This window comes from Trematomus bernacchii, unplaced genomic scaffold (assembly GCF_902827165.1).
Source record: "Trematomus bernacchii unplaced genomic scaffold, fTreBer1.1, whole genome shotgun sequence".
NCBI lineage: Eukaryota > Metazoa > Chordata > Actinopteri > Perciformes > Nototheniidae > Trematomus > Trematomus bernacchii.
In genome coordinates this window covers 3709301-3997658 of record NW_022987588.1, presented here as the reverse complement: position 1 = coordinate 3997658, position 288358 = coordinate 3709301, and the positions used below count along the sequence as shown (strand labels likewise).

At 41.1% G+C, this 288358-nt stretch overlaps 11 protein-coding genes and 2 long non-coding RNA genes across 27 annotated transcripts; 5 read left to right on the top strand and 8 right to left on the bottom strand.

Moving 5' to 3' along the window:
• Positions 1-51246: 51246 nt before the first annotated feature.
• shox (short stature homeobox) lies at positions 51247-59933 on the bottom strand. 5 transcript variants are annotated; one of them, XM_034128388.1, is made up of 6 exons: positions 59550-59933; positions 57708-57916; positions 54531-54594; positions 54289-54395; positions 52070-52282; positions 51247-51719 (listed from the first exon to the last, which is right to left on the bottom strand). In XM_034128388.1, exons 1-6 carry the CDS (start codon positions 59788-59790, stop codon positions 51630-51632), a joined length of 924 nt encoding a protein of 307 aa, XP_033984279.1. In that variant the 5' UTR covers positions 59791-59933; the 3' UTR covers positions 51247-51629. The 5 variants fall into 5 exon arrangements, with proteins under 5 accessions (XP_033984279.1, XP_033984281.1, XP_033984280.1 ...); XM_034128390.1 differs by having other exon boundaries at positions 54289-54374; XM_034128389.1 differs by having other exon boundaries at positions 54537-54594.
• Positions 59934-61723: 1790 nt separating this feature from the next.
• On the bottom strand, positions 61724-85666 carry LOC117480982. Its single transcript, XR_004555696.1, has 4 exons — positions 85612-85666; positions 85161-85225; positions 65264-65376; positions 61724-62016 (listed from the first exon to the last, which is right to left on the bottom strand). It is a non-coding gene; the product is annotated as an uncharacterized LOC117480982 (long non-coding RNA).
• A 45179-nt stretch (positions 85667-130845) lies between these two features.
• ppp2r3b (protein phosphatase 2, regulatory subunit B'', beta) lies at positions 130846-155250 on the top strand. Of its 3 annotated transcripts, none has more exons than XM_034128723.1 (14): positions 130846-130942; positions 131845-132233; positions 143142-143327; positions 143685-143788; positions 144411-144513; positions 146419-146493; positions 146608-146694; positions 147258-147414; positions 148529-148577; positions 148707-148796; positions 150034-150209; positions 151523-151641; positions 151729-151835; positions 153263-155250. In XM_034128723.1, exons 2-14 carry the CDS (start codon positions 131880-131882, stop codon positions 153393-153395), a joined length of 1740 nt encoding a protein of 579 aa, XP_033984614.1. In that variant the 5' UTR covers positions 130846-130942; positions 131845-131879; the 3' UTR covers positions 153396-155250. The 3 variants fall into 3 exon arrangements, with proteins under 3 accessions (XP_033984614.1, XP_033984613.1, XP_033984615.1); XM_034128722.1 differs by having other exon boundaries at positions 130871-131034; XM_034128724.1 differs by lacking the exons at positions 130846-130942; positions 131845-132233 and adding an exon at positions 140016-140471.
• On the bottom strand, positions 154535-167725 carry si:ch211-269e2.1 (cohesin subunit SA-2). 5 transcript variants are annotated; one of them, XM_034128717.1, is made up of 32 exons: positions 167617-167725; positions 167031-167126; positions 166579-166666; positions 166137-166283; positions 165476-165572; positions 165239-165315; positions 165080-165151; positions 164389-164593; positions 164152-164300; positions 163989-164062; positions 163787-163910; positions 163481-163579; positions 163285-163364; positions 163087-163194; positions 162880-162997; positions 162677-162794; positions 162441-162544; positions 162137-162229; positions 161978-162064; positions 161598-161798; positions 161178-161254; positions 160999-161086; positions 160815-160895; positions 159918-160010; positions 159660-159834; positions 157843-157979; positions 156980-157081; positions 156663-156811; positions 156453-156581; positions 156191-156369; positions 155686-155749; positions 154535-155598 (listed from the first exon to the last, which is right to left on the bottom strand). In XM_034128717.1, exons 2-32 carry the CDS (start codon positions 167078-167080, stop codon positions 155463-155465), a joined length of 3501 nt encoding a protein of 1166 aa, XP_033984608.1. In that variant the 5' UTR covers positions 167081-167126; positions 167617-167725; the 3' UTR covers positions 154535-155462. The 5 variants fall into 5 exon arrangements, with proteins under 5 accessions (XP_033984608.1, XP_033984610.1, XP_033984609.1 ...); XM_034128719.1 differs by having other exon boundaries at positions 160999-161068; XM_034128718.1 differs by having other exon boundaries at positions 163989-164056.
• Positions 167726-168350: 625 nt separating this feature from the next.
• Positions 168351-171769, bottom strand: si:ch211-218d20.15. Its single transcript, XM_034128877.1, has 7 exons — positions 171373-171769; positions 170964-171082; positions 170241-170369; positions 169981-170083; positions 169606-169724; positions 169369-169514; positions 168351-168785 (listed from the first exon to the last, which is right to left on the bottom strand). The coding sequence occupies exons 1-7, from the start codon at positions 171431-171433 to the stop codon at positions 168677-168679; spliced, it is 786 nt and encodes a 261-aa protein (XP_033984768.1). The 5' UTR covers positions 171434-171769; the 3' UTR covers positions 168351-168676.
• A 1347-nt stretch (positions 171770-173116) lies between these two features.
• On the bottom strand, positions 173117-186560 carry med14 (mediator complex subunit 14). 2 transcript variants are annotated; one of them, XM_034128632.1, is made up of 29 exons: positions 186122-186560; positions 185106-185132; positions 184879-184984; positions 184598-184771; positions 184353-184482; positions 184088-184216; positions 183801-183908; positions 182493-182625; positions 182255-182405; positions 182046-182157; positions 181604-181729; positions 181408-181486; positions 180948-181107; positions 180616-180807; positions 180121-180255; positions 179919-179995; positions 179637-179797; positions 179397-179543; positions 178828-179072; positions 178210-178479; positions 177617-177866; positions 177021-177143; positions 176656-176832; positions 175273-175511; positions 174993-175172; positions 174716-174823; positions 174339-174464; positions 174042-174231; positions 173117-173902 (listed from the first exon to the last, which is right to left on the bottom strand). In XM_034128632.1, the coding sequence occupies exons 1-29, from the start codon at positions 186295-186297 to the stop codon at positions 173829-173831; spliced, it is 4305 nt and encodes a 1434-aa protein (XP_033984523.1). In that variant the 5' UTR covers positions 186298-186560; the 3' UTR covers positions 173117-173828. The 2 variants fall into 2 exon arrangements, with proteins under 2 accessions (XP_033984523.1, XP_033984524.1); XM_034128633.1 differs by lacking the exon at positions 177021-177143.
• A 2146-nt stretch (positions 186561-188706) lies between these two features.
• Positions 188707-225612, top strand: usp9 (ubiquitin specific peptidase 9). Its single transcript, XM_034128631.1, is given in 48 exon segments — positions 188707-189160; positions 193221-193495; positions 195834-195979; positions 196727-196806; positions 197224-197336; positions 198182-198400; positions 199382-199497; positions 199607-199858; positions 199970-200105; positions 200203-200355; positions 201370-201474; positions 201585-201791; positions 201883-202019; positions 204869-205002; positions 205118-205208; positions 205851-205964; positions 206064-206292; positions 207718-207813; positions 207979-208190; positions 208638-208878; positions 209007-209156; positions 209289-209409; positions 209492-209622; positions 209826-210104; positions 210216-210353; positions 210959-211096; positions 211375-211541; positions 211649-211757; positions 211897-212043; positions 212138-212284; positions 212377-212584; positions 212674-212709; positions 212712-212893; positions 213196-213383; positions 213474-213647; positions 213758-213899; positions 214181-214937; positions 216741-216864; positions 216947-217172; positions 217377-217506; positions 217630-217815; positions 217936-218156; positions 218249-218337; positions 218433-218589; positions 218878-219090; positions 220279-220308; positions 221840-221938; positions 223502-225612. Coding segments are annotated over 47 exon segments (7752 nt in total). The 5' UTR covers positions 188707-189160; positions 193221-193387; the 3' UTR covers positions 223676-225612.
• An 835-nt stretch (positions 225613-226447) lies between these two features.
• Positions 226448-230125, top strand: LOC117481103. 2 transcript variants are annotated; one of them, XM_034128629.1, is made up of 3 exons: positions 226468-226572; positions 226861-227079; positions 227324-230125. In XM_034128629.1, exon 3 carries the CDS (start codon positions 228197-228199, stop codon positions 229439-229441), a length of 1245 nt encoding a protein of 414 aa, XP_033984520.1. In that variant the 5' UTR covers positions 226468-226572; positions 226861-227079; positions 227324-228196; the 3' UTR covers positions 229442-230125. The 2 variants fall into 2 exon arrangements, with proteins under 2 accessions (XP_033984521.1, XP_033984520.1); XM_034128630.1 differs by lacking the exon at positions 226861-227079 and having other exon boundaries at positions 226448-226572.
• A 1166-nt stretch (positions 230126-231291) lies between these two features.
• On the top strand, positions 231292-233234 carry LOC117481102. Its single transcript, XM_034128628.1, has 6 exons — positions 231292-231368; positions 231530-231629; positions 231815-231895; positions 232087-232199; positions 232337-232520; positions 232644-233234. Exons 1-6 carry the CDS (start codon positions 231358-231360, stop codon positions 232929-232931), a joined length of 777 nt encoding a protein of 258 aa, XP_033984519.1. The 5' UTR covers positions 231292-231357; the 3' UTR covers positions 232932-233234.
• Positions 233235-236293: 3059 nt separating this feature from the next.
• Positions 236294-238667, top strand: LOC117481101 (abnormal spindle-like microcephaly-associated protein homolog). Its single transcript, XM_034128627.1, has 4 exons — positions 236294-236448; positions 237970-238146; positions 238272-238444; positions 238544-238667. Exons 1-4 carry the CDS (start codon positions 236401-236403, stop codon positions 238644-238646), a joined length of 501 nt encoding a protein of 166 aa, XP_033984518.1. The 5' UTR covers positions 236294-236400; the 3' UTR covers positions 238647-238667.
• Positions 238668-239538: 871 nt separating this feature from the next.
• LOC117481100 (beta-2-glycoprotein 1-like) lies at positions 239539-248983 on the bottom strand. 3 transcript variants are annotated; one of them, XM_034128626.1, is made up of 11 exons: positions 248868-248983; positions 247969-248163; positions 247677-247856; positions 245594-245776; positions 245306-245500; positions 245014-245193; positions 242928-243110; positions 242632-242834; positions 242347-242396; positions 240493-240672; positions 239539-239835 (listed from the first exon to the last, which is right to left on the bottom strand). In XM_034128626.1, exons 1-9 carry the CDS (start codon positions 248935-248937, stop codon positions 242349-242351), a joined length of 1437 nt encoding a protein of 478 aa, XP_033984517.1. In that variant the 5' UTR covers positions 248938-248983; the 3' UTR covers positions 239539-239835; positions 240493-240672; positions 242347-242348. The 3 variants fall into 3 exon arrangements, 2 of the variants coding, with proteins under 2 accessions (XP_033984517.1, XP_033984516.1); XM_034128625.1 differs by having other exon boundaries at positions 242347-242527; positions 242640-242834; XR_004555701.1 differs by lacking the exons at positions 242347-242396; positions 242632-242834; positions 242928-243110; ... (4 more) ...; positions 247969-248163; positions 248868-248983 and adding an exon at positions 241749-241961.
• Positions 248984-254518: 5535 nt separating this feature from the next.
• Positions 254519-255707, bottom strand: LOC117481272. The gene is made up of 3 exons (XR_004555712.1): positions 255650-255707; positions 255153-255332; positions 254519-254866 (listed from the first exon to the last, which is right to left on the bottom strand). It is a non-coding gene; the product is annotated as an uncharacterized LOC117481272 (long non-coding RNA).
• Positions 255708-268489: 12782 nt separating this feature from the next.
• rpl8 (ribosomal protein L8) lies at positions 268490-271174 on the bottom strand. The gene is made up of 5 exons (XM_034128827.1): positions 271004-271174; positions 270770-270911; positions 269959-270177; positions 269355-269470; positions 268490-268687 (listed from the first exon to the last, which is right to left on the bottom strand). The coding sequence occupies exons 1-5, from the start codon at positions 271139-271141 to the stop codon at positions 268529-268531; spliced, it is 774 nt and encodes a 257-aa protein (XP_033984718.1). The 5' UTR covers positions 271142-271174; the 3' UTR covers positions 268490-268528.
• Positions 271175-288358: the final 17184 nt, after the last annotated feature.

Below are 288358 nucleotides of genomic sequence, written 5' to 3'. Positions count from 1 at the left end.
TTCTAATTTGTTGCATTTGATTTCTGACATCAGCGCTGCTGTGTCATGAATTATGCAAACAGGAGGACCTTTAATTGTGAGTGTTATTAAAACAAAACTAATTGCAGATGATTAAAATGTGACTAGGAAGCAGGATGTCGGGGGCTTCACCCTGACATGGTTTCGCTACTACTGCCAAATAATGATTAGGTCTCACGGCTGTCTGAGCTGTTGTTGTTTTGTGGTTGTGACTGTAACCTTGGGTGGAACATGTCGCATGGTTTAATGGAGGGACATGATGTAGACTGTTGGTGGACGGCATTCCGCACACAGGGCTCCATGATATAATGCAGCATGATGACACACACCGCATGCACTTATTTAACAACACACATGCTTGAATGTCGAAACACACACACATTCATATATCTACACCATGGGAGAAAGAAGAATTGGTATAATTCAGTATTTCTGCCGAATCACACAACTTCCCTCACTTTTATTGATTGTGCGTCATTCATTTTGAATAGTTCTTCTACCAGAAATTGTTTGACTGTCTCCAAAATACATAGAAAATTGCTTTCGATATTGCCACCTTAGAGGCTGACAACATACAGAAATTGGCATAAAATGAGATCCCCTTGGAATTCATTCTGTTTAGATGTATTGTCAGACAGAAGTAATAAGGCATTTTGATTAGATACATGAAGCGCAATGGAGAAAGCCACATAAAAGTGAAATAAGTCAATAAAATGTATGTCTGTAACATTCCTAAAAGATTACCAAATAATGAGGACTTGATGTAGAGAAACAAAGAATTTAAAATGGTGTGTTATACATTCTCTTTTCTAGGTTGAGTTATAATGTTTTTGTGTATATATACTATAATGTGCTCTTTTAACCCCTATGTTTGCAACTATGAGCAGTTGAGCCGAGCAAAATAAGATACCAAGTAAAATAATTGTGCAATTATTTCAATAAAGTCAAAAGCATGCATATGTAAGGTTGTAAGTGGCAAAATGAACCCTCCTGCTCGACTCTATAAGAGATGTAACAGTTGAATTGTGCCTGCAGGGCAACAGCTCAGCACCTGACTGTAAGGTAGGGATCCTCACGGCTGTGTTCCATACGGGACGTCGGAGATGTCTGGAAGTCATTTCCACATGAGAGGAGGCGGGAGGGAGGGCACACTTTAGTTTCATGAATGCTCAATCAATTCAATAGGACAGCTTAACTTTCTCTTTGCCTCTCAGAGCACATTTATAGGCCCACAGGCGTTCACAAGCTGCAGTCAAAGGCTGACTGTGCCTCGTACAAAAGCAGGATAATTTTACCTTTAGGGGCCACAGCTGAAATCTGTAGTGAAAGAGGGGAAATAAAGGCAACCAGCTAGTCAGAGGGTGTTTTTGGTGCTGTAACAAATGATTAACCAATAGAACAGCTGTACAAGAGAGCTATCAAGGTTTTTGACAGAAAGCCAAATTCCTACCACCACTGTACCATCCTTGAAAAACACAATTTCCTGAGTTTTGAAAATGTTAAGTCTTTTAAAAGTATGTGTTTTTTTTAATAAATGTTTACATGGACTGTAGACGGACCACTTTCGGTCAAAATGTTCTATCAATTAAAGGCAGCACATTGTGGAATAGCCTCCCAACTGAGATACGGGATTGTCCCACTTTGAACAGTTTTAAAGGTCAACTAAAAGAATGGTTGAGAAACAAACAAACGTGCAATCCCCGCTAAATGCACTTCAATACAGGGGTATCTCCTTTTGCACTTTATGTAGCACTTTTATCTCCTCTTGCACTTTATATGTCGTAGCTGCTACATTGTACTGCCATGTGGTTAATGCTTGTATATGCTGCTCATGCTCTTTCTGCATATCATGTATTTATTTTTGCTATGTATATAAATGTCATGTTCTTAAATGTTGTATGTGACGGGACTACGGATGGAAATTAGCTAAAAGCTAAAAAATGTGCATTGTCCCTCTTCAAATAAATGATTAAATGAAATGAAATGATACTTTTTGTTGGGTTGGATACCTGACAAAAGGTTACATCTCAGGTTGTTTTAGCCATGTGGCTCTAGGGATGTCAACTTCAGTCTGTTCACTACAATTATGTACACATTCATGGTCGCCAGATGATAAAGCCTGACTTTGTTGACCAATAGATTATTCCTTTCGGGCCACTTAACATGTCTGGTTTTGTATGAAATGTCTTCACGGTTATGGATTGATTTCTACAGAATTTGATACAGACATTCATGTTCCCCACATGATGAATTCACTTTGTTGATTCCAAGTCTTAACATCTTGTAACATCATCAGGTAAATATATTTTAATGTGTCCTTCGTTTATGACCAAATATCTTCAAGACTAAATCCATGAAGTTTCTTCTTTGTTCATATCCGCAAATGTTAACATGCTAGCATGAGTAACTTGGTGGTAACACTACCTGCAACCCCAGCATGATAACACTGTCAGTGTTAGCATGCTATCAAGCAGACTTCAGCATCAAGACATAAGACTCTTATTGTTATTGTAAAAGATAAGGGAAAACATTCCGGATATGTTATTGGGCCATAGTGTCATAATCCTTCTGATTTTGCTTAAAATGTATTTCTTTTTCTACTATAACTATAACTATTCAGCTCTGATAGCTTCCATTAGGAAAGGACTGTGTATATTACAGAAGGGATGACACAGTATCGGCCTCAAACTAATGCCATTGAGCACTGAACATTTGGTAAAATGCTCTACTCCTAGCTAACACAATCATCTATAACCAGCCCAGGTCCAGGAGATGAGGCAAGGAATATATACATTCCCTTGAACTCCCAAACCTTACCTGTCAGATGCTTGTGTCTCAGCCAGGGCCTAAAAAGCTTTATACCTATTATGTATGCATGCTAAGCAGTGTGTGACGTGACCTGCCAATTCCAAAAGTCTATCTTTGCATAAAAGTCCACGTCAATAAGGTGCCTCGGTTGTTGGCTTTCTGTCTATATGATAAAGTAGCTAAGTATATTTTGCCTGTGCCTCCAGGATGGCTGCAGAACCTTGTCTGTGGAGATGACAATTAGAGTCACTTTCCACCCAGGTTAGGCCAGACAGGCCCTGTCAACCACCAGGAGAGGAGAATGGGGGGAGACAGAGAGTAATATGTGTACCACTCTGATTCTGCCTCACCTCGTGATCCTTGCACTGACCACCACGGGGAGGGCAGGAGGCCGAAGTGGGGAGGAGGAGGGACAAAAGAGGGGAATAGCGGCACCTCAGTAGTTACTTTCTTTTAAAAGGGTTATGAGCTGTCAGTGAGTCATTCTTATATTTTTCTGTTTTCTCATATCAGTTTTCATTGACTCTCAATGTTCTCAGACCAATAAAAGTGCCAAAGGAATCATCTGTGAGATTGAAAAGACGTGTAATATACGATCTAAAGGGAGATTATCCGGTGCAGTGTGTATGAGACACACTAAACACACATTGTGGAAACTTAAACATTCAATGGGTAAAATAGCTTTTCTATGTTTTATTGCCATGCAGTCCAGCCAAGCAGCCATTACAGCTGATGTGCAAGAGACACAGCAATGATCTCAGATCAGCTTTAAATCTGACTCACACTCAGCCCCAAAGTCTTCTTAACAAATCTAAAGTAGAGCAGGCTGTCAAACGTTTTGGCACAGCAGTAAATCTGTCAGGTTGGAGTGTGTGAGAGATGTGCTGCATGCCTCTCTGTTGCAACTTCCCCCTGAAAAGATTAATAATTTACATGGGAGTCCTCTAAAATTCCACCATTTGCCACAAACCTGTGTAACACGGATTTGTTGAACTGTCATAATAGCACATCACTCAGAGTAAACAATCATCGCCTCACCAAGAGCTGGAGGTAAATGTCTCTCTGAGAAAGTAAGATGGAGGAGGTGGGGAGGTATTCATTCCTTTCTCGTGGTTTCCCATCGAGTGGCTCTCTGCTAGCTGAGAGAGAGAGGGAAAGAAAGAGAAAGCTGTAATTGCTGTCAGTCTCTCCTGAGCACAGCCTTAAAGGCAGCTGCTGTTTCACAGCTGAGGAGTGAAAGGGGTTTGGGCTGTGTGGCTTCCCCTGTAGGCCTCTGGAGGATTTGGTGAGTTCTCTCCCCCTTCTTGTTTACCTCTCATTGTCAACAGCGGCACACAGTTATTAGGTGCAGGGGAATCAGAGGGCTAAGAGCCTATCACACTCAGAAACAGAGACACAGGTAATTGAAAAGATTATCGTCAACATGCCAGCTATGATTTTGAGGGTTTTCAAGTGGTGAAAGTTTCCCTCCGAAATATTTCACACAAATATCAAAACAAAAGGCTTTTACCAAAAACATCAATGCAAGGATTTTGACATGTCTGTGTTTACTCCAGATGTCTTGTCAAGCACTTTGGCAGATATATATCCAAGCACCTCTGCGTTCCCATAAAGCAGCTGCTAACCTGACAGACCTATTCAAGGTGCTCGCTGCCCCTATCCCCCAACTGTCAACTTTGAAGACCTACCATAAAGGTATGCAGTTGTTTACCTGTGTTTTAAAAAAAGAATGTAAATATAGGCACTTCTACATTACACAACTATCAATACATTCCTATAGGTTGTTAATTACAAAAAGGGCACATTCACAGTCCCTGGCTGACTTAATCCCTCCTTATTGGCAAACATTAGAATTCCCTTTAAGTGTTGCCCACAGAGGTCAAATCCCCTCTTAGGGTGAAAAGCTGCAGGAAATTGCCTGCATTAGGGAGATGTATTGGTGTGAAAAGATCCCATGACATGCTGCTGAACAGGTCACCTCTCTGCTATTTGTTCCTGCCCGCATTCCCTCTCCCTCCCATTCTGTCTGCTTTAGAGAGAGTCGTAATACAATTGTCTAATTAGTCTACTGCCAGGAATGCAGTTTCTAATGATTGGGGACATTAAGCACGTTTCATTATAGGACTCTTTGTGGGATCAGCAATTGTTTCAAGTATTTGATAGATGGATTAAACACAGCACTTCCATAATTCTGGTTTACGCTGATTTAAGGTTATGTGCCTTGATGGATATATTTATATTATTCACTCAAACACCCTGTATATCACCATCAATGTGTTACAGCAGGCTGGTCAGACTAGACGTTGTTGTCCAGTTTTGCTAATAGTGTCGACTGTTGCTTTATCATGTTGTTCGTATAGCTGCAATAAGTGAAATCCAGCCCGGAGTTGTAAAGCTGTAGCTCAATTTATTTAAGGCTCGACACGCTGTCACACAGGGTTGTCACTGGCATACCTTTGACTCATCTGTTTACTGTTTACTCATCCTTTGACTTCTCTTCTCAAACAGGCCTTTTCATCATTGCCTGGTATTTTATGCATGTTTTTCTGTTTTGCTTTCTTATTTCAATCATTCACAGCAAGGAGTTTACTAGCCTTTGGCATGTTATCCCCCTAATACCCACCCACCCACAGTTGATTAGCTGAACTGGGATCTTTTTTGCAAACATTATTTACAGTACGCAGTAGTTTCTGATTTGTCGCATTGAAAACGATGCATGATCCAAAACTTAGAATACAATTTATAATGTATGTACTGTAAGCTCTACAGTAGGCGCTAAAGATGCCAGTATCTTAAATCACTCAATGTGTATTATTCAAAAATATCTTTACATTGAGGAAGGAGGCAGAGATTTCTTGCTTCACAGTTGTCATACATTTAATAGATTTTTGTAATTTATAATAAAGTAATTCTGTATTTATTGCATACATTTAGGCATGAAGCACAAACTACTCACTACTCCCTTATATTTTTGAAGATTTAAGATATTTTTCAAGAGATTGTGTGGCTCTGACAAAAAGCTCCTCACTCTGGATAAGGGCCTTGTTCTGGTCAGCATGCTGCTTGTATTTGGCTTTTCATATTGCTAAATCGTGTATTATTCTGCCAACTTTGACCCAGAATCCACCTAACATCCTCCTGAGTTTAAGCATTCAGAATTTGCAAGTTGTTTGAATTTCAAATAGTAGTATGAACTGAGGGTTTTTACAAATGTTCAAATACAGTGCAGCAAATACTGCTGACGGGAAGTGGCTTTGGAAGATTGTGCCAGACCAACACTTGCAGTATTTCAATGTAATGAACAGCACATCACTTTTTTCCAAACAAACCAGCAGGGTTCTGATGCCTTTAATAAAAATCATATTTAAATCAACTTTTCTAAACAGGTCAAAATGAATGTCTGCAAAAAAAAACTTGCTCCCTCAGATGTTAATCAACACATTTGAATTAGTTTTGAAAGTTAATGAGTTTTTAAGCAGCCTCTGGGACTTCCCGTCAATAAACTACAAACTCATTTTATTTTCTCTTTCAAATTCCCATAAAGAGTACTTCCCCTCCAATGCTGCAAAGCTTTACTTTGAAATGCCTTGACTTTGATAAGAAATGAATTAACGCTTTGGAGCGGCTCAGTGATAGCAGGATGTGATGGGCTCCTCTGCTTCTCTCTGATACATATTCTAATTGCTGAGTGCTGACCCCTACTCCCGCTGATGAGCAGCCGGAGAGATTTTGACCTTGTGGTGTGTGTGAATCGATGGGAAGTTGATAAAGCCAAGTTCATTGCTGCCTAACATAAAACAAAGCTGATTTGTTTACCTAGCTAAGCCCGCGCGTGTCAATCCCATTACGGAATGATTTATAGACCAGCACCCAATGAAATTGTTTAAAGCAGATTAGGTAGAGCCAACGATCACCACTAATATGACAAGCTGATATGCTGTGACAGGTAACCAAGCAAACAAGTTCCTGAAATTCAGATTGAATTAGAATCCTAATAATCCTACAGGGAGAAGCAGATTTAATCAGGAGAGGAGGAAGAGGGAAGAAGAGAAGGGAAGGAGGGAAGAGAATAGGATGCTGGTTCTTCAGCCACACGGGGAACGCCACCTCTTTTGTGATTTACTTGTCATGAAGCATCACTCAGCTTGTGTGAAAAGGAGAGAGAGAAGCAGAGAGGGTGAGCTGTCTCCATACTAATGTCTGGTCAATAACTTTAACACTGCTTTGATAAAGGAGATCATTTTCAAAAAGGAAATACCCACATTTTCATTCTCTCTTTGTCTTTCTCTACACTCCTATATGTATTTGTGTGTGTGTGCCTGTGACTACATTTCCGAAATTAATTCAGTTAAAAATCGTATTATGCTATCGAATATCCCAAGAGAAAATATTTGTTTTTAGCGTGATACAATATGCATGTGGTGTATTGTGTTACATACGAATGGGGTGCCACAAATAGAAATATTAATGTAATTTAATGTGCAAAGACTCCACTAAAGGATACAAGGAGCCGGTGTCCCTCTCCGAATGATAAAAGACTCCCTTAATAGTATGGATATTGTGTTCCAATAAAATCTAGTTTAAGGTCATAGTACAACTGGAACATCAAGTATTTAAAACTAGAAAAGTAATCAGAGGATGTAGTTTAAACCCCGCTAATATCTCTGAGAGTTTCTACATATTCATCATTTGTCTGTTCAGCCCATTTTCTCCACACATAGTGTCCTGTTTATTTGAAAATAATGAGAACAAAATGAGGAATAATACTTCTTTTCCTGGACACATTAAACTGATTGTATCTAAATGATGTTATTAATGTTTAACTAACGTGCATTGTTTGGACATTTGAATATGCATGATAATCATTACATTTCCGGGACAGACACTTCCCAGATCTTGCTTCACTACAAACATATATTATGCATGTTTAATATATCTGGTTCTCACAAAACACAATTAAAAACTTTTGATAGATATTATTCTCTCAGCTGAATATTGGTCATCACAATGTAACCAAATTAATCTGCTGCATTTGTGCATCTCGTGACTGTATTTGCGTATTTTTAATACATGGAAATATGTTTTAAGAAAGTAACATGAGGGAAGAGAAAATCAATTAGATTCCTGGGCTTAGTTATAATCTATGAAACATGGACACATTTGTAGCAGACTTTTCATCCATCACAACATCTTGACAAGACAGAAGCAGCCTCGCTCAATCTTCAGAATTATAAATGTATCTCCTTTGCATGTACAGACAAAAACTGTTATCAAAAACTTTTTCTTATATTCCTTCCGCATTCGCTTGATTAAACTTCCCTCCATAAATGTCAGCATTCTTTTTCCCTGTGAAGGGACGTGGAGCGGGGGAGAGGATGAGGGGAAGACAGAAAGTTTCAGATGGGGACCTAATTAGAGAGCGCACAGCCCGGTTCTCTCCCCACTCCTAATGAGGGGGTTTGTTATGGCACGGCGAGCGGCGTGTGTCACGGCGAGGCCGAAGTGGAAGAGTGTAGAGCGCCGTGCGACCGACAAGCAGATCCCAGCGCAGTGTGATTCTACACCTGCAAATCCCCAACACATTGAAACCAGGCCTCGTTTGATGTGCTATTCTTTTTATGTCGGAAAACGGGAGGGACCGAGGAGCAGGGACCTAGTTGAAAAGAGGCAGGGGGGTTTTGGGAGGAGTGCCGGGGTCTATTAGGCGTTTTAATAATGTTAATTAATGAATAATAGGGTTTGTAATGAGCTACCGGCTGCATTTTATTCATGTGATTATCTCACCCGCTCCCTAATTCTCTCTATGAGCACTGTCAGGGGAAAGGCAGCGATCAAGTGAAACACAAACAGACACACACACGCACTTTTCCCTCACACACAAAAGCTGAAATCTCAACCTCACCACAAATAGTTGAAAAGAGATTTTTAATTCAGATTGGACAAAGTCAGAGGGACCGGCAGTGCTTTGGTCAGGCAGTGTTTGAAACCCCAGAGGAAAGCAGCAGGCCTCCACTGACCTCCAGACCTCTTCCACAGGAAATGAGAACATTATCAGACAGCAATTAGGCCAAAGGGGTGATTTACACACACCAGTGCACACGTGTATGCAGAAACACACACATACACACGTGATTTATAGACGCTAAACAGGTGGGTCTGTCTTTTTCACGATGGTCTCTCTCTCTCTCTCTTCCTGTGGTGTGAGAGTCGTCCAGAGTGAGAGAAGCAGAGCGTGTGGATCGACTCTCTGTCCTTCTCTCTCTTTAATCTTTTTTTGTCCTCGTGGCTGTCATCTGCTTCAAGAGGCTGAAAAGGCACAGAGCAGCCACTAGTGGGCCCCAGGAAGACGTCCTCACACCTCCCACCACCCGCTCCCACTGACTCCCCCTCCCTCTGTGGCTCTGTCTCAGCCACACACACACTCTTGTGGTGTTGGGAGGTGCAGGACTTATACTTGATTTTGAATACACAACAGTTGGGTTTAGATTGAGCCTATACAGCGATGAACCTGTTCATTTGTTAAAGAAACACCTGGCGGAGAATGAGAACTTGTCAAACATTTTCTACAAAGATTTGTTCCTAAATACTGGAAGAATCTGAGGAGATAAATCAAATATGTTGACTTTTCAGAAACCAGTACAAACTTCACAAATGTTCAAGATCTTAAAACGTTGACATTGACAGTTGACACATGTCTAAAAAGATGCTATCACACCGACACACACCTGCAGCACCTGACACTTTGCCTGCTCGCCCAATTCCAAGCCATTTCCAGCCCATCTCCCTTCACTTTCTATTGATTTTAAAAATCAATAGCAACTCCACCGGAGCTGTCTGCGTAACACGGTGTTACACAAAACCTGCTTTTTTTTTTACAACTGGTTCTGAATCTCCACATGCACTTTAAGCTATATAATGATGGAAATACATTAATGAGGTCAGTCTGGTGACATTATACGCAGTGACTAAGAAAAAAAATCAAGTGTGAACTAAAAGCAATCACGGAGCTCTTCCTTCAGAGGGAGAACTGAAACATTCCCAAAGCTGGCTCCATCTGTTTGCTCGGTGGTTGTAATGAAGTTATCCGTGGGCGCTGGACTTCTATAAACCCCCATCCAGGTCTGTAAAGATTCTCATTAAGCCCTTCCTCATTGTCAGCTGCAACACAAAGTCGGCCAACATTGTTCCTGTCCTTTCTTCCGCTGCTCTCTTCTCTTTCTGGGAGCCGGAGAACAAAAGGCAGTGCGGGGTCCCAATCAGCGCCTGATGAAGGGGGATCCCACTCAGGTCTTAATCAGTGCTCTGTTTAATAGAGCAACACTTCCCAAATATTATTAACCTCATCTGTCTGCATTAGGCCCTAATGGCCTCGCTCTCTGTGTATTGTCTTTGCAGCAGCTGGTAATGTACATATATATTAATCCACTCTCTCTTCTCCTCCGCAGAGAGATTTCGCAGCGCTCTCAGAACAAACGGTGCCCTTCAGAGAGCGAGGCAGACACAGGTTAGGAAGCCACTAATTAAATGTCAGACTTGACAGATTAAAATTATGAAATTTAAAATCTGCAAGTGGCTCTTTGTCATTGTCAAATTAAGGGCTGCACTGTGTGATGAAGGGGAAGGGGACGGTGAGCTCTAATGGATTGAAAGGGAATGTGCTTGAGCAGCAAGCAGCTCTCAGTGAATAAAGATTTGCCGCTCCAGCCTTAGGTGGCATGGCTGCATGTTGAATTCTTCCATATTCTCTCAAGTCTGGAGGTTGAGAGGTCACCCCAATGCTGCCAAGCCCATCCTGACCACTTCATTTAGGGTTTTCATTCCTCTGGCAACACAAATACCTGGCCAGGAAGGTAGCGCTCGGGGAAAGCTATTCCACCTTTGGCTTGCTGTATCTCTGCGTTAAGCACAATATAGGGAGACATCAGCAGTCGTTATCTCCTTCATGACCCATCAAATCATTGAGTTTTGCGAGGAAATAGTCAGGTGGAACTGTATTTCTGAAATGTGCTTAAAAAAACAGACAGAAAGTAATCTGGCTTTGGTGTTTAATATCATATAACAGGCAATCATCCTCCAGTACAGACTTCAGAAAAACAACAATGTATAAACACTACAATTGTCCTTCAGATTCACCAGATTTGTTCAAAGGTAGGTACTTTCTGTAAGCATGTTTTAACCACCCACTCACAGCCAAAGTGCATCTCACAAAGAGTCAACTGGTAGAGCATGCTATTATCCCTGCAGTTATAATTCCCCATTATAAAACTACTACATTTTTCACATTAATTGTAGGAGTTGTTTTGTATGGATTTATTGTAACCTGTGTTCAACTGCTTCCAGAGTCCTCCCAGGGAAGGATCATACAGGAGTGTTTCCAGATATAATCTAGAAATACTGATGATTTTACGCCAAATTAGAGCTGTTTCTTTACACTTATCTGATGATAGGGGTTAAAAGAGTTTTCAGGTTTTATCGGGTCTTTGGCGCCGGCAAGGTCGAGGTCACGTACTGTTCGGTACGATGCAGAGGCAGCCAACACTCAACGAGGATCAAAACGCAGGCAGCATAAGAAGTGACAAGATCTAATTAAATGTAATTACTCAAGCTGTAGTTTCATTTTGACTGACAATTTTGATTAAGGTAGCTACACACACTTATAGCTAAAAGCAGAGGCCAAATTGTGTAACAGTATTAGTGTACGTGAGACCTTGACTAGCTAATTGGGTTTAATTAAAGCGGGGCCAAGAGGACTGTAACAAGCTCAATTAGATGAAGGAACAGGTCAGCGTCTTGGTTCTGCTTTGTGTTGCTCTGTGTCAGTGTGCATGTTATGTGTGTTCATTTCAAAACTACAGGAAGTCGGTGAAAACCATGGCTCTACTTTATCAACTTAGGATCTGTTGGGTTGTCGGTTCCTGCATTTACTCAACTTTTCTATCTTCCGGCCATTAGATGACGTCTAACATTCAGTAAATGTAAATACATCCATTTTCTAAAGTACTGTATCAAAGCACACTTTCAAAGCACTTGTATTTAGGAATGCATGAAAAATTAACACGGTTTGTCAACATAGATTTTTTAATTACGGCCTAAGATGATGCTTCTGTCATTGATTATTTCAATGAAAATGCAATATAACTTTTGGTGTGGATAGAAAAATGCTCCACTTTTAAATCTTCATAAGCAAAAGCATTTTCTCTCTGCGAGTCATATACCTTGAGCATCTCATATCAAAGGCAATGCAAAAGATAATAACATGCAGTATTTGGTTTTCATCACAATGACCTAGTGACATTGTTGTTTCTCTTGCATGTACAAAGTTTTTGTTGTCAAGTTCAATAAATTGGAATGCCAGCAAACGGTAACATAATTCCCAACTCAAAAAACTGTGCCCCATATAGATTATAAGGCCCAGTATCTTCAATATAACCACCATTATTAATAATGTTAAAAATGCCCATAAAAGAGATCAATTGCCGGAGATATTTGTAATGAGTTTGATGATTTGCTGTCATCGAGCTTCACTGCATTATCTGAATGTGAGTTGACGCCTTTAAGACTGGTGTGTGTTCAAAAGGTTATGGGGAGCAATGAGTGGCAGGAACAACAGTTAGCCTAAGGTGCTTCACTTTTATAGTCGCATGCTCTGCTGTTAGCACACACACACACATTCAAGTTCACACAAAGAGACACACATCTGTGGGGGGATGAGGCTCATCTGCCTGCCCTCTGGTGCTACACAGCTTTCAAAGCACCTGCAGCATTTGTTTTCTCAGAGTGTCTGTCAATGAAAGATGCTTCAGCCTATTTGTCAATTCACTTATGAGCAGTTTTGTACTTTGTTTAAGATATTGCTTGTCATATAATTTTCTAAAATGCAATGGACTTACTGAATGTGTATTGCCTTTATAAGATTGTGGAAGTAAAGTGTAACAGTATATCCTTATGTCCACAAGCTGTTTTAATAGTATGAAGTATGTCTTCGCTGGACGAGTTCATCTTGATGACAAATGCTTTAATCCGAAAAAATATATATATTTTAATAAGTCAAAAAATCAAATTGTATTAATAATATGAATTCTCTTTTCTTTCTTTTTCATCATTCCAGAAGTTTGATTTTAGTTCAGAAAGCTGCTTGATTGCCTCTTCTTAGTTAAAAAAGAAAATACATGTCATTACTATAGATTAGGGGTTATTTGACTTCATTGGCACTTGAAAATGAAGTACCCATACATTTAAGAAAAGGCTAAAAGACTGAGTTTTTTTTATTTTGGCAATTTCGAATGTGTCTTCTGTGTGACTGCACGCTTGCATGTGTGAATGTAAATGTTGTTAATCTATGTGTTAATCCCTTCCCATCTGTGCAAGCTCCACTGCTGCTCTTTTTCAGTGGCGTTGGTGTGTGTGTGTGTGTGCGCGTGTGTGTGTGTGAGGGGGGGTCAGCCGGGTCAGCCCTGACACCATCTTTAACTGTTATTTACTGTGATTCCACGACAAGACAGATACCAGCTCCTACGACTCCACTGATGTATGTTAAGCGCGCTCCAAATTACCAGCCTGATGGATCTATTGATGGCCCATTCCAACCTGTCACCTAGTCTCCATCAGCCTCTCAGTTATCCCCCCCACTCCTCCTCCCCCTCCCCTCCCTCCTCCCCCCCACCCTCCTCGCCCTCCGTCCCTGTGGGTCTGAATAAGAAATGAGGTAGCAGGCAGATAGAGACCTTTGTAACCCACTGTGTGCCGCCTGCTACAAGACAATGGCCACCACTGACGCTGTTGCAAAAGTTAAGCAGGTCTGTGTGAATGCACAGCTGGAGCACACACACACACACACACACACACACACACACACACACACACACACACACACACACACACACACACACACACACACACACACACACACACACACACACACACACACACACACACACACACACACACACACACTCATGCATGCTCAAAGACACACGTTTATGCACCCGTCCCTGGAGAGACAAGAAGGGCAATGTAGACCATGACCGTGCCTGCTAACAGCCTCGTCTTATCACATCCTGTCATTTATTATTCTCTATACTAGACTCCTGCTCCAGATAGTAGACCTTGTCATAGGGGAGATGAAGATCCCAGAGGTATCTGTTACAGGTCTTGTAATATGCTGTCACCTGTGTGCTGCACTGATAATATCCAGCCAGCATTGATTGAGGGGAACCCAGGTTAACATGCTTAATAGTATCACAATCTCAAATGATCAGGGGAGGAAGAATCAACTCCTTAAAAGAGTTGTTAGTGCTGCAAATCAACAGCTGCTCAATTTACAAACTCCCCACAGGCTTTTCAAAAAACCTAACGCAGTATTTTAGAGTGGAGCTGATGATGGGCCCTGTGGTGCCATTAGCCGAAAGATAAGATGAAGATGGTCAATACAGTGTGTGTGTTCTGCTGTGTGTAGTTGCCCGGGTCTGCTCTATCAGATAAATACCGCACTGAATCTAGTTGCGCTAATTGACTCTCGCAGGCATTACTGGGATTAAGTTAGCAAGCGTCCAAAGTTCATTACGCAGATAAATGCATCTCTTAGCTTGCTAAAGAGCCTTCGTGCAAACTTAACTCCCACACAATGCGAGCTACAAAAAAGAAAAGGTTTCTTGTGTACTGTGGAGATAAAAAGGTTAGAGCGTTTTATTTGTTCGCGCTTAATTACCAGTGGTGGAAAGTAACATACTTTCAATACCTACAATATTACGTTTTCTTTACATAAATGTTTTGTTGCAGATCAAGATTTCGTCAGCAACACATACAAATAATTAAAAAAAAGATTGATGTAATGGCTTCAGGTAGCAATATGTTAAGCAGAAAGCATTACTCTCACCTTGCTGCAACTTCTAAATGTAACTGTTAATAAATCAATAAAGATAATCCAATTTTATAACATTCTGACAGAGGCCATTTTGCAAAATCAGTACCATTTGCTGATAGTACTGTACTTTTCAGATTGTGCTATCAAATGCCTTCATTTGATCATGAAAGCTGGGACACTTTGTCATGGGAAAAAGCTTTAACAGGCATAACGTCTAACACACGCATTATTACAGATCTTTCAAACTAAAGTGATTCCCCTTTACAGCTGTTGATTATTTTGATGTCATTATATATCCATGACAAAAAGGCACTGCGATGACATCTGAGTTGATTATGGCAAAGCAATTTAACATGTGATCTTTGATAGCATTGGAAACACTTGCTCGCTCTCCCCTCTCGCGCTCTGTATATCTGCAGTGATGAGTGACACAACAGCAGGTGCTCGGAGAACCGTGGAGAGTGCTTTCATTTTGCCACTTATACGACAAATTACCCAGACAATGGACCTGGCGAGCCGGGACCCTAATTCAATTCCAACTGTTGACTCTCTGGGCATTCGCCTGCATGCATTCGCCAGCCCCGGGAAAAGGAGATTCCCCTGCACGAGAAGAAAGAAAGGGAAGAAAAGATAATCTGAACGCAGTCAAACAAAATGAAAGGTAATATTCATTATCTGGCCGAAGATAGCAGCAGATGAACTGCCCTAATATGAGCACAAATATGATTTAGGGATCCCATGCCTCAGTCGGCCCTCTACAGCAGGGATTTGGATCAATAACGTTCTCCGGCCACAGCAGAAACAGAGAGAGAAAGGGAGAGAAGAAACACACATTTCACAACGGGGGAGCAAGAGAGCACAGCACCAGAGCTGTAGTCAAATTTCGCCGGTGTCAAATTAATTTCCACGTTATCTGGAAATTCAATTAGAAGGGACCCCCCCTCCCTCTCCTCCCTCCTCTCCTTTGTGAGTAAGAGAGTGTCGGACATCCCGGCGTGACAGATTACACTGCTCAGAGTGCATATCAGGCCGAAGTGTTGAGGCCCACTAATCCGCCCTCTAATTCTCAATTAGTGTAAAATGAGGCCATAAATCACGCAGACAGGCCGATCGATGGAAACGTTGTTTTAGGAGTGATTGGCAGCCTCCCCAAAGGTTACTGTTTAAGTTGGTTTAAGGTTACAGCTCTCTCCAGGCTGGAGGCAGGCGTGTGTGTGTGCATGAGTGTGTGTGTGTGCGTGTTGGCTTGGCTTGTGGTTGGGAGGGCTGGGGGGGTCGAACTCAATCTATATGATGCAGGGCCTTGGTCCCTTGGGGATACAGCAGAGGGACAGCACCAATTTTTTGCCCATCAGCCGTCCAATTTTTCTCCTTTTCATACCTGCTGTAGCAAATGAGAAACAAATTAAATTTCACCCCACTATCTCCACAGAAACCATTTAAATCCTTTATGGAAACCAAATTGTCCCCAGACAAATCGCCCCTGGTTCTGTGGAAATACACTATGGCGCTGCAACCGAAATAAATTTGTGTCACTCTGGATATGGCATTGTCTGTAATGCCATTCATTGGAGGATCCTGGTGAAAGAGAGAGGGGAATAAAATAAGGGGCACTTTTGGAGGAACAAAAGGGGTGAAAAAGACCCCAGCTCACATTCTCTTTCTTACTCTCCTCTCCATCTCCCTGTGTCTTTCCATCCTTCTCCTCTGCGCCCACTTTTCCCCTGCGAGGTGTTATTAATTTTCGGCCAGAGTTTTTGCATTCATGAGGTTGAGATTGAAATGGAAATGAGGGCTGGCTGAGTGAGCGAAGTGAGCAGCCTCAGCAGTGGCCGCGGCCAAACGGGGGTCCCAGCGCGGCACAGCGCTCAGCCGACACGTGTCAGAGACAGAGGGGACTCGGCGGCCACCATCTAGCCTCTCATTCCCCCAGATTACCAGCCCCTGACATCAATCACTGCATCAGGGAAACAATGCATAAAACGGCCCCAACAAGGGCGATGAAAAATTACTGACAGTGCAGGAGTGGAGCGCGTGGAGGGAGGGGGTGAGGGAGGGAGGCAAGGATGGAAGGAGGAGACCTAGTGCCATTCTACCTTCACCAAGCTAGATGATTAGTCACATTCACAGGGGAGAGAGAAAGAGGTTGAAAAGGAGAACATGACAGCAAAAAAAGGACATCAAGCTAAAGCAAAATGAGAAAAAGAAAAAGCAGAATAGACACGAGGTTGCAAATTGGGAGGCCATATTGACAAGATAACAGTTGAAATTGCTCTAATGAGGTGACAAGGATGTGTTCCCTCTGAGCGTAACTTTTGATATTAGGCTTAATTATGTAACAGAAGGACTCAAAAGGTTGGAATCAATCTTTGAACACAGTCTTAAACGACAAGTCTGTCTTATCTTGTTTACCATGAAAGATAACTTAATGTATATGTAACTTAAGAGGATATTTTTACACTTTGGGCACAAATTGAACAAACATAATTAAGATCAGTTGCCTTTTAACACACTGGGCAGACAAGGAACAATATAATCATCCTTTTTTTCTCTGGTCACTTGAGGGAAATGTATTTGGGTTCTAGATGCTCTTCCTTCGCCAGATGGCCTCTATGTGTCTCTCTCTTCTCTTAAAGGGGACCTATCATGCAAAATGCACTTTTTTATGTCTTTTATACATAAATATGTGTCCCCGGTGTGTCGGGGAACTCACGCAGCATCAGAAAATAAAACCCTCTCTCTTTTCCTCCGTACCCAAATCTCTAAAAACGGGGGTACAACGGAGCTGATCCAGATTTGCGTCCGATATGACGTAATATCGGAAATGTGGACCCACGGCACTATCAGAAAGTTGCTATCAGAAACAATGCCCGACTGTTTTGGACGTAATATGGTCGGTGTTTACATTAGCATCGCTAACACTCAGAGCTAACCTGTACTGGAGAGAGCATGTGTGTGAAGAAGCAGGAAATAAAAAGGAACTCACCTTGTGGTATAACCGGCAAGAGAGAAAGCCTTTGAGCTCCAAACCTAATGTACTTATATGATTCTGTTTTCTTCAAGTTTGTATCTTCCTGGTCGAATGCACTTATTGTAAGTCGCTTTGGATAAAAGCGTCAGCTAAATGCAATGTAATGTAATGTAATACTGTTTCAGAAATAATCCTTGATAATCCACGATATGGCATCACGGCAATATTTAGTTTAGACAGTAGCTGCCGGGTCCCGCATGAGCTCAGCCCCCTCCTTCTTTTCTTTTCTTTTTTTTTTTAAAGCTATATACCCAAAATCAGCACTTTTGAAACAGGAAGTGAAATAGATGGATATGAGGCATGGCTAGAATGGGTGATCTGTTTGGTATTTTGAGCAAAACACTTCATAGACATGTTTTTTATATATTTTTATATATCTGAGACCTATGCTATTGCCTAAAAATAGCCTGACAGGTGACCTTTAAGTGTCTGGCAGGGAGTGTACAGTTTGTTTACAAAAAGTAGGCTTTTTGTCAGTATGAGCTATCCCTTCCGTAGTACACATATTCATTTGATCCATTGCTAATACCTATTGTTGCATCTTTATTTCATCTTAACTGCAATCATAGGCCTGGTTTAGAGTGGTGTGCAGACAAAAAACACAAACAAATATAATTAAAAGTGATTATTCTGAGTTATACTAGTGTCCATCATGTGTTTGAATATTTGTAGCAAGGACACTTTTTTGAATTTTGAATTTTTGCTTTAAACAAAACCTTGCAATCTGTCACATATGTTGACTTTGTCCAGCTAACACTTTTCATTGCTTTTCTGAAAGGCCGGGCGTCTGGCTTTTTGACACGCGGGGTCACTTTTTACGACAGTGTCACCTCAGGTTCACATCTAACCCAATCGGGGCCATTATTGATGACATCACCACTTAGGGGTCCATTTTTGGGCCTGTGGATTTCCATTTCAACAGTGCCAGACTGGTCCATTATTATGATCATTATTAACTGTGTTCTTTTTTCTTTCTTTCTTCCCCCTGCAGTTGCTCGGTGTCTGCTTTGTGTCCTCAGCAGCGAAAAAGCTAATGTGCTGAAAGGCTGGTTCTTGTCTCCCCGAGCTTATTGAAATCATGTGAATGCCATTTGTGCTTAATCCTTCTGGGTGTGCCATAAAGAGAAGAGAGTCGGCAGCTCCTGAAGAGAGATGAGAGGACCTCAGGGGATTCACTTTGCTTCAGCTCGTCTGCTCAGTAAGAGAGGGAGAGAGAAAGAGAGGGAGAGCGTTAGACAACTGACAACCTAACCAAAATACGCCTCATAATTTGATTAGGTTACAATGACAATCTTTATTTATAGTCGGTCTCAGATGCAGGGAGGGGGGTGGCTTTTTTTTTATAGCGTCAGATTCATATTAACTGGTGCTGGTTCTAAATAAAAACAAGCAATGTAGTAGCTAGGGGCTAATTACAGACAACAGCATGTCCATCTGATCCGGGCCCCGACTGCTCCCAACAGTCGTTTGCCTCATTAGGTTTGTGATCACTCTTTTTTTTTTTCTGTGTGAGAGGGTCGCCTTCTCCTAAACACCAGGATATCATGTCACTGGAACACCTTCCATATGCATGAGAATTACATCAGAGACGTCGCTGTTGTCGAAGCTTTTGAAATAATAATGCGGCAAATGAAAACGCCTCGGGACGCTACAACACCTCATTACAGCTCAGAGTAGTTCTTGTAAAGGAGAAAACAGGCTGCAATGAATAGGAAGCATGGCGGCGCTTGAACAACAGTGGTATTTATATTCATCCGTTTACATCAAATTGTTGCTTCCCCACAAAAGCCTGAAACAGAAGCAGGGTTTGAACTCTGGGTTAATGAAAAAGTCCCTGGCGTCAAGTTACCTGCTCGTCTGCAGGCGAACCCGTCTGTCGAAACAAACATTTCATTTGTGCGCCACATGTTTCTCAGACAAGACCCTAGTAAAAGTTGTTCAATACATTTTACCGTCTGTTTTACAGACCTCCCCTTTCCCCCCTGTGTCATTTTTTTAATTGAAAGTAGATTCTAACTCGGCTATAAACATCATTCCACCCAATCAGTGCCGGTTTAGATCAAATGGTTGTTTCAATGGGCCGCGTGCTTACAGATGCCTTCAACCTCGCCTTGTCTCCCAGGCTCTCGTACTGTTAAACACTCATGCACTCTTTTAAGGCTGGGAGATGGCTGTCACTGTATTTTGTCAGCAAAGCATAATATTTCTTCAGGAGTTCTGAACCTGGCACTCAGCGGGGTAGAAATGAAAATACGGCAGTACATAAACGGAGGGAGTCAGCCGTAAATCACCTAACACGCAGAGCAGGCAGTAGGTAGACGCGCTGCTGGCTGTCACAGCGCTCCCCTGGAAAGCAGATTGGACACCAGCCATCATGCTTTAATCAAACTGCACATAATAGACATGTCCCCGCTCTTTATGACACACACGTATAGTATAGCACACACACACCAAAGAAATGAGCTTTTAGACTTTTCCAACTTGTGCTATTTAAATGTGGCTTATGTTTGTTTGTTTGGATGTCAGAGGTTATTCTTTTGTGGTTTCCTAAAAGCGATCTTTGAAGCTTTAAAATTAGCGGTTCAACACACACAGACACACACACACACAGGCGCACAGACATTCTTCAAAGGTCGGTTCTCTTCACTGTGATATGAAGCTGTTTTTTTTTTTTGACATGCTGCGTGTCAAACGATAATCTTATTGTTGGCAAGAGTCTTTTATGGCGGTATAATTTTATTCTGACTTTCTCCTTTCTTTTTTTAATTAAACAGTAGATGTCTCGCATGGCTGTGGGTTTGCAGCTAAGTGCGGTTTGAAAGCTAACACCAAACAGATGGGGAAGTATTCATATTCTTATGAGAGGAGAATTTATGCAGACCACTGAAACAATAGACAACCTTATCTTACCCCTGCGTGATGAATTGCCCCAATGAGCTGAAACACTTGTGTGGTTGTGAGGCGATTAAATACATGCATACAGGTCATAACGATGTTCTCCATTTTTCTTTCAGTTACATGACAGATTAGGTTTCAAAAACATCCCTCAAGTGCAGTATTATTATAGAATCTGCTTCTCAGCTCATAAACCAGGAAAGATATTCTTCATTTTCAGTATTTTATAGTGAATGTCACAAATGTAGAGATGTCAAAAAACTACTTACACCTTGTAAAAAAATGAATGACATTCCCCTTGTAAACCCAAACTATGTAATATGACATTTAAGGCAAAAAATTGTGTTTGATAAAGCAACAACAACAAGCTCAACACCTCCTGAGATTCAACAAATCATGTAGGGACGTGACTAATGATGCTCTCATCATGTGGGTGGATTATTCTCAAGCACTTGAAGGTTTCCTACCAAATGACTTCTGTATCCAGCACAAAAGCAGCCCTGATTGTATAGAGGCTCTTATAGGGCAAGTGTCCTCAAAGGCCTAACAGGTCGAGTCATCAAATGTGGCTTTGAATTGTCCTTTTTATTTTTAATCCTCCACCTGCCACCAATTTGAGACTGCACCTACTCGTCTGCAAGCACTTAGATCCAATTTGAGAAGGTGCCACATTTAAAAGGTGGCTTAGGGAAGTAAAATTGACCAAATTAAACTAAACCAAACAGCCACTTGCTTTCTTGATTAAGCATAAAGGCGGTTTGCTAATGAAGTGCTTTTCTAGTGTTGCGTCGCCTGCAAAAGTGACAACCGCTCCACCGCGCTCCACTGGTCCCTGAGGGGAGGGAGACAGATGCAAGCTGATTTGAGAGCAGGCACCGGGGACAGTAAACCAAAACCAATCGAGTTACAGCTTCATTACATAAAGCCAGAGAAGGTGCTTTAAACTATATGAATGATAACCCAATATATTGGACATTAGCGGCCCAGATTGACATGTGACAGGGGGAGAGGGGGAGAGAAAGGAACAGATGGTCCACCCCGTCTCTCAGTGTCTCTGCTGTAACATGGTATATCTTGTCGAGGGGCGAGTTTTATTGATTGAATTCTTGCCCTCAGACACGAGACCTATAGCTACATGTGTCGGTGCTGCTGGTAGCTGTGGGAAACCCAACACCGGAGCACAGGTTGTGCAGCAGGGTGGGGAGTGGTCTTTTATGATAGTCTTAACAACCAGCCCCATCTGTCATCTGAAATCCTTCTTTCCTGTTGTGAGGGTCTTCCAGAATAGAGCCTCATTATCATTTACAAATAAGAGTTGGGATATTAACAAAAACATCTCCCTAAATTATCTTCAGACTTTTTCGCATCTTTCATCAATTTACAACTGAGATTAAATTCAGCATCTTAAGAAGAAGAACAAAGATTCAAAGCCTCATTCTGCACAAGATGAAAAGGTTATTTATTATTTTATTTAAAAAAGAAACCTTGGATGTGATCGTGTTGTTTGTGTTTGTGTTTTGTTATCCTGTCAGAAGGGTAATTGTTGCGGTTGCAGTAGATCAAGGTCTTGTGAGAAAACAGAAGTATTGAGTGGATGCAGTTATGCTGCAAACCACAGTTTAATCACGAGAGCACAGAATGACCCCCCCTCCCCAAAACAAACCACTTAATTGCATACAGAAGGCAACAAAAATGTAGCTCCCTTCAACAAACGGTTTATCATTCGGTGTAAAACTATGAAATGATGTTATATAATGATAACCATCAGCAGTGATCTAGTGCACCGAAAGACCTTTCTCATCAATTATCTGTTATTGGAGCCTCTGTATCCTGTGTATTGTGATATTCGTTTACGTTTGATGAATGTTGCGCTCAGCGGGTGTTTTGGTCCCCGGGATATCTTTCTCCCACTGATGTACTTATTAATAATAAATTGAGCGAGGAATGTGTGAGTTCTGCCTCCCTCCTCTGTGATTATAGAGACAAAAGAGTGTTTGAAGTATCCATCTTAATACAAAGACACTTTATTAGATAAAGCTAACTTGCCCAAGACAAATAGTGACGCCTGTGCACAGGAGGAACAGCAGTGCTCACGCTCTTTATTTGCCTTTGGCCGTCTCTTTTTCTTCCTCTCAACCTTTTTCAACAGATTATGAATTTTACCCATAATTTCATCAAACAGCGATTAGTGTAAGAAGGGGCGAGACGTGGCAGGTCAGGAGAAACTAGGAGGTAGGATGTGGTCTGAGGGGGGCTAAATAACTTTCTGGCAGTGTAAACCACCAGAGGTTGTCTGCAGAGTCATGTCATTCATTCATATCACCACATGTGCCACTACACACCCCTAATTCCCCACAACCCCTGCTGTTCTTACACCAACAATACATAATCTTCATGTGTCAGACATTCAAATGAAAATACAGAGAGTTATTTATGCCTTCATCGCACCTCTTGGATATGTGTTTTTCTCCGGCTCTATCAAAGAGCAGTCGGTCACCTCAGCCTTATAAATCACCCTCGAGCTGCACTTTGTGAAAACATGCCGATTAAGTTTGCGCAACGTGGACGGCCGGCAAGGCAGTACATTTCCCTAGTAACAAAGTTAACATTGATTCAGATATAAGCACTTGTCCGTGTGTAACAACGATAACCTTTTAGTAGATTTGGAAAACATATTTGACACCCATTTAAAATAACGAATGATTTTTCTCCTCCCCAGAGGAAGGTGTAGAAGGTGTGTTTGGACAGGAAGGGGGGGGGGGTTAACATGCCATGACTTCACCTCGGCCCTTCATCCTGAGTCCTCAGCTCTCCGGCAGCCTGGGATAAAAAGCACAGAGCAGACTGCCCATTAACTCACAGGTTTTAAAAATGATGGTGGCATTTGACAGCAGTAGGAAGCAATAAACCAGATAACATTAAACAAATAAAACCATAAATGTTCTTATGAATTAAATATGCCTCTATTTCTGATTTATATAACACAATGATAAATCAGCTTATCGTCACCTCAAACTTACATTTGTTTTTTGTTTTGCTTTCAAACAAGTTTGTAAAGAATAAAAAACGTTACAGATTTAAAAGAGCATTGATATCCACTAACATGAAGAACTGAGGAAACGTGACACCAGAAACAGAAGCATGTTGAGCAAATTCTTGAAACATTTCATCATTATCAAAACACTTATTACATACCTTACAAAGATGACTTTATAAATAAAAAAAGGTGAATGAATGAAAAACATTGGTTATAGTTTATCAGGCAGCCGGTCAATGTTTGAGGCGTTTTCTGACTCTCAACAGCTAGCGCTTAACGTTAGCCTGTGTGACTTTGTTTGATTGACAAGTGGTCTCTGGGAATTGCAGTTCAAAAGGTCACATTAAGAAGCACTTAGTGCAAAGCTTTAGTATGAAGAAAAAAATCAGCAAGATTTTACTTGAAAGCGCTGAATTTGTACCACTCACCACCATGGTGAAGATGATTGGATAATTGTAATGGCAATTTAAGTATATTCTGCTATCACTACACACGTTAATGGCTGATTACTGACACAATCATTATACCTATAATTATTAAACAAAGGATTCCTCTGTTTTCCAACATAACTGAATAGCGAAACAGAAATGACACATCTCTGATTTGGGGTAAAAAGGTGGATCATTAAATAAAATGTTCAAAGAAAACTAAAACTGAGAAAAATCTCATTCTAACAGATATAGTGAAGCTGCTTACTTTAAGAAGAAGTAATATGACTCTAACAGTTGACACATGGTTTAATTCATTATCAAAGCGCTAAAAATATGCTGTGAAAAAGTAAATATTTAAACTAGGTTTTTTCAATGTATATTCGTACAGAGCCGGTAATCACCTTTGGAAATGCATGAGTGCTAGTGTGCCCTAGAAGCTTAAAAATAAACTCTGTCCCCCTAAATAAACCCATGATTAGCAGGATTAATAACCGTAACAATTTACACTTCACGGACATTATTCAAAACACCTAAGGTTCTTGTTTTACACTGCAGAGCTTTAATGTGTTATGTGTGAATGCTGTGTGAAAACTGAGCTGGTTTTATGTGTTTAAATAATTTCCAAGCAGAGAAACTAAACTGAAACACAGCTTCAGTCTTTCATGATTCTGTACTATTCAGGTGTTCAGTCAATAGTTTCCATTTTAAGTGTACACATAAGAGAGAACGTACGCGTGTCCATTCTTTTAGAGTTGATTTTAGTCAGGAATGTATTTTCATAATGCCACATTCAGGTTAGCTACGACTTCAATGAGTTATGACAAGAAAAGCTCATAGTCTTGAATTTGTAAAAGTATCAAAGAACATAAAAAGAACAAGTATGGCTCTCTAATTCTTTCTCTTCCAAAAGCAGGAACACATGTCAGTCGGTTGTGTGTTCTTCCCAAGGTAAAATATTTTTCCTAGCAAAAGCACCAAAGTGACAACTCCATCACTGAAAGTAGTTTGTCCTCTGCAGTTCAGTGAAAATATTATGAGAAGCTGAAGAAGCAGAACTAAGAGGAGGGGGTTGGGATGAGTGACGGACAGCTTTGACACACCGGAGTACTTAGACAATTACTAACAGTTTCTGCCAGTCACCACATCTGACACAACACAAACACGGCAGGGATAATTTTACATTACACTGCCGGGCACGGGTCACTTTAAAGGAACACAGGGAAGCCCGTTTCAGCTTGCATTTCAAGGCCAATCATCCAAATTGGCCCCACAACACAACCGGCTGCCTGAGACTCTCTCTCCCTCTCTCCAACATACAACTCCCATAACAGATGATAACCATGAAAGCACGAGTGAGCAGATCTTTGAAGTGCAGCTGTCAGTCAACATGTTTCCAGAGTGGGAACTGTGGGAGTGAAATGGTGTACAGGTGTGGGGGCAGTTGGACCCCACCAGGTCAAACTGATACAGAGGAGGTGGAGGGAGGAGGTGGGGAGTCCGCTGGATGTTATGGTGGGAACATGCCCAGTATAGCAGAAGAGCAATGTTACAAAAAACATGTTACCTGCGTGTTGCAGCTTTAAATATTCATTTGAACTCGTATGTATTGCAGTGGTACAACATTTGAGGATATATTCACTTTCTGCCAATACTGAGATACCACTCTCAAATTTGTATTGTTTATATAAGTTGTCAACAACTGCTTGGCTAGACTTAGCATAAATGCAGCAAAACAACACTGTGATTTAATTTATCTTTGTATAATTTCAACATACAATAAAATAACAAAAGATATGTTAACATGCTACACTAACAACTAGTTAGTGTAATTTCAACAAACGATAATGTAACACGAGCACCAAAAGTTAATGCTGAGCACAGAATTATTTATACGAATCAGTTTCAATCAAACCTCTCTCATATAAGTGTAGAAATGTCAGTGTGTGGACCAGCACATCAGAAGTCTATGTCGCTCAGGAGAAAATGGATACTGTGCAATAAAAGTGAAAAGACACAAAGCAGACGTTGTTTGGAAAAGGTAAAGAAAGCTATAATATTTATTCTTTCAGATAAACATTTTATATACATATATATTCAGTTACCTTGTTATTGAATTTGAGAGTATCCTGATTCTAATTATTTGTACCTATTTATTTTATAACTATTTTGATGTAATTTAGTGTTATTAATTCTGTTTGAATTATCCCTATTTAATATAAACTAATGTTTTTATTTAATTTTAGTAGCTAAGCTATATATTCTAATTTTGGGAACCAGGACTCTGTATTTGAAATCTTATTTCAGACTCTTAAATAAAATGAAAGAAAACGTATCACATTACTTCTATACACATATAGTTATAACATATTCAACATAGTATCAAAACAATCAATAATCAGTTCTTGGCTCTCAACTTGTGAAGAGAAAAAGATGCACAAGTTCTTGTCCTACCACCGTTGTGGGTAACTGTAATAGTTCTCTTCCTTTAAGATAGGTAGCTCGCCAGACTGAAATTTGCCACAGTACACCAGCAGAGATGAGGGCAGCGTTCCAGTCAAAGAATCCAGAAATCTCCTTCACATCAAACAAAAAGGCCAAGAGTCAAATGAATGCTTATACAATGGTTTAAATGCAAATTGAAACAGCACTTCTCTGTATCTTAATCAAATCAACAAAATACACTGAACATGTTCCTAAAATCCTATTAAACAAACAATTCTAAATACAACAATTATCAGTCAGCTTATTTAACACATCTGTCACACATGTTATTATTTTAACAAAGTGTACTCAACTCTTTTTCCACCAACCTATAACCAGCCACAGTTAGCTCCACTTTGCTCATCTTCCACAACAAACAACAGACTAAGCTGTGGTCAATGCCCCTTCAATGTGCCACAACAGGCGGCAAAGCAACGTGTAGACCACCGCCAAAACCGTGCAGTAAGCTTCACCTCCCTCCGCACACATTAAGACCATAGCCACACGGAGACGATAACGAAAACGAACCGAATTCGATATCAAAAAAGTATTCCGTCCACACACAATCGGCACCCCAAAGTGTCCATCCACACGAGACCGCTCGACCCGCTGGAGACGCTGTAGTACATATGCCGGGCCTGTAAGTGGCGCTGTACTTCCGCCACAAAATACACCAAAAGCAGCGAATAAGACCCCCGAGCATGGTTGCCATGGTTGCCCTTCTGTTTATTCTCCGCGGTGGATTTAGCAACATGTAGTTCATGTAGTTCTCCATGTCCACTTGTTACTTATGGTTGTGGTAGAGGAGCTGTAGATTTTGCACTAACATCTGTAGCATGGTCAGTAGCGTCTGGAGCACAAAAGCAACCCTGTGATCTGCCATTGTTGTTGTTGGCGAAACACAACAGCAGAGGTGGGGAGAGGCAGGGCTCTGGCTGTTTCGGCGGCTGATGTTTCTCTTTTTCTCCCTCCCCGAGCGAGCGTGTGCTCCTGCTGTAAAAGGCAGGTGCACCGCACCCACTGCCACTAACTCTGAGCCTGGCTCCCGAGCAGGACGTTCTCCCCGGTAGTCCACCAGCAGATGAAAAACACCCACCTCTCCGCCTCTTCCAAGGGACGAGGGAACCGTGCGGGGGGGTCTGCTGGAGGCTCCTGCTGGGTGCACTGTCCTGCGAGATACCTGGACCTGGCTCGAAACACTCGGAACATTGTTGTTGTTGTTGGCGAAACACATCAGCAATGCGTCTGCAGATCTACCCACCAGAGTTCCCGTTAGCCGGTAATTACCGGACAATGACCGGTAAAATATGCTGAAGTCCGGCAAATCTAAATCTCTCCGGTCAAAATGTCCGGTCAAAATAATTTTCCCTTAGCGCAATACCGCATCAGTTGCGCCACTTATGTGACAGACAAGAATAGTATGTGACAGACAAAAGAGTATGTGACAGACAAAAATTGTCAATTCTAATGTCTAACACTTAATGTGGAGAAAGAGATGTCCTGTATGGGTTGATTGTGCGTTGATCTGTTGGTAATGCCTCGGGGTTCCGGTGGGCATGTAAACAAATGCATAATGCTGCGCTATACTTTGTGGCCTCATCCGGTTGCATAGCGACGCTTATTGTTTAGGTGTCTTTTAACAAGCAGGTAGTCATATCATTAGCTAGAACTAGCTAGATCTGATCGATATGGACATAAATGCGAGTAAAGTCTAATCTGACAGGAGAGAGAGATCGGCTGCTGCTGACGAGTCGACACGCAGCTCTGCATGATCCCCTGCAGCGGCGAGCAGAGCAAAACACACTTCAGGTTAGAAAATCACACGTAGCTATTTTAATTACCTCTCAAACTACCTAAACTAGTTATAGATATGTTTAGTTTTACTGTCGGGTCACTCATTACTGGATCCGCGAGCTGCATGATACTGACGGGCTGTCAGGAGAAGGAGAGAGCGCTCCGTTTATTATTCCCGCGTTTTTGTAAATTACTGTACACTTTTGAATAATGTAGTTAATCTACTATAATTAGTTTGTTTAATGTCGAATCATATCAATTTGTTTTAAAGCTCAATAAATAACAAAGAAGACCTTTAACCGGCACTTATCTAATTTTGTCCGGAAGATTTCAACTTTAACGGACATGTTGACCGGCAAAAAAATATTCTAACGGGAACTCTGCTACCCACCTTGGGACCCGTTATCGTTATCGTTTCTGCGTTTCCCTTTCGGCCTTGTGTGGCCGAACCGTCTATATGATAGAGAACTGTAGCGGATACGACCCATATCGTCTCCGTGTGGCCCCTACACACGGCGGCGTGCGTTGAAGCTTGCCGGCGGGCGTGTCTGAAGCTCGACCAACAACCAATCACATGAATCTTCGCCCCGGACACACAAGCACGCGGTTTGATTGGCTAGAGCTTGTACTGGCATATGATTCGATTGGCTGACGCTTCCGTCGAAGCTTCAAAAGTAGAACATTGCTCTACTTCTGAAGAGAGCAAAGCTCCCACAATGCAGTTCGGCAAAGCGTGACATCACCCCATTCAAAGTGAATGGGCAGAAGCGTTGAAGCTTCAACGCACGCCGCCGTGTGTAGGGGCCGTAAAGCAACACTGATACACGCTAGGCTAACGCGTTAGCAACGGTTAGCCGCGGCTAATTTAGCATCGATAATTTCATTAAAATACATATTTAACATCCGTATTTTCACATGGAACTCACCAAGGGAATCATATAAGAGGCAATGCTCTTTGGAAATGGTGGCCAAGTCGGTCAATCAATGTCTAAATTATTCCAAATAACTACAATCAAAATCCACACAGTGCTAATGCTACTGAGTCATTGTCCAAAAAGGATAAACAGTAGTGATGTGTCGGTCGCGAACGAGCCGGCTCAAAGAGCCGGCTCTTTTAAGTGAACGACGGGAGCCGGCTCGCGCCCGCGAACGAGCCGTTTTTTTGTTTTTGTTATTTTTTGTTAAGTAATACAAGACAGAATGATATGATGATCTCCGCGCTACAGCTGCTCTGTGCATGCATGCAGTGGCATGTAATATCCAAGGATTAGAGACTGTTGGATGCTGCTGTTTTGAGCATTGCAATACATTTATTTGTATTATGTTTTTTTATGATTAGAGACGGTTGGATGCTGCTGTACTGAGCATTGCAATATATTTATTTTCACTATGTTATTTATTTATGATTATCCTTGGGCTCAGCAAAGATTTGATGTCAGCTGTTGCTGTCTTTTTTTCTATAGTTAATACTGAAATAGAGCCCTGCTGTTTTGTCAGGGCCTTTTCTTTAAATATAATTTTAAAATGTCGATACAGTAGCCCCTTTTTTAAAATGTCTATGCTTAAGTTTTTATAGGTGTTGCTATCTGCTTTGTGTAGCGTGGTTCTACAAGCAAGTCTGTGCATTCATTGGGTGGTATCAGATAGATACAAGGGTCTGTAAATGCAATGAAAACAATTGGCCACAGCAAATAATTGATATTAAACATGTAATTTTTACTTTTGAATACTTCAGTACAAAGGATGTATTGAATAATTTAAGTGATATGTGTACACATATAAATCATTAGTCAAAACAGGGCTACATTTGATTGAATTATAAAAGGTATAATATGTGGTAAACTGAAGAGCCGTTTGGGAGCCGAAAGAGCCGGCTCTTCTTGGTGAGCCGAGCCAAATGATCCGGCTCACCAAGAAGAGCCGGAATTCCCATCACTAATAAACAGCGCATCTCACTTCCTGCTAGACGGGAGACAAGGGGGCGGGTCTAAACTTTGATTTGCTTAGCCTTGCTTAGCAACCACTTTAGACCCTAACCCTAACCCTGGACAGGGGATTTAACTAATCACACTCATTTAAATGTTTTCATGAAGAATTGTCTAAATCATGTTGTTGTAGTGACCACTATTTAACTAGGGTACATAATTCACGCATGGAACTACAGGTTGGGGGTATTGTTTCCGCCCGGACATATATGTTGACGGTACCTCCGGGGTACCTACAGTGTGTGTGTCCCTTTCACTTTCTCTTGTCTCCTGTGCCTTCGACCCGACAGCATGTCGATTTCTGCTCCCCAATAAAGAGAGATTTGCACCTCCGATGCACCGCCTCCGTCTCCCTTCTCTCGGCACTACATTGTCTTAAATTGCATATTGTGTATCTATATTGTTTCTATTTTAGTTTCAAATAATGTATATTGTGTGTGTATGTAGTGCTAAGCCTTAAAATGAAATGTACATGTTACTCAGTGTTATTTCTCAGCGTCTTAGTAAACGGGGGTTACAATAAGGTAACTATATATCATGCTAAATAGTTAGCTGTAGAGCTAGCTTGTAGGTTGTATTACTTTCAAACAGAGCCAGGCTCACAGTTTCCCCCTGTCTTTATGCTATGCTAGGCTAATCAACTGCTAGCTGTGGTCAAGCTTCTTAATGCATGGCAAATAAGCAACGCCTTGCTTTAAATTCTGGTCATTTTGTACAGTTTTGCTCTGGCAAATTTCTTCTGGTGAGGGCTGGTGAGCAGGTATTAATTCCCTTTCTACCCCAAGGGCAGTTGTAGGCTATGTCTTAATGAGCTTTTTTTTCTAAGCAAGACAAAGAGTTCCCCAAGCCTCTTAATATGTGATGCTCAACTGAAGTACATTTTAGTGAAACAAAAATATCCCTATGGCAGTCGCAAGGATGATTACTGTGTTTTCTGAATCAAAGCAAGATTGCTGTCTGTACAAAGCAATACAGTCAACTGGATGTGGATAAAGTAGGGTGAAGAAGCCACGTATGTTAATTCTCATTGTAAAAACTTTTTGGATGTGCTTGAAGGAAAATCCTGACATGTTTTTTCATCTCTCATTATTTCACTGCCTCACATCCACCAATGAATACAACATGTCATAAAATAACGCTCTTCAAAGACTGTTTGCTTTCCACTGCTCACGGCCTCTCATTTAGTTTGAGCCTGCATCAAACATCCAATTGACAGACATCATTGTCATTTCATCATTGGCAATTCACCAGTGTCCACTTTCTGCAGGGAAATCATTTCCTTTTATATTCAGACAACAGCTTTGATAACAGGCAGACAGTCTTCCAAACATCTCCTTTGAATTAGTCTATACAACAGAAACAATATAATCTCTGTGGTGCATTTTACCTGTTGGGTACCATTGCACTTGATGCCAGATTAATGCTCACATGATGTAGCCAAGGTGACTGCTCTAAGAACCCAAAGGTGCTGAACTTCTCTTGGGTGTTTAAACTTTGTCAGAAAATGTATACTTGTGCTTCCCGGGGCTGGATGGCTGCATTTCATGAATGTTTGGAAACAAGAATAAAAAGAGAAAGGGTCTCACATAAACAAAGGCACCCTACCAACACAGCCTTTGCTAGCTAGATCAAGATCACGTCTATTAGCATTATTAGCAATCATGAATAATGCAAGACATATTTTAGCTTGGCTTAGCAGAGTTGTACAGGTGATTCAACTCCACAAAGTTGCCATTGTTCAATCGATCTTCATCTGTCTTATGGGAGAAGCTCCCTGTCAGTTATGTCACACTCAAATCTGTGTAGAGAAAATGTGAGCAGGAGCAGTTTAGTGTCACCCCTTTAAAGGGTAGACCCACTGTGGTTTAGCAATCACTTTTTGATCAGACAAACTGTGAGGTTGTTTGGTTGCAAACCTCGGCACTGCCATATACTGTATGAGAATATATTCCTCAGTTACGATACGGTCTGTGGTCCAGGTTTCCTGGATATAGGGGGTCTACAAATGTTTCATGTGGGGCTCTCCCGAAGAGACCAGATGGAGCTGCTGACATGAGGTCTAAATCAGAAGCAGCTGCACTTAGAAATGTTGGCATTATCGTTCTAGTTTATCAAAACCCTAACTTAAATGGGGGCCACACAAACTGGAAACCACAGGATGCGGACCGTCACTGGACTAGATTAGAATTATTTTCAAGCTTATTCAACATTATTGTTGTATTAAATATTGCCTAATGTTTTATTTGGTTTATGGTGGCCAAACCACTACAAATCGTATGCATTTATTATTTTAACAGTTTTCTTTTTGTTGAGGTGACAGTGTTTCCCAAGAAAAAGTAACCCTTTTTCACGACGCATGTCTTTGACCTGATTTCACCCTCATGTAACTTCAAGGGATCTAATTTTGGAACAGCTCAAGTCACTTGTCAAATCTGACAACACTGTCACTTTTGTTCACTCCAGCTTGGCCGTGCATCCAGGCTAATTGTTCCCCAGATGTGAACATCCGCAGCCATCTAATCATACTCCATTCTGATGTCTGTGTCGGAGTCCAGGTTAATCTGAACTGAGTGTGGATTTCAAGAAAAATCAAAAACATCCTGATTGGCTGACAGTCCTGGTTAGCTGTGAGATTTCAGAGTGACTACGCCATCTCCAATGGACCTGGACCTCCTACTGATGAGTGCTCGGTGGAAATGTGTTTGAAAGACACTCCTTAGAGATCTTAGACACACACACACACACATATACACACGCAAACACACACCTGTGCATACACTCAGACTATCAGAGAAAGATAGTCCAAACTCATAACTGTCAATGATGGACAGGTTGATGCTGAGATTTTTTGAAGTGACAGAATGGACCAGGTTTCCGCTGCAGACCCCTTTCTGATTGTTTTGCATTTCCTTCTGTTTGGCTAAGCTTAGATGTTCTGGGAAATCACAATATTTCTATTGTTGGTATTTTTACACAACGTCTGTCTGGATTGTTTGACTGGGCAAATTAATAGGTCTAATGGTTTGAATAATTAGGAAAGAGATGTTTTGTTCCAACAAGCACTCTGCCAAACAGCTGAAAGAAAAGGTAGGACGCAATTCCCTCCCTGTGTATACATGCCAACACATGAAAGTCATTTAGCTGCACTTAACTGTCGAAAAACAATTAGGGCAAAGCATAACAACATCTGCATGCACGACTCCTGTAACATGTTTTCTGTATCCTCCCTCCTTGCCGGCAGAACAAGTATTGGCAATCCTCAAATACTAGGTACACTTCATGAATTTTACATTATGCCTGATCATTACCATAACGATGCTATCAAAGATATTAGGAGCCTTCAACGCTGTTTTCTCTTACACAGGGATCTCTCTTAGATCTCTTGACAAGAAGGTGGGTATCATCCACCATCATCTTAGCATATAGCATGCACAAGCCCCCTCTCCTAATGAGTGTGTGTGCATGTCTGAGTGTACAATATGTAAATCCTTGTGTTGAGTGATCGAGAGGGGGGTCGACACAGTCTGTGGGTGTGTGAGCAAGTGTGTCATAAATCCTTATAAAAGAGGCAGCATTGTCTCCACCACTGTGTTGTCTGATTTATCTTGAAATCAGAGAATGCTTTGCTCGCTATTACCACGTTTCTTTCTGCTGTTTTGTCTCCCAGAAATGAGCCCCTCATTTCCCTTTTTCATTAGTTTGGACAAAGCGTATTATTCCAGCTGTTTTGGAACAAGAAACTGTGAGATGTAATGTATCTCCATGTGTTCACATTTGAAGTGTGCATTAAGGACGTAACATTTCGATTCATTATGAGAAGTGCGTTGTTTGACAGACGTCCAATGGAGGTGGAGCAATTAGCATTCTGATCTAATGGTCTCGTATCTCTCTTGCTATTGTCTCTCTCTCCGTCACCCCCTTCTCCTCCTCTTCTTCCTGGGCGATGTGACGTCCTCTGAAGCAGTAAAATGAGGCAGCTTTCTGTGTTGTCCTTCCTCCGTCGCAGCAGCCTACAAACAGACTGTAATTATTTCTGCGAGACACAGGATCAGTGTGGAGAACAAAGAGCACACAAAACACCCTCATGACGTTCGGACTGGTTTGTACAAAATATGCTGCATAAATACACACACACATAGACAAGCACACACATGATCACAAGCGGACAGGCATGTTTCCACAGAAAAATGCAGACACAAAAACAAATTGCAGATGAACACAGACACAGAACAAGCCCAACTTTTTCCCCTGGCCGTCTTGTTATACTGTGATTCTTCCCAGAGAGAAACAGATTTGCTTATTAATGCAACAAATGTTGTCTGTTTTCAGGCAATTAAAAAAAAAATGGTTTACATGCTATCACGTGTTGTTCTGCTGTTATTAAATAACAACCAAAGAACAAGACATGCTCCTACAGAGTCATACATACACATGTATATATGCACATCAGCCAGCCATCTAACTATCACTCAGCACACTGCGGGTTTCTTCCTTCTATTTGCTGCCAGTAAATTGGATGGTGTCCCATACATATTTTCATATGCTGATGGCCACATTACTGGTGCAGGCATCCCGCTGAAGTGATTTGTGGTGCTCATTTGAAAGTGATAGGACGCAGGCAGCCACTGAACTCCTACTCAGCTGTGGCTAGAATCAGGCTGTCTTTATTGCTTTACAGCTAGCGCGGTAACCTGGGCACATTGATAATGGGCTGTTGTGCTAACAGGCAGATAACACATCCAATCCATCAACGACTTCCCAGAATGTGTGTGTTGTTTGCTTTTAAGTAACAAATATATGAATGTGGAGATACTGAAATATGCCCGGCTATTTGTAAGGAGCTGTCCATAAACGAACAATGAATCCATTAGATTGTGCCAAGTTTGTTTTAACTATGGGTAACAGGCGTTTCAAAGGAAGAACCCACAGTTGTTGCTGACAAATGAGGTAGCACATAAAATCATAAGTGCTATGTACAAAGTTGCTCATTATTCACTCCGAACTCTTTTTCTTATCAAACTGTCAGACTCTGTGGTTGTTATACAATGTGATTACCTTCCTCTCTCTCCTCACCCCCCATATCCCCTATTCTCCATGTCCCGCTCTCCTCCATGATTACCACACCGCCTCGAGCTAGTGAATTTGAATTGGGGCCGCCTATTATTTTCCCCCCATGTGATAGTAATTATTTACAAATTTGTGAGTGTTCATGTGAAATACAGGATGTTCTATTAGAGGTTATGTGTAACAGTGGGGGAAGGTGGCAGGGTCTTGATTTTGAATATACTATTAGTGCAATCAGATTAAAGCACAGCCACAGGTAGTTGAGGAGTCAGGCTGGAGGAGCCCCTGAGACACTGTTAACCCAATCAGATTAATATTACAGATTGTCATGACCACCTTTGTTTTTTATCCGGGAGAGGCTTGGGCTCACAGGGTTGGGACTTTGTGAAAGTGATTACTCACAAGAAACAATAGGGTACAAAGAGAGCATGGCTTTTGGCGCTGCTGTATTCAATAACCATGAGATCAGACCGGATTTTCACCCATTATATTTCTTAATTTGGCGAATCTTCACGCAAATTACTCAGGCCGGCCTCATTTCGGTGGAAGTACAGATTACAGAGGGAGGATGTAATTGTAGGAGACGTGGGGCCGCTCGCTGGGAAAGTCGTGAGGCTGATTGCACAGGAAATAGTATTATTGGCCATGCATAAGGAGCCGCTGTAATGTGGTATAACTGGTTCTGCAGAAATCTAACTGTAAATCTCCATATGAAGAATGTGGTAAAAAAAACGTATGCTTATCATCACAGACTTAAACTCATCGATAAATAGCCTACTGAATTGAGCATGTGTAATTATGATGAGTGAACCACTGCCAGTGGTTTAATATACCGCTCTAATGCAGCTTGTGCTACTCTATGGCGCCCAGCAGTTTAGCTCATGGCCTGAAGCACGCCACGAGGCGTATACAAACACACACTCAATGCTAGCTCTCTGTATGAAAAACACACAAGGCTCAGATATCCTGCAGAGACAACATGTTGTTACAAAAGCCTTTGTTCATTATCTGATCTCGGAAAGGACATTTTACTAAAGAGATTGTATTCTTCGATAGTCTTACATTCAACATGTTATATTTTCACAGCTATTTGTATAACATTAGCAGTGGTACTCTTAGTATTCAGTTAACATTATGTTATTGCACACCAACATTTCTAATTCACTGGAACGTGGACCAAAACCTAAACAATGCGATATGATAAATACAATCCCTGCAATATAAATACTGTATAATTTATAACAATATAAAACCCATATTTAATATTTATGGTCCATGTGCTTTCTGTCTGATGAACATAACCTGATGAACATCTGAGGAATGAGATGTTGCTAATAAAGTGAGTATAATTGATCGATAGTAGTCTCTTCACATTAATCAATCAGTTGCAATCACGCCTCGGTCAGTGTCAAGATCGCAGATTTTCATTTGTTTATTGATTGGTTGCCAAACGTCTAGAAGGCGTGTCGTATCTAATATGAGCCTGTCAGAGGGCACATGCCAGGAAAGGGGAAAATAGAAGATGAAGAAGAGAGGAGACTGGTGTGTTGCTGATACTGGGAAACTCTTAGTTTTCTGTGATGGACATTTAATAATAATCTTCACAACTGAGAAAAATGGGCTCTGTTTATATTTGCTAACCTTAAATTTAAAGGGGACCTATCATGCAAAATGCACTTTTGTCTTTTATACATGAATATGTGTCCCCGGTGTTCCAGGGAACTCACCAAGTGTCAGAAAACACAACCCTCTCTCTTTTCCTCGATACCCAAATCTCTAAAAAAGGGGCTGCATCGGATCTGATAAAAACTGATCCAGATTTGAACACTGTCCTGACGTCAGGACGGTGGCGCTACGGCTATTGGGCCAACTCCACCAATCAGGAGGAGACAGCCACGGCCATTGCCGTTCGAAAGCGCTGGAGACGCTGTAGTACATATGCCAGGCCTGTAGATGGTGCTGTTCTCACATAATCTGCCCTTGCAAAAACAGAGCTAAAAAATGTCAAATTGAGCAAAATGAGGCATGGCTAAAATGCATGATCTGTTTGGTATTTTGAAAAAAAAAAAGTATAAATATGCCTTATATAGGTATGGTCCTACACTATATTATTCAAATATAGCATGATAGGTCCACTTTAACTTTAGTCAAATGTGAACTCCGATGAACTTGAATGCTTATAAATACCTGGATGTGTAACGTGTCAGGTAAGATCACTTAGATGAGTTTGATAGAAGTAGAGTTGCCAATTATTCCAGATAGAACACATATTTTTCAGTTTTTTAAAACATGTGTGTAGACCCAAAAAAGATTGTTATCAGTTGTATGCTTATGAAAGAAATCCACCTCAGCCTGTCCGTAAAAGTATTTTCCACCACGGAAACAGTTTCCCGCTATTTAAAAAGCCCCTTTGTTTTCCCTTTCTTTGCATCTTTACTTCCTGACGTCTGCTCAGTTTATCCTATTGTATTTCCAAATGCATTTTTATTATGGCTCAAGCTGATTCCTTGCTACTTAGATGTTCAAGTTGCGCGAGAAATCTACAAAAAGAAAAAAAGTTGTAATTCTAAGCAACCCATCCCCCTCTTTTTAATTCTTTCTATGAATCCATAACTCTGTCTCCTGTGTATGAGCGCAGCGGCTGCTGTGGCCAACACGCTGAAGGGTGAAGAAAGGGCTTGCAAGAAGTCGATTCAATATCACACGTACTACACCTTAAAACAAAAGAAGAAAAAAACACATTGTTGTTGCCTGAAAACATCCAATAATAGCCAATTAGATCATCAAAAACCCTATTCCCAGTAATACACACTTGCACAAATACACACAGCAAGGGCACTGGAAAAAAAGAGCAAAAGGAACCTTAGGGCTGTTAAACTTTAAAGCTCCTGCTTCATAAAGTACATAAAATAAATGATCTGACTAAAACCATAACCCTGGGAGACCTCGCTCACTGCCTGATAATTGTCTTCTTTCATGACATCATCCATCCAGAACATTAGGCCTCTGTTCTCAGGCCTGCTGGGTGCTATCGCATAGGGCAATCGCAAATGAGAGGGGGGGGGGGGGGCTTCAGAGAGGCTGACCGGCCAGCCGTAGGGAAATGTGCCTACATAAACAGTTTCAAAGACAAGCGAGATTGTTGCAAACAGGCCAGTTACACTGCTGGGGCACGGTAAACACACAACATGTACATGATTTACACACACATAGACACACGAACACATGCACACACACACTCGCTGGCTTTGGTTCCAACTCTTTGGTTCTTCACTCATTCTTCCTTTGAGGCAATTGCTGTCTCAAACAGGGATCTATAAAAGATGAAACAACCTTTGCACTCATCTCCATCTGATGTTGGAAGACATACCTGCAGCCGTGTTATTAGTTACTGCTTTTATTGATATGCACCGTGCCCAGTGCATCGCGTTGGCGGGCAAACCACGATGTGTTTCTCCCATGCCTCTTCCCTTTGGACAAACTGCAGCATTGTGTGGGATATGTACATCTAATTGGGTTTCAAAATAACAGCAGAGGAGAGGAAGAGTTCATCAAGTTTAGCGGCCAAACTAAACAGGTTCAGTCAAGGAATAATTCAAAGCGTTTGAATGAATAAACACATTAGAACAGTGTTTGATTCTACAGAGGGGTCATATAAATCCTCTGAGTTTATGTATAAGCACTGTATGATGAATTAGATCCGAACGGATATGCCGCTGAGCATTCATCATAACAAGCACAACTCAATTTAGCGTGAGCCAATTTCCTGCCTCCCACTGAAATTCATCTATTGTGGGTGTTGCTATTCAAATCACAATTGAATTCATCTTTCACGGCTTCATCTAATAGACGCTTCTCTAGTCAAATCCAACCGTGTTAATTTGCTCATCAATATAGCATGAGCATGCCTGTAGGGACAGACCGTACAGTAGCTTAACAGAGCCCATTCTTTTTCATCAGCGTGTCCCACATTATGTACCTGCGACGTGTATTTGCTGTGCTGATAGAAACAGTTATCAAGCTCAGCCGGGCAAAAATAAAACACCCGTAGTTCTTTCTGAGGGCGATTATACTGTACATTCATTTTTGTTAGTGTGTTAATGTGTGTGTGTCATCCCTGCGGGTTTGTAGGCGTCAATAACACTCTATAAATTCCTCCAACACATCCATAATAACTCACGATAGGGTTCTCTGCCCTTTACTTCAAAGATGTATTTGTGTGTGTATCTGATTGCCAGCAGAAGGAAGTAATATCCATGAGGCTTAGCTGGAGAAGTGAAAATCCTAATGATCGCCTTTATTAGGCAAGTGAATCTGTCACAGCGAGATAATATGATGCTTTACTCAGAAGCGTCCTGTAAATAAGGGTAATTAGATACTCTGTTCTCTTCAAAGCAAACAGCAGCCTTGCTGGATTTACTGATGTATCTTTCACTGCTGGATAATCATCACCGCAGTGTAAGGAAACGAGGGTGTCCGTGCAAATGCCTTTAAACACCTACTGTAGAGAATATGAGTTTTCAAAGCTGACAGATGGGCTTATTTTCTCTCCGCTGTGTCAATTACACTCCATTAACATAACGTGTTTATTGAGACCTCTTTTTTGATAAGGTGTCATTTAAAGTGGTGGACAAATACTCAAGTCTTTCACTTGAGTAAAAGTAGAAGTACGATGGTCTTAAGATACTCAACGACAAGAAACAATCCTGAATTGAAACTGTTAATTAAGTAGAAGAAGTACGGAAGTGTTATAAGTCAAATGTACATTGTGTAACAAAAGTACTCAGTTTACTTTGCTAATGGCTCTTTTTTACAGTGTTGTAGAATAATATTATTCGGTTTTCATCAGTAGCAAATACATGTGAAATCACTTTAATGTTGTAGCTTGGCAATATGGAGCTAGTTTTAGATATGTTTTAAAACACTGTGTGTATAAAAAATGTATGTATTGCATTACAAGATGTTTTTTCATATGAACAAAGTAGCTAATAAAAATAAGTGTTTACTAAATGTAGTAAAGTAAAAAGTACAATAATTGCCTACAAAATGTAGTGGAGTAAAAGTATATGTAGCATTAAATGGAAATACTCAGGTAAAGTACAATGTATGTGAAAATAGTACTTAAGTACAATACTTGGGTGAACGTGCATTGATGTGTTCCACCAATGGCCATTTAAAAGGGGTTTTACATATTATAATGGCTTTAAAAATAGCTAATAAACCATTCTTTGTGTATGAGTTGTGAGCATAAAAGAAAACAACGTTTAGTTAGGAAAGCAATAGAGTTTATTTACCTTTGACCCTTTTCATTATTAAACCATTAGTTACAATTATTTAAAAAAAAACATCTATAAGGGTGACAAGAAAGTGATACTAGTTTTTTGTTCAAGCTAAATGAACTTCTCTACATGTTTTTGCAGGAAAGTTGTATTCATACGGTGCCTTACTGAGCAGAACTCTACAATATCCGACTGTTTGGACTGTGGCTCCGCTCAATTGACAGGGAAAGCATCCATCTGTCCGCATGCAGCCTCAGTCTATTTATAAGGCTGCCATTGACTGACAACTACTCCTTAGGCGTGCTATAAAAGACCAGTGCTGGTTGAGAGGCGGCATGTGTAGCTATTGATTCCCAGTCAGAGGAGCGTAAAACATCTGGGAAACAGTGAGATGAGTAGCCATCAGGAAAGCTATCTTTCCCTCTGGCACTTTATACACCCATTTGCCTTTATTGTATGAAATATTCTCCTGCTCTTCACCTTCCGGCGGAGCAATAAGTAACTCATTGTGCAGAGAGTGTGTTCAGGAAGTCTGGGTGACCCCCTAAAGGCATTGCACTCTGCCAGGGAAATCCTCGCAGGGTGAAAGGTCAGATGTGTGTATGTGACATATTGTTATTTTACATGGCTGGAGATGACCCCGGCGGACTATCATGGGGATTGTTTCGTTTTCATGAATGCATTTTGTCCCATTTGTATTCATATATATCATAAAGTTGCGTATGCATATCGAAGCAGACTGAAGATAGGAGCGCAGATGAAGGCTCTGATTCATCCACAAGGTCACGGGGTCATGCAGAAGTGTGTGATATACTGAACATACACAGCACTGTTGAATTGAAATGTATACTTATTGAATTTTGATTCCAAAACTGTAAATAAGTATTTAACTTGTAATCATGCAAGATCATTCCAGCATGCATATCAACCAAAGATCATATCGCAGGTCAAACATTTTGTTATTTAGATCAGCGTAATTTTACTATTGTATTGCCAGTTTTGTAAACATACATCTGAATGCATCAGGATTTGCATAAAATGATTATCTGAGCTCAAATGGTCTGAGATAATTCTGCTGCCCATCTGTTTACTATTTAGAAGGAAAATATGCATAATTCATCAAAAGGAAATATGAATTGGTTGCTGAATAAATACTGTGTTACACTTAGAATTCAGGAGTGCTTATGCTAGCTCAATATTTGTCAGTGAAGTTGCTGTTTTTATTTTCCTAATGGCCGGGACAAAGCTGAGGAGTCATGGTGTTGAAGCGTGATATAATTAGAGAGGAGCCCCGACCCGTCTGGTCCAATGAGATCATTTCTCCAGAGCGTGCCCTCAGCCAAGTCTGATTCAGTTGCTACACATTGTGTTGGCTTATTGTCCCACTTGCATTATTCCTTCTCATTTTGTTGCTGGTCGTGATGAATCTCTACTGAAGTGACAATAGCAGGGACGTTTCTCAACCCAAGCTATTTTTTCCTCAAGCTCTTTTTTTCCCAGATTGATCAGTTTGAAGACTGTGTGAACAAAACAGAGGGGGTCAAAACGTGGAAGGGTTATTTATTTAGCTTTTTTGATGAAGGAATGTAACTTTACAATATGTTTGTGATGGCAGCAGGGAGGGCTTTCACTTTTATTTTATCTCAGTAGAAATGTTTAAAAAAGGTCATAAATGTTCGGTACCAGGCACGCATTATTTACATCTAAATCAACAAGTCGATAATAGGACCTTATATCCAATTTCACAAACCACATTTGGAACTGATTGAATGTTATATTTCCAAAAAGCACATTATTTTTCACTTTTACTGGAAAGTAACCAAGTACATTTACTTAGGTGGTATTTTGAGGTACAATACTTGAGTGAATCATTATAGGCCATGAGTTTGGCAAATGAAAGCTCCACATCTAATGTGATGGCTAGTGTGTGGCTATGTGTAAATTATTATTCCATTTATATATGAAGGGTCAAACTGGAAGACCCCTTTTTAATAATCATAGGCGAAGCTAACGGCAGCATTTCATTGGTGTCCCTTAAAAATAAGTGTGTGTGTGTGTTGCATTCTCAAGGGGAGTGTCCAAAGAAATTATTTATCATGATAAAGGGAGCATTGCTTTGAAATAAATACCCATAAGGCTCCTTGTCTATATTTTTTGTACAGTCCGTTAATAAATGCCTATTTTGCGCCTTAAGTAACGTATGTGCTGAACGTTAGGTAAACATTATGAAGGCTCTTTCAGTCACTCACTTACAAGGTCACATTTTGTAAGGCGATACAGTTGATTCTGTCAGCGAGGCCCTCTTTACAGAAAAATATTTGTCTAGCTTTGAATGAATAACCCCCAGATATGGCATGGCTCTTAACATTTCAGCTATTTCTGTCATGGACACAGTTACTGAAAAGCCTGTCATTGTGAGATCAAAAGTCTTTCTCAGGTGTTAGCCGAGGTTTTAGATATTAAAAAACTGATCCACCGCAGTCCTAAAAAGCTTCAGTGAGTTCTCATTGTTGCACACAGAGAGCTGCTGACCATATTTTATGTAAATCACATTTCCTACAACCAAAATGTTCCCTGAGGACACAAATCTGAATTCACTCTGTCAGGTCTGACCTTTTGGCCTTAGAAAGTTCGGGTTGAGACCAGAGACTCAAAAGCTTAATCTGTTCATCCACACTTAAAACTCTTTGTGGATTTGCAGCTGAGGAATCGTGTTAAATGACTCATGCTGAATGGAGGGATATTCATTCTCATTTACTGTTTTATCTTTATCTTTGACCAGCTCATGGTTCTACGTTGAGGTACAGGCAACATCCTCTTTTTCATATTACCCTCTTTAGACCTGAAAGCCAAAACCTGGCACAAAGTTGCCTGTTGCCTCACAACATTCTGATCACAATACAAATGTGTTCTGCACTGTATTTGCATGTTTCCATTTAATTAGTAAGACTCCAAAACTGGAAGTTGTTTTCATTTGCATCTAAAAGCATTTGACCCTCACACTGGAAATGACAGATACTTATTTTCCCTGAAGTATTCCTTGTTTGCAGGGTGAACGGAGAAGAGTACAGAGCCGATTGCTCAAACATGGTTTCCTGCAAAAATATCAGCGGCGGGCTGTTTGCTTTTTCCTTCTCACTGTGTCTGACTGCCCTGAATCTGCAAGACTCCTTGTTCTGGAACCTCCTCCCTGCCACCCTGCTGAGGACACACAGCGACGCAGGTTTATCGTTTTATTTGTTCATGACTTGAGATGCATCGTGGGACAGCTTGTGATGAGGAAACCCCTAAAAGTCCCCTCAAACTACTCTCATATACTACTAATTTGTTTTCCCCTTAACGATGTGGTTAGAAACAGAATCACTGTCTGGAATATGTTCATGGACAACTTTTTAGAGGATGCTCGTAAAGTGCAGGACTGTGACCCCAGAGCCAAAGGTTCACATCCTAAAACTGGCATGTGGTTAGGTTAAGGAAACAAAAACACTTTGGTTAAGGTTTAAGGAGGGAAAATGGTTCATGTTAACTGTTTATGCGGTAAAAGATTCTCTTTTGTGCCTTAATGTGAGCAGACATTTGTCAAACTATTGTTCCTTTAACCAACTGTCTGAACTTGACCATGACAATGTTTAGACATCTAAGGAAGAGGATTAGGGCCACATGTGAATTTATCGTTTTGAGTTATGACCAAAACTTATTAAAAAAAGAAATAAGAAAAGAAAATATCAAGTTTCCCTAAACCTCTTCCGTATAAGCTGATAAAATCATATATAATTTACAATTTCATAAGGTGTCAGTGAACATTGTACTGTAGGTTCAATATTTCTAATCAGTGAGTATCCAGATACATTAATCATTTTCCCAGGAGACGTTATATATTATTTCAAAACATTTGGAAACAACATCACGGTGGTAAACATAATTTCTTAGTGACTGAGTTGTATGAGATAAAATGACTTCTGTGTGTTTTAAGACTTTAATGATGATAATCAAATAACAATCAAAAATATTGTCATGTTTTAAGACATCAGAAAACAACATGCAACATCATCAATGGCTGGAATTATCCCAAACATCTTTTTTGCAAATGTCTATATTCCTCATTCTATGGATAAGTTAGAATCAAATTGCGACGTTTTAAGTACATTTTCACACAAACTAGGCTCATACTTACAGCCCCTCCTGTCAGTGGTGGAGTCCTAAACAAAGTGTAAAGTCCCTTTCCCTTGCTTTGGAAATGTATCAGAGCTAATTCTCTGTCAAACAGATGTTTTGCCGAGCCACATCAAAACAAAAAGCTTCTGAAAGATCTCCAGGCAGATTGTTGAAAGGAGAAATCATTTTGGTGACCTTTGCTCCACCTAAATCCAGATTAGCATAAAGCACTCTGGGTGACTGAGTGTGATAATAAGCCCCCCAAAAAAATGATGTGGAAAGTTATTCAGCATGCAGTCTCACAAAAGTTTGGCTCGACTTTAGAGAAATATTTCCAATTTATCCTGAAAACGCCAACGTAAACAAGATTTTATTTCTTCCTTTGATTTCCTCTCAGTAACCAAGAGTTTCATGGCGAACTTTACCGATGCTTTTAATTCACTCTCTGTGACAAATGCAATTAAAACTTTACTGTGGACCACCTGCTTCTTCACTGTGCGACTGGACGGACATGCACTTAGACGAGGAATGTGAATTTGAGACCTCCTGGCCTTCTGTGCTAAAGCTAATAGTCTTGGAATTTGCTCTGATGGTCTGTTGGGATGGCGCGCAAACATTTACTGTTGACATCTGTTTCAATGTCTCAACTTAATCATATTTGCTTTCCCATTTAGATTGAAAGAAATGTAAATATGAACATTACCTAAACTCTGTTCATTCAAGCCGAACGGTATCACCTGACTCGTGTTGTCTGCGGTGAGTCTCAGATAAACAAGCAGCTGGAAACAACCCTGCTGTTGAGTTTGGATTATTGATCACATTAATCTGCAATGATTATTTTCCCCGGGTGAATTTGTTTGTCTAAATACTGGTTTGAAGTAGTGTAATTAAAAAAGGCTTTGAAGAAGACGCCCGTTGACATTTTAAGAAACATATTTTTGAGAACAGCTCTAAGTGAAGTGTTTGTTACTCAGCACTTCAATGGAGGACGTTTCAAAATGAATTACGGTTTTAAATTGCTGCTGAATGTTTATTTGTACCATATCTGCCATGATGCAGGAAAATAGAAAGAAAAACAATGGTACGTCATTTATCAGGGATATGTTCTCAGAGGGCAGCTCAACGTGTGGTTATGAACAGGAACGAGACTCTGATGTCCAATGTCATCACGGTTTCTGAAGCCGGTCCATCAACTAACACAACAACGTTTTAGATCATTTCATCTTGATTTCACAAAAACATCATCACTTATTGTTGGGTTAGTTTGTTTGTTTTCTTTTGCTCTTGCCTCATCTACATTTTGAAATCAATATATGAAGGATAAACAAAAAAAAAATATTGTATGGCAGTGCTTGCTGGGATACAAGTTGTTTTTATATATATTTATTATTTTGTATTTATGCCGTCCGATAGGTTGTTTGATTTTCAGTCGTTCACCATGCCAGAAGGAAGCAGAGGGATCCACTCACTTTATGTCATAACTTAATGAGAGATACTTTACAGCTGGAACGTTGCAGTAAATTTAAAACATAATTTAGTATTATTATTCCTCTAGAGTAGTTGCATTAAGCAATAGACTTTTTATTTAAACAAAATAACATGACATGACATTTTCACTTTAAACACATTTTAGACTTTGGCTCTTTTCATACCAAATTATTTTCATGTATTTCAATGTATGAACAGTCTTTCCTAACCCTAAGTTAAAAACAAGATACATCTATTAGTAACTAATAATATTTACAAGGCCTATGATTCAAATATCCATGAAAGTAAGACAACGAGCCAGCATGCAAAATACAAGGCCTCAGCTAAATGGTATTCAGTCAACAATAATGTTATTATTTACATCTTCACTTTTCCTACTCTGACAAGTCAAAATGTCTTCTGTTAAATATAACTGTTATTAAGTAAATGTTTATCTAGTCATGGTACATTTTGTGTTTCTGTGGCTGGAAGAACTACCTAAATAAATCCATCATACTCTTTATTTATGTGAGGCTGTTGGGTTATTTTTATTGCGATTAAACTGAGAATAAACGTTGCCACGTGACTCTTGTCTTTCCTCTGATTCGGTTCCTCGAGGATCCTCCCAGCAGAGATGGAAGCGCTCCGGTCAAAAATACTCCGAGCCCACTGGATGGAGCTAAAAAGACACTCGGCACCGACAGAGAAACCCAATCTGACCAGAGCTAACCAGAAGATTAAAGACCAAACCAAAACATGTAGCTCAAAACAACTTAAACACAGTCTCCCTCCCATATCTGTGACTGCATCTGTCGTTAAAGTTACCACAATAAAAGTACAATAAACCAACACGCGATAAATGGGTGTGATGGAGGTTGATAGACGACAGAAAAAGATGTAAAGATTAACCTTAAATTGTTCGTTAATTGTATGATATTATTTATTTTGACATTAAAGTCTGAGTATTTGTAGATGGAACTGATATGTTCAGTAATTACCCAAAATTGATGGGACATTACGCCGCAATAGGACATAAAATGCAGTGTTTTTACAAGATAACTACTTGAATTATAACAACAAAAGCTGAACTGCTAATGAGTGAAACATAAACGGCTGAATGGACCGTGAACTTAATGCCCTGCTTTTTTTTTTTCCCCCCTCAATTTTCTAAGTTTAAATTCTTGACACTTTAGAGAAAAGAACGTCAGAGTGTTGACCCAGACTTAAAATGTTAGTTTTAATATAGTTCTGCACTGTTGTTGACTCCAGATACATTTATGAGCATTAGCCAACAAAGCAAACCCGAGTCTAGCCCAAACAAACGGGGATGAAAGGCGGCCTTTGATCCTCGGGCCGACCGTAGTGACTTCAGCACTTCAGCTCGATTGTTTTCAGCTGAGGTTTCTCTGGGTGGCTTCACTTCAAGCTACAACTGAAACTGCCGGAACAAGATTTACTCGGGATTTAAGAACCACTAAGTTGCCACGAAAAAAACTCAGCTAAACCAAATAGACGCTTATTTTCTGAGCTGCTGCATGTAGCCCCCGAAGTTATTGTGATTCAGAATGACAAAAGCTCTAGCCTCATGTCTCTGTGCTGAATATTCACCGTCTTCTCAGGCCCATTTTCTGTCATTTCACACCACTGCCGGCTTTACGTTGGGGCTACGACAGCTCACATTCCGTCTGATCATAGTTGTGTGTGACATTTCAAAGAGGATTATGAGAATGAACTGTGATAAAAACTATTTTCACGTGACCCCTGAGCACTTGACCTCTGATAGGCTAGCGCAGCGTAGCACCTAGACTCAGACTCCTGGGACTCGCATGTTGTGAAATCCGTGCTCGAGGAGAATTAAAAGTGGGCGACCGATGAGGAAGAGGTGGTCAAATATACAAAGAGGTAAAAGTCCTATGGGCTGCATTTTCTGGAGGTGAAAACCAATATTTAATACCTAAAAGTGCTCATAGTATAGTTTAGATTAGAGCTCAGTTCATGAACCGTGAAATCAGTTTTATAAAGAATGTTTTAGGGAATGACCTCAAGTCACGAGAAGTCGAGAACAATGTGTGTTCTGATTCTCTCCTTAAAACAACCAAAACAAATTCAAAAGCAAAAGCTCCCCAGCAATAAAACCAGATGTAATGTGAAGCATAGCCATCTACTTAATATCCCCAAACACACACACACTCCTCTATTAATATATTATTGTGTGTCTCACTTGTGGCCAACATAAATAGCGTTATGTGCTTGAACATGTTGACAAAGCAGCCATGGCTCATTGCTGGTTGATGGATGGCCGTGTGTGCCATGTTAATTATTAGTACACATAAAAGGATGCTGTTATTTCCAGGCCTGGCCCCAGCAGGGCCCAGCCGGAGGGGTCACTGGGTAAATACGGAGCCATCAGTCTGCGACTATATCACTCAATCTTGATGTATGAGCAACGAGGTACAAATTAAACGCGCGGCGACCTTCTAGGGGGTACGGCACTCAACGGGACGCCATTTGGGCTAATTCCTGCATGGGGTTCAGACAATAGGCCACTATACCACATGGTGTAATTACTTTGTGTACACACATCTGGAATTAAGCTCCCAGAGGAAGCTAATACATTTGGAAAGAAGGCCGACCATTTTAGATTTGCAAAATGTAGTATGTGTGGAAAGTGGAGGGAGCATGCATGTATGTATGTGTGTGTGTGTGTGTGTGTGTGTGTGTGGGGTGGTTGACTTTGAATGTAGATGCTGATGAACACACGCCAACTCTTGACCTTCTCATGTCACCCGCTCAAAGTTAATCATTGCCGTAGAAACAAGGAGAAAAGATGCTCTTTGAGCCCCGAGCTCAGAGGAGATTACATGTCATATATACAGTATCCCTCAAATCTCTCGCTCGCCTTCTTTTCTCCCTACACACTTATGGGCTTCCCACTCCGGTTACAGCCATCTTGCTTCTATTTGACGACGCCACAGCCCCACTTTCCATACCAATCCTATCTGTGTCATTTTGACGAACACAGGCGGAGAGATGCACCATGTCGGGGGCTGCAGATTAGGGTTGCATCTGGATTTTATAGCAGCTCAATTTTCCGTGCTGGCGTGCGGCTCAGATTGGATGTGATGAGCTGAGACGTAGTCAACGTGAATGTCAACTCCAGACTGATATTGATATTGATCCTCAGGTTGAGACGGTTGCTGAGCGTCAGCCACAACACGGTGTGAGACATGGAGAGAGCATGAATCTGAATCAGGGCGTAAATAGTCCCAGTTTAAGTCTGGACTTCTGTTACTGTCGTGAAAATGTGGATAATTCTGTCTTTAATTCTCTCATTTCCGAGGATTACTGCCTTATTGTGTGTTTTTTTATACTAAGTTGTAAAGTATGTTTCCACAGCAGCCTTTGTGGATGAAACTCAAATCTCCTCATGCAGTTTAACAAGTGATAGATTTTTAAAACTCGAGTACAAATATTTATAACTTTATTGATAGTTTACTTGTACAAGATGTACATTCATATTTTGCGAATCAAAAGGGGAAAAACAAACTGTACGATGATTCATGTTTAGGCATGCTTGCATGTGAAATGATAATCATTTTTAATGGGTACAACAAATTCCATGGAGTATTGTTCAATTCAATCATCCCTGAAATGTTTGTAAACTCGGACACGCTACATTTTTTTTCGGCAAACAATGCACTACAGCCACACCTCCTAATTCAAAATCAACACTTAAAAAAAACATACAAAAATAAATGCAAAGCCATGTAAAAATGTACACTTGTAGTTCAACGATTTCATCTTTCATAATCTTTCAGACAAAATAATAAATAAAACACCCATATGTTTAATTTAAAATGGAGACATAGATAAACGATTCTAAATGGAGGTCTGTTAGCAGAGAAAATAGTTTTTTGGAGACTGTTAGAGGTACATAGATCTTCAGCAGATCAATATGTTTAACGCAGCTCTGACAGCAGTGCTAAAAAGTCGTCAAAATAATGTTTCAATACCCAAATAATCAAATGTTCTCTTTTGCCTGGAACACTTGGTAAGATACAGTTTAAATTATTATGAAATGAATTATGAAATGTCCCATACAACATGCAGAAGTTAATCATAGTGTAAACAACGGCTTTATTTGGAATTAAATGCTGATTTGTTGGTTTATTATGAACAATATCCTCAAATGTAGTGTAGGCATTTTATTTATAAAGAACCAAACCCATGTTTCTGCAGCGTCTAAAAAACTAAACTGCTTGAATACAGAGGATGGGATATGGCACCTGGTAATGAGTGACCTCTTCTCAAACTCAATAAAATATACACTGCTGTAGAAAAGCTGTTGTTTGGTAAAGAAATTCAACACTCCAAAAGAAAAATCATTGGGTCTCCTTATCGTTAAGGATGAACTGCTAGCTGTTTTGAACTTGTTTGCTATTTACAGTATTGCACTTAAACTGCACACCATTGCATTTCAGTTTGACTGATGCTTTCTTCATATTTTCAGAATTACAAAAAAGAAAAAAAGAACGCATGGTTACCCTTTATCCAAGATAGTGTCCTTCCGCCGAACACATTACAATATCAAATCCCCCTCCCCTTTTAATTAGTAAAGTAGTATCTGCTTGTAGTGCCATTTGTAAACACCCACATACAAGACCTGAAGTGCAAAGGCTATCTTCACTGCTTTACCCAGGATACGACACAACAAAAACGGGAAGAAATAAAGACAGAGAGTGCACGCTGTGAGGAGAAATGCAAACCAAGTCTCGCCGACACACGCCCAGCAACGCAGAATAAAACACGTCTCCCCTCCGCAGCAAAGGAAGGATGAGTTTTTGCTTTTGATATAGCACAAGTCCATAAGAAGTGAAAGGTCCGCAATGGAGACCTTTCAATTTGTGTGTGTTGGGGGTGGGGGGGGGGGGGGGGGGGGGGGGGGAGTGGGTATGTCGAATGGCAGTGTTAAAAACTGTTGTCGAGCGTTTATGTCAAGTGTGGATGGAGACGGTCCCACAACAGTCCTCCATTAGAGCTCATGCACTCGGCAGCAGCAGGGAACACAGTGGCTGGAGACAGATATGGCCTTTTTTAATGTTTTTCTTCATTTTTTCTAGTGAGGGGAGGGTGTAAAGGTGTAAGCCGTTCCAATGCCTCGGTGAGGTGGTGTTTGGGTCTATTTCCCCCCATGCTCAACCCTCTGCATTGTCAACATGTCGGCAGCCAGCGTCAGCGCGGCTCCGCTTTGGGCCCTGCTGCTGCCTGCCCGTTTTGCTTTGTTCTAACGCCTTCTGGTCTGTCGGGCCCCGGCCTGGCCCTCAGACAGACATCCACATGTGTTTGTACGGTCCTTGGGATGTGATCTGTGCCTGGAGTGGACTGAGCCACTGGCCCCGCAGAAGTCCTGCCTGTTGGGGCGAAAAGTAAAAGGTGATTTCATTGGTATTTAATTACCGTTCTCTACAAGTGGTTTGTTTTGGCAGCTGGTTTTGTGACAATTTTTTCGCTCCCTCCTTCTCTTTTATTTTCCTCCTCCACTGTTCTCCCCCTTTCTCTTTCACACACACTCTCTCTCTCCCCCCTCTCTGTATGTGTTCCTCCCTTTCATTCTCACTCATTGTTTTTGTTTAGTTTTAGCTGTGAGTGTCACGGCCCTTTCACAGGCTCAGTCTTGTGTGAGGGGCGATTATGGGCATCAGGCGAGCGGAGGGGCAGCCCGCAGGGGTCAGAGTCCCAGAGCCTCGGCGTGTTTTCTTGCCTTGAGTCGCAGGTCGGCGATGCTCGAGTTCTTGCTGTTGCTTTTGGCAGCTGCCGCCACCGCCGCTGCTGCCGAGGCCGATTCGGCGAGCGATGCCATTGGTAGTCCGAACGGAGGAGGAGGGAACATCAGGTAGGGAGCGTGAGCAGCCAGGTGAGGGTGCAGGTGGGGGTGGGAGTGGGCCACGCCATCCAACTGGAGCTGGGCTTGGACCTGCAGAACAGCAAAACACAAAGTTAGTCAGCATGGGCGCCTCGGGCCTCGTGTGTGTGTGTAAGTGTGTGTGTTAAGGATTTAGGTTCCACAGGCTGAGAGTATTAAATTCCCCCTCAAATGTTACCCCCTCAAGGCTGATGCTTACAGTGTGTTTTCTAAGAAAATAGTTAGGGCTGCACTCTGCGCTTTAGCCCTTTTTTCATGTCAGCTATTCTAAAAGTTAATGAATCATACATTGCTTTCAGACACCACATCCAATTTAATCATCCAGAATCAAAGTCTTTCTAGGACCCAGAACAGATTTGTTTAATTCAGACTGAGGACTCCGTTATACCCTTGGAAATATACAGTCTTGTTATCCTGATTATGTATTCAATTGCATAAATAAACTATTTTGCACTAAAAAGATATTCACATATTTGGAGTTATAAATATTTATCCAGACATATTCCTGAGTCAAGGGAAAAAAAGAAACCATAAGGAGCATAGAATATCAGTTTTCACATTCTTGGCAATTATTTTATAAGAAGTAGGTGAAAATTAAGCATCCACTCACTTCAGAGGGAGCGTGGAGCCTGTTGCCATTTCTCATGTGTTTCAAACACCACAGGCAGAAGTGGGAAAACTAAAGTATTCCTTGCTTTCCTCTCCAAACAAAATAGAAGGATAAAGTCAAAGTTTTAACTTGACTAAATATTATTTTTTCACTTTGCACCCTTTCATACTGGACTAAAATGACTGAAAATGACTTAAATTGAAGTTGTTAAATGAAAGGGAAAATGTAACTAAACCACAAATGTATCGTTGCTTAGCAGCGCTGCCATTGCATCCAAACAAAACCTCCCGCAAACAACCAGCGTTTCCACACATCTCATTTACCAACATTCGGGTAACAAACTGCAGCTGTGACTGATAATTTCCAAATGTATAGTGCGGTTACATCTGATTAAAATGCATGAGCACTGATGGAAAAACAAATGCAATTCTTGAAACTTGGTTTTGTGGAGGGGAAATGACGGGAACTGATCCGACCCTGACAAAGCAGGTGGTGGACATTTGATGATCTTGTCCTTTTAGATTCCTTATATACATATTTTAACAGAAACAAGCATCTCAGCTTCTTATGTTAATTACAATGAATTTTCCTTACTTTTCAGTTGCTACTAAGTATGAGACACAAAGGTTTTAGGGCCAAGTCATGCACCTTAACCAACCAAACCTCTAACCATCACTTGTTTTATATGCGTATGCTGCATTGTGATGTCAGTGCAGTCTGAGCGTGCTGCCCACTGCCTATTTCAACCTCAAACAGCAAGCCTATCTCGGTATGCAGGCCTCGAGCCTCCACCCCTGCCAGTGCAGCTCAACGCCAATATCCATCAGAGCCCACTCCATTCGCCGCTTTCATCATCTCTTTTATGTGCTCGCCTGCCGCACTGTTGGCTTAATTAGGCCGCTGCTTTTCACAAGGGTCAAGCAGACAACACAGCAGCCAGGACGCAGGAGCAGATCGCAGCAGATCAAATGTCTGTCCACCTCTCCCTGAAGCTCAGCCCCCTGCACACGGCCAGGAGGTGAAAGGTGCACTGAGGTCTCTCACACACACACACACACACACACACACACACACACACACACACACACACACACACACACACACACACACACACACACACACACACACACACACACACACACACACACACACACACACACACACACACACACACACACACACACACACACACACTGTCTCGCAATAGCTGCATATGGTCTATAGATTAATGTGAATGTACAAATATAGACAGCCTACTTTGGGGACCACAGACTAACTTTGACCTGTTTCTACAGATTCCACTGTCTTCAGCCCTGCATTAAAATATGCTGAGTAATCATCTTTTTTTCTCTGCAACTCAGCCTGCATGTTTAACTTTTGTTCATGTGAATCTGACCGGGTTTGTGTTTCTAAGCTTTGTTAGCTCTGATAGAAGAACGTGGCCTACCTGTTGGAAGGGCAACCGTAGGGCACCCATGTTGACGTAGGGTGCTACTCTGCAGGCGTCGAGGTGACTGTTGCCCAGGATCACACCTTGAGAGAAGGGAAAGATGTCTGTCAGACAGCCAGACAGCGGTTGTTATAAGAGATGTTTGAGGTTCTTTTGTTCACATGCAGAAGAAATGTTTGAAATTGTAAAATGAAAACAAATAAATATTTTCATTAAAGAAGCAATAAAATGACATTTACATTTACCTTTGTGCATCTGGTTTTCTTGTTTTCGACACTTTGCTCTTCTGTTCTGAAACCAGACCTGTAATTGAAAAAGGAAATTATTTATAAGGAAACAAAAATACACACCGTTTTAAATAACAAACCTAAAACAAATCTAGTTTTTGAATTCCTTTTTCAAAATTTGGTACACAATATTGGATACTTATATTATTTTTTATGGACATTCCGTTTATTTAAAGCCCAAAATAAATAAACAGTAAGGTTAAATACAAGCAGTTGAAATATGATCTAGCTGCTTGTATGAAAGCCATATATTTTATAAAGAGAAAAATAGAAAATCTTTACAGGATAGGAAATAGGCCAGAAATTGTTAAACACATTTGTATAAAACAACCCAGAAGCATAAGGTCACAATAATTGTGATATTTACCTCCAAAAGACATACAACAAAAGGGTGTTAATATACAAAATAATAATAATAAACCAAAATATCGCCACCAAAATATCCACAGATATTAAAAACAATAATACAATGATGATATTTTAAGATGTCTTAAAAAAAGGGGGGTTAGAAAACTTCCTTGAGCACCTTCCAATTAGCTGGCTGTGTTTGAAGCTGCAGGCTGCGGCCCGTTGTTAATCATCATCAACCTAATTTGCCTCGGTGAATCACATTATCTCCCCCCTCCCCTTCGACCCCCGCAACGATTATCATTTACAGATGCGAAATTAGCGGCTGGTCGCGGGACCACAAAGGGCACACAGATTGATGATGATGAGGATGATGATGATGAAGAGGTGCCGTGGAGCCATTTTGAGCTGCGCGCGCTCAGCATCGTGTCAATGGGAGAGCAATAACTGTCCATTAGAGACAAACGAAGTCAAGTGAAATAATAAATAAATAATTTTGCCATCTTTCAAAAACTGATTTTATAAATATAATTGTATATTTGAGACAATAAAGATAATTTATTGATTTTGTAATCATTGTAATTTAACTAGCATAAATTCAAGGTACTTTTTACATGTTTCACCAATTAAAGAACATTATTGTATTTGTATTATTATTATTATTATTATTATCGTAGGAAGTAAAGGCATATATTGTAAATTGTAATGAATGAAACTGGGCGCTAAGTGATCATTGTTACAGCGTTAAGTGGTGGTAGAAAAGGTGTTTATGAAAATCCCAGGTGATTCTGCATAGACGCACAGTAATCCCTCAGATAAATCAGGGCTAATATTAGACGGGCCCGGGATCAATTCCAATTACGTGCCAGTATGTTAAGCAAAGTGAACTACACTGGTTCAGACAGTTATTTCTTCATTAAGGGCCACTCAATGATGCGCTTCACAAATACCCTAATCTCATTTCCTTTTTGATTTTTTATTAGAGACAGTGAATAATGACATTTAATTTAGCAGCGCGCCAGAAACCCAAAGATATTAGTCCTAACTGAATTACTGCCTTCTCCTCACCAAGCTCTCATAACTTTCAATTAGATTCATTGACAGCTGCTCGGAGCGCAGGTTCACAGCCTGCAACAACCCTGCTGCAATTCACTCTCACTAAATCTGGAGACAACATGTCCCTGAGTCGAAAAAAGTGCCTTTAAAAGGATTTATTTTTCCGACCATCAACGTGCTCTGTCAGTCGCTTTGATGACAGTAAACAAACAGGCAGGCGTTGAGTCTTTGTCAAATATTTACAGCAAGCATTATTTTAACGCGTATAGCTATACACTTTATTAGGCTGATAAATGCAATGGTATCCGGAATTGTCAACCAAGCCCGAGCTCAAAATAGTAGTCTGTGGTCTTATGACGGGTTTTATTCATCTGATTAGCTGAACAGCAGCAGCAGAGTTGGGCCAGAATTGAGTTATTTCTAATCTGTTTTTATGGGGACACTACATCAAGCCAATGGCAGATATTACAAAGAAAATGAGGAGCGATACGAGTTGACATAAGAGTGCGTCCCCTGAAGCAGCCATTCAGGCTCTTCATTCATTTTAATCATTGGTTGGATTTTTTTTTCTCCCCTAAGGCTTCTGGGATCGCAGGCTGTTGGCTCTGCAGGCCCACTGCTGCAGGTTCAGAAGGTTGTTACATCCCGGGTGATTTACAGCACCTCACACGTGTTGGATATCACTGAACTCACACTCCGTTATAAAGTATAGATGTTCCCTTTTTCGTCATTTTTAAACTACTTGTTAACACCACTGAAGGCATGGGTAAATGTGATTAAATATTCAGTCTACATTTTGATTAATTTCAATCTGCAAGCCTACAAATCCTAAAAGAGACTTTTGTTGCAGAATTTTGTACAACTGAACTGTTGCAGTGGAATTGTTAGCCTACTTCCTGCGGGGTTATTACGACTCCACAAATAAATAAACATTATAGATTGCTCAAAAATTACACTATTGAGTAAGCTACCACAGACACTTTATAAATCCCCAAAGGAATATAAGAACATTTCCGATGTTCTCACAACAGGGGCTGCATCATTTATCTCCTAGGTTTTTAAGGTCATCCTGGCTAAGATTAATTAGATATTGATATTTGTTTTATTTATTTTGTTGCATGTTACACGAAACACAAAGAGATCTCTTGCAAAAAAAACAAGTAAAGCTTTGTGTATGATATAAACATGACATGTGCCTCACGCTGTTTTACGCATGAAGGGTTCATTATTATTTTATTTTTTTACAAGCTCGAAGACATTATCAGCATGAGGTCACACTGCAAAACAGTATTGCCCAGAAAGGAAAAGAAACAATTAACTGCATCTTTGTTAAATAGTTGTTATATATTTTCAAGCAGTGTATTACGTGTTACTTTTCGGTAAATCCATATAGTCTTTTTCAAATGGCACAATATTTTGTTTTTTTATTCGAGCATAAATCAATGACTGATCATCAACACAACTCCCACATATTGCGAAGCCACTAAAAAAACATCAACACCTGCTGTGTAAGATCTATAACAGTCTGAATAAATATAACATTTTACAGAGATCCTAATATAACCACAAAAACACCGAGAATATTTCCACACTGACACACAGCCCTTGCAAGAATATAACGAGAAAAACATCGATTCTTGCTCTCACAGCAGCCTCGCCGTGTTTGGCATTATAAATCAGATAGGAGCGAGAGAGGAAGAGGAAGAGGAAGGAGGGGATCCTCACCTGCACCCTGGCCTCGGACAGACCCAGCCGCTGGCTCAGCTCCTCCCGCATGAACGCGTCCGGGTAGTGCGTCTCGTCGAAGAGCCGCTCCAGCTCGTTGAGCTGCTCCAAGGTGAAGTTAGTGCGACTCCTCCGCTGCTTCAGCTTGCCCTGTGCGTCCTCATCCTCCGACTTCACGTCCTCCTTTTTCTCCTTACACTCGTATATCCCTGTTAACCGGACCATGGTTACAAAATAAAGGAAATAAGATGCGTTTAATTTCCGGACTTTAATAAAACATGCACTATCTCTCCCCGTCCTGGGCCCCTGCACTGGGCCCTGTCAGGGGCCTAAGGCCTGGCAATTTGGCAGCAACACACACATTACACAGCCTACTTCTTCTGAGAGAGAGGGGGGGCCTGTGGCTGCATTTCCAGCCTCCATAAGTCAGTGCTGTAAGGTCAGTGCCGTTATGAAAGTAAATCAGTCTTTACATGCCATGTAAGCCTAATAAGGATAAGCGATTTAAAGAGCAGAGAATTAAGCTCCGGCAAAATGAGAAAGATTTAGGCCTAATTACTCGCCTCCGTAAAGCAGGCTGGGGTTATTTCAGGCTATTAATTAAAAAAAGTCAGTCCTAAAATGTAATTTCCTTTTTTCCATTATATCCTTAATATGCCTGTATTTTCAGTGTAACACGTTGTCAGTATGGTATTCATCCATAACATTGTATACTGTACTATATTGTGCTAACATTTATTTAAACCGACATGACAACAAACTGCTGCAATTACTGGCTTGTTTGGTCCCATGTTTGTAGTCAGGTGAGGTTATTTTATTTTAAAATGGTTTAATATTATATATTTCAAATGATTAAATGCCAATCCCATCGCATAAATAACTGTCTTCTTCTATTATCTTGCAATAATATCAACCAAAAAAAATAGAATGATAGTATGGTTAATAATACTGAGCCATTTTCACTTTGCCTGTAAGATACATGTAAAAACAAGCTAGGATGAATTAATAATTGTCTAGAATTCTTCACACTGCACACTTTTTGACTGCTCAGTCAAACGTGTCCTGTTTTGCTGTTTGACTTTACTTTTTATTTAATTAATAATTGACATCATTTGTTTTGAAAAATATCTATCTTTAGAACATTTTCTGTGGTACATTTTTTAATTTACAGAAATGTAACAGCTGAAAGTATTTCCATTTTCAACAGCAGTAGACTATGGCATCAGCCATATCTTTTAAATGTAACACGATGACAATCGTTTTGCAGTTACACTTGTAAAAGATGCCAAACATTTATTTTTCAGAAATAATATAATTATTGTAAGAGATAAGAGAAGAAACATTGGAGGAGGAACGATCCCATACACTTTATTATGATTTTCTTCGGTAAGGAAGTAGGCTACCTTAAAGGTAAGGAAAAGTGGCCAAATATTTTCGTGTTGGCAAACAATGTTAAATTGCCACTATAATAGGGTTAAACTCAGTAATCAAAGCCAGATATATAATGTAATACTATTGTAAAAAAGATATGAAAGGGTAATATGATTTTTCGTTTGGCCAAACACTGAACGTCTGTCAACAATCATCAAATAGTTAAAACGGCGACCAGACGAAGGGCCCACCTCCTGCTTTGTAAAATCATCTGTGCAGCAACAGAATAAAACGTTAACTTTCCAAGTCTACTTTAACTTTACGCGAACCGTAACGTAAACTCGTTTTACGCACGGATTCTCGGGCATTTGTAAAAGCGGAAACGTCGCTGTCGATACAAAACAACTGAACTTGAGACATTTCCCCGACACAAAACGGCAACATTTTCTTAAAATTATATCAAAACCTTACCCTCGCTCGACCTCGAAACGCTAAAGTCCTTCAGTTTGTCCTTTTCCAGCTCGACGTGGTCCTTGAACAGATGCGCCGGGCAGCCCTCCGTAATGTCCTGCAGGTTTGTCTCCGGGCTGCCCAGCTCCCTCGCCCTTGTCAAGCCGCTCTCCAAAACTTCCCTGTACGTGATACTCTCTTTGCTGCTCTCCTTGGTTTTCTGATCGAAAGATTTCGACACGAATGCCGTAAGTTCTTCCATGGTCGGCTCTGTCGCTCAGTAGTGGTCCTGGTCAGGGAAATCCACCGTGAGTTGTACCTCACCGTGTCTCTACCAGCACTGCAATAACGCTCTTTTTTGGAGGCTGGCAGCAGCGACAGATAGAAGGGGTGGAGAGGAGGTGAGATCACTCCTGCTGTTGTGACTGTGTATTTGAGAGCACACTATTTATACACGGCCACCTCAGCCCAGCCCCCCCACCCCTCTTCCCTCCGATCTCTGTGTCTTGAGCAATTACAGGCCGGCTCGACTTTGCAGAATTCAACTTTCAGCAGCTTTTTTTTCTTCTTCTTCCTCCACAAATCAATGATGGAGCTGATGGAGGCGGTTAATTGAATTACGGGTCATTAAAATGCCTACGGTGGCTCTCTCCTGCGAGGAGGCTGTATATGGCTGTTATGTCTAATTAATTCGGCGAAAATTCAATTAACGCGATTAGAAGATACACATGCTGGGTTTGTGGGATTGCCCCATGATTTGTTGGTGTTTGTTGAGTAGAATAATGTGTTTAAAAGCTATTTTATGGGCAACTCGGTCCACAAAGTATACCTATAATCTCTGTTGTGTCAGCTGAGTGGACTTGTACTTTCAAAAGGATGTCGTATTATACAAGTCTTAGGTCAAAGACACATTCAAAAACATAAATACAAAAATAAAAGAGGTTATTTAGCCTAATTGAAAAACATATTGACTTACTAAACCCTAAATATTATGAAACATCACTATAAACTTAATTTACGTTAAATTGATATTAGTAAAAATATGTTAGGTCCCATTCCTTTGTTTTCCACAACATTTTGTTATATTATTTATCCCATATTAGAGGTATTTTCATCGCTCTCTGCCTTCCTAAAACAAGTGTATTAAAATCAACCTCAATGCACACTGGAAATCACGAGTGAAGGTATCCAGCTAGCAACACATACATAATGATGGGATAATGCTGTAATTAATATTGGGCTGTTGTAAATTCGGGTCCCTTTTGAGTATTCACTTGTAATCCTTTGTGGTTTCCGGTTACAAATATGAGCTACAAATCAATATCAGCAGTGGAGAAAAAAAAATGTTCTCTATTTACAGGATTTTCATGGGAATAAGTGAGCCCATAATGGCTTAACGTTATCTAAGTCGTTCATCAGTCCAGCACACAAACACAAAAGGCCGGGAGAGGAGTGAGATCCCCTGGGTCTGCAGCCCTGAGCGGCCCGCCACTGTGAAAGTCTCATATCTCAGCTCTCTAATGACTCGGTTTGATGTCTCTCCATTTATCAGTGAGCCCGCTTCACATCACTGCGGCTGACGCACAAGTCGAGGTCTCTCCCTTGTGCCATGAACTGCGCCTTTTGTTGTTAATAGACCCAAATCCTCTTTAAGACGCAAATCTGCTCTCCCAGTCGCGTGCCTCGATATCACACCATCACAATAGAGTGGCGTTTACACAAAAGGCGCACGTGTGTAACGAAATAATTCACCAAAAAAAAATGGAATTAAGGGAAATATTTAACTTTTACGCACAGGATCCGAATAGTCTATCTCACTCTGGGATCTGAAGAAGAGATCATTTATTTGTATTGTCATGTTGGTACGTAATTGAAAATAGGCCTATATCAGTGCTGGGTTAGAGAACATTTGCACATGCAACAAATACAATCTAAAATGTTGGAAATACATAATTAATCAGATGCAGGTATACATTTATAATTAGGATATCTTTTTTGAACTGTTAAGCATTGTGTTTTAAACGGTGTATCCAACTCGACTGCTCATTTACAATTATTCAGTGCAACAACATATTCATCCGGAATAATAAAGGAAAACATATCGCCAGAAGGCCTATAGGCTGTGCATATTTAATATGAATGGCAAACACAATACCAATTAAAATGAGACAACGTATATCACAATGCAGGCTATCTTTTTTCTTTAATCAAATGTAATTTTGTTTTTATTTTACACTAGATAGATTTTATATGCAGGTCCCTTTAAAAAAAAAAAAAAAAAGACTTGTAATCGCACATATTTAAAGCATGTGGTGTCCAATCAGCAGCAGCCTGGAGGAACATCAGAAGGAATCCAGGAGGGATGCTCTTTACGCACCGACGCTGGTGTCGCTGCAGTTTAGTGGCCAACAACTTTTAAAGGGGCCTCAATCATATTTTCACTTGCCGTTCATTCCTCACGATCCCAGCACCCCGCCTTCCTGCTGCACTGCACTCCGGGAAAAACAGTCATGTTATTTTAAATTATTAATTGGTTTATTTGTTGTCAGTCAGTATTATTGTTGTTATTAGTGTGGCCAATCACATGACATAAAAGGGGCACAGTGTGCTTAAATCCGACAATACATAGAATTTAAAGCAATAATTAAAAACAAAATACTAAAATATTAATATCATTATTATTATTCATAATATAAGAAGTAGTATTAGTAAACCTAATAATAACGTAATTTGTTTCCATTTCAATGATATTCAGGTCCTATTTTATGGACTATAGTTCCTGTTAATGTAAATGTTATTTATTTAAATAAGAGTGTTTTTTTTTCAATAATTGGGCACCTAATTTCTAGTTTAAATCTCTACTTATAATGATCAATTATGATTATCAGCTTTAATCAATGGGGTCTCTCAGAAAAAATGATGTCCTACATGTTTACTTTTATTGCAATACTCCCATGTTTATATCCATTGTACAAAAACAGCTCCTACCTGATTGGTTAGTTCAATCATTTGGAAAATTAAAGCATCAAAGCTCACTAATCAACAATAAATATATATATATTTTTTTTTTCTACCTTTAACACATCTTTGGAAACCTTTCTAAGTGCTAAGTAGACTTCCACTTGACTGCAAGTTTCTTTACGTTGAGTTAAAAGTCAAATATATATCCCTATAGGAGGCGACAAGCGCTGTCTTACTGTCCATAAACCTACTCATGCCCTGATCGTCCATTTACTGCTAATTAGGGAGCTGAGGAATTCCTTCTCTACCTGCTTGTGAAGGCTTTGGAACATTATCAAGACATCAGCAGACTTAAATGAGTCTGCGCTGGCTGGAGGAGAGCTTAGAGACAGAGAGACAGAGAGAGAGAGAGAGAGTAGAGGAGAGGAGAGGGAGGGTTAAGAGACAGTGTGGAAGAGAGGGAGAGGAAGTGGGGGGCCACGCTGTAGCAATGCAAAGCAATGAGAAAATTAGGATTGTGTTGCCCCCATTGATCAAACATCAGATTTAGCACGTTAGATATTAGAGCTGAACTGTGTTAGAGGCCTGTAGCCTGTGCGAGGGTTGTAAATCCCTGTGGTGGTGCTAGTATCCAGATTTAGAGATGAGCGAATACAGGAAGGGTCGGAGCAGCCGCTGCCTGGACAGCAAATCCTCACCCCAACAAATGCCACTACACTGCTTCAAGCTGTTCTCTACACCAAACTAATCCCTCATGTGAGGAGCAACGGATGATCCTAAATGCAGATCTCTGCTTCTGGAAGTTTGCCAGGATTTTTTTTCTTCCCAGAGAGGAGACTATAATGAAATCATTTAATTAGGCTACTTATAAATGGGCAATAAAAAAGTCAAAGGATTTCATTTTCTCTTTTTTATACTAAAAATCTTACGACAAATTATGTGTAAAAGAGAGATGGAAAGATAACAAAAGATGCGTTTTAACATGCACCCGAGCGACTCTCTGCGCAGTGCTTCAGTAAAATCGTTTGTGATTGTCTAAATGTTATACTCGGCCCCAAGAGAGCAGAGTGAGTTTTGAAAATGTAACTTAAAAAGCAACTACTGCACCTCTAGCTTCTAATATAATTTCCACGACCATGAAGCTTCTTTTAGAGCAGCGCTTATCTCAAAATATCATCATCTCATACTATAGGGACAGGGAGCAGCACAAAAATGCAATAAAGTGCTATACTTGAATCTGATTCAGCAATGCAGAGATGCTGTACAGATGTGGTTCTGTGCAGAAACAGAAAATTGGATTCTTCCCTGGTGGAAAAATGTAAGGCTTTTTTTGTGAGGGAAAGGAGGATTTGAACAGGCTGTCATGTTAATGACAGTGATTGTGTGTTTGTTTATTAGGCTCCTCTGGCTTGTCTGCGGGGTACAGGGATCTTGTGGTTTCTACATTGTCTGGTGCCTTCATTTAGGTCCTTTTCCAGTGCTGCAGCGGTCCACTGAGACTACAGGCTGTTCTGTGTTCAAAAGCCTTGTCTGCCATCTAAATGAGGCTTTCGGGGCAAAAAAAGAGAAAAAAATTCAACATGAAAATACCACAATGTGCTGAACATTAGCTCGCACTCGACTGGGATGTTTTGGGAATATGTTGGTTCTCCTTTTTGGATTGTTATTTTTCCCTGTGTATTCTCTAACTGCTTTCTACCCACAGGGCACTCTTGTTGAGGGAAAAAAAAAAGGCATGAAATTGACATTATACCCTTAAATGCAGTGCAGATTTACAGGAAAAACACAGTAATCCACAGACAATGCTTGAAAATCAAACACAGTACTCCTTTCTTTGCCTCATTCTTTCCATAACAAGCTACAATTTGCTCTTCAGGTTAAATCTACTCATTAATTACTTTCATCTCCTTAAAATAGTTTCCTTTCATTTACGCCCAAAAAAAGAAGGGATTTTTTTTTTTTCCTTCCGTTTATTCCCTCATATGGATACTTTTGTTCTTATGGTCAAATACTCTGGGGAAGGGCAACATTTTATACAAATCAATAGCGTTCAAATAATTCATGACTGATCACATGGTGTTTTAGCTCCTTATTTGCAGTAGAAACCCGTGTTTTGTTTGGCTCCCAGAGGGCAACATGAAAGAGACCTGGGGAGAGGCGGGGAGAATTGGGAATGGAACTGAAGCGAGAGCATGACGATAATAGGAGGACATTGATCATTTGGTGCAAAAGAAGACAACTGAACCTGTGAGTGGAGGCTAACAAGACGTATCATTTATACATTATTTAGATGTGTCTGGGCTTCTCGCGTGCATTTTGTTACATCAGGTTTGCATCATCTTCTTTGGAGGGGACACAGCGCGCTGACCTGACACGATACGAATAAATGCTATTTATGGAATTCTCTAATTGTTATTGTTCATGTCCTCGAAAAAATATATATACGAAACAACCAACATGGCAGTTTGATGCTGATTCGAGTCAGATCCTCCAGTGTTATCGATTGAAGATTACTATTGTGTATTGTGGGAGCAAAGAAATCCAACATTGGGCAGCGTTAGTCAGTCACAGCTTGTAATAAAAATTAATTTTGTGAATGTGGAGATGGATCAAGTTCCCTCTTGGCAGGGGGAACCATCCCACAGACATGTTAACAACGTCTTCAGAGACCAATGAGGCCCATTTACAATAAGTGTCTGTTTTAAGTCGCTTGCTTTGTGTGTGTGTGTGTGTGTGTGTGTGTGTGTGTGTGTGTGTGTGTGTGTGTGTCTCACCACAGCGGGCTATAAGGGGTCCCTCTGGTGTCAGCCGGAGAGCAGCCATTTGAGGCAAACTGTCTTTCATGGAGCGATGCTACACTTTCTCAATCACACAATTAAAGCCGGGTCTGGAGAGAAAAGAGAGAGAGACGGTCTTCTGTTCACAAGAGCAAGGGAGAGGGAGACAGAGGGATTGCATTTTTTTTTAACACAGAGTGATTTATGTTGTGGTGTTGAGAAAAGAGGAGTCCTTGATAGATGACTTCATTAGATTTAATTAACAGAACCGAAGACCCCACACAGACAGAAGGGGAGAGAGTGGATTTGAAAAGGGGGATAGAGGGGTAAAAAAAGGGGTGAAGGAAACAAGGAGTCTACCCAGGAAAACAGAGAGGTAGTGCAGAGTGAGAAAGGGTGAATTGAGAACATATGCCAGAGATTAGGATGAGAATGGTGATGCATGAGGAAGAGGTTTGTTATCATGTGTTGGTAGGTTGCTGTGTGATCAGACAGGAGTATCTGGGACGTGGAGGAAAGCCAAAGAGTCCCCATAATACCAGTTTGACCCCTACATGAAGCTCAGTGGCCCGTTTAAGAATGCACACATACTTTAAGTGGTGACACACCAACTCACCCGCATGTGAGTGAGACTGATCCATCATGTGCCGCAGGCTGTGTCTGTTGGCTGAAGGCAGGCTTTGATGGGCCAAATCACTGCCTCTCTCCTATCACACATGTCTATCATCTCACCCCTTTGAATTTCTCTCCCCTCTAAAGAGACAGAGGCCGGAGCCGCAGTGACTACAGTCAAACTAGAGTCAACTTTCTGTAGACTTTGAATCTAGTTTGACATTTTTAGATATAACATTTAGACTGCCACTCTAACCTGTACGGTGGCAGGCAATATTTTTTGATTTATCAAGCAGTGACTTTGACATGTTGGGCATCTGCTGCTACCACTACTGCATAGTTAGGACATGAAAATGTTAGCACTGGAAGAATGTGAGCCAACCAAAGGAAGAAGCAGGTGGACAAGAAGTCTGGGATAGACAGGAATAGACAATTGTCTTTTTTTTGTTGCAGAAGCAGTCCAAACATCACATGTTTGTTATTAAGAGAGCATCGAGTCAGTTAAACAAGTCATGATATCATCATTTTGTTGCCTGACCAATCAGTAACGAGAAAACCACGGAGAGGTCATCATTAGTAATAGATAAGGTTGTAAAAGCGATTTGTATTCAGCACCACTTTACATGTATGATTCATACGTGTTGTTTCATATGTTAGCTGGACAGTGGTATATGCCCTCTCTACAGTCATTATAAGCTGCCAGTTATTAGCTCAGTGAGCTGCTGTAGGCAGGGAGCAGCTGTCAGTCCTCATCCATCCATCCCTGTCTGCTTTAACTCAGGTGTGATGGGAGGAAGAACCTCAGAAGAAGCCTCAATTAATCTAATTCCCACTCAATTCATTTGACACACCTAATCTATAGGTGCAGGCAGCACAGATGTGGTACTGAAGAAAAGTCATATCACATATAGAGTCAAACATTTGCACTGAAATTCCTGATCTTTTTCTCTTAATTACATCACCTCTCTCCCGCCTTGCTTTCCTCCTAACCTCATCCATCCATCAGATGGATTCGAGCACCAATCACGTGGTCACATGACATGAATGGGTAATCAGTAGGTATTAGTGCATGTTAACAACCCCTAAGCTGAAGACGATTCCCCTCTCGATATTAAAGAGATAACACAGCGAAGGAGCAAGAAGCAAATGGCCCTAAGCCTCCAGCTATGCTCCCCTCCAAAGTTGTTTTCCTGGAAAATTAGGCGATTGACTAATGGCGTAAATGCTGTTAATTACCGGCACCAGTACCCCAAACAGTCGTCTCTGCCTGTAACTAATAAGAAATCAATTAGCTAATGAATTGGTCATTAAGTGAAAAGCTAATCTTGGCCGAGGTATTTTTTAATGATTATTTTTTGCCTATGATCCTGGCTAATTGCCGTTGTCATACGGCGCTCTCAGCTTTCAGCATGCCTAATGAAGCTTCATTAGATCATAACTGGCACTCTTGGAAGATTCGTGGGCAAACCTGCTTCCCAATTATTTTTAATTGCCAGACATTCTGCACAAACAAGTGCCGCTGCACCTTGCGGAACAGGAGAGCTCAGGCTGGCTGTGCTGTGTTTCCTTCATGACTTCATTTGAAGCGATTAGAGCGCGGGGCAGGGTCGTCGCCGAGCTGCTGTTGTCTGTGGTGGATTTAAAGAGCCTATCAGCTCAAACTGCTGGGCTCATTGTTGCGTGTCCTTCCTCACTTTGATTTGCACTGAGGAGAAAAGCTGCTGCTTCCAGCGTGGCTGAACTGGCTCTGATTCGCCCGTGTGCACAGACACTGACGGACACATTGTGTCTGCACACAGTCAAACACACACAGACAAAGAGAATGCATGCATTAAACTGGCATTTCTTTGCAATTACAAGAGCACACACAGAGACAAACACAAATATATGAACACACACACACACACACTGCCTGCACCATCGTACCTGTACATGTGTCAGCTGACAAAAACAAAGGAGAGAGAGCATCCCTCCCGGGCATGAATAATTAAGAAAAGACAAAAGAGCCTTGTTTTTTTTCCTCCTGTATCTCCTTCTTTTGTGTGTGTAGTAAACCCCAGTGTAGTGTACTCTGAGTTCCCCACTAATAAGATGGAGGATCAGTCTCTCCATGGTGCTCACACAACACATGTTTCCAATCTGACCCTGTACAAGTATCTCTCTGACGTGAAAGGCTTGTGGTGAAAACAGGACGGCTGTAACTCTGTCAATCCCGCAGGTGCTTTTCGACAGTTTATGCCAAATTTGCCCTTCCTTCAAACATCAGGTCTGTTTCTCTACTGTTGCTCGAGATGATAAACACAAACAATGCAGCTTCAATGGCACGGGGCTGAAACATTGTTTTGTTTTGTTGGCATGAGCAGAGAGACAAAAGAAATGTGTCCAAAATCAACTGCTTGTTCTCAAAACAATATTTGGGAAGCTCAGACTCAGTTCAATTAGGCAGGGAGCTACAAAATGTCTTTACCACCTGCGCTTGTGAAGACTTTGGGATATCAAGCAAAGGCATATTTGTCCAATCACAATACAGTTTTTGCCAAACATTGTGCCTTTGAGAAAGCAGCCAATCTTTGTAAATTCCAGGGGATTGATTTGGTGGCCAAGGCCTCTGGTTTCTGATGATGCCAAACATCTCACCCCAGGTGCCTTTGTGTGTCTGCATATGTGTGTGTGTGACACACCGAGAAGAGGGCTGGGCCTACTTCACTGGCACGGAGAAGTTTGATGGCGGATGAATGGCACTCCAGATGTCTATCAATATTTAGCAGTAAACATCCCTGGCAGGCGGGGAGACGTGGCAGCTGAGAGGGTGAGGTGGTGCAGCGCTGAACTGTTGACTTTCAGTTTAACTCCATAAGCTGGAAGGTAAAGCATCTCTGAAGGTGGCAGTGCCAGGCACAGCTGTGACAGCCTCAAAATGGTGGGAAGTAGTTACATTTTGTTAATGATCTTTACTGAAAAATAGCCAGATTCTTTTTAAAGGAGCAGGCCATTCGCACATGCAACAGTTGTGATTTCTGATACGTTTAAAAATCCCAAGGTCCTCTTTTATCAGGACAGCAGAAAATGTTTAGTATAAAAGTGAAAAGCAGTTTAAAGAAAATATAGAAACCATATGGTGATTCCAATCCATTCAAACACATGAATGTCCCGGAGATGTGCATTCGCTTTCTAAAAGTACCAATGCATACGGATATATTCCTGTATAAAACTGTGTGAACGCGCAAGTTCCCAACATTACAACCTTATATCATTAATATCCTAAAAAGCTCTTTCTCATTTAAAGCTACAGCCTATAACATTTATCATTTTACAACTACAGCAAAGATGAAAAAGCATCTTGTGCGTTGTCAAGCGATTGGCTGTTGGTATACGGTGCCACGGTCATGAACCAGCCAGGTAATGTTAATGTAGATCCTTTCATGAAAAAACATTGCATTGACAAACCTGCTCAACGGTCTAAAGTCTGCCACAGATGACATTTGTTGTGTATATAACCTCTCTCTCTCACTCGTGCACACACACACTTGCACACACACACATTCTCAAATCACATTACAACACATCTAATTGACGTTTATGATGCAGAGGAGAGCATATGCTCATTGAGCCAATTGAATCATTAGAAAAGCACACAGTAGTCCGAGGACCTGCCAGAACTGCAGCTGAGGAAAATATGTGAGGGCCTGGATTTCCTGTCCATGAACGTTACCGAGATGAAATATGCACATTTCGACACTGAAACGCACATTTTACATGCAGTATGACATGCTTCGGTTATGCAAATCTAGCATTGGGTTAGACTGGTTGTAGCCAGGTCTGTGTGGTGGTGATATCTCCCCACATTTCGCTTCATCCTTTTCCTGAGAGCCGGTTGAGCTCTGACATCCTCGCACGTCCACACATTCTGTCTGACATCGGGCCCTGTGGTAAGATGCTCCTTGACCGGCCTTGATCCACGCAGAAAGGAGTAAGTGGAGGGGAAGTTAGATAGACAGGAGCAAAGACAGCCCGTCAGAGTTAAAGGCAAACAGACATTAGGCTTTCCAGAGCTGCAGTTGCTCTCTCTGACTCTCCTCCGCTTCACACTTTATAAAATTTACATGACGCATCAGAAAGGCCACAAGAGCCTCTTTGATTGTGGAACTATGCCTGAAAAATACATCAGTCGCCATCTTCTCTGGCGGAAAAGCTAGGAGACAGAATGAAAATACACTTGGAGCGTTCACACACACCCTCTGATTCGCAAACATTGCAGCTCACACAAAAGCGAATAGACATAGACACAAAATAGTCATAGTCTCAGCACACTGAGACACATTTACTTGCATGCATGCTTGGCCCTGTGCGCCTGTGAAACAGCGGGATGTAGCTCCTCAGTGTCAACTCCAATCGCTGTGATCTAAATGTATAAGAATTGATGGTGCCTTCCACCAAATGCTGTTATGGGGGACCTGGTTTGTTTATTTAATGAAGCCAGTGTCACAGCGGATCTGCGTCCTTGCCTTTGGAAACGGTGGCAGGTGTTGGTGGCAGATTTCCCTCAAACAGGGCCACTGAATTAACAAATCAAATTAACATAACACTGGCGTCAGATCTGGGGGCCTCTTTCTCTGGCACCGTGTGTCCCTGCAGTTTGCCTGTACGGACGATCCCCTCTTGTGTCCAGATGTCCCCACAGTGCCAGCTTCCTCTGCCCAGAAACCGCTGAACTGGGCCCAGGCTGGAATTAAAACAAAATCCCGGGCCAGGACAGAGCCTTTTCCTCACTACTGGAATAAAACTTTTATTATGTGTAATGTCAACACAGCAACACATCCCTTCACTACATCTCACTTGTCGAAGGTTTTTCATGTGGTTTCTGTGTATGTGTTTATGACACACAGACGACGTGCGGCAGTCTATATGATTATGATACTTAAACCAGTTAGTGAGAAGTTTGGCTAAACAGTGAAACAAAAACAGACGTAAAATTATCACTCAGTGTCTTTTCATTGACAAGATTCCAGGTAACCAGACGGCTGATTTTAGAAAGTGTTTGCTGCTATTGAAAGAAACTGGGGCTACTGGTAAATTGTAGCTGGAGCTAAAATATAATCTTTCTTCTAAACGAATTGTCATTTTTGTTTTGTTTTGTTTAAATTCACAACATTAACCATGTAACTACAGAATCAGGTGATAATTACGTGTATACATGTGTTATATAACAAAATACAAATAATTATTAAGTGTTAAGGCAACACTTTGTACATAAATATTTAGGAATTTATTGTATTTTACGAGCCAATCGTATTTACAGTAAATAACATCATAATTCATCTGACTTGACCAAACAGGACTGTGCAGCTGAGTGAATTTGGATCATGCTGCCTGCAGACGTAATGTAGCTTTACGGAAAAGCAGAAGTGTCTAAACTGAGTGTAAACTGGCTGTCACAGTCATTTATGGCCTCGTTATCCGTCGACCTGATGTTGTGGATGTGCTGGCAGCACAAACAGAGACAGCCCAGAGACTGTCTCCCAGTGTTAAAAACAGTTAGCAGAATTTAGCTCTATTAAACAGAATATTAATGGGTTTGGAATGAGACAACCGAGCACCATTAAAACTTCAAAGTTAGTTGATATGCAGATATAGATTCCATTACCTCCATTTACCTTGCCTTTTATTCAACCCATTGACAGTGGTAAACAAAAAGCAAAGAGCCTAAAATGAACGATTCTCTCCTCATTCTGAACATTTATTATTACGGGTAAAACCGATTGTGACTTTACATTTTCTAATCACCTGATCTCACAGCAGACTGCCTCTACCAACAGCACTTCAATGACAGTACTCGTCCCGAGGAAAACATTCAGAGTGAAGGCACCCGTCCCACTGACTTACACACGCCATCACAAAATGAAGCTGGACACTGGAGCGCTACGATATACATGACACAAGTTCTGATAGAATGCAGGAAGAGGAGTTTTTTATTCATAATTATTATTTTCAATCTGCTACATAACATGCCTCCGTGGTACGTGGATAAACAGTGACGGCTAGGAGTGTTATGCTAATGGATGTGTGCAGTGACAGCGGATGGCTCAGTCAATCACAAACGCCTCTCATCTCATAATCACAAGCCAGAAGCAGGCCAGGGATGCCTGCGAGATACACTACGGCAAAACACTGACAAATATAATGATCAACAACCGCTGACAATCTGCAACAAACACAGGCAGAAGCACACATGCGAGGAAAAAGACCCACAAACGTGACAGTGGATCCAAACTCTGAAACATTTAGTCACTGCCACTTTGCCCGCATCTTATTTGAGAAGCAAGCAAATAGGGAAGATTGCCTGCATTTAATGGAAAAAGAAACCCTAAAAAATTAAGTTTGCTGATCCCTCTAACAAAGGAATACCAAATCTGTATTCTATAATTTCCCGCTATTGGGAGTTTTTGGGGAAAACACAGCAGCAGCCACAGTACCCCCCTCAGCCCTGTCCATTTCCATAAATGCTGCTGGCTGTCTCACCTACACCAGAAAACACTGCAAGGCTAAATGCCCCGGCATATCATTTCCCTCTTTCTCCCTCTCACCTATGCTGTACCAAATGTTCATTACCATGCAGTCTGCCTCGGAGAAGGAGAAGGAGAAAACGACTAAGAGTACAGAGCTGAGATCATTGACAGCTTGATGTGACGAAGGTCAATTGAAATAACAGGTTTTTTGTGTGTTTATATTTAAAATGGGCCACTTGTGTCGGGCTGTTCTTGGCTTTCTGCAGGAGGGGAAGCTGGGGAGCTCTGTGTAAGGCTGACACACACTCACACACACATACTCACTCACTGTAATGAGCAGGTTATGCTAAGGCACAGGCTGCTAAAATCTGTAATTATAATCAACCTCTTTCTCCACCTCTCCCTCTCCCCCTCATCTCCCTCTCCCTTTCTTTTTTTCCTGCCTACATCAGTGAGCAGGCATCAGGGAATCCTTCACTAAGCACCGTAGGTAATGAGTTTATTGATTAACATGCAGAGATGAAGCGGCTCTCTCAAATTAGTGTTGTTTTACATTATTAGATGGACTTGGGGCATTTCTGAGCACTACAAGACCATTACCTCATCCTCCCAAAACTCACACATGCATCAACTCGATTACTTAACATTAAGTAGAAAAACATTCGGCAAACTGGACTTTTGAACATCCATAGCTGCTTTGTTCACAGCCAACTAAATAAATAGTACTGTGGTAGTTTTTGATGAATGCCACTCTGTTTTTAATGTGTTTGTTTTTGTATGCAGGTAGGGTGTGTGCTCTGTCAGACGACTGGCAGCTCTGCATCTGGCAAACCATCTGGATGAGGAAGATCACATGTGACCCACATTACTGGTGTGTGACCCCACTTTCTGACACAGCTCCGAGTCCTACAGTAACGGCACCAACAGTTGTAAGAAGTGGGAAATGATTGTTGGAATGTATGTGGATTGACGGATGATTGATGGACAGATGGACTAATCAAGTTATACACAACTTAAAGGGGCTTTTGTGGGGGTTTTCCTTTCCCTTTAGTGCGTTATATAGGTTTGTGTGCATGTAAATGGTCTGCAAAGACTAAAAGTTCCCTCATGAGGGAGTTTCTCTCCGACACGCTCCCCCCCAGCCTGAAACGCCTCCATTTTACTCCTCTGTTTTCTTCCGTAACATAGTAACACATTGTATGATAGGCTAATGGGCGGGACATCTCTAAGCGGCTGTCCAATCACAACAGAACCGGCCAGCTACCAATCAGAGCAGACTGTGCTACAATTTCAAACAGAGGGTGAAAAGATCTGCTGCAGCACAGGAAGTATGTGAGAATAAATATCCTTTTTTGAACATTAAAGCATGGAAACATGTCACAGTAGAAGCACAAAATACAAAAATGAAACCCTGAAAATTAGCATAATATGGCCCTTTTGTGTTATGATCATCAGACAAAAGTTAAAACCTGTATAAAATTACTGTTCAAGTCTGTTGGTCTTCATGTAACACAAGGTCGATGAAATCCAGCTTGACAACGATGACATGGAAGTGTTGACTGAACACTGAACCAGGTAATGTTTACATCCCATAAGAATAAATGTTATAGGCACAAAGCTTCTAAAAACCTTTTCTGTCCGATACCCCAACATTTTGTAGAAACCAGAAGTCCAGCAGAAATCAAGTGTTTGTACAACCATGTCATAGTTCAACTTATCCTTGTGTAAGAAGTAATACAAATGTACCATTGACAGAAACCTTTTACAAATTATTTTTCAAATGCAGTTGGAGAGCTTCTGGATGTGAATCTCTGAAACTGTTACCTGGATAAATAAAATTGGGTTTTTGGAGCACAGGTATTCAAGCACAGTGGATTGGATTTGATGACCATTTTTCAAACAGGTATTTAAGAATACATTTCCTGTATTGTCTCCTCCTTCATAGCTGAAGCCGTACACAGAGAAAAGTCACACAGCCATGTGACCCCCACCCCTCTTCAAAACAGCCCCCTCCATCAACAACACAAACGCATAAACACAAATCCATTTAAACCTCCTGTCATGTACTCTCAGTGCATCACACACTCATCCTCCAGGAAGGTTACCCCCTCGCACCACTCAGCCAGAGGGGAGTCCCTCAACTCAGGCTTCCCTCTCTGCCACCGGGATACTTCCTGTGAAGGTTCCTGGAGCGAGCATGTCAGAGGGGCTATGAAGATACCAGCGAAAATGGCAGAGCAAAGGAGTGGCGTCAATCTCTCACCACCGGTGCCTCACTCGCGCCACTTTGATGTGATGGCTGCTCTTTGCTTTGTGATGTGGAGGAGCTGTCAGATTAGTGGGCCTGTCACGGCTCTCTCTGCTTGTCTGTTGGGCTTGACGGAGCCTGTGATGGAGCCCAGACTAAACAAAAGGGTTATCACCTTCCCTGCGCTCGGCCGCACTGCTCTTTCATATACGAGAGGAAGGGAGGAGAAGGCTTCCATCCTCCATGCAGCGAGAGGAGGAGGAGGAGAGCATGTCACCCTTCAGCCACCATCAAAAAAGATGTGAGCGTGGAAGAAAAACGCAAGCGATTACTAAACCTATCTGCATCCTGATGCATATCTTCTGTCTCAACCGCTATGTAAATGCGTAGCTTCAATATAAATACACATACCATCCTGTACCTGCAATATACAGCACAACCTTTTAAGTTTAGAGTATGTACATATTCACAGGAGAATGTGAATTTGTACAGTAACCCCCACTGACCCTTAACAGGAAGTCCCTGCTGCATGGACTTCCTTTTAACACAGCTGTTACTTGAAATGAGGCATAGAAAAAGTGATCCATTCTCCGGACACCTGGCGCCCACAGTCTACAGGTGCAGTGTGTGTGTGAGTGTGTGCGTGCGTGGGTGTGCGTGTGTGGCCTAGCATTACTATACTTGTGTTTACACAGTCACGTATGGGGACTCGCCTCCCTTGTGGGGACAAAATGGAGGTCCCCATGAGGGGAATCATTCATTTTAGGGTGCAGACTTGGTTAGGGTTTGGGTTAGGGTAAGGTTAAGGGTAAGGGTTAGGGTTAGGGTTAGGGTTAGGCACATGTTGGTTATGGTTAAGGTTAGGATAAGTCTCCAGGAAATGCATGTAAGTCAATGTAATGTCCCCTGAAGTGATGTATACATGGTGTGTGTGTGTGTGTGTGTGTGTGTGTGTGTGTGTGTGTGTGTGTGTGTGTGTGTGTGTGTGTGTGTGTGTGTGTGTGTGTGTTTCAATGAGGTGAAACAACACACTAATGAGGAGAGAGTGATCACTGCTGACACAGCCAGGCTCACACGGTAATATGAACTTCCTGTTTCAAGTCATTTTTATTTCCTCTCTGACCCGTACAGTAATTAAGAGGCCGAGGCCTGCATTACTGTACGCCTCTGTGGACAAGTTCAGTACAAAAATGCACAGTCCACATTAAACACATCACCGTCTGTAAATCAAAACAAATGATTAGAGAGATTGCCTCCAGCAACAGACACATATGTGCCATCCGGGTAATGTGAAGTACAGCTAACTCGATAGAAATGCTTCCATTTTCTATTAATAACTGTTGGAAATGTAAAGTTATTTATTCTCACCCTTCAAAAGTATGTTGATATAGACACGGCCAAAGATTCTAACATAACAACATGACAAGCTCCGAGAAATGTTAAGATTTGGTTTCTTGGCTCTGATGCGTAGCTAGCAGTGTGTACACTTTAAATCACTTCCTGAGTTTCCCCATACTGGACAATGATTTCATCTTAATTTAACAAATCAAATTGTGTGTCTTCAGCCTGAGAGCGGTCCCTGTACGGTCTGCCACTTGCTGAGAGGCAGCTAAAGGGTTGATGAACATCATTAAAGCCACACACTGAAGAGGTCTTCTTCACCTGACACATTATAATTTTTTTTTCGAAAAAGAGCTGCTTTCTTCTCCTGTCCTTCACTGGACGAGACATCTGTTATTTAAATAATGGTTTCAAACAAGATGGAAAAAAAATCATTACCCAACACTGTCTCAGCAGCAGATGACAGAGAGAGCAGAGTGATACGAGAGAGACAAACAGAGTGATAAAGAGAGAAAGAGAGCATATTGAGTAGGTTAATAAAAAAAGAACAGTGTGAAATCCAATGACAGAGGCGGAGATAATGAGGTGTTTTGATGTGACACGAAAGACAGAGGGATCTAACAAAGGTAGTCAGCGTGTGTTGCGCAGCTGCACTACAGGTCAGCTTGCTCACACACACACACACACACACACACACACATTCTCACACATAAATGCACCAACACAGCCATTACAAACTAGTTGCACACGCTCAATGAAATGCATGTGCACAGACACGCACACACAGGACTCTGGCCCTGTCTGTCACATCTAACCGTCTCTATTTCCTAGCTTGACCCACTGATCAGTAATAAATACACACATTCATACCAGTTTCTATTAAATCGTTCAATGTGTATCTCTGCAGACTGCTGAATATGCTAATAACAGACACACATATATAATATACAATGTTTGTGTGTGTAGGCCTGTGCATCTACATCTGCTGCATTTCCATCTTGGCGGAGATAATAAGGAGCGGTGTGCGGGTGTCTCCCCAGAGGAGTGAGTGACAGTCTGTGGAAGCGTGGCGATACACTTATTCACACTGATGGAGAGATCAGAGTGAAACATGGCAGACGTTGTCATTGCAGCCTTACACCAGAGAAAGGAACGCTTCCTAACATTGATGTTACAGTCCTGTCTGGCAGACAGCAACGCTCTGAAGACAAACAATCACCCAGGACAGCATGAAAGTGGCAAGAGGAGAGGAAGAGATGGACAGGAGAGAGAGGAATAGGGAGGAGAATGTTGGATTTCCGCCTTAAGTTCCACCTTTTCTACTATTATTTTACTGCTTTTTCTTTGACCTTTCTGTTATTGTATTACATGTATCTATCCTAATGGCTCTATGCTACAACTCAGCCGTTATACATGCATGAGAGTTATTATCCCATGACACAAGCATGCTCATTATTTAACACAAACCTCTGAGGTTCATTTCACAAAAAGGCAAAAAGATACCAATACACTGATATGATATCTTAATTCAAATTCGTCTTCTACTCTGCGTGGGTAGGAACAACAGTCAAACAAATAGCTTCAAAGGCCTCAAATAAGTATGTGGGCTACAGAATATATTTCACGTAATGCTACACAATGCCCTCTTTTCCCACAATTCAAAAAGGAGTCTTGATATACAAATGTGTTGGAGGTAGCAATCTGAAACATATTGAGAAAAGTGAATCCTTCCTATTTTTTGCCGGTAATGTTGTGTTATTGGACTTTTTGGCTCACTTGCTCATATTTTAAACTAAGTGTTTTTTTAAACAAATGGTGAAAATAGAAGGTAGGAGGAAATCATACCCTAATTTGCCTAAGGCCTCCAAAACACAAAGTCCTCCCTGGGGTGTTTTCATCATTATACAAGGAGGCTGACCAACAGGCCAATCTCCTCTCCTCTCTCCCTTCTGTTTCTCCCTCCAAGTCTGCTTTAGCCATGTGATTAGCGTTGACATGTTTCAGCAAGGATACTGTGCTCGTTCCATGACTGGCTTTAGATAGGATCTAATAGGGGTCTAATGGGGTCAGGCTCCATATCGACAGTCTATTCATGAGAATCAATAAGCACCATGCATGAGATCCAGAGGATGCCAGTGAGCTGCCCATATACACAGATACCTGTTAGATTTTAAAAAAAGGAAAGGAAGGAGGCAGAGGGAGGAAGGAAGGAAGGAAGGAGGGCAGGGATGGCAGGAGATTTAGGCTTTAGGGGATGCAGGCCTTGGCATTGTAACAAAGGCACCAGCAATCTGTCATCTGTCATTGCATGAGGACTTTCATAAGTTAGCTGCATGCGCATTATAAGCATTACTGTCTGATGATAATGAACCGTTTGATCTTTGGGATTCAGTATTTTTTGGTAGGCTACTAAAGATTTTGCATTGTCAATATGTAAAATACTGCAACTGACAAAGCAACAATTACAATTATAATGGCCTCTGTAAGAAAATAATTGCTAGACTATAATATGCACATTTCGGCGCAGGAAGTGTGTGTATATGTGAGTGCGAGGAAGCATGCATGCCTTAATTCCAGGCTGCTGTGGGACAGTGAAATAAATCAGGCCCAGCTGATGTGTGTTTACCTTCCCTAAGCCCCAGGAGACTTTGGGTAATTGAGCATGAGCAGATCAGCAATAGAAAACCCATTTAACACGGAGATTGACAAGCACCTCCAAAATGCTCCACTGCCCCAGCCAGCAGTGAGACACACACACACCGACACACACACACACCCGTGTTGCTCGTTGACACATGCAATGCCCTTGGAGGTAACGGTGCGTTAGGGTGTATTTTATGTTTGTTCATGTGTATGGTGTAAAGGTTGATGTGTTGTGATGGTATTTCCCCTTTGGGACAGAATGGACATTATATGTTTAACTTATTTGCCAATAATTAGATGGAGAAGGATACTATTCTCATGTGTGTGCATTAATTACAATAATACAGCAAGTAACCATTTAGTTTAGCTTAGCACAAAGACTAGAAACATGATGAAATAGCTAACAAAATCTTCTTACCAACACCTATAAAGCTCACGTATGAACCCTTTTAAAACCCCAACATGTAGTTTTATACAGAGTAAACACAGCAGTCAAACCAGGTTAATAAAAGCACTTTACAGGTGTTAGTAGGTGTGTATTTATACATTGTATGCTATGCTATAATATGCTATGCTATGCCATGCCATGTTATGCAATGCTATGCTATGCTATGCTATGCTATGCTATGCTATGCTATGCTATGCGGGTGCCAGCAGTAGCTCCAAAATGAATAGACATTCTGTATGTGAGTGGTATCAATTCTCATCTTAACCCCGACAAGAAATTAATACGAATATTTGCGAAAATGTCAAGCTAATCCTTTAACCACAATCCCTACCTCATACTGTATCATTACCAATAATGTAAAACGGTTGTGTTTCAAAAAACGACATATATCACACATTGCAAAAGCAAAGAAGCAGAATCTCTCGTTATGCCTTCGGTAATCTGAATAAATGCATGGGTTTATGTGTGTCTGTGTGCTTCTGTCAGTGTGCGTTGATGGCATCCCTGTAGTCGCAGCTTCCCTGCTCTTGTAATGTAATGTAATGGGGTAATGAAAATTCATGATGAGAGCATGTTAACTGCATTAGCCAGTCTCCCGAGTTCCAGCACATGAATAAAACGAAACAAGAGGAGGAAAAAAAAACAGGGAAACTCATTTTGATGCCTAATTATTTTTGGACTTGACAGCCTGGCAGCGGCCTGGCCTGTGTATGTATATGTGTTAGTGTTAGTGTGTGTGCGTGTAGGTCGTCAGTGTTGCTGAGTAGATGCACAGCGGTAAGCAGGGCCCTTCGTTATGGGCCATAATGAGTACATCCACCCCAGATACAACAACCTGGGAACCTTTGTTGCATTGTTTTGTTCCAACATATTGAGCAACAAATCAACACATTTTACATGGCTCAAGTACCAGCAGATTTTTTTCTAAATATGTGACAGGGACAGATCTTTCTGTAGTTTGTTTTTCTTTTCATTATGTTTGCCTCACATGTTGACATGCAGAAATCATTATCATCACAGTGCTCTGCTGTAAAACTATTAAAATGCTGAAAGAAATGCGTGTTTTATAATAATTGTGCTATTATACACATGTACGGGTTCCAGCCGGCTGAAAGATACATGATTTTAATTGTACAACGAACCAAATAACAATCTGTAACGTCAGAAGAATTCAATTTAGTGAGCCAGTTTGGTGCTATTTTACAATGGCATCAGTGCATTGTTGTTGCTGCCGCAGGTTTTCTTTCTCTAACATCCTCGAGTACATACAAGAATGTTGACTTAAGGTTTGAGCTGCATTCAACTGTGTTTCTCTGTGGTTTCTGACACGGTCTCTGTAATCCTTACACAGTTGTTGTTAGTTTACTAAAGTCAGATGTTTCATTCATAATAAAAATAGATCCTCCTGGAGACGGTGGTTTGTTTGAATTTGCGAACAATGTCTCAGGGAGAGGACCAAAAAGGCAAACTGCTGAATATGATCGCTATGTGAGGACTGGGAAACAGTGGCTGAGTGTGTTTGAGAAGAAAAAAAAATAGTAATGGCTTTGCTCTCTATACTCTTGTACGGGCAAATGCGCTTTATATGGGTAATATTCAGTTGACCAAAAGTTTCCTACCTTAGATAATCAGAAGCACCTGTGTGGCGCAAATGACTGTAAGGATGTGTGTGTGTGTGTGTGTGTGTGTGTGTATGTATGTAATCAACCCCAGGGGACTAACTGAATCCTTCCTGCCCATGATGGAGACACGCTTCAGTGCAACGGATGCGGCACAGGATTCCCGAAATCACAATCTCCCAGGATTAGACGCTGAATGAAAGAGGAACGGGGCATCCGGATTTCCTTTATTGGTTTATGATTGCCCTTATCCTAACCACATTAACCTCCTGATTGCTTTAAAAGACATGATGAGATGCTTCCATTGGAACAAAAAGAAACGAGAAGAAAATAGAGGCTAAGCGGCAATCATGCCCAGCGGCCCATGTTAGGAATTTAAGGCCAAGGACACAAAGAGACAGAGAGGGCAAGAGAAATGAAAAGGAGGAGAGGAGGTGGGGGAGGAGGGGGGAGAAAGGGTGTTCGATCGTCGATTAAAGTGCAATTGTGCAATTTCATTCCTGTTCCAGCACAATGAGGAATGAGATTAAGCTCAATTTGGACCTGTTCAAGAGATCTCCTCACCTCTGTCTGAGGTGCACTGAGCAACACACACACACACACACACGCACTACCAAGCATGCAGGCACGCACATGCATACACACACCTACACACCCCTGGAGCCCCTCACCATGTCAGCACCCCTCCAGGGAAATCAGGCGTCTGGAGACAGGTCAGCCCTGGCCCATGTATATATTCATGGGCTTAATCTGGCATCATTTCTCTCTGCTGCCGGAAAAAGAAATGTATTTAATTTACACAATCCCCATTTGGCCTGCTCACCAAGGAGAAATACATAGGGAAAGTAGGCCCATAGTCAGAGCCTCCCCCCTTCAGCATAAACTATTTTGCAGGAGTGTGCACATCTACAAGTTTGTGCATGTGTGTCTATATACTGTGAGATTGCACGGCAGTATTCTGTCTGTGTATTGCAAAGGAGAAAAAAAACATCTTATCATATTCCAGGCCTGTACAGTACACCCAAACAGTGGCAGCTGTGCTAGTCAGTTTGAATGGGAGGATGGGAGTTGTACCCAGCAGATGCTGTGTGTGTATTAAACAGATTAATTATTAAAACATGCTTGACAGATGAAAAGTGGGTCCTCAGGCTATAAAGGAAAATGTTTATTCTTCTGCCATAGACTGTAGTACACTTAGCTTCTGCTCTCAACTTATCCAGCGCCTCAATGAAGAGAGTAAACACTTTCTCTGCGCTGTGTGGTTGGAATCACATACATAATCATTTGAAATGGCCGCCTGGGATAAACCTTCAAATATGAATGTGTGTTTAGTGATTGGGGTGAAATATGATTAGCATGCAATAACAGCATGTGCGTGCGTGTGTGTGTGAAGTAGCCTGAGGACAGACCCAATCACCTTTTTTCAAACTGCGCACCTAATCAAGTAATGTTACCACTTGAACTTCTCCCCACCTTATTATAACTTTCCTTCTCTCCATCGCATTCAGCTACCACTGTAAACATTTGACTCTAATATATTGTAACGGGCATGTGAGGAGTGGCTGTTATGATTATTAATAATGTTCAGTTAAGTTAGTTCAGATCAAGAGCTTAGTTAGAGATAAATGGTTGTTACATCACGATCAGTGCCATTTCCAAACATGTTGTAAAGTCTAATAGCTTGTTAAGGCTGTCAATCATTTTTAGCTACCTGTTACTGTGATGTGTTTGATCAGTTTAACATTTGTGGTCATGCATTTAATTACCGGCCCTGTGTAGAAGCAGCTGCAATTATTCTGTATGCAAAAGTCTGAGGAAGAATAAAGCTCAAGGATAATGTCTCTGTTATTTTTCTTTGTGTTGGAGTTGGCCTACATTTTGTCCACTTTCTGTAATAAATTAATGGAGATGTCTCTGTAATGTCTAATCATCTTCTTGCTGCGAGTTGCTACAATATATTGGCGCAGCAAAAAGCTAATCTGTATGCGTTTGACACAAAAATATCTGTTTTGGGATTTTGCACCGGAAGTGGATGGGGACAAGATTGGAAATTGTTAGAAATGATTTGCTTCACTTTCTGTGTTAAATTGTTTTATTCTGCCATTTTAGATTCGCAAATATTGGTGGCAATCTGTCGTTAACTTTAGGTTTTCTTATAGGGGAGCAACCAAGACAACGATGGCAGGGTGCAATGGAGCCGTAGATGTTTTCTAAAAACAAGCTAACCAAGCGATTGGAAACTCTTTATTTCTGAGTGCATCGCTAACGGTGCAACCTAAGGACTAATATTAGTGGGCCTGTCACGGCTCTCTCTGCTTGTCTGTAAGGACTAATATGTTGAAACAAGTTAACCTTTGTAAGTAAGCCAGTGTGTTCCATCAAACAACTTGTGATGTGATTATTAAACTATTTTGTTCGATCATTGTTAGCATGATCCTCATCTGTATTCAATTGTTGTGGGGTTTGCTAGCAACTTACTGTTTCTGAATAGAAATGTATATAATGTACCATCAGAGCCATGCAAAGTAATCACTATTACCAGGTTGTACAGGTCTTTATGTTATTGAAAGCATGTTAAACTGTATTTTTTTGGAAAAAACGTACACTAGACTAATCCTCACTGTCTGCATGTTGTGACAAGACAACTTTTATTTTAATATAAGGGTGATGGGTAAAACTTACACCAGTGTATACCTGCTGCAGTGTGATACTTAAGATATGGTTGAATGAATTTAGGACCTGAGACCTTAATAATAAAATGATCATTAAAGCCTGTTCTATTTTGTCCAAAGAAATCTCCAGGACTAGCTCACTCGTAAAGATATTGACTAACATAATTTGTTAATAAGCTATAAAGCAAAAAGCTTACGTTATGCCATTTTAAGCTTATTCCTAATGGTTGCAAGATACATTCTGGGCAGTGATTATTTGCAGTGTTATTTCAGTCAACAAAAGTGCAAAGCATTGAAAGAGAGCCCCAGGGAAAGCAAGAGGATGGGGGGATGTTTGCAGCCAGACACATCTGTCTATGGCACAGAGAGCGAGAAGGAGAGATACCACCACCTGCTCGTGCCATTTCTCCAGTTCTTGGCTCGATGTAAATAGGTGACAAATTATTCAGTCTAGGATCTGAGCATCAGAGCCGCTTCTGAAGGTGGAGGCCAAGGAAAACGGACCAGTTACCCTCCCAGCATCCCTTAAAGATAGCTCCACCCTCACTTGCACTCGCATATACGCACATTAACACACACACAGACAATACCGTATTTTCTCCCATCCCCCATAATGCACACACACAAACACACACACACAGGGACAGACAGACACGGGTTGCTGGGCCCCCTGTTGCCTCATCTGTCAGCCCCCACACCCAAACACACACAGGCACACACACAGGCACACACACAGGCACACACACACACACACACACACACACACACACACACACACACACACACACACACACACACACACACACACACACACACACACCACACACACACACACACACACACACACACACACACACACCACACACACACACACACACACACACACACACACACACACACACACACACACACACACACACACACACACACACACACTCTCTCTCTCCCAGGGGAGAGGGTCTCAGATGCAGATCATCAGTATTAGTGGGCGGCTGAGGGATTAGCATCCCCCTGCAGTGACCTACAGGTGTAGCCTTGGGTTAGAGCAGACACTTGTCTCCCAGAGAATCGCTGGGCCCTGACCCCCGGCCCCCGCCACACACACCTCACAGGAAACACAGCACAGACTGACAGAGGGGGGAAGTGTTGGGGTTGGGGATGAAGTGTTGCAGGGTAATGGGTTATATAGGGAATGTGTGTTAAAGATTGACAGGTAAATATAGATGTGTCATGAAAGCAGGCAGATAAATACGGCAGAGTCATCCTGATGCGACGAGAGTTTTGAGGTTAAATGTATTGATTATTAAATATGAATAGTTAGAATAGAGATTTGATATGATACTTTAACAATGCAATTGTTGAGTTGCATTGTTATAGTATCATATATCATCAATGTTGATAATCCATTTATAGACTGCAGCTGTCAATTTAAAATAATGGTTAAAAAATGGATTTTTGTCCAGATTTAAAATTGTATTCCACTATAATTACTAGTTGCATATAAAAAAACATGTAATCAGTAACCAAAATATTACCTCAATATCAAATGCAATGCAAATAATTACAAGGAAAAGAATAAAACATTTTAAAATATATTTTGTATTAAAAATGTGTCATGTTGAATTAAAGTATAGGCCTACAGAACAGTATAGTTTACAAATTACGTCTTAATACATTCATTAAAAGCAAACACCGTATTTTTGTTTAATAAATCAGTTGTCCACTTACTGCACTTAAAACATATATATATATTTAAAATAAAGAAGATTCGAAGTAGGCTGAATGAAAACCAAAAAGACAGTTACCTTTTTTGTATCCTGATCCTGTACCTCCAATCCGTTACTACCCAAGCAGATCTCTCTGAAAGTTCCTATCATGATGGAAACAATGAAACAAATTAAATCAAATCTTCTTGCTGTTAATGAAATAAATGCGCACATGACACAATATCAAATAGCCTAAGTTGACTTTGCATGACAAGAACTGCAGCATGGGGAACTTGAATCTGGGGTGAATTCTTTTTAAGAAATCCCACAAAAAAAACCAAATAAATAGATTTGTTTTAAGGATGATTGAACATTTACTATTGTTGTGTTGTATACAAAGTTTGCCTTTCATTCTTTCACCCCCATGTGTGTTTCCTGTGAAGTGTTTCCGTAAGAAATCACATTGTTGATTGTTTGATAAACAGACAAAGTCAAAACAATGTGAACATCGAGGAAGACGAGCAAAGGGCCTTTGGTGGTTGACACTCACGTTTTGTACGCTGTAATATCATCTGAACCTGGTTCGTGTTGTTGCCTCCCGTCGGACTCGCCTCGCTCTGTTGACATTTTGCTGTTATTTGTACACTGCAAAGCGGTCCATTTTCCCCGCATCAAAAGTGCTTTTAGGCGTGTGTGTCAGGATGTCTTTGGTGCTTACCTTCAGCTCCTGTCAGTGAGAGAGAGCAGGGCCTGTGCTCAGGAGCAGAGGGGGGAAGGCTGCTTTGTGCCCTAAGCGTTTTTAGTGAAGGCGAGAACTGGCTCAAAGGCTGTCAACGCACATGGAAATACACATCAATACATACATATACACACACACACACACACACACACACACACACACACACACACACACACACACACACACCAACAAGCCGCTTTCGCTCTCAGCTGCATTCCCAGTAAGAACCAAGTGTTTGAAATGAACTCGGATTCATAAGGCGCACGTAGACACAGGCACGCACACTATGCTCATTACACAGGTTTCTTGCCTGTGTTTGTCTTTCTCAAAGGCTATAGAAACAAGAGGGTGGTGAACGCAGCCCTGATCAAATAATATAGAGTTAGGATTTAGGACCTGAGAAAGGGAAACAACCCACAGTGTGAAACAATGTGTGTGCAGCGAAAGCAACGCAGCAAATGACACCGCCATTCGCTTGATGAAACCACAATTACAGTACGAAAAGATGTGAACTCGTCTTCCCGTGTCGCACGGCAAATGCACCAGATGGAAACGGCAATCTGCTGCTCCGAATCGCCTTTTTACTTTTAGCCGCTACGGTGGAGAGGACAACAAGGTCAAACTCACACTGTGAATTGTGTAGAAACTGAGAATTCATTTCATCAGTGGACTTTCTGAACTACTGAACGCTTGAGCTAATAATATCAGTAACTTATTGGGCAAGGCAATCATTTGATTTCCCATTTAAAATGTGTCAAACCTTGAGAGAGATGGATGGTGTTGTATACATTTCTCTGACATATTCAGTTGTAAAATAACAAAAGATTCCTTCACACTGTAATCCTATATTGACAGCTATGCGAACACCTGAACTTCCTTGGCAGAACTTGATATAAGACCACCCCCTGTGGTGCCCCCCTGTTCCAAATAAATACTGCAAAGTCCCCTCTATGGAGCCCTTTTATTGGAAAAAACACAATAAAGTGCCGTCAAGGGTGCTGTTCCATTGAAGAAAGTGCAATGAAGTGCCCTCAAGAGTGGCCTTACATTTTAAAATACGTGACGCAGTGCTTCCATACATGGTGCCTTTTCTTATTTTTGCTGCCCCCGCCCCTCAGACAGCCTGAGTCCGCCACTGCTTCCAGTCGCTCTCAGCTAGTTCACCCGAGTCAACTCCAGGGTTTATAAATTCATTCCGGATTTCAGCCATGAAGCAAGTACCTGCAAACTATCATCATCCGAGCCAAACATTACGTATGCAAAATGGAAACGAGATTCGCCCTCTTCATTCCAAGTAACATGTACCCTGTCTGTGGAATTTGGGATCTCAAGCATATCTTCCCAGCGAATGACAGCAGTGTACCCCTGGTGTGTTGGAGGCTGCCAACCACTAAGCAGTCCTGGCATTCTGCAGACAGGCCAGACTTGTGGTTGTTGTTTTGCTCGCTCCTCCTCAGTCTTTGGCTGCAGGCTATATGCAGAACACAGACAGCTAGCCTGTTCCCACACCAGGGCTCAACGCTGAATGTGCTCAACCCCACACTCCACTCCGGGTTCATAAGCAGGAACGAGCTGCTGGGCAATGTGAGGAGGAGAAAGCAAAAAGGAGGAGTTTAGGAAGACGACAAAGAAGTATAGAAAGATAACACAACAATATGAAAGCAGTTGAATACAAAAGGAATCTGTTAGCTTAACAGTGTCAGGCTCATCCAAGAAGTTCTCTCTTTCTTTCTCTGCATTTGGCTTTTCCTCTGCTTCATTCCATGCTTTGGTTTCTGCTGACCACAAACTCACAATGTCATTTTACACAAAAGGAACAATCTAGAGTATGTTTGGGTTTCTTGGTGAGGCGCGCGCAATTGTGACTGCAGCCAACCATCCTCTCTCATATTCCTCCAATTAGAAACGACATAGGCAGAAGTATTTTTCAGTAGTGGCCCGCAATACAGTCCTAAACATGGCATAATAAGCAAATGCCCTTCAACCCGTTCAAAGGGGAATTTTTTTAATCAAAGCATGATCACAAAAAGGATAACTTTACTTTTCTTAAGAGCAAAGTATCCCTTTATGTCTTTATCAATTCTCGTAATCATTTATCAGAACTCCAGCTTGTATAGTATGTCTCTCCTTGTAACAATCACACACCTTTCTGATTAGTAAGTTTACTATAACCCGGTTTGTCCTGATCAGTAGTGTTTTAATGTCCTACTGTGGCATCCCTCCTTTCTGGCTTCACTGTTCGGTCACTAAGCTCCGACAGTCTGAGGCCTCTCCAGCCCAGGCCTGTTCAAATATGCAGTTTTAATTGAGTGATAATGAAGAGAGCATGTCTGAGATGAGGTTAACAGGAGTGTATTAATTTGAATAGGACCCTCTGGATTATCTCTGGCTCCCCTGCCTCTATGAGCTCTGAAAACGGGCCGCTGTGCTGTCCGCACCGGGAACGCACTGCCTTTCTTCATGGACTACAGGGCAACATAAGGGTCATTAGCATGAGACTCAGACCAAGTGTTAATGTGCGTATGTGTCATGGATCCGTCACAGGTTTATCCACCTTGACACAAACTTCGACAGACAGAAGTGGTGACCAATAAGTAAGAGAGCTAATAACCAGGGGGCAAAGATACAAAATCTATATCTCTCAATCACAATGTGTAGATTTCTATCTTTCTCCCTATTTCTCTCCCCGTCTGTCCCTTTCCCTTTCTCACTCTATCCTCCACCATTGTTGTTATCAAATGATACAGTTGCTCAAGCGCAGCGTTTGAATCCTAAGGACCTCTGGGAGCGGATTTGTCTCCACCAAGCCCCTTCTAACGGGGATTAAGAGGATTAAAAACCATAAAATGACCCTAGCTCCAAGTCCCAAGAGCCAGGCCCAGCTTGCTTCAGCCTGGCCAAGCCAGCAATGGAGCGCAGGCCGCAGGCCTTCTTTACCAACGGCCCCTTAAAGCTCCCCGTTAGCATGACAAAGGAGAGAGCAGTCCCCTGATTTGCCAAGGAGGCAGTACAATGGAGTGGCTGCTTTCGCCCCTGCTCATTTTCATGGAGACAAACAGCATTACACTTGGCAGTGACATTGTTCTAAACTCCAACATGGAGCCCCTCTTTCTCTGCAGAGCTCAAGGTGTCATATTAATTATTTAAATCTGATGTGGATTTTCAGCTAGGGATCCCTCCAAGGCCTTACCCACAGCCAGAAGGTCTGGGATCTGCATTCGTTTGGTTAATTAGACCTGAAACCACGCTTTGATCTCAACCAAAATCGGAAAAAAGGGAAACTTCCAGAATGAATTATTTTAGCCCTAACCTATTTCTTCACTAAAGATCTTTCCTTCCCATTTCATCCCCTTTATAATGTTGTGAACACAAATGTGTGTTTGTCGCCCCGCGTGTGTAAGCGGGAATTAGAGTGTACAATGACTGAGTTTGGGGTTAAGGATTTTGCAGTTAACCAGCTTCATAAGGTCAATGATGAAGGTAATTGAAGGCCACTTTAATCCACTCAGGAGGCCTGACAGAACCATTTACTCATGTCGTTTCACAGAGTAGGTACAGTTGGACTCAGATGAAAGGAAAAACATAGAGGGGAAGATAGAGAGAACAAGACAGCAGAGGCCGGGGTGGTCTCTTTCTCACAATCTCATTTAGACATGCAAGACTTGGAGAGGGAAAGATGTAAATGTGATAAAAGCTTGGAGCCAAACATATTGATTGAAATATGTTTTACCGCAATAATGAAATAACAACAAAGCTTTGATCAACAAGGGGTTCACCACTGCTTTAGATAATGTGGTTTTCAACAGGCTGGTGGAAATCTGAGGTCAAGAAAAGTCCTGCAGGCAGCTTCATGCAAGCCCGACTAACGATGGAGCCCAGCAGCGGCAGCAGCGTTGGCAGATGTAAAAATATATCACGGGGGTGTATTGTGGCATTTCACTTGCTGGCTGGGTTTAAGTTCTATCAAACATGTTTAACAATATGATTGCAGGGATGGGTCACACGGGAGTGGGTGTGAGAGACAGGACAGTCACTAAGACATGCATTAAGCTTCCCGTTGTCACCAAATGAGATATGTCTTCAGACAGCCCTCTCCACTGGATTCCATGTCATTCCTCTTTGAACGGCCAAATTGACGAGTTTATGCATAATTGAGGCTTGTATAACGAAAAGGAGAATGAGGGGAGCTTCTTCTGACTGTGAACGGAGGATGAGTGGGGGGATGAAGGAAGCTGGAAGGGGGAGGAAAAGAGAGGCAGCTTTTTCCCTGGACCATAAGATGAGGGGAGAATAAGGAAGGGGAGTAGGGGGATGTCAGATAGATATTTGATGCATGGAGGTGGGGAGTGAAGACAGTCAGGCTCACCTAACGGGTAGAGCTCTGCTGGATCCCCTCACCCAGCCCAGAGACACACCGAGCCCCCTCACTGAGGTCGGCCCGCGATGAGCTCTTGGGACTGTAATTGAATTAAGCCCTCTGGTCTACGTGGAAAATTAATTTACTCTCTCAGTGGTGCTCACAGCTCAGAGAGAAGCTCCAGAGAACTACATAACTCCGGTGAGGGACGGGGAAAGAGATTTTGAGTCGTGGGAAGAGGACAGAAAAGGATTGTGTCTTTGATTTTGATTAGGAAAGACTGCAATTCCTCTGCTATTTCAGTTTAACCATTAAATACCACATCATCAGGCATTACATGACTGACACGCTGGCTAAATGTTGCTAATATGTCGGGATCACACGCCATTTACTTCTCTTAAGTTGTTCATTATTATAGCAGGAATGATGAGACCATTCATCCATAAGTTGATCTAAAGCAAACAATCTTTTTTCCTAATTTATCTATTGGATGCGTGTTATACCTCTCTCTCCCCATGTGTTCCCTGTGTATCACTGCACTGTTTACTGTAAAATAGATACCAAAGTAGTAACTTTCAAGCGATGTAAAATCCTGTCATGTGGTATTATAAACCTCCATGCAGTGTTTTGGCATCCCATAAGTCTTTAAACGCATTCATTTATTACTCTAACTGGACTTCCTGGAAGAATACCCTACCACCAGCGCTGTGCTGCGTTCGGTCTGAGTTTCTTCTCAATCACACAATTCATATTATTAAACTTTAAAAGTTGACAAATTGCCATACTCAATTCTTTTTTATCCCCTTATATTATTCAGAATTTCAACAATTCTGAATGTCTTTGTCAAATATCTTGTCAGATAATACAGAGGGGCTGCCCATAAAATATAACAACAATGGCCTGCAATTCACAACCCGGTCACTGTGGGCCTCTTCTCGCCATCCTTCCATCCCCTCCTGTACATGGCCAATTTAACTTGCTACTCTTTGCTCCATTTCTCAGATCTAGATCAATCTCACACGACAAATGTGTCTCACTCTAATCCCCCATTTATTTACAAGGGATACCCCCTAACCCAAGCATGTGCACACAAACACGCGCACATGTCCCCCCACACACACACTGACACAGACGAAGACTTAATGACAGTGAGTGAAATAATCACCCGCCTCGCCTGTAGCACTGAGGGCTTGAAGCTGACCCCCTGCCCTCCAACACACACACACACACACACACACACACACACACACACACACACACACACACACACACACACACACACACACACACACACACACACACACACACACACACACACACACACACACACACACACACACACAACACACACACACACACACACACACACACACACACACCACACACACACACACACACACACACACACACACACACACACACACACACACACACACACACACACACACACACACACACACACACACACACACACACACACGAGCAGCGGGACCCTCTCCTCAGGCCCATACGACCAGCCCTCGATGAATACAAAGGATTGTGGGGATTAGCCAGACATTTGGTGGGCTATTGTTCTGGCTTACTAAATGAGGTTTGGCCGGTGGCAGCCGGCACGGGGGCCGGGTCCTGCGTGAAGCTGAGGCAGAGGTAGCGGCCGCCCCTCGGAGGAAGAGTGATAATTACCTCTTCCTGAGAGAGATGACAGCTTTGGCCTCTGCGTCCCTGAATCTTGGACATTAGCAACTGAATAGAGAGCTTTCATACTGTATATCATTTTAATCTTTCATGTTCAGATCCAGCAGATGGCTTATTACTGGCCTGGGTGAGGAGGCAGCTAGGGAGACAAATGGCCCATGTCTCTTTTAAGGAGGGATGCCGGGAAATGGCATTCATATAGGGCAAGAGCAGCGGATAATTGTATATCTGGCTGGTTGGAGGTGCAGCGCTGCTCACACACTGCCAGCCTATAAATCATAAAACTATTAATCTTAGACAAATCCCACTCGGGAGGCTTGACGGAGGGCAGTGAGTTTGGAAAAATGAGATCCGTCCAAAATATGAAGGATCCTTGTATGACATGCATGTTAAGTCTTCATGCATGCTCGTACAGCTGAATCCAATTTAATTTGTTTACATTTGCATTTAACCTTCCCCCACACACAAAACAAATATGATAAGCGAGATATCCCACAATGCACTGATAAAAGGACTATGTATACTGTCATTAACTTATTATTCCCCTCATATATAAATGATACTCTTTCTTTTTACTTTCATCACTTTTTACTAAGTCTTTTAATAGAGTAAGATCTGACCATTTACTTATTCATGTTTCTTGAGTTATTCATTATCTGATAATGAATATTAATTGTGTAGATTTCTGCGGGGGACTGCACTGCAGGACACAACTTTTGATATGATCACCAGAACAGATCAGCTGCATACATTATAGTATACTGGCCAGAGAAAATGCACAGAACCTAAAAAGAAATAAGTCTTCACCTGCCTGATTTGCTATTATTTAGGTAGGTGTCTGTGAGAAAGATGCTAAACACCTGATTACTATTTCAATATACTTTGCATTTAGAGAACATACTACATCTCTCTTCCTCTCCACACCCTCTCTTTCCCTTCTCTCTCTCTCTTCAGCCTGCTGTCTCCCCATTGACGTGGCCCATCCAAAGGGAAACAATACGGTTTCATCTCCGGCGCTGACAATGATGCATGAGCCCGATGGAAAACACTTTTCAGGTGTTGTCATTATAAAGCCATTTTTTTCCATAGGCCCCATGTGAAAGAAATACAAAGACAAGGCCCAAAGTGTAATACTCTAATATCTCTGAAGCTTTTCATTGGCATCTGTGGAGCCTTGGCTGCTGGATTGTCTCCTTTTCAATTACCTGATCTTTTCAACTCGGTGGGAAATGAAAAATGTGCAGCGCAGTTGGAGCCCTGTAACAAAAAGCCTTCCCGCCACCCTCTCTCTTCCTCTATTTCATTCCCTCCCTATCCAATCACCTCCTCCACACATGTTCGACATGTTTCAGTGAGTGCTAGTGCCTTTGCTACAGACTTTGTACAGTTTGTTCAAAAATTAACCCCAACTACTGATCATAAACAGTTTATAAGCACCGGTATGCCACATTTATTTACCGTTGATACTAAACACAGATCACAGTTGCCGCTAATAAATGAGCATCCAACCATTATGATGAATGGATTCATTCTTTCACTTCGACTTTTTTCTGGCTTGAACATTGACCTCCAATTTCTGACTCTTCTGTCCAGTCGCATTGATAAAGACACTGCACAGTTCTATATTTATGAAGACAATGTGTTCTAATGTTGTTTCAGTGACACAGAGCTGAGGAGGAGGAGAAGCTGGTTATTAATAAAAACCATTTGCCAAATGAGTCATGAGAGAGAGAGAGACGGTTTGAAGAAGGCCAAAGCAACATCTGCTTTGAGCTCATCCTGATATCCTGATTAGTGATATCAATCCTGGTTCAATGCCACCACTTTATCCAAATGATTAGATGAAAAATGCTTAAAGTGATGTAATTGTATTAGCCTGTATTCACTTCATTCATCAACAATAACAAATCAATCTCCACCCACAGCCCCACCTTCTGCTTTTACATTTTACAGGTCTACAGGAAGTGAGGGATGCATAAAAGCTACATGATGTAGGTTATCTCAGGCATATGAAGAACAGCGGTTTACCAACATCACAGCTTCCTAAATGCTTGATAAACATTTGTTATTAGATGAAAAACAACATATAGGTATATCGACGTTTTGTAAGACAAGCTCCCTCTTTGTTTCAAACATGTTTTGTGAAACATGAGCAGCACCATACAGAAAGAGAGCATGGTTTACACCTCTACAATCCACCAACAAAGCAGCTGCATGCTGATTAGGGGCAAAGAAAGCAAGCCGCGTCTTTTGATTTTTAACGGGAAAACAAAACTGCTCGAAAGAGAGCCTCGCTCTCTTGTCTTGTCAGTGCTCCCGTCAGAAGCAGAAAAAAAGATTTGAGATTTCAAAGTCACATGCAACCACAACTGCATTGTCTTTTAACTGCGGGTGGAGTTCAAAACCTTGCAGCTACTACGATCGTGGTAAAGTGAATTCACTACACAGGGTGTACACAGGCAGATGTGAGGGGAGAGCAGCCTGGCCTACTCTCCGTGGAACTGCCGGGTGGGATGAAAAAAAATATACAGCTTTCTCGCAATAAATAGCAACATCTGATAAATATGGTACAATTATTATTTTGTTTGTGAATTTCTAATGACTATCCCAATAGCCTCGTTGTATCTAGCCAAAAAAAAAAACACAATGAGTTCTTTAAACAAAACAAAACAGGCCTGAAATAAACACATCAGTCAATTTTGCATATTGATAAACATTTGTTGTTTTTGTACTTTGTCTGCGGCTGCTCCTGCCTTCACATGCCATTGTTCATGTTAATTCAATACCAAACAAGTCATCTTATTTTTACTATGGACTCTCCCTTGTGACTAATTACTTCTCGACTCTAAGTGATGTTTCACCCTTAGACAATAAAGGGGGACATGCTGCTTTCACACAATGAACCAATACATTTAGTCTGTATCAAAAAAAACTCCCATTAGAGTGAATTGGCCAACAAATCAGCCAGCACGTGAGCCAGTTATTCAGATCACAGTGTGTACAGGTTACCTCCCACTGAGCAGCTTTAAGGAGATCTGAGGGACAAGAAAGCATGGAGCCGGCTAGCTGGTCGGCCTGCTCGCTGGACCAGCTACAGGCTGAGTTTTCAGTCAGCTGTGAGCGAGTCATTAGAGAGATGCAGCAGCAGCAGCTGTAGGGAGTCTCTGGTCTGCGGGGGGATCCAGGAACGACTCTGAAACAGAGCAGGACCATGGAAGTAAAGCAGATGGAAACAGAACAAGATGGAGAGGAAGAAAAGAGGGAGAGAGCTAGGCACGGCACGCCTCATTAGCACTATCCCAGAGGTGAGGGGAAGGGGCAGTGCGGACTTCCCACTGGCCTCTCTGTGACTGGTGATGTCATCAAACTGTTCCCATTTACGACTGGGACTGCGCAGGGATTGAAGGGGAACAGCTGGAGCGGGGTTTGAGCCAGTGACCCTCTAATCATGAAGCTGCAGGCCCACCACCTAAAGGTCACAGCAAACTGCTCCATCACACTCAAACGGAAAAGAACACAGATAGCATGCTAGCGTAAAGCATGTGTGCGGGTCCAATCATACTTTTAAAGTGTACAGGGCTGTGCAACACACTGCCTCACACACACACAGCCACACACACAGCCACACACACACACACACACAGCCACACACACACACACACACACACACCACACACACACACACACACACACACACACACACACCACACCACACACACACACACACACACACACACACACACACACACACACACACACACACACACACACACACACACACACACACACACACACACACACACACACACACACACACACACACACACACCTTGCTCTTATCTGCCATCACCATCACACAGATCAGAATCAAGGGAGCTACTATGTGGGGACAAAATCAAAGGCTGGAATTGGAGGATTGGCATATGACCCCCTGTTACTGTGGAAACTATGTCAGTGATTTCCTTAATTGGGCCACAGCCAATATGGCTTTAAAGGCTACACAAAGAATGGACAATACCTAAAAGATGAAAAACATATATATCTGAAAAGTCCTGCAAAAGTGTGTTAGTGTGAGCAAGTGCGAGTGTCATACAAGTCTGTGCAGGCGTTTGAGAGTGATCATGAAACACATAGGGGGCCATGTGTTACCACAATTCGAGCAGGTGTTCTAACAATTGTCCTCAGATCAGCTGACAACTGTTGCCCTCAAAGCACCGCAGCCTGTGAAATAAATTCAGGGTGTCCTTAAAGGTATTCCAGCCGTCATGGCCGCTTCTCTCTCACGGCCTCTACAGCTGACATTCGCCAGTGATAGAAGACGGCGAGGAACGTTATAACAGCCTGCTAAAAAAAAAACACAAGGCCCGGCGAACCCTTTCCCACAGGTGTAGAGCGATCAGGGCCGGGGCGTTAGAGCGGCTACATGTTTGAAGGCTGCTGCTCTCTGGTGAGCGCCAACTCCTCCATTATTCACATCGCTCGCCTCTAACCGTGGCCCCGCTTCGTGCACTGACAGCGCTAATCGCAGTCGCCGTAATTGCATCTGATTGAGCCGTGCCAACTGTCCCGTTTGATACTGGCCCACTCTGAGACCTCTCAATCAGCTCCCCGGAGGTCAAGGGGTCGGCCCACGCAGACAGACACGCACAAACCGTCCCCAGAGCACGGGCAGGTGATGGAGAGATGACGCCAGAGGAGAAAATGGATGTGGACATTCAGTCAGACGGAGGGAAGACGAGAGGGAGAGTTTCAGAGAGGGATGGCGAGAGGACAGGTCAACAAGGTCGAAGAGGGTGATAGTGATTGATTGGATACATCACCACGAAGCTATTTTAGGTTTTAATCAACCCTCCAAACACAGCACACATGCACAAGCAAGCATATATATGCACTCAAGTAAGGCATGTATGGCACGACGAGGACCAAGAATTCCTTTAAGCTATGTTTAGATCAGAGTGTTGGTGCAAACAATGCAACACTGCAAAGAAAAAACTAAATGAAAGATAAACTATTGTAAATATAAAAAGCAATTTGGGGAAGCAATGGTGTCTTGATAAGAGTTCTTGAAACTTGCATAAAAATCAGGCGACTTCCCAACATCTTGTCAGACCTTAAGGATGGATTAATTGATCTTTTTTAGACCCCTAAAAAAAACTATCTGTTAACACAATTTGATATATTAACACCTGATACGTTCATATGATGAAACTGTTAGCAAGTAGTTGTTTATCGCACATTCAGCAAGTACTGAGCACCACTAGCAATCATTTATAGTCATGTTTCTAGCCATCTGACAAAAGTAAGTGACTTACTTCCACTACCAGCTAGTAGTTTGATGCTGCACAAGTAGTGCAAACCAGTTAGGGATTATCAGATCATTTCAAACTCTTGCTAGAAAACAACACTGGAGGAATTTTTGATGTAGCAAACGGAAAACAGAAGTATGTGAAACCAAAACAAACAGCGAAAAGATGCTAAATCGGAAGTCCATTATCAGGTGAAAATGTTTCTGTGGGTTAGTCTCTACAAATGACGATTTACACATTACACATGGCTATTCGATTGATTCTTAATGTGGGAATATAGTTATACAAAAAACAATTTGATATGCAATGAGACCATATTCCTTTCACTTAACTACACAGAAGTGCAAAGGATACCTTGTTGGAACGGGCAAAATGCTTGGCCTGTGTTATAGCTGCCTTCAGCTTTCTTTAAAAAACAATCATCTTCACACTCAACAGTGGGTTCTCAGCAATATACCTGCCACGGTACAGTTGCCTCACAGATCCATATCTGGCTACTATCCGGTGGTCAGATACACAGGTGAAATAGACTTAGTGGAAGTATTCATTTCCAAATAGATATATAAGTCTCTTGCATTGACATAACCACCACTGTTTTAAAGTATAGCATGGAGCACAGTTACAACTATAGCCACTTTTTTGTACGCTTCCTGCTCATGGACTACAGTGCCACACTGCATGTGAACAGCACGCCCGCTTTACAGAGTGTTGTTGGCTTTTTTAATCCAATTGTATTATTTGTATACATGTAAGCTAAAAAACAAACTGTCTAACAAGATTCTAACAAGATTATTAGTGACCCTTTTTTGGTGCTTCTTATATTATTACTACTAAAGTTAATCCCAGTGGCTCTAGAAGGAATATCAAAGTATACTGTATAGTCACAAGAGGTCATCACGTTAGCCTTGAGTCAAATGGCTTTCTGCATGACTTGATGAGGCCAACTGTCCCGTTTGATAAATGAATTTAAGCTTTTAAGCTTTGACTGTCATCCAATTAAGATTCAGATAATGTGTTTGTTTTATGGTTATGAGATGTAAATATAATCAGGAGCATCTGTGTTGTTTATAAATCAATGCAGTTAATGTTCAGAAGGCAGGCTTTTGTTGTAGATCTTCCACACACACACACACTGACATACTGTACACACATACTTCATCCAGTATTGCATAGCTTCAGGAGGCAGGTTGGACACATCTTACTGTATATCTTTATCAAAACTGAGACGTATTATCATAATTGTCAGCTCTTACTGTATCTTGTCTCTTTAACATCATTTTGGTTGTATTTTTAGATCTGCAGCCTGCTTGAGATTCAGCACCACTAATTAAATAGACAGAGGCTCTCACCATGCCAAATAATCTGATGTCTTTTCCCAAGAACCTTACGAAAGACTGTCAGACGGACCTAAGCACACACACACACACACGCATGCACACACACACACACACACACACACACACACACACACACTTCAAACAAACCATCCTGCCAGGAAGATATGCAAGATCCCTCCTGATTACTGCAATTGTCACACGCTGACCAGCCGAGTTGTGAGGACGCTTAAAGGGATGATTACTGCAACGATAAAAAAAGTTTACCTGTCTGATAAAGACAGAGGGAGAAAGTGAGAGGAATGAAATGTGTTTGTAATTGAGTGTGTTTCGTGGGTGTGTGTGTGTGTGTGTGTGTGTGTGTGTGTGTGTGTGTGTGTGTGTGTGTGTGTGTGTGTGTGTGTGTGTGTGTGTGTGTGTGTGTGTGTGTGTGCGTGAGAGTCAGCGAGATAATGACCTACGTGATTGATAATCGATGGCCTCCCTCTCCTCTTGTCTCGTGTTTCTGTTCTAGGGTTGTGTTTTAATGTCGCTCCTCTGCTCGCTGACCTCATTAAAGGATCTGGTTACCCTCAAACAGCTTTTTAATTTAGCCTAATGATTTTTTGCATAATAGATCAGATACTTGGTAAGCCCCAGGGAGCGCCCCCCCCCCCCCCCCCTTCAAGGTGCCTTTATAGTGAGAGGAGCAGAGGTTTGGGAGGTTGTTATTGTGCTATACGTGGTTTTGCTTAAATCTGTGTTTCTTTCTTTAGCTGGTTGGCTTCTTATTAAATATCTTTGTTGGTAATTGATTGTGTCCGTGAAAACTCAGGGCCCTCCCTTACTCTCATTTTCCTTCAACCAGATGAAACTATTCTATACAAAATAGACATTTATAGACCATTAATGGCAATAACCTGACATAATCTGCATCCCACTTTTAAGTATAATTGTTTAGGCTTTGAACACATATTTTTCTTACTTTTCTTATCTTTTCCATTCATTTAGATTTGTCAAACGCAATTTACAATAAATGGATTAAAACTGAAATGCACAAAGACAAAAACAACAGATGTGTTTTTGGGATTGGGATTTTGACTAGATTGTATGTCCCTAGTCCCTACCACTCATTTTGAACGCTTACCACTGTCATTTAAAACACAGCTTACAAAATGTTGTATCGACAGAAAGTCATTGGAATATAGAATGAAAATGTATGTAACTGTATTTTTCTAAGGGTAGTCTGGTGATCACTTTCAAACATAGTGTCAACAAATCCCCTCAAATGAATAAAACCAACAAGAAATTAGCCTCCTTACAACTGTTCCCTGTGCAGCTAAAGCTTGATATAGTTTGTTCATTTGTGCTACAGAGCTGGATCGTGCCAATATTCTTTGAAAATAAAATAAAAGCAAAAAATAAGCTGAAAATGATCCACAGTAAATGCACTGTTTACTGCTGTTATAGTCATGTTTTTTAATGATTACTGAGCATAGAAGAACTTAGTTAGACAATCAAAAACATTCAATATCATAGCATTGACCTTCAAGTATTTCCTCCACAATATAATTATTAACACTAATGGAGATTTTCTTTGCTAAAAGCCTCTTGTGAGCCATAATATTGCAATAGAGTATTTAGGGTGAGCAGGAGGGTTATTAACAATAGTTACAGTAAGCATTGTCTGTTTCCATAACTGGTGCTGTAGCTCAAAAGCACAAACCTCTGTCATAAACAACCATATCATCAGAGATACAATTATGCACAGCACTCAATCTAAGGTTCATATGCATCCCTCAGTGAAATGTCTTGGGAACTTAGAGTATGCAGAGCTCATAGCTTCCTTGTATACACAGTGAATGAACTGTCACACACAAAACCCAAGTGATGAATGAAACTCAAAATCAATTTTCTACAAATGTCATGGGAGGTATCCATCCTCTCCATATTGAGCAGAGTGAACTGTAATCTGTGCAGCTTCCTGCAGTACTGAGACACCAACACAAACATATTCCCTTCCCACACCCACAACATAACCAAATGCACAGCCTCACACACAAACAACACAAGCAGTGAGTGTGAGGGAAAGAGACAAGCTCTGTCCCTGATCAGCAGTCACCCAGGCCTCTTCGTCTCGACATGATCACTGCCTGTCATTAGTCAGTTACTCTGTAAATTATTTAACCGTGCACATGTTTGGAACCGTCTAAACACACCAGACACAACGCCACGCAAAGTGCTTTCATGCGCCGAGCGTCGCGCTGACACACTCTCAGAAAATCGGACTCTTGGAATTAATGAATAAGTAAGGTGGGAAATAAATAAATAAGCGAAACAAACAAAAAAACAAGCTCGGATGGGGTTGGGAGCGGAGGGGGAGCTTGAGCAAGGGGGGTGGGGGGGGGGGGATAACGGCGTAATTTAGCGCTCAACTTCAATACCAGTCAAATTAAAAGGGAATCTTAATGCATGTGTCTCTCCCAGCATTGATGTGTTCTCTCTCTGTGATATGGCGCAGCGATGGTAGACGCAATATGCCTGACAATCTATTCCCACACTGGCCTTGCTGCCACTCAAACTAAGCACAGTGCTACTGTAGCTATTAGACAGGCTCTTTTGGGGAACTGATGGCATTTAAATGGAAAAAATACTACCAGGGCTCTTTTGTGTATGTTTATGTGAGTGTGTGTGCATATGGGTGTGTCTAATGCATGCCCAATGATATATGTAGCCCTGTATGAGTGTGCATTTGCGCGTTAGCAGGCTTAACCGTGTGTCTATGCATGTATGCGTGTTCAGTATGAGAGTCAGAACTCAAGGGCCTTGTAATCAGCACTGAGCGAGTGCTTGACAAGGCCGTTCCCCACCGCTGAGCATTATGGGGCCTCAGCAGCCGGAACTTAAGACAACATCGCGCACAAAGTGGGTAAACAGTGTTTGACATGTTTTCAATATGGTTACATTAGAACAAGCTGCGTTTGATTGAAAAGCTAATATTCAAGCCATGCAAATCATCAATCATGGGAAAAGGCCCATTAATTATTCAATAAAACAGTCTAATTCAAGAATCAATGTAGGGAAGCGGAGAGAGGGATGAGGGGGCTCCCAACAGAGGGAGAGAGAGGGAGAGAGGGAGGGTAATATAAAGGAATAGGGAATTACCCCTCTCTCTCTGAGCTGTGGCCCATCTCGTCCCGAGCTGTCAAAAACAACTGCCGCTCCCGCGTTTCATCTCACCAAGTTTAAAAGACGACTTTGGAAACACTTCATTTTCCTCGCGAAACTCGTTAGGTCTTTGTTCCTCATTAGTTCATCTTCTTTTCTCCGTCTCTGTCTCTGTTACTCCTCCTCTGTTGTCCCCCCCTTCCTATATCACTCCTTTCTTTTTTCTTCGAAGTCATCGTTATGGCTCTTATGACCGCCTGGCTCGGGCGTTTTGAAGTTTGGTATTGTGCCTTCTGATCTCCGGCAATTACAACCGGGCCAAATCTCTTCCTTGGGAATTCATTATTTACGTTCAATTAAACAAATTCATCAGTGGGCTCCTCAGTAGAATTCGGGGTCTGTAAGTGTTCGGCTGTAACGAAGCCGGGCACAGACCAGCTCAATCAGCTCTAATACAAAGACTTGTAGTGTTTCCTCAAGCCAGGCCCTCGAGCCCCCAGCACCTCAAAGGTGTTTTTACAGGGTTCATTAGTCACTGGGGACTTCTAAAGTCCAACAGTACACCCACTTCAAAGCTCATTAGTATCTATTATTAATGAATTAATATCCAATATCTTTGATAGACCTAGGCTATCGTTAAAAGTTCTGGATTGAGCGTTAACTTCAGTCTAACCCTCATTTGGGTGGCAGCGTCTGAACTTCCACTAGTGACTTTCTGCAGATAATTTCAGGCCTTATAGAAGCTCGCTCTGTTGTCGTGTGAACTCTCTATTCTCTCATGCTTACAAAACTCATGAGCAGTCTATGAGGCGTTTAAAGCCCATAAACCACACAGCCGCAGCTGGCCTATCTGATAACAACTGTGCGGTTCAGGAACAGAGTAAAAGTCAATAGAAAGTGGTTGTGCGGGATTAAGGCAAATGCTGGTAGTAAGAGCATTGTCTACTCTACACGGTCACACAGTCAGTTTAAAAGCCTTCCAATGTTCTCTGGTGTGGCTGTATTGCTTCAGGTAGTATATATTATGACCCAAGAAGACCCATAAAAGTAAAAGGTGTATACATTTGAAGATTTATCTTATACAAAAACAATCCTCCTCGGTTTATGAAAGATAGGATTTTACCACTTTGAAAAGTTACACCTGTATTCTTAATGGAAACAATCTAATTGTATTTGCCCGTTATTATTTCCCAGTTTAACGTTAAAAAAAACAGGTATATGTTATTGCATTCATTTGATTGGGTAACAAAGTGTGTTGATTCAAAAGTTGAGCCAGACTTAACTAGGTTAACATATTGAAAATAAACAGGGGCGTGAGTGAATAAAACAATTGTACATGTATGAATATGTACTTGAATCATGTAATAGAATTCAACCACATCATAATTCCCATTTATGTAGAAGTAAAGGCAAGTGCTGCAGCAATTACAATCTACATGATAATGAGTTTTGGAACAAACATTTCCAAAATAAATTGTAAAATAGACTTCGAGGAACTACTATCAGTGGCTTTTAAAGCTTTGACGTGATGACAGTGAACACATCACAGTACAATTAAAGTCTGCAAAAGTCCTGATGGTGGATTTTTAGATACAGCTTAGAACTGTAATTCCAGTTACTTAACCAGCAGGGTCACCGACAAGAGAGGAGGACAGTCAGAGAGAAATTATTCACTGCACACACACACACACACACACACACACACACACACACACACACACACACACACACACACACACACACACACACACACACACACACACACACACACACACACACACACACACACACACACACACACACACACACACACACACACACACACACACACACACACACACACACACACACACACACACACACACACACACACACACACACACACACACACACACACAGGATCATGAAAGGCAACACCAAGGGCCCTCTCTGTGCATGTTAAACAATACTCTGACTGTCAACAATCAGGCATAAATTAGCAGCCGTGGCCTCTACTGTATTTATTCTGGTAATGACTTCCCAGGAGGGCACACTCAATCTCACACTCACTCACACACACACACACACACACATTAGCAGACACCACAGCGTGGCACGACACAGTCGCAGTGCACCAGCCCGTTGCCTCAGAGAGTGTTAGGGAGGGGTTGAAGACATCCCATCAAAACTCTCTCTCTGTGTGTGTGTGTGTGTGTGTGTGTGTGTGTGTGTGTGTGTGTGTGTGTGTGAAGACTTATTTGTCCCTTTGATTGTGCGCAAGAAGTTTAAACCATATAAATCAGTGCGCTGATAAAAGCTAATCATTCTCTTCCATCAGGGGACAACAACCTCTGAGACAGATAGTGACTGATTGATAGACAGTTCTGAAAACATTACAGATTGGGATATCAGAGTTCAATAAAAAACTGACAGAGAAGAGTGAAACAGCAAGACAGATAGAGCGGGGGAGAGAGAGACAAGAAGGAGGAGGATAAGAGACACGAGAGCAAAAAAAAGGGAGACAGAGAAAGACAAGGACACAGGCAATGACAGCCACATGAAATCTCATCTCCATTTTTGACAATGGGGGAACCATCTGAAGAGCAGAGAACAGAGGGAGGAATTTAACTGCTTTCATCTTGTCATAATTATCTCCAAGAAGCCACATGAAAGGGAAAATCTGTGTTTTTTGTTTATAAATTAGAGAACAAGGACATTTTCTGTGTCAACTTTGATGGCATTTTTCCTCTGTGCATGGTTGAACAGTCCTGGGCTAATGATCCCTTCTCTTCTTAAAGCGAAGAAAAAAAGTGCTGATGAAAATTGCAATAAAAACGACACTAAACACAATTTAGCAAATGAACAGAGAGCTGAAGTGTCATAATTCAGAGAGCATCGTTATTAAAATTGCTACAATTGTTGTGAACTCATACATCTGTGAATGCATAAGTATTTCCCGATTTCTTTGCATCACTCCCCATCTGGCGTCCACTCAAATTCATATTAAACAAACATAACGCAGACAGTGCAGCCTGACTGTTAGTGGGTGAAGCAGCTTTTTTTCTCTGAGGCTCAAACATCATTAAAAAGAGCCGAGGTCATTTCTATGATCCATTCAGCTGGGCTTTCATGGGCAGATCAACAAATGGAGGGTGAAACCAACGGCAACAGCAATCAATAGTTCCCTTCAAGACACACAGGAGCACTCTGGGTATCCATCAATCTCCACTATCAGACAGGAAGTTAACCACAAACTGGAAATAATAACTGCATTGGTTAGTTGGCGCCTTGTGCAACAACAACTCTTCCCGTCGACACTCTGCATGTTAAATGTGTCCTGAATGTGTATTTATTCTACTTCAGAGGCAACAACTGACAATACATTAAAGGGTCACTTCAAGTTATTGATGTGGTTCTGCAATTTTTAAGCACCAGAAACAACATGTTGATTAATCCTCATTGTACTGGTGTGATGGCACTACTATAACTATCCAAGTGACTATAAACTGTGTGGGTTAAGTGGGAACATTTATTTTGTATTTGTAATCTTGGTGAACTGGCCCTTTAAGGACATGAACATCCACTCACACATTCTTTTACTGAGAGACTGGGACCCCCTGTACTGTATATGGTAACAAAGTGCAATGTAACTCTTCTGTTATAAATAATACTTTGATATCAAATCTTTGTCCCTCCACTAACAGATTCTGCGTAATGTTGTGGTTTTCGTCCTCTATTTTAAAAAGGAGCCATGTTGAGTTTTCTTGTAAACAAGCAAGAATCTGTTTAGAGTTATGTTTCTCCACAAAGCAGATTGTCTGTATCTTGGAGGCCTGACAAACATGTTGGATGTGTTTTCTCAGCTCATAAAACATTTACAAAGTAAATTACTTAAATCCTTCACTGTTTGCATACTGTACATGCTTTCCTGCTGGCTGTCTTCTTTTTCCCTTTCGTTGCCAGTGCATTATGACATTATTGGACGCATTACTGCCACCTGTAGATTAAAACAGGAACCCACATAAATAATAAAAATAAGCATTGCACCAGGTTAGCACAGGGCCACCTTAACACTGTGGATGTCTGTACATGTCTTTGTTTGTAGCATTACTATACTATACAATGATTAAGGTTTTTATTCAAGTCAAATTATGAAGAAGCTTCTACATGTGTTGGGGTTGAGATGGAGATAACCATTCACTATTACATGATGTATTCATTTTAGATGTGTAATTTTAAAGGAGTTTTAAGTTACATTTTTGGTATATTATCACAACTCAGCAATTGGCTTCATATATCACAGTTTTGTGAGGGGGGATGTGGAGAATCCTAAAATAGCTTGGCAGTAGCAGACAATCAGCAGCTTTAGAGTAATTGTGTGCACATGCAGAGGATACAGTCACTCTGTTTAAACGATGTGTTGCTTTCTGCACAAGATAGTTTAAATCACAAATGTATCACTCAACTGCTCCCAAGAACTGCAAAATTCATGCATACATTTTAATCCATTTGTTTTTGGTTTGTATTTGTTTGTGTGTCTGTTAGCAGGATTTACTGGAAAACTACTGGTCTGATTTTCTTTACATTTTGAGAAATGTTTTCCTTAATCCTGTTTCTTACATAGCTGAATATGATCATAAATTAGAGTTCACAACGCCACACAAGATAATAGAGTTGACAAATGGAAAAGTAAACAAAACAAACAATGTCACTTTTTAAAAGCTGCATTTAATAATAATAATAATAATAATAATACATTTGATTTATATAGCACACTTTAAAGACAACGTCATCTCAAGGTGCTTCACACATTTACGTACAACTTCTTCTGGTTTCTTTTTTACACGTGAACAAATGTATTTATCCGATTCATCTTTAATTCATCAGATGATACCTTTTTCCAGTTAAATAGATGATTTAACCATCTGTTTCTCACAGTTTAGTGGTGAATGTAAGTAGACAAACAGGCTAACACCAAAGCAGCCAAAGTCAACTGGACCTAGCCCAAAACCAGTCCAGCCCTATTTCCCAGTGCGCCTCCTTCAGTCTGCCAAATGCTTGGCTGTAGCTAAAGGGTGCACCAAAGAAAGACTTCATAAAAATGTCCATCATCTATCACCTAAATCACACACAAACACTCCTTGTTTATTGACTGGCTTCCAGTGCTAACGCTGTGAACTGAATGTGTTTTTCCTCTTACAGCTGAAGCATTGTGAGAGTAGTAATCAGTGGCTGCAAGCACCGCCTAATGTGGCCAAAAAGGATGTGATCTGTGCCAAAACATGCACAAGGCAGACCGAATCTAATTAATGTTCATTAAGAATTTAAACAGGGGATTTGGCCAGGTTAATTTCTGCTACTGAGATGTTAGCCTGATGACTCACATAAACCCACGCCGGCCTCTATTTTAAGCAGTTGTGGTGTTCTGCTGCTGCTCTGCCCATGTTTAAAGGACAAGGACAGCCCAAACCGAGCCATATGTCCTTCCACTCTGCACATTAGGCAGCAAAGACTGTGGTCATCCATCACTGCCTTGTTAGACAGAAGAGAAGGAGAGAGGGGTTGGGCAACATATTGCAGCAACATATTGTAGGAATACCAACACGTAGACTGAGGCCAAATGTATATTTTCTGCAGATCTATGTCTCAGACTCATATAACATCCACTCCCTCCTATTGTGAGATTGTGAAATATCTGCCCTCTGTCCTCTCCGTCCTGGCTAGCCGTCTCCGGCCATCTGTGGCCTCTCTCACCTTTGACCTTTAGCAGAGGTCAACAGAGGTCAGGCGTCTCAGGTTTGGCTATTGTTTCAGATAAGCAGACAGTCTGTCTCATTATTTAAAAAAAAAACTCACATCCACAGCTTTATTCTTAACTCCACAACATGTCTTGTAAAACTTTTACAAGACGGTTGGGCTCTGCTCCACAGAAATAAGACAAACTGCTTAAATTCAGTTCTATCCTACCAAAGTAAATATATAGAGAGCAAGAAAGGATTGCATAGTGCAAGGGGAACTATCCAGAGACATCATGCAATATGTTAATCACTCTACAAGAGAGGGCGCGGGCCACGAAATCTGTGGGTGTTATACAACCACACAGAAACCAAAACAACTCAGCAAAACACCGCGGGAAAGTTGTCTATGGAAATTAGACAAACAAGCCGCCATAAACCAGCGAGGGAAAAAGCACAAGGTTTTCCTCTTCACTTGGCGGCTTTACACGTTTTGTTTCTCCATCACCTCTTTGCCGCTTTTCTCTTTTAGCCTTAATTGTAGTTTACAGGGAAAGGGTAATCACTTGTGAAACAGGGCGTGTTATTATCTTGCCCAGAGTGTGAATCCTAAGCAGGCCAATCGCCAGCTCTATCGCTCCATCGCTCCGCTGGCTGAATCCTAATGGCTGGATGGAGAGAAGGAGCGCAGGGAGCGGGGAGAGAGAGAGAGAGAGGCTGACAGCGGGGCTTGACATGGGCATTAAATCATGCCCCGAGGAATCCTCCATCCACAGGCTCCTGACAGCCGCGCTGTCATCACGGCCAGGCCACTTCCTATGCCTCTTGACAACACTGGAGCAGAATTAGTCAGAGCATCAGATGTAAATTGGCGCTGTTCAAGGATGATAATGAGCACCAAGATACATGTCGGTGTCACTGACGGGACGCCATCATGATCGGCTGTCCCTCACACCGCGCTCTATTAGGTCTAATGGTATTCAGGCCAGGTATGGGCGGAAGGCAGCCGGGGGGGGAGCAGGGATGGACAGGGAGAAAGTTTTCTGTTGTGATCAGTTTGTTATATCTGTAAGTGTTAGGACCCTGTGTCAAGAGAGGAGGACATTTACTCAGGGTCCGAGCATCCACCACATTCAGCTGTCCTCTTACAGGCTGTCTCTTTACACACACAAACAACTATTAAACTTACTCAAAGATAATGCACCTTTACCATACATGTTAACTAATTAATTTGTATCATTGTGCCATATTCTATAAATCGCCTGTCCAAGAATGGCACCCATCTTATCCCAGTCTGAATTCAAGCGAGAAATCCACACACACACAGACCAAGTTACTTCCAAAAATGTTCCAGCCCATTCAGTACAACTCTTGGCTGGCTGGTTTCCTCCCTCTCTCTCCCTCTCTCTCTCAGTGCAGTATGTATGCATGCAGTGTGTACAGCTTGCTAACATAATGCAGTAATAGTTGCCAACGTGCCATTTTCCCTGCCCATGCTGAGGATGAGCCAGCCAGAGCCTGCCCCAGATGCATACATTTCCCATAATGAGGCAGGTGGCCTCGACAGACGGCTCGGTCGTGTGGGTGACATCAACTACACTGCAGCTCTGGGCATCTGACTGACAGGCAGTGCCAGTCCCTTCCCTCCTCTGCTCTCTCTTTACTACCTCACCATCTCTCAATACACCTCTTTCTTGCTCTCCCACGTTTTTCCCTTCTCCTTGTTCAGTTTCTTTTTTGTGTGTGTTCCTTGTGTGTGTGTTCCTTGTGTGTGTGTTTTCTGCTGCTTTGTTTCACTATTGGCTTTGGGTAAATTCCTTCGCTCAACGGCAATTTCACATGAAGATAGCTGAAGGTCATAAATTGAACTGCCGCTGCTGTAACAGGGTAAAACTCACTGTAATTAAGAGTGAATAAATAATTGATTATGTATATTTTCTTGTAATTGGCTCCTCGTTATCCTTCCGCATGTTGAATGCTAATTGATGCCGGGAGTTAATTATCATTTCACAACACAGTTAGTAGTATATCCAGAGAGATGTTGAAGATGAAGTGTCAAGGTCCTATCATGGCAATATCTCCAAGAACCAAGGTCAAGCCAAACCTTAACAGGAAGAAGGAGGGGCGGTCAGAATGTGGAGTGGTACAAAATGCCCCGCCAGCCACCTAATTGAGAGTATTTAGCAAACTAGCATAGGAAGTGGTAAATGGCAAGGATTAAGCCAGAGGCCCTAAGCAAGAGGATCTATTAACAAGGATTCCCCAAGGCCTAACTAAAGACTCAAGATTAACACTCCAATCTGAATGTAAGTCTAGAAACGGAGGCCGCTAGCTGATTAAAAAAATAAAATACATATTCAACCTTAGATCAAATTACTTGCAGTAAGTGAAAAACCAGTTTAAAGCAGTTTCCAAGTTAATGGATGCTTTTCAGTTGATCACAAAAAGGTGTAAATTATCCACTTATTTTCCAGCTGAAATTGAATTGTGTCCCATTTTTTAAGTATCACGCTATAGCAACAGCTAACATCATTGCCAACAGCTGGTTGAATTAAAGTTATTTTTTTACTTTGCAGTTATTGCACTAATCAAAATACCAGCACATGAACATTTTCAATTTGTCATATCAAATCCCTAATGAAAACCTGGTAGAAACTCAGCAGAGGTTAAAAAGAAACATGCAACAAAGTGAAATGAAAAACCGATTTGGGAAATAAAGAATGAGGTAGATGACATACTGTACATGTTACTTCAATATCTTTTGAAACTTCTCTGTTAAAAAAATTAAATATGGTAGTATTTAGTCCGTTTATTTAGTCAACTAGCAAAGGATGTGGTAAATGGCAAGGATTACGCACTAGATTACAGCTACATTGAAACAAGAATATTTAGCCAGCTAGTGCCAGATGAAAATACAAATTAAATCCACATTTTGCCCAAATATATACACAAGTCAAAACCAACATGGTTTAGTCAAAATGAATTTCTTTCCTATTGTCACATTTTGTCTTTAAATATTGCCAAGTGCTTCTGTGTGAGTGAAAGTCATAGTGAGACAGAGAGAGAGAGAGAGAGAGAGAGAGAGAGAGAGAGAGAGAGAGAGAGAGAGAGAGAGAGAGAGAGAGAGAGGAGAGAGAGAGAGAGAGAGAGAGAGAGAGTGTAAGGAAAGAGCAGAGTCCCAGTCCTCTGGTAAGTTGCTTGCTCAGTCAGAACAGAGGCAGCCGTCCCCTCGTGTGTCAGGCTTCCTAATGGAGTCTTAACATGTCCAGCAGTGAACAAAGACCCAAGACTCCTCTTCACACTGCCTGCCTCACAGGATCCCTTCTGTCTGTCTGTCTCACTGACTGAGGTGTCCTCTGACTTGCCTGAATTAATTTCCTACAACAGGGCCAGGCCTAGGGCAGCTGTGTCAGCATTTCATGAGCATGGTGAGGACTGCGGATTTTAGCACGTCTGGTCTATAGGCCCGCATGTACTCTTGACAGTCCTGTCAGAGAACTAGAAGGCAGAGATGCTCTCCAGCTCCTCGAACAAAAGCCTGTATGATCAGCTGCCTCTCTGGAGTAGCTTTCAGAGCATAGAGAGGCGAGGAAATTCTCACTTTTGCAATGTCAAACAGTGCTGGAATATTACAGAGACACAGATATACAGTAGAAGCCAGAAAGAATATCTATTCATAGACCACTTAAATGCACATTTCAATGGAACAGTTTGCAGTCAATTAGGCAATTGTTCCTTATTGTGTGTACAGTAAACAGCTATCTCTGTTCCTGGAAGGACTAGTTTGCAGCACCAGACAGCTGCACTGTATTGTACTGTAGCAAGCAACATATTTTTCTTTTTCTGTATTTGGATGCGTTGTTTTTGTCTTTGAACGCTCCTTCCCTAGTGTCCTCCCGCTGCTTTCTGCATGTTTAATGTATCAGTCATTCAGGTGGGGAGTGACTGGTATGGCATTGTCTTTTAGAAGCGAAGAACTCTCTGTTTTCCAACTGCTGCGCCAGGTGTAACTGAAATTGACATGTCTTTCAATACATGCAGGAAACATGTTATTGGAAGAGACATCTTTTATTCTCAAGAACTTTACATCACACAGGATCTTGGCCGAGCGCTCTGATCTGGATCCCTCTGTGTATAAAGGGGAGGGGAGGGCTGTGTATGTATGAGTTCAAGTGCGAGGATTAAATAAATAAGTCCAAAGGCGAATCGATTAACACAGAAGTGTAGAAGTTTTCAGGGGAAACTAGACAAGAAAAAGTTCTATGTAACTATCACAATAGAAACACAATATTAAATGTAGGGCTGTACACACTGCTGTGTGCATCAAACATACTGAGTTCAAGGTCCAGACTGCAGGAGGCATTGAGCATTGTATAATTCAATATTAGCTTACAAATGTGAGAATGATTTGCTGGAGCAAAGTATGCGAGCAAGAAATATTAAACATGAACAGAATAAAGGGAATAGTGAATTCAGGACAAAGGCCATACAAGTTCAAAAGGCATCAAGAGAAAGCATAATGGAATAATGAGCAATGCCAGAGAAGGTGTTTTTCCCTTTTGTCAAATTCAACAACCATTTTCTGAGTGAATGTTATCAAAGCAGACAAACTTTTTTGTGTCATGAAACCACACACACACACACACACACCCTGATGTGCAGCAGCCCTGCGGCCACTCTGGTCCCCACTTCTCTGGAAATCGATGGTGTTAGCCGCCCTGGGCTCTGGAGCCTGGCTAACACCTGGACCAGGGACTGGCTAAAACCTGGACCAGGGCCTGGGCTGCTGTTGGGCAGGCAGGTGAACCAGGCAGGAAATGAGAGGACACGGGTCCTGGAAAAGTGTCACTAAACTTGGATGCAAACAAAGGGATTCAGCCCAGGATGTTTGAACATGATATCATTCAGTTAATGAACACTGGCTTCCATTACGAGCTTGTCTCTGTTGGAATGTGTCGGAGCTCTTCCGGATGTTTTCTGGCGCTCATCATCTTGCTTAGATGTGTTCTTTCTGGCCTGAGTGTGTATTTATCTTGGACTGGCTTAATACACTTGAGCACAGGCCGGGTTGTTTGAACTTGACGGCAGTTTGGCTATGTCTGTCCAAGGCCTCAGCTCACCATCACACACACATACTCACACACCCATTTTCACACTCTCTCTCTCTCCTGGTCTTTCTCTCAATCCCTTGTGGCCCTTGATCCCTTTGTTGGAGTATGCATAAGCGTTGAGGGAGTGCCAAACTGGGCTGAGCCTGAGATGCTGATACAGTAGAAACCTGCGCGATCCCTTTAATGAGTACACACACACACTTTTCACTGCCTGGCTATTAGGCACCAAGAACAGGAGGAAAACTATTTGAAAGTGAATTTTAGATTTCCGGTCGTGGAGCTTTGCCTAGGAGTGGCAGCCGAGCAGAGGTGCAAGCAGTGCGCACACACACACGCACATACACCCTACACCTCACTGTTTCAGCTCCCGTTGCTCTCGCACACAGCATGGATGATCAAAAGAGGCCAACGGCTGCCGACCATTATGCCAATGACACTTTGAGTAAGAGTCCAGAGAGCGCAGCGACATGACAGCCATTAGGGATTGAAAGTGGGACTTTAAAGGAGGGCTGAAGGACAACTGTCAGCACAGAATCAAAGGCAGAAAGTGAAATCTTCATAATGTATTGCGCTGGAAAATTCCTGCTCTTGCCATCTCTCTCAACCGTTCGCTCAAAAGTATCCCATACACAGCTATGCCATTCAACTCGACCAAAAAAACATGAAACGGTAAGGAACAAAGGGTTGATGAGGAGAGTTCAGAGACTGGCACTCTGTAAATGAAAGCGAACAGAGGTGTGGGCCATTGTGCGGGTGGTAGACAGATAGATCATTAAGGACTGGACTGGGTTACAGTCAGAGAACTACTAGCTAGCAACTCCAGCCCTGCACCTCTGTTTCCCCCCAGCTTAGATCCAGCTGACAAATGTGACTGAACCAGTATGGCAGCACAATTCGAGCTAATGGATCACTCTCTGTGACAGTTACAAAGAGGACTCAAACTTTTTTCAAAAGCACCGGGAGACGCTTTGTCACGACACGTCCAAAATATAGCTTCATGTGTTGACAATTGATACTTATACTTGAAAATCAATAAACTGGCACCAGATAAACTCCCCGTCTTCCAACTTTGATTTGTCCACTCACTGTTAAAATTGACAAAACAGAGGGCGGCTTTGTGTGTGTTTCTTCAGTGTTTCTTATTGGTAAAATCAAGGCCTGCTGCTGGCACTGACCAAACACTCTGCTGCTCTCTCAGCTTGGCAGAAAACTGCCTCTAATGTGTCTCCCTGTCGCATAATCAAGGATTTCACACTCTAAATCTTTGATCTGAGAGAACCCTCTCTGATGGGAGAACCCTCCGACCGCTACCACACACACACTGTGCTCACACCCCTCTCGGATCTCTGATCTCCCTCCAATTAATGATGTCAAATGAGTGTGTTTACAGGCTCATTAGATTACTGCTGCAGAAGTAGAGCACCGCCCTGAATCGCCACACACACACACACACACACACACACACACACACACACACACACACACACACACACACACACACACACACACACACACACACACACACACACACACACACACACACACACACACACACACACACACACACACACACACACACACACACACACACACACACACACACACACACACACACACACACACACACACACACACACACACACACACACACACACACACACACACACACACACACACACACACACACACACACACACACACACACCAAGAGTCTCTCCGTCTTGACACGGCCCTTGGAGGGAAGCCTGATGGCAAAGCACCAAAGAACTACTGCTACCACAGTCATAGCTGTGGCTCTCTGTGGTAACGGAGCCATGATGGCACAAGTCCACACACACTCACACACACTTGATGTCCAACCCAGCTGGACCAGTTTGGAGGCTGTTCAGGGCCGGTTAGGCTGCAGCCAAGCAAATCCCCTGAAGAGCTCCACAAGCTCAGAGACACAGGCGGAGGCCAAGGCCTGGGGACAGGCTGACAGGTGTGACAGGAGGCACATGCATGGATAGATGGATGATGGAGGAAGTAGAAAATGTGAGGAAAAGCAGCAGAGCTCATCAATTCCATCCAGCAATTCTTCATGTTTCATTCATCAACCAGTTTTCCCTTTACAACAGCTTGTTACCATGCAAATCAGCATGTAGCCTTTAAGAAGACTGCATGTGCAGAGCTGTGGACTGCATGCAGGCCGAGGTTCAGCACATCCCCACCGCCCCAACTGGGTTGGAGGTCATGCTCAACCCCCAACTGAGAGCGCCCCGGGCCCACACTCTCACCTGAGCGCTCACCAAGGGGCTTGCTCAGGCCCTCGCTTTTCAACCAGAGGTAATTATGACACTAATGAGAAGAGCGTGAATCAGAGGGTTACACGCGGACAGGAAGACTGCTTTGACACACTGCTTCAATTACAGAACAGTCTGTCTTTGTAGAGCCCAAAGACGAAAGGGTTTGAGAGGAGTTAAGAGGATGAGAGAGCGAGGGGGGGGGAGGGGGGGAGGGGGGGCAGATACGGCCTCTGTAATTCATATTTAATATCTGCATCTGTGTTTCACAGCACCTAACAGGCCACCAGTGACGTAATCACCTCCTTAATTGGGTTGTAATGATTGTTAATGCATGAATCATGTGAAGCAACATTTCCCAATAGACAAAAAGGCCCATGTGAATGCACCAAGTGCGCAAAATAGATGAGAATAATAATAATAACAATTCTGTTGTTAAACGCTGACTTTGAGCATTATTTATAGATGAAGTGGACATATTCCAGAAAAGCTCTGTGAGTCTGCTAGTTCTCTTCTTGAGGTATTCAGCTACAGAAAGCATTTCCTGACAGTGTGTGTGTGTCTGTGTGTGTGTGTGTGTGTGTGTGTGTGTGTGTGTGTGTGTGTGTGTGAAACTGTGACCCCAGACAGAGTGACATAACATGTAGTTAGAGAGAGTGCTGGCTCAGCAAACGCTGCACTTTACAGTCACTCAAAACATCACAACACTCAGCGTCTCGAGGTAAACACACATTTATAAACCAGGAAGTGACACTGACAGTTAGAAATATATCTTTCAGGTATCACGTTCAGCTGGTCCGCACTTTTACACACACACACACACACACACACACACACACACACACACACACACACACACACACACACACACACACACACACACACACACACACACACACACACACACACACACACACACACACACACACACACACACACACACACACACACACACACACACACACACACACACACACACACACACACACACACACACACACACACACACACACACACACACACACACACACACACACACACACACACACACACACACACACCCTATACTAACTTCCATCTTCTAGTCCTCTACCCACACATATTCCCCCCCACCCTGAAAGAAATTACCGGTTGCTTGGTCCTCTCAGACTTTCACATATTAGAGCCATTACAGCTAAGGCGTTTTTTCTTCTTCTTCCAGGCCTGTATGTTTTAGCTCGGGCATCTTTTTTCTATCCTCTGGTCCTCTCTTATCTCGTTACACACTCTTCAGGCTTTGTGGTTAAATTATGTATTAAGGTCAATGTCAAAACACGGAAGATGTGTAATCTGCAGGGAGTTTCCTTTTATTCATTATTACAGTGAAGGCTGAGCACAACTGTCAGCCAGCCACGGTTGTGCTCAGCATGGAAGCTTATGTGCTCAGCGGGGCCCCACCAAGCCTCTCTCCCTCGCTCTCCTCTCCCCCTTCTCCACCTATCCCTTGGCTCTCCCCCTCAACACACACACCCTCTTCATCCTTCTCCCCCTTCTCCTCCTCCTCCTCCTCCTCCTCCTCCTCCTTCTGGACGGACCCCTGATAGATTTACCCAGCTAACCCGACTCACTTTTGGATCTCCCTCCTCTACAGCGCCAATCTGAGAGCTGTCAAGTGCACCTATACGCCGATGTCATAAATCTGAAGGAGACCGGAGACCAAGGGGAGAGAGGATGTAGAGGAGGGAAGCAGGGCGAGAAAGGGAGGAAGAGGAGGGTGTTGGGAAAGAGGATGGTGTCATGCTATCCGCTTGTAGTTTAGGGAATTTGTCTAATCTGGAATCATGTCAGGATACAGCGAGGCTATGCAATGCACTCCCTCTCCCCTTCCCATGTGAATCCCCGCTTGTACATGAGCGAACGAGAGGAAGAAAAACAATGAGATAGAAGGAATAGAGACTAAGCAAAGAGAGAGGTAGCCAATTGCTTATGTTCTTTGTTTTAATTCAAGGTAAACTGATGTTTTGTGTTGACAGGACAACCTGCTTGGATTCCGCTGTCCTCCACAGGGATTTGGATCTGGGGGGTTGGCACCGTCCTCTCTCCTGTCTCACAACAGCTCAACACTTGACCCCTTGTTTTCTCAATTGCTGTCAGTCAACGTCAAAGCCCCTTTTCTGTGTCAGATATGTTCTGACAGCTGTAGCACAGCTAGCTTTGAGGTGTGCCGGGCGCTTTAACCTCACTATGCTGCCACATCTCTTCCTTTAATGGCTCAGGGGGGCAGGAAACAGTTTGATAAATCTGGTCCAGCTTTGTTCCAGCCTGTGTAATTATCTTCCGATTAGATTAATTCAGTTAGGCCTCAGTCGCATTTACAATACTAACAGCATTCCTCTGAGGCGACCACTCTGTCATGTTAACCATTACACAATTATGTCTGTAAGTGATAATAACTGCTGTTATTATCAACCATGCGACAAGCAAAGACCCATAAATAAACATATGCAACAAAGGCAGACACATTAGAATGAAATAAACAAGCAGATACTGCATAATGGAGAGGAGAGGATAGTAAAGGAGAGGAGAGGACAAGAGAGGAGAGGAGAGGAGAGGAGAGAGGATAGGTAAAGAGTAGAGAGCAAGGGGAGAGGCTAATAAGAGGATAAACAAGAGGAGGCAAGGAGAGAGGAATGGAGAGAACAGGATATGAGGAGAGAGGAGAGGAAAATCTTCAAGAGGTGAGGACAGGAGACAAGGAGCGATGAAAACAGGGGAGAGATAAAGAGAGGAGGTGTGGAGAAAAGAGAGGAACGGAATGAGAGAAGAGGAGAGGAGAGCAGAGGTGGAGACAGACAAGGTTAATTTTGAATTTCAACAAAATAGCTTCAAAGAAGAGAACAGGCAACAGAATAACAAATAGTCCAAAAGACAAACAAAGCAAACAATTAATGTTACCACACATTTACCTCTGAAGGAGTGAGTGATGGAGAAAGATGCTTAAGGTATTTAACGGCACCCAGACAGGGAAAGCAAAGAGGCCAAGGTTGGCTTTCTTTTGAAAAACACACACCCTCTCTCAACCTCTCTCTCTGTCTCCGCAGCCCCTCTCCTGGTGGTTGCATATTTTCCCTCTCAACCTCACGTGTTGTGCCTAGGAAAATGCCTCCTGACTGGTGGGCCTAATTACTGGCTCTTCGCTGACCCGCGCCGGGCCGAGGCCTCGTCAAAACACTGATTCAACATGAGCCTCGCACTGGCCAGCACCTCACACTAATGAATACTAATGAATAATTATCACCGGCTTGCTGGCACGCTGGCCCACATCAGGGACACATGTTAACACACCCACTTGTAGAGCGCTAGTAAAGTAGGCCCTTACCGAGAAAACATGCTACTCTATGGCTACGTAGGAATATGCAACTCTCCCTGAAGGGATGCAGAGGAAGCGCTGAAGCCCTGAAGGTTAAACAAAAGTAACACTGGAGTGCGCTGACCCCTGTGAGGACTGTTATGATTGTCATGACCCGTATAAGGCTGAATGTATATGGGGGCATGCTGTGGCAGTTGATATAGGTTAACCTGCCGCCCAGAGGCTGTGAGCAGCAGCTTGTTTGGTGATATGATGGAACATGTCAGCTCAAGTGTGGTGTCAACGATCGGAGCAATGTAAAGCTCTCCTCTGCTTCCTCCAGCTGTACAGTAGGAGAGCTATCCTTCAACATGACTCAGACTGGGAAGGTTATTGGATTTCAACCAGCGACAAAGTGGTGAACGTATGACCTCATGTCAACCATCGTCATGAAACATCACAACATCTTGTGGGAATAAAACATGTTTTGACATTTTTTATAGCGATATGAGGATTAGATCATTTGAGCACATATGGACAGAAATTGTCCATTTTTTATTTCATTGGACAAAGCTGCACGTATTCTGCGCCGGAAGATGTGTAAGCTTTCTGCTGTCCTGATGTCAATGGGGCGCTCATTCCACCATTTCGGAGCCAGGATAGTGAACCAACGTGTTTTTGCTGATGGGAACTTGGGTCCCCCTCGCAGTGCGGGTGCAGCGAGCCGTTTGGCTGATGCAGAGCGGAGTGCACGTGCTGGGGTGTATGGTTTAATGTCCTGGATGTAGGAAGGGCCAGATCCATTCGCAGCATGGTACACAAGTACCAGTGTCTTGAAGTGGATTCTAGCAGTTACTGAAAGCCAGTGAAGGGAGCGGAGGAGCGGTGTGGTGTGGGAAAATGTAGGAAGGTTGAAGACCAGACGAGCCGCTGCAGAGGTCGGATGGCACATGCAGGTAGACCAACCAAAGTAAATAATCAGAGTAATGTATCAGTTTAATGATCATATCAACATAAAGGTAGTTCCACAATGACAACACATTTTATTGTTGTCAGAGCTGCAGCAAATCACTGTACTAGGAATAGGTTCAAACCAGTAAACTGAAATGTTTTGATAAGTAATTGTGAGCAGACGTTTTATCTATATATAAACTGCTTTTACTAAATTACTGATTTCATGGTGTTATTCATACATTTTAAACAATATTCACATTCTGTATTCACATGAGTTTGCTACTCAGGATAACATTTACAATCAATTTACATCAGCAAGATTTATATGCCCAACATTTAGGACTAACAGACAAGTGAAGTATAGCTTATGCTCCATTACAACCCTCATGGTTACTCATTGACATAGAAGCAATATTTCTATCTGGCAGATCTTTTTTTATAATAATTACATCCAAGCTACCTAATACTGAGTAGAGTGAGTGTGTGTTCTTATGTGTTTCAGTGTGTGTTCGCGCATGTGCATGAGTGTGCACATGCTGGTTTTCCCCCTTGTGAGGAAATGTAAAACTTCATGGTGTGTTATTTTTCTCCCCACCGTTTGTTCTTTTGATCTGTGTGTACATTATCTCCAGCTCTTTGAATTTCAATTTCACTGTCATGTAAGCTCTTTTCATCACAGCCGACGGTTGCAGCTCTAATAATATTCAACTTTTAGGTCACAGTGGAATGCTAATTAGATTGCTATTTTAATTAATATGTCCCTGCAGGTTTCTATATCAAATCAGTTTTAACACTGTATTGTGCACTTTGAGCAAATAAATTACAATGAAACCCCAAAATAAAACCACTTCAAAAAAGAAGGATTTCAAGGTGCACGGTAGCAGCGCTCGTTTGAACTGTGTTTACATAAATTGCTTATTGTTGCTTAATAAACTGCATAATTTTACCCACAATTGGGTACGTTTGAAACTGTTTCAATAAGCCATAATGGATGTTTCTATTTCATACTAATACATCCATACATGAACCTGCTCACAAGATAAAAGCCTCAGCTTAGCTGCTTATTTCCTAGGGCAGCACAGTGTTAAATGTGCTTTTAACACAAGGAGATATGTGTAGGAGCTGTAATATGACATACTCTGTGTGTGAGTGTGTGCTGCGAGTGGCATTTAAGGACTTAAAAGTGCTTCACTTTCCATCAGAGTGTCATTTGTCTGTCAGCATTTCTGCGTGTGTGCATGTGCATGTACATGTATCTGCTTGCGTGTGTGTGTGTGTGTGTGTGTGTGTGTGTGTGTGTGTGTGTGTGTGTGTGTGTGTGTGTGTGTGTGTGTGTGTGTGTGTGTCACCCTGTATCCTCGAGTGGTTGTTTTGTCCTGCAGCTGAGGGTGTCCCATTCATCATGTTGAGAGGGAACCGAGAGGCCTGGGATATGAGCACCGCTGTATTCCTCTCATAATCAAAGGTCAAACTGGGGCTCAGTGTTCAAATTGCTTCACTGCAGAGCAGACACACACACAGACACACACATACAAATTCATGCCAAAATTAAGCCATGCCAAACAGGTATCAATCTAAACCTGCTTTAGTTTTGTCTTCAATGACGTTTTCCCATCACAATGTGCTGTAAACAAAAAAAGCAAACACAACATTTTTCAGTAACCTCTGAATATATTCTTTATTTTTCATTCGCCATTCCTAATGTGTTTTCTTAAAACATTTAATGAAAAGGATGATTAAAGTTTTTGTCCAATGTTGACCTCAATTATGCTTTTACTATGTCTCTTTATGGATGGCTTTTAGAGCCCACTACTCTCTGCACAATCTCCTTAAGAGCAGCACAGCCCTGCTTTTGCACACTAACAAAAATTGATATTCATGGCCAGGGAGGGGGGGAGAAACTATTTGGATGTTTATTATACTTTAAAATGAAGTGATCCGCATTTCACTGCCTGCGAGGTAATTAATGTGGGGAAATCTTGAATTAAAGATGTAAATCCTGACACTTTGGCAGGGGGGCCGGTAAGGGACAGTGGTCTCCAAGGTCTAGATTATTCTTAGCGTATACCAATTAACACCATGTATCTTCTTTTATGTTCACTTCAATTAAGAGCCTTTACAATTCTTAAGTTCTTTTCTTCTCACTAGTTAGAGAATGTCAGAGAGACTGATCAAAGGCATTAGCTGCCGTCCGCGCACCATAGGTAATGCTGCTTTGCATAAAGAAATCTGCATATTGCTAAGAAGGTTTTCATTTCATTTTGCATGAATTACAGAAGGTAGAGATGCAGCAGCAGATCGAGATCTAGAGGTGCACAAACACACCAGACAAAGCATTCAGCACTCAAATCATCAAGCTTCTGTAAATCATTTTAATATTAGTTAATCATCATGGTGACAATATCAATATAAAACAGGCCAACACCAGTTGAATGAATTCATCATATTTGTGTTTTTGCAGCTGTTGGGATTGTAAAAGAGAGACTTGAGTTATACAATGCTTCTCTTACAAGCTGCCTCTCATTATTAACAGTGTTAGTAATGTTAAATAGTGTGCGCTCCAATGTTAGCACCCAATAACTCCGGCTCCTGAAGTAATCACACCTTGATTGATGTAGGTGATTTTGGTACAACTGTCTCACAAAGCTTTGCTTGTTTTCTACATCACCATCTTTTAATAGGCCTGCAAATCAGCCAGCACTAATAGCTTTCTCCTCCACTCCACTACTCATTTGTTTTTCAGCTCCTTATTTCCTCCTTTCTTTGTATTACCTAGTTCTTAGCCTCGGGACCTTCTGCCTTTAGTTGAGGGTCAAATGAGAAATCACATAACACACCCAGGAGCCTGTAACGTCTCATTTAAAATAATACAAAATGACGTATTTCACGTGTCTGTGTAAGTCCTTTTTGTAGATTTGAATAGATGTGTGTACTATTTGTTTGTATATTTGTCTACCTCTATGACGGATGCAGGACAAACAAACAAACAACCTGTTCAGTCGTGATAATCACTGCTACTTAATTCCATTACACTGTCAGCTACCAATAAATCAATTGGCAAATGAACTGACCGGCAATGAGCAATAGCTATCCCGTGTGTGTCTGTATTATTCTATTGATGTTCCACCAACGGTCGTCCTGGAGATATTGAATGCTCTTTAAGCGAAGTGCTGACATCATAATAAAAGGCCACCGCCAACTGGCCGGCTGTGCGGTTTGGGAGCTTCAGGCTAAGGAGACGGACGGCCTCAGAAGAAGAAGAAGAAGAAGAAGAAGAAGAAGAAGAAGAAAGTCAATCTTCAAAGTCAATACTGCAACCAAGTGCTCTATGTGGTCGCATTTACTGCACATAATAAACTACAAATAGCCTCTCACACAGCCGATACACTAATATAAAAGAAAGGCATGGAAATGGAGCTGTAGTCAGAATAATTATGTGATAAATAATCTGTTCAGTGGTTTCTTTTGACACTAATAGCACCCTTGACTTGTTTTGAAAACTGTCATTTTAACTGAAGTCTTTTCTGATCAAAAAATAAAAATCAAGATTTGTGGAATATATATTAAAATTGACATTACATAGAGTTTATTTTTAAATCTACTCACATGCACTTTCACCTCAGTGAGTGTGCATCTGTACCTGACTTTTTGTGATGACAGTATATTTAATCCATTGTTCGTGACTTCATAAAAAAAATGAAGGCTTCGCAAATTCAAACATCAAAACATTAAGTTGGGTGCTATGTCTGTGTAGCTGTGTCTTTTCATAACCCAAGTGTCTCAAAGCATTATTAACAAAAATCTTTTGCTCAGCCTTGCATTTCCAGGGCCAATAACAGCAGCCTGGAGAGCCACTGGTTCAGAATCAGAGCTCACGCAGCACAGACAGCCATCTAGTGTTGAAAAGGAGCCGATACATGAACCCAGTGCAGGGGAAAGGCACTTCCTTGTAGCATATACACTGTGTTTATAGCTTCATTTGGTTTTAAGGGCCACAAATGAGGGATTTTAGTTGGACCGGATAAAGAGAAAAATATGACAATAAACAAACAAAGCCTGGATTAAGCACCACGTTATTTGTTGTGTGTCATCATTACACCCACAAATTGGAAGAAAAACGCTTTTGTAGTCTGCAACCGGGCACAGAAGCTACGCTAATGGTCAGAACTTGTCTTTTTCAGCCCACACAGAACACAGCGCTCCGTGGTTTAGCCTAATAGCTAGCTTGCTGCGAGAGCTTAACCTCTCCCAGGGATACTACTGAAATAACAAGGCATCGGCTCCTGGTGTCCACCTCCTTTGCGAGAATCCATTCTTTGTATAACCATGTGCCCTTGTTTGCATTACAACCGCAAAAAAAAAATGTTGTTTTTGTTAATATTATGCAACCCAAATAAACAAATATAGTAAACAAATGTGTGCTATTGTGTGCATATTGGGAGCATGAATATGTATTTGCTGAGCGTTCAAACAAAGACACAAAGGGAGGCCCAACCTGTTGTCGGCTCAGCCCCTTTTTTCCCTGCTGTGAAAACCCTGCTCCCTTAATAATCACACATCATTATGACAATAGATGTTAGGCAAAACACATAAGCCACGCTGAAATCACACAAGGAGACAGAAGCACGAACACATAAATACTGTACACCATGCATATCATCACAGCTTCTTGGATTCCTTCACCTCGTGTGTGAAGATCTAATTCCACCCTGTTTGAGATCTAAAAACGATCTGACACGTTTGTACAGTTTATCCCCTCATACTCCCTGCTGCTGTAAAGGTCTCGGCCTCTGTAGTCCAGCACTGCTCCCACAGACTTATCATCTAATTGCTTTTCATTGATCCTGTCCGATCAGGTGCTTAATGTTCATCCTTTCTCCGGCACTGTCTCCCCGAGCACTTCTGCCAGTCCTAATCTGAAAAGTATGCGTCCGTTTTCGGTGCTTAAAAAACAGCAAGGCAAAAAAACAGCAGAGGATTGTTTTCATACTGTGTAAAAAAGATTCCAGAGAAAAACCTCTATAAAAAGGGGAACACAGTGTTTATGTTCTCACATGTGCACTTACATGAAACAAGATATCTCCTGGCCTGTTGTCAGTTCCCAGGCACACCAGATTTCAGTGTTTAATTTTTTTGACTACATTGTGGACGAGTTTAAACAGTAAAAGGCTTCATTACTTAAAGACAGGAGGACACTCTTTGTGCCTTGGAGAACAAACATGAGCCTGTTTATTTTGGAAGACAGACAGTGAGGATCATCCTGTAAGGTGAACCAGATCAAGGATTTGGGACAGAAACCACAAAGCTCCTCCTGAAGATGAAATGATGTTAGCATCAGAACTGAAGGCCAATGTGTGTTGGCAGGCGCTGAGCTGGACTTCTGAGGGATATTACAGTTTGTATCATGACTATCAATGGACCGCACATAACTTAGGCTTTTTTTTTTTTTACCCTGAACCTGGACTGCAGCCACATGCCTACACACTGACACACACACACACACACACACACACACACACACACACAATTCATCCGTCTCCAAGGAGCTGTATCACAGCGTCGGTTTAATATGCAGACCAGTTCTTGGTGGTATCAGATCAATGCAGTTTCATATCAGACACAGCCGCTGAGACAGACAGAAAAGCCCATCTCTGGCGCACATTAAGAGAACACTTTCCTTCCCCTCCAGATCACAGTTATTCCTTTTTTGATGGAGCAACACTGTCTTGTGACGCTCATTAAAAATATTAACGTAGAGAGTTTTTCTTTTTTTTCCTCCTCCAAATTGTAAGAATGGGTTACTTTGAAAGTAATGGGCTAATTACAATATCATTATCATACAAACCTTTATCTGAAAAGATGTGAAATTATCTTTAAAGTACAAACGACATGTGCTGTTAATACTTTAAAGTACAAAAATGGGACACTGTGGTACAAAATAGTGAGACACAAATGACTATAGAAATCAATGATTCCATAACATATCATTATGGTGTGTTTTACATTACAAGTCAATCATGTTACAACCCTACAGTGTGGTCGAAAAAACAGCCCACCCACATCCTAGTGTACCTTGTCGTCCAGCAAAGAAAATTCCAAGAGCCGTTATGATCTATTTACTTCACTTCGTGTATGCTCTAATTCATTTATATACGGTATGAGGAGATCATCAGTGCTGTATTCGACTCCCTTCTAGCCTTCCCCTGCCTTTTCCCGTACATTATTCAGTCTTTTCCTGAAGTAACAGCCGCACGCTATATGCAGGCAAGCCGACCACTAACACGCCACACTAATGTGATGTAAAAATGAATGATGAAATTCAAGGAGGCCAAATGAAAGAGAAACCAATGCGTGTTTGTGTGCGAATGTGTGTGTGTGTGTGCAGAATCTGGCCCTGGTGTGTGCGTGTTCAAAGGTGAGGCCTTGGGTGATGAAGAATAGGATTCCCTTACCTCCTATAAGTACAGAGGAGGATAAAAGCCAGCTGTAATGACCTTGGTATAATGAAGGCCTTGCTGATTTCCATGATTTTCTTGCTTTCATGCCACAAATCTGCAATTCCATAGGAGGGGCAAGAAGGAAAAAGAGGGAGCTTTGTCTGGCCAAACATCAGCAGCCAATAACATTTGCCCAGAATCGAACACAAACTCTTGTTCCCATGTTCAAACCATTATGTAAATGATTATTATCTCGAGGCAAATTAATAGATGAAACACATTTCTCTTAATGGGCTAGTCCTTTTTTTTTTTGGTGACCAATTTACGTGCAATTTCCTCAATTTGTGAAGTTATTTAGAGAGTGATGTAATGCTTGTTTCTTTTTTATCTTGAAAGCAAAGGCAGCATGTTGTCTAGGGCTGCTCAGTGCAGCTAATATGGCACAACGAATTGAAAGGCTTCAAAAGAGCCTTTCCACTTGGAGCTGATGTAGTGCTGTGGCCGACCTCCAAATGTGATTAGACTGCAGTAAACACAACAATAGCAAACAATAAACAACTGGTAATTGGTGTGATCCTCTGTTCCAACAAAATCTTTCTTGATTTGCTATGAATTATGAGCGTTAATGTTTCTGCGCGACATGCCCCTCTGAGGATATCAAAAAGCCCCCGCTCCGTCTTGATGGGCCCGTCTCATTAAAGGAGGAATAGAGGCCAATGTTAGGAAGTGGTGTACGTTACATTCATCAAAATAACTGGCATGAACTCACCTCTAATTCATACTGTCTCTGTGGCTGATATAAGATGATTATGCTCAAATGAATATTGTTTATGTGGGGAAAGAGAGAGATTAGAAGGTGTAGCCCTGGAGCATCTCAGGTGAAGTGTGCCCTCTACAGGCAGATGTTATACATCCTCGTATGTGTATCAATGCTTGTTAAATTTAGAAGATTCTGGAAAGTTTCTTGAAAAACAATAATCACAACATGTGTGTGTCTGTCATATATCTGTGCACATAAAGGCAGCTGCTCGCAACCAGGTTTCCTTCTTAATCTCTCCAACTCCATACATGCCACCTCTTTCATTAATATGTGATGAGAGAGAAAATCTCCAAAGACCCCAATAGGCAGAGGCATTGTTTCTCTTTTAAAGTCATCTCAGATGGAAGGAGCAAACTTCAGAGCGTTAGTGAAGTGTCTAATGAAAGAAGTCTCCTCCTCTGCGGCTCCATTTCGCACAGAGTATTAGGAATCTAAATGTTGACTGAAGACGGTTTGATTCTCTGTCTGTGATATTCTTAAGGAATAAAAACAGTGTAGCGTGTTTACAGTGTAGCCTTGAAAGAGCGATGAGAAGGCTCATCACTACCCGATGCCATTTTGGGAGGCGGAAAGTGAGGTTCATACCACGGTTCATTTGAAAGCCATATCAAACAGAGAATGTTTAAGTCCAAGATTAAAGTGATTTCTGGTAAAAAAAATATCACTAAACCAGCTACATCCTTGTACAATTGTTACTTTATGCAAGCAGTTATTTCAACATTGTCTGGCTATTATTGGAAATCAAACAGACAGAGAAATATCTACAAATCCATCCTGCTTCTTAACTTTAGAGTAGTGCCGACTGACTTAAAACGAATGTGATATTTTAGACCATTGTGGTGGCTCAGGTGTATAACACGCAACTGATTTACAGTTTACTAACAACAAGCAGAAATAATGTTCAAAATATTCTTGTAAGGGCTAGGGGAAGATTGAAATCATGTAAACGAAAATGTGTTTTTATTTCAGTTTTACATAGTGTATTTTTTATCCCCAATTTACAATAGAAAATAATAATGCATTTTTACTAATTATGAAGACAGACAGTACATGTACTGTATTTGAAAATTGTTTCTTTATCTAAAAAGTTTATATTTCCATCTGGTAAGATGTACTAAAAATCATGCTAGAGAATAGTAATTAAAAATTCAAATATTTTACTTTTTAACTTTCTGTTGGTAAAATGTAATGGAAATGTCTAAAAGAGGTGTATATGTCAATATCATTTCCAAAATGCTATCAGGATGTTTTATGTTTAAGAGATTTAATAGCAAAATACAATTTGTAAAAATTCAAAAGTGCTCCGCTTGTTGAAAGCACGTTATTAGAATAATTGAAATACATAACAAATATTTCCAGGCCATTATACTGGATCTTGTCGGTTGGGTGTCTCTCTTGTTTGTTTTTTTATTCAAAAGGAGCTACAGAGAGAGCAGCACAGTCTGGATAAGAGAAAGAGACGACTGAGAAAGATGAAAACAAACATGCCGCTCTAAATGCTTGCCGATGACTGTTAGCTATTCTAAACATCTCTACACAAATATAACTTTAACATACTTTCACAGTCTTTTCAGATACTATAAAGTCCAATGCATATTATCTTAAAAAGAGCATTAAATGTAATTTGCTGATGAAGGTTTCACTATTTTCAGCGGAAAACTTTTCTCTTCAAATCAAGTGGAAAAATCTTTCTCTGAATATTGTAAAATGCTTATCTCAGCTAGAATAAAATGATGTTTTTTTTCACACTAAAATAAACACCACTAACTGCTTAGTATCAGATGAATAATTAATACAAAGATATGGATCATGTTCATGTGTTCAAACTATATAAATGATTGTAAATAGTTGGAATAGTTGGAAGAGATATTAAATTCATTTGTTTGCATTTTTAACTGTGGTTTGTCTCATCTTTGGATTTCTCAATAATTGTACTTAACTGCAGAATAACGGTTGAAAGAAGAGACTTATGGCACTGTGAGATCTCTATGTCGATGTAAGCAGGATATTTAATTAGAAAAGTAGCTATGAAAACCAAAACTACAGACGGCTTATTTATAACTTGAAGGTTAGAAGCGACAAGAATCCACAGGATCACTTGAAGATATAAGGCTTGGATCGGATTCAAAGGATCAGCAACCTTGATGACAGCCATCTGGGAGTCTATGACGTTTTCGTTTTGTTTAAATGTTACAATCTAACATGAAATGATGTAGTATTCTAAGGTGATATTTAAACTATTTATCTATGTTAAAATTAATTTTTTTCTAAAGCTGGAAAACGCCAAAAGCTATAGAGTAGTGTCGTTGCCTTTTTAAAGAATATTGATGCACTTTCAGCCAATCTGAAATCTGATCATTTTTTTAAGAAACAAAGAGATCATAGAAACTTAACTCAACATTTAAACTTATATGACGTAAAACAAACAAACTAATAACAAAAAAAACATGGGCTGTTGCCTATTTATGTGCATAGAGTAAAACATGATCCAAATAACTCTCACTGGAGCATAGCTACAACACAACACTTTCTGCTTTATTCACTCTCCTTATTAGAGCAGATTGCTTATCGCCTACTTCACAAAGCGCCCATATAGCATAGCTGACAGCATTTAGGGAGAGCTGCACACATGAACTTCTCGCTAACACTTTCCTACACTAACCAGCTGTCCCCCTGTGGTTTCAGCTTCGGCCAAACCTTTGAAATGTCCTTCAAGGCGTAAAAAAACAACATGCACACTGCTTTGGGTAAAATCCTATTTGTACACTGTAATTACACTTTGAAAAGTTGCAAGGTTTAAAGTTTCAAGACCTTCACTTTTTCTCTTCTCATTTCTGATATTGATTAGGCTCTAAAACATATGTTGGGCCCGCTGTTAGAAAGAACAAAGAGGGTTCTCATTACGTGCTGCGCCTCAGACAGCTCTGAATGTTTCAGATATGATTTGCTGGTGTTATCAAGGGAAGCAATAAGGAGAATTCAGTCAATACTTTTCACAACCATGCAACCAACGTTAATTTGCTCTTTACAAAAAGCTAAAGGCACTTTGAATGTAGTCATTAATAAGATTTCAGGTGTCCCAAATGCCTTTTATTTTTAAAAACACAGAGAAATATCCATATAAATAAGTCCATATCAGTCAATGCCTTGTATTTCATGGTAGATCAACATACAACTCTGTGATGGTCTTAATCAAGGATCAACTTTTCAACTTTGCATGTCAGTAATGATAGAATAGAAGCATTAGCATTAAATAATGACATAATAGATGAAACACAAAAGCACTTAATTGAAAAAAATATAAATGTTTTGTTTAAAGCTATAATCATTGCAAAAAGGGAAAGATTAGTCTAGACCAAAATGGTTAAGTATAATTACCCAGGCAGGCTGTATTCACAGAGACAGTGTAATCAAGTTGTTGTTTTTGGTTGCAATGCTTGCGTAAGTGAAAATAATTCCGAAGGGAAATTGTTACTCTAGCATTGATGCCTGATTGTCCTGTTATCATGAAATCTCTTTCAGTCGTTTTCATGCTACAAAATGGATTTCTTCATAAAAACACATTTAATTAATGTGGATGGTTGGATTTAAGATACAGATTTTGAATGTATAAAAAAAAGAGTACACTTTATTTTAGGCCCTGGTTGTCAAATATAGTGCCCGTTATTTAAACTGACCTCTTGATATCCCTTATCCACTGTGTTGATGCTTTCTACGATGAGGACACATCGAGGGAGCCACGCTGTCTGGGACTCTTCACACCAGGAGCTCACCTGCTCCAATGAGTAAAGGCTCTGAGGAGAGAAAATAAGGGGAATCAGGCAAAGGTGTATCATTGTTATTCCTGCAAGAGAATCAGGAACTAGTTTAAAAAAGCTTAACACACAGAGCTGGTTTCCTGATAATAAGACCTGTGATGATGACCAATTCAAATCTAGATTTTGCATTGCAGAAACAAACAATTATAAATTGATTAAAAAAAATTGATCAGGTATTTATAAATGTGATGAACACAAGGCATTGATATAGTTGTGTTAAACAAGATAAGTATGTTTTAACTTACAAATCCCACAACCTACCTTTTATATCAGCGTTTTATGTGTATTTTTGCATAAATAAAAACAGGTAACTTTCAGGAAGTGATTTTGGAGGGAAAAGTAAAGAAAAACAATTTTTTTTTAAAACATTGGCTTCTACATATTGTATAACATAAACAAACAGAAAGACACAAAGAGAGTGAGAATATGAGTTATTTATATACAAACAACAAATGTCTTACTGATAATACTTACTTAATTGTACTTAAGGTCGATTTCGGGTGCAGGACTTAGTAGGCCCGTTTTAAACCAAAATATGGTTACTTTTCCTTGAGCAGACACTTTGAATACCTATGTATTTGAAGACAACTGTGGCAGTAGAAATCATGCTTGAGAGGAGAATTATATTTTTACCCAACACACCGCTCAAAGAAGCCGAATAATTACAGGTGGGGGGTAAAAGTACACGTTCCTGTTGGGGTCTGGATGAACTCTCACCCCGAGGAAGATCTCGCGTTAACTCTTGGTGGTTACCAGGGGAACGAGAGTTTGAGAAGTAGCGCTGATTTTGCTCAGCGAAATGAACACCGGAGATACAGCGCTGCGTTTATAATCGGCAGGTAAACAGACATGTGTGTTGCAGCTTTGCTCATGAAGGAAGTAATGTAGATTCACATCAACGCATTTGACGTTACCGTGCATTCATTATAAGGTTGGTACCGTATTTAGCCCTCTAACGTTAGCTTGCTAAAGCTATAGTAGCTAACAAACTGTTGTTGCCCGTTTCTCTTATACTAGCTTATAACACACACTTACTAACTCTTACGACCATGGCAATTCAGTAAATAGTCTAGCAGCCTCAAGTAACGCTAGCTAAGTAAACACTTGCTTTAAGCAGCTGTATTTCCTGAGTAAAAAATAACAGCTAATGTTATCAGGGTCAATATGGGCTCACGTTCCCTTTTGCCTGTGGGCTAAAAAACATTGATGGTTCGCGCTAAAATTCAATAATGTTAGTGAGTGTTGTGTTGTGTTATGTACTCAAAGTAAAGGACAGCTCACAGCAACTGGTGTGCAAGTGTTACTTTGTATCACACTGCAATGCATTACTAATATACCTTGGTTATACAGTGTCACTATGTCAGTTGAAGTGGTGCTGTAAATACAGAGGGGCAGAGGTTGAGGAGAAGTACTCGAGTAAAGGTATAAATACCAGTGCACTCTGTTACAAGTAGAAGTTCTGCATTCAAAATGTTACTCAAGTAAAAGTAAGAAAGTATTAGCATCAAAATATACTTTAATTACCAAAAGTAAAACGAATCGTTATGCAGATTTGCCCAATTGATATCATGTTTTGATCATAATTATTGATGCATTAATCTGTTACCAAAGCTGGCTAAGGTGCAGCTCATTTTAAATACTTTGTATGTACAGTACTTGATTAAATATACTTTTACTTTACAGCACTGCAGAGGGGTGTACTGTGTTGTGATGATAATGTTGATCCTTTTTTTTCACACAGGAACGTTTGTGTGGAAATAAGTAATATCCGGCAAAATGCCGTCACCACAAGTCCTACAGCCTGTTCTTAAAATGAAGGTGGATGAGCTTTTCCTCAACTGGCTGAGTGATGATGCAACACAGTCACTACTCAAAGATTATCTTGACCTAATCAAAAGTGGACAATACATCGACTTGAGCAGTGGAGACGCCCAGGAGAAGAAGGCATTGTCCTTCAATGAGAACAACAACGTGGCATCCCAAAGGAACCTTGCAGAGAAGAAGCCCGCTCCCCTTGGTACTCCCTCCAGCCCCCCGTCTGCCAGCACACTTCCTTCTGGCAGTAACAGTAGTACCAGAGTGACCGGACCCAATGGCCGAGTACTACGGAGGTCTGTCAGCACAAAAAAGGCAAGTTATCAACTGAAACACACACAAAAAAAAGGGTTGAACAACATTTAAATAGTTGCCATTATATAATTGATGCGGCTGCAATGCAAACATTTCCCAAATTGGGATCAATAAAGTACTTCTTATCTTATCTTATTACATATCTGTAATCATGCAACACATTATTCAAAATTCAAACCTCCTATTTAACTGTTATGAAACAGTTTTTCAGGTTCAAGTGAGTTTGAGATGAACTTACGACATCATGCCACAGGGCTTTCTTCTAAGGTTGCTTTCAATAAATAAATAAAAGAAGGTGTGTCCTGCAGTTTCAGTGTTGTTTCTGGAGCCGCCTGATATTAATCCATCAGAGCTGCAATATGCATGCCCATAAATAAAAACATTTAGATGCTTCTTGCTTCAGGGTCCAGGTATGCATGATGTCACATTGTTGATACAGCTTTCTGGTATATTTGAATACAATGGAGGCAACATTAAATTATTAGCAACACCTGTGCTTTTCCCATTATGACCGGACAAAATTATCCTGTCAAAAGGCCTTAATTGCAACTGCTCAGATTATACTTTCATGACTTTGCTTACAAGTGCACCTGTGGTATAGCCTAGTGTAAATGGAGTGAGTTTATGGTTGATATATTTTTTTGGTGAATAGCATCTTCCATGTTTTAGCAAGAAACAATTGCTGTCTCCTGCAGTGTCTTTCTTCCGTAATCGGACATGTTTCAAACCCTTCAATCAGGCTTTAATTAATGAATTTATTCCATCTGGACCTTTTATACATTATCCTTTCTAGTTTCTCAAACTTGGCCCTAATGTGTACTCTGGGCTTTCCCAGGCTGACCACAAGAGGCTGCTGAGTATCCTATGGGATCAAAGGGATGTAAAGGCTGTCCACTCGGAACTATCATAGTGGAGCCTCCGTGTCTGTGGGCATATGTTTTTATTATTAGTCAAATACTTTCCAAATGTGCGTGCCTCGCCCACGAATTAGTGTGGTATGAGAGGTGGGAGTGTCTGCACCCAGCCTATCCCTGGCACTCTGCTAACTACTTTCAGCCTGCGGGTTGCAGATCTTATTATGTCTCCAGAGGTAAATGGGATATTTGCTTTTGCTGCTTCAATTTTAGAAGAAATCAAGCCACACAAAGCATTTGAAAGGCTGGAAATGTTTTGTAAGTCTGTTCAAGGACAACATGAGAGGTTGTGAACATAGCGAGTGTGGTGACAGCCAAACAGCAGGAGGCACTTGCTCTTAGAGACTTTGCCTCGTACATGCTGTTGACATGCTAAAGACAGGCATGAGGAGGAGTTAAAGTGATCACTGGTGATACATCTGCTCTTTCTCTGACTAAAACACCAGGGCTTGACAGATGACATACTGCTAAACTCAGACCCCATTTACACGGGAGCGCAAACGGACCGAATTCGTTATCAAAAAAGTATTCCGTTCACACGCATTCGGCTCATTTAACGTGTTCGTTCACACGAGACCACTGGAAACGCTGTAGTACATATGCCGGGCCTGTAAGTGGCGCTGTACTTCTGCCACAAAATACACCAAAAGCAGCGAAGAAGACCCCCGAGCATGGTTGCCCTTCTGTTTATGTCCCGCGGTAGATTTAGCAACATGTAGTTCATGTAATTCTCCATGTCCACTTGTTGCTGATGGTAGTGGTAGAGGAGCTGTCGATTTTTGCACTAACATCTGTAGCATGGTCGAGCTGTAGATTTTGCACTAACATCTGTAGCAGCGGTTTTCAAAGTGTGAGGCGCGCCTCCCCTGGGGGGCGCCAGAGAGCTTCAGGGGAGGCGCAGCGTGAGACAAAAAATAACGAGAAAAGATGAGAAAAGTGACACTTGCCCACTGTTGGCTGTCTGTGGAGACCGAGTTCCCCCACCTCGCCAAAAAGGCTGTAAAAGTGCTCATTCCCTTCACCTCCACCCACCTGTGTGAGTGCGGGTTTTCCGCATGGACTTTGATCAAAATCAAGTGCCGAGTATGATCTGCGTTTATTCCTGTGTGCATCAAAGACGCAGACTCATTGTTCCCACTAAAGTAGGGGTGAGTGTAATAAGGAGGCAAAATTGACGTTCAGTGTGTTGCCGGGAACATATAAGGATTTATCCACGATGTTGAAAATGTTAAAAATGTTTTAAAAATATGTGTTGAGAACACGGCGTGCGAAAATATACGGGTCGTGCTGCAGCTAGATTTGCCTGTCCTCTGTAAGAAGGTGTCGGCGACTGACATGCAAGGAAGAACGGCTGTCCACAGGCTGTTCCAACTTTAACAACTTTATTAACTTCCAGGGTAGTGAATTGAACATGCTATTGTAATTGGGTGTGTGGTATATTTTCGTGCACGGACACGCATGTTCCACAACACACAAACTGAACAACACTCAATTGTCCGATCGCTACCAGTGTCCTTGCGATCTTGTTATAACGATAACAACAAAGTGCACGTTATTACTGATGCAATATGGTTGAGACCATTTGGGCTTATTCTAGAGGGGTGCAAGGAATAGTCCAAGTAGTAGGGGAGTTGTATACAATATGTTTAAAACATAAAGATAAAAAGGTTTAAAAAAGTTATTGTTTAATGTTTTAAGGAGGTGACGCTACTCAGCCAATCAAATCGGTGCAGTCAGTGAGCCAGCACGATAGATTCAAACACACATACAGAGACGAGACAAGAGGAGAGAAACAGTCTTCATTTTATCTTACTGGACCTCTTTGAAATGCAATTGAATACCCCTGCATTATAGCAACAACAACAATGATAATAATAATAATAGCAATAATAATTGGGAGGGGGGGCGCGGCTGTTCTTATGTTCTCTGAGGGGAGGCTCACCTTCCCACACTTTGAAAACCCCTGATCTGTAGCATGGTCAGTAGCAGTAGCACTAGCAGTAGCTACTGACCATGCTACAGCAGTGAGCAGCAGAGGTGGCGGGGCTATGGCTTCATCGTTATCAGGAAATTATCGTATAGGGCGTACACACGGAGCCGTTTGGCCCCCCAGAGCGTTCCGTTTGCAGATCTATCCACCTTGGGACCCATTATCGTTTGCGGGGTCCGTTTCCGCGGTTCCGTTACGGCCTCATGTGAACGAACGGGCTATACGCGAGAGAAAAGTAGCGGATACAACCAGTTTCGTTCTCACCGCCTCAGAGTAGAGGACATTGTGTTTTGAAGATGATGATCTTTTGATTATTGTGTAAGGCATACAACTATACCCAACCTGCATGAGTTTACGATAATGCAAATCAATATATTTTTTACACTATTACAGACAGTAATAACATAAAGAATACCAGTGTGATTGACCAGACGTTGAACGCTTCAGGTAGACAGCTAACGTCAAAGAATTGTCATAAAGCATCACATTTACCCTATCATTTATACAACAAGTGAATTGGAGGTAAGGACTTTCAAAAGTCATCATGCTACATTTTCCATTTATTTTCAGGCAAAACTATCTAACTAAAACGCATCAGATAAAAACATCTATAACACTTTTTAATTTCCTGTGCCCCAGAATATCTCAAGTCTATGTGAAGATACAAAGAAAGTCTGACTAAGGCCTTTTTGTAACCTCATCATGATTCATCTCTAAGAAAGCCTGAACACAGGAGAAAGAGTTTTGAACCCTTTGTGGATTTAAGATTTAATATTTCTCATCGGTTGGTTTTTAATCTTTATTATCAAGATCTTTCTTTCTTTTCATCTTGTCTTATTAATGAGCCCTTATGACAGAGCAGTACACGGTTTGACAGTCTGATCCGCACATTATTATTTCCACATGTCTCTTTCTTTCCAGTGACATTTGGCCCCTAATGCCACCCGCTCCCCCCAGATTAGTAAAAAAGCAACTGCTGGACGATTTGTGCACTCTGCTGTGATGTGTCATGGCATGTGGCCCTGCTGTGTCACTCAATATTAAAGGGATTGTGAAGTTGTATAAAGTATTACTTCTATTTTAAAACAACAAAAATGAATGCCTTCATACAGATGCATTCTTTAAAGGATTACACAAAAATTCAATTTATGTCACACTGATGCGGCCTGGAGCAGCTGGTCTGACTTTGACATCAGACACCGATATAGATAGCCTTGGTTCCCTTGTGTTGTCGTTATATACCCAGAACTCTGCCAGTGAGGTGAGGTGTGGCAGCACATTCATCCTCTCTGTATTTCACTCTGAAACTAGTTCTATTAGATGCCGCTCATTGTCAGAATATCTGTTCATAGATTGTTTATTAACGCCATGTACAGTAAATGGCTCCATATGGAGGCTTGGCCTACAGTTCTGCTCCTGTGTGGCTCTGCTCATCACCTAAAATGAACTTCAATAGGTCACACCCACCAAAACACTCAATAGATTTAGTAATATAGATCAGAAGTCAAGTGAATTTACTTTTTTCTCTCAGCATTTAGGATCACAGGTTATTTCGCAAGATGTATTTTTATGACATGCTTGTTTGGGCCCAGCAACATTGAAGCTATTTGAAGCGGGGGTCTAGGGTCACATTATCAGTTCCCGGACCTGTCAGAGAGAGCCAGGTGTTAAATTGTTTCCCCACAGGTCCTTTTATTTTGGAGTCTTGGTAACTTGTGAGTTTAAAGTGTACAATTGCAACCCTTGGTTGTCAACAAAGAATCAGTTGATCCATGCCCTATGAGAGATAGCAAACATAAATATGAGTGGTCTTCTTCCACATTTGACAAATATGTTATGGGCACGGTCCAGTTGTTTTCCTAAACTCTGAACCAAAAAAAGTAGATTTGTATTTGCGTAACCTTTTGTCATTAGTCTGACTTGAGCTGTTTGTGCAGCATCATTCCAATATATCTATACACCCTCATCATTTGGACCCTTGAAACATAAACACATGTATTTTTATATAAAATATGGAAAATGCAATCACAGAACTCACAATTCACTTAGTCTCTAAAGCTTTTGTCTCTAAAACCTAAGCCCTAGAAACTTCCAATATTGACATTGTAGTTACTGTAATACTGTTGTGTTTGTGAACAAGGCCCTTTTTACTGTCACTCCAACATTTTCTATGTCATTTAAAATGTTGATACCAATATATATCTGTATCCGTATTACCCTGTTCATTGAAATTATAGACGCAAAATAAATGCATATTTCCAGTTATACACTAGGTTTTGTAAAAACAAACCCGCAATATTCAAATCCGATTGCAACCGATTTTCTAAGAAATGTGAGTTAGTATGTGTAGTGATTATGAATTCAGACCATGTCATTTGGTATAAAGATCAAAATATATGATTTCACTCCAACATACTTCGATAGAAAATTGATAAATAACTATATTTAATATTATGTGGATTTACCCAACAAACCCTGTGATAGCCGTCCTACTTTTCATAATTGCTCTTATGCAAGCCAGCTGATCTGCTCACATCATGTTCTACTTGTTGACCTTCCCTGAGCCCACCATGTTGTCAGTCAATTTAGCCTATTTTTGGCACACGTTCACATGTATCACAAATCCCTGTCTCAGACATCCGATTGTGCTGGAGCTTTCTGGATTTCACCGCAGCATCGGCTCTGCACCTGGCTGGGAACCAGTTGTGGCTCAGTGTCATGAAAACATATGAGTCACCTCCGTGTGAAGGCAGATACTCAAACCAACTGAACTTAATATTTGTGGATCACTGTGTATGCTTGTATTGACAGTCTGGGAAAGCCCTCTGGGATCGTTTGATTGATTTGCCCCACCCTCCTGTAATATCTCTCTCTGATTTGCTATCTGCAATACATGTTATATCTTGAATATCAAAGATTTAAAACAACTGCGCTGAATGCCATTCTAATTGAAGCTCAACTCAAATACAAAAGTCAACAACATGTGCCTAGTCACCTGACTGCTGGGAGTTTCAACTTAGACCTTCCAGTAGTCGCTAACTGCAGACAGTGTGTTTCATAATCTCATGTGTTATGCGATAAAGAGACAACGATTGGACACGTTTCTGTACAAATCAGATTAAATAGTTTACAGACTAGACATGTTGTGGGGTCAGTCTGAGTTCTCGTGTTTTTCTGTTTGTCACAGTGACCCATTAGAGCGAGGACATGGTACTTTAGCAGCATTAACAGCCTTAAGTCGACTGGTAGCTTCCTCTGAGGCTAACGTTTTTTGGACAAGCTTTCTGTGTAGGCCCTACCACGATTTGGTTAGGGAAGATGCTTGCTGGAACTTATTAGCATTCTGCTTATTGAAAAGCCACATTATACCATACCGAAGAAAGCTTATATTCAGAACATGTGTGTGTTATTGTGTTTGTGTTGTTGACTCAGTTCACACTGCTACTGAAAATGTGCCTTGTGATTTTAAAACACCAAGGGGGCTGTTGCTTCATATGCAAACCAACACATCATTATCCCTGCTGTGTTGTGAAACCTCTGTTTGCGAAACACACTTCTTTTACCTTGCTTCAAACGCAAAATTGGACAGGACAGAATTGCATGCGAGTTGACGGTTTCATGTGATTTACCAGGTTTTATTTTGGCCTCTGGGCTCTCTTTTCCATATTTAGTTTGCATTGATGAGCAAGAACAAAAAGCCGCCAGTGTGAAAAAAGCCAGCACACAAACAGCTTATCAAGCATGTGCAGTGTCCTGTGTGTGTGGACGATAACAGGAACTGGGTTTGAGCAGAAACTAGTGGAAAACTGTGGACTTTTTGATCCTGTCATCTAAAAATAATGTGGGTGTGCTTTCACTTTCTGTGTAAAACAACAATAACAATAAAGTTTATTGACGTAGCCCACTGATGTGCACAGCACATCACTGTACCTTTTCTGTTTAATTAACATTAACAGCAGCGTATACATGTAGGTGTTGGGCTTTCCCTGTGAACAGTCAGTGCAGTGAAGGCAACCCTAGAGCTGTTAGATCAGCACATTGTGGGGAATTGATGTAATTGCCATCACTCCAGGACAGCAACCGGAAGCGGATATTTTTGTGAGAAGTAAAGATACACTCTTGTTTTCCAGATCTAGTTTCTTGAATTGCCCAAACAGTGCTTGCTGGTGCTTTTAATAGGCGCAGACTGGTTCGGTCATCATTCTTTGAATTTGACATGTGTCCTCCCCCCCCTACATTGCCCATCAACTATAATAAGATGGGGAATGGCTGGCAGCCCAAGCTTGCAAGAGGAAGGCAAAACAAAGACCACCATAGATTCGATACAGAATACTTGAATATATGTAACTCTTAAAGTTGTTTATGTGTCATCTGGTGACATGACCTCTTGTTATCTATTCCTAAGCAAGCAGTCATATCTTGGATGTGTTGTCGCTTCGCCGAAGTCACGTTGAGTTTATTTTGTATGCCTGTTGTTCTGTGATGTATTCTTTCAGGCAGATTTAGTGACAGATATAGGCGCATTATCTTCTCTAGGTTTTTATTTTAAATGTCCCAATTAGTGTCTGTACGGATTGCCCAAAGTAAGGGGGGTTCGGTTTGAAGGCCTCGGAACACAAACAAAGTTTCTCTGCAGTATTTGGTTGTGGTGCGCAGTTATGAGTGGTGAGTCATCCTGGTATTGAGGTGCATCCTTTAATTGGCTTCGGAGGGTGCTGCAAGCTGCAACAACAGGTCTGTCTCTTTACATAACCTTCCTTGAGCACAGAGGTATGCAAACTGGAAAGGGCAGATTCATTGCACACACCCCTTCCATCCCACACGTACAGTAAGTGACTCCCACACACAAACACCCTGTCGCTTCTTATCGCCCCACCGGCTTTGAGGCAAGGGCTCCCTGACCCCCGCACAGTGTATGTGTGTGTGCGCGTATGTGCATGTTATGTAGAGGCTGGGACAGAGCGGCAGGCAGAGCTGAGATTGTGCGACCAGATCTGGAATGGGAGAGAGAGTCACAGTAGCAGCTGCTCCCTTGCATTAAGAGGCTCTCACTCTGACAGAGGACAATCACAGGGACACAGAGGACTTCCACTGCTGCCACGGCCTTTTGCTCACTGAGTGATTTGTACACAAGTCAAGAGGATACCGGCCGGATTCACTGTTGTGTTTGTGTATGTCTTCCCCATCCTGTCCGGAGCGAGGATGAGGATGAGGGAGCTCTCTCTGCGTCAGGACCCTGACCTGAGGAAGGAGTTGGCCCTGCTGGCACGCGGCTGTGACTTTGTTCTGCCCTCTCGATTCAAGAAGAGGCTCAGAGCCTTCCAACAAGGACAGGCAGGTGTTTGTATGAGTGTACCCTCGCCCACACAGGCTCCTCTGGCCTGTCAGCCAGTGGGCAGGTCTTTAAATGTGGAGTAGAATTTGTGGGTTTGATGTTTTGGTATTCAGCTGGCCTTTGTGGAAATGTGCTATTTAACATGCCGCTGTCAATGTACCTATTCCTCACTGTTGGCTATTGTTCTTTGCAAAGTGGAACTATATGTGTTGTTGGAACCAGCAGCACACCTCGGACAAGTGAGGACAAATCATTTGTATCACTTTCTCCAGGCAGCATTATTCAAATAGCTTCCACACACTGCTGTGTCATATGGCAATGTGATTTTTATATTTATGATAAGTTGTGGGGGGGCATTTTAAAAAGTGAATGATGTAAGCTATGGTTATTAGATGATGTTTTCATCTTGTGTGGTATGTTGTGTTCAGCTGCTTTACTCTCCTCTTACAGACCACATCATTGTGAATGTGCAAAATGTCATGGGGCTTAGCGGATGTGCTCAAGAGCTCTGCTAGTGGTTAGCATGGAGCGAGAGAGAGATAGAGGGGACGCTGCTGGGCAGGGCCACTGGAGATGTTTATGTCCTTTTATAGCCATGGCTGACGCCAACACACAGGACAGAGAAGAGGATCAGCCGCATTTATCGTTTATCCGATGGAAATGAGCAGATTACAGCTGGCAGAACACAGCAAAACTATTTAGATCAGTATTGACATGTATATCATGTAGAAAACGGACATGGATAGATTTAGCCCTCTTATGTTCTGCTCTATAATTCTAAGGCTTTAATGATGGCGTTTTGGGCTTTTGCCAATTTCTAGCCAGAGTTGAGAACAAGTGGTAGAACATGTCAGAGAAAAACAAGATGATAATTGTTGTTGTCTCTTAGCCTGCGTGGGTCTGTCATGTGATAATTAAAGGTCATGGTGGCCAGTTAGCAAATTCCTGACTCATGTAAGGTCTTTGGGTACGAGATGACGAGAGTGAAGCATTCTCTGCTCAAGCTGTTTTTAGTAAGTGGCTAATATGTGCACATAACACACTTTGGACCAAATGCATCCTGGCTTTTTATAGGTGTACCCTCACTGATTAATGCCCTCTACAGCAGTGGGTCCCAACACGGGAGGCAGGGGCCCGCAGCGGGGGTCGCCAAACCTAATTTTGGAAAATGTATATACAAATAAACGTTTCAATCTCACAGGTTAAAGTATGCAGATAAAACAGCCAACAAGCTAGCGGGCCAATGGCCAAGCATCAGTGATAAGAAAACTGAATTTCTCACAAAATTGTCATTAGTGATATGATTGTTTTAAAAAAATAATGATGATAACCCAGATTTAAAAGACTGCCATTGAACTTTTTTTGTATCAATGGATGTGATCTCTTCACAGTATCTCAGCTGTGCTCAGTAAATCATACTGGTTTGAAACAAAATGATCATCACATAAAGAGCTTGCATTATGTCATTCCCATTAGACATACAAGGATAGACTGGTTTCCAGCATGATTTGTACAGATTAATAGCATATTCTGCTAAAGCCTCACACAGATCTATCATTTGGGTCCCTGGCAGAAGTAGCGCACACAGATGATTCCAAGCTCTGACATATTTGAAGGTTTTTGTTACTGTACCTCTACAGTCTACACACACACACACACACACACACACACACACACACACACACACACACACACACACACACACACACACACACACATAACATGGCAGCCCTGCTTCTATCTCCAGAGCTGGCATTAAAACCTCTGTTTGCCTTTAATCAAGAACTCTGTGTAAACCCAGCCAAGGTTTACGCATCATGCCATTGCATTGCATCTAGTTATTTATTAGGACTGACCATTAAAGAAAATAATATTATACTTATTAGACATCCAGTCAATATTTTTAAAGCACATCAGTTCTGAATAGATTTACATAAATTAAATTCAAGCAACTGTCAATAACATGTTGAAACATGAGTAACTCAAAAGATGTGGTTGTCTTGTGTTACCTTATTTTGTTTTATAGAGATACCCTTTTGTTCAAAATAATCTATTTTGATGACCAAAATATACTTCTTAATTAAACATTATTGCGATGCCACAGATGTGATTACCTTGTAGTGATGACCGGTGACTAACGGTCAACTTCAGACTAAGACACCAAAACAAAAGATGAATTAGTTGACTCAACTAAGAAAGGGTCAGCTTGTGCATATCAAATGAAAATGGAACGGTACATCTGTCAGTAGATTACCACATTTAGATTTTATTTATAGATCAAGTCCTCAGCCGTATCTAGAATTATGTGGGGGTGTATATAGAGGATTCAAATACCTGACTCTCTTCAATTATTGTCAATCAAGGGGTTTACGCTTCAGTCTATTATCAATCAAGCCGTTTAACACTTATTAGTGTCACTTCTTAATTATTGAGTTACAATCTTTTAAAGGGTTTAGTCTAACACAGGCATTTATTACGGATAAATGGTTCATTACTATAACCATTAGCTGCTCTTCCCTGAGGGGGCTGATGAGAGGTGTGTTAGTGCTGGCAGTGTAAAGGTTTCATCAAGGCGAGCCTCAGCACATGCTGGAATGCTTGATCTGAGAGCAGTTAGCCTGTGCTAGCATCAGTTGCTAACCCTTCTTTTTCCTGTATGTTTGTCTCAGGCCCAGGTGAGGACGGAGAAGCCCGTCCCCACAGCGCTGAGTGAAAGCATTCCAAAGTTTTACTTCCCAAAGGGACGGCCGCAAGCCAACATCAACATCGACACCCTCATTACCAAAATTGAGAAAACATTTTCCCAATTCCCAAATGAAAGGGCCACCATTGAGGACATGGGGCAGGTCGCCAAGGTGAGAATGTGATGTGAAGCATCGAGGTGAAGCTGCCACCCAGGAAATGATTCCCATTAGTGCCATTTACAAATGTTTGCTGATTTTCAAACCTCTTCCAAAAATATTATCCATGTCTCCCTGAGGAATGTGAGCAATGGCCCTGAGGGGAACCTGAGTGAAGAGATAAATGACAGCTAGGTTTCCTGAGGGTCTTTAAGTGCTGCAACACTACCGCCAGCCCACCCTACAGAGTCATTGTTGCTGTTCTATTCTGCATGACAATCACATGTGTAAAGGAAATGCAGTGTTTTTCCCATCTCTCCTCTCTATAGCCACTCCACACACTGTATCTGATCTGCTTACTTGTCTCCCCAGGCCTGTGAGTGTCCTTTCTACTGGAAAATGCCATTGTTCTGCTTGGCTGGAGGCGACAGGACCGGCTTCGTGTCCGTTCACAAGTTCGTGGCTATGTGGAGAAAGTAAGACAATGGCTCTTCTTATTCTCACTGATACTCCCAGCCAAACAGCTCGTACAATCTCCTCGAAACAAAGATGACCGCTCACTGAAATGACAGACGTGGCATGCAGCTCTCTGACATCTGCTTTCATTTCTAAACAGATATCATTGATTACAAAGGCCTCGTAAACACTCAGAAGGGAATAGTTGCTGGGCATATACAGTTTTTTTTTTTTTTTTAAATGAAAACATCTATTCAGTGTCTTTCTGTGTGAAATTGTAAAGGGTACCATAGGGCTTTTGTAATGGCGTCTGTGCTCTTAGTTGAATGCTGTTGTGTGCAATAGGCATGCTCTTGTATTAATGTGCGAGCCTAGAGGGCTGATAGACCTGGCCTTTGACTTGAGCTCATGACTGAGCCATTCTTAGATGAGAGGCCACAGGCATTATTTCCCCCGCAACACTTGACGCTTATAATCACCAGGCAGCGATTCAGAATCCTAATTTCAGAATGTATTATACCTGCGCTTGCACTTTTGGGGGGAAACATTTCAAACTTGTGCTCTTGAAAGAATGATAAAAAAGAATAGAGCGAACATAAGGGAGTAGCCTTGCAACCATCTGTTCTCTCTTTTCTCCTCCAGGACTCTGCAGACCTGTCACGACGACGCTACTAAATTTGTGCACCTCTTGGCCAAGCCTGGCTGTAATTACCTGGAACAAGACGACTTTATTCCATTCCTGCAGGTACTGGCGGCAGCTCACCCAGGTGGAGGGCTGGACTTGGCAGTGCTGGGTGGCATAACTGGATTTGCGTGGGTGGTGGGAACTGGACTTCATTTAAGGCCTGTCCTAATGAAGTAGTGCTTTTTCATATGGCGGATAACTAATTCAGGGAAGCTACTGTAGGTCAGTGGAGGGGGAGATACTGAAAGAAGACCCCATCAGTGTAGGATTCAAGCTCAGCAGAAAAGAACCAAAGAGGGATGGACATGGTTCTTATTTAAAGGTCCCCTATTATACTGTTTTTCATTACTTTATTCTAGGTCTCAGATATATACAAAACATGTCTCTGAAGTGTTTGGCTCGAAATACCAAACAGATCATTGTAGCATCCCATAATCCCCTCTGTTTCAGCCCTGTTTCAAAAGTGCTGATTCTCTGTCTGTGTCTTTAGATGAAAATAAGGAGCCACTCCCCACGCCCGTCTGAGAGATATTTGGTTAAAAAGAACACAATGGTGCTCTAGGAGGAGATTCAGGTGATACGGTGGGGGGGGGGGGGGGGTTACCTTGGTTGGTGATTGGCTAATGGTTACACAAGCCAAAAAATCGTTATGACATCATAAAGTGGCCAAAATCTGATCAGCTCATTTTCAGACAGGTTTTTTATATAAATGGATCAGGACAAAAAGTGAGAGAATCTTTTTTCCTGAAACTTTCAGAATCTCTGAAAGGGGACACATGTTGATGTATAGAAGACATGCAAAAGGGGATTTTGCATAATAGGTGACCTTTAAAACAAATTAAAGCAACAAATAAATCCTAGAAATGACATAGATTTATCAAATGTATTTCTAAGCATAGTCTAATTGACTGTTGGTCGGCCTTACCATGTGAACCTGCTGTGCTGGCTGTTTGTCTTCTCATTCCCCCTGACAAGCTGTTGGTGCTCCACACCAGCCCCACCCGACACCTGATTCATTTTCATGCTGGCAGGGGGGGGGGGGGGGGGGGGCTGACTGAACAGCCGTTAGCATACCAGCAGAGATGCCTTGTGGCACACGCCGTTTAATTTGTAACCCTCCGCCCGGCGAATGGCCTGTGACTGTTTTGATGAATGAAAGGCGGATTGCAGTGGAGTAGATTTGACTGTCCCCGCCTGTTTCCTGTGCGCTGTGATTTATGTGTTTCTCTATGATTTAATTTCTCACACTAAGAGTCAAAGAGGCACGACGGCTGCCCTGAAATAAGGCCTTTTAATTTCATTGCCGCCTTCGCATTTATGTCAACAACTCTTTCCCCCAGCAGAGTAAATGGAAGGGGGTAGAATAAAAAAAAAAAGACGTGGGGGGAGTTTCATGGGAAAAAAATATAGCTACAGTTTATTTGAAATGCAGCACACCCCCTGTGACTTCATGGCATGAGGAAGGTGAAGAGCAGTCTCCAGAAAACGCCTTTCTCTGGCCTTCTCATCGGTTTGCTGTCAGAGCCAAAAGACTTAAGCACATCCCAAAAGCGGTTGACCCGGTGTTTTCTGACTTCAAATAGTTATTTAAATGTGATGACCTCTTCCAACAAGGCCTGCAGCTTTTTCTTTACGTGGCAAAATGTATAAAGCATATGCGCTGAGTGATGTAGATGGACACTGACAACTTTGAATGTTTGAATAAGCAGGCATTTAAAAGCCTATTCTGAATGTCATGTGTTCTGAGCAACAAAAAAGAAAGGCACATGTGGTTTGCCATTTGACTCGTTTCTGAAAGTAACTGCAGATTTTGACTGAACTTGTGTATTTGTTTTTGTTGTAAGCACAGCATGTCATTGATTTGTTCTTTTGTTCACGGTTTGTTAGTTTTGAGGGGTTTGTTATGGAGCTGAGTCAGACGTGCAGGACAGACAAAGAGAGCTGACTTTACTCTATGGTTTTCAGGATGTGGTGAACACACACGCAGGCCTGGCCTTTCTGAAGGAGGCACCGGACTTTCACTCACGATACATCACAACGGTATGCTAACACGACTCAAATAACAGCACATTACTATTGTAAGATTGCAAAAATGCCTCAAAATGTTTTTTCTGGTGAAATATTTAGTTGTTAACACAGTCTACTGTTTTTCAGGTGATTCAGAGGATATTCTACAATGTGAATCGTTCATGGACCGGAAGAATAACATGTTGTGAGCTCAGGAAAAGTAACTTACTTCAGGTACAAGACTACAAAACCAAACCAATGTTTTATCTCTGGTACTATAATCTACTTTCTGTGTTACTAGGTGTATCTGATTAAAAAATATATAAATGTTTAAATCATAATTAAATTAAAAAAAATGTAAAGGTAGCATTCAAGTTATTGATTAAAAACATTTATCTTCAAATTCACACGTTTTCATTGTGGTAATCATGTACGTTTTTTTATATTAATTATTTTTGGTTGTATTGTCCATTTTTTATATCTGGTATGATAACAATATTCTCACCAGAATGGTAGCCTAATCTGTTCTTGTTTTTATTTATTATTTAAACCAATTTATTTTAGGTAAAACTAAGGCAAGGCAAGGCAAGGGTGTAAGGGTGTCTTTCTAGTTGCACCTGAAAACAATTTTGCATGTGTGATTACCCCACGTGTAGAAGGTAATAAATGAACAACGCAGCCTGTCTGTAAACTATAATGGATATTTACAATAGACACATTGGCAAATTGTACCGGTAGATTGACCATCTATAAAACAAAAACCTATCATTGACATTTTGACTTTTCGTTTGTCCCAGAATCTGGCGCTGCTGGAGCAGGAGGACGACGTGAACCAGCTGACAGACTTCTTCTCTTATGAACATTTCTACGTTATCTACTGCAAGTTCTGGGAGTTGGACACCGACCACGACCTCTACATAGACCAGAAAGACCTGGCCCAGCACAATGACCAAGGTTCACCTCTCTTTAAAGGCTCCTATTCTACTCTCTTCAAACAATATATTATAGGTCTCGGATATATACAAAACATGTCTCTGAAGTGTTTTGGCTCAAAACACCAAACCGATCGTGCATTGTAGCATCCCATAAACCCCTCTGTTTCAGCCCTGTTTCAAAAGTGCTGATTCTGTGTCTGTAGCTTTAAATGCAAATGAACTGCCCCTCCCCATATAGCTCTGCGAGATGATTGGTTAAAAAGAACACAATGGTGCTCTAGGAGGAGATTCAGGTGATAAGGTGGGCGGGTGTTACCTTGGTTGGTGATTGGCTAATGGTTGCACAAGCCAAAAAAACATTGTGACATCACAAAGTAGCCAAATCTGATCAGACAGGTTTTTATATAAATGGATCAGGACAAAAAGTGAGCGAATCTTTTTTTCCTGAGACTTTCAGAATCTCTTTACACAGAAGGGACACATATTTATGTATAAAAGACATGAACAAGTGGATTTTGCATAATAGGGGACCTTTAAGGAGACGCAGCAGTCTAGTCTCAGTTGGTTTCAGATCAACTGGATGTCTGTACTCCCACACACAGTTCAAACAACAAAGGTGCTGAAACCTTGTCAGAACACAGCTTTTCTCTCACTTCCCATGCATTTGTTGGCACTGTCAGAAGGTTAAACTTTCATGTACAAATAAAAAGCTTTAGTGTTATTGTCTGGGTCTACTGCTCACACACAAACACACACTGTGAGAAATAGACTTCTCTTTGGCGCTTCTCCACACACACACTCCACACCACATGTTCTTAGTTGATGGTCTGTGAGTGAGGCAGGGGAAATGAGACACAAGATCAATAAGAGAGCAGCATTTATACTCTGCCTCGAATGACGCCATGTCTGGAACAATTTCTACGACTACATGGCCAAACGATGACCAGAGGATTTATAGAGTTGTCAAGATACAAAAAATAAGAGCTTAGACTAGCCACTCTGGATTTACAGTCTGTGAGAATGGATGACATGTGTTGTGAATAAGATGTACATTAACTGAGAGCGCTGTGAGTGAAAGGTTTTTATTTCCAACAGCCTGGATTTTAAATGATCTCTTTGCTGTGTTTTTCCAGCCCTTTCCCAGAAGATGATTGAGAGGATATTCTCAGGGACAGTCACAAGGTACGTGGAGATTTTAATGGGAGTTTTTTTTTAAAGATGCCAATTACAAGTTGTGAGCAAATCATTTTAATTTGAGAAACAACACTCTTTAGGTGGCATTAGTAACAGTTTGTTTTTTATTTCCTTCAGAGACCGAAAGGTGTACAAGGAGGGGCGGCTGAGTTACGCTGATTTTGTCTGGTTCCTCATCTCTGAGGAGGACAAGAAGACCGACACCAGGTGTGTAGACCAAGTCTGTACACGTTTAGAATTTAGAATTTGCTTTCATTTCATTTTCTGCGATTCCAAATTCTGGCTGAGATTCTGTAAGATTTAGTTTTGGTTTTACAGTAGGTGTTGTTTTTGTTATGGCCAGGTTTAATGACACACATGTATGTCATTAAATATACATAGAAAACACATGCTTAAAGGTAGGGTAGGTAAGTTTGAGAAACCGGCTCGAGATACACTTTTTGTTATATTCCATGGAATGCTCTTAACATCCCGATAGCAATGAATATCTTAAGTGCTTTGACAAAAAATCCATTAAAAAATGTCATCTGTGGAAACGGTAATACTGTAAAAAGCACGACCAATCATCTGAGCCGGCCCGGCTAAAATAACTGGATGGCCTACCTGCCTGTCAGCCTTCCAGCTGTGCACAAACTTATCTCGTGCCTTCATTGGTCATGTGCGCGTTCGTGTGTGTTGGAGGAGGGGCTCTGTAAGGAAGTAGCAGATTTCTTTCGGCTGTGTATTTTCAAATTCTAGCGATCTCGAGCCGGTTTCTCCAAAATTACCTACCCCACCTTTAAATATACATAGAAAACACATGCTTAAACATCTTTTATAGGAATAGTCATAATGTTTACATCTTTTAGATTTTCTACCACAGGAAAATGACCCCAGTTGGATTAAATTAGACCGAGTGAATAGCTTGGTTATTGGCATTTGATCTCCAATACTTAAATGATGTCCTTGTTTTTTTTTATTGTATTTGACTCGACATAGACATTATTTATCAGGCATTAAACATTATACATTCAACAAGTGTCATCAAAACAGTCATCTGTCTGAATATGCTGAAAATAACTAATGTGTGTGTGTGAGTGTACGTAGCCATTTTTTGTTGGGATTAAGGTTCCACCTTTTTCCGGCTCAGAACATTCGCCCCAAAAAGGCACGTGTCTGTTATTGATATACATAATTGCTAAATAACTGAAACTTAAATCAATTGGGTCAATTATAAAAAAAAATTACCAGGTTTATATCATTTCAGTTATGTTTTTCTTATAGGAAATTATTTTTATTAAGTTTTAATTAACGACAATATTTTTCACTGCCTATTTTTGTTTTGTTTATGAAAATACCCCTCATGAAGACTCACACCCACACTGATTGCATCTCTTGTTTCTTTAAAACCTTTCTGTCTTTTCTTACAGCACCTTTCTGCTTATTTACCCCTCCCCCCTCTCAGTATAGAGTACTGGTTCCGCTGTATGGACCTGGACGGGGACGGGGTGCTCAGCATGTACGAGCTGGAGTACTTCTACGAGGATCAGTGCCAGAAGCTGGAGACCATGGCCATCGAGCCTCTCCCCTTCGAGGACTGCCTCTGCCAAATGCTGGACCTCGTCAAGCCGGAAGTGGAAGGTCAGACCTTTTCTCACGTTTATACACAAGTTCACACACACACACCGGAAAGTCAGACAGCGGGGAGAGAGGCAGACGCACGCACACATTGATCCTGAGCTGAGGGAGGGGGAACAGATGAGACTGATGCCAGCTGTCGGTGTCATCCACACTGTCAACAAATGCCCGCCAGCACTTAGCTCAGAAGACACTAGTCCCCGGTGAAGTATGCATGTTTAGTATTGATAGCCGCAGCAGGAATGTGCCCCTTACTCGACCTGCTGCTACTGCAACTGTGTGTTATAGCATGTAATACGAGACGCAACAACTTATTTTTGAGGATGGTATTTCCCTCCACAGTTATGCCTCCTCCCGACATGAACCGTTTTAAGAGTTTTAAAGTCTGTTAAAATGTCTCATTAAATGTGGTATTCTTAGAAGATCTTTGCTCTTCAGTACAGGCGTACAGTTAGATTAGTTGTAGATGGATATATTACACTGATGACCAGTTAACAGCAGATCAGATGAGTCTAGAGGAGTTTTCATAAACAACCCAGTCTAAAATGCCACTGTCAGGAAATACAGAACTTTCAGAAGCAGAACCAGGGACTTTTTTTAGGGCTCCAAAGATATTCAAATCACGGCCATTCATTTCAGGCATGACATAGAATATATATTTTGGGTTGAAAGTTTAATTTAAGAATCAATCGCCTTTTGAATTAGTATGAGCTAGCATCAGCCTCCAGGCTCGCTGTGGAAGTTACATTGAAATCTTAAAGCCTTTTAAACAGCTGCATGAGAGGTTAGGCTGGCTAACAACATGTTCATCCAGATAAAAAAATGTTTGAATACACGGTCATTTGTTTTGTATCATTGAATCCAAACATTTTAAGGTTTTCAAATCTGAAAAGCTGCTTCCTTTCTGTTTTTACATCTTTAAGAAATAGGATTTGTATTGTATAAACAATTTTACAACTTGACAGTAAACTCTTACAACTTGTCACACACATTTATTTATTATTTAACATGTTAGAGACCAGATGAGGCAGGTCATTCGAATACCATTGACAAATTCATGGAAATAAAAGAAAATATTGGCAACAGTTTTAGCTTGAAGTAGTGTGGCCCAGCTGTTTTGTAGTTTAATCAGTAGACAAGAGATCACACTCATAATCCCTGAGACACTTCTGTATAACTCTCAGGCCCATTTTGAAAAGCTAGAGTGAATGGCAACGTCAGACTAAAACCTTGTACTGAGGCATCCTAAATACTTTTATAATCCCTGTGCCATAAATCCTCTGCCGCTGTCTAAAGTGATCTTTTATCCCGTCCAGGTAAGATCACTCTGCGGGACCTGAAGAGGTGCAAGTTGTCCCACATCTTCTTCGACACGTTCTTCAACATCGAGAAGTACCTGGACCACGAGCAGAAGGACCCGTTCTCTGTGATCAGGGTAAGGATGTCAGACGATGCGAGACAGAAACAACTTGTTCTTCTGTCAGAGGTCGAGGGGATCACGTTTCTTGTGGTGTTTTTTCAGGAGATGGAGACAGAGAGCCAGGAGTTCTCCGACTGGGAGAAGTACGCTGCGGAGGAGTACGACATCCTGGTGGCCGAGGAGGCCGCCAACGATCAGTGCAACGACGCGTAAGTCCAGGGCTGGATTCATTAAACCACTAAAACTGTCCTTTATTTTCTATGTAATTCTTTTACTTTGACACTAACTCATAACCCCTAATAAAAGCTATTCATTATAACTTGAAATTCGACTAATCAAACTTTTTGATTTTCCTCGTCTTCCAGCAGCAGATATATTTTTTATTTTTTAGTACATTTTGACCAATGACTATTATTTCAACCCTATTTATATACAATAGTATATAGCATTGTTCATTTAACATGTCAATTACTTATAACATATTGAGTTTAATGCATGGATTTATAATCTTTTTTAGAAACTGGTGGATGGATGTTTTTGTCTGTCTGCGGTTAATAGGAGTTTGTTCATGGTTTGATGTATTTTATGGCTTTACAAAGCATTCCCAAGTATATTTCTTCAGAAGTTTTATAAATGAGTCCCTGAATATTGTTACATATTGTAATAACAAAAATGTATTGTTATTATGAGGGCTCACAGTATATGCAGAACACAAATAGCCTCATTTTATGGCAGAACTTTCAACATCACACGGCAGGAAATGCAGAGTTTTAATTGATTGTACATTTCTTTAGATGGTCTATTGTGCAGTGAGACAGTGAGGGTCAGGTCAGAGGTCAGGCCTTGTGTCCCGCAGCAGAGACCCTCAGAGAGTCAGTGGTAGATGAGGCTGTTGACAGGTATGTTGTGTGGTTTTAGGAACACCACCAACTTCTAAAGACAGGCAGCTAACCGGAGCAGGTAAGACCTCAGGTCAGCAGCAGAGACTTCACTGTCCCCCTCCTCTTCCTCTCTGTGAGTCCAGTCCTAAACCCACTCCTGGCTCCCCTATCCCCCTCCCGTCCGATCTGATGCTGACAGCAGGTAGTCCTTCTGTCAGGCGGCACTGTATCGTGTGTGTGTGTGGCCATGTCTCAGAGCTGGGAGTGTGTTTTGGAACCAGACGGTTTCTGTTTTTAAACTTCCACTTCTGAGGAAGAACTGTACACCATCTCTGTCCGTACCGTCATGTGTTGCTCCTTTGTTCTCTCCAGTTCAAAATCTCCTGTCTGTTTTAAGGAATTACACTTATTCGCTTTCTTGCTAAAAGTAAGAAGAACAGATCGACACCACTCTTGTATGAGTATAGTTCAAATGAAGCTGCTAGTTATATTAGCTTAGCATAAGAAAGACCATAGTATGAGCCAATGGGATGGTTGTAATTACACGGTTGGCCACTATGAATATTGGCACAATATTGCATAGAGGCATCTAGTATTTCTGCTATGCTCCTGTAAGCAGCTACTGGTTATTTTTTCTTAACTCTCAGCAGGAAAGCAAATTAGCTTTTCCAAATGTAAACAGTTTGAGTGTTATAATTGAGAACATTGACTTTGTCTGAATGATCCCTGATCTTTTCCTCTATGTTTCTGTTTAGGTATGAAAATCCTCTGAGCCCTTTAGGGCAGCACATCTCCACTGAGCTGGGTCTGACAAAGAGACACTTCTTTCAGATTCCCAGTCCACACTGCAACCTGGACGAATATGAATATGAAGATGACTTTGAGTGATCCTGTAGTGTTTTCTCACCTGCCGAGTGCCGTGCGCTCCAGGAAACAGCCCAACCTGCAGTGGATGAATCTCATCAAGACAGATTCACAGGTTCAGGACAAACTTCAATAAACAGGAAGTGAACAGAGCACTGGTGGGGTCAGATGTGCTGGGAAAAATGGACACAGTATCACACATTTGGACAGGAAATATGATCAGAGCAGATGGTGGTTGCTCAAATTACCGAATGTTTTAAATATGTTCACCAGCCTCGCTTACAGAAGTCATCACAGCTGACTTTGTGGTGTAACAAGCGGCACGTTTAGACCTCTGCACACACACACACACGTGGACACAGGAAAAGTTGTGTAATGCTTTGTATAAAAAATATCTGGGGCGAGTGTTATCTCATCTGAAAATCAGTATCGTGTTATTCATGAGCTAAATCACATTCTGATTGGTTGATTCGGGATTTGAACTAATTATCATCTGAAGTCATTGGCTAGTGTTACATTCCAGTGATCATAATGGAAGCTTTTCTACAAGACTGTAAATTCATGAATGGGTGTTTGTTGAAATGAGGAGATGCCAAACAAACCACCGTCAAGCCTGCTGCACACAGTTCACACTGCCAAACACACACACACACACACACAGTATTTTGTACAGGTCTGCACTCATTATTACATATATTTACTGTATTTGTGAGATGGGGTTATTATTAAATTATTAGAGAAGAGTTTATAAATACCTGTAAATATTTATTTGGTGCTTGCTGTGTTGTAAATGATTCGGGAAATTGTTTTAGAGACTTTTTTCTATGTTACCAAGTACTTCATTTTTATGTACTTTGACAGAACAAAAGGAACCAATATTAAAATGTTTTGCTTTTCTTTAAATTAATAATAAAGCCTTTTAATGGAAAAGTAAATACATGGACTGTGCTTTTTCATTTAAAGCATCTAGTACAGACTGTTTTTGATATGCTCTATACATATAAATGTCTGTTAGATTAAAATTGCAGCTGCTCAGTCATGTTATTTTAGACTAAACTAAATACAGATGTTGACCCTCTTGGGAAATGACTTCATGGGTGTAAAGTGGGACAAGCTGTAAGGCAGTAATACAAATTAACAATTTAAATATATGGAGAAATGTACCAGATTGACTTTTTTTATTTAAATTAATAACTGTAATACATAAGGAATGTTTGGCAAACCTTAACAAGGAGTTATAATAAAGTGGCAGGCATGACAATAAAGCAACATTCTTACAATACTGAGTAATATCATAATATTCATGTTTTGGATCTCAGTGTGATCCAAATGTCACTCGTAACATTCAGGTAAATTATGTATTTAGGGAAAAATGCTTAAAAAATACTCATTCACTTGGTCCTCAAATGAAAGTGGTCTGTGAATAAAAAACACTTAACTTAAATAATTTGAGACATTATTGGATAAACAAAGATAAATATAGTGTTATTTTATATATTTAACAAACCCCTTGAAAAATACTGAAGTCCTTCTGACTGCATGAGCCTGTATGTGTTGCCCTAAGCCCATTTTATGAGAAATGTATAAATGTGCCTATTTTGAATAGGCTCTGTAATAAAACTAAATCAACAGTGAAAGTGCATTTGTCTGCTGTGGATAAATACATATGTGTTGCTCCAATCAGTGTTTCCAGCAGCCGGAGGGGACATGTGATTCAAAGTCAAATACAATTCCCATGTCTTTACAATGTAGAAACATGTGATTTAGTGCAATGTGTCTTATTTATGTGTAACAATCCTGTGCAAAATGTGGATTTATGGCACAATAATAGAATATATCAGCTTCTCTCTGCACAATTAATAAATTCCTATTGGCTGAAGTGTTTTCGTGGGATTTGTTGATACAAAAAACAATCTGGATGTAGCAGACGTGTCCTTATATTGAACATATTGTACTGTATTTAAACAAACCTGTATTAACAGGACTGTAGAGGGGGATGGGTTGCCGGTATTTCCTCACATAATTACAGAGACAGAATAAAGGAAAGCCCCCTTGAAATGTTTGAGGTCTTATCCTCCAACAAACTAACTGTTACAGTTCAACTTCCACAGTGTGGTCGTCCGCCTCGTTGAGGATGCTGAGGACAGTTCCCTGGATGTTGGATCTCTTTGCAGGAGGCTCCACGGGGATGGAAAAGGGATCCGTGTCTGCTGTCTTTTCCTGATGGCTGAGGAGTTACAGGAGGTCACAGTTATTAGTATGAGCATGGTGGAGGAGATCTAATGTGTCACTGGTTTAGACATAATCAATTCACCTTGGACTGAAGCTGGACTTTCTAACCTTAGCTACTTTGGAGTCAGAAGGGCTCAACGGGAATCCTTAAGGAATAAGAAAAAGACAAACATGATGTAGCTGGCTGCATTAAAGGTCCCCTATTATACTGTTTCTCATCAATATATTATAGGTCTCAGATATATACAAACATGTCTCTGAAGTGTTTGGCTCCAAACACCAAACAGATCATGCATTGTAGCATCCCATAAACCCCTCTGTTTCAGCCCTGTTTCAAAAGTGCTGATTCTCTGTCTTTTACGTTACACAAGCCAAAAAAATCGTTATGACATCATAAAGTGGCCAAAATCTGATCAGCTCATTTTCAGACAGGCTTATATAATACATGGATCAGGACCTTTATATATACAGTCTATGATCAGGGCACATGTTTATGTGCAAAAGACATGAAAAGGTGCATTTTGCATAATAGGTGACCTTTAAGAACACAACACTTATGTGCTTGATTTGACAATTAGTTCTAGCACCTTCTAGTTTTAGTTTGGAGCGACTGGGCAGGTACTTCCTGTCAGAGCTAACGTACGACGCGGCATCCTCCCCTTCAGCTGCAGCCAGCAGGGAGGCTCGATAGTAGAGGAGCGGCTGCCAGCTCTCCTCCCTGAGGTCAATAACCTTCTCGGCTGTGTGCTTCTGCAGGTAGGAGAACCTGCACAGACAGCAACAAAACTTTCAGAGAGCCACTTTTAAAAACATGTTCGTAAGCCTGTATGTTTTTCGCGCGGCACTTACACTGTTTTCTTGTCTGGTTTGAGCAGTTTGCTGGAGAACTCACTGAGGATGGGCAGGTAGGAGAGGTACGGCGGAGTAGGTGTTTCTGCCGTCTGACTGAACTCGCTGAACACAAACTCTATGCCGTTCCTGCAAATACAAAACTCACAATTAAGGCAGAAGAAAAAGTGAAAACAATAGTCTAGGTAATGCGACAGAGCCCCAGCTAACCTGTGGATCATGACGACACACTCACGAAACTTGAACTGGTCCCCCAAGCTGAGGGCGAAGCGCCGGGCGAGCTCTCTGATGCTGGTGAAGGTCTGGACCCCCGGGTGAGCCCCCCCGCTCTCCTGCTCACGCTTCAGACGGACCAACAGCTGAGGAAAGAGGACAAACAGGAATATTCCCATTTAAATTCAGCATCCCAGACAGACCTAGACAGCAGCATACAAAATGTCACAACAGAACAGAAAAAAAACAGCAAATGAATCCTAACAATCAATGAGCACAGTTACAGGACATGTGCATATTTGTATTTCCTCTACCTGCTGCAAGCAGAGCACCAGAGTGCGAGCGCTCTCTATCTTATCCATCTGTCTGGTCCGGCACATCGTCTCCTTGATGATGTCTCCAAACTCGTTGTAGTACTGGAACAAACAGGGAGAAGTTAGCTATGTAGCACATACTTAGCACGACTCCTGACTTTTCCTTGTGTTTTAATTTTAATTTTGTTTTTTATATATATCTGTTGTAACTTATTGTCGTTTATTGTGATTGTAGTAATGTGTTTTTATTACATGTACAGCACTTTGGCTCGACCAAAAATCGCTTTTAAATGTGCTATATAAATAAAACCTGATTTGATTTGATTTGATACTTGTATTAAAGGAAGGGTTTTATTTATTTATTTTTTATTGTGCCAAGAGTTTAATTATTAGATCAAAACCTGATGATGCCAGACTGTACATTTTAAGCTACAGCCAAAAGCTGCTTAGCTTAACTTGGGAAACAGTTAACCTGACTCTGTTGGAAGGTAATAACATGTATCTACCTGCACTTCTAAAGGCCTGTAATTAAAATTGAGTATGTTGTTTGTATAATATATTCAAAACTACAGTGTTAAAAACACAAGTGGCTGTTTTATGACGGCTTGTTTCTTCTTGATCATTTGAAGATCTTGGGTGACTACCCAGTCTACCCCGATCTTAAAATGATCACATGCGAACAGATGTGGGTTTTTATCACCTTTGGAGTGAGCCAGACTAGCTCTTTCCAGTCATTATGCTAAGCTAACCAACGGTTGGGTATAGCTTCATATTATTACAGACATGAGAGGGGTATCAATCTAACTTTTGGCAGGAAAGCTGATTAGCCTTTTTTCCAAATTGTCCATCTTTTTAAGCTTCACCTTCATGTAGTAAATGAAGACCTCAGCTGCCATGCTCATCTCCAGAACTCGATGCACTATGAGTTTGCAGAAGGCTGCCAGCATATTTCTGCGTTTGTGTAGCTCCTCCAGCCTCTCCTCCTCAGAGTTCCCACTGACTGAGGAAGCCAGATGGAGATGAAGCGTGCGGTTGGATGTGAAGTGGTCGAGGGTGAGAGAAGGGGAAGAGAGTGATTAATCATAACAAATCATATAACAGAAACTAAGAGAACAAAGCAGAGTGTTTTAGTAAGTTTGAGGACAATGGCTTTAGCAGGTGGAAATCAAAGATAACATAAGACTAGAGTTATGGTTGTGACACCATGTGGCTTCAATCTTTCACAAGGGTAATAAAATAGGCTCAGAGGTGAGCCAGAGTTAATGGAATTTTCTCACGGAAAGAGATTGCCCTGATTTTATGATTTAACTCGGGGCCCTTACCCTCCGAGTGATCTCTGATCCAGCAGCTAATAGAAAACACTGCCTATATAACAAAACCCTTACCAGGCAAATCCAATAAAACAATAGCTTTTTATTACATGTTCGAAAAACAATAATCCTGTATTGTATTTGTTTAACATTTAAGAGATTCCCACCAGGACCGCTATTGACTTCTCTGGACGATCCCACATTTGGATGCAATATGTCTCGGAAAGTAAAGCTATTGTAAAGATAATAAAATGTTTTAGTGACAGTCAGCCATCAATGGATTTATAGGTTTCACCTGCAGGACTTTACAAAGAAAACATTACGTATTTCCAACATGTCAATCTTGTTTGACTCATTTCAGATCAGACGGGAACACACTGCTGTCATCAATTTACAAGCAGCATGGCTTTGAAAACAAAGTATAACATCCTTTACTACAAATTAGTACAGCCAGTTTCAAAGTGAGGATATTAACAGGGTTTCCTTTGTAATTGAGGATCACTTGTTAGGTCAGGTGGTAAAATCAGACCCAGTTTACAGTCAGCAGGCAGCTCAGCAGTCAGCTATCAGGCCTGATGTGTGGCCGTGCATTTCAGATCTGCATGTCTGTACCCAGAGAACAGCTGCACTGAATCACAGCTTCAGAGGGAAGGAGGCTGAGCTCCACAGAGTGAGAGTGCCATCTGCTGAGTAAACTCTGCACTGTGTTTCTGCTGGGGGTCCCGCACACTCCTGGGTGCATGATCATCACACACACACCTATAGGAAGGCAGCTGTTCGGATGTGTGGAGTCGGACCTGCAGGATTTGTGACTCCTAAGTGCATAACAGAGCGTGTCTAAAGCTTGTTTTAGCCGTGAGGATTTTCAGCTTATGCTACTTTACACTTCTACTCTATTAGGGAAATATTGTATATTTTTCTTCACTACATCAGATTGCTATTTTACTTTTCCAAAAATGATATATTGTTTAAATTAAACCAGTTGTTTCCAAAACTTTTGTGGCCCTTAACAAAAATAGTGTGTGTTACTTTTCAGATGTGTAAACCTCTAAACTTTTCACATAGTTTATATTTTATATAACTGTTCAATGCTAAAAAAAGGTCAACTTATTATTTGTTTATCCACAGAAAAAGAGCCTAATGAGCTTGTTGAATTGTATTTGGTTCTATTAATATGCAGATATTTATGCTTGTTCGTACAAGTCTTGAAATTAACTGTAGGTGAGCACAGAGGAACACAGTTAAGCTGATTCATTTGAGAAACAGCCTCAGCACATAATCATCCTGCACAGTGACGATGAAACATCTAGTTTCAGCAATAAAGAAATGATGTAATATAAACACTTCATGTAATCATGTAGATGTCTCACCCCCGCTCTGGCTCTCACAGTCTGGTCCAGTGAAGACGTGCATGCACACGAAGGTGGAGAGCGCCCTCTGCAGTTTGGGACTGGGGGTGTAGAGCAGAGGCCCGAAGCAGCTGGGGTCCCACACCTGCAGCTGGAAGGAGTGAGCCGTCAGAACGTCACAGACTCCCAGGAAGGCCTGACATGGAAAATAGAGAGGATGTTAGACGAGAAAAAAAGAAAAAGTAAAATGTGCCATGATTTTTTAAAACATCAGTTGACCTGCTGCTGCACCCTGGGGTCAGAGTGGGAGAGACAGTGGTGACCTCGCTCACAGAAGAGACGCAGCTGGAGCCTCTGGGCCACGGCCTTCTCCTGAGACACACCCACACACACACACCCACACACACACACACACACACACACACACACACACACACACACACACACACACACACACACACACACACACACACACACACACACACACACACACCACACACACACACACACACACACACACACACACACACACACACACACACACACACACACACACACACACACACACACACACACACACACACACACAGATTCAAACACGTCACATTATCTTGCCTACAGATAATTTGATGATTTCACAAGACCATATTTACGGATAGTTTTTTATGTACAGACACACACACAGGGCTTACAAACAAGGCATATTGATAGGTGACAAAAGTGCAGCATTTTCCTGCAAATATGTGCATTTCTTTTAAAAAGAAAATTCATTTGATATGGGCCTCTCGAAATACAGTCTTACTTTAAAGCTCTTTCTGTTGCTTAACATATTAACACACATTATACCATTTCATCAAGTCTCTGTATAATTTTGTTTCACAATCTACTGAATATTGTATTAATTAATCTGTTAATTGTGTGGATGGTAGAATTTCAGCAATTAGAGCCTGAGCCTAAGATTACATCTTAAAATGTATTTTTCTGTATTTTTCCGTTTTTTATTTTAGTAGTACAATTTTGCTTTAAGGATGACCGAACTGCTTCATGTTTATCATATACAGTTGCTGATCAGTCAGTCAACTGTTTCTGTATCCACATTTCTTATTGTACTAGTTCTAAATTCATTAATATTGCACTAGTTAAAACATCAGCCCGAGTGCAACAGATGTAACTCACTCTGGAGGTTAATGTGTCGGTACTGGTGCTGAGGGACCAGATCATGCAGGAAGAGAGACACTGCAGTACCTCCAGCAGCACCTTCAGACATATAAAGAAGAGAGAAAGAGACACAAGACAGATTGTGGATAAATCAATCCATAACACTTGTACAAACTTGACTTTAAAGAAGCAGAGCAGGTACCTCAGGCGGTGCTCCTCCCTCACTGCTCTCCACTGACAGGAGAGGAGACAACAGCTCAAACAGGTTCCACCTGAGGAGGTTGTGACAGCTTACAAAACACAGAGAAACACAGAATGAACAGCAAATAAATACACATCACTGGCAAAATGCTGTCAGCTCAAACTGCTCTCAAACCTTACTTGTGGAAAGCTCTGAGTTTCTTCAGTTTGGCTAAAATGTCTCCAGTTTTCTCCTCATCGGCAGAGAAACTGTCACCCTACAACAGAGGAATAGCAAATAATAAGTAATCGTGTCAAGTAAGGCGTTTAATTATAAGCATACAACCGGTTTGGTACCTTTTAGAATAAAAAACATAGCTATGTCTACTATAATACGGCTTGAAGAGGTACACATGTGCAATAATCTCTACCAAAAAGAAAAAATAGAGAAAAATATGAAAAATGTTGAAGTATTTGTAACTTTCTTCGGATCCCAAAAGGGGTTCCTGAAATGTAGTGTTCTTCAAACGATCTGGACTGCTAATAGGATTATGACAGACATTAAGTCTCAATCCATTCATCACCATCTCTTTGTCCCTACAGTGTGACAGTCCCCCTCACCTTCAGTGCGTCCCCCAGCAGTGCTGTCAGCTGATCCACCCAGCTCTGCACCACAGAGTCTCTGGCGTCTCGGGCTGTGGCGCTGGAGGCCGTCCCCCCCCCACTCAGACTGAGGGACGTACGGGCAGCCGCCTCCAGAACAGAGGGACCAGCGTGGTGCTCCAAAACTGTTTCCATCTCTGCCGTCAGAGCCGATACTGCCTGAGGACGAGGAGGAATTAACTAATCATATTGATAACAGCGGGTTGGGAAAGTTCTTAAAATATCACACTAAGGCTCCAATACTTGGTTTCAACAAGTATTGGAACTGTGTCATCCCATTCATTTGTCATAAATGCTCCCTGTGATGTGTGTGTGAGTTGAAAGCCTGTGATGCAGACCTGTGTGTTGTCAGAGTCAGGACACTCAGGGAGGAAGAACTGAGGAATCTTCATCAGGGAGGCCACACAGTCACTACTCTCTGAAAACTTCACAAACAATATCATAATGTAATCCACAGAATATAGTTAGTATTATATTAGGTATTACAAAATAAATACCTTGGATAGTAACTTTGGAAGCACCACGAGGAAGTGATCAGTGAGCTTGGTACAGTCATCATTCTGGATTTTCCTTTCCTTAGCATTCATTACCTGAAACATTAAGTCCAACACACCAGTTTATTCAAATATAATTTATTTTGGAGCATGTTTCAGTGGCTTACATTACACATTAGTGACGCTACAGTTATCAGTAGCACCACCAAGTATATTTACTAAAGTACTGTTCTTAGGTACAATTTTTGTATGTAAACTGTTTTAATACTTTCCTGATCATAAAAAAGGGAAAAGCTCTCCTACTGACCTTCTTTGCTCCACTCCTTCCTGCCAGTGATGGTCCCTCTGCAGCCTGACGCACCGACGCTACCAAGATCTCAACGAGCACAGTTTGTTGTGCACAAGTGAGGCCTGCAGACACACACACACACACACCACACACACACACGATGATGACTGCTGTAGACCTCATGCATGTGACACTATCCACTGTCTAAGATATTTAAAGATCATTCTGCCAACAACTACACACATCCCTCTTACCTGGACCTTGTGAGGAGGGGTCCTGCAGCAGTATGGATGTGAGAGTGGGCCAGTCCTTCAGCAGGGCGGCACCAACGTCCCACAGACTGTCCACCAGGTAAACCACATGTTTGTGCAGCTGAAGACAAAAGAGACGTTTTACTCCTTCCAATTTCTTAAGTAAAAACCACAGCCCTGAATTTAAACAGGCAGAATATGTTCACCTCAGACTCCTGGTAGAACTGCAGCAGAGCCTTCAGTCTGGATGTGTGTTGTTTATGTACCTCCACCTTATGTATTTCATCCTCAGTGTCAGATGTAGGGCCTGCAGTGTTGAGAAGCCTGGACGAGACCAATAACATCCGGACACACTTTAAATAACAGTTTTTTAAATCTGTGTTAGTTCTTTGTAGGGATGGAGGTGACCGTACCGTGAGAAGAGCAGCTCGCCTGCAGCGGCCGCCAGGGGGCGCTGTGAGGAGTAAACTAACTGGAGCAGCTGCTGGTAGTCTTCTGGACTGAGAGCATCATCTGATGTTCTGAGGAGACAGGAGTAGTTTGATGCAAATACAAATAGTAGGAAAACTTTAAAGATGATGGGATAATAATTATGAGAACAACAGACTCACCTGGAGATGAGGAGCAGCAGCTTCATGGTCTGCACTGCCACCTCGTTGTCTTTATCCAGAGTCATGGAGATCAACCGGTCCTGGAACACAAACAATGTTACATGAGTGTACACACATATACAAATATTAATTAAAATGTTTGTTTCTGCCTTGGTTACCACAATCCCTTAACGCAACTTTAAGCAGAATAGCTTACCTTGAAGCGGCTGGTGAACAGGTCCAGTTTAGGGAGGAGCTGAGGATCTACATATAAACCCTGCAGACCTAACACACACTTGAGACGCACATCTGGAATCTGAAACATGATGAAAATGTCAGAGCAGAGACAGTTTAAAAAAAGAAAAATGTACTAACAGAGACTTGAGTAATGCTGTGACAACTTGCTGTGACTACTGGTTTCATAGCAAAGACAACAGACAGTCAAAGATCTATTATTCCCAAAGATATCTCTGTTATATCTTCTGATCACATCATAACACATCATATGTTTCCTGTTGATTACCTTGTCGTGCATCATCCAGCCCATGTATTTGAGGTAGCTATCGTTGAGAAAAGCAGAACTGTAGAGCTTCATCCACAAACCCAACTCCTCCATACAGATAGAGCGGATTTCTGGAAGCACGTCGCTGCACAGACACACGTGCTCAATAAGATAAGGCACTTTGAAACCACGCTGAAACCAACCATGTCAGAGAAACACTTACCGATATCTTTTCAGGAAAACTCCTTTAAAGAGGATGTCCATCATGCTCTCTATCTCCGCCCTCTTCCCCTGCAGCTTGAGGAGCAGGAGCACAGGCACACAATGAGGCAGACATTACTTATAGAGCAAATATAACATCCTCAACTAGATACAAAGTGTCTCACCTCTGTGACTTTCTTCTCTATTCTCTCGTGTTGCACGTTGCTTCTCTGCCTTGTCTTCCTCTTCTGCACCTCGTACAGTTTCTGACTGTTTTCAATGCCGACGCTCAGGCTCAAAGCCACGGCAACCAGAGAGCTCAGCAGCTTCACCGCTTCTCAGGGACATCCGAACCAAGAAGCTCATATTAGTTTATTGAATGGATTTATGTATCTGTTTGTGTGTGTTTTCTATTTCATTACCTGCTAGTGTGCAGGTGTGTCTGAAAGCCCGCACTAAAGAGTCTGACAGCTCTGTGAGTAGTGAGATGAGGGTGTTCATCAGGTAGCTGTCGAAAATGACGCTGTGCTGACACTGAGAAACCAGCACCGACATAAAGTCGCAGAACTCAGAGAAGAACCAGCGGCCCTCCGGTCCAGACTGTATCAGAGGATAGTCCACATTATCCTAAAGAGAGAGGAGGGAGGGAAATAAAAGAGAGTAAAGACCGTGAAGGGCAGACATTATTTAGTTCATCAGGTTAGAGAAGATACTCACAGAGTACTGAGCAGGGCAGAGGAATTGTGTTCTTTCAGCGCAAAGGTGTTCATAATAAAGATCGGATAAAAACGGGTACAAAAGAGACTAAAATACAGAAGTCTTAAGTAGCATTACTGTTAACCTAAAGACAGGAGAGAAAACTATTGGATGGATCACCACAAATAAAATCCTCACCTGCCTCTTAGAGCTTCTGTAGTCAGGGTGATGGGTACGTTTATTTCAAATATGATTGTATTTAATATAGGAAATCCAATTAGGTGACATGTTGATCACTGTTCTAAAACTGATTGAAGAAACAGTGGGGCGATTACATAATGAATGAGACGCTCTGATACAGAAAGGTCAGAGCAGTAAATGTCAGGACAAATCCATAAAGCAGGAGGTTCTACTGACTGTGTCCAGGGGCCATGTGACTGTGAGGATCCACGGGAAGGCCAGGAACTTCTTATACTGCAGACCAGAAACCTGAAGCACACACAGGCAGACTGTTTCAGACCAAGGGGTTGAAACAGATGAAAACACAGGAGGAAACACAGATTGAAGACCTTTTACCTCGTCCAGCTCCTCCACCATCTTACTCCTGAGCTCACTGTCCTCTCCGCTCTGACACATCTCGGCTGTGACCACACCTGGAGAGACAGGGGGGAAACATACACCTTAGGTTGTGTATCCTTCATATGTGTGTGTGTGTGTGTGTGTGTGTGTGTGTGTGTGTGTGTGTGTGTGTGTGTGTGTGTGTGTGTGTGTGTGTGTGTGTGTGTGTGTGTGTGTGTGTGTGTGTGTGCTTGCCTTTGCATCCCGAGCATTGGATGTAGAAGCTGATGAGATCGAGGAGGGAAGTGTCTCTGTCCTTCTGGTAAGCCTCTATCCAATCATCAATCACCGTCTGCTCAGACAACACAAGAGTCAGATTGTGTTTTTACTGTTTATTAATTTGTATAATTTGTATATTCAAGTCTTTTAATAATTCGGGTAAGTTCATTGTTTTTAGTTATTTTTGAAAAAAACTCTCTGCTGAAACCAACAATAAGTCTTTATTATAGATCAAAGGTGAACCAAAACATTTGTATTTGTATTTTACCATGAGTAAAAGAGTTCCCAGGCCAAGACAGGAAGCATAACAAATAACAAATACTTTTTGTATATTGAAGTTGTATAGGTAAAAATAACTTTATAAATAAAGAAAGAAAGTAAACAGACATAGTACTAATGTTTTGTGCATGTTTCTTGCATTACATCTGAGATAAATAGTGTTGACCTTCAAATGTATTAGTTTATTCCAAACATCCCAATTATTATAAAACAAAACATGTACACTTTACACAGTGTTTGTAGCGCATGATGGAAAGGAGCAGGGAGAAGAAAATATGATATTACTAACACAATAAGATTTAAATAAGACAGTCTAGAGCAGAAGCCAATGTTCCATGTGAGAGTAATCTGGTCTCACCTGCATGGCGCCCCGGCCCATGGTGAGCACCTGGAACAGGGTGACAGCCTCCACGTGTTCGCTGCCTCCTGCTCTGCTGCTGCCACTGGCTTTAGCACGTTTGCGCTTGACATTCTCTGAGCCTGTGTGTGCTTTCTTTCTCCGTCTCTGCGGGTACAAAATAAAGCAGTAATCATATGAGTTATTATAAACAAGCCAAATGCAAATATCTGAATGACAAACTCCTCTGTGTAAGCACTGTTCTTTGAAGAGTCAAGATCCAAATTCAAGAGTCAGTCAGACTCCAGGCGGTTCACTCCTCCAGCTGGGCACTAATGAGCCTTCTCACTGTAATAGCTTTCCTCATATTGTCATACTGCTCTTCTACCATTATTCGTCTCCTGAACAGTTGCTCTCAGACCTTAGACCCTGCTTGTTTAATGATGAACAGAGAAACACCTACCGCACTCTTTTGTCTGTTCTCATTCCCCGACTCATCCTCTGATTGATTGACAGCTGCGGAGGAGTTCGCCTCATCATGAGAGTTCTTCCTGGGAAGTCAAAACATTCATTTCTAATGACTTGAATAGAAAATCTAATTCTTGTTTATAGTTATGTTTCTTATGTATCTGCTATAGCTACTTTGATTTTCATGAAACATGATCAACTTATTAAATATAATGACTTTTTATGTTTGAAATGCCCCACATACTGTTAAACACTAATAACATGCTTACAAATCATTGCTAGTGGAGAAAACAAAAAACTATAAAAGTTATCATCTTTGTGGACCTTGAAGGCTCCATATTTTAATTCTGAAAAAAGAGTTTGGTTATACTTTTTATACTTGAATTACAATTTGAAGAAGAGGAAATGTTATTCCCCCACTTTAGAGAATACAAAAAAACCTCTTACCTCTGCTTTGAGGCCCTGGTTGCAGCTGAAGCTGTGGTCTCTGGTATCATCTCCTTCTCAGATCTTTACACAGAGTTCAGGTGTGTGACTCTCCATCTGGAAATACAGTGGTGATGAAGTAGCGTACAGACAGAAGTTATTTCAGACAGTTTGCTCAACCCAAATCATGGAAACGTTATCAATACGAAACCTTTACCTGTATATAAACAGAAGGTTGCCATACTTATATATCTGGTCAATTATTAACATTTGGAGGGGTTGCAGGGTGTCTACAATGTATGCATGCCGAAAATATACATTGCATGCCCCTCTCCACAGGGAGGAGCTCACAGGGGATTTAAAAGAGTTGCTTAAAGACACTACGGGAGAGAAGCTGCTTTGAGCCCTTGAGGTCATCATAGACAACTTCAAAACACAGTCTGCCATCCTGCGACCCTGCTACATTACACATATTTTATTTGAAAACTAAAACATAAGTTATGATTTACTGAAGCAGCCCTGTTGTGTGTAGCCTACATTGTAACAGAGGTGAGTAACGGATAAACACAGACAGGTCGGTCGCATATCCTCAGTTTTTCAAACTTACCCTCTTCACATTGATTCATCCTTCCTTGATGGTATTTAAAATGCAAACGATGTCATATTAAAACATTTAAAACATTTTCCACCACGAATATCGTCCTTATTTCCACCAAGCTCTCACAGTCAAGTTGTCGAACAGCCTAACAGCATTCTGATTGGCTGGAAAATGAAATCGAACGTATGTGGTTGGTTGTTCTGACGTGTCAGTCAGACTTTAGTCCCTCCCCTGGAGGTTTGGTTTTCTACATATCTCAGCACTGTAAACATCTGTAGCACGCATCAGACATGAGGTAATCTGCAGACAGGAGTCATTATTTACAAAAAATAGAGAAAGGCCCTTTTTGTTTCATTTCTGCTGTTATTCGAGTGGAAACATATGTTACTGTAGCCCAGTATGTGCCGTATATTGTACTTTATCAGACTTTTTATTGTTAATTCAGAACGGAACTGTCTGGTATTTCCTGATTTAATATTTTTTGAAAGAATTGAACAGCAGGAGGCGCCATTTACTTAAAATAGGTGAAGAGTAATCCTAAAAATAACAATTATTGTTACTATTGTTTGGCACACATTTAAAACTACATTATATATATTGAAAGAAAACAAGAAATGTTTGTCAGGAAAGGTACAGAAAGAAATAACATATTTTAAAATATTTAACTAAAAATATTTACATTAGAAACTACACAAAAAAAGCAGACCAGAAAAACTAACCAAGAAATACATGCAAACACATCCCCCTATTGCATTACATTTTATTATTCCACTTTAGGTTAAAAAAAAGAAGTAATTGTAACAGTAGTGCAAGAAGGGATTCAACAAGCTTACATTCATTTTCAAACAACTGACTCATCATAGTGACTAAAATGGATCACATTCAAGAGAACGATTAAAAAAAACCTATATGATTTGTAAATGAAGTACAGTAGGCTATCCAATCCCACATGAATCAGTTTAGCACCTTTTCACAGTCATAACAACATCAGTTCATTCAGAAGCTCCTGGAGAGATCTGTAGCATCACAACGTCAGGATTCACAGACACAGAGGCATCCTTCAGGGGAGTCAGGACAGGAACTGGGACACGAAGGTCACGGCCTGGTGAAGGTCTTCTGTCAGTTCCTCCGGTAGCGTCAACACCAACGATGTTAAACTTTGAGTAAGTTCTAATATCCTACACAGAGAACAGAATATGGTTGTTATTAGAAAGTTGCTGCATTGCTCTGTGAAGTGTCATCACTTACATATGATGAGTTCAAAGGCTTAATTTGTCATGTGCACAATAGCTACAACATAGTTTAGGCAATTAAAATCTTTGTCATAGGCTATTCCAACAGTGCAACATCCAAAATACATGTAAAGAAAAATACATAACAAAATAGACATACTGGTGCAGGTAAGTTGCAGGCGTAAGAACAACACATACATATAAAATAAAATAAGATTAAACAGAATGTAAAATACAGTAGAATAAATACTGTAATAATATATGGAGATGTGGAATAACAAGTGTAGAGTTGAACATTGTATTATATTGGCTGTGGGATAAAACTGTCCCTCCCTGAGTCATATATATTGTTTTATTTATTTCTGTTTTACATGTATATAGTTAACTTGTATGACTTCTAATGGCTTAAGTAGTATATTGCATTGTTGAAGGAACTTTCGACTGTGGATTTGCATTGCCAACAGCGGCACTGTAGCTGTTGTGAATATGGCAATAAAGTCTTAAATATTGCATCTTGGATTTTACTCACCAGTTGATGTAGTGCGCAGCCAGCTGAGGTTCGTGCCGCGAGCCTTCCTCCACCAACAGAGACTGTTTCATCTGTTTGAAGTTCGCCTCAATGTCTTTCTTTATTTCAGAGAAAGCCTGAATTCCTCTGAAAGAGCTGAGGACTAGCTGCAAAAGAACAACAACAAATAGCACAACACTTTTAGTGGAATGCATAACAGGAAAAACTGGGGGGAAATAAAAGATTTATTCTACATACATATATAACCGAGAGCTGGTGGGCAATGTATTTATGACTTCCAAGGTGTCTGATATCTTCCTCCAGCTGTTGACTCAGCACTAGGAGCTGGTTCAGTTTGGCGATGTGGAAGAAGTATTCTATAAAAGAAACAAAGGCTAACGTTGGCAACATATGTGGTTTACAAATACAGGTGTAGTGGTGTAATGAGAGAGTATCATTTTTATCGTTTCAACTGCAAGGTATATGTGAACATAAAAGGGACGAGAGAACATACATTTTCACCTTGATAACAACCAGCGATGGCGAAAAAGTTAGTTCCTCTACTTAAAAAATAGCAATACCACTGTGAAAAATATGACATTCTATGTATAATCAGCTTCTTCCTTATATTACCGTCCATTGGCGGCCTCTCCAGCATGTCCACAGGGCTGCCTTGAATGAGAAACACCTCAACACGAGGGAACATCACTGACAGACCCACCATGTCCAGGTAGTCCTGAGGAAACACAAGAACCTCCTGATTTCTGGTACAACATTTCACAGTTACGTTGAATCGCATTCTTTTAACGTTATTATGGAAGTATGTCAACGTGGTATTTCAAGGCATTCCAAAAATGTCCTGTTTTATATTGACAATGTGAATTAGATGATACCTCCAGCTGTGGCATAGGCTTTGGTAGATGTTCAAGGCACTGCAGCATCTGGTCCAGAATCTCTGATCCTTGAGCCTGGAAAGTGTCTGACTCCTCTGGACTGCAGCCTTGTCCTAACTGCTCCTGGAACTGTGACATAAATAATATGAAAAATAAATGTAATGCCACAGACTAAAAGGAGGATTGTCTATACAGGATGTTTTGAAATGCATATGAACAGTAGGGCAGACATGACAATAGACTTTAAATAGTTTGTAAAGTGCATGTTGGTACATAATCATGCTAAAGCTAGCAATGACGTCAAGTCAAATGCTATGTTTGAATGCTTTCAGAGATTTGATACAGGATAGACTCATAAGCACATGACCCATTTGTAAATAGATACGGGTTTAATGCCTTGTGTATTGGTTGCAGGGTTATTTATAAGGATAAACCCCTTGAGATGAGCAATCTGGCATTCAAAGGGGACATAACGTACAATACAGACAAAGGAAAGACAAGGAAATACAAAGGAACAAGCAACAATTACAATAAATATACAATAATTGAAAATGCATTGTAGGTATAACAGAGCTTAATTTGAACCAAAGTTAATAGATTCAGATGCTTGACTTTTACTTGACAATTAGTCAAAACATTATAAAACTATTGAGAAAGTGGAGGATATAAAAGTAATATTTATCAGCAGTGTGGAAACAATGCATTCATTCTCCAGTGATGTACCTGCTGCATCTGAGCCCTGACGAGGAGGTCCAGCTGCCCGCAGAGACACAGCATCTCCAGGCCCACCTGCTCTGGACTCAGATGGACCGGCATCAGGGGTCTCTTCACCTGTAGCTCCACTGACCACACAGCAGATACATCACAAGTCTGTCACATTTCCTCCCTTTTTCCTTTACTGTTTTATCAATAGACACAAATTCCCAGGGGGCACCACCCCCATTTATCAATGTGTGTGTCACTGTCCTACAGGTCCCAGGGAGGCTGGAGATAAGGACTTTAGGGGAGTGGTCAGTGTGTTGAAATGAGACAGAGCCTGCACTCTTTCAAGATGCAAAGACAACACAAGTAATATGACAACATAACACTGCTGAAACCTGGAATAAAAGGAGTGTGTGATGCTGGGACTTACCTCTGAAAGCTTCATGATAACCGCACGGCTGACAGAGCGGCTCCGTTGTGCTCACTGCCATTTCTGACTTCAACCGGCTGTGAATACCTCAATATTCTCCTAAATGTACCCAGAAGCCATAAGAAGCTCGTAAAAGCTAAGTTAACAGCCTAGTTGAGATGTAGAGAATAATAGATACGGGTCTATTTATCTTATGGCATCTTGACGGAAGTATCTACAGTATCGCAAGGGGTGCGTTCGCGACTCTAACGTTCATCAGGGTGAATGAAAGCCGATGTTGTTTCTTCATCCGTAATTCATCGTTTTCCTGCAGGTGTCGATGCTCACACACAGCTGCGATGCAAAGAATACATCCTTTATACCCGGAGGATCCATGAAAATAATAACAGACAATGCCCACGCCCTTTGCAACAACAGCCGTGCAGTAACAGACCGTGATTTGCAGTTTTGAACGCCCCTTCAGCCCCCTCCACACACACAGAGCCTTTCTGCATGATGTCATGCTTTAAGGATGGAGACCACAGCATCACTTGGTGAGGATGCAGAGCTGTTCTTTACAGGACTAGAGCCACGATCAATGTTACTGAACCAGGAAGAGAATCAAAATGAGCACAAAGATACTCAAAACGAATACAAAGAGCACAAGAAACACACTTTAAAGAAACTGTGAAGTCTGTGTCTTGCTCCTAGAGAGAAGGTGGGGCCCTTAGCACATCTGTGCCCAGGGGTCCCATTGTCTCATAATATGGCCATGACTCAAGTCATGTACTGTACTTACTTTAAAGGTCCCCCATTATACTGTTTTTCATCAATATATAATAAGTCTCAGATATATACAAATATGTTTCTGAAGTTTTTGGCTCGAAATACCAAACAGATCATTGCAGCATAATAATCCCCTCTGTTTCTAAAGTGCTCTGTCTGTTACTTTAGATGAAAATAAGGAGCCACTCCCAACGCCCCTCTGAGAGATATTTGGTTACAAAGAACACTCTAGTAGGAGATGCAGGTGCTAAGGTGTGGTGGGGGGGGTTACCTTGGTTGGATATTGGCTAATGGTTACACAAGCCAAAAAAACGTTATGACATAAAGTGGCCAAAATCTGATCAGCTCATTTTCAGACAAGTTTTTATATAAATGGATCAGGACAAAGAGTGAGCGAATTTTTTTTCCTGAAACTTTCAGAATCTCTTCACACAGAGGGGACACATGTTTATGTATAAAAGACATGAAAAAGTGCATTTTGCATAATAGGTGACCTTTAAATACCAAATATAATGAAAGGGAAATACTTCAGTCAACAGCATCTTTGTCAGGGTTGCACCTAATTCTTGTTATTTTCATTATTGATTGATCCACCTATTATTTTTTGGGATAGTGTAGATAAATATTTAAAACCTAACAATGAGGAACCAAGAAGTATTGGGCATGTTTACTGTAATATTACCTGTATTTGCTAATCAATGTTTGCTTTCTGCCGATATATTTAATGATTCAATTGTTTGATATAATAAAGGTGGAAGTAAAAGTGGAATGTACTTACATGGAGCAGTGCTGAAAGTGCTTTTATATTTAAACCTGATGGAGTTCAAGCTTGGTGAAGATCGAGTATTTTAAAGTGAAAAGTGTAATTCTACATCAGTTTTACGTTTTGATAATCTATGTACATTTTTTGCCAATAGTGCCATATCACTGTTACTTTGACTCCAGTAAATGATCTGAATATTTAAGTATTTGCCAGTGGAAGATCTTCAAAGCACAAACCAACTCTGGGCTTGGTTTATTAAATAGCAAAGTCAGACAGGAAGTCTCCATTCTTCAACCAGGACTCAAAATGGGTCTTAATAAAATACAACTGGCTTATAAAGTTTGTCACAGTTTTACAGTATCCAAAGGGAAAGTTTGAAATAAAAATGCAGAGGTCTCGACAAAGTAAAGGCAAGAAAACATTTAAATAGTGCGCTAAGGAATATATCTCCTGATACTATAATAATATCAGTCTGGCGTTATAAAAAAGAAAGAAAAAAGAATGAAGTCAATTCTATAGCAAAAATCTAACTCACCTGATTCCTTATAACACTTAAATTTACAATAATATACATATTTTTGTAAACAACCTTAATTTCAATAGATAATCTTGTTTACAAGTGCATCTGGAGAAAAAATAACATTTATATCCTTTTGCATCAAATGCCCCCCCTTGTCCATGATTTTCCTCAATGGCAAATCTTGTTGTGAGCTTCTATCAAGAATAAAGACTGTGGTCCACAGCTGTACAAATTAAATGTTCCATAACAGCAATTATACACAAGGTCAATAGTCCAATGGCTGAAGCAGAGAAGACACATGCTGGATTTTGACATCTTGGGACCACAGTTGTTACTCTCCGTTTGGACCCGTCATCGGTCTCAAACGGGACTCCGGTTGGACTCCAGTAGTCTGATTTATTCTTGTTTCTACTGACGAGTGCCGGGGGGTAGAGCGAGGTTGGCCATCAGCTCGTGAACAGAAGCAAATATCGTACACTCACCTGAGAGAAAGATAGAAAATACCCAGTGTTAATGACAAGCAATGACATTTAGTGTCAGGTGTAGATGACACTGAATATTCAGTTGATATTAGTTTCAGTTTAGTAAAATGATAAAAAAAATTCAGTGTGAAAGTCTCACCCTGTCTGGCGGGGTGCAGTTCGTTGAACCTCTTAAGGATATTAGAGACCATGAGGGCCGCGGCCCCCGAGGAGCTGTGCTGTCTGGGGATGTCGGCCTGCTGAGTGAGGCCCGTGGCCATGTCGTACACAATGGGGACGATGATGCTCAGGGGCTCCTGGGGCACCGGGATACGCTGAGTCAGCTGCAACTGCAAGGCACAACAGACACAGGGTCAGGTTGCTTCAAATGATGCTACACAAGTATAGGTGTGTGCTTGCTGCGGAGAGATGAGAGTGAGGCTCTGCTGAGACTTACAAAGAAGAGCATCTTTGACTTGAGCACCACAGCGATGGTCCCAGGAGGGGCGATGGGGGGAGCACTGGGAGGGATGGTGAGACAGAACTGCACATTCCACTTCAGCTGTGAAGCCTGGTCAGGGAACTGCAGAGAAATCATATTCATATTTATAACACCTTTCAAACACAGAGAGAATTCTTATTTTTTTTTTATGTAAGGCCAAATTTTAGCATTTAGCATATTCATAACATCTTTTACTTTCTGTGTAAAGATGAAGTAGCAATTGTGTTGTTGTTTTCTCTATCGATCAAAATACACCCAAACTGAAAAGGTTCATATACAATCATGATTCAATACATGCTACTATGTCTCTTAAATAAGAAACAGCTACCCACCAGTTCCATCTTCATGATGCGCACACAGTCTCTCAGGATGTTGGTGGGCGCCCCCAGCAGCTTTGTGAAGGCATTCAGAGTGTTGTATTTGAAGGGAGGACCAGCAACCTAGAAAGTTGAATCAATGGAATAACAACAACATGAGTGCAGGGCAGGCATGACTTCCAAAGTGTCCTTAATGTAGTGCATCACGGGTCGGAATTGTGTGTTGATTTTAAATGAAGCACTAAACTACTACTACGTCTTACATGTAAGAACATTTTCTGCTCATGCTTACCCTTGTCTCGAAGAACTTCTCCAGGACCTGAAGCTCCTCCTGGGTCCAGGGACCTGCGTTTTCTGGAGTGACTTTGAGCTGCAGTGTCTGGTAGTTCTTTGGGTTGAGAGCCACGCGGCACTTGAGTACCTCCGTCTTGAACATGATCACCCCCGGCTCATTAGAGTTCACAATAGATAACTGGAGGAGAATTGGTAGAGAAGGGGACGTTAGAACAGTCAGTTAGTTAGTGTAACAAATAAACACAAGACTTGTCTCTCCAAATGAGTGCAATTCTTACGGTGGCTTCCTGCTGGATGATCCTCTGTAGGTGCCGTCTCATGATAACTGAACCCAGAAAACGCTCAAGAGGGGAGCAGAGGTAGCTACCAGCCAGGCCGGGCACCAGGCAGGGAGTGGGTGAGGGGAGCAGAAGCACATGCAAGGCATTGTGGGTGAGGATGGTAGGAATGGAAGCAGCCCAGGGGCGCTGAGGTAGCTTGCGGGGTGGAGGCATACTGGAAGGCATAACCTGTGAACCTAAAACAAAGAGGGAGAGGGAAAGCGATGTTTTAGAGAAAAATTTCAATATTTTCAATAGTGCTTTATTTATTTATGGTAAAGTCTTAACCTATAGCGTGTTTTACCATAAAAACAAAATACAGAAGTGCCAAATTATTTGGAAAGGATCACCTTGTTTTGTTACATTATTTTTCCACCAGAGATGACAGGTCACTTTTTCAAATGTTAAATATCTTGGTCGCAATTATTTATCTGTTTGTACTTTATTACATTCCTTTCTTTATAACAACTCAATAAACAACAATGAGTCATTTCTTTTGAAATAATGACAGATAGGGACAATTGTATACTGACCAAAAAATGTTTACCCTTTTTGGATTAATTTTTCTTGAACAATTCTAGTTAAATGTATTTAAAAAAATCTAAAAGGGATTAGTATCAAGATGATTTAATAGGCGCATTCACACCGCAGTACTTTTCCCACAAAGGTTCATGAGAACTTAGTTCATCAGAACTCTTTAGTTCTCATGAACTAAGTACAGATCGCGTTCACACCGGAATAAGTTCCTGGGGGAAGGATTAGGCAAATGAAGCTGCTGACGTCACTTCTTCTGCTTTGGGTTTACTGGCAGGCCACAAACAACTTCACGGCGTATACTGCCACCCGAAGTCCCCGGCCGGAAGTCCCCGGAGTTGGGGACTGGCTTCAGCCTTCCGAGTAAATCGCCAGAACGCCGACACCTCCTCATCACTCCACCGCTCTCATGTTTTCTTTTGTGTTGCCATAAGTTAGTCTCTCTGCATTTGTGCGATGGGCTAATGCTAATGCTAATAATGCTAATGCGAGGATAATAAAATGGCGGCTTCACAAAACCTTTTGGGAGTTTTACGGGGCGTGGTTTGCATTCCGCCCAGCCAATCAGACATAGGAACCTTTTTCTCCCACGAAAGTACCTGCTCTCTAGCAGGGACGGAAAAGGGGGTAAAAAAGGTTCTGATGAACTAATTTTAGTTCCGGCTCTTTTTGGTGTGAACGCGACATTTCAGAACTATATCGGAACTAAAGTGGGAAAAGTACTGCGGCGTGAACGCGCCAATTTAATCCATTATCAGTTGGGATGTATAAGTTATGCGAGACAACACTGAAAGAAGCACTACTTACTGGTCCCGGCTCGCGGAGAATGAGGATCGGGGATAGGCGAGTGCAGCGATGGGTTACCAGGGGACATGCCAGGGATCCTTGCCCCAGGAGAAGGCCCTGAGACCTGGGGTGAGCCTGGCCACTGGCCCCTATGGCTGGGAGACACCATGGCATATGGAGAGCTGGGGTCCAGAGCACCTAGGTTGAATAAGAGACAGCCATCAGCAACAGAATAACACTAATACAAAACAATTAACACTGTTAAATGTATACACCACTGTGTGCCCACTAAATACTGCCCATTTTTCATTGGATGTCATTTTCAGCCCGTGCCAGAAGACCAGAATTACCACCAGGCCAGAATTTAGGGCCATCCTGCTGCTTACCGTGAGGACTGGCAAAGCTGGTTGGGCCCATGGCAATGCCCAGAGAAGACGGAGAGGGGGTGGGCCCGAAAGGAGAGGGAGCCCGCAGAGCTCCACTAGGGGAGCCAGAGGCATGGATGTTCCCTGCACACACACACACATACATACCAAAGGACTCATCAGACTCTGAGCTTGACAAGTTCTCATCACACACACACACACACACACTCGCACACTCATGAACACACATGCTAAAGCAGGGCGGGCCGTAGTCTCTGGCTGGCGGGCTGAGATGGAGGAATGGAAGGAGCAGGGCAAAATGCATGCTTCATTTCCTCTCGGCTGTGAGGCGTGTGTGTGTTGCATGAGAAACACAACTGATATCATGGTTTTGCAAAATTGAAAATGGGCACACATGGTCGCTCTTCCTCGTTTTCTGTTGCATTCACACAATGTGTTCTTGCAACAAATCAGCAGATAGTTTGAGGGCCGCAATGGGACATGTTCATAAAACAAACATTTGTATGGGGGCATGAAAAGCTCAGATGACACACACAACAGCAGACATCAGTCACTCACACACACATGGACAAGAACCGAGCTTGCTGCTACTGTACCTGGCGACTGGGTGGGCATCATGGATGGCGAGGGGGTTACGTTAGCATGGTAATTTGGTGGTGGTGAAGTGAGAGGAGGATAGACTCCTCCCGCACCCCCTCTCATTGTTTGCGGCTGCTGTTGAGCTTGCAACTGATTCATCAGGGTGTCCATCACGTCAACACCCACCGGCGAGGGGGGGTTGTCATCTTCATTAACAGAGCGCCGGCGAGCATCCTGATTACTGTCTACAAACATGTTTAGGAATGTCTAGACAGAGGAAAGAAGAGAAAGACAACATTCTATGTAAAAAGCTGGGTAAAAGTCAATTGTTAATCATAAACAGTATATATCTGCATACTTCACTTTTGGAATCAAGTAGTTTTCTTTAGGTCAGCTGATTAGAAAAACACTCTTACAGTTCTGCTACCCAAAGCACCTCTAAAGCTAACTTATTAACACTTAATGGTTATGCAATTGACTTTTTAGGTGCTCGTACACATATCTTTTTAACAGAGCCAGGATGACCTTTTCCCCTGTTTATGTTAAGCTAATTAGCTGCTGGCAGAAGCTTCATATTTACTGTACATACATGCCTCTAAGTCTTGTATACCTTGAGTCCAGGTGCAGGGTAAAAGCCCTCTACAATCTTAGTGTTGTCAAAAAGACTGTAGGCTCCGTCTCTGATGGCGACCACACCGCGGCTGCGGCAGTAGATGTCGATGCAGTACATGTTTCTGAAGGCCAGGCGGATGTGTGTGGGTGACTGGGGTAAGATGGAGAAGCACTGGTAGGCAGTGTTGGTGCGCTGGGTCAGGCCCAGCATGGGCACGGTTGGAAGCTTGTTGATTGCGTTCAGAGGGGCCTGTGTGTCAGAGAGAACCTGAGGAAGATGATAAATAGATAATGTTACTCAGGACATTACACAGAACACTAAAGTGAAATTAAACAGTATGTGATTAGAGAAATAGAGGATACGTCGTTTTTGCAATTATTTGAGGCACATAAAGATTATGAACAAAACAGAATACAATACATTTTAGGAAGAGAGAATAACGTTGTGATGTCAGCTAAAATATTGATATGAGACCTGTTTATAAGGTATTTCCTAACACAAAGATTAAGTGAACTAATTTAAGAGTAACCTTAGAGGCCTCTTGATATTATAACTTGATCCAGATCCAACAAGTGGACATTTATTTGTTGTGGATGCAGTCTGACATCTGTGTACCTGCAGAAGCTGCATCACGTTAGGACTCTTGTTGAACATCTCTTGGAGCTGATGGAGGATGATATTGTGGCAGTTGGAGCAGCCAGAGTTCGGCCCCACGGTGCCCAGGGCGAGGTGGAACCGCTGGCTGTTGGAGTTCCACTGGATGGTGACGGAGCTGCCCTTGGTGGTGCCGTAACACAGCACCAGCTTACGGTAGTTGTACAGCCGCACCTCTGAAAACAGGCTCATAAGAGATGGCATCTCTGGAGGGAAGCAGTGAAGAGTGTGTAGCTGTATTAGATCAGTGTGTTTCTTTTGCAAAGCATCAAAGACACAACCTTGTGGGTGACATGACGAGTGCAAGACTTAACTAACTCTAGCTCTAACCATCTGCAGAATTCAACAACATCTTTAAAACTTACAAAAGTACATCTGATCGCTCTGGGTTTTTCTTCTCAGATTAGTTTACTTTGAAAATACATAATTCAGTGTACATTCATACACATGTACCAAAATGATGTAAAGTAACATACCAACTGAATTAAGATGAATTGCAATCTTTGTTTAACACATGACCGTGCACGTACCTGGTAGTGCTCGAGAGAAGGTGAGGACACACTGGTAGAGCTCGCTGATGGCGTTCCAGTCATTGAGGAACATCTCCACCACCTTGCGCCCGCCCACCGGCTCCGACAGAGGGTTTTCGTAGGTCAGATACACGTGCCGCGTGGAGGCTAATAAGAGGGGACAGATGGGTTTGTTTAAACACCGGGCAGTGTTGTAAACTTCGAGTGTGGAGCCTGGAACAATCTGTTTACGATGCGTACCTTGCTCCTTGCTGTGCGTGCTGTTGAGAGGGCAGTTGGCCAGCATCAGTTCAGCCACCCAGGTTCGGTTGTTCCTGCCCTGCAGTCTGAAGGTGCAGTCCAGCAGAGAGCGGTCTAAAGCTTTCCTGGTCTCTTCTTCTACACCTTTACAGGGAGGAATCCTGCAGGACAAACAAATATGCTGTATGATCACAATGTTTGTTGCAATGTTTATTATACTGTGAATATAAATTGGATTCATGTGTGTTTAAAAGCATGAATGCTTGTGACTGTGTGTATTACTTTATTAGACGTATTGCGTGACTGCTGCCATCTCCCTCCACTTGGACACCTTGGTTTGGGATTTCCATGTTGGACAGCTAGTCAAGAGACAGACAGAAGGACATTTAGCATTGGCCAAAAATATTTTTGCCATGCTTGATGTTGTTCCAACACATCTATGCCTGGTATGAATGATTAGAAATGTCTGGGCACTGGGACTTACCTCTGCTTTGAGGCCAATGAAAGGCATGTTGGTGTCGCACATCGCTACAAGGTGAGCCAGCTCTTTGTTGAAGGCACACATTTCTCCAGACCGCTTAGGCTTCTTTGGCTCCGGCTCCCCCTGGTCCCCAGATACCTATGGAGCAACAGAGACAAAGCAAATGTGTTTAATTTATTCCTTAGCAATGTCTTTTCTCACATTCACAAAAGGTACACATGTTCACAAGGGGACGCTGACCAGTACAGGGAAAAGCTGAATTTATATTTGGTTGTATATTGTGGTGATGCAGACTACATATGTATCAACTGAGGCAACCCAAAAGAAAATATATTTTCTTATCAAGAATAATTGAGGGTGGGCATTGAATGCGTTTACTTTTCCCAGCACATTTCAAACTGTGTAGTTTAATCTTGAAGACAAGATCAATGAAAACCGATACAAAATGCTGTATGTCAACAAACAGAGATGAATGTTTTCTACTTTAGTGCTGCCTACCTTTCTCTTAGAGCCAGGTCGGACCACTCTCCCCGTTGTGTCCTGGACGAGGTGTTCTAGGTTGGGTTTAAAATGCTGCAGGAGCTGTGCACACATGGGCCCGTCATCTCCTTCCAACTGAGACACGGACAGGAACGAGTACTTGTACTGCAACGCTGTGGGACTGCTGGGCACTTCATGCATGTCCACCACCTACAAAAAAAAAGAGAATGAGTAGGATTAGAACGAATTGGAAGGATCAACAATGGAGAATAAGAAGGTGGACACTAAAGTCAATTCAAATATTTAATATGGATTTTTGGTTTTAGAAATAGATTTGTTCAGGAACTCACAATGTAGTACTGCGGAAGACGTGTGAGCTTAATGAAGAGTCTGTGTTTGGACAGGTTGCCTATGGGGTGAGAAGCCGAGTTGGACAGGTGAAGAATATCAGTGCACACGGTGGGAAGGTGTTTCACAGACTGTCGAGAACGCTGCTCCCCCAACCAGAACCTTGACAGAGAGAAAGAAAGATTCGATGTCTCAATAAAATCCATGATGTGAAAAAGTTCCGAATTCATAGCTCCGGCTGTTTACTAGTGCAAGACTCTGGAAATTCAGATCCCCGTCATCCTTCTCAACAACCATCTTGCCACCTTCTTTGCCAAGTGTTGCTATTGACAGCAATAAGTGCATTTTGACAAGCTAGTGGCAGGCGTTGACTGCGAACTGCCAATGCTATACTTTACACTGTCAGCTGTGAATATACGTGTCGTGTTTATAGCTATTTAAAAATGGAGGAGGTGGTCTCACTTGAGTTGTTGAAGCCAAGATATGATGCGCTTCATGTCATCGTTAATGGTCTTTTCAATGTCATCCAGCATAGACTGATCTAGAGAGAGAACACATAGGGTTATTTATTGCACAGAGTGGAGCATACAAAACAATACAAGGGAACAAAGACCTATGAACTAACATTACAAAAACATTGTGATTTGCTATTACTTACCTAATCCATACAGCATGGGTTGGAAGACGCCAGAGTGCAGGTCTACAAAAATGTGTAAACACTCTGAACGACCACAGGGCTCCAGTATCGGAATAACGAGTGTGGGTAAAGCGGTCTCGATGAATGCTGAAATAAACAAACAAACTTCAACATCTCTTTTGTAGATGACTCAAAAACCATTGTTACAGTACATTAACTGACAGAACGCACATGGAGGATGCATGAGAGAGCACACCTCTATGAGCTAATGGGAATTTTGAATGTGCAATTCATCATAATTAAGACCAAGAAAATGATCCCATTCGATTTTATTGTCAGGGGTAAAAGCAAACGTTCAACTGCTGTCAGTGGTATCACATGGCTGCAACTGCTGTTGAGGACAACACTGGTTTCTTTTGCTTAATATATACCTAAACATGTGTTTAACTGAGTAAATACATACAGTTGTCACCAGGATTGCTGGTCTTCAGAATGGCCTTCAGTTCCTGTAGCTTCTGATTGGACCTTGCATGCACACTGTCAATCAAAAGCTTCTCCACTGAGAGATGGTCAATCTAAAAAAAGCAGTTAAGAAGGCATACATTATTTAATTGTAAGATAATTGTACATTAAGCCACACTGCACCTTTCTGAGAACATATATCCGACTTACCCTCAAAGCTCTCTCCATTAATCTGGAGTCACAGGCAGGGAGAGGGGGCTCATGAGATATTTGCAATGGCTTAGATCCATCTGATTCGTCAATCTTGATATTGACTTTATGTACTGAGGCTGTACCCGTTTTCCTACCCAAAACCTGTTGGCTGAAGAAACGAAAAAGGCATAAATTAATCATTCAATTTGGGTATTTTGGAAGAACACAGTGTCCAGGGAAATGTAGAAGGTCTTACTTCCAGACAGTGAGCGTGAGGTATTTTGCAGGCACATATCGTTCCTCCTGCACCAGGTCACCCCATCGCTCTCTGATCAGCATCATAGTCTGAGAGTGGAGCACCTCTAGCTGCAGTGACAGACAGAAGGAGTCTGGAAACAATGCAGTTAAAGGAAACAGTGTGGGGAAATGTCAAGTCTAGGTGAATAGAGATAAAAAGAAAAACTACTACACACATCCTTCTATTAAAATTCAAAACACACTCACAGACATATCCTCAAGACACGAAAAAAGGGGCATTTGTGCCCGACACAGACTGCTCTTTGACACGGTGAGCTGCACGGCTGGCGTCGGTGGGGGGAGGCTGAGCAGAGATGTACTGATTAGCATTGTGATTAGCATTGTGATTAGCTCATTCGAGCTCATCTCGCATGCTTGATTAGGGTCTTTGATATTAGCATGAATGCAAACAAGCTGTTGATTCTCTCTATGTTTCACCACAGACTGAAGCGTGATAAGACCGTGACTTTCTGATCAGAGGAGATCCTCTCCTTTCTTTATGTATGGTTTACAACAGAATGGTCAATGACACAATTAAGAGTTCCTGACAACACTAATGATAGATGATTGTTTTTTTACTTTAAACTAATGCTATAGATGTTTTTTGAAAATAAATAGGTTGGAGCATCTTATACATAGAATACATCTGGAAAAGGCTTTGGATCTTGATTTATTATGCGAAAATGTTTTTAACTGTCATTTTTCTTTGTTTAATTAAAATATTTTTTAAATCTATTTTATGCCTCACTGTATTTATATATTTAATTTTATAATCTACTCAATCTCGTGTTTTTTTTATCCTCATGTTTTAGCTATCATACATTATTGTGCAAACATTGTTTCATATTTCATATCGCCACAAAAATTCAAAAGACACTTCTTCAATTTAGCTCTGATTCACAAAACAGTGAACACATTTCCTAATACTGAATTAACAGATGTTACATCTCCATAAGGAATTCATTACAACACACATGAATTGACATGGTGATTGTAGTGAGAACAGTGCCCTTCCCTTGTAAATAACTCAAAGCAGTTGTATGAGATTTTTTTTTAAAGGTTGTTAAGAAGGATGTAGCCGAGTTTCTCATTGAAATGCCGAAAGTGTCTGCTTGCCCAGTCAATACTCTATATGCCCAGACACACACACACACACACACACACACACACACACCCGCCCTACTGCAGTAGTTCACATCAGACTGGGACTAAAGCCAAATTTGTTTGTGCAGGCCACAGACAAATTGCATAGACGAAGAAAGGATACGCAAGCAGTTGTACATGTCCTGCAGAGGTTTTTCATCCGCACACAGGCGCGCCTGGACCAACTCGTGGATGAAGTTCACCTGCAGACTGTGGACCAAGGTTCGGCCATCTGTCAATTGCGAGGGGGGGATGGGAAGACAGGCGGGAGGAGCGTTGGAAGGGGTTGACAGACAAACCAATTAAGAGTAAATGGGAAAGGGAAACCCATTAGCAATGAAGTATATTGTCAATCAGCATGTCAATGGTACACTGTGGTGTGGAGTGGAGATGGAGAAGCTGATGCCTTACCTCCAGTTTCCTTGTCCTCCACAAGAATCTCCAACTTCAGCAGCCTCCATGGAATATCTGGGTCATCTCCCATCACTGTCAAAGTGGCTTCAAACTCTCCTTCCACTCGAAACTTTACACGCCCATTAGCTACACAAAAACACACACAAGAAATCATAAAAATAAGATATTGTTATAGACAAAATGTCCTTAGAGAAGCTGTTAATGTAGGTATAGGAATAGCTATCAGAAAAAAATCCATAGTGGCTTTACAAACGCTGCTTACCAACTGTGAGGTTTGCTAGCTGAGGTGGTAAGTCTGTAGTGACAAGGCGGTGCCGTAAAATCTGATTAAGTTGACTCAGGGTGGTCTGCTTCTCAACCTTTGTGATGGGGTCTGGAGGAATGATCTTATCCTACAAAAATGGACACAGAGTCAATTGTGAGGCATACATAGAGTGAAATATCCCAACATCAATCATATACATTTGCAGTCTTGCATGGTTTAATACACAGTTTTAACAGACTTACTCGTATACATGTGGGCAAGCGTGGATACGACCCTGTGGTGAGGACATCAATGGCAAAGGGGATGGCAAAGCTGGGTAAACGAGCATGTACCAGGGCATCTCTGGCCAGCGATGCCAGCCTATCAGCTGTATCTACGAACAGGATGGTCTGCTGATCCAAAAAGCTGGAGATCATCTATTAGCACAAGAAGCAAGAGTGAGCTTTGAGATGTTCTGATGGTACCAAGTAACTTTGTTGTGTATTATCAACATCTACCTAAAAAGGAAGTCAAATTAACATACCGAGCACTTCTCAACTTTCCCTGCATTGCTTGCCCACTTCACCAGGGCTAGCAGACGCACAAATAGCTGCCTGGTACGACTGGCAAACTGGACAATCTCAATTTTTCTGAGAAGGAAACAGTGGGTAAGAAATTAAACACAGTGTAATACAACAGCTTAACAGAATAGGTAGTTAAAGGAGTGAATTGATAAAGACATTCTGGATAACAACATTTAAAGTAACATACCTCTCCATGTCCGTTTTTCTTGGAAGCCTGAATACAAAATAGATTACAACGTTTTATTACTGACATTGTCATCAAAGTAGAGCAACAGCATAGCTTATAACATGCCATAACTCAGTGGGTTTGTGGTATGAGTATGACACGATAACATTAAATGAAAATGTTGAGATTTTCAGTTAGGAGGCGAGGATAAACTGTCTTTGGGACAGCAGATGGGTGTCTCCCATATGCCCCACAGAAACACTTACTTTAAATATCAAATCCATTAGTTATAACTTCAGGATATTAATACAAATGATGTGTTGCAGTGATGTAAAGTAATTAATTACATTTACTCAAGTACTGTACTTAAGTACAATTTTAGTATTTGTATTTGTTGCTACTTTGCACTGTTACCCCATTACAAATCAGTAAATGGTGTACTTTTACTCCACTACATCTATGTAATACCTAGTTACATTGCAGATTTAGATTAATGATGTGAAATACAATCAAGAATAAAATACTTTATTTAAACCTGGAGTAAAATGAACAAGCTACCCTGCAGCACACAACGTGATTACAATGTGCTGCACCTTTACCAGCTTTGACACCACTTACATGCATCAATAATTATAATCAAAACATGTAATATATTATTCTGAGATGGCCCAATCTGTATAATGAGTAATTTTGGCACATGAAATAGATGTTGATGCTAATATTTTGTTTACTTTTACTTAAGTAACATTTTGATTGCAGGTCTTACACTTTGGTAGATCTACTTTTGCTTAAGTACATGACCTGAGTACTTCTTCCACCTCTGAGGTGTTGTTTACCGGTACGTCCCATCACATATGTGGGCTATCCACTTTGTTAGGGCATAACATTAGGGCTATTAATTACATCTTGATGAGTCGGTTAGCTTTTGGCGTTATTATAGTGACTGGAGGAAGATCATTCTCTAAGTTTACAGGTGTTAGCTGATTAGCCCGCCGGTAAGTTAGCTTTGAGGCCTACGATGCTAACATGTTACTTACAGTTCTGACAGCAGGGTGATTTCATGGTAGGTCCTCTGGAGGAGAAATTCAATGAGCAGGCTCAGTCGGACCCCCTGTGTGGCCGGTGTCCCGGGTGGAGGTGGCTGTGGACCCGAGACAACCGGACCTCCGAGTGGGACGAGCTGCCCGTCTGACCCAATCTGCACCGGAGCCATTTTACAATGACGCTAGGGCTAACTGTTTGTTAGCGATGCACACCCAGCGGAAAACTATCGAGCTGTAGTAGCTTACTTCTTGTGAAAATATTTCTCTTCGCTATCTCACAACATCTCTGTCCCGAGACGAGTTTCTCGGCATGGACTTGGTTTCCTTGTATGGCACGAAACTCAACAAATGCACCAAATTTGGTAACTCATTACGGAGAAGGCTCAACGCCGCTCTGCCGCCATCTTTGCTGTCGGGAACGCTTAGCAATGCATAGGTCCGGTGGGAAAGAAAACCAAGACAGGAGCCCTGAGGAGTGAGAGTCATGAATGTGTCCCCATTAGCGTGTCTCACACTGGGTTACTGGTTCCCAGGCCGAACAATTTGTTTAAGGCCAGGTTTACAATGCCAGAGAAGTGCTTGGGTGTTAACGGTCTTAGATTAGATTGATGGCCAAATATCCATTAACGTAGGCTATTAAAATCTGTTGGCCTGGGAACAGATGACCAGTGGTGGAAGAAGTAGCCCAGATACTTAAACATTTTACAAAAGGAAATGTAGCAATACCTCAGTGTAGAAAAAGTAAAGGCATCATAATACACTTAAAGCAGCAACATTTAGTATTCCAGTGCAGTTATACAGACCATGTGTGTATTACTTAATTAAGTGCATATCCTGCTGTGACACTATCCTTCATGGATCATATCTGTATAACTGAAAGTGCATTATATCGACCAAGTGTGTATTTCATTAATTAAGTGTGTCAGTCAGTAATGTTTCAGACTCATGTCGTTAAAGGGCTCCTATTCTTCCCAAGGCCCACACAACCTTGTTGACTTACGTGGGTAGGGGAGTATTGTGCATTTTGTAAAGATGAGGCATAAAACACTAGGAGTTGAAGCAAAGATTGACAAACAATATAAACATGTATTAAACTGTCTTCAAGAGGCATGTTCTGAAATCAAAGATAAGTGAGATGCAAAGGTGTTATCCTCCTTCAATGCTGTTTATGCATTTAATTAGCCCTGTAAGTGCCAGCTGAGTGTGTACTGAAGCTGCGAGAAAATAGAGTAACCTTAAACATTGTAACAATGTCTGAAAAAATGCCCTGTGAATAACCCCTTTGTCCAATCCCTCGTATTTTTGATTGATTGTATAGATTATTTATCGTGCATTAATTAAGAATTTGGTGTCAAGGATGTGTTGGACCACTGGATGACCACGAGCCATAACCATATTTCAATCACTACTGCCCCTTGGCTCAAGACCCGCATTGACCCCCTAAACTGAGAGGATTTTGACAATGTGAACTACAAATAAAGTGCAACATCAACTGAACTAAAAAGGCCATTGAGTGGGTCATGTGGAAGTGTAATGTACTCCATTTGCAAACAATAGGAGAAATTGGGCTAATAATGGCCCAGTAGTTCTTTGTTATGTTCCAGGTCTGTTGATGTGTGGTTTATAAATTGTTCAATAAAATAGAATTTTGAATACTTTTATAGACTATATCCAACAGTTCATTTTTACCTATCTGTCTCAAAACAATCTTCAGGTGCCCTCATGAACACTGTAACAGATTGTGCTTGATCAAATCATTTTCACTCTTATACTGGTAGGTTTTATTAGTCTGTCTGCAAATTAACTGTAAACATTTCAAAATTCAGAGACTTAAGAATAAATGTAGGAAGTAGGCCTAACTTGGGTGGTATTTTTGCACAGAGGTAAACAGTCAAACCATTTAGGAAAGGGAATAAAGCAATATTCTTAGTTTTCTATCAATCACATCCTCTCTAATAAATGCTGAAATGCAGTGGTGTATTGTAACTAAGTACATGCACTCAAGTAAGAAATGTACTTTATTTGAGTATGTTCATATGTATACTGCTTTATGCTTTTACGTCACTAGATTCTGTGGGAAAATGTACTTTTTACTCTCCTACTACTTTTTTAACAAATGTAGTCACTTGATACTTTGCAGATTTAGGTTATTAATACAAACAATTATTCGACACACATTATAATAAATAATTATAAGTTAAGCTACCCGGTATTATAATAAGTACTTAAAATAAATCCTACCTTTACCAAGTTCAACTTTGAAGTGATTTTTTTTATTCAAATAGCCTACTTTTTTTGCTTTACTACATTTTGAATGCAGGACTTTTACTTCACTTGTTACACTGTATTGCTACTTTTACTTAAGTAACTAATCTGAGTACTTCCTCCACCTCTGCTGAAATGTCTGTTTGTGGTACATTTGAATTAGCTGATTTAGACTTTTATAAAAACATGACATCTTCATGTATGACCACCCCGTGCGATAGGAGGCGATATAGTCAAGTGCGTCAGTTTGCTCAGTTTTTTCTCTTGGTTTTAATGAAAATACGGATTGCACATCCATACTGGAGTCGGAGTCACACATCAGAATTGAGAGAGGTTTTATGCCCTTTCCATTCAGCGGGTGTTGTGTTTGCTGCGCTGCACTCCGTTGTGGTGCAAACTAGCTCATAGACAAAGCTGACTATTGGAGTTCACACAGTCGTCTGGCCTGTTTTTACTGAACGGCATTTGTGTACGACTGCGCTTCCGCCATGTTGAACGGATTCAAGTTGTGAGTGACTGCTGGGACCGAAGTGACAAGCCCCAGAAATCGGACTAGATAGAGTTAGGGGGCTGTTACCGCGCCGGTGACGCAGGAAAAACACCCAGAAGCAGAGGAAAAAACGTAGGAATTAGATCTTTCTAGTAACAGGTTTTGGGTCCTGCGAAACTGTCACTCATATAGACCACGTTTATGTAATATACGACGACACCATCGTTCAAGGCTGGACGTAGCCCGTGAATAGAGGGGGAAGTCATATCAAATTCCTGGTGAGTTGTTAGCTAACTGGCTCGGTGCGCTGGCTGGTGATTGTTAGCTGGCTAGTATTAGCGTCAGCTGGTGGTGGATGCAAGGTAACATTACTGCATTTTAGCGGCTTGTGTTATTCAGATGCTGTTGGTTTAACCTCTCTTAACTATTCCTTATTGAATCTTTCACAATGTCAACACGATTAAACTGCAATTCATGGTCAACAGTACGTGTAGTCTGATTAGCTCACTCCGCTGCATTCACTGATGCCAAGCTAGCGCTAGCTAACGTTACCCGCAAAACGGTCACTGTCTACAGACTGAGGAGGAACATTTCCTTCTAACGCCTAATGTTTACAAATTGTTCATATTTGATTATCCTCCAATCATATCTGTTATATGTTTCGTTAATAGCAGATTTATCAAAACCACAATGATGTTAACATTTTGTATCCTTTTGGCTTCCAAGATTTCATTTTCAGTTTGTTTTAGCCAAGTTATAACTTGGCGTTAGACGATACGGTTCAGAACACTCTACATTTCAGGAAATAGACGACTCCCCTGTCACTAACATATTTAACGTTTTTTAAGACAACCAGCTAGCTTAACTTGAGTTGAACGCTGAAATTGTTATGAAGTGGTGTTAAACATAATCTCGGGGGGTTCATTTTATAAAGGGGATAACTATTTAGCTAGTTGTCGAGTCATATCAGCAAGCCGCTTGTCAAAATAGGAACGTTAGCCAAATGCACCTTCGGGTATTTACCCGAATGTAAGCTAACGGCTAGCTAACGCTAGAACTGTTTATCTAGATTGCTGCTCGTTAGCATGCTAACACTACCGATGCTCATTGTAAATGGCGTAACATGGAACATGGTTGGTCAACAATAACGCCGGGGAAAGTAAATGTAGATCGATACCGATTAAGGTTATTCACCAAACTATCTGTGTGCTAGATCGTGCATTATGTAGCAAAGGTTTGCTGGGAAAGTTTAATGTCAGGCCCGGTCGAATAGTGAGGCCTGCGTGTCTCAGCGGGCTTTGGTCGACAAGGCCGTCAATGCTCTGCTGTCTGGGCGGATCGCCTTGCAAGCTAACCTAACGTTAGTACCGCAGCTAGCTAGCAGCAGGCGTTAACTAACTAAACCACCAGCTGTTAACGGTTGTTGTGGGCGCTAGTTTGTATCGATAGTTACGTAATGTCCCCGTGTACTTTATAAGTACCTGGGCTGGTAAATATTGAAGATATTATAAGGTAACACACATCCTGTTACATGATCGATTTCTCCGTCCATAAAATATGTTTATAACGCTAACGTTAACGTTTCAAAGCCGGTTCAGTGCGAAAGGCCGCAGTTATACCTAGCTTAGCGCTTATTTTAATGGTGGCTGGTTGTTATCGTGTGTGTGTCACTTTGTTTGACACTGTTGATAAAACAGAACGCCCTAACCCAATCCCCCCATTAGTAGATCGTTGGCTTCTGAGTGGTTTCACTGATAGTAGCTTTCAATTTATGATATGACATGTACTCAGGAAACCAGCACACTCGCCAGATTGTGCTTATAGTAATTGCAGTAATGTGATGTACTGTTCGTAATGACAGCTGCAACCCAAATAGCCGATGCTGAAGCAGATGCCTCTGGCCACCTGTAAAATAGGAAATAAGCTAGTTTCACTACCCTTAAAGAAGGCATACAGTAACAACAGTTAAACGCATTTAACCATTCGTGTCTTGTGAAAAATTAATGGCTACTCGCAAAGTAGATTTATGTTTAGGCTTTAGTACACCTATGTTGGCTTGTAAAGCACACATTTGAAGGCAGACTGTGACTGTTGAAAGCTATTATTTATATATGTTTGTATAATGTGCTTCAAACAATCATGACTTCCATTGTAATTTGATAAACCTGATAACTATTGAGGTTTTAGGGCAGACTATTCATTAATCGTGGCCTTTTTAAATGCGAGTGAAATTGAGACCATAATGACTCGTAAACCTGTGTCCTTTAGAACTTGTAAAAGTTCCATCTTATATTACCTTATACATAGTATGATTATCTTCTTCACCAAAGCTTTCTGTTTTTTAAACAGCATAGAGGATCTATTGAACATTTTCTATATTATCTAAAAGCCATTAAGTCATGTTCCTTTTTCTTTATGATGCCCTGCACCCTATCGATCTTGATCACAGGAATAGCTGGAAGAGGGTTCTGACTTAATTGGCAGTCTGAAAACTGATATAATCCTATTCCACTTCGAATTGTACTATACATTTAAAAACACATTGACTCTAAAACTGCATATAGCCAAAGTGTTCATTTTAATGACAGGAAGGCTGAAAGGTGTGGTGTTGAATGTGCTGCTGATATGGAGGCATGTGTGATAATGTATTGGTCTCAAAAGTAATCATCGTCAATTATTATATCTCTTTATACTCAGGGCTTATTTAAATCGCTAACTATTCTCTCTTATCTCTTATTTCTGCACCTTTTTGGACGGTGCGTGAAAAATGATCTCTTAATCAATTTGTATTTGAAGGTTAACTTTTAATGAAAGCTGAAATATGAATCATTTGGATTGAAATGCAGGATGAAGCTACCTTAAAAAGGATATTTATCTATGGTATTTGTTGTCGATCAGACAGTCAAGTGCTACATTTGCCGGCTGCATCATGTTTTACTGATTGTCATACTGATATGTAAAGGGAGATTCCAGTGTCATACAAGCTGAGTCTTCTTTTTCCTTGTTTTGACCATGGTTCCGTTTTACTTAACATTGCTGAGGTCTGGGGCAGACACAATGTAGAGAGAGCTTTTTCTTCACCCTTATGCAATATCTTCCTTGTTACATTCATGCCAATAAAGAGGTATGACGATATGACACAAATGTCCTCTGGCTTTAATCGAACTGTGGCAGTGGTAGTTATTTGGAATGTTCCTTAACCAGTTCATGGGGAGTCCTGATCAAGCAAGTCATAAATACAAAGATAAACACTTTTAAAAATTGATATAAAGGCAAAGATATTAACCAAACTTTCTGAGGTAACATCTTAGAGTTGACAGATCAACATCCAGGCTTAACCTCCCAGTTTAGGAATATTTCTCACATTACAAGTCTATCCTTGAAGACATATGCGCTTAGTAATCAGGCCGAATAGCCAGGTTTTTTACTGTCTGATTGCTCGGGGCTCTTGTCCCATTGGACTGTGTCATGTATCAATGTCACCATGTTCCCACATCTAGTTAATGTTAACGCATTGTTATTACAATTGATAAAAATAATGTCCAAAAACAACAAAATAAGATCCTGTTCGTACTAAACAAAAATCATAATGACAACCAATCACTAATGATTAAGTCAGTGGTATTTTCACTTTCACTTCACAATCCATCATGGTGGCCCTATCGCCACCATACACACCTGAGGCTAATGTTCATGTCTACCCATGCTCACATTTGAGACGGTGCTTTAGACTGGTGGGACTTGAAATGGATTCAGGCATGCTGTAAAAGTAGGAAGAGGTATTTGTTCATAGCAAGTGTTAGGACCTGTGATAGCATGATGCACATAAATTGAAAGTGAAAAGGAAACATGGCATTTGTAGGATAGGATTACTTTTGGGGCCGTTTTTTGGGGTTTGACATTTATTATGCTATTTATTATTGTAAGGCTAGATGGGCTGGTAGCAGCACTGCCTAATGCAGCTTCTTCTCCTGGTTTGAAGCTTATTTGTGATGATTTTTTAAAAGCTAGCAGGTGTGGGATACTTATCTCAAACTGTCAGCAATGGGTCGGCAACAAATCATTAATGGTTAGTGCTGGATATTCTGAATCTAATTTAAATCGGTGATCTGTGTCAGCCATTTAAAGCCTGGCTGAAACATCCTTATTCATAAAACATCTGCATGGTAACCAAAACCCAGAACTACCAAGCAGAGCACAGCCCAGTTCAGAACAAGTAGATTATGTTTATGGTCAATTTAGCAGAACAAGATTATGATTTTTAGTTTTAATGTATTACAGGTAACTTAACCAACCTGCTGATAATATTGACCTGTACCCCTCTACCCTTTTCCCCAGGTTATGCAATGGTCTCAGCGGCACATCCAGACCTCCAGGTGCTTGTGTCCCTCTCTCGTGCGTTCGGGCTCTCTTCCCTCTGCTCTACAGCTGAGGTGGCTGTGATTTCCCTCCTGGCCAGCGCTCCGTAAGAGGCCAAGATTGCCAAGATCTGCCCGGTGGCGAGCATGACGGCCACCACGCGTGGCTCTCCGGTGGGGGGCAATGACAGTCAGGGCCAGGGCCAGGGCCAGGCACCTGATGCTCAGAGCCAACCCCCACTGCCACAGAACCAGGTGAGCAACATCTTCCCAGCTAATACTCAACATAAGAGTGTACAGCTTTGTTTTGAATGACTGTGCATTACACTTGCTTTTGACGGCAGACACATGTATATTTAACCTGAGAAGGGACAAAGTGAGTTGTGATATCTCCCTTTTTAGTAAGTCCAGACACTGCAGCACCGCTTTTTTAACAGATATATCGCTCGTACCTAAACCACACACAGATGCCCAAGGGGACGAAAAGGGAGGGGAGGAGGGAGCGGAAAAGAGGGAGAAAGAGAGTGAAGGAGAGGCATCAATGAACAGAGCCTCCTGAGTGATGGATAAAGGATGTGTGTGTGTCTGTGTGAGTGTGCATGTGCAGTCCTGTGTTGGTTGGAGATGAGCTGTGGTGAGACGTGAGAGGCAAGCTGCCTATGTAGGTCAGCCAAGCAGAAGGAGCCTTCACCACACACCCCCACATTTCATATTTCTCAGTTATGCGTCTCCCTCCACTGTGTGTATCCCTCTTTTACTCTCACACACAGCTGCTCACACCACCACTGATGTTCATACACAGTCCTTAGATTAGAAATGAAATAAAGACAGGAATGGTCACATCCGGTGCTTAGATTCACATTCATGGATACACATTGTTGTTTTTGCTTCTCAAACACTCTTCCTTCCAAAAAAATTCTGTTCGACAGCACCGTAACAGATACACCCACATGCTAACACATCCATGTCAGTCCTCAGTTTTTGTGTCCTCTGGGTAGAGGAGGATGACAAGAGCATTTGCTGTGTCTGCCGTATACTACGAGTATAATGACTTGAATGGCTTTGTTTAGAGACCTTTCAGGAGAAACACCTGCTTCTTTATGCCTACATGCATATACACTTAGTGACCTGAACAATAGAAACCCTACCCCCATACAAGAAGTGGGCCTTGGCTTTCCATTGGAACATGGCCCCATGGAAACAGGTAGTTAACTTTCACTTTTGACTTGGAGGTCAAAAAGTCCATCAAACTGATAATGGTGAGATGGAGGTGTTTTGTTGTGTTGCAACAGATTTGGAATTTTGTTATGCAAAAAAAAAAGCCATTTGTAAGAACATAATTATTATTCTATATAATTAAATTATATAGAATAATGATTATCTAATCATTATTCTATATAATTTAATTATATAGAATAATGATTATCTAATCATTATTCTATATAATTAAATTATATAGAATAATGATTATCTAATCATTATTCTATATAATTTAATTATATAGAATAATGATTATGTTCTTACAAATGGCTTTTTTTTGACTGGTGCATTGAGCTTAGGGCTCAGTCGATAGTTAATGTCAGGCCCATTTCTGACTCTTTTGTTTGTTGGTCCGGAGATACCAATGATCAAAAATGCCCCATTGTGCTCCTTTAAAACTTTACAGATTGCAGAGGCTTGTTAGCCAGTAACCAGTTGAGCACATACATTAGATAAATGGCAGCCTGCAGTTTCATATCATTTGACTGATGATATGAGAGTGTCAGTGAGCCTGCAGGTAAAGCTGCTTCTTCTTAAAGTATAATTTTCAGCGTTTCCACAAAGCTCTGAAATGATTAGACATTTGTCATCATCCATTTGTTTATAGAAACAAATCGAAACAAATCTCCTCAAGGTTGCATGTGGTTGAATGGTCTAATACACATGGCATGTTACCATGACATCAAGCCAGGATATATAAAATAATGATAACGATCCAATTCACAGTGGAGTTGCATTATGTTAGATGCTGTAACAATTCCATATGCTGGTGAATTCTCTTTTTAGAAAAGCACAGAAGCATACAGATAAACATTATACATCAACTTAAATACATGCAAGTAAAATAGTGAAAATTACACATATGACATTTTAAATATCAACCTAAAAAACAAAAACAATAAATATATATATATATATATATATATATATATATAAAAAAAGTACATACATAGACATACCCATTTATTGAAAATAAACTAAATCTGTTTTAAAATAAATGCACTAGAATTTTATAACAAGGGTATTTAAGAAATAGCAGTAATACACATACATTCAGTCATTCACATCCCTCCCAACCTCTTGCCTTTATGGTTTTCTTTATTTTCCGGTGTTTGATGAAAATGACAGCTAATGTGACCTCGCCCTCGATCATCAGAGTAGACATATAGTCTTCGTTATTCATGAATAACAACAAAAAGCGCCATGATACGAAACTCTTCCATTCTCAAGGCTGATATCAGACCGCTGTGACGTTGCGGTAATGATGCTTCCGCTGTAACCCGCTACGAATGGGTTCATCTCTAATGACTTTGATTGACTGTCATTTTTCCAGACATCATCTCCTAACTCATCTAATGAGAACTCTCCAGTGAGCCCACCAGAGGAGCAAGGCCAGGGGGACGGACCCCCTCAGCTGGAAGAGGAGGAGCCCGCCTTCCCTCACACTGACCTAGCCAAGCTGGATGATATGATCAACAGGTATTTACCCACATGCTAACACACAAGCTGCATCTTCTGTCACTCCTAACTCTGCCCTAGATACAGCCAGAATGTGGACTATTGCTCTACAGCCATATTAATTGATAACGCAAAAGGGTCACTTTATTAAAGGTGGGGTAGGTCATTCACTTCAGAAACACTTTTTGTTATATTCCATGGAATGCTCTTAACATCCCGATAGCAATGAATATATGAAATGCTTTGACAATAAATACATAAAAAAATGTCATCTGTGGAAGCCATGGCGCTGTAAAAAGCACGACCAATCATTTTCACCGGCCCGGCTAAAATAACTGGATGGCCTACCTGCCTGTCAGCCTTCCATCTCGTGCCCTCATCGCTGGCTGTGGTCATGTGCGCGTTCGTGTGTGTTGGAGGAGGGGCTCTGTAAGGAAGTCTGAAGGAAGGGGCAGATTCTTTTCCGGTTGTGTATTTTCAAATTCTAGCGCACTCGAGCTGGTTTCTCCATTCTTACCTACCCTACCTTTTTAAGAGAGTTTCAATACAGATTTTGTGGAACTTCCTAATGTAATGTATTACATCGCCACTGTATTCTTACCAATTTTGTGATCATTAGCAGTAGATGCTTACAATGCCCACTTTTGAATCAACAGTTTATGAGTTAAAACATTTTTATATCAAGTTCAATACAATGTGCTGCATCTTCTCATTTATTACTTAAGTGAGTTTGAATGTCTTTGTTGATTCACCTTTATTTCCTCTCAGGCCTCGTTGGGTCGTTCCAGTTTTGCCAAAAGGAGAGTTAGAAGTCCTCTTGGAAGCTGCTATTGACCTGAGTAAAAAAGGTAAGAATAAACGGAATGTTCTTTTGTGTCTGTTTAGATGATTTGTGGCATTTACATTGTATTGCCTGAGCTTTAAAGCAAGTCAAAGGCTAACCATGAAGTGCAAACTATAATTAATTACATATTTAATGTATGTGTATAGAATCGGGCCACTAATTGTTATGATTTTTGAATCAAAACAATGTTGTTCAAAAATGTTTTATTCAAGTGTCAAAACAATTTTAAGTGAGTAACAAGTCACCACACATGTTAAGAGTCCATGGGTGTTTTCAAGTAGGGGTTTAGTCAAATAAAACAAAGATATGTAATTGAAATGATATAAAACAGAAGTTCAACAAATGTTAGAAACTGGAACGAACAGATGTTTTACACTCTGTGCATTGTATGGTTTGAAATGAGGGATGTGTTTCCTTGCAGGAATGGATGTAAAGTGTGAGGCGTGTCAGAGGTTTTTCCGAGATGGTCTGACCATCTCCTTCACAAAGATCCTGACTGATGAGGCCGTCAGTGGCTGGAAGTTTGAGATACATGTGAGTGTTTATTGTTGATTTATATTTTGGTACATGAAAAAATAGCTTTTTCAAAGACTCCATGGTAACAATCCAGCCTCTTATTATAATCTTTCAAAAATAAATAATAAAAAAATCCACAATACACATAACAAACTGAACAAAAACACGAGTGCTGTTTTGGGAATTTGACCCCTTTTTCAATTACCACAGCGCACGGCGTAGATTAAATGTTAGGTAGCAAAGGTTTTATTAAGTTGACAAAAATCTATATTATTATGACTCGGCACAGCCAACTCGGCTTAATTTATTCTTTGAAATGTTTGCCCTTTTCATTAGATGCATGTATTGTTCAGACCTGGGTCTTGCCCGTAAATTGAGTTTTCTGTTTGTTTCTCAACGAGCTGAGGAAAGAGGCAACGCCGGCTGTGATCAATGATGTTTTTGTTAGAAGGAGCTGAGGCTGGCTGTTGTTTTGTATTAAGACTAAAGATTGATCTCTTGGAGCTTTTCATGATAAACCAGTGAGACCGACAGACATGTAAAGGAGCACAAATGTCTCCGTCTCCCTTCAGAAGGAATTCAGTTTTCACATCAAAAATATTGTAGATTCCACTAATGCATACAATTTGAGTAAAACATATGACATGAAGTATAGTATTGGTAGTTGCTATAGCTAGGCTGGCTTGAATGCAGGGTAACCAGGCAGAAGCCATGAATAATATAGTATTTATCATATTTCCAGGTACAGTGTATTAATATAATGGGATCATATAAAGGCTAAATACATTTTGTTACCCTCTGTCTTTTGTTGTCTAATGCCATTGTTTCTTTATTCTTTTTTACAAACAACCCTTTCCTCACAGAGGTGTATCATCAATAACACACACCGTTTGGTGGAGCTGTGTGTAGCCAAGCTCTCTCAGGACTGGTTCCCTCTACTGGAGCTGCTGGCCATGGCCACCAACCCTCACTGCAAGTTCCACATCTACAACGGCACGCGGCCCTCTGAGACCGTCCCCGCCGGAGCACAGCTGGCCGACGACGAGCTCTTCGCCCGACCACCTGACCCTCGCTCTCCCAAGGTGAGTCACCACTGCAACAGTTGACTAAACATGAACATTGTACCTTTTTAATGTAATGTTTAACAAGTTTTATTAGGCTTTCTTTTTCTCTCAACTGGCCTGGTTTAACCTTGCTGAAAATTACCTTATGTCTGACATGCTGTGATCCCATGACAGTTTCAACAGTAATTCAGCATGATATTACTTATCATATTTATTTCTGTTATATTATGAGTATTAAGTGCATACAATTTTATTTTTGCAGTTTTGTGCAGTAAACAGGCTATGTTTAGCCTCCAGCCTGATGATGATCACAATCTATAAGCTGTAGTGGAAATGCGCTATAAGGGTGCCTTCACACCTTACCTCTAGCGTTAACCGTATGTCAAGCCTTCAGTCTGTATAACTTCATGTTTACTACTTGTGGTTTGTTGGGAAAAAGTCAGTGTGACCACCCCATGAGCCACAGGTGTGAAAGCAGCCTTAATGCTTGGGGCAAATTAGATAATATAAAGAGAAGGTGGCTACACCAGAGAATAGGAATTGAACAGTGAAAAGTGATGAATACAGTGTGGGCACGGGGTCAGTGTGAACAGCACTGCAGCCTGTCTGCCTCTGTTGGCTGGGGGCCCAGTACTACTAAGGGTTCCACTGGAACTATTAAGAAAGATTCTGCTAGTGTCTTATTTTTCTTATCTTTAAGTTATTTATTGGCTAACAGATATTAAATGTCTCATCTCTCCTAATCCTGTCTAATACTTGCTTGCTTTGCATCTCTTGGTCAAATTAGACTCAAGGAGATAATAATGCACACAATTATTGTTCTTCAACCTTGTGATTTTTAGTTTTAGGGGAACACAATCAAGACATCAGTGCATTTTTTGTTACGGATGTCCCTTTTAGTTGAAATTGAGAACTATTTTTATGTACTCTCTCTTACTGAACAGACCAACTTATTTAGTCAACTTCTTTAATGTGTATTCCCTCATTTGTTGTCCACAGGGCTGGTTGGTGGACTTAATAAACAAATTTGGCACGTTAAACGGGTTTCAAATGTTGCACGATCGCTTCATGAGCGGCCAAGCACTGAACGTCCAGATCATCGCTGCACTTATCAAGTAAGGCAGTTGTTTAACGAAAGCAATATTCTACAACATGCTGCTTGTATGTGCTATCAGTGTACTGTTGATGTTTGTGTGAGCTGATTTTGTGGTTTCTGCATTACAGGCCTTTTGGCCAGTGTTACGAGTTCCTCACATTGCACACGGTAAAGAAGTACTTCCTTCCAGTCATCGAGATGGTTCCCCAGTTTCTAGAGAATCTCACAGATGAGGAGCTGAAGAAAGAGGCGAAGAATGAAGCCAAAAACGACGCACTGTCCATGATAATCAAGTCTCTGAAGAATCTGGCTTCTCGTGTACCGGGGCAGGAGGAGACCGTGAAGAATTTAGAGATTTTTAGATTAAAAATGATTCTTAGGTGAGTATCAAAAGATAATGTCCTTATGCTTTTTGTTGAAATGTAAGAGCAATTGCCACCATACACATTTAATCTCATTGATAAAAAAACAAACACATTTCTTATCCACAGGTTATTGCAAATTTCTTCTTTTAACGGCAAAATGAATGCACTAAATGAAGTCAACAAGGTGATCTCCAGTGTGTCCTACTACACTCATCGACATAACCCTGAGGAGGAAGAGTGGCTGACTGCAGAGCGCATGGCGGTAAGCGCTGCTCTTCACATTTTGTGCCGTGTGCATCAATTATTCATCTTTATCTAAAATCCACTTCTCCTCTCTGTGTGGTCATGTCCTGCGTCAGGAGTGGATCCAGCAGAACCACATCCTGTCCATCGTGCTGAGGGACAGTTTGCACCAGCCGCAGTACGTGGAGAAACTGGAGAAGATCCTTCGCTTCGTTATCAAAGAAAAAGCTCTTACAATGCAGGATCTGGACAACATCTGGGCGGCACAGGTACACTGCAACTCACAGTATTTTTTTACATGATTTGAATGGTAAAGAATGACTTGCATTTATAAGTGCTTTTGTAGTCCTATAACCACTCAAAGCACTCTTCCTCTACATTTTGACATTATGTTCCTTTCATTATATAGTCAGAGTATGTAGATTTTTAATATTGAGAGTCTGTATTTTAGTTTCATCAATAAGGGTTAATACAGCCTTCAACAAATGCCCTGTTCTTCATGACTTCAGTACGTGGTTCTGTAGTTGTGTGCTTCACTGTACGGACAAACTGTATATTCTTGTCGTTTTCTTATATGTTAAATTAAAATAGCCTGGAGCGATTTAGTTTATTATTGTTTTATTTGAATCAACACAGGAGCACCTGTTGCTTGTCAGTCATGCTTCTCCATCATTATCACTTTTTTTCTTAATAGTGGAGAGCAACAAACCTCAGTCACATTTTCTTGCCCACTTTCTAGCCTCCTGCCTTTCCTCCTTCTCCCGCTACTGAGCATTTAGCTGAATCACTACAATTTGTTCTAATGAGCATGACGGTACAGGTTGAGTCATCATGGTGTGAACACGACACAGCAAGGTGCATGGAGAGAGGAAATAGACTGAAGAGCTCTACATTCCACTTGTAGTTTAAAGAAGGATTTAATTGTAAGAGCAACCCTTTTCAGCATATGCTTTTATCAGGATCAGATGAGACCTTTTTCAAATCACAATAAATGTGTTCTCCATACTTAAAATGTAGCTGCGTTTTGACCACTTTACACATAGAGTAAATCAATATTACATTTGCTTTCAAAAGAACATCCAATCATAGGACGTGGTACTGCATTCCTGTGACTTAACCACAACTGTAGTTGTTCCTCCCTAACAATAGTTGGAAACAGAAAGTACAGGATCTGTTGGTCCCCATTGCAACTGCAGCATATCCCTGCCACCGCCGAGACGTCCGGTGGTGGACGTTGGAAGTATTTTTGTTAACCCAACCGTCGGGTTGTTGTATATCTGCAGGCTGGTAAGCATGAGGCCATTGTGAAGAACGTCCATGACCTCCTGGCCAAGCTGGCATGGGACTTCTCACCCGAGCAGCTCGATCACCTTTTTGACTGCTTCAAGGTGAGTAAGAGTTGTAGTAATCAGTCACTACATTTTGGATTACAAAGGGTGGTTTGTACACTGTATAATGTATCTGAAATAACCTTTATTTGGTTGTTCCTCTTGTGCAGGCAAGCTGGACCAATGCCAGCAAGAAGCAGCGCGAAAAGTTGCTGGAACTAATCCGGCGCTTGGCCGAGGATGATAAGGATGGGGTGATGGCCCACAAGGTCCTCAACCTGCTGTGGAACCTGGCCCACAGCGATGATGTGCCTGTAGACATCATGGACCAGGCTCTTAGTGCTCACATCAAAATATTAGATTACAGTTGCTCACAGGTACGTGTCAGTGAACATGTTTACAGGGAAATGGCATGCCAAATGACAGATTAAGCTCAGAATACTAAGGATGTTTGATTTCCACTCACAGGATAGAGATACACAGAAGATTCAGTGGATAGATCGTTTCATAGAGGAGCTACGAACCAATGACAAATGGGTGATCCCTGCCCTGAAGCAAATCAGAGAAATCTGTAGCCTCTTTGGAGAAGCCCCTCAAAACCTCAGGTAAGGTCATAGTAAAAATCGAATTGATATGTCTGGAACATGTACTGGAGGATTATTATGTCGGCAAGTATAAAGTGTTTATTTAAGTTACAAATTCTGAATTATTAGTATTTATTATGCATGAACACCCACAAGAAAAGCAACACAACTAATTTTCACATTCACCTTATTTTGTCTAGCTGACATTCTTGGCATTTTGGTCACATTTGCACAAGTTCTGAGGCCTGTCCACTTTTTCTGCTGAGTGCCCCACAGAGTAAATAGCCTTGCAGTTTAGGCTCGTTTTATTGCAGGACAACATCAGAATGCATCACCACAGTACCCTTATTAACCAACAGGGCTGGGCGATACACCCAACATGTATTCGTTTGTTATACTATTAAATATACAAATTTTGATTTTGACTGTCGGTATGTTCTTAAAACATGTCTCACTGTGTGTGTGTCCTTAATACAGGAAGTACAGGTGTTTTTATTTTTATTTGGTTGTGGACAAAGCATACTCACCTTTATATTACTACACTGAAAGGAGCTGAACGTTTTCCTTAAATTGTTGTCTTTGTTATAATCTTACAATGTTAACCCTCCAGCACATCCACAAATCAAAATGCCCACTTCTGTTTACAGCTGACTAGCTAGTTTCTGTCTAGTCTGGTAGCTAGCTTGTCATATCAATGTTCAGTAAATATTAAATATAGCTCTTGTTTACATTAATATTTTTTAAATCTAAAGCCTTTTTCACAGCAGACATTTTGACTTGTCATAATAGGAAAAGCAAAGATGTAACAAATGACATTAAAGGGACAGTTCACCGGCCTTCTCTTGAATATAATGGAACAAGATAAATGTATATTTTTATTATTCTCTTTCTACCGAACTACACCAGTGGGCAGGAGCATTTCGGTAACGGGTGGATGGGTGCTTCCCTCGGTGGTGAATTGGCATGCGGGTGTTGAGCGGTAGAAAGAGAACATGAATAATTTCATCCTATATGAAAAAATATGTCAAATGTATTTTTTTGGGGTGTCGAGCACCACAATTTGTTTGCCGTCTTGTTCCATTTTTTTTCAAGAGAAGGCAGACATCTTACGGTTGATATCTTCAACATTCAGATACTCACACTAAAACAGTCTGTTTTTTTATTTTGGGGTTAACTTTCCCATATTATAACACATTCAAATATGTACATTTGTCTTTTCCTGCTCTGACAACATTTCTTTAATGAAAAAGGCCTATCTGTTACATATGCTAAGTTTAGCATATTTAAAAAAGTGTTCTGCCAGTAAATCATGTTTTATAAAGACGTTTTTAGGGAGTATTATATTTAACATTACTATGGAACATTTGTAAAAGAATTGTAATATTTATATGAAATCATATTGTTCAGTATTATCAAAAATTGTTCTGATTTGAAATAGTGCCCTTTTCTAGTCAGAAAACATGTAGTATACATGCCTGTTGTTTTTCAGAAAGAAAATGCCAATTAACATACAAACGAACTTAGTGGGGTAAGTTGAGTGCTAATTCCAGGGTTCTACCTATTTCTGTTTCACGTCAAGTCTAACTTTCTCTTTGACATATTCATGATATAAACATAAATATACTTTATAAAATGTAAATCTGTCATGAATCTGCTTAAGCTATTCTTTCTTGGGTTTCATCTCAAATGACTGATTCCTCATTCAACCCCCTGTTCAAAGTCCTGCATATGTTGAGTTCATTAAAACAAGAGACAGGATACATAACTACTAAAAAGCAGGCAATAAGGAGGCTGCGCCCTAGTGTTTTAGTCAATACATCATTATTGAATGCTGAATGACTTATTTCTAACAAACTTATTAGCATATTGTAAACACAACAATTTAAGATTTCGAGAAAGTCAGTTTGATATACTGTTTGTCTTTTAATTCAACTAATCAGATAACAAAGTAATTGAAGTGTAAATCAACTAAGACTTTTGTTAATTGAGGACAGCCTGAACAATTAGTCCACCTCTTGTTCATCATCTTTTATAAATGCCCTTTGTTGGATTTCTTTGGTGCAGTTTCTCAGTACTGAACACAAGCTGTAGTGCATACACAGAATCATCATTTAGTCACGACAGTTACCAACTAAATGAAATGTCCTTTGAGATGGAGCCCCGTTCTTCCTGATGCCAGCTCCTTTCAGCACAAATCACTCAATGCAAATAATATCAGGGGTATTTCATGCCTTGAACCCACTCAAATGTATGCTTACATTCTTTACCTGCATTTGATATGCAGATACAAATCATTTACCTAAAGAATTGTAGTAACACTAGCATGCATATTTGATAATTGTTCCTTGAGTCAGCGTAATCTAGCCGCTGCTGATTAACTGCAATCATGATGTAACTGCAGAATGTAACAAATCTAAGCCAGCTCGTTTTTATAAACAATGATTTGGCATTGGTTATTCAAACTGATGATAATGTGTTGTAGATTCCCATTTGGCTCGTTTTAGTATGATTGCTATCTAAACTGTGAATCATAGATTTTAGGGTTATTTCATTTTTCTTGAGTTTAGCTTTCAATCCAAAAGATGTGGAAAACAAGGCAGGAAATGGCCTATATTGATATGACTTCTTCTGCTGGTTATTCTATGATGCACACACATATACCCAAATACACCAAAAGCTGCTTTCTTTATGTCCCTGATAAAAACAAATGAGAAATCAGTCATGCTATGTTTTCTTAAAAATTGTAGTACTCAAGTACGTTTTGTCAGATTTATTCTCACTTTATTTGAGTTAAGTCTTCCTTGCCTTCGCTGTGAATTATATTTTGGTCGCCCTAATAACCTCCACTCCTCCCACTGTTTTCTCTTTAGTCAAACCCAGAGAAGTCCTCATGTGTTTTACCGCCACGACCTGATCAACCAGCTGCAGCATAACCACGCTCTGGTCACCCTGGTGGCTGAGAACCTCTCGGCCTACATGGAGACCATGAGGCAGTTCTCCAAAGGTACATGGTCTGGCCAGAAAGTGCACCCTGTGTTTCTTGAAAATGTAGTTTTTACTATGTACAGCAGTTGTTTCAGGGATGTGCCATCTGACTGGTTGTATGTGTGCTTTTACAGAAGAGCAGGCTGAGTTTGACCCCCAGACGGTCAGACCAGGAAGCCGCTACAGCCATGTCCAGGAAGTACAGGAACGACTCAACTTCCTTAGGTATAACATCACATCTGACTTATAAATACATCAATATAGTATACCAGTAGCTTAGACCTGCTTATTTATCTTTTGTCAGAATCTGGGGATATATTCAAGCCTAAGAAAAGTATATGATACAGTAAAAACCTGGCTATAGTGATCACATCTGTCCAGTCATCACAACTTTTTTAGTTTTTATGTAGTAAAGTAAAACATACATAAATAGAATTATCAGTTTATTTTTATTTTTATGAAGAAACCCCTAAAAGAACACTCGAAGAAGACTACTTGATTACAATAAGATAATTATGAGAACAGCATTTTTTTTATTGAAATGATAATCCCATGCTCTGCCATACAAGCAGTTGATCGCTGTAACTGTGATCACTATCAGCGTTTCCTTTACACGGTTTGATGTAGGCGTATTAGGTCACACTCACACAACCTATAGGAGCTGCACAATAAATCAACAGTTGTGTCTTTTAGCTATTGAGCCACTCAATTGAAGTAGCTTGTTCAACAGTGGGTAATTAGCGAAGAGCAATGGTACCCAGTGACTTAACCCCCACCAGGCCCGAACTACATGACCTTCACAAGAACGTTAACTGACCTTAAAGCCACAAGTGTCTGCCCCTATTGATTATCTTGTTCTTTCTCTAGGTTCCTGCTAAAAGATGGCCAGCTGTGGCTGTGCGCCCCTCAGGCCAAGCAGATCTGGAAGTGTCTGGCTGAGAATGCGGTGTTCCTCTGTGACCGGGAGGCCTGCTTCAAATGGTACAGTATGATTTGATGTCTTTTTGCCTTTTGGCTTGATTGAATTCCTTTTACATTTGTCATTCAACCGGCATCTGTTTTATTGCTGCCACTGAATAGGTACTCAAAGCTGATGGGTGATGAACCAGACCTGGACCCAGACATCAATAAGGACTTCTTTGAGAACAATGTCCTGCAGTTGGACCCATCTTTGCTGACGGAGAACGGCATGAAGTGCTTTGAGAGGTTCTTCAAGGCTGTCAACTGCAGGGAGGGCAAGCTGGTGGCGAAACGCAGGGCCTACATGATGGACGACCTGGAACTAATAGGCTTGGACTACCTCTGGAGGGTGAGGAGATTTTTTTACAACAGGCACACACCGAAAATATGTTTGTTATCGCTGAGGGAGGCAGATGGATGACAGGGAATTCAGCCTATTTATATCAATTTTTAACTGGCTTAAAGAATGCTTGATGTACCTTTTTCAAAAGTACATACTCCACCTAATATTCCATCTCTCTCAAAACATTTGCTAAGTTGCTTCATGCATCTGCCTCAAGCCTTATGGCACTTGTGTCAGGCAGAACATGGAGCTGAGTGCTCTTGAAGACTTCTCCTGGATCCATTGTGGCTTGGATTGTAACTCATTTGTACGTTGCTTTGGCAGGGCTCGACATTATAAATGGCCCACTAGCCCGGAAGCCCTATTTAGATACAGCATAACGTACTTTCCACTTGCCCGCTCGGGCCACTACAAATATTGCTTTAAAAAAAAAAGATTGTCCTGTGGTATTGGTATTTTGAAAAGCAATTTTGTTAAATTGTTTCATTTATTAATGCTACAACATAGCGTTTCGTAAGGCGGTTGTCGTTGTTGGGTGAAAAGCAAACAGCTGTTTGCTGCAGAGCGGGAGCACGCTCGTTCACTACAGACTTTCTCGCCACCTAACCATTCGCCAAAATGTTTTTAATACCAGCGGTAACCGTCCAAGGGCCGGGCAAAAAAACAATCTTCAAATAAAAGAATGTCACCGGAGGAGTTAAAGGAGTATGAGAAGAAGAGTGAGAGAAAGTTTCAGCCACACTGGCTTGATCGATGGAGTTGGCTTCAATATGATGCCAATATAAACAAGGTCTTTAGTCGGCTCTGTACATCAATATATTCGCTATAGGGAAATGTCCCAGCAGTTTAGGATAATGAAGGTTCTAATCTATTACATAGCCATTACATTTCTAACTCCTAATGACAGGAAGGCAGAAAGCGCATTATACAAATAATAATATAGGCTACTCATAATAATGATAATAGCAGACATTTTTTAACAATGATCACAATATAATTATTTTAATAAACCAAATATGAACAATTGAGGAAAATGAGGAAGAACTGATGATTCAAATGTTGTAGTAATGTAGTTTGTGCATAAATTACTATTGCAACAAATGTGTTAATGTGTTTACTACTACTCTACACTTTTCACTGTGGCCTTGAAGTCAGAATGTTATGAACAAAAGAGGAGTTGTGGGCACAGTAGAAACAGTTACGATGCTTTGACTTGCACTACGCACATGCTTTTTGAGATCCTCTCTTCCCCTAAAGCCAATACTGAAATGTTTCGCCACTATATTGCAAGAGAAAAAACAGCAGTCCTCTAGTGTGTTGCACCTTGCCCCCACTTGTATTGTGTCTCCTCTTTACTTTACAGACATTAAAGCATGGAAGCCGGACTCTGAGAATAATTTAATTTTTTTGAAATGTTCCCTTCTCTTCCAGGTGGTCATTCAAGGAAGTGATGACATAGCCAGCCGAGCTATAGACCTGCTCAAAGAGATCTATACCAACCTCGGACCAAAACTACAAGTCAATCAGGTACATTGACTTTTCTATTTTAGTGAGAGTGGGGTTTGTTCTTTCTAATTTCCTGTCAAGGTTCATCCATTAACAAAGGCCCTAAGCAGGTGTCGATTTAAATCATTTAAAATGACTTGTTTTGTTACCTGTCTTCATTGTTCTACCCGTTTCCTCTCCCTTTAGGTTGAAATTCATGAAGATTTCATCCAGTCCTGCTTTGACCGTCTGAAGGCCTCCTACGACACCCTGTGTGTGTTAGATGGAGACAAAGATAGCATCAACTGTGCCCGTCAGGAGGCTATTCGCATGGTGCGAGTCCTTACTGTGCTCAAAGAGTACATCAATGAGTGCGACAGTGACTACCACGAGGAGAGGACTATACTGCCTATGTCAAGGTACAGTCACAATGACGACACGCTTTATTACATTTGCACAAGAGGTTATATTGTTCACCTTTTTTGTTGTGGCAGGGTTACGGCGAAACTACTGTTCTAATTTTCATAAAACTTGTTGGAAGGGTGTAGCATTGGTCTATGAGGAACCCATAACAATTTGGAGTATCACTCGCCAATTCATTTCTAATGCTCCTTGCTTTTGCTCTCTTGAAAATACACAGCGTTTAATTGTCTCAGTTCATATCAGGATTTATACAAAAGAAAAATATGGATTTAATAATTTCCTGAATTTTCTGCTTTTACTAAATCTTCTGCTTTAGTCCTTATTTGTTGCTGCCCGTTATAAAAAATGTTTTACCGCCGTCTCAGGCTTGTTGCACACAAATACGCGCACCTGTATTAATCGGGCTGCACTAAAACTTTTTTCCCCCCACTTTTCTCTTGCAGAGCTTTCCGTGGGAAACATATCACACTGATCGTCCGTTTCCCCAACCAGGGGCGCCAGGTCGATGATCTGGATATCTGGTCACACACCAACGATACCATCGGCTCGGTCCGCCGAGGCATCCTCAACAGGATCAAAGCTAATGCTGCACATACGAAGATTGAGCTTTTCATTGGCGGGGAGGTTGTTGATCCAGCTGATGACAGGAAGTTGATTGGTCAGCTCAATTTGAAGGACAAAACGGTGAGAATATTAGACTGTTGTTGTTTTTTTGATGCATCAGAAAACACAGTTCAACTGATGTCATTTGTTCTGTCAGTTCTTTATATCTATTTCATTAGTGCTAACTCATTATCATTGTTTATTTATAGCTGATCACGGCCAAGCTGACCCAGGTGAGTGCCAACATGCCTTCGAGCCCAGACAGCTCTTCTGATTCATCAACTGGCTCTCCTGGTAACCACGGCAACCACTTCAGCGACGGGCCCAACCCTGAGGTGGAGAGCTGTCTTCCTGGTGTGGTGAGTTTAACCTGGGCTGATTTCCAAGTGCTTGACATGTGTCACAATAATAAGGGCTGCGTGAGGATTTAATTGAAGTGGCAATGCATTGTAAACAGCAGAACTCTTGACACCCTCTGCCCTGTTCCACAGATCATGTCGCTGCATCTGCGCTACATCTCCTTCCTGTGGCAGGTGGCTGATCTGGGCTGCAACCTCAACATGCCACTGCTCAGAGATGGAGCTCGGGTTCTCATGAAACTCATGCCTCCAGGTATACATTCACCAATAATACACAGCCACTTTACTTAATGTAAACATACATTGGCTCATTGGTCATTTTTCTGTTTCCTTAGACAACAATACCGTGGAGAATCTGCGAGCTGTGTGTCTGGACCACGCCAAGCTCGGGGAGAACAGCCTCAGTCCTTCACTGGACTCGCGCTTCTTCGGCCCCTCACCCTCACAAGTGCTATACCTCATTGAGGTGGGTCTCAGTGTGTTTGTAATACATTCTCAGTTGGCCATTGTGTGACAAAATATGTTAATTAGTAGTGGTTAAAATTCTATTCACTGCAGTTTATCAATGTGCCAAATTTGAGAGTTTTTACTCCTACTCCACCTAAATGTACTACTGTCCCATGCCAGCCTACTTATAAGAAGGTTCACACTGTTTTGCCCATGTTGCAGGTTGTTTATGCTTTGCTGATGCCAGCCAGTGCCACTCTGGGCGAGGACGCCAGCGACTTCCAGTACAACTTCTTGAAGAGCGGTGGGCTGCCCCTGGTGTTGAGCATGCTCACCAGAAACAACTTCCTCCCATCGGCGGACATGGAAACACGCCGTGGCGCTTACCTCAATGCGCTCAAGATCGCCAAGCTCCTCCTCACTGCTGTAGGCTTCGGGCATGTGAAGGCTGTGGCTGAGGCCTGCCAGCCCAACGCAGAGGGAAATATTCCCGTCTCTCCGGTTAGTCCACAAAGACAATTGTCACAGACACATACCTGCTTGACAGGTATTGTACTGCCGTATCTGGCATGTTTTCGTCTTTTTTCACAACCTGCTTTGTATTCTCCACAGATTAATCAGGCCACTCACGACCAGGCTCTGGTCCTCCAGAGCGCCCTGCAAAACATCCCAAACCCTGCCTCAGAATGCATGCTGCGCAATGTAGCCATCCGCCTCGCCCAGCAGATCTCTGATGAGGTAACAGAAAATGTAAGTAAACGGATAGAGGATTTTAATATAACAGAAAACAGTGAATTAGTCATTTTTTTTTTTACGAGAATCCTTCTTCAGGGTTCTTACGGTCATTAAAAACCTGGAAAAGTCATGGAAATTCAAAATGATAATTCCAGGCCCTGGAAAAGTTATGGAAAACAATATTTTTGGAAAAGTCATGGAAATGTAACTAAAGTTGCATCAAATATAATTTATATTTTATCTAATCGCCGAAATAGTAATACTATAATGATAATAAATACTGTATAGTAATGAAACGTAAAATGGCATTTAACTGACGAGGTATTTTGCTGGTGAGAGATTTTAGTTGCTTTAGCCTGTAGGAGCTAGTAAGCCTATTTGATTTGTTTTAGATAGGCACAACAAGTTTCATATGCAGACCTTATTTTCCTGTTCCATGTTAAAATAAACCATTTTCAGTGATACCGCTGAGAAAGAGTAATTTTTTTTGGTCATGGAAAATTAGGTAAAGGTCATGGAAAAGTCATTGAAAATCATTGGTGAAAAAGTGTATGAACCCTGCTTCTTGTGTTGGTGCTGTCTGTAATAATGGCTTCTATGGGACTACTTTTTTTCACCAGAATTTCTTCCAGGCATCAAAGTACATCCCAGACATCTGTGTGATCCGAGCTGTTCAGAAAATAGTGTGGGCATCAGGCTGCGGAACAGTTCAGCTCGTCTTCAGTTCAAATGAAGAAATCAGCAAGATCTATGAAAAGGTGAGTTGCCTTTGAATGTTGCACATTTTCTTTGTAATATTCCCTTAAATATAGTCACAATGTTTTAAACAAAAAAACATAATACAAGTTCAATTAAGCTGAATAGAAGACATGAGGAGAGACGGTAATAGCTCATTCCCAAAAAGCACTAAGCTTCTAGCAAGAGACAGAGAGCTCTCAATGGCTTAGTGGACTTTCAGGGGATTAGCAATTAAACAAATTGCAATGGTCTATGTATCTTTGCCTAATATCTGTCTTTGATCCTTTTTTCTTTTTAGACAAATGCAGCTAAGGAGCCAGATGGGGAAGATGAGCAGGTGTGTTGTGAAGCCCTGGAGGTGATGACACTGTGCTTTGCCCTCATGCCCACGGCTCTGGACACCCTCAGTAAAGAGAAGGCTTGGCAGACCTTCATCATAGACTTGCTACTGCACTGCCACAGCAAGTAAGTACACCAGGAAACTTTCCAACTGAGACTGAGGCATACATTTACTGACCTTAATGGTGGAGACGTCCTTTTCTGATGGTAATGTTGTCATTTGTGTCCCACAGATCTGTGCGTCAAATGGCCCAGGAGCAGTTTTTCCTGATGGCAACTCGATGCTGTATGGGCCATCGACCCCTCCTCTTCTTTATCACCCTCCTCTTCACTGTGCTAGGGGTGAGTTGCTGTTCCCTTGGGTTTATAAAGACTATAATTTGTCCTCCCCCCTTTTTTTTAATGTATTATAATGCATGACCACAGTGCTAGACATTTAAACTGCTTACAAGATCCTAATTTTAAATGTTCCCGTGTCCAGAGTACAGCCAAGGAGCGAGCCAAACATGCTGGAGACTACTTCACTTTACTCAGACACCTTCTGAACTACGCCTACAACAGCAACATCAACCTGCCAAACGCTGAGGTGCTGCTCAACAACGAGATCGACTGGCTAAAACGGATAAGGGTAAAAGCACCTGCTCATCATATGTCTGAAGAAATACGATATATTATACGTAGTTTACGAGTATTGATGATACACAATATGTTTTATTTGCTAGGATGAGGTTAAGAGGACAGGGGAGACCGGTGTGGAGGAGACCATCCTCGAGGGCCACCTTGGGGTGACCAAAGAGCTTCTAGCCTTCCAGACACCAGAGAAGAAGTACTACATCGGCTGCGAGAAGGGAGGAGCAAACCTCATTAAGGTAAAACAAACACCTGAAATATGTACTCTTCTTATGTTTCCTTTTCTTGTAACATTACTAAGATATTTCTTTCTACCTCTTTTCTTGATTAGGAGCTGATCGACGACTTCATCTTCCCAGCATCTAACGTGTACCTGCAGTACATGAAGAGCGGGGAGTTCCCCACAGAGCAGGCCATCCCAGTGTGCAGCAGCCCCGCCTCCATCAACGCTGGCTTTGAGCTCCTCGTGGCACTGGCTGTAGGATGTGTTCGCAACCTCAAGCAAATAGTCGACACCCTGACTGACATGTACTACTTAGGTTGGTAAACAGCAGTGTGGCAATTTCACTTGAACATTGGTAAATTGCATCATGTCTGAGAGATGTTGTTTCCTTCTCTCCCCTTCCAGGTTGCGAGACACTGACAGAGTGGGAGTACTTGCCTCCGGTGGGCCCCGACCCAACAAAGGCTTTGTAGGTTTGAAGAACGCCGGGGCCACCTGTTATATGAACTCTGTCATCCAGCAGCTGTACATGATCCCTCCAATCCGCAACGGCATCCTGGCCATTGAAGGCACCGGCACTGATGTGGATGACGAGATGTCTGGGGATGAGAAGCAGGAGAATGAGGTACAGTGGAGATGCTTATTTAGGAATCTGGTCGTCACAGAATTGTTATTTATAGATCTATTCTCTTGGTTTTTCTCTCAAAGGGCAGCAGATTTATGCGTTTAGCTTTTTACATGATTTTACCCTTTCAAAAATCAATGAGTAGTTGTAATCTCAATATTGGCAAAAAAAAAAAGTTTGCTTTCTTTAATTAAGCAACTCTGATTTTTAAGTAACCAGTGAACACAAACGGTAGCCAAAAGTAATGAACAATTGTGAAAGAGTAGCGTAATATTGTTCTTCTGTCTGTTTCGTCCCAACAGAGTAACGTAGATCCTCGTGATGAGGTGTTCAGCTACCACCATCAGTTCGATGATAAACCCGCCAGTAAGTCCGAGGACAGGAAAGAGTACAACATCGGGGTACTGCGCCACCTGCAGGTCATCTTCGGACACCTGGCTGCGTCCAGGCTTCAGTACTATGTCCCCAGGGGCTTCTGGAAACAGTTCAGGTATTTCAAATACTCAGTCAAAATGCAATAGAAATGACTTGTTTAGTAGTTGCTGATCTAATTGTATTCTCTCTGTTCCATGTGGTTTAGGTTATGGGGTGAGCCAGTCAATTTGAGGGAGCAGCATGATGCTCTGGAGTTTTTCAACTCGTTGGTGGACAGTTTGGATGAAGCACTGAAAGCCCTGGGCCACCCCGCCATGCTGAGCAAGGTGCTGGGCGGGTCCTTCGCTGACCAGAAGATCTGTCAGGGATGCCCCCACAGGTGAGTGCAGTGCTATTCCCCATGAATAATAACTGAAAAATAGTTTCTAATATATTAAAACGTGATACTTTCTTGTGTTGTTGTTGCATAATGATGTTTTGTGTTGCCAGGTATGAGTGTGAGGAGTCATTTACAACACTCAATGTAGACATCAGGAACCACCAGAACCTGTTGGACTCCATGGAGCAGTACGTTAAAGGAGATCTGCTTGAAGGAGCCAATGCCTACCACTGTGAGAAGTGTAATAAGAAGGTAAGAACGGAGCTGCATGTCGTTGTTGTTGTTGTTGTTGTTGTTAAGCCCTTTTACTAGTTTGCATGGTTAAATCGATTTACTTTCTTGAAGAAAATGCCCCTCACAATTTTCAGCAGCCCCCTCAGTACTTCATTCAGCCTGGTCTAGTTCTTGGATAAAAAAAAATCCTATACAAATATTTAAGCCTATGACTATTTCCATGCAGATTTTTTATTCAATCACTTCGTTGGAGGTTTATTCAAAAAGACAGAGACGTAACCCTTTGCTCTCCTTGTCAGGTGGACACTGTGAAGCGCCTGCTGATAAAGAAGCTGCCGCCGGTCCTGGCCATCCAGCTCAAACGCTTCGACTACGACTGGGAGAGGGAGTGTGCCATCAAGTTCAATGACTACTTTGAGTTCCCCAGGGAGCTGGACATGGAGCCGTACACGGTAGCTGGTGTGGCTAAGCTAGAGGGCGATGACGTGAACCCGGAGAACCAGGTGATCCAACAGAACGAGCCCTCTGAACCCACGCCTCCCGGCAGCTCCAAGTATCGCCTGGTTGGAGTGCTGGTCCACTCAGGCCAGGCCAGTGGCGGACATTACTACTCCTACATAATCCAGAGGAACGGCGGCGACGGCGAGAAGAACCGCTGGTATAAGTTTGACGATGGTGATGTGACTGAGTGCAAGATGGACGATGAGGAGGAGATGAAGAACCAGTGCTTCGGAGGGGAATACATGGGCGAGGTGTTCGATCATATGATGAAGAGGATGTCGTACCGGAGGCAGAAGCGCTGGTGGAATGCCTACATCCTCTTCTATGAGCGTATGGACTCACTGGACAAGGACAGCGAGCTTGTCAAATACATCTCGGAGCTGACCATCTCCTCCACCAAGCCCAATCAGGTCAAGATGCCGGGTGTCATCGAGTGCAGCGTCCGCAAGCAGAACGTCCAATTCATGCACAACCGAATGCAATACAGCCTGGAATATTTCCAGTTCATTAAGAAACTTCTGACCTGTAACAGTGTCTATTTAAACCCTCCTCCAGGTATGAATCCTTCTTCCTAGCGTGCTGGTGAATGGGTTGCTTTATTCAAAACCTATTAAATGGATCATGAATGTCTTTATTGTATATTAAAAAGTTGAAAACTAAATGTAGATAGTTAACCTCATCTCAAGCCTTGGGATGTTTTAGGAGCACACGTTGCTGCCCGATAAAGGATGGTAATGAACTGAATATTTTTGCCTTATGAACCCAATCTAATTTTCCCACGCTGTGTAGCTCTGTTTTAAAAGCTTCTTTTCTTTTTACCCGTTTAGGCCCACAAGGCAGAACAATACATAAATAGGCTCCAAAGTCAATATTTTGGGATAATCAATCAACAAATTAAAATACTTGAATTATCCCAGGGGGAATTACGTTTTGTGAAAGTTGAACCGTATTAGATTAAAATGAATAGATATTTATATAAAAATAATTTGAAGTATAAATGTGCAATCAAAGACCTTGTAGCCACTGGGAGAGCGGGATGTCCTTATATATGGGAATAACAGTCCGTCTCTGTACCACAACATGTGATTAAACATAAGGGATCAACAATGTCCTTTATATGAAACATTTGACACATAAACATACAGTCATGATGATTGTACGGGCATGATGTGGGATTTGAGTACAGCAGCACAGGATAACATCACTCTCTCCAGTTATGACTGTATGCCAAAACCCCCAGAGGGATTCTTTGATCTTTTGAACGATGAACTCCTCATCGTATCTCCATTTTAGATTTCAGCTCTCTTGAACATATAGCAGCTGTCATTATAATTCAACTACTAATCTTTGACCTGCTTCTCAAAAAATGTATTCAAAGTGTGGCATTCAGCACAGGCTGCCGAGAAATGCACTGCCTCTGCACTGCATTATTAATAAAGCCAGAACCCCTAACTGTTTCACAGGAAAATAAATATCAGAGGGCATTATGTTTACTACCTTGCATCCAGTTTAGATACTAATGTATTTTCTTCTGAAGAGATTTTTCCTTTTTCCCTACTGATCAAACACATTGACCCGGTATGTTAGTCTGAATGTATGATATATTATTTATTGATTGGCTTTAGTCGGAGATCAGTGGACTTTTTTTTGTAGTTTGCTCTTAACGCTGGAGTCTCCTGGTTGCTTTATCAACTGCCTTTTGTGTTTCATCCTAATTTAGGTTGGATTGAAACTGCATCATTTGTGATTTTCTGTCTTTTAGTGTCCCTTGCATCATTAGTCATAATATCTTGTATATGTCCCACAGTCACATCATTGCCTTTGTACTTGATGCACATTGGATTGTAATTGAAATGTCCTAATGGGCCTCGAAGCATTAACAATATTTACAGTTTTCCTGGCATTGTAACCAGGAGTTGTTATTTTATAGTCTTATAATTAGGAAACAAAAGTGTATAATACAAATTAGGCTAACATTTGAGTAAACAGCCGTAAAGCTGAAACTCTGCTCTTTAACATTATAGATGTTATTTGATTGCAAAGCCTGTGTGCTGGAGCTCAGAGCCAAAACAAGGGCAGGTGCATCAATTCCCTAGTTTTTGCACACTGCAATATCATTCGATTTATGATATGGCGTGTATCCAAGTTTTTATAATGTGCTTACCGTTAGTCTAGGGCATCATTTTTGATGATGAATTATTTCGATATATATTCTCTTTAACAATTCGGTTACATGTTCCAACCTTGAGTAATATGTTTGTCTCTGGGTGTAGCTTAATGGATTGTTGTCAGCTTATTTTATAGTACTAATGAGGATTATTGTCTCTGTTATGTTAACCATTGCTCTCTTTCTATCAGGACAAGACCACCTTCTGCCTGAGGCAGAGGAGATTGCTATGATAAGTGCTCAGCTGGCTGCTAGGTTCCTCTTCAGCACAGGTTTCCACACCAAGAAAGTGGTACGGGGTCCTGCCAGTGACTGGTAAGCTCCGTCTGCCTCTGGGTTTTTAGATTTCCTCTCCGTTTCGTCCTCTATAACTTGTCTCCCTGTCCTTTCCTTGTAGGTATGACGCCCTCTGCATCCTGCTGAGACACAGTAAGAATGTACGCTATTGGTTTGCACACAAAGTCCTGTTTGCATTCCCCAACCGGTTCTCAGAGTACCTGCTTGAGTGCCCGAGCGCTGAGGTCCGTGGTGCGTTTGCCAAGCTCATCGTCTTCATCGCTCACTTCTCCCTGCAAGACGGGCCGTGCCCCTCCCCCACCGCCTCGCCTGGACCCGCTACTCAGGTTGGTTCAGACTTCAGCTGAGATCTGTGGAAAATGGCCTTTTAATGGAGCCCTCCTTTAGCTGCTTGAATCATAGGTTTCCCGGAAGATAATTAAAGCAGTTTGCATCGCCGGTTACCACTGAGAGGCTTCTCATCCTGCACTTTTCATATTGATGTAACCCTGCTGTTTTCTTGAGTGTTGTTTTCTATGTTTGTGTATCAGGGCTGTGATAACCTCAGTCTAAGTGACCACCTGTTGAGAGCTGTACTCAACCTGCTCAGAAGAGAGGTTTCTGAACACGGCCGTCACCTGCAGCAGTACTTCAACCTCTTTGTCATGTATGCAAATCTCGGTAAGGAGCGCGCAGCATTCACAATCCTGCCATGTACATCTGTTCCTCTGGGAATGATAAAATATAAGATCATGCCAAATGTTATTAATTGTTCGGGACTTAAAGATGTTTCCCCCCTTGCAGGCCTGGCAGAAAAGACCCAGCTGTTGAAGCTGAATGTCCCTGCCACTTTCATGCTGGTCGCTCTGGACGAGGGTCCCGGCCCTCCCATTAAGTACCAGTACGCTGAGCTGGGCAAGCTCTACACTGTGGTCTCCCAGCTGGTCCGTTGTTGTGACGTCGCCGCACGCATGCAGTCCTCAATCAATGGTGAGTGTTTTACCCTTCAGCCACAGAAACATTTGAACTCATGAAAGAGAATTTGAGCCCAATGAAGAAAATATAAATATGATCTATTTGCCTCTTACTCTAAATGTCCTCCCCCTCCAGGTAACCCTCCTCTCCCTAACCCGTACGGGGACACCAACCTGACGACCCCTGTGATGCCGGTGCAGCAGCTAGTGGCAGAGATCCTGTTTGTGAGGACCAGCTACGTGAAGAAGATCATCGAGGACTGCAGCAACTCTGAGGAGACGGTGAAGCTGCTGCGCTTCAGCTGCTGGGAGAACCCTCAGTTCTCCTCCACTGTGCTCAGCGAGCTGCTCTGGCAGGTAAACGGAAACAACATCTATAATTCTGTTGGTGGCTTACTTGTTTCTGTCCACAAGACTTCAGATTGTGTGTGTGTGCTGTGCGTCTGCAGGTGGCATACTCCTACACTTATGAACTGAGGCCTTACCTGGACTTGCTGCTACAGATCCTGCTCATCGAGGACTCCTGGCAGACACACAGGTCAGACTCACTGCTCTGTGGTTCAATTAACAGTGCTGTTTGTTTTGAATGGGATCTGAATATGAATTGTATTCTTTATTCGTTTGGTTGTGTAGGATCCACAATGTGCTGAAGGGCATTCCCGACGACAGAGATGGGCTCTTTGACACCATCCAGCGCTCCAAAAACCACTACCAGAAACGAGCCTACCAGTGCATCAAGTGCATGGTGGCCCTCTTTAGCAACTGCTCCGTGGCTTACCAGATCCTACAGGTACAGTACTGACAGATGTCCTTTTAGGTTTAAGAATGTTTGGAAACCATTTCTGTCTCTCCTAAACACAAGGAATAATATGGCCAAGATTTATTGATAAAATATGTAACGTTGGCTTTTTTCTTGTTTTTTTACTTGTCAAAACACGATCATTAAAAACACAATGACTTGTGCACAACATGGAGACAGATTCAAATGATATATAAATGACTTTATAGAGCAGTGTGTTCCTCCTTCAGTCACAGGTGTACATATGTTCTAATCGGCTTGTGTTTCTTCCTCATACAGAGTAATGGTGACCTTAAACGAAAGTGGACGTGGGCAGTGGAGTGGTTAGGGGACGAGCTGGAGAGGAGACCCTACACGGGGAACCCTCAGTACACGTACAACAACTGGTCCCCCCCGGTCCAGAGCAACGAGACCTCCAATGGCTACTTCCTGGAGCGCTCGCACAGCGCACGTATGACACTCGCCAAGGCCTGTGAACTCTGTCCTGAGGAGGTAATCACATTGACATTTTAACCCTCACTCACACATGCGCACACACACACGTTCATTTACATTACCCATCAGTCTTAGGGACTGTGCTTAGGGAGCCAAACCATTACAGCTCTAGGACACTGTTTGTAGGTAAAACATGTGATGTACAGTGGAAAACATCTGGATTTCAGAACAGCTGCTTAAAGTCCATATCAGACTTTTTTGATCAAACATCAGTATAGAAGGAGGGTTTTCTGTTGCATGCAAATATGCAAATATTTGGGAAAACACCTCAGTCAGACATATCTGATGTTGCCATGGGAACATTTTAAAGGGGCAGTTTGGCAAAGGGCAATGACTATATAGATTGTTTTTGTGAAATGTTCTGTCAAGATGTTTGCCTTCTCTCCAACATAATGGAACTAGATTGCATCTGGCTTGTGGGTTTTAAAGTGCCAACCATTCAACAACAATGTCTCTTTTCAGAAATCATTACCCGGTTTCTAAAGATAGTCCACAGACCATTTTGTGAGCAGTTCCAAGTAACCTGTTCACGATTTCTGGAAAGACATTGCTAATGAGTCATTTTTGTTGCTGCTTTGAGATCTACAAGTCAAGTGCCATCTGTTTCTATTGTATACGAGAAAAGGCAGACCTCTCTTCAGCCAATTTCTCCTACACTTGGTTATCCTCACTAAAACAATGTATCTATTTTAGATTTTGGGGTAAATTGTCCATTTTTAAAAAAAGGGTGTACACTAGTGAAGGTAAAAAACAAATCCCACAGATATTGCGTATGAGCCAGAGGAGCTTAAACATCACACAACATGACCAGCTTTTATCTTTGTGTAAAGGTATATATGTATAACATTAATGGTAACATTAATAATTGATACTTTTTACGATTATTTAATTGTTTATCTATCTAATGTCATTATAAATTGATCTTGTTTGGGTTTTTTAGCCAATGCTTTTTTTTTCTCCTGAAATGTTATGGTATGATTTTATTTATTTTTTTAAAGTGACATTTATTTGATTGGACCCATTTACTAAAAGTGTTTCCAATAAGTCATTAAATGTTAAATGTCCGCCCTAAGCAACAGCCATGAATATGTTGCTATGCTGAATATCGTTTTGTCTTTTATTCATGGCTTTATGTTGACAAATGCAGTCAAGTGACACACTTCTCCTGTAATATTCCACACACAGCTCAAGTGCACTCAGGGAAGCCCAGGGAAGGTCAGTATTCCAGGCACCACAACATAAAAGAAGGAAATGAAATTGTGTTAAATAATCAGCAGAGAAACAGTTGGCCTATGTTTAGATCGCAGCACATTTCACACTTTGTTTAGCTAGAATTGCAAAATGTTAAGTTATTTGTAGCTTTAAAAGTGATCCGTGGCAGAGGCTAGAAGCATTACGCCATGTTGAGTCCTCGTAGATTTTTCCCATTTTGTCAACTTTGCTCCATTTTCTTTTTGTCCTATTTGATATGCATTTTAAAAGATAACAAATGTCACATAAAAAGTTAAAAACAGGAGACTAGCGAAAAGCTATCCAAAGTGCTAGTGATAAATGAATTAGCACTTTGAGTTGTCAACAGTTCATATCTACAGTGCATACCTGAGATGTGTGTTACTGTTTTTCTGTTCACTTCTCAAACTGTTTACAATGTTCATGCTGTGGTAGCAACACAGATTGTGACCATAGATACAAGATTGAACTAAATTGCCCTCCATCATGTTGTCCCCTCGCATAGTAAAAGAAAAGGTGCACAGGCAGCCTTTTAGTGTAACTGGCATAATAAATCCTGTTTTACAGCGGCACACAGTGAACACATCTTTGTTCTCTCGCTGCACAGTGATTCGCCAAAGCCACATCACTGGAATAGTCCTCCATCTCACTCTAGTGCTGGTTTTTGTTTTTGTACTCCTTCCCCCAAACTCAAACTGTGATGCCGCCAGCCACCTGCATCTGATTGAAAAAACTCAACTCTCAAAACTTCACATTAGTTACAACATTTTAACTGTGAGGACATCGCTGTACTGTGCTATGTTCTCCATTATGCTAATGTAGCCAGAATAATTCAACATGACTTGAACCCAACATACATTCTACTCTCTTCAGTTAGATGGGTGAAACAAAACATTTTGAACATTTGAACAACATTTGACAAAAAAACCTTTAACTCGGGGTTGTCAATCATTTTGCATTAGATGTCATCTATTACTAAATGAGCTTCATGTGAATGTGTTGATAGCCTGACAGGTTCTGTTGTTATTCCACTTAAGACTACATCACGTTATAATGTATGTTAAAGAGAAATGTAAAATACCATGAAGCGTAGATATGTGATTAACACTGAAATGATAAGGCTGGTGTTAATTGACATTAATAAGATAACATGTATGTGCAGCCTTGTCTTCAGAAAGTGGCACAGTGAGATGACCTCCACAGAGGTTTCTTTGCACTTCATGTTTTAGATATTTTTAAAAATGAATTAGCCGCAGCTCTCCAGCTGAGAGGATGCTCTCGGGTGTATAATCCACCCACACACAAAATGAAAACTCGTTTAAACATAATTTACTCGATAACAGAGCGCAGTTGGAAATGTAACTTCCCCACATAACTCAAAAGCTTCAAATTATACCCACTGTTTTTATCCAAATAAACTAGCAATTCCTGCTGTGTAAAATTCATAAAAATACAATCTTTTTTTACTTTCAAAGTGGAAATTAATTTGCGTTAACGTTTCTTTCATGTCTGCCAGGAGCCCGATGAACAGGAAGCACCTGATGATCAGGACTCTTCCCCTCCAGAGGACACGTCTCTGTACCCCCACTCTCCTGGGACCACACAGTTTCAGCAGGTAGTGTGTCAGGGAACCTTTACACCCTCATGACAGTCGGTGGCGTATGTTGTAACTGTATTCATGCATATTGTGCATGAAGTGGACGGTTTGTGTCAGTTTGTGTAGCCATGAATAAAGCCAGAAACAAGGCTTTACAGAATAGTTTGAAGCTTCACATTCAAATAATGTGCAGTTTAATATTTTTAGTTTTTGACTCTGCACAGTTAGAGTAATGACTAGGCTTCAATAATATTACACTATTTGTAGAATTACATTTCATTGATAGGATTGTTTCCAACTCTTTGGATCCAGACCTTTCTAAAAACTCCAGAGCCTCGTCAAGAAACCAACATGTATAATACAAAAAGAAAGATGTAATTATTTCCAAAATTCTGCTTTATTCCATATTTTTTAAGTTAAAGCTTTTAAGAAAACCACATTTTCCAAAAATGTCATGAACAGCTTATAAAGGCAAAATAAATGGCCAGGCCTTAGAGAATTGATCCTTGACTGTTCCTACAGTCTGAGATGTGCCCGGTCTAATTGTTACTGATAGGGCAGCTTAGTTTTTCTTCAGTCTGAGGAGAATCAGCCACCAAGTCATCGATGTAGAAAAGTCTGCAGCCTCTGCTTGGTCAGCTGTGATCCTTTAAGTCCTTTGACTTCTCCCGGATATGTCCGTTAAAAGATTAGGATCATTAAAGGATTAGGCTGGCAATACTCTTTTGTTTCTGTTACCGTCAACAAATCCTGTTAAAAGAGCGAAGCAAACAATGCATTAGTCCGTCTCCCAGGAAGCCACGAATCGACTCGGAATCAGACGTGTCCGTGATGATGGAGCAACATGTCACTCAGGGCGAAGCGTGGCGTGTTAGTGTTTAAATGTAACAACGGTGCTCTATGGCACAGCAACTAGATCAGGCATTGGATGAACGGACAATATGTGTTAGTGGGATTGGTTTGTTGTTGGTGGTCTTTAATAGGATTAGTCGGTGAGACTTAAAAATGACGCTCATTAAAGGGTTGAAGGTTACGTTTTATTCAATTCAACTTAAGTTACCAGATTTTACTTACTGTAACTTGGAAATGGTAATTAACAATGTTTTCAATTTTTGTAGTCAAGTTATTTTAGACGTTTACTGTTGCAGACATTTAATAAACTGAATGGAGTATTTATTAATGATTACCACATTATTTTGAAACCATTAAGAAACCTTTAGTAAAATCTATAAATGAAACATAAATGGAATGAGCAAACATTTAAATAATTTTGTTAATCATCTATTTGTTTATCAGTCTATCAAAATTACTTGTATAACTGTAATACAGATTTTAACTGATTATAATACGTTGTTAAACTGCTCCCTCTATATATGTAATGTTGATACAAAATAATTACTTGAGTATAGTGATGAGTCTCGTAAAGTTCTCATAGACTTATATACAATCTGACCAGTGGAGGCGCCCCCTGCTGGCCATTAGACAGACTGAAGGTTTAAGGCAGTAACACTGATCAGAAATTGTTGTCGCCACTTGTTTACAATCCACTGATTTCTGTCCCCTTTCCCCCCCCCTCCCCAGAACAACCACCCCCATGGGCAGCCGTACACCGGGCCTGCTGCTCAGCACATGAACAACCCTCAGCGCCCCGGTCCTGCCTCGGCCCCGACTCCAGGGCCCGCCCAGACCCCCCCCACCCCAGGCCCCCGGGCCCACTCCCGGCCCAGGCCCGCGAGCACAAGAAAACTGGGATAGCACCGAGGAGGTCGCCCCTGCACCTGCACCCGCACCCGCCCCCGCCTCCACCGCCCCCGCCCCCGCCCCCGCCCCAGCGCCTGCCCCGCCTAAGGAGTAACGTCCCGCCCCCCCCTGCTGTGCCTCGAGCCTCCATCGTCCCGCTCTCCTTCCTCTCATCCTCCGGTCAACAGAGCTCCTCGTCGGGCCTCTCTCTGTCTCTCTGTCTCTTTCTATCTCTGGCCTCAAGGCAGGGCAGAGCTGGTGGCCTCCTCCTCCTCTCCGGGCCACCTCTCGCCTGTGGGGGGGGGGGCGCTCTTCCCTGGCCTGGGGCTGCCTGACGGTGCGACAGGGGCCTGCTGGCGGCTGCAGAGGCGAGGGAGTGGAAAAGAGTTCTAATAAAGAAAATGTACCCAGAGCCGACGATGCTGATGCGCTTGTCTACACGACGAAAAGGTGTACATAGTATGTTAATGTTTTTGACTGTTCAGATCCCCCAGGAGCATAACTCTGTGTGGTTTGCTGTTGGGAGATGTTGCAGATATTATGAAAAACAAAAATGGATATTATAAATAAGAAAAATGCCCAAAAAAACCTGTAAGAAGACAACAACTCCTCTTTGTTTTATCACCCATGCTCAGCAGTAAAGTTTGTTCTACCATCGGACGGTTACTGGTCATTCAACTGTAGAAGGACGCATTGTTATTATCATAATTATATTATTATTCTTAAGCTCCTTGGCAACCTTATGACCCATGCCGAATCAACTCACGAGCTGTGGTTGGTTTTAGTGTGAGATCTGGAATGGTTGGGTGGACTTTTACGGTGTTTGGTTGATGTGAAAAAGCAGTGATGCAACATTGTTCTGAAACTCATTGCCTTTATTTTATTTTATTTTTTGTTTGTTCTGGTAATTAATTCAATCCTTTTTGAAGCTCTAGTTAATATGCTGTAACATTTAGCATGGCTTCTCACCAGAATAGTGTAGCCCGAGGGAAGACTTGTGATCATAACAACCTAAATCTGTTCTTAATCCACATCTCCAAAAGGGTGTTGTGACCCTTAGGTTTCTTTTTTTTTCGGTTTCTTTTTTTCTACTCATCTACCCTATCTACAATGAGGGTGATATTTTGAACCAATGTATGAATAAGTGGCTTTTCAATTGCACATTATAATCCTACAACTTCAACATTTGGCAGTCCGTTTTTGGTGGGATAGACAGCTTAGCTTTCATTTTTAGGAAATCTGAAAAACGAAATACATATGCAACAGAATCGCTGCACTGGGTTATCTGGTGTTTGATAGACTGTGGTTCACCTCCGTCTCTGCGATAGAGCCTAGTCGTAGACACACTCGTTGACCATCGGCCGCCTTTCTGCCGTGGAGCTGGTCAGGTTTGGCGACATGGATTTGTTTCGGGATGAAGTAACTAACCCTCGCGCTGTCGCTCCACGGAGAATAGGTTCCCCAGCAGGGTTCACCGTAAGAATAGCGGCTGGTTAGTCATGTTGCAACTCGAGCTAACTTGTAATTCTGTAGGAGTAAAAAGGTAAACATCAGTAAATACTGTATTTAATTGGTAACTTGAATGCATGTATCTTTTTCTTTTTTTTTTGTCTAAAACATACCAAATACTCCTGCAAATGAAAATATTCTGCCCATCGTATTATATTTAAATATTTTTGCTCTTATTTTATAGAATTTATTTTGTTGTATTTCACTAAAATAGAATTTGATTTAAGAGGAACATTTTTGTCCTTGTGTTATTTTTAAAGAAGATATTGACTGTACAGAGTTCTGCGCCCTGTTTTTTGCCGACTTTTGTTTTGGCCATGGTGTGACGTTGAATTCTGGAGCTACAGTCGCGATGTGGACTTTCACTTTGTGAGGTTTTTTGTGCACAGAAATATAACAAAAAAAGCATTGCGCCCTTAGCAAATAAAGAACATGGAATCTTGCCCGTGTCTCATTTTTCACATGTGGACAATAAACAGTGAACATCTGCCAAGCATCACAAGAGTTCATCCAGAAAGTCTGAAATGATACACACAATATCGATGTTTCTGCATCCAGCTCCAGAGGGAACATTTGTAATGTGGTGTATTAGGTAAAAAAGACAATGAGTAATAAAGCTGGGGAAGGGTGGTTAATATTCAGAGAAAAGATTCTGAACTTCTGAGATTAAAGTTGTGAATAAATGAGAAAATAAGAGAAATTGAATTTTCTTTGAGATTGTACATTCACAATTTTACCAAAAAACATGTAATTCTCTGAGCTTAAAATCAAATATATTTGGAAAAATTGAAGAGAAAGTATGTTTTGTGACTCCTTTGTAATGACCGCTTCATGTTTTAGTTTTACATGTACTATTTAGGATATGTGAGTAATTGAATACTTTTTCATTATGTACACGGAGCTAAAACTAATAGTGTCACACTCGAAGGTCCTGGTTATACAGTTAAATCAATGTCCCTGTAACAGTCTATAACAGTGAAGGTATGATTTATTGCAGAACCTTTGGATTAAGCTGCATGACTTTACCTAATGTGGCAACAAAATGTGCAATGTTTTAAATAGGGCGCCTAGCCTGTAATACAGGGCGGTTCTAGGGGGGGGGGGGGGGGTCAACGGGGTCCAGTGCCCCCGTAACACCGATGTTGGACCCCCCTGTGGCCCCCCTAAAAATGAAAAGTTAATGATTAAACGATTTATTGGCTGACGGAATGGTCAGAACCAGAGCTGGGCAGAACTAACGTTATTCGTCCTTCTAGTCGGACCCATTAGAGCGGTGCACTCACTTTCACTGTCCGGCTGAAGCACGCGAAAGAAAAACAAACACTTTTAATCTCGGATCAGAGGCTGTTGTATCCAAGCAAGATTGAAACCTACGTTTCGAGACACTACCACGAGAATTGAAGGTGAGTTAAACTTGTATCCGTTTAATTGTTACAAGGTAAGACTTTAGGTCAGTAAGTGTTGTTGACTAACGTTAGTTAACGTGGGCGACGTAATCAGCGACAGCAAACCTGTTGCTTTCATGAAAAGGCTCAAACGTTACTTGTGAGCTTTGCAATAATGTTTGGAAAGCTTTTAGCGTGATTATACATTCGTCTTTGTGCTATATAGTTGTGAAATGTAACTAGCGGTTATACATTTATATTCTGCGTTGCTGAAGTGTTGTCCTCCCCGTTGTGTTTGCTCTATAGTTCTTCAAAATGAAACGAAAAAAGGATATGTCCTTTTTCGCGGCAGACAGTAACACAGACACAGCAGGAAGTGCAGATTGCCACAGAGAGAGAGAGAGCCTGAGGACTTCTCAGGAGAGACTGATCTTGAAAGTGAGGGTTCAGAGCAGGGAGAGAAAGATGAAGGGTCGCAGAGTGAGACTGAGGAAAGATGTGCATCCACAAGTGCTGGAACATCAGGTTTGTGATTTTGAAATACAAATGGGCCTGCTTTAATCTTAGTTACAGTTCAAATGGTTTGTCTCTTGTAGGAGTGTGTGTGATACGAATTCATTACATTTTCCCTCGCGTCATACATTTATTAATATAGATATCTAATTTGTGGTTCTTCATTGCTCTGGTAAATGTGCATATATCATTTATAATTATCTGTTACAATTATAATAATAATAAACATATTTATTTGTGTTATCTTTCTCCACAGATATCAGCAAATGCAAAGAAGAGCCACCAATGCAACCAAACTTTAAATTGTTTCCAAGGACCTTGATGGGCGACCGGAGAAGGAGTTTCAAGGCAGACTGGTACAAGATTCACCCCTGGCTTGAGTACTCCAACATGTCAGACTCTGCTCATTGTTACGCCTGCAGACATTTTAGCCCTCCGAATAGCACAGACACTGAATTTGATTCACCTTCAGGTTTCAAAAAGGCTACATACAAAGAGGGGGGATTTGCAATCCATGCCAAATCTGAGCGGCACACGCAAGCAATAATTGCATGGAAAGACTATCGGAGAGCTGTGACATCTAATGCAACATTGGCAAATGTACTTAACAAAGAACATAACACACAGGTTCAAGAAAATCGGGAATATATAAAAACCATAGCCGAAGTGCTGCTACTTACTGCGACACAAAACATTGCTCAAAGCGGACACAATGAGTCAGCAGGCTCAGATAATAAAGGGAACTTCATGGCAATTCTAGAGACAATTGCTAACCATGACAAAGCTGTTAAAAAAAAGGTTGACTTCCATTCATAATGCAAAGTACACAAGCGAAATCATTCAGAATGAAGTTCTGTGTTGTCTTGCAGACATGGTTCGATCTGAAATAACAGAGGAAGTGAAAAACAGTGAAGTCTTTAGCATCATGGCAACTTAAACAAAAGAACAGATTTCTCTTGTAGTCAGGTACTACTTCAACGGTGCTATCCAGGAGAGTTTTCTCCATTTTGAGTCAGCAGAGAGGCTCGATGCAGCAGGGCTTACTGAAAAAATAATTCACATATTGGAAAGTCACGGTCTGGAATACAAAAACAACCTTGTAGGCCAAGCATATGATGGTGCTGCTGTCATGAGTGGTCAGCACTCAGGGGTCCAGGCTAAATATGCTTTTTATATTCATTGCAATGCTCACTGTCTAAATCTAGTTTTAGTAGATACTGTCAAAGCTGTCCCAGAAGCAGAGCAGTTCTTCTCCTTACTAGAAAAGCTATACGTCTTCACATCTGGGTCGTATGTCCACCCCAAATGGCTAGATATTCAAAGAGAGTTGTACGAAGGTGCACCAAGAGAACTCCAGCGATTGAGTGACACTCGATGGGCATGCCGATTTATATCTCTTCGTAACATTATGGATAGATTACCGGCCCTCAAGCGAGTACTGCAAGACATAGCCCAAGAACGCAATGGTGAGAGATCTATTGAGGCACGTGGTCTGCTGGCACAGTTGGATCTAGAATTCATTGTGCATCTTGTAACACTCCGTAAAGTGTTTGGAGAAACACAACTTCTCTCTGAGATGTTACAATCTTCATCCCTTGACCTTTCAAAAGCTGTTGACTTAGTTGGCTCTTTAGTTCAGACATTGAATGACTTCCGGCACGAGTCATTTTTTGATAACTTGTGGGATGAAGTGTTGAACATTTCTGAGCAATGTGGTACTGCAATACAGCCAGCAGCAAAACGACCAAAAACACTAAGCTCTAAACGTGTTGAAAGCTGTGTACCGACTACTGTTGGACAGAGAGAGACGGAACAAGATAAACACGGGTTTCGTACAGCCTTTTTCTACCCTGTCATTGATCAGATGCTCAGTGAGCTTAATAGGCGGTTTTCAAAGACAAACTGTGACATGATGAATAGCATCCAAGCTCTTAACCCCAAAAGTGATGCATTTCTGAAGAAGACAACTCTGTTTTCATTTGCTCAGTTGTATGATGCAAATATTGATGACTTGGGGCATGAACTACATCAGTTCAGCAGACTTTTAGATGGGAAAATAAAGACTGGCATGCGGAGACCTGATAGTACAGGTGAGCTGGTTCAGTTCATTGAGCCTTATAAAGAAGTGTTTTTTGAGCTCTTCAGACTCTGCAAAATAGCAGTCGCAATCCCATTCAGTTCTGCTTCCTGTGAGCGTAGTTTTTCTACATTGAAGCTGGTCAAAACTTTTCTCAGATCCACCATAACTGATGAGAGACTGAGCAATCTGGGTGTGCTTAGTATTGAGTCAAGGAGGTCAAAGGCTTTGAATCTTGACTTATTTGTTGATCGGTTTGCTAAAAGTCACAAAAACCACAGGATTTTGTTGCTGTAATGTGACATTTTGGGAAGGAAACTACAGCCTGGGATGCAGACACCCTTATACAGTAGAGAACTGTTAATTATATGGTGTTAGTGCAAAAAATGTACTATAACTTAAGCTGAAGCTAACTAATGTGTTTTATTTTGTGTAATAAAGTTGCTGAAACAAATACTGTCATCGGAATGATTCTGTTACTGAAACTAAAAACTGTAACTATCTGAAATAAATACCAATAACTGTAGTGCATTGTTTTCTTAATGCGCAATTACTTCATTTTGTCTTTTCGTTCTGCATTTATTGGGCCCCCTCTCAGAAAATTATAAGATGACTTTTTTTAGTGTGACAGCAAATGGTTGAAAAAAAAGAAGACGCTGACGGCCAAAATGATTAACTCAAGGTTTCCAATGGGAGATGTCACGGTGACAACTTCCATATCTTGCTAACATAAACAATGTTTTTTTTATTCTTGTTGTAAAGATGAATGGTATAATAGACCTATGCAAATACTTGTGGAGACATGAGCACAAATCTTTTTGATTTGCGGTCCAAGATCTAAGAATCAACCTGCTGCTGTTCAATTTGTGAACCGTTTCACACTGACTATACATTCATCTAAAGAGTTTATTTTGACTGCTTCCCAATGTTTTAATGGACAATTTATCCTGTACGAGCCAAATAAAGTCTTATTTCTCAGTTTCCCTGACTTGCCCTATTCTTTGATGGAACTGTAGTAACAGCTGACCTTTGATAATTTGCATGTATGCCCTTCTGAAATAAAACAGAAATCTGATTTATTTTTATTTTCAAACCAAAAACAAATGATTGTATTTGTACCTGTTAGAACGTGGTGAGAACAAAGCAAAAATACGTGGATCATATACTCAAAATAACTATTACAAGAACATGATTTTATGTCATTTTCTTTAATGTATCTGAACATTTGTCTTGTTGGAAGAATCGTATATAATATTCAATTATTCAGTGACTGCATATTTCAACATATGGGAATCTTTTTAAAGATCATTGAGTGTGGTAGTCCCTCTCCCAGGCACCAGGTGGCAGCAGAGAGCTACTGTTTTATTTAACAACCCTTGTCCCTCTGTCTGTGACGTTAACATTTCCCTGCTTGTTCTTACAAATCATTCATAATCTGCGTTCTTTAACGCCGTCTTTACCGGAGCAGTGCGGATGGCGCGTTTCCACTACACGGCCTCGCTCGGCCCCGCTCGGTATGGCTAGGCCTCGTTAGGACTGGCTCACTTTACCTACCCTGGTGCATGCCAGCAGCTTTTCTGTGGGTGTCTTTTTGTATTAACTGTTGTGTGTTTGGTTATGTTTCCCAGTAACTGTCACCAAGGCTGTAGTTGCCTTAATGCAGCTAGATGCAAAATACAGTAGCCTACGCCCCTCACCTCATTCATTCAATCAAGTCATGCATTTTCATTAAATGTTATACTTCTACATTTAAGTTATTCATTTCATGTTCATGATAAATGTGATCAGATCCAGTGAACTCTGTCTCAATAGAAGTATGACCAGTGCTCAAAAATTGGTGTCACATTTTTTTGTATTTTCATTGCAGGCATGAGCAGTCTGAAATAGCATGAACACATTTTGAAAATTCAGTTTGTATGCCAGTTCATGTTCAGCTTTGAACTACAGCTTGTTTTACAGTCACTCTCTGCACAGCCTCCTCACTAATTAGCCTATCTCTATGCCTGTGTGCGTTTCTCTGTGTGGAACTTGCTAAACAAGCATCGTTTGAAACCATTCATCTCCGCTCTCTCCAGCTGCTGTCATGGCAACCATGTATGACTGACAGAAAACAGACTGCAGTCTCTGAGCTCCAGTCGACCTGGACGCTTCAGAGCATGAACACACTCCTATGGGCAGACGAAGAGTTGTGATTTTGAGACACCAGGGCAACCATGACTGTGAGGTGAGAGGCCTGAATGCTATGTAGCTTACTGCTCACTTTTATGTGATTAACTCTGGACCATAATGCTAATCAAAACTATACATCTGTAAAATGTGTGTGTTTTATTTTTGGAGTTTGGGAGCATGTATTATTGCTCTTTTGTTTATGTGTTTTCTTGACAGGCACACAATTAAGCATCTGGCTTACCATCCAATGCGTTCTAGAAACAAACATCTGCAGCAGAAATGGGACAAGGCTTCATATGAATTACACAGGGAAAAGGTTAGGACAAATATTTGGTTTTTTTAAGTGACTAAATACCTGGCTATGAAATCCCATATTTTTAATGTTTCACCTCAAGCTTTTATTCCTATCTCAAACACCCAATTAGCCAACTCTTCTTTGGAATAATTCAGTGCTTTAAACGAGGTGTTTCTACAAAATGTAATTGTTTTTTTTCTCCCAAGGTGAGGTCAGCCAAACCAACAATAAACACAACTCCACAAGAGACCTATCGTCACCTTGTCAACAAACTGAAGACCAAAAAGGTTGCTGTTTTTCCACATGTTTTAAACTCAACTCACATGATGTCCATAGGCTCAGAACAAATGTGTTTGTGCTTAAATCATCCAATGATTAAACTATAAGATATTAATAGCCCAGTAGATATTCTGATGTTTTAACCTCAATTTAGAAAAGAAAATGGTTTCTTTTAACAATCATATATAATATCTCTAAGCTTAAAGAAGAAAGGACAATGACGAGGGAAAACAATATGCTTGAGGAAACAATTTCACGCATCATGAAGACAACTGGAAGAGTTGACAACAGGAATTATTATGAGCGAAAAAGGTAAGTTAAGGTTGGGAAAGAGCTATCAGTGTAAAAATACATAAAGAAGTCAGGCAACAAGTTGTATTGCCAATAAATAAGGTGGCCTCTGAAACCAAAACCCCAGTTGTAAAGCATATGTTTACTCTACATTGTAGCCTTGGCAAGGAGAAGCGACAGCTGGAGTTGCTCCGCATTACCAAGGAGAATCAAATGATACTGCTCCGTCTGAGTCAATGCAAGTCACACTATAATGTGAGGAGCTGGCATGACGACTGGCTCAAAACTCTCAAGGTGATGGATAGCATAGCACGTTACCCACAGGGAAGGACAAATCAAAAGGTTAGATCCAACTTACGTTCATTTATCAAGCACAGTCTGTCAGTTCTGCACTGCTCCTCTTAAACTTTATCATATGATCTTTTTGTATAGCATTATAATTGTATTTTATGTGCCAAATACCAGGGACAAGAGAAGCGCAGTGATTGTAATAAAGAACAAAAGATCAGCGCGGGTGAGTCGACAAACAGCCCTTCAAGCAAAAAGGCCAAGGGCAAAGCAGAATCTAAGGAAAAGAGAAAAGAAACCATAGAAAGAAGACTGACCCTGAACCAAATCCACCAAAGGAATCCACCAGATACAGCTGAGAATCCTGGTTCCTCTGACACCAATCAAATAACAGATCCATTGCCTCACACTGCTAAAATTCTCTCTGCCGATGGATCTAAAATGCCCAGCACTCTTCAAACCTAAAACACTCCAGCAGGAGACTTCAAGTCCTGCAGAGGAATAAAATGCCTTCTTCTACAAACTCGTGTTTTTCTGTACATTCATTATTCTCTGTTAATTCCACTTGAAATAGTATGATAGGTTATCCCATCTTATTGTCAATGTATTTTATTGTATCTTTATACAGTCTTGGGCTCTTATTGCGAACACACATTTTTACTTCTGAGCTGAACCGTTATATGGTCCAATATATTTGAATGTACTATTGACCCTGTTAACCTGTGAATGACTAATAAAAAGTCTTATAGTCTTATCTACAGAGAAACTGGACCTAGAAACTGTATGACATTCTTAAAGGGGACCTATCATGCAAAATGCACTTTTGTACGTCTTTTATACATGAATACGTGTCCCCGGTGTTCCAGGGAACTCACCAAGTGTCAGAAAACACAACCCTCTCTATTTTCCTCCATACCCAAATCTCTAAAAACGGGGCTGCAACGGATCTGATAAAAACTGATCCAGATTTGAACACGTTACTGACGTCAGGACGGTGGCGCTACGGCTATTGGGCCAACTCTCCACCTATCAGGGGAATGTGGGGTTGGGCCACGGCCGGCCATTGCCGCTCGAAAGTGCTGGAGTACATATGCCAGGCCAGTACTGTAATGGCGCGTTTCCACTACACGACCTCGCTCGGCCCCGCTCGGTATGGCTGGGCCTCGTTAGGACTGGCTCACTTTATGGCGCATTTCCATTACAGTTTAGGAACTGGGGTAGTATCTATAGTAACGCAGTGTAGGCGGAGCCGTGACGTGATCTTCAATGAGAACCCCAGAAAAACAACACAGCCGTTAGCTGTTAGCACTCAGAGCTCACAGCTCCTCATATATGTTCAGAAACTAGACAAAAGTTAAACAAGTACAAACCACAGACTGCCTGTGTCATGGTGAATACAGTCGCTGCTTTATTTATGTCTGTATAGGCCGTTGTTGTGAGTGTGGACGGTCGGAGCATATACTGCGTTAGCTTAGCCAATCTCCATTTAGAAAACACGCATTTTAAAAGGTTTTTCGCCTGCCGTCTGTCTGCAGACTTGACAAAGCATTAATTCATGGTTTTTACTAACCGGTATCAGTATGTTGTTACTTCGGCATCATTTTGAAATGTGTATTACAATTAAATCACGGTCAAATATGTCCATCTTGTTGTAGCCCCCTTGCCAGCGATTCTCTCTCTAGTTTAGCATACTCAGCCTGACTCAGCCTCGTTGTCTCTGGCCCTAGACCCGCGATTTTATGAGGCCAGAAAAACTGTGAATTAGGACCCGCCGGCCGGTACTAGGCCAAGTGGAAACGCAACCAAAGACGGGCCGCTGACGTCACAGCCCTCTTAAACCGTGCTCCGCGCTGTAGTGGAAACGCGCCATATGGCCCTAGACCCACGATATTATGAGGCCAGAAAAACTGTGAATTAGGACCCGCCGGCCGGTACTAGGCCAAGTGGAAACGCAACCAAAGACGGGCCGCTGACGTCACAGCCCTCTTAAACCGTGCTCCGCGCTGTAGTGGAAACGCTCCAGCAGAACAATAGCAGGGATGTCTGGGCTGGGATGAAGGCTATCACTGGCTTCAAAGGGAGAGACAGACAGACTGTGGGCACCCTGGAGAGGGCCAACGAGCTGAACACCTTCTTCAATAGGTTTAGCTCTCCGCCCGCTGCTGTCTCCTCCACCTCCACTTCTCACCTCACCTCCTCCTCTCAGCCTGGCGTCAGCATCCCCCCTCTGCTCACCACCTACACTTCACACCTCTCCTCCACCACCCAGCCTGGCTTCTGCACCCCCCCTCTGCTCACATTGCCGCTGACCCCCCCCCCCCCCCCCCCCCCCACCCTCTGCTCATCTTGCCTCAGACCCCCCCCCCCCTCTATCCCCCCTACCATCAAGCCCCCCCCCCGCTTCACTGTGAGCACAGGACAGGTCCAGAGACAGATGGAAAAACTCCACCAAGGCAAGGCTGCTGGCCCTGATGGTATCAGCCCCAGGGTCCTGAGGACCTGTGCCCGCCAGCTGGCTCGTGTTCTCCAACATCTCTACAACCTCAGCCTGCACCTGGAGACCATCCCGGTGCTGTGGAAGACGTCCTGCGTTGTTCCGGTCCCTAAAAAGACGACTCCTTCTGGGCTCAATGACTATCGCCCTGTAACACTCACATCTCATGTGATGAAGGTGCTTGAGAGACTGGTCTTGGCCCATCTCAGACCGCAGGTGAGATCATTCCTTGACCCTCTGCAATTTGCCTACCAGCCTCACCTGGGGGTGGACGATGCCATTATTTACCTGCTGCAGCGTGCTCACTCATACCTGAATGGATCGGCTTGCACTGTGAGAATCACCTTTTTTGATTTCTCCAGTGCATTCAACACGATCCAGCATCGGCTACTGAGTGACAAGCTGCAGGCTATGAGGGTAAACTCGTCCACCATCTCCTGGATTACCAACTACCTCACGGACAGACCACAGTACGTCCGGCTGGGCAGTGTGCTGTCTGATGTGGTGGTTGGTAGTATTGGAGCCCCACAGGGGACTGTGCTGTCTCCTTTCCTGTTCACCTTATACACCTCTGACTTTCAATACAACTCAGAGTCATGCCACCTGCAGAAGTTTTCGGATGACTCTGCAGTGGTAGGGTGTATAAGGGATGGACGGGAGGAGGAGTACAGAGCGCTGGTGGGTGATTTTGTTGAGTGGACTGGAAGAAATCATCTGCTTCTGAATGTGGCCAAGACCAGAGAGATGGTCATTGATTTCAGGAGGAAGAGGACATCTCCTCCTCTGCCCCTGTGCATTCTAGGAGAGGATGTGGCAGTTGTGGAGGTCTACAAGTACCTGGGAGTGCACTTAGACAATGGGCTGAACTGGAGGATCAACACTGACGCTGTGTACAAGAAGGGGATGAGCCGACTCTATTTTCTGAGGAAGCTGAGATCCTTCAACGTATGCAGCAAGATGCTGGAGATCTTCTATCAGTCTGTTGTGGCTAGTGCACTCTTCTTTGCTGCGGTCTGCCGGGGGGGCAGCATCAGAGCCGGTGACACCAGCAGGATCAATAAACTGATCAGGAAAGCTGGGTCAGTCATCGGCATCAAGCTGGACCCCTTTGAAGCTGTGGTGGAGAGGAGGACACTGAACAGGCTGTTGTCCATCATGGATAACCCCACCCATCCTCTCCACCATCCATATGATGCGACCATAAAGATTCCTGCTAAAACCAAGTAGGAAGATTACCTATTTGGGTAGTTAATGAAAGACAGCAGTGTTTATTCTCTTCCCATATCCAGATTTTTACCGTTTGGTGTGTTTTGTTCCTTGTGTGTGTGCGCAGAGACTGCAACCAGACTGTCCCCAGAGTGCTGCGAGCGGCTGGTGGAGAGCGGAGCCACAAACACCATCTTTACACTCGTCCGCTGTTGCAACAGGAGCGTCCCCTGCATGGACGTCATCACCTACTCCATCCAGATCCTCCTCAACCTCTCCAAGGTACAAACCGTGCCTGCTCTGCTCATGAAATGTTGCCATAAAAAAATGATCCGGCTATCATGCTCTTGGTGTGAAAAATAAGATAATGGAGAGAACAGTAATCTGTTAAACAGTACTTTAACATTCAAAGCTACACTTCTTCTATTGATGGGAAGGTAGGAACATATACAATATATAGCGTAGTCTTTCCTATTTTGTCCTAGTTATTGAATGGACAAAGAGTTGGGCTTTCAAAGCCAAGTTGACACTTTGGTTTGAACAGTATGTTTTTTTTTTTGGTCACAAAATGCGTAATAAGATAATATTCCAACACAAATCTATCTAGCATGAGACTATCACAAAGAGTTTTGAAGTTTTCAAATCCACGTTTGCCAGTGCCCTCTTGGCTCTTTGGGACCAGGTGTGAAAAAAGAAGGTTAAAACGTTTTTTTTTTAGGGGATTAAAATCTTAAACCTAACTTTCATGAACTCGAAACACAGTGAGATAGAGTTAGCGATTCAAACGAAGACACAGACAACATCCGTCTGTACAAAACTTTTGTAGCAACGTACCACAAGGTAGCCAATTGTTGATGTAAAACAAACAAAAGTTCACAACATATAACTATGTATTGTGCTTAGTTCATGTTGCAGTACCTATAGTTCTACTGCACATGGTGCTGAAAAGCAGGTTATTATTTAAATGATCTGACATGAGTTATGTTCACATGTTTAACGCTAGTGAGTAAAGCTGAGGATGATGTAGAGCCACAGCATTTCTTCAACAGCTCTCACTTCCCCACAGAGTTCAGACGAATGTGTTTCAAGTGTTTTTCTATGTTTTAAGTGTAATTGTTTCTGTTCCCACAGTTTAATGCACAACATTGTGGTAACTGCTTGAACATTCTGCAGTGTCTGCATTTTATTCATGAAGAACACATTAAGAAATAAATCTAACTATAACATTTGTAGTACATGGTTCTTGAAAACTACTTGATTTATCTATTACATGTCCTGAACTAAGTTAATTTCAGAAAGACCCTTAGATGTATTAAATTCAAGTTAATTGTATCAAATTGTTTTTTGTCAGATAATTGTGTGTTACAGGCTTAAATAAGTGTAGTTTACAAAATGTGGATTCAAATTGTTAGACTTGGAAATTCTGCTTTTTCAAAGTGAAACATTTTCCATTAATGGCTATACTTGATGGTTTAAAAAAAAAAAAAAAGAATACAAAAAAATCTGAAGTTCAACAGTTGGTACAGCTCCACAATTAGATGTTTGTCCTCATGTGTAAATAGCAGTTTGGACTTTTAACCTTTTTTTATATTGGAAGAAGTGGGAGGAAGGTGGGGTAAGAAAAGGAATGCCAGTACATTATACAATGGCTTCAAACCAACAGATGGTTTAATCAGAGCCTTCCAAAGGAATGATGAAGCAAAAGCATTGATGGTTTTAAAAAGTAAAATATGTAGTTTGTTTGATTCCCTGTGTTTTTCTTCCTTTCCTCTCCCCCACTCTTTCGTGGTATTCCTTCCATAGTACCACAAGACCATTGAGGCAGTGTATTCGGTGGAAAACTCTGTCGAGACTCTGCTGGACCTGCTGCAGAGATACCGTGAGAAAGCTGGAGATAAAGGGGCAGAAAAGGGCGGCAGCATCTTCACAAAGGCCTGCTTCCTTCTTGCTCTCCTCCTGCAAGACAAGTACCGCGTTGTGGTCCGTAGCTCCTCTGACATAAATACTGTTGAAATATGTTATTATAGAATTCACACGACCAAATTCTAATCTGACAGAAACTGCTATTGTAGTTTTGTAATAAATGTGAACTCTCTTATTTATAGGAGGTTATGAAGCTACCCAAAGTGTTGGATAGGCTACGCAGTATCTACCGCCTCACCGCTCGCAAACACAAGATGGACGCTGAAAGAACTGTTACGAAACAGAAAATGAACGCATCAATCAACGGGAGCTTTTTCTTTCAAGCGACACCTCGTAAATCCCGCCCTGTGCCAAAGTACGTTTTTAATTTGTCTATGTACAGTAAAGTATTTGTCTGAGATTCACAGATTTCATGTGTTTTGCAGTGGTAACTGACATCCTGTTTGTTTTTCAGATTTGCACCGGATTGGGTTCTCAGAAGGGACAAGCTCAAAGATATTGTGGATCCTCTCCGGGCCATTCAGATGGTGGCAAACACACTCTCTATTGTGTTGTAAATACAGGCTTTTAAATCTTCATTTTATCATCTCATTCTTGTGCTTCAGAAAATATAGTTTTTTGTATTGTTTGAGTTTTTTTTTACTATTGCATTTCCATGATTTCCATGTAAATATTAAAATGGATATGTTTCTTATACACGGGCCAGTTTCATCTATCTATCTAATGGGTTTTTATACTGAAATGAGGCTGAACAGGTGGGTGTTTAAATGAAATTCAGGGTAACTTGCTCCCAGGTGGGAAGTTTTAGCCACCTAATGTAATTGTTAGCACTGTTAACAAAGCACTCTACAATGAGGTATGTTAAAGCATTGGTAGAATTAATTATATGTACAATGATGTTCGTCATTGTATTAAGATGATTACATCTTTTAAATAGCTTCCCTATCATTAGACCTAAATATCTCCATGTCAATGCAGAATTGTATAACCAGACAATTATGGCATTCTAATTTTAATTGGATGGTGGTTAAAGTCTTAAATATGTTTATAAGGTTTCATGTCCTATGAACCATTTCGTGTAAAACAATGCAGCATTAAATGACTAAATAGGATCTGAAATCTGCAGTTTTTAAATTGAAAATAAGCTCCTATATTATGGGAACTAATGACTTGAAATCAATTCAATATCATATGACTAAACTAAACATTGGATACATCTCTTTATCTTTTATATATGTTTAATGTTTTAATTTAATTGTATACTAATATCTTTGAAAAATAAGCTGTTTCTTTCAAAATCAAATTTCTTTGCAATAGCTTTCATTTCATGAGACCCATTGACTTCCAATCCATACCAGATTTTATTTCTACGCTGGCTAAATTCTAATCATTTCTTTTTGCTCATGGTATGCTACAGACTGTATTTAGGAGTCAGAAAAGAGACAGATGTGTCATGTATGTTTTATTAACATTTATACAGTTGACAACATCAAAGAGGAGACAGAATCAGTTCATAACTCTGCATAATCAGTTTTTTACTTTGATCTACTGTTGACTAAAACTCTTGGCAAGTAGGCAAGACAATAACACCACTATTACACCTCTGAAGTAATGATACTGAACCAACAGGTATTCCTCTGGCACACCTAAACTCAATTATTTCATCATGAGGGAAATATGTACTGCCATTATATTTAACGGTAATATTATGTTGTCTATTGTCGTCTTCATTCACGATACAGGGTTCTGCAAGAGACAATCAACATAGCATTTGGATAAGGGCAGGAATGACTAAAGCATACTGCATTCACAACTTTTGCCAATGTTGGGCAATAGTTGAGCAATTTAGAGGGCTAGTTGGTGAGCTAAAATAATTGGAGAGCTGATTGCTTACATGCCAGCCAGCAGGCCCAGCACAAGTAATTCAAACTAACTCTCTGACCTTATTTCTGTTTACTCTGTGCTGTGCCATTCACTCTCCCCCTGGAATTATATAAATATACATAAATACTTACATAAATATAGCCCTCTGTTAGCTTGGGAGCTTAGCTTGGTTGCTAATGTGACAATAAGCTGACAGTTTATTTGAGACACATTGCCTCTTGGCACCTGACTGTTTACAAACCATTTCTCTTTTGTTGAACAGTTTAAACTCTGGCAGAGGAGGTTAAATAAAAGGGCCACACAGCTCAAATGCTAAAACAGCTTTCCATATTTCGTACTCTCTGTTATTGCCATGAACGTAGGTCAGGCGCAAATAAATGACATGTTGCATAAATGGATTTCATCAATTAGGTTTCCAATCAAATTACAACATGCAACGACTCTAACCATTTTAAAATGAAGTTTGATTTTCACTTTTCAATATTGCACATGTTATTAAAAGAAGAACCTGTAACTTACGGATGCATCTCGTGTGTCCAGTCCATACACCATTGACGCAGGTTTTGAAAGGCTCTCCCTCCATGGTGTAGTATGCCTGGCACATGTATTCAACCATTTCATTATGGCTGTTATTACTTTTCCTGGTGTACTTGAGGTCTCCATCGGCAATGATTGGTGCTGTGCCACAACCTAGAACTTCTAAAAAGTATATCATACAGTTCAGGTACTGGATTGTAGAAGTGACAACCATTCTCAAACATAAATATACTCTATATTTGTATGTACTGTAGACTAAAAAATAAGCACAGGAATTAAAATATATATAATGATATGTAGTTTTAGTGGGGATGATCCCATTTTATTTTGGCCTAATACCAATATGTGAGCCTTGAGTGTGAGAGGCTGCATGTGTTTAAAAGAGTATTCATAGTGTTCAGTCATGTGACCGGAGCAGAAACCCTGGCAACACCATAGAGCTATAGCAAAGGTGTAAGCAAAAGGCTGGTTGTATCTATTTTTTAACTTCACAAAGCTCCCTGCAAAAATGCTGACTTACTGATAGTGTGCATCAAGGGATCAAATTGAGTGTCCTTAAGCACTTTTGACAGAGTGGCAGACCAAAGCCCTCACTGACATTGTGGGAATGCGTCCAAAGTCTTACAATGTGCTATTACCAGTACTTTGCATAACTCTGTTTATATTACGTTCACAACATATTTATCGTTGAGTTCTTATATAACATATAGGAGACAAGCTTGTGTTGCTGGACATGATGCCTGAGACATTCTAGTTTTCAATAGAAACATTTAAATGTTTTAAAGAATACAAATCCATGTGAGACTGCAACTTTTGAACATGCTGTCGACATGCTAACATGCTGAATTTAACCAGGCTAAACTAAGATAGTTGACCTGATACCTTTACAGCATGCTAGCATTGCAATTATCAGGAGGATAACAAGATAGCATTGTCATTTAAATGAAAGTTTAGAGTGCAGTAAATCAAGAGAGGAGCTTCATTTATCATTTTCAAGTAAACAGGCATGTGTTGAGGGGAGAGAAAAAGCATGAAGTAGAAATTGTTCAACAGTACACATTTTGAAACTGATGAAACAGGGTCATCGAAGTAGTTAAGCAATTTAAAGTCACTGAAGATGTTATTTTTTAGCTGTTAAGAGAACACGCTAAGACCATGCTAATTAAACACCCAAAGCCAATCCCTCTATAATTTTCCTTTAAGCTGTATTTGTTGTATGATTTGTTGTTTGACTTTACCTGAACAGCTCTGAATCCCATTCCAACCATTTTCTTCACAGGTAAGAGTAACAATTATTTCAACGTTGTTCTTGCATGCATATCGGATGCGATCATTTAGGCTGTAACTTTCCCTTACAACGCCGATTTAGGTAGGGTGCAGTGGGAAAACATACAGTGCCTCAAGTGTCAGATGTATCTCTGCATTTCAAAAAAGGATGCAGTTCTACAAATGAGGGCTCAATATGTGTTGCATTGAGTTGTTGTGCTCTAATGTTGTCTAAATGTACTTGTATGTTAATGTTGTTACTATGCTTTGCATAACTAACACCCGGTGTCCTCTACAAAGGACACACAATAAAACAAAAATAAAAAAATATTTTTTTAGTTTTTGTTAGTCATGATGTTTATACCACCCTAAAGACTTGTGTGATCAAAAGAAAAATAAGTAAATTCCTGACTGTTCCTGTGTTTAGCTGCACTTAGTTCATGGGACTCTTTTTTTTAAAGTAGCCTTTACAGTAAACAATATAGTATATAGTAAAAACTCCCCCCCCATAGCCAAATATGGAAACAAAATAACAGATATCTTATAAACATAAGGTTTACTTCACAATACCTTCACAAAGTGGATTTGGGTGCCATCCATCTCGGGTGCATGTGGCACTGCTGGCGCCCATCTTTCCTCCTGTAGCCTGTCTCACACAAGTAACGTTCCGTCTCTCCCGATTTGAATGTTTGCTGCCGACGACTGGCCCATGAAGACACATGTGGGACTCCTTGTGTGCTGCACGTAACCTCTAGAATAAGAAAATGTTTTGTAAATCTCAAGTAATCGAGACATGATTGATAACCATCATCACAGCTTATGAAATATAAAAAAATAAAACAGCATTCACAGCAGTTTCATACCTTGGCATACAGGTCTGATAGTCCACTCTCCGTCCTCTTTGCATGTAGTTACGACTGAGGTCGGTTGATGCCCAAAAATCCAGTACTTGCCTTCACAATTTACTGTCACTTGGTCACCAGGTGGAAACGTGTTTCTAGAAGCAGGTTCATAGCTGGTTCCTTTCAGCCCTCGCAGTTGTAGTTTACATGTTATTGCTGTATTTGTTGAAAAATAAACACATTATCCGTCAGAACCTATATTTATTGGTAAGTGTCACCAGTACACTGCATTACTCAGTTTTTACTTACGTTCACACAGAGGTGTGGGGCTCCATTCTGCTCTTACTCCTTGCTCTGTGCATTTTGAAGATCTGGCTTCAGCGCGTGTAAATGAGGGTTTACACTGAAACTCCAGGACTTGATTTTCTTTGTACTCTTGGATTTGTCCAAGCACATCACCATTTTCAATCTCGGGTGCTGTACATATTATCTCTGTTGAATAATACACAAGCAAGAATAAAGATTTCTGAAAGGTCACCTATTGTGCAAAATCCAGTTTTTCATGCATCTTATACATAAACATGTGTCCCCTCTGTGTAAAGAGATTCTGAGAGGTTCAGGAAAAAAGATTTGCTCACTTTTTGTCCTGATCCATTATATTAAAACCTGTCTGAATATGAGCTGATCAGATTTCGGCCACTACACAAGCCAATTACACAAGTTATTGGCTTGTGTAACCATTAGCCTATAACCAACCAAGGTAACACCCCCCCCCCCCCCCCTTATCACCTGAATCTCCTCTAGAGCGCCATTGTGTTCTTTTTAACCAAATATCTCTCAGAGGGGCGTGGGGAGTGGCTCCTTATTTTCATCTAAAGTAACAGACAGAGAATCAGCCCTTTTGAAACAGGGCTGAAACAGAGGGGTTTATGGGATGCTACAATGCATGATCTGTTTGGTGTTTGGAGCCAAACACTTCAGAGACATGTTTTGTATATGACTGAGAACTATAATATATTGATGAAAAACAGTATAATAGGGGACCTTTAAGGAAAAGGCAAATGAAAAAGCCATAGAGTGGAATGCGCCTTGAACAACTGGAGGGGCGTGGTGGTATTAAATATTTAGCTTTTTTTACATTTTACATGGTGGTCATTATGTGCTTTTTGTTATGTTGGTGTTCTTGACAGGGTGATTAATAGTGTATGTGTGTCTGTCTACCTCTTTCCCTCTATTTTCAAATAAAAACGTTTACTTTCAACAAAATATTTGGGTTTCTGCACATATCTCTGTCCTGCAGAACTATCTACATACAGAACAAAGTCCATAAGAAATTAGTGTGCTTTTGATTGAGCACCAGAGTTTGAAGTTGGTTGGAAAAAGTGTCTCGTATTTTAAATGAAGTGTGTGCACACTTCAAGTGTTTATCCTCCAGAGACCCACCCATTCATTTTTGTCCTCTGTGGAGCACATTGGGTTTTGGTCCATTACTTTGAGCTTATACATGCCACAGCATTAAGTCCAATTGTACTTCACAGAGGACATCCTGGGCTTTTCAAACATATGACATAATGTGGGGGTGTGGCTTTGAAAAAGATAATTTCATTGTATTTCAAAATGGCGTCCATCAACACAAGCACTATTTATAGAAAGAGAAATGGTAAGTTTGTAATTTTGTAATTACCAGTGTTGTGAGTTCAATATTTTTAATTAATTATAGTAAGGGAACATCTTAGGAGTTAGTGTAGTGAGTTTTCAGAGCAGTGTAATACTTATTTGACCTAAAACTAAATGTTTTTAGGAATGTCCTCTGAGGAGGACATGGGGATTTGCTAACTTTTTATTTCCCCCATTTTACACAACACAAATGGAGTCCACTATGGGCCAAAACTAACACTTAGGTTTCTGTAGGGTTCATGGCAGACGGATGCAGTGGGAAAACATACATCAAGTGCCTCAAGTGTCAGATGTATCTCTGCATTTCAAAAAAGGATGCAGTACTACAAATGAGGGCTCAGTATGTGTTGCATTGAGTTGTTGTGCTCTAATGTTGTCTAAATGTACTTGTATGTTAATGTTGTTACTATGCTTTGCATAACTAACACCCGGTGTTCTCTACAAAGGACACACAATAAAACAAAAATAAAAATATATTCTTTTAGTTTTTGTTAGTCATGATGTTTATACCACCCTAAAGACTTGTGTGATCAAAAGAAAAAGAAGTAAATTCCTGACTGTTCCTGTGTTTAGCTGCACTTAGTTCATGGGACTCTTTTTTTTTTAAAGTAGCCTTTACAGTAAACAATATAGTATATAGTAAAAACTCCCCCCCTATAGCCAAATATGGAAACAAAATAACAGATATCTTATAAACATAAGGTTTACTTCACAATACCTTCACAAAGTGGATTTGGGTGCCATCCATCTCGGGTGCATGTGGCACTGCTGGCGCCACCTTTCCTCCTGTAGCCTGTCTCACACCTGTAACGTTCCGTCTCTCCCGATTTGAATGTTTGCTGCCGACGACTGTCCCATGAAGACACATGTGGGACTCCTTGTGTGCTGCACGTAACCTCTAGAATAAGAAAATGTTTTGTAAATCTCAAGTAATCGAGACATGATTGATAACCATCATCACAGCTTATGAAATATAAAAAAATAAAACAGCATTCACAGCAGTTTCATACCTTGGCATACAGGTCTGATAGTCCACTCTCCGTCCTCTTTGCATGTAGTTACGACTGAGGCCTGTTGATACCCAAAAATCCAGTACTTGCCTTCACAATTTACTGTCACTTGGTCACCAGGTAGAAACGTGTTTCTAGAAGCAGGTTCATAGCTGGTTCCTTTCAGCCCTCGCAGTTGTAGTTTACATGTTAATGCTGTATTTGTTGAAAAATAAACACATTATCCGTCAGAACCTATATTTATTGGTAAGTGTCACCAGTACACTGCATTACTCAGTTTTTACTTACGTTCACACAGAGGTGTGGGGCTCCATTCTGCTCTTACTCCTTGCTCTGTGCATTTTGAAGATCTGGCTTCAGCGCGTGTAAATGAGGGTTTACACTGAAACTCCAGGACTTGATTTTCTTTGTACTCTTGGATTTGTCCAAGCACATCACCATTTTCAATCTCGGGTGCTGTACATATTATCTCTGTTGAATAATACACAAGCAAGAATAAAGATTTCTGAAAGGTCACCTATTGTGCAAAATCCACTTTTTCATGCATCTTATACATAAACATGTGTCCCCTCTGTGTAAAGAGATTCTGAGAGGTTCAGGAAAAAAGATTTGCTCACTTTTTGTCCTGATCCATTATATTAAAACCTGTCTGAATATGAGCTGATCAGATTTCGGCCACTACACAAGCCAATTACACAAGTTATTGGCTTGTGTAACCATTAGCCTATAACCAACCAAGGTAACCCCCCCCCCCCCCTTATCACCTGAATCTCCTCTAGAGCGCCATTGTGTTCTTTTTAACCAAATATCTCTCAGAGGGGCGTGGGGAGTGGCTCCTTATTTTCATCTAAAGTAACAGACAGAGAATCAGCCCTTTTGAAACAGGGCTGAAACAGAGGGGTTTATGGGATGCTACAATGCATGATCTGTTTGGTGTTTGGAGCCAAACACTTCAGAGATATGTTTTGTATATGACTGAGAACTATAATATATTGATGAAAAACAGTATAATAGGGGACCTTTAAGGAAAAGGCAAATGAAAAAGCCATAGAGTGGAATGCGCCTTGAACAACTGGAGGGGCGTGGTGGTATTAAATATTTTGCTTTTTTTACATTTTACATGGTGGTCATTATGTGCTTTTTGTTATGTTGGTGTTCTTGACAGGGTGATTAATAGTGTATGTGTGTCTGTCTACCTCTTTCCCTCTATTTTCAAATAAAAACGTTTACTTTCAACAAAATATTTGGGTTTCTGCACATATCTCTGTCCTGCAGAACTATCTACATACAGAACAAAGTCCATAAGAAATTAGTGTGCTTTTGATTGAGCACCAGAGTTTGAAGTTGGTTGGAAAAAGTGTCTCGTATTTTAAATGAAGTGTGTGCACACTTCAAGTGTTTATCCTCCAGAGACCCACCCATTCATTTTTGTCCTCTGTGGAGCACATTGGGTTTTGGTCCATTACTTTGAGCTTATACATGCCACAGCATTAAGTCCAATTGTACTTCACAGAGGACATCCTGGGCTTTTCAAACATATGACATAATGTGGGGGTGTGGCTTTGAAAAAGATAATTTCATTGTATTTCAAAATGGCGTCCATCAACACAAGCACTATTTATAGAAAGAGAAATGGTAAGTTTGTAATTTTGTAATTACCAGTGTTGTGAGTTCAATATTTTTAATTAATTATAGTAAGGGAACATCTTAGGAGTTAGTGTAGTGAGTTTTCAGAGCAGTGTAATACTTATTTGACCTAAAACTAAATGTTTTTAGGAATGTCCTCTGAGGAGGACATGGGGATTTGCTAACTTTTTATTTCCCCCATTTTACACAACACAAATGGAGTCCACTATGGGCCAAAACTAACACTTAGGTTTCTGTAGGGTTCATGGCAGACGGATGCAGTGGGAAAACATACATCAAGTGCCTCAAGTGTCAGATGTATCTCTGCATTTCAAAAAAGGATGCAGTACTACAAATGAGGGCTCAGTATGTGTTGCATTGAGTTGTTGTGCTCTAATGTTGTCTAAATGTACTTGTATGTTAATGTTGTTACTATGCTTTGCATAACTAACACCCGGTGTTCTCTACAAAGGACACACAATAAAACAAAAATAAAAATATATTCTTTTAGTTTTTGTTAGTCATGATGTTTATACCACCCTAAAGACTTGTGTGATCAAAAGAAAAAGAAGTAAATTCCTGACTGTTCCTGTGTTTAGCTGCACTTAGTTCATGGGACTCTTTTTTTTTTTAAAGTAGCCTTTACAGTAAACAATATAGTATATAGTAAAAACTCCCCCCCTATAGCCAAATATGGAAACAAAATAACAGATATCTTATAAACATAAGGTTTACTTCACAATACCTTCACAAAGTGGATTTGGGTGCCATCCATCTCGGGTGCATGTGGCACTGCTGGCGCCACCTTTCCTCCTGTAGCCTGTCTCACACCTGTAACGTGTCGTCTCACCCGATTTGAATGTTTGCTGCCGACGACTGGCCCATGAAGACACATGTGGGACTCCTTGTTTGCTGCACGTAACCTCTAGAATAAGAAAATGTTTTGTAAATCTCAAGTAATCGAGACATGATTGATAACCATCATCACAGTTTATGAAATATAAAAAAATAAAACAGTATTCACAGCAGTTTCATACCTTGGCATACAGGTCTGATAGTCCACTCTCCGTCCTCTTTGCATGTAGTTACGACTGAGGTCGGTTGATGCACAAAAATCCAGTACTTGTCTTCACAAGTTACTGTCACTTGGTCACCAGGTAGAAACGTGTTTCTAGAAGCAGGTTCATAGCTGGTTCCTTTCAGCCCTCGCAGTTGTAGTTTACATGTTATTGCTGTATTTGTTGAAAAATAAACACATTATCCGTCAGAACCTATATTTATTGGTAAGTGTCACCAGTACACTGCATTACTCAGTTTTTACTTACGTTCACACAGAGGTGGGGGGCTCCCAACAAACATAACCCCAACACATTTTAAATGTAGCGTTTTTAAAAATAATTTAGGGAATGAAACAGAAATAAACAGAATGAAAATTTCCCTTGAATTTTCAGTTAAACTGTAACTAATAATAGTTAAAATAAAGTGAAACAAACCATTTAGAAATACTAGTCTCCAATAAAGAAAAATAAGATCACCCTTTAATGAGCAAAGATTCAGTTTTTGGGTGCTGAACATATTATCTTTGTTGCATAATACACATAAGCAAGAATACAAATGTATTTAGGAAAAGGCTAATTAAAAAGCTGTAGTGTGGATGCAGCCTGTAACAATGGGGTGTGGGAGGGCATGGTGGTATAACATCTGTTGCTGTTTTTTAACTGCAGGTTCATAGCTGGTTCCTTCCAGTGGTGGCAGATATAGTTTACATTTTATTGTTGCACTGTCCGTCACAGCACCAGTTTTCAGTGGTTTGTCTGATATAACAAGTCAATTGAGTTACTCAGTTCACACATAGGTTCACATTAAGTCCTGGATATGGTTTTATTCATATATAGAGAAACAGAGGGATTAATAAATAATTCCCCCTCTTGCTTACCTTCCTGTTGTAAAGACGTATCCATTTTAAGGCATAGTATAAAGAACCCAAGAAAGTAAAAATATGTCATTGTGAGGATCCAGGAAGAGCTGTACTTCTGTAATTACTTAAATCGAGTCTTTCTACACAGTGGAAAGTACAAACAATTGAATGAAACTGTCTCAGGAACACGAGTACCTCCCCCTTACAACACACACATACACGCACGCACGCACACACACACACACACACACACACACACACACACACACACACACACACACACACACACACACACACACACACACACACACACACACACACACACACACACACACACACACACACACACACACACACACACTCTCTCTCCCTATATATATGTTATTTGTATTATAAAACAACCCTGATATGGAAATAGTTTTTCCACCGTATTTTGCAGTATTGGAAAAACAAGTATTTCATACATTTCAGCATGCAAACAATGATTTACGTGCAGGTTTTATGAGTAAGTATAACAAATAAAATATAAAAACTGTTTGTTCTCTTTCAGTTATTTAAAGAAGTCCACAAATTTGAGGACGACAGTCTGACCAGGGTTTAGAATAACTTGTCCTCCCCTTTTACCTTCTATAGGCTTATACGGTAATGATGTCTCTCTAAGAGGTCCCAACAAAGACCCATATCCCTCCAGTTCTCATAAATGTACACTGGCTTCCTGTCTGTGGAATAATATATTTCAAAATTACAACTTTTGGTGTATAAAGCACTGAATTGTGCAGATTACAGTAGCATGAACTGTTCTACAAATGTTGCCAATCTCTTTCCTCTGGTTTATCATTAACATGTTTGTCCAGCAAACTCATGTCACTTCCAGTTAGCTCAATCGTTTACTGGCAGAGAGCAGGGTCATCACACCTTCAAAACATCAAACCGATCTCAATGTACCAAAGGGTATTCGTTTGACAGAGAGGGGCAGTGGTATACAGTTACTAAGTAGATTTACTAAAGTACTGTACTTTAGTACAATTTTGAGGTATTTCTGCTTTACTTGAGTATTTCAATGTTTTGCTACTTTTTACATCCACTGCTTTTACATCCTCTTAAGCACGGCGGTCCCCCCATTGGACCCCTCCCACCGTTTTTTTTTCGAGATAATGTCTCAGGGCTTCTTAACATTTATGAAACTATTAATGTGTAGCACCAGATTAACGGGAATAATCTCAGCTAACTGAAGATATGAACCATTTTTACCAAAACAAAACACAAGTCTCATAAGAAGCGTCTAAATGACCCCTGAGCGAAACAATTCTAACGCACTGCGGCACACAATTCAAGATAAAGATACCCTTATTACTTATCGTAGCTGCACATACAATACAGCCGATTAGATAGATAGATAGATAGATAGATAGATCGTACTTTATTGATCCCAAATTGGGAAATTGTTTTTGTTACAGCAGCATAAAAGGCATTTTACAATAAAACAAAATATACAAGAATAGAAATAAAATAAAATAAAATATAAAATAAAATATAAAATATACATGTCAAAATACAAAATAGAAAATATACATACAGATATTATATATATATATATATATATATACAAATATATATATATTCAAAATATATGGAATTATGGAGTATTAAATATGAAACAGATTATGTGTGAGTAAAATGTACAAGGTGGTTTTATTTCTAGAGAAACTATGGAGCAGAGAGTTCTCTTCCAGCCAGAGGTGATTTATTGTACAGTGTTATTGCAGTGGGCAGGAATGTTTTCCAGTATCTGTCCTTGTGACAGGGGAGCTGCAGCAGTCTGTTGGAGAAGGAGCTCCGTTGACTGTCCAGCTGCAGGTGGAGAGGATGGCTGGGGTTATCCATGATGGACAACAGCCTGTTCAGTGTCCTCCTCTCCACCACAGCTTCAAAGGGTTCCAGCTTGATGCCGATGACTGACCCAGCTTTCCTGATCAGTTTATTGATCCTGCTGGTGTCACCGGCTCTGATGCTGCCCCCCCAGCAGACCGCAGCAAAGAAGAGTGCACTAGCCACAACAGACTGATAGAAGATCTCCAGCATCTTACTGCATACGTTGAAGGATCTCAGCTTCCTCAGAAAATAGAGTCTGCTCATCCCCTTCTTGTACACAGCGTCAGTGTTGATCCTCCAGTTCAGCCCATTGTCTAAGTGCACTCCCAGGTACTTGTAGACCTCCACAACTGCCACATCCTCTCCCAGAATGCACAGGGGCAGAGGAGGAGATGTCCTCTTCCTCCTGAAATCAATGACCATCTCTCTGGTCTTGGCCACATTCAAAAGCAGATGATTTCTTCCAGTCCACTCAACAAAATCACCCACCAGCGCTCTGTACTCCTCCTCCCGTCCATCCCTTATACACCCTACCACTGCAGAGTCATCCGAAAACTTCTGCAGGTGGCATGACTCTGAGTTGTATAGAAAGTCAGAGGTGTATAAGGTGAACAGGAAAGGAGACAGCACAGTCCCCTGTGGGGCTCCAATACTACCAACCACCACATCAGACAGCACACTGCCCAGCCGGACGTACTGTGGTCTGTCCGTGAGGTAGTTGGTAATCCAGGAGATGGTGGACGAGTTTACCCTCATAGCCTGCAGCTTGTCACTCAGTAGCCGAGGCTGGATCGTGTTGAATGCACTGGAGAAATCAAAAAAGGTGATTCTCACAGTGCAACCCGATCCATTCAGGTATGAGTGAGCACGCTGCAGCAGGTAAATAATGGCATCGTCCACCCCCAGGTGAGGCTGGTAGGCAAATTGCAGAGGGTCAAGGAATGATCTCACCTGCGGTCTGAGATGGGCCAAGACCAGTCTCTCAAGCACCTTCATCACATGAGATGTGAGTGCTACAGGGCGATAGTCATTGAGCCCAGAAGGAGTTGTCTTTTTAGGGACCGGAACAACGCATGATGTCTTCCACAGCACCGGGATGGTCTCCAAGTGCAGGCTCAGGTTGAATATATACTGGAGAACAGGAGCCAGCTGGCGTGCACAGGTCCTCAGGACCCTGGGGCTGATACCATCAGGGTCAGCAGCCTTGCCTTGGTGGAGTTTTTCCATCTGACTCTGGACCTGTCCTGTGCTCACAGTGAAGACTCCACAGATTATTTAGGTATAGTATCATCACTGAGCGATCCGAACTTGCGACAGGGGAAGCAAACACAGACATCACAACACGTACCTTTACGGAGCATTTACGGCAGATCGTCTCACCGTAGCTGTCAATTAGGTCAAAAGACGTGTTCAATGGCATTAAAACGAAAACAAAAAATGCTACAACTGTTGATCCATAGGTTGCTTCCGGTTTTGGTAACGCGTCACTCTCACTCCTTATTTGTCAACGTTTTGGTGTGTATATAACTTTCCCTCGATTCCATTGGCTCTAGCGGTTATAAAGAGATTTCATTCATCAAAATCGACCAAGGGGGGCCAGAGATAGGTCAAATCCACCCAAATGACCCCAGAAGTGGGTTTTCCACCTCTTCTCTTCACAACGTGTGTGTGTGGGGGCCTCCCCCTTCGATTCTATTGGCTCTAACGGTCAGAAAGAGGTCTCAACCATCAAAATCGACCAAGGGGGCCAGAGATATGGAAAACATTTTTTTTTCACCCAAATCACCTCAGAGGTGGGGTGGTTTTGGCTAAATCTCTCTAAAAGGGTCAAATTTCACTTGTTTTGCATCAATCTTGATACAGGGTACTTATTATATGTTGTACTTTGGATTCCTAAAGCTTTTAGTCTACTAACCCATCATCCAAGGGTAGTTTTCACTATAAGTAAAAAAGAATTTTTGGACGGACACTATAATTTACAGTTTTTTACTATGTAAAATCTGAATTTTCTTTAAAATAAAAAATATCTATATTGATTCTGACTTTTCTACATCCAACTCACAGGTTTATCATTACTTTGATAATAAAGATTATTAATTTAACCCTTTTAGAAGGGAAGATATGGTCATTTGTTCTGGGAATGTCATTTTCGAGCCTGAGACCTAAAAAACAGGCTCAGGGCTTAAGAGGTTAATACATCAATAATTATAGTAAAATCTTATAATATATATTATTCTGAAAAGTGCCAGTTTGCATAATAAGTACATTTTCTTTTGGTACTTTTTTGATGCCAATACTTTTGTGCTTTTACATTACATGTTACTTGTTAGACGGTTTTATCCAAAGCACAGGAGCAATTTGGGGTGAAGTGTCTTGCCCAGGGACACAACGACATGCTGACTGCAGTGGGGTTTGAACCTGTGACCCTCTGATCCGAACACTGCGCCACACGCCTCCCTCCCTTTTACTTGAGTAACATTTTGAATACAGGACTTTAACTTGTAACAGAGTATTCCTACACTCTGGTACTTCTACTTTTACTCAAGTACAAGATCTGAGTACTTCTCCCACATCTGCACAGGGGGCATTTGAAATAAAAAAACTGTAAGCAAGGGACATACTTTGAAATACTTATAATACTAGAAAGTATTGTCATCATCTACTCAATGACATTCTTAGAGTTGGAAAATAAAGATGGTAATAAGGAGTATTTACATATTTTCTCATAATACATATACAGTAAGGAAGGAAACAGACTGATTGAACGTGTATTTTCTATATATGCTCAATTTTTGTACTTTTATTTAGCATTCAAATGGTATTCAGCCAAATCAGGCCAGTCACTTTGAGTGAAATAACCCCTTCACTGGCAAGTGGGCAGGAGCATCACACCATCAACACATCTCATGTTCAATGTTCAATGTGCCGACAGGTCTTCCTCCTTCTTCTGATTTTGAAGTTTCAGGTTCCATATCTTCTATTTTTTATGGTGCTTATGTTGTATATCTTATAATACTACAGAAATGATGTCAACTTATAACATTGTATAACAGTGTTTATGATCAGTATATAGTAACAGTATTTTGCAGTATATACTCACTGTATACCAGTACACATGTATAGTATATACAAGTATAAATGTACAGTATATAACAGTAGATTACGTGTATGGTGAAGACATGGCTTCAGTTAAGGTTTAATATGATCATAATGGTAACGTGTACCTCCAGCAGGTAAAGTGTACTTCTTGAAACTCCTTACCAGGACCATGATGTGTTACAGGCAGCAAGCCTAGTTTTTAATGAACATTACTCTTACTTTCAAAATGAACAAGTCCAACTATAAAATATGTATTTGTCTATTTGTTGGCAAATGTAGCTCGGTAGATAGAAAATAGTTCCTACATGAAACTGCTCACAACCATGACTGCGGATTATTTTGTTCTACATCCAAAACGTATCTATTTGAGGCTATGAGCAACACAAGCCGAGTGGCATCTAGTGCCATTATATTCAAGAAGAAGCAGACATCTCTACGGCACACCAAAACAATACAGACTGATAAAGTGCATTACAGGAGCGAAGAGAAATATGTATTTCTGTTTTCTGGGGAACTGCTCCTTAAAAACTGTTGAAGAAGCATTCATGGAAAATTATCTTTATGTTTAAGGAAATTCATTATTAGGAAACTTGGCCCAGTTTGGTAATTTATTGTGCTTTATTAATATTTTGGATATCATCTTTTTCCTCTTCATGAAAGATAAAGAGTTCATCTGAAAAATAGAGGCAGAAATCTGACCAAGTCAACATATTTGTTTTATTAGAATGACCACACGGAGCACTGGGTTACACACACTTGATTAGGAAAGAACTGGTCTAACTCTTTACTTTGGTTAATCATGTACATGTTTGTCCAGCTAGTTCATGGTCATCACATCCAGTTGACTAAAAAGCTTTAGTGGCAAGTAGGAAGGAGCATCACACCATCATTACATTTCTGACGCATGTTCAATGCGCCGTCATGTCTTCCACTGGTACACCTGAACCCGATTATATCATCATGTTCGAAAAACATTTTATTGTCTGTACTATGTCTGAAGCCAATATTATGTGTAGTCAGGTCTTGACTATACACAGTGCAGGGTTCTGCAAGAGAAAATGGATACACAGCATATTGTTAATACTTAAAAGTCATTCAGAGGGGCAGGCATATTGTTAATGGCAAATTACTATAACGCCTAATTCATACGTACTACAAATATATTTAGGTCTTGAAAACTATAGTCCAAAATGTAATCAGTATCTTGTTCTGTTACAATACTCAACATTCAAAGCCTTACTAGCTAGCATACTGGTAAACAGACAGGAAGTTATATTGCCTTATACCAAAAACCTCACAGAATAAAAATATGTAAATGAAATTGTAACTTACTGAGGCATCTCATCTGTCCAATCCATTGACCATTGGTGCAGGTTTTGTGAGGACCACCCTGCATTATGTAGTAATTCGGACATAAGTATTTAACCTTGGCTCCGTTCCTGTACTCGTGTCCAACAGTTCCCTCAATGTCTCCATCTTCAAGGGGTGTTGGTTTTCCACAACCCGAAGGAGCTAAAGGAATGTAAAAAAAAAACACACACAAATAAATAAACAATCTTAGGGTTTAGAAGTCTGTAAACATACACACTGCCATTTTACTAGGTTCACTTAGCTTAAATCAAATACAGTCTATTGTCACAGCTCTGCAACAAACCATACCTTAATGCAAGTTTTAATGTTCAGGTCATGAACAAGGCGAAAATATGTCCAGATTGCAGTGTATTTTATGAAAGTTGAATCACCATGAAACAGTCAGAATAACTACTCCATACTAGAAGAAAGACGTTGAGGTTGATGTATTGTAAAAGAGCAAGAAAGAAAAGATTCACCTCCGCATGTTGGGAAGGGAGCACTCCACTGTCCGTTTGCTAAGCATGTCACTTCTGCATTCCCCATTTTTGTGGCAACTAAACGTCAACCTTTTGACTTGTCGGTCTGTGTAGAAGCGTACAGTGTCAGATACACCCGTGACTTTGCATTTCTCTGTTTGGAGAAGAGAATCAGGTCAATCAAGAGTTTGTACAATATAAACAATAGAATGACCAAAGATCTGAGTTTTTGGATTTCTTTTCTTATATTGGAACCATATAGAGGTACAGAAGAGTATGTGGCAGCATTCAGCATGACAAATGATATCTATTTAGTAGGGCTGTCAGTCGATTAAAATATTTAATCGCGATTAATCGCATGATTGTCCATAGTTAATCGCGATTAATCGCAAATTAATCGCACATTTTTTATCTGTTCTAAATGTACCTTAGAGGGATATTTTTCAAGTTTTTAATACTCTTATCAACATATGAGTGGACAAATATGCTTTATATGTTTGTTTATTATCATTTGAACAATGACAAATATTCTCATGAATATTAAACACAACAACCTGTGAACATTACAAATATTCGCCTCAATTCAACCTGGAACCTCTCTCATACAATAATACTGTGTGTGTGTGTGTGTGTGTGTGTGTGTGTGTGTGTGTGTGTGTGTGTGTGTGTGTGTGTGTGTGTGTGTGTGTGTGTGTTCCAACGGGAGCTGCCTGGACGCTGCAATCATGTTGCGCGTACTATCCGTGCTGAGTGTGCTGACTTTTCGTACAATGTCCCACTGTCTGGCTGCCTGCATAAAGTCAAGTGCTCGGCGCAGTTGTCGGCGAAATGTCATTGAAACAGCTCCTTATATCCGTTAGCTCAGCTAGCTAGCACCAGATGCTAACAACAACAACACGTAAGGTGTGCCTCGCTCGCGCGAGTCGCGCCACACATACACACACACCCTCCCGGTCCTCCCGATGGCCAGTCCGGTCCTGCCGGTGAGCGTGGAAGTGTGGTCTGCCACAAGCGGGCGGCAGGAGGGGGGCTGTCAGCATCAGCTTGTAGATGGTATTTTAAACTCGATGCGCTCTGAAACTACGGGGCGGCCGAGGACAAAAAATACACATGCGTTAATCGCGTTAAAATAATTAGTGGCGTTAATTTTTTTTTGCGTTAACGCGTTATTAACGCGTTAACTTGACAGCCCTACTATTTAGATGTTTGATTTTATAAATGAGTCTATAACGAGCATTTTTAAGCTGACAATAAATCACATTACATTGAATTTCCCGACCCGCCACTTTACTGGCTTGGTCTACTCTCGTGGCTCTCATAGCATCATTTTCATTGTCAGGGGGAAGTTTTTTTTTGGGAGGGCGGAAATAAACAGCACTGGAACACTGACTGCTAACTGAAGTAACAGTTATAGAATAGTTATAGTAAACAAAGTTAACTCAAAGATAATGACTAATGTCAGTGTCTGCTCGTTTCTACTGCCGCCAAGGGACACATTTCTTTTGAATATGGTATAGACAAAATATATTGCAGATGAGATTCTTGAGAGGACATTATGTTGAAACATTTCTGTAATTATTGATCACCAGACTTTGAGCTTAATGTTAATGTATCTGATATGTTAACAATCATCTTCTGTATCGCTAATAAACCTTCACATATTTAGATTGTGTCCTCATCTAGCTACCTTCATTTGTATGGTGTTGCTTCTAGAGATGGGCGAGTCCTGATTCATCCGGATCATTAACCCGGATCCTAGAAATGAGCTGGTCATGACGAGTCTCCCCTCTCCATTAACCCGAGTCCTTGAGTCCCACACTTGGTGTGACGTACAAATTAAAACTATAAATTGCGTCACTCGCTACTCTCTTTATAACATGTAAAATCACATTACAACGTACCCCAGTCCATCTACCTACCCTTTAGCAAGTATACAGGATAGCTGCCAGAAGTGATCGTTTGGCTCAGGGGAGGGGACGCGGATCAGTGAAACTTCCTGCAGACTCGTGGGGACTCAGAGGAGCCGACGGCTCCAACAGCAGACTCGCAGATTCGCAGACTCGCAGATTCGCAGATTCGCAAATCCTGACTCGCTGCAACACACAGCGGATCAGACTCGTGCGGACTCGGAGCCGTAACCATATAGCAGCAGATCCAGAGATCCAGCAGACTCGTCGTCATGCACGAGTCCACAGCAGACTCGGATTCGCAAATCCTGACTCACTGTGTGTGCAACACACAGCAGAGCAGACTCGTGCGGACTCGGAGCCGTATATAGCAGCAGATCCAGAGATCCAGCAGACTCGTCCTCATGCACGAGTCAACAGCAGACTCAGATTTGCCAAATCGCAAAATAACCCTTTTTTTTGTGATCAACATTTTTTATTAAAGCAAAATACACTGTGTAGCGGAGGTTAATTATAACGTCAGTTTAATAGATAGATAGATAGATAGTACTTTATTGATCCCAAATTGGGAAATTGTTGTTGTTACAGCAGCATAAAAGGCATTTTACAATAAAACAAAACTACAAAATATACAAGAATAGAAATAAAAATAAAATATACATGTCGAAATAGAAAATATACATGCAGATATTATATATATATATATATACAAATATATATATATATTCAAAATATATGGAATAATAATATGCTCGTGAAATGCAACAACTTTTCGGTTTCACCAATAGGATTTCTACGGTCTTGGTGATGCTGACTCATATGACTCAAATGACTCGTATGATCCGGATCTCTTCAATGACTGACTCAGAAGACCCTGAGTCCGTAAAATGATCCGGATTTGCCATCTCTAGTTGCTTCACTTGTTAAATTTTTTTGGTGAATAAACAATGAATTTGTTGTGTCTCGTCAAATGTGTTACTTATGTTTATGTATTATGTCTGTCATTTTCATGTTTTTTCACGTCTGGTCATGTCTGTTTATTTAGGTTCTTCATCTCTAGTCAGTCTCTGTGTTTATTGTCATGTCTCGTTTTCCATTTCCTGTTTTATTTTGTACTTACCTACTGTCTTTCCTGTTTCCTGTTTCTTAGTCCCCCTTGTGTGTTTTTCCCACCATCATCAGTGTCTGCCCCGCCCCTGATTGTTTCCAGCTGTTCCTCATATCAGGTTTTGTTTCTTTTGTTAATTTTGTAGGCTTAAGTTTTTCTTAAGTTCTCTTTTTGTTATGCCTAGTTTTTTCCTCCTTGTGAGCGCCTTTTGTTATTTCCAGTACCTACTGTTAACCTGTTAAGCCCGAGAGACCCCGGTACCGGGGCACTGCCGCAACATCTTGCAGGAAACAGTGTCTGAGGGAATGTTCATTTAACCTGTTAAGCACCAAGCCTGTTTTTCATGTTTCAGGCTCGAAAATGACATGCCCAAAACAAATGACTACAACTTAACTTCTAAAAGGGTTATATGAATAATTTATTTTATCAAAGCAAGGTTACATCTGTGAGTTGGATGTAGAAGTGTCAGAATCAATATAGATGTTTTTTATTTTAAAGAAAATTCAGATTTTACATAGTAAAAAACTGTAAATTATAGTGTCCTTTTCTTTTTTACAGATAGTGAAAACTACCCTTGGATGATGGGTTAGTAGACTAAAAGCTTTAGGAATCCAAAGTACAACATATAATAAGTACCCTGTATCAAGATTGATGCAAAACAAGTGACATTTGACCTTTTTAGAGAGGTTTAGCCAAAACCACCCCACCTCTGAGGTGATTTGGGTGAAAAAAAAATGTTTTCCATATCTCTGGCCCCCTTGGTCGATTTTGATGGTTGACACCTCTTTCTGACCGTTAGAGCCAATAGAATCGAAGGGGGAGGCCCCCACACACACATGTTGTGAAGAGAAGAGGTGGAGGCTTCGCACATGTAATTTTGCAGCATAGTGGACCGATCTCTCGCTCTGACATTTGGAAACGAAAAAGCAGTTTTATTGCTTATGGATTATCAGAAATCATTTCAAAGAGGACACAGACACATTGGATTAACCTATGGATTAACTGCAGCATCGTTTTTTTATCGTTTGAATGCCATTGAAGACCAGTTTTGACCAAGGTAAGCCATGTTAGCGTTTCTAGCTACCTAGCTCCACATGTTATGATGTACGCTTTCGTTTATAGCGTCGCAAATGTTTATCACTGAGTGTTGAGGTGGGCACCCCCAGATTCTGTGTCTCCAGCTGATGCTAATCGATGGGTTGGCTGTGCATCTAGGATAAGTAATAAGGGAGTTATGAGTGAGTTTAGGTGCAGAGATAGGTTACATGTTTTAGCTCGTTCAGAGGCTGAGTGTTAGCATTGTGGGTTTCTTTTGGAAAAAAAAATTAAAAAGATCAGTTAGCTGAGTTTCTTCCCGTTACATGGATATAAAACATTCATAGTTTATTAAATATTAAGATTCCTTAGACGTTGTTTCCTGCAAATGACGCGTTTATCCGCCCGGTACCGGGGGGGCGGTGCGTAACAGGTTAATAAACTATGAATGTTTTATATCCATGTAACGGGAAGAAACTCATCTAACTGATCATTTTTATTTATTTTTCAAAAGAAAACCCACAATGCTAACACTGAGCCTCTGAATTAGCAACGAGCGAAAAATGCTAACACCTTACTGCACCGAAAATCACTCACAAAACCTTATTATTTATCTCTTCTCCACATCCATGACATCGAATCACATCGTGAGGTGACACAGAATCGATGGGTACCCACATTATCACTGAATTATACGAATTTGCGACGTTATAAACAAAAACAGACATCAAAACAGGTGACGCTAGGTAGCTAAAAATGCTAACATTTTTACCTTGGCTCTGTAGTCTCTCCAAAGTGGTCTTCAATGGCATTAAAACGATAAAAACGCTGCTGAAGTTAATCCATAGCTTAATCCAATGTGTCTGTGTCCCTTTGAAATTATTTCTGATAATCCATAAGCAATAAAACTGCTTTTCCGTTTCCAGATGTCAAAACTGCATGCGCGAAGCCCCCACCTTTTCTCTTCACAACGTGTGTGTGTGGGGGACTCCCCCTTCGATTCTATTGGCTCTAACAGTCAGAAAGAGGTGTAAACCATCAAAATCGAGCAAGGGGGGCCAGAGATGTTTTGCATCAATCTTGACACAGGGTACTTATTATATGTTGTACTTTGGATTCCTAAAGCTTTTAGTCTACCTTACCATCATCCAAGGGTAGTTTTCACTATAAGTAAAAAAGAATATTTGGACGGACACTATAATTTACAGTTTTTTACTATGTAAAATCTGAATTTTCTTTAAAATAAAAAACATCTATATTGATTCTGACTTTTCTACATCCAACTCACAGGTTTATCATTACTTTGAGAAAAAAAGATTATTAATTTAACCCTTTTAGAAGGGAAGATATGGTCATTTGTTCTGGGAATGTCATTTTCGAGCCTGAGACCTGAAAAACAGGCTCAGGGCTTAAGAGGGATTACCTGATCTGTGAAATTAAAATTACATTTTTTTACATTCAAGACTTTGTCTCTGGGTCGTGCATTTGGGTTCATGAGTTTGTGTCGAGATCCTGACAGAACGAACTGACCAAAAATGGACCCAGCCGACCCAAAAGCGCTCCAGACTGCATTGTTTGCCCAAGGCAGTTTAATTCACCACCATCAAGAGCAGCTAACAGCTATTGGGCACGGAGTAAGAGGTTTGTCGGACCGCCAGGAGGGTTTTCAGACCGCCGTAACCGCACAGGTCAATCAGCTGGCGACACAGCTTCAACAGATCCTCACCCGTCTAGAGACTCCAGATGTGCCGACGGCGCCACCTCCCGTCGATCCTGCAGCTGGCCAGGCCGAGGTTCGCTCAGCATTTGTTCCATTTCGGTTGGCATCACCAGAGATGTGCAACAGAATTGTATTGAAATAAGGTTGGCATTTACAGTACTGAAGTCTCTCTCTGGTCGTATCAATATTGGAAACATGCATTGATACTTTGAACATTAGTAATTGTACTTTGTTGAGTACCTTCATGGTATCGTAATTCCTACTAACCTGACGTGCCAAATGTTTTTGTACACAGACATGTTAGCTTTACATAATTTCCGAGCCCGGTGTTCAGCCTGACAGGCAGCCAGGCTCCTGGAGAATAAAAGACAATACTAAAGGCAAGACAAGGCTAAATCCTCCACTGGTGTCATCTATGGTAAGAAGGAGTCCATTAAAGGAAAAGAGAGTGCATCCTCTTCACTTGTTTTCAAAGAGAATTGATGAATGGAATCTAGCTTCATCAGAGGGCTTTCAACTTGAAAAAAAAAGAGTATGCGGATGAGAAAATGTAAGCCATTAAGCACGGGTATGGACAGAGCAGACAGAGACTGTCGCACAACAAAGTGGAGAGCCGGCTGGGTCAACTGCATTCACCGGCAGAGGACCTATTTACCATAACTCAAAACCATACTGTAGTGAGCAAAAATACTTTTGAATGGGAGATTTAATTTGAATATGTGGCTGTTCATATGTGCTAGTCTCTGCCATTTAAACCTGATGCACATTTAAATATCTAACAATAAACCTGTCTGGCTTTGAAGCATCTCATCCATTTGCCGGTCTTGCAAAGCTCTGAGTCTAAGCAGAATTTCACAAGCTTCCATAATCATATGGCACAGCATTTGGCCAAAGCTAAGAAACAGTGTGATATCAACTGTGTTCAGAGTGTTTCTCAAAATGCATTTTAATAAGAAATGATTTATTTAATAGAGTATACCGATACACAGGGACCAAACTAGCGGCAGATGCTCCAATTACAGTAACTCGACACAAAATCGAGAAATTATTAATTAAAAAGCACTCATTTTTTATTTGCGTGGACCTTTTAAGAAATATTTAATTTTAAGAAACTGTTTTTTGGTGTCTCTGTCTACGGCAAGATAATAACCCTAACCCTAACCCTAGTTTACTATTACACTACACCAGGGGTCGGCAACCTTTCTGATATGAAGTGCCATTTAAAAAATAAAATGTGATTAGTGTGCCGACGTTCGTGAAATGTAAACGGGGGGGGAGCTCGACGCTCGTTACCTGTCAACGGTGGGGGGCTCGTGAACTGTCAACTGCAGGGCGGGGGGAGCCTCGCTGCGGGGAAGCTGTGGACCTCTGTCGCCTGTCAGCGCAACTTACATGATGCCGTTTAAACACATTTAAATAAATAAAGGGCAGTGCCGGCCGTCAGCGAACCGAGCCCGGTCGTCAACGGCCCGCTGGCGACCGGCTCGGTTCGCTGACGACCGGACGTACTGTGATTCTCCAGAACACACAGTTGGCCAGTCCCCTGTGTAGCATATTATTTTCGATGACAGATGAGCAGATCGCCACTGGGTTTTCAACTAAAGACACAGCCACGCAAAAACTGCGGCATGTACAGCTCCTTATACTGCAATGAGTGAAGTGCGCCACACCCCTGATCGTTTCACCATGGAGGAAAGCAGCAGAAAGTCAACTGGAGTTAAAGAGAGCGGGGCATAGAAGTTATCCTTCTGCGCTGTGTTGCGTGCATGGCTTCCTTCTGCAGGGGGAGACACGCTCTGCCGGCGGTCTCGTTCAGGATCCGAAAATACAATTTAAATATTTTTGCACACTTATTCCTAGTGTGTCACTGGTTACGGTCCGACCCCTGCACTACACTAACATCAACTTTGCATATGCTCATGATGATGTACATTTGCACGCTAGCAACTTAGTTAGCACAGTTAGCACTGGCTTAGCAGTCCGAAACATGTTTACACATTTAAACAGTCGTAGTAGATACCTTGTTTGATAAATACACAAATAACAAGGCAAACTTACAGGTTGTGTACCCGAATCTTCCCCTGCTCCAAACGGTCCAAACAAACTAGGAATAGCATCGTCCTTCAGTTTCAAATGCTGTGCATATCCGGCCTCAAACTGGGCAATGTTTTGGAAGCTTTCGTCTGTGAAATGCCGGTTCTTCGAACCTCTGAAGGAACAGTAGGCGCGTTCACACCAAGTACTTTTCCCACAGTAGTTCATGAGAACTTTAGTTCATGAGAGTTCTTTTAGTTCTGACGAACTAAAGCAGATCGCGTTCACACCAAAATGAGTTCCTGGGGGTGGATTAGGCAAATGAGCCGCTGACGTCACTTCTTCTTCTTCTGCTTTGGTTTTCCTGGCAGGCCGCAAACAACTTCACGTACAGTAGGTGGCGGTATGCACCTTAAAGTTGCAATTCGCCAAAAAACCGAGAGAAGAAGAAAAAAAACTTCCGCTTCCGCTGTATGCTTCTGTTTACCTTCCGACCTCAGACACGGTATGGAGTTGACGTTTTGGTGCTCGTGTTATACAGCTTCGTAACGGTGTTATTTAAGCCAATAACTCAGCCACAAATACAAATACAGATCGACCATTCAAATGCAATAGACATGCTGAGTCGGAGGCGAAGGCGGTTAAGAAGCCTTAACAAAAGGATTAGACGACGAAATCACACGCGATGGACATGTTTCGCCGTTGTACAGCCGAGGATGATGGCCGTTATCACGCCCAAAGAACAGCAATGGTACGTTCATTAAATCACATTAATACTATCTAATGTAGGATTTATGGAGTTATGTAGGGCTAATTTGTGTCTTTGTATGTGTTCCAGATATGCGAATACTACGGAACTCTGGGTGAACAATAGAACGTCGGCCTGGTGGGAGGTGGTGCCAACATGTGCAGTGGATCGAAGATTTCCGAATGTCCAAGGGCTCTTTTCAACTCCTCTGTATTCGCCTGGAAGCAACGTTGTGGAGAGGCATCTGAACAGCATGGAAATTGTAAATTGACAATAAAGCTGATATTTTGTACAGTGCATTTGGTTCTCTTTTATTTACCAGTCAACAGACACAATTACAATAGTGCAGACACACCTTAGTGCAAAGATTAAATGTCAGTATCAAAACAGTACTCATACTGTATATTTGTATATTAATGAGTATATTATGTTAAATGTGTGTTAAAGACAATGGGATGAGGTTGAAAGCTCTTTAAAAACTTTTGTATACATACATGTTAACATACATGTTAAGCATGCACACCTGAAGAACTACGTTACACACACACAGGTTAGTCTGTGTACCGCTGCACTGCTGCTGGTTTAAACAAAGACAGTCATGATGCTAGTGCCGTGCATGTAGGTTCTCTTTTATTTATCAGCAGCAGATCAATAAGTGTCAGTAGTATCAAAACAATATAATAACAGTGGCAATATATATATATATATATATATATATATATATAATAACAATAGGTAGGCTCAGCAGCCTTAGTGCAAAGTTAGGTGTCAGTATTAATAACAGTGGCATATATATATAATCACAATAATACAAAATTAACTGTCACAGGTGTAGGCAATTTGGGGTGAAGTGTCTTGCCCAGGGACACAACGACATCCTGACTGCAGTGGGGTTTGAACCTGTGCTCCCCTGATCCGAACACCAACGCACCAGACCACTGCACCACACGCCTCCCAACAAGTCATTGTACAGTTTATCAACGACAAGTTTTTCTTAATTTTTGTATTGAAGGCCTGTTGGATTTAATCAGCTCGCTTAGCACTGCCAGAAGCCCAGCCAGAAAGGTATTTTGTTGCTCCACCTCGATTCCTGGGCCTTGTGTGAATGCAGCAGCCGTTCGTCGTGCATCTCCTTGGCACGCAGGTCCTCATTCTCCTTGCTGACCATGGCACGGCGGTCCATCGCCATGATGGTGTCAAGGAAGCTGTCATCGCGTGCCCACTTTCCTAAGGTGAAATATGCAAGATACAAGATCAGTTTAATCGAGACAACATTGTCCAAATCTGTCTCTGCAGGCACACAACAGGAGGAACACGGGGAACACCTTTGATTTGACTATTAACATTTTAAATGGTGAAGGCACTAGCAATTGGGGGATGGAGGGCTCTCAGGACATGATAGGGAGGCGTGTGGCGCAGTGGATAAGTGCATTGGTGTACGAATCAGGGGAGCACAGGTTCAAACCCCACTGCAGTCAGCATGTCGTTGTGTCCCTGAGACACTTCACCCCAAAGTGCTCCTGTGGGGATTGCCCACAGTATTGAGTATGTAAGCTTTGGATAAAAGCGTCTAACAAGTGACATGTAATGATTCAAAAAGCTTTTGAATATTGAATAACAAACCAATGTGGTTTACTTGTTATCCACAGTTTAGCTGCTAAATGTTTTTTAGCAATGCTTTTCTTTGTGCTCCACATATCTAAATGTATAAAGTGTGTTTTCACCTCCGTTCCCTCCTGTTTGCTGCAGTATGGCAGCAGCGGTCAGGATGGTAGTCCTGATGGTGTCCGCTGACCGGGCACAGGGTGTGGAGCTGCCTACTCTCAGCGGGGGGGGAACTGAACGTGGAAACTGTGTTTCTCTGAGGGATCCTCCATGTAGTCTGAGAAGCCTTCTGAGGAAACAAGGTCAAACTATTTAGGATAATACAAGGAACAATGTTTAGGCAGTAAATAGAATTTCAATTACATTTCTACTTAAATGTGCAAAAATATTAGAACATCAGTCTTTGTGGCATGCAGGTAATCAACTGTTTAAGCTTTTACCATTAACATGTAGAATGAATGTTGCAAATTACTTGAAATTATAGCAACTACAATCTATTGTTTACCTCTATGCATTCAGTGTAGCCACAGAGGTCCAGCTAGCATGCTAATTGCTAACGTTATATTATCGTTTTATCCCGGAGGGGAAAACTAGTTTCTAATCCTGAGAGAAACACCTCGCCTGAAACACACGATTAGTGCCATGAGTTAGTGAAGCAAATTACAGAACATTGCACACTTATTCACAAGTCAATACGTGTTCATAGCGGGCACGGCTGAGAATAGCTAGCTAGCTAGATGTTGTTAGCCAACTTGGACCTAACGTTAGCAAGTTCTAGCATGGCTAGCTCGATCTACTGAGCAAATAAAAGTACATCTAAGACCAGTATTGTGCAGATTAAAACAGTGCAGTGCATGTATTTTATTTTACCTTCGTAGTCGTCACGACATGACTTTGCAAGGTCTGCTAACTTTGCTGATCCACTGAAACTGCATGCAGTAGAAGCTTCTGAATGCCGCACTTCGCGTCCTCCGAGTAAATCGCCAGAAGCGCCGAGACATCCTCATCAATTCCACCGCTCCGATGATTTATTTAGTGTTGCTATAATAACTGCTTTCACAAAAGTAATCTCTTCGGGTAAACGAGCAAATACAATGGCCGCTTCCAAAAACAAAATCAGAGTCAAACGGGCGTGGTTTGCATTCCGCACAGCCAATCAGACGTACAAACTACTTTCTCCCACAACAGACCCTGCTCTGTAGCAGGGACTGAAAAGCAGGTCGGACGAACTCATTTGAGCTACTTTAGTTCCTGGGGCTTTTTGGTGTGAACGCAAATATATCGTAGTTCTGATGAACTATTGTGGGAAAAGTACACCAAAGTACTCCGGTACTCCAAACGCACCTAGTGTTAAAAAGAAATTTCAACCACTGACTTCGTTGTGGTTCTTCCGTCGGTAGGGCAAACAGCTCAGATTTCTCCTCACATTTCAGGAAACAGGTCCTTGGCATTGGCATGACTGGATCGATTGTGAACTGAACCAGAGCTTCCAACAGTAAATGTTAGGCTGGCAGAGGGTGCGGCCAGCGCCGCTGGGTGTGGCCATAGCTCTTCGGGCCATTTCGTTCCGGGTACCGCATGACATCATGCCGTACCCGGAACTAAATGGAAGACTCAAATGGGCAGTGACGTATCTCCAACGAGGCGTTTTGGGGAGGTATTTTCTGTGTCCCCAGCCTGGCCCCCCCCCCAGTCAAATTCGCCACAGCTGTAATACAACCCAGCCCATTTAACCAGTGACAGAAAATAAGATGGAAGCTTATATTTGTGAAAAGGGTCCTGTGTTGTCTTTGACAAACTTTCTTGAAATAATGACTTTATCCCTATGAGTTGGTATTTCAAAATAATGACTTTAAATGTACCTAATAATTTTGATACCAAGTCATTACAGAGATTAATATTCTCATTAAAACGAGTTACATGATTTTGGGCTTATTTCCATCACTTTGGCAGAAATGGGTTTCTTTAACTTCTGGTTAAGAGGGAAGGGGCCGCTGTAACTGGTCCCAAGAAAAATGGAAAGTCTGCTGGTTCAGATTTTGTCAGTGGATACTCCCAGCATCTGCATGTCTTTAAAACCGCTTAAATAAAAAAAAAAGGGACATTTGTTCTTTGGTCCATATTAGCAAGAATCCGTGGGTCACAGAAACATCTAACTGTATATTCATTACCAAATAAACTTTGGAACATCTGCACAGTAAAATCTCCCTTTGGATGGACCAGCATTTTTACTGGAGGTCTTGTCCTGATACAAGAGCTCCCAGATTAACAGGGACACCTTAACCCCTCGGACCCATTTTCTCCAAAGTGCTGTCATTTCGGGACAATATTTCTGTCTAAACAAAGTGATAATAAAAAGTATACATTTGTATACCATGAGATAGTATAGGGTTTTTCTGATATCAAGTAGCTAAAACAAACATGAGAAAACCCCAACACATTTAAATTGACTTATTTTCCAAATACTTGCATTGTCATTGACCCGTAGCAGTCTAAACTGGATGTAATTGTCCAATCTTTAAAGTGTAAGGTTTCCTTCTCATAGTCGATAGTGATATTTGATTTCCAATTAACTTGTTTGCTTCCAGCCCAATTTCTAGGTTTCTAAAATCAACGCATCTTTCCCACATTTTAGTGAGTGTGTGGCTACAGAAAAAGAAAAAAAAAATCATTAGAGATTAGAATCCTTTGGAACACATTTTTATTATCAAGAAAGTCAGGTTTAGTTCTCCTTCTCCTGTACGGTCTTTGTTCCACGCAGTCTGCCGGTACGGCGGGCAGCGATGAGACCGACCTTACGACCAGCGGGTGCGTCCCTCCTGATGGTGGAGGGCTTACCAATATGCTGATGGTTTCCACCACCGAAGGGATGCTCAACGGGCTGCACAGAGGGGAAGAGAAAAGGAGATCAGTCTCAGGAAACTTAGGTAATGTATTGAACCCAACTTCAGCATAAACACTGCCACCTTTAAACTGTTCCCTTTTTTTATCCTGACCAAAACAATTGGATACACAAAAGGATCCGAACATTTATCAAAATATGTGTCCAACTCTTGAAATGGCACTAACTCATAATGGAATCAATTTGCCTTACATTTTGTTAAAGAAAAATCACAATCAAATACTAAACTATCACAATAAGCTAACCAAAAGATACCCAAATTCTGGCATTCATCAAATAGAATATTTACTCCTCCACCATAACATTGAACATGGCAGCTTTTCCCAAACATTTACATGGGAAGGTCTGATTTGTGCAAGGAATAAAAATATAACTACAAGAAACGTAAATAACTCGACCTCATCCTAGAACAGAAAACCCATCCCTTTTCTTTTATTGTGCAGCACATTTACTTGCTGTAAATAATAGTCATCACTAGAACACCAGATACTGGTAACATGACCTACAAGCCTGGCTGTTGCATGGGACCAACATGTTATATCAAATAAAAAACTGCCCCCATCTCCTCTCTCACTACTATCTGTTGTTCCTCACAAACTAGTTGTTACCTTGTTTGCATCATGTATAAGACAATGTGTTCACTTACGTTCATGGCCACACCACGGACACGAGGCCAGCAGTTTCTCTTGGCCTTGTACTTGTGGTAGGCACGACCAGCCTTTAGGATGGGCTTGTCAATACGTCCACCTCCAGCAACAACACCTTTAGAAACACACAGTCAGTCAGATGAAGAAGAATAGGGAGGGATGAAACCCTCTTTAATGGTCACACATGCAGAGCACACAGCACACACAGTGAAATTTGGCCTCTGCTTTTAACCCATCCTAGTACAAGGAGTCTAGTACTAGGAGCAGTGGGCAGCTATTGTACAGCGCCCGGGGAGCAATGGGAGTGGGGGGGGGAGTGGGGGGGAAGGGGGGTGTCCGGTGCCTTGCTCAAGGGCACCACGGCAGGGCAGGAGGTGAACTGGGACCTCTCTAAGTAGAAGTCCACACTCCATATTTAGGTCTGGTCGGGGACTTGAACCAGCGACCCTACGGCTCCCAGTCCAAGCCCCTACTGACTGAGCCACTGCCGGAGATTGCACCGATTCGATCCAATCCTCAAGTTCAAACACCAATTTAGCACCCGTCAACACTAGTTTCAAACAATGTTGAAGTGGCAGCGAGGTTAACAGCGAGGGTCCTTACCGACAACGGCTCTGTTGGCTGAGGCGATGACCTTCTTGGAGCCTGAGGGCAGCTTCACTCTGGACTTCTTGGTGTCAGGGTTGTGAGAGATGACGGTGGCGTAGTTTCCTGACGCGCGGGCCAGCTTGCCTCTGTCTCCGGGCTTCTCCTCCACGCAGCAGATGATGGTTCCCTCAGGCATGGTGCCGACGGGCAGGACATTGCCAATGTTCAGCTGAGCTGTGAGGTGAAAATATAGAAAGACATTCAATCAATCATACACTTCCAACCAACATTGTAACCCAAACTCCACCCGATAACAAGCACTGCATTTAAAAAGAACCTGTTCATTGTACATTATTCCTACAGTTTAATGTCACCACATTTGATGTCACTTTATAGGCCAACTGTTTTAATATAATGCCTTGTGTTAACAATGGTTTTGAGGCAGCATTAATGACTGTACACCAAACAAAACAAGACACCTTACATAGTATAGATTCTGTAAGATTTGGAGTGTTAGTTGAACGCATCGGAAGAAAACTTCACTTTTAGTATTTCTGTTTAAACAAGCCATATTTTAGCAAAATTCTTAACTTCGTATTTAATTCCATCAAAGACCCGGTGCTAACTATACAACAGTATCCCCTATGTCTGTTTCAAACCAGCTTGAACCATTTATATAACAGAGACTTATAATTCAGAGTCTAAAACATTATATATCTAAAAAGGGCTTTTATGTAAATGCTAGGCTGTGGGTATAGCTGAGACTACACACAAGAGTACTATGATCATCTGCTTTAAGATGCATCCATCAGTCTACTTTTCTTACCCTTCTTGCCGCAGTAGATGAACTGTCCGGTGTGGATGCCCTCAGCAGCGATGAAGAGCTCGGTCCTCTTCTTGAACCGGTATGGGTCGCGGAAGGCCACTTTGGCCAGGGGAGCACCACGGCCGGGGTCATGGATAATATCCTGAGAGGGCAGAGAAAAGGCAATGTCAGTATTCACCTAACCAGTAAGAAGACTTCCATATGCTCCTAAAAACAGTGCCAGTCTTCACTTACCTTCACGATCCCCTTGATGTATCCATGGCGTTCAGCGAAGTCAATGTGACGGAGTTTAGCAGCACCTTTTCTGTGCTTAACGTGGGCTTTGAACACGGAGCCCGCACCTTTTCTCTGTCCCCTGATTACACGTCCCATCGTGTACTGAAACAGGACGAGAGACAGCGTTATTTACCAGCCTGACATGTGAGTGAGTGCTAACATTGAGGCTAATTATTACAGATATATACTGTCTTTCATAAACACATTAGCTTTTTTCAGTGAAGTGAACTTCAGCGACCATGTTATTATCGGGCTAAAACTAGGTTAAAAGCGACTTGTATCTCACATTTACCTAGCCAACTTTTAGGCTATCGTTAGCATAGCACACTTTGCAACGTAACTTACTTAATGCTAACGGTACGATACAGTGTTTAACACCAAGACAACAAACTTGCACCTAACTCACTGTCAGTTATTCACGAACTAAATTATTTCCCTCTTCTCTAAACGGTATTCATTAAATACAGATATACATCCTGTGTGCAGTGGCTGCCGGCCCTTTAGCCGCTACACACTGCTAACCATGTCATCGCTGAGCTACACACAAACACCTCAAAATGCTTTAAAACTAACTTCTGACGTTAAAATACTCAAACGGACAGGTTCTTATACACTTAATCTACGACAATAAATGTTTGTTTAAAGTGGATGAACTAAGAAAAACGTGATTTAAAGCAGATTTTGTTAAGGGAATCGTACAGAAGATGTCCTACCTAAACTCCGTTGACTGAAAGAGGAAGTGCAAGGGGGAAAGCTGAGGTTTTCTTCCGGAGAAATCACCGCAGAGCATTGTGGGATTTGGAGGCAGATACACATATCCGTTCAGGAAGTACAAAGTGCATCTGAGAGAGTTCATCTTGTACAGTGGATAAAGTGTCTTTGTGTGCTCTTCCGTTTACAACTATATAATTCTTACATAGCTCTAAATGCATTAGGATAACAGCAGGTTATATTAACATGTATATATATGTTTTACCCCTCCTTCCTTTCTCTCTATAACAAATCACCTCTGGCTGGCAGAGAACTCTCTGCTCCATAGCTTCTCTTGGACTTAAAATCACACTGTACATTTTACATTTATATATTCAGTTTAATATTTAATATTCCATCCCTCACATACTTATATATATATATATATATATATATATATATATATATATAATAACTTGCTTTTTATTTTGTTATTTGTAAATTCAACTTTCTTGTTTATTGCTAGTCTTTTTAATTTTTTATTGTACAATGCCATGTCTTTTTATGCTGCAGCAACACAAACATTTCTCAAATTGGGATCAATAAAGTACTATCTTATCTTATCTTATCTCTTCATTTGGTTTTCAGAAGCACTGTCATTTAATGATGATCAACTTGACAACAAAACATAAGGCTGCAAAAGACACTAATAACCACTAAGAGATAGACAAAAGGTGCAGTTACATTTTTACGTATTTTGAGGGAAGATAAATACATTCTGGTTAACTAAGTATGGGTTTCTGACATAAACAAATCTAGTAAATCTAGATATTTGTATCCAACTTTAAGAACCTCAAAGTAAACCTGAACTAGTATTTAAGTGTTAGACAAACTTCATAATATTAAAATATAGAACAGGAGAGTAATATTGGTGGAATGATTAACTTACTTTTCTTTTCTTAAAAAAGAAAAGTAAGTTAATTAATTCCAGAAGATGGCAGTATTGCAACACAAAGGACACCAAGACTGTGGTTGATTGTTAGTCTTAAATAATTTTGGATCTTAACATAAAAGCATTAATTAGCCTTTGTATTAATATACTCTATATTGATTTTTGTTTTCTTCTTATAAAGAGAAAATGTGCAACAGAGGGAGATACTTCATCAGAAAGGGAAAAATGGAACATGACTTGTAATTCCTCGTTTATAAAATGTTGTGTGTTACATTTCTCAATCAAACTATTTAGATGGCACCGCTGTTAAGGTGGGAAACTCAAATATTTCAGGTTGTATAACTTTGTTTTCTATCCAGATCAACTCTCCAATAATTAGTTTTTACTTTTTTGTTGGAGTTGGTTTTCTTTCAGTCTTGCACTGCACATTTTTTAAAGAAGAAGGAGAAGATACACTTTATTAATCCCTTGCAGTGGTCGCCAACCAGTCGATCGCGATCAAGTGTGGTGCGGGTAGATCACGGACCGTTAAAAAAAAGAAGAAATAAAAATAAAATAAAAATAATGTTTGAAAAATAAGTTTTAGATGTAAACCTATCATCCACCACCCCGTTTGCAGGTGCCACTTGATTGACGTATATTTTAGACACCTCAATAATATAATACATTAACCGTGCCTTACGTGAACCTCATCATGACACAAGAGAGGACGGTCGGAGTGTAATTTCCCGTGTTCAGTGAATGCAACAGAGGCATGACACCAGACCAATCAGAGAGTTGCATGGAAATAAACGTGTGCTTGTGTCATTCAAGCTCGGCTCTGTGGGTGTTTCTCAATCGCGAGTACGCTTGCTTGGTAGCACATGTCTGCCGAGCATCTTGCTTCAGAAGCGAGGCAAGAATACTTCCTGCCATTCGGAAAACAAAGAGTGGAACAGGCTAGCAAGTGTGCAGGTGTGCGTCATATGAGAGGCCCCGATTACATCTTCCGCCACAGATTTGGGGAAATTGGTCCGTGCGCAAAGCATTGTGGGGATTTTAAGACCGCGGAGTCTACTCATGTGCAGCCTCGAAATTTCTACAAACGGAGTACGCCGGGCTCGATAGATTTCCAAGTATGCTGGAGATTGGAACAGTACTTCGGCTGCACTCGATGACGTAGTATGCTTGAAATAGTGGCTCTGAAGCAGCTTTACTCGCGATTGAGAAACACCCTGTGTGTGTGTGGCAATAGCGCATTTAGTGTGATAGAGAGAGAGAGAGGGAGAGAGGGGGAGGGAGGGACCGGTGCCAGCATGGACCGTGTTGTTAGCATCTGGTTAGCTAGCTGCACTGACGGACATAAGGAGCTGTTTGTTCCACAAGAAGCTGGAGGAGAGTCCTCTCCTCTCAGACTGAGAGACTCAGGTGAGCTAAAGGACTCTCTGAGTGTTTAGATACTTAACTTTAGTCTAAGTTATCTCAGTGGGTCTCAAACGGTTTGGTCACAAATTATTCAAAAGATTATTTCCGCGGCACACCTTCATATGATCATTATAGTTATTAAAAAAATAAGAGAATAAAGGAAAAACAGTTATGAAAGTCACATCCGCATAGGACTTTCTGTTTTCTTAACCCTTGTGCCCTCCTCGAATTTTCAACCTTTCGACCCCTTCGTGGCAAAAATGTACACGCCCATAATAACTGCTATTAAATCATCATACATCAACATTTCTTTCTACTTTTTTTTTCATGAATCACTTAAACAACTTATAACGTACTCAAAACTACCAAACATTCAATAATCTTCTGGATTTTAACCCTTTAAATGCCTGTTTAATTATTTGAATTATTTCATTATTTATGACAAAAAACACAAAAAATGAATTTTTTTCAATATAATAATTAGTAGAGGGATGGAACTTTGGTGGTTACTAGAGTCTGGGATGTGTCAAAGGTTAGCAACAAAATTGATTTCACTGCATTATTATTTTGTACGTAGTGTCAGATACTACCTTTGGACCCCTTCGTGGCAAAAATGTACACGCCCATAATAACTTCTATTAAATCATCATATATCAATATTTCTTTCTACTTTTTGTTTCATGAATCACATAAACAACTTATAACATACTCAGAACTACCAAACATTCAATACTTTTCTGGATTTTAACCCTTTAAATGCCTGTTTAATTATTTGAATTATTTCATTATTTATTACAAAAAAACACAAAAAATGAATTTCTTTCAATATAATAATTAGTAGAGGGATGGAACTTTGGTGGTTATTAGAGTCTTGGATGTGTCAAAGATTAGCAACAAAATTGATTTGACTGCATTATTATTTTTTACGTAGTATCAGATACTACCTCTGGACACCTTCGTGGCAAAAATGTACACGCCCATAATAACTTCTATTAAATCATCATACATCAATATCTTTTTCTACTTTTTTTTCATGAATCACATATACAACTTCTAACGTACTCAAAACTACCATTTTCGGTTTCGATTTTAACCCTTTAAACGCCTGTTTCATTATTTTCATTATTTCATTTCTCTCAAAAATGCCACATTGACTTCCATTCAGACCACATTTGTTGATCTCACTGCCATTGCAGTATAAAACCATGCATTTTGTAATGTCAGCATTTCATTTAGAAGAAAAGTAGTGATATTTGATATTTCTACTCTATTCCAACAGATTACACCATTTTCCCACTGTAGGCCGATGCATTAAATTCTTACATTTTTGCCAGTTATATTATGGAGCCGTGTGACTACCAGGGGGCCCCGAGAGTGGTGTGTGTGTGTGTGTGTATGTATATGTGTGCGTGTGCGTGTGTGTGTGTGTATATGTGCGTGTGTGTGTGTATATGTGCGTGTGTGTGTGTATATGTGCGTGTGTGTGTGTCATTTCCAGCAGCAGACCAGCAGGTCCTGCAGCATGTGACCTGGTGCTCTCAGGTGATAGAACACAATTTTTTTAGGCCTGTGCACAACCAGCACACACCTCTCCTCCCTCTCCGTGTGTGTGTGTGTGTGTGTGTGTGTGTGTGTGTGTGTGTGTGTGTGTGTGTGTGTGTGTGTGTGTGTGTGTGTGTGTGTGTGTGTGTGTGTGTGTGTGTGTGTGTGTGTGTGTGTGTGTGTGTGTGAGAATCTGTAAGCATGCACAGATCATTTCATGGGAACAAAAGGCCATCTTTTGAGGGATGTGTTTGATGTGTCTTTGAAGAGCTGCTTGATTACTCAAAAACAAAAAACAACTGTTAGTGTGTTTATGCACCTGGCTGCCAAAGATAAACATGCAGTTTGACCAAGGGCTTATTTCATTAGTGAGCAGAGAATGAGAAAGACCTGGAGCAAAGAGAAGGAACTCAAATGAAGAAGCTTTTCAGTGCAGAAGAGACTTCAGAAATAATCTTGCAGCCTTCTTCTGCCAGCGAGCTGCAGGACTCATCTGAAGAAGACACAAGGTTCGAGGGGGGGTCTGACACTGAATGCTCTCTGGAGTCCAGCATTTCTTTGAGTTCCTCTGACCCTTCATCTGAAAGTGGAGAGGACACTGAGGGTCCGGCCCACAGTGAGGGGACAGAGAAGAACGGAGGTCGTTCTCCCAGGAGCTGGGGAAAACCAGGGTGTCCTCACAGATTGTGAGAAGAAAGCCCCCCGTGGTGGTGGATGGTGGGCCGGACCCTCAGTGTCCTCTCCACTTTCAGATGAAGGGTCAGAGGAACTGCTGGACTCCAGAGAGCATTCAGTGTCAGACCCCCCCTCGAACCTTGTGTCTTCTTCAGATGAGTCCTGCAGCTCGCTGGCAGAAGAAGGCTGCAAGATTATTTCTGAAGTCTCTTCTGCACTGAAAAGCTTCTTCATTTGAGTTCCTTCTCTTTGCTCCAGGTCTTTCTCCTTCTCTGCTCACTAATGAAATAAGCCCTTGGTCAAACTGCATGTTTATCTTTGGCAGCCAGGTGCATAAACACACTAACAGTTGTTTTTTGTTTTTGAGTAATCAAGCAGCTCTTCAAAGACACATCAAACACATCCCTCAAAAGATGGCCTTTTTTTCCCATGAAATGATCTGTGCATGCTTACAGATTCTCACAGACACACACACACACACACACGGAGAGGGAGGAGAGGTGTGTGCTGGTTGTGCACAGGCCTAAAAAATGGTTGTTCTATCACCTGAGAGCACCAGGTCACATGCTGCAGGACCTGCTAGTCTGCTGCTGGAAATGACACACACACACACACACACACACACACACACACACACACACACACACACACACACACACACACATACACACATATATACACACACACACACACACACACACACACACACACACACACACACACACACACACACACCACTCTCGGGGCCCCCTGGTAGTCACACGGCTCCATAATATAACTGGCAAAAATGTAAGAATGTAATGCATCGGCCTACACGGAAACTTGTGTAATCTGTTGGAATAGAGTAGAAATATCAAATATCACTACTTTTCTTCTAAATGAAATGCTGACATTACAAAATGCATGGTTTTATACTGCAATGGCAGTGAGATCAACAAATGTGGTCTGAATGGAAGTCAATGAGGCATTTTTGAGATAAATGAAATAATTAAAATAATGAAACAGGCATTTAATGGGTTAAAATCCTGCCAATGATTGAATGTTTGGTAGTTTGGAGTATGTTAGAAGTTGTATATGTGATTCATGAAAAAAAAGTAGAAAAATATATTGATGTATGATGATTTAATAGCAGTTATTATGGGCGTGTACATTTTTGCCACGAAGGGGTCCAAAGGTAGTATCTGACACTACGTAAAAATTAATAATGCAGTCAAATCAATTTTGTTGCTAATCTTTGACACATCCAAGACTCTAATAACCACCAAAGTTTCATCCCTCTACTAATTATTATATTGAAAGAAATTCATTTTTTGTGTTTTTTTTTAAGAGAAATTAAATAATTCAAATAATGAAACAGGCATTTAAAGGGTTAACATCCTGAAAACTATTGGATGTTTGGTAGTTTTGAGCACGTTAGAAGTTGTTCAAGTGATTCATGGAAAAAAAAGTTTAATAAAATATTGATGTATGATGATTTAATAGCAGTTTCTATGAGCGTGTACATTTTTGCCACGAAGGGGTCCAGAGGGTGCAAAATGCATCACGAGAGTATACAAAACATGTAAGAGTAAACGACATTGGATTTCAAAAATTTGACTCAAAAGAAGACTTCTTGCAAAAATCCATGCCAAAAGCTGTAACACAGCTGAAATGAACACCAAATCAAAAAAAAAAGTCAGGAAAAATGTACAAAAATGCCCGAGGAGGGCACAAGGGTTAATGCCTTACCTGGTAGAGAATAGGTAAAGAAACAGAAGAAAACAAACCCTATTCTCCAATACTTATTTTTTGCAAACGTCGGCACATGATAAATTCCCGGTTTCACATTTTGAGAGTAGAGATGAACATTTGAAACATATTAATGTACAAACACTTCAATACCGTAGACATGCCTACGGGAGCGATTTGTGCTAAAGTGTCTTGCTCAAGGACACATCGGCATGTGACCCAAAGTCCTATGCTGATGTGACCCAAAGTCACATCCGTATAGGACTTTCTGTTTTCTTAATGGCTTACCTGGTAGAGAATAGGTAAAGAAACAGAAGAAAACAAACCCTATTCTCCAATACTTACTTTGTGCAAACGTTGGCACATGATAAATTCCCTTTTTCATATTTTGTGAGTAGAGATGGTCACGTCTCAAGAATGCAACATCCGCCATTGATTTCTGTTTTCTTAATGAACTATCTGCCAGAGAATAGGTAAAGAAACAGAAGAAAACTAAAATATATATATTACATTACAAACACTTCAATACCGTAGACATGCCTACGGGAGCGATTTGTGCTAAAGTGTCTTGCTCAAGGACACATCGGCATGTGACCCAAAGTCCTATGCTGATGTGACCCAAAGTCACATCCGTATAGGACTTTCTGTTTTCTTAATGGTTTACCTGGTAGAGAATAGGTAAAGAAACAGAAGAAAACAAACCCTATTCTCCAATACTTATTTTTGGCAAACGTCGGCACATACTAAATTCCCGGTTTCACATTTTGAGAGTAGAGATGAACATTTGAAACATATTAATGTACAAACACTTCAATACCGTAGACATGCCTGCGGGAGCGATTTGTGCGAAAGTGTCTTGGTCAAGGACACATCGGCATGTGACCCAAAGTCACATCCGCATAGGACTTTCCCGTTTTCTTAATGTCTTACCTGGTAGAGAATAGGTAAAGAAACAGAAGAAAACAAACCCCATTCTCCAAAACTTACTTTGTGCAAACGTTGGCACATTATAAATTCCCTGTCTCACATTTTGTGAGTAGAGATGGTCACGTCTCAAGAATGCAACATCCGCCAATGATTTCTGTTTTCTTAATGAACTATCTGCCAGAGAATAGGTAGAGAAACAGAAGAAAACTCAAATATATATATTACATTACAAACACTTCAATACCGTAGACATGCCTACGGGAGCAATTTGTGCTAAAGTGTCTTGCTCAAGGACACATCGGGATGTGACCCAAAGTCACATCCGCATAGGACTTTTCCGTTTTCTTAATGTCTTACCTGGTAGAGAATAGGTAAAGAAACAGAAGAAAACAAACCCTATTCTCCAAAACTTACTTTGTGCAAACGTTGGCACATTATAAATTCCCTGTCTCACATTTTGTGAGTAGAGATGGTCACGTCTCAAGAATGCAACATCCGCCAATGATTTCTGTTTTCTTAATGAACTATCTGCCAGAGAATAGGTAGAGAAACAGAAGAAAACTCAAATATATATATTACATTACAAACACTTCAATACCGTAGACATGCCTACGGGAGCAATTTGTGCTAAAGTGTCTTGCTCAAGGACACATCGGCATGTGACCCAAAGTCACATCCGCATAGGACTTTCCCGTTTTCTTAATGTCTTACCTGGTAGAGAATAGGTAAAGAAACAGAAGAAAACAAACCCTATTCTCCAAAACTTACTTTGTGCAAACGTTGGCACATTATAAATTCCCTGTCTCACATTTTGTGAGTAGAGATGGTCACGTCTCAAGAATGCAACATCCGCCAATGATTTCTGTTTTCTTAATGAACTATCTGCCAGAGAATAGGTAGAGAAACAGAAGAAAACTCAAATATATATATTACATTACAAACACTTCAATACCGTAGACATGCCTACGGGAGCAATTTGTGCTAAAGTGTCTTGCTCAAGGACACATCGGCATGTGACCCAAAGTCACATCCGCATAGGACTTTCCCGTTTTCTTAATGTCTTACCTGGTAGAGAATAGGTAAAGAAACAGAAGAAAACAAACCCTATTCTCCAAAACTTACTTTGTGCAAACGTTGGCACATTATAAATTCCCTGTCTCACATTTTGTGAGTAGAGATGGTCACGTCTCAAGAATGCAACATCCGCCAATGATTTCTGTTTTCTTAATGAACTATCTGCCAGAGAATAGGTAGAGAAACAGAAGAAAACTCAAATATATATATTACATTACAAACACTTCAATACCGTAGACATGCCTACGGGAGCAATTTGTGCTAAAGTGTCTTGCTCAAGGACACATCGGCATGTGACCCAAAGTCACATCCGCATAGGACTTTTCCGTTTTCTTAATGTCTTACCTGGTAGAGAATAGGTAAAGAAACAGAAGAAAACAAACCCTATTCTCCAAAACTTACTTTGTGCAAACGTTGGCACATTATAAATTCCCTGTCTCACATTTTGTGAGTAGAGATGGTCACGTCTCAAGAATGCAACATCCGCCAATGATTTCTGTTTTCTTAATGAACTATCTGCCAGAGAATAGGTAGAGAAACAGAAGAAAACTCAAATATATATATTACATTACAAACACTTCAATACCGTAGACATGCCTACGGGAGCAATTTGTGCTAAAGTGTCTTGCTCAAGGACACATCGGCATGTGACCCAAAGTCACATCCGCATAGGACTTTCCCGTTTTCTTAATGTCTTACCTGGTAGAGAATAGGTAAAGAAACAGAAGAAAACAAACCCTATTCTCCAAAACTTACTTTGTGCAAACGTTGGCACATTATAAATTCCCTGTCTCACATTTTGTGAGTAGAGATGGTCACGTCTCAAGAATGCAACATCCGCCAATGATTTCTGTTTTCTTAATGAACTATCTGCCAGAGAATAGGTAGAGAAACGGAAGAAAACTCAAATATATATATTACATTACTGTTACGTGCCGTAGTGTTTGTGTGTGTCTTTCTCTCTCTCCCTCTGATTCCCCAGGTGCAGCCTGATTGTCCCCAGGTGCAGCCTCTCTCCCAGGTGCTCCAAATCCCCAATCAGGGCCTCCATATAGGACCTGAGGAAGGCTGCAGTCGCTCTCCCTTTTCTCCTTTGGCTGCATGGGTGCAGCACGTCGTCTTGGGTCTCTGTGTGGGACCTGGTTGTCTATATTATTGTTGGATTAAATCTCATGTGTGAAAAAAGAGATCAGTTTCCTCTCTTTTTTCTCGTGCTGGTCGTTCTGTGTTTTGTTACTCCCCTTCGTACCCCTAGATTTTGGAGGGAACGTAACAAAACACAGAACGACCAGCACGAGAAAAAAGAGAGCAAACTGATCTCTTTTTTCACACATGAGATTTAATCCAACAATAATATAGACAACCAGGTCCCACACAGAGACCCAAGACGACGTGCTGCACCCATGCAGCCAGAGGAGAAAAGGGAGAGCGACTGCAGCCTTCCTCAGGTCCTATATGGAGGCCCTGATTGGGGATTTGGAGAGCAACACACTCTCACTCCCTAAGCGTCCAGGAGCGACGCTTGGTCAGGGTCCCGTGGCGTCCAGTTGTGAGGCGCCGAGGCTCCTTCAGCTTCATAAACGGACGCAAAGAGCTTTCAACTGATTGCAATGTATTCCCATCGGCGTCGGTATTTGACGCTTAGGGAAGCACGGCATTCGTTTGTGTCGGAGGCTGTTAAAGGCAATGTGAGCGTCCATTCCCATTGGATAACGGAGAATTGTACACCCGGAAGTAAGTATTCCCCTTACTGTCGATTGATTTGACAGTGATATCTCCACTACTCATCAACTCAAAAACACCAGATTATCCTTGTTAATTAAACGACATTGATAGGTTTTAGTGTGTGTACAATGCTTTTGTCACGTTTTCCCCTTCAATTCTGAGAAACAAGTCGTTTTCTATGAGTTTTGGATGGCCGAAGACATGACATTACCCACAATCCTCTGTAGCAACCATAGACTGTATACAACAATTAAATAATACATTATTCCGAGTGTGCTTGCTTTTCTTTTTGAAAGTCATCACATAACGGCATTGTAATACACGTTTCGGCTGCATTAAATATGACATATCTGCCGTAGTTAACTCTGCCCTGATGACAAGACTTCTAGACAAACAGGAACTGCCGCCAAAACTGAAAACTTGACGTGGATCTTAAATATATAAGCAATTAAACAACATCTTACATTTCTTTTCACACAATACGTCTCCTTGCAGTATCAACACTAATTCGGCTGACTTTTATATTTGATCCAATTGGTAGATAGGCTGTATTTACACCATAACGGTGCACAGCTGATAGAAAGGGACACCTACTGGTTAAAGCACGTTATTGCATTTTATAATTTTATTATTAGATATTAATAGGAGGATGTGCAAAACAGACAAACTAATAAGGCTTTATTTAAACATTAAAGAATACCTTAGGTTAAGGTCTTCTTTTGAATAAGAAAAAAGCTTTGGGGGTATAGAAGATGATGGAGGGATGAAACCCTCTTTGATGGTCACACATGCAGAGCACACAGCACACACAGTGACATTTGTATCTACAGATAAATATTAAGCCTGACAAAGTACTTAACGTCTAATATATTGCTTTCCTGCCATGTTAACTATGTTTAAGCACTTATTTGAACTGATATTATACATGTTAAGGAATAATTCTTCTAGATATCTAACCTTTTGCTCTGTGACGTTTTATGATCTACTCTGACGTCTGTTATCTCCTTTAAGGAAAGGCCTTGGTGCCATATGTGTTGTTGTCACCAGTTTGTGACCGGTCAACTTGTCTGGCACGAAGGGTAATTGTTGTGAGAACGCTGAGGCACTTCTTTATCGGTGTTTGTGGACTCTTACTGTGGGCTTACGAGAGGCAGAGCACGTGCCTGCCTCACTTGTCATCGCTCCCGTAGCGGAGCTCGGCAAATTTGCTGATTTTGACTATAAAAAGCGATTAGAATCATACAGAAATCACACTTACAACACAGATCAGTGGAGACATTTTATTATTATTACTATTTCGTTTTTCTTTAGTTGTTTTTCCGTTACATTGGAGTATGACAGGTGAGGCTCTGCCTCCACTGACTGCACGTCGCTGTATTTTAGTATACCTCAACAATGTAATTATGATCAGTGGAAATGGCCATGACATGGGCCCTTTAAATAATTTTGGATCTTAACATAAAAGCATTAATTAGCCTTTGTATTAATATACTCTATATTGATTTTTGTTTTCTTCTTATAAAGAGAAAATGTGCAACAGAGGGAGATACTTCATCAGAAAGGGAAAAATGGAACATGACTTGTAATTCCTCGTTTATAAAATGTTGTGTGTTACATTTCTCAATCAAACTATTTAGATGGCACCGCTGTTAAGGTGGGAAACTCAAATATTTCAGGTTGTATAACTTTGTTTTCTATCCAGATCAACTCTCCAATAATTAGTTTTTACTTTTTTGTTGGAGTTGGTTTTCTTTCAGTCTTGCACTGCACATTTTTTAAAGAAGAAGGAGAAGATACACTTTATTAATCCCTTGCAGTGGTCGCCAACCAGTCGATCGCGATCGAGTGTGGTGCGGGTAGATCACGGACCGTTAAAAAAAAGAAGAAATAAAAATAAAATAAAAATAATAATGTTTGAAAAATAAGTTTTTAGATGTAAACCTATCATCCACCACCCCGTTTGCAGGTGCCACTTGATTGACGTATATTTTAGACACCTCAATAATATAATACATTAACCGTGCCTTACGTGAACCTCATCATGACACAAGAGAGGACGGTAGGACTGTAATTTCCCGTGTTCAGTGAATGCAACAGAGGCATGACACCAGACCAAGCGGCAAACTCTGGGGAAGAGCCGGGACGCCAATACGGAAGTGCCACAAACTGTAGTTCATATATTGGCCGATAGGCGATGACTGCAGAAAGGAGCAATTTCCATAGACCCCAATGTTAAAATGCCCAATTTCACAGCAGAAAAAAAACGTTTCTAGCCCTGGCTCCAATACATTTTATTATGTATATAGTTAGATTCCACCTTCGTGATTATGAATCTGTGAGTGAATTGTTTTCTAACGCAACCCTTTTATTTATATTAGGTCTTAAAGTTTTTGCATAAATTAGGGCGTGGTCACATTGAGTGACAGCTCTGTCAGGTGACTGCTGCTGTTAGCTTTTTGTCTCTCTGCTAGCTGCTCCGTCCGTGAAGCTACAGGGACTCTGCCTGCTCAGTTCATCCAGGGAACACAACTTGATCCCGGCCGTGTTTGTTTGTTCTTCATGCTTATATATCGGACTATTGTGACTCGCTCTGCGGTTAAAACAGACGGTGCATGAATGCCGTTTTGCGGTAAGTGAAATTCGAGTACTTTATTTATGTGTTTATGATTTTAATCAGCTACGTAATGAATGTTAAGGCTTGGGTTTGCGTGTAAGCGAGTGGTAGCTATGCTCAAGTATGTAGACAAGCTAACGTCGAAGTAGTGTATGTGAAATCAACCTCACAATAAGATGTGTGTATATTACAATTATTAATGTCATATTTCAAGATGATTACTTAGATATTACAATATGGTTGGTTGAGCTGGAGTTCATTATTGAGTTTACACGTTAACGTCACAGTCATCTGAAGAACGAACCCAAACGTTGTTGTTTTTATTAATTGCATTACCAAATTGGTATCAAATAAACAGTAACACAACAGCATTGGTAACACAACTTCCAAAGTTACAGTAAAATAAAAAGAACCCTGACTCGGACAATACACAATCCAACATGTTCAACAGAAGAGAATAAGTTATATTGTTTGTACACATGGTTCTTTACATATATATCTGTTTGTTTAAAGTTTCCAGGTGATGCAGACAGGATGGACCAGAGAGTGAGAGACAGAACTGGACTCCTCACAGCAGTGAACTTCAGCACAGGTACAAATACTCTTTTTTCATACTGTACAAAGAATCAAGAAAGATATTGGTTTAAATAAATGAAGTATTGACTTTAATACACTGATATACATTCCATTAAACAATACTAAATACTAGATCACCTACACATCAGTGAAGTTGAGGGTTTTTTCCATGCAAAGGGTTACATTTAGATGTTAACAAGCAATATTACTGTCAGCTTTCTAATTTAAGGTATTGAAGGCAAAGCTATTAGTGACAACTGCTATTTATCTCTCAATATTGTCTGTAAAAAACGTGGTAAAAGTTATGATTTCAGTGAGAGAACAGAGCAAGCTTCTACAGTTGCACTAAGTTTTGATAACAGTTAAATATTATTTTGATAATAAAATATATTTCAATGTTGATGAATGTCATACTGTTCATTCATAATCTGATTGTCTTTGTAGCTCACTGTTGAAATAAAATAAAACATTACAATTACAAAATAATTATATCTACAGCCCCTAAACACAAGCACACCTCTTTCATAAATAACACACTTGTTCTGCAATAATATGTTTTATGTTTCCTGTAATTTTTGTTAGGAAAGGACATGCCTGAAAGACACGACTCAACATTTTCTCCTTCTCTGAGGGTCAAGAAGAACATCCAAGAGGAAAATTAAAAGCTGATGTTATGAGATTTTAAGACCAGTACAGGACATTCACTAAGAAACTACTTTTATTGTGAAGTCAGCTGATCGAATGCACCTATTTCCACATCTACACTCCATCAGCTGATTAATTCTATTTGCCTCACTTTATGAGCTTCACAACATGTACCTTGTACCGCAGAGTTTGCAACGCAAATAAATGGGGCCAATCTTCAGTCGGATGTGAATGTGTAATCTAACATTTTCAGTAAGAATAATGGACAAAAGGAGTGCAAATACAAATTCAATTTATTGAAATCTGAACCAAAAGTTAATCAAACATGTTTTAAATAAAAAAGCACATATGGACAGAAGGTGTAAACCTATTAAATGTATAAGTAAACACATTTAGTCAAATAAAGTGACAGACAAGGCCTGATCAGGTGGTATCAGCTATGCATGGGCTCCTCCATCAGGCCTGGTCCTCCTCACAGAGGAAAGATCCTCAGTCCTCTCCAAACCAACAGACTGGACGTCCATCACACGGAGGTTTCTCCCTGAAGTCTCTGCAGCTCTCTGGACACCACGCTGTCTCAATCCGTCCACACTGAATATGAGAGGGGAAAATGAAAATAATAAATGCTTTAGACAATAAGAAATATAAAGTTGACTGTTGAGTTGCTCCGTTTTTTTAGATTGTCAATACTATTACTGTATAACTAATATCCCAGGTTAAGAGGCACCTTCAAATAAAGATTGGTCTTTAAATACATTTTGTCTTTTGAATTGTTTGTCTAAAGTCAAGGATCTAGAACTGGTACTTATAGTTTTAATGATACAGTCTGGTTATAATGCGGTTTGGAGGAGGCCTCACAGGTAAGAGCACTAACTAGCTACCATCACATGCACCTTAGCTTAACTTAAATGTATTAAACGTATAATTAAGTGATAGCAAAATATAAATAACTAATGTCATGCAAACATATTAATATTTGCTTGATTCCAGTGTTGCATTTAGCACATTGCATACAAACGTTAAGGGATTTTAAGATTCTGAAGTATTATACTAAAAACTCAATAACTTAGATTATTATTTATAGTTTTGCTGAATAGTTTCATGTCCGCTTACCTTAGAAACGTAAAATGTGACGGCAGTGTGCTGATGGGGAAGCATGTTAGCTTAGCTTCTTAGCTTGAGCTAGCTCTGTTACTTCCCAGCTGGAGGCAGAAGGTCCCGCCTCGGCTCCGCCTCTTTGCCCTTATTTGGAGCAGGCGGGAGTTAGACTCAGACGTCACTGTCGAGCCGTTAGTGGCCGACTCCGCCTACTAAGGGCTTCTCGGCAACTCTGCAGAATCCTATGGGTGACGTCACGGACCCTACGTCCATTTATATATACAGTCTATGCACCAGACCAATCAGAGAGTTGCATGGAAATAAACGTGTGCTTGTGTCATTCAAGCTCGGCTCTGTGGGTGTTTCTCAATCGCGAGTACGCTTGCTTGGTAGCACATGTCTGCCGAGCATCTTGCTTCAGAAGCGAGGCAAGAATACTTCCTGCCATTCGGAAAACAAAGAGTGGAACAGGCTAGCAAGTGTGCAGGTGTGCGTCATATGAGAGGCCCCGCCTTACATCTTCCGCCACAGATTTGGGGAAATTGGTCCGTGCGCAAAGCATTGTGGGGATTTTAAGACCGCGGAGTCTACTCATGTGCAGCCTCGAAATTTCTCCAAACGGAGTACGCCGGGCTCGATAGATTTCCAAGTATGCTGGAGATTGGAACAGTACTTCGGCTGCACTCGATGACGTAGTATGCTTGAAATAGTGGCTCTGAAGCAGCTTTACTCGCGATTGAGAAACACCCTGTGTGTGTGTGGCAATAGCGCATTTAGTGTGATAGAGAGAGAGAGAGAGGGAGGGAGGGACCGGTGCCAGCATGGACCGTGTTGTTAGCATCTGGTTAGCTAGCTGCACTGACGGACATAAGGAGCTGTTTGTTCCACAAGAAGCTAGAGGAGAGTCCTCTCCTCTCAGACTGAGAGACTCAGGTGAGCTAAAGGACTCTCTGAGTGTTTAGATACTTAACTTTAGTCTAAGTTATCTCAGTGGGTCTCAAACGGTTTGGTCACAAATTATTCAAAAGATTATTTCCGCGGCACACCTTCATATGATCATTATAGTTATTAAAAAAATAAGAGAATAAAGGAAAAACAGTTATGAAAGTCACATCCGCATAGGACTTTCTGTTTTCTTAATGCCTTACCTGGTAGAGAATAGGTAAAGAAACAGAAGAAAACAAACCCTATTCTCCAATACTTATTTTTTGCAAACGTCGGCACATGATAAATTCCCGGTTTCACATTTTGAGAGTAGAGATGAACATTTGAAACATATTAATGTACAAACACTTCAATACCGTAGACATGCCCACGGGAGCGATTTGTGCTAAAGTGTCTTGCTCAAGGACACATCGGCATGTGACCCAAAGTCCTATGCTGATGTGACCCAAAGTCACATCCGTATAGGACTTTCTGTTTTCTTAATGGTTTACCTGGTAGAGAATAGGTAAAGAAACAGAAGAAAACAAACCCTATTCTCCAAAACTTACTTTGTGCAAACGTTGGCACATTATAAATTCCCTGTCTCACATTTTGTGAGTAGAGATGGTCACGTCTCAAGAATGCAACATCCGCCAATGATTTCTGTTTTCTTAATGAACTATCTGCCAGAGAATAGGTAAAGAAACAGAAGAAAACTAAAATATATATATTACATTAC

Coding starts and splice junctions, on each gene's coding strand:
- ppp2r3b (XM_034128723.1), top strand. CDS start 131,880: ATGCCGTCACCACAAGTCCTACAGCCTGTTCTTAAAATGAAGGTGGAT. Junction 143,328..143,684: donor ACATGGGGCAGGTCGCCAAG/GTGAGAATGTGA, acceptor TTGTCTCCCCAG/GCCTGTGAGTGTCCTTTCTA. Junction 148,578..148,706: donor TTCTCAGGGACAGTCACAAG/GTACGTGGAGAT, acceptor TATTTCCTTCAG/AGACCGAAAGGTGTACAAGG.
- LOC117481103 (XM_034128630.1), top strand. CDS start 228,197: ATGAGTGGTCAGCACTCAGGGGTCCAGGCTAAATATGCTTTTTATATT.
- si:ch211-218d20.15 (XM_034128877.1), bottom strand. CDS start 171,433: ATGGCAGTGAGCACAACGGAGCCGCTCTGTCAGCCGTGCGGTTATCAT. Junction 170,084..170,240: donor AGCCTATGCCACAGCTGGAG/GTATCATCTAAT, acceptor GTGTTTCCTCAG/GACTACCTGGACATGGTGGG. Junction 168,786..169,368: donor GCTGCGCACTACATCAACTG/GTGAGTAAAATC, acceptor TTCTCTGTGTAG/GATATTAGAACTTACTCAAA.
- shox (XM_034128388.1), bottom strand. CDS start 59,790: ATGGAAGAACTTACGGCATTCGTGTCGAAATCTTTCGATCAGAAAACC. Junction 57,917..59,549: donor CGTTTCGAGGTCGAGCGAGG/GTAAGGTTTTGA, acceptor TCCGGTTAACAG/GGATATACGAGTGTAAGGAG. Junction 54,396..54,530: donor CCAGATGCACAAAGGTAAAT/GTAAATGTCATT, acceptor GCTGTCTGACAG/ACATCTTTCCCTTCTCTCAA.
- si:ch211-269e2.1 (XM_034128717.1), bottom strand. CDS start 167,080: ATGATACCAGAGACCACAGCTTCAGCTGCAACCAGGGCCTCAAAGCAG. Junction 164,594..165,079: donor TCACATGGCCCCTGGACACA/GTCAGTAGAACC, acceptor CTCTCTCTTTAG/GATAATGTGGACTATCCTCT. Junction 162,795..162,879: donor AGTTCTACCAGGAGTCTGAG/GTGAACATATTC, acceptor TTTTGTCTTCAG/CTGCACAAACATGTGGTTTA.
- med14 (XM_034128632.1), bottom strand. CDS start 186,297: ATGGCTCCGGTGCAGATTGGGTCAGACGGGCAGCTCGTCCCACTCGGA. Junction 182,158..182,254: donor TAATGGAGAGAGCTTTGAGG/GTAAGTCGGATA, acceptor TGCTTTTTTTAG/ATTGACCATCTCTCAGTGGA. Junction 179,798..179,918: donor CACGCAATACGTCTAATAAA/GTAATACACACA, acceptor TTTGTCCTGCAG/GATTCCTCCCTGTAAAGGTG.
- LOC117481101 (XM_034128627.1), top strand. CDS start 236,401: ATGGACGTCATCACCTACTCCATCCAGATCCTCCTCAACCTCTCCAAG. Junction 236,449..237,969: donor TCCTCCTCAACCTCTCCAAG/GTACAAACCGTG, acceptor TTCCTTCCATAG/TACCACAAGACCATTGAGGC. Junction 238,147..238,271: donor AAGACAAGTACCGCGTTGTG/GTCCGTAGCTCC, acceptor TCTTATTTATAG/GAGGTTATGAAGCTACCCAA.
- LOC117481102 (XM_034128628.1), top strand. Junction 231,630..231,814: donor ATGAATTACACAGGGAAAAG/GTTAGGACAAAT, acceptor TTTTCTCCCAAG/GTGAGGTCAGCCAAACCAAC. Junction 232,200..232,336: donor AATTATTATGAGCGAAAAAG/GTAAGTTAAGGT, acceptor TCTACATTGTAG/CCTTGGCAAGGAGAAGCGAC.
- LOC117481100 (XM_034128625.1), bottom strand. CDS start 248,937: ATGACATATTTTTACTTTCTTGGGTTCTTTATACTATGCCTTAAAATG. Junction 248,164..248,867: donor TACGTCTTTACAACAGGAAG/GTAAGCAAGAGG, acceptor CAACAAATACAG/CAATAACATGTAAACTACAA. Junction 247,857..247,968: donor TATCAGACCTGTATGCCAAG/GTATGAAACTGC, acceptor TTCTTATTCTAG/AGGTTACGTGCAGCAAACAA.
- rpl8 (XM_034128827.1), bottom strand. CDS start 271,141: ATGGGACGTGTAATCAGGGGACAGAGAAAAGGTGCGGGCTCCGTGTTC. Junction 270,912..271,003: donor ACATCAAGGGGATCGTGAAG/GTAAGTGAAGAC, acceptor CTGCCCTCTCAG/GATATTATCCATGACCCCGG. Junction 269,471..269,958: donor AGCCAACAGAGCCGTTGTCG/GTAAGGACCCTC, acceptor GTGTTTCTAAAG/GTGTTGTTGCTGGAGGTGGA.